A 288,358-nucleotide genomic window follows, 5' to 3' on the forward strand; every position below is an offset into this window, starting at 1 on the left:
CGCCTCTTCCATGCGCTGGGAGGTGGCTGTGATTCATGCAATGACAGGAAGGCTTGAGGGACCACACAGCCAGAGCCCCAGGACGGAGGAGCCTCCCATCTAGTCTGACTTATCCATCGGCCATCTCAAGCCACTGCTAAATCTGGGCAGAAGAGATGCTGTAAGTGGTGTGACATCCACGCTGGTGGCAGGTGTCATTTATTTTGCAAAGCTTTCACAGCTACTCGGCCAATGCGTATGTGGGGCTTGTGGGTCCGTCCATATGGCCAGGGTGACCACTGGCAGACAGTACCCACGTGTATGCCTGGCCACAGGTCATGCAAATGCCAGTGATGGGTTTCAGGCACCTGTTGGCACCGGGTGTCTTGTCAATCCGTGCAGAGGAGGACAGGGAGCCTCCTCCCAGGCAGCCTGCAGGGTGTGAGAAGAAGACAAAGCCTTGGCTTTCCCTACCAGGTGTGGAGCTGTGTAGCCCAGGCCGTTGTTCTCTGCTGGGACCCTCAACAGCTATGGCAGTGCCCGATGGAGAGAGGAGCACTGGGTCACCCTCCACCCTCTCTCTAACCAGGCTGACCCTCAGCCTCTGACTGGTGGATGCTTCCAAGTTACTTGGCCTTGCTGCCTGTGGACCACGCTCCTCCCAGTCAAGCTGCAGTTGCATGCCTAGTAAAGGTGCAAGAGCACGTGTGGACCTTGCCTTCATTTTCTGCTCTGTTGGAAAGGTGAACCTGCTGCGGCCAGTGCTGTCGTACCAACTCCCTGACCCACTGGAGGGCAGAGGATGTGACAGCAGTTAATGATGCTGATGCTGCTGTTCTCTCCCGTGATGCACATTTATACCCCCTCGTGCCTGCTGTCATATCCTGGAGGATGCACAAGACAGCCCAACTCCAGAAACCTCCAAATGGAAAAAAAAAAGCACTCGGCTGAGAGGGGGACCTGAACATCTGTATGCATCACATGATTCTCACAGGTAGTTAATGTTTACCACCTTTCTGTCTAATTAACAGGAATCAAAGAATTCTTTTTTTAACCATGCAGTTTCTTCTCCTGGCAACACTGGAATGACTTATGAGAAGTTTCTGAGAAGTGTGACACACAGTAACAGCCTTTGGGCACCCCTGGCCTGACGAGAAACGCTTCTGGATGTGGGCAACGTTACTGCCACCAGAGACAAATGGGCTGGACACCCCTACCTGCGCTCGGGTGCCCTGCTGCAAGGATAGGCATCGATTTCTCCCATGGCCACCCCACGTTTGGTGTCAGTGGATGGTGTTGGTGCAGCAGGGGTTCTGCAGGGGTGGTGCCTGGGAAGTCCACGTGGGCTGGTGGGTTTCGGTGTGGTCATCTGCTTTCTGTTAAACCCTCGCTTTTCCCTTCAGTGTCGCAGCACTGCATCTGGCAAGCACCAGTCCACAGGGACAGATGAGTCATTCTCTGCTGCAAAAGGAGTCCCCTCTGACTGTTCCCTGGGGCAGACCCTGTCTCAGTCACAACTGCTTTAAGATTTGGAGATTTTCTTCAGATTTGACCCAGATTCAAGTTGTAAACTTGAACCTTGCTGTGGAGCTCAGCAGGGGCCCTTCACCTGCACTTCTGTTGCACAATGCTAGCGTGGCAGCTGTGCTGGCCGAGCATCCTCTGTCTTAGGCTTATGCTTTTGCACCATGTTTATGTATTTTCCTTCTAATGCAATCACAGGCCTAGCTTTTTCCCAGCAGCTACAGAGCATGGAAACTTAGCAATACAGAAAATGATAGAAGTGCAGAAGTTTATTCTTTTTTGTTAAGAACTGAAAGAAAAAAGGGCTGCAGGCAGGAAATAAGGTGATGCAACATAAAGAAGGGAAATTAAAAGTTTTTTGCGTGGTCCCATGCTCTAATTTCAACATTTGTGAGAGAGGCTGCAATAACAGCGTCCAGACAAGGAGCTGGTCTAGACAGGCCAATTAGTGTTTCGGAGTCCTCCAAGCTCTTAACGAGATTAAGGGCTCTCTTGACTCATTTCTCCTTTCAGTATTGGAACAAAGGCCCAGTTTTTGTCAACAGCCTCTTACATGTTATCATTGCAGCAAAGTGTTTTATTTTGCGGGGAGGGTTGTGTGCAAAAAGAAACTGGTCCAGTGGGGACTCCCTGCTCATGTCAGTGGGAAGCCTGGCCCCATTCCCAAGTGCTGTTAATTGGCAGCTTTGCTCCTGATCTCCTGCCAAAAATCAAGTCACCGTGAGGGAGGAACCTGGCTACTCCAGCCTTGCACCTCTCCAGGTGCCAGGCTTACACCGCAAGGTTTGGGACGCTGGTTTTAGTCTGCAATTCATCAAAGTGCTGAAAGTGGGGGGTCCTTCCAAACACGCTTCATTTGGCAGCTGAGGGGGGTGGGCAGAGAGCAAGGCTGTGATTTGCTGTTGGCTTTTGGGATCTCTGGACCCAGGCTAGGCTTGCTTCTCTTAAGAGTGAGGCCAGTGGGCAGCTGGCTGAGGGGGATCAAAGGGAGTTTGCTATGGAGAGAACAAGACTGTGAGGGCACCCAGGTCTGGGCTGTTACATGTCCAGCGTAAAAAACAACTCCAACAATTGCAATACCTGGGAGTATTTCCAGCCTTCGGCGATCTCCGGACCAACCCTACCCGCTCAAGGGCAGTCAGTGCGAATTGCTCGGTGTGTGTTGACTCAAAACAAAGCTGGTGTTTCCAAGAGGACCTTTGGCCTTAATTTACATTGACTGGTCACGGGCCTTTTGCTTTTTTGAATAGGGTGGGAGGCAAAGGCTACTGAACTGCACCCTGCTTTTTTTTCTGCGTACCTCTTCTTTTGTCGTGACTGGCTCATGTTGCTTTTGGCTGCCATATAGGTTGAAAACCAGCTGATGTACACTACCTTGGGCCGAGAGGTGCCGGGCAGTCTGTAACACCTTCTCAGGGCTCTCATTTCTGCAACCCTCACGCAATATAAAGCCATTCAGGACCCTGTAAAAACAACTCAGTCCTCATTCTTTTTTTTTTAACATAGATTAAACCCAAAACACTAGTAATACCTCAACACTGTAGCTCAGGCTTTCAATAGCAAACGGTATTTGTTGGGGTGTGGTCTCATCGAAAGGTGGATAAGAAAATTCCTAATCTGATGCCTTTGTCTGTTTGGTCCCAGAATTAAACACTTAACCAGCCTTGGAGCAGGAGGCCTCAAGACTGTGCATGACCCTGCCTATATACTTTGAGTTTCTGGCTTACGTCCACCCAAAAAGTAGCTTCCCTTTTCCCCTGTGGTCTGTCTTTCTTGGGCCCTCAGGACTGAAATATTAGCAAAAGAGGTATCTGATCTGCATGCAGTTTTCTGTCAAGAGAGCCAGGTCCAGGCCTGGAGAAGTTGAGGCTCCAGTTACTCATTGACACAAGTGGAAGTAAGTGCCCACTGAATACAGACACCATGAAAGGTTGCTGTGAAGCATATTTTGGAGAAAACACACCACCTTCCCCCAGTATGAGATGTGTCCGCATCCAGTCTTACAGAGCCTGTTTCCCTGCTCCCAGTAAGAGACTTGCTGTTTCCTGATTTCTTTCCTGTTTTACTTGTTTGGCACAATTAAGAGATTTGCCCATTATGAGAAGCAACCACCTCTCCCAGGTATATACCAAGGTGGAAATGCAAACAGCGATTCAGCAGGGCTTTGAAATAAGAAATGCCCAACTAATCCTATGTTAATTTCATGGCAGCTGGGCAGAAACCCTCTTCTGTTTTCAGTAATAAAACATGATGGTCTGTGTTTGATTTGGATTTGCTCGTCCCTCTTTATAAGCTGGCGAGGATCTGGTGACACTCAAGTCACCAGAACAGGGTTGTTTTCCAGAAACTAAGGATCCTTACCAGAAAACCAAAGGAAAAGGTGTGTATTGTATTTGGTATGTTAACATTACCTGTTTAGTTGCTATATATTCTGTTAGCACTAAACAAGAGGGGACAAAGATTGGCAAAAATATTACAAGTGCACACTGAAATCCCCCTTTGTCACACATATCTGTACCAGGAATGATCTCTACCAGGTAGGACCTAACTTTGATGTAACTTCCAGGGATGTGAAACAAGAACTGCATTGGATGCCCAGTATATATTTCCAACAAACGTGAATCGGTGGATATTTCAGGGTGTTTACTTCTGGGCTCGCATACCAATGTAGCTGAGGTTTTGGTCTTGCAAGAATCAAAATCAGGAGCAGTTTGATTCCTGTTTCATTTCATTGCAGTTGCTGGAAGACAGACAGTGACTCTAGGAAGGGGAAGTAGCCCATAGATATGCCTCGCTCTTCACCCCCTTACATCTCCTTTATGCCCAAGCTGCTAAATGCTACATGCAGAATTTAGTTTGCTTATTGGTCTGACCCTTGAAAAGGCAGCCTCTTGCAGTCAACGGGACTGCTTTACTGGATGGGTTGGTGATGTTTTAAATTCTTGCAGTCTAGGGAGGGGGGCTTAGTAGTTTGGTTTTTATGCTTGAGATCTAATGTTGTTGGACTTTATAAATAAAGATGACTCAGTCTCTGTTTTCCATTGCTTAACCACCACCCAATTGACTTCAAAATTACAGAACATCATGTCGCTCATTCTGTTTGGAGTAAGTAGAATAAATGGATTTGCCACTGACAAGTAATAAGCCCAGCACTTGTCAGCACTCTGTCTGCAGCACAGGAGCTGTGCTGTTTTATCTGAGCACGCTGTCTTTAGTCCGTAGACTTGTAGGCAGAGAAGAGCTGCAGGATCTCCTTGAATGTGGTGCATTTGGACAGGCTGCTCTGCTGCAATTAAACCACAGCACTTACAAAGCAGCCACTCCTCCAAAGTGAATTTTCTTGACCTTCTGAGAGCTGAACTTTATTTTCTCCCCAGAAGAGATACGATTGTGGCAGGTTATTGCTAAAGCCAGCTAGTGAGACAGAGTAGGGAGGCTTCTTTAGACACTGCTTGCATTGTGCTTGCTAAAGATGGACAATTCTTGCAGGTCTGTGGTGCTGCCACTAATGGTTTTCTCTGGGAGCAGTATACCTGGGTTCATACAAATGCTTGTCCTGCTTTTGGCTGGGGGGGGGGATTACTGGTGAAGAAGAGAAGAAAGCTGGAGCCAGACCTCTTGGATCAAATCCCCCTGAGCTTTGGGGAGCTTCAGAGTTTGCTCCTGAATCCAGATGCTGCATTTCACCCTTCATTTCCCTTTATCAGACCCTGTAGCCCCAGAAATAGCCTTGCCTGGCCTGAGTGCTCAGGGTTTGGGGTTTGCTCCGGGATCGGAGAAGCTACCTGCGAGCAAGACCAACAGAGTGCTGAGGGCTGACCTGGACCGGGGTGGCTTGCACAGCCGGTGCAATGAGCAATAACCCCGACTGCCTCTGCCTGGATCAGGGGCACCACATCAGGGTTCCCACTGCTGCTGGGATGATCATTGCAGCACAGTGCCCGCCTCCTTCACCCCCCAGAGCAGTGTGGGGCTCTCTCTGGGGCCAAAGCTGACTGCGATGGCTGGACTCCCCTCTCCTGCCCTCTTCCTGGAGAGGGGGGATCACTCATGGCCCTCCCAGCTCAATGCAGGTTGGCAGACAGCAAGGAAAAAAAAGCATTTGCCCCATCAGCTTCCTCTTCTGCTGCTTTAAATACTGCACAGGAGCCCCCAGCTCTTGTCTGACCTGCCTGGCAGCAAAAGAGCAGCTGCAGGAGGAAAGTCCCCATAGCTCCCAAGACATCAGAGATTTCCCCAGAAAATGGCGCTCCCTTCACCTGATCCCACCTTTTGTCTGTTGCTGACTGTGCATTAGCAGAGCTGTGCCTGATCCCACAGCAGCAGATGAGGACGGTGCAGCACAGCACCCCAAGGTGCTCCCAGGGGTCCATGTTGCCCTCCCAGTGCCCTCCACCTGCTGCGAGGTGAGCAGACCCCAAACCTCCCCGCAGCTACAGGGTGCTTGGAGGAGAGACTCCTTCTTCACGGAGGTGTAACACAGCACAGCAACATCCAGGAAAAGAGAGACAAGGGTGAAGCAGTTTTAGCTGTTCCCTCGGAGGACTGATTTTAGGTACCTTCACCTCTCTAGCATGCCATAGCACCATGTGCCTTGAGTTGTCTCTCCTAAGAAAAGCCAGAGGGTATTTTTGGAAAATGTGCATGCTTTCCTCTCACCCCCCTTCCCCAAATTTTTTAACCCTTTTTACATCCTTTGAACCTTAAGCATGAATGCAATTTGCAGCCAAACCACCCAGAGGGACTTGGTTCACGTGAGATATTTCCACTCCGGGCATTGCTTTAATTGCTCTGCTGAAAGCCCATCATTGTGCTTTGAAGCAGGGCTGGAAAAATATCCATTAGTGACATTCTTAGCCTAACTGATGGTTGTTTTACTATTTTGTAACATTAGTTGTCTTTATTACAGCTGGTTATTAACCCTGCAGAGCTGGGACTCTGCTTGGCTTTCATCCTAAGCAGCAAGAGTGGTGCCTGGCTAATGCCCCGAGACTGATGAGTTGCGGGTCTCTGCTCTTGCAGGCTGGTGCCCACGGAGGGGCTCTGCTGGGTGCCTGCCTGCTGCAGTTCAGCTCTGCTCCTGGGGCAAAATTCAGCAGGTCATTCTGAGCCGTTTTCACTGAATTTGGAGTCAGAAACCTTCACATTCACTGGGCAATGAGCACTCACCTGTGAGGGGAAAAAGGATGCTAAACACCGATGTAGCTGCTTGGCTAAAGATGGCTGGAAAACGCACACTAGATAAACAAAATACTGGTCTGGGAAGAACTGAATAGTATGTAGTTAGGGACGCAGACATCCTCCCACATCCATTTCCCTTTCTACACTCGAGCACACAAATCCTCAAGCCCCGTGAGTGCAGGTACAGTCCTGGCAGTCACCACAGCCATTGCTTTACTTCCTACAAGCCTTGGTGACACATTATCAGCTGTGATGTGATACCACCTCAAGACCATCTGGCAGCCTGAATAAAAAGACTCCACCCCTGGCAGAGAGGAGCCTGTTGCTGTAGGGATGAGCGCATGGGTTCACCCCATGCCTTGTTGCTGCGCAGAGGCAAACGACAAAGCAGGGAAAACACAAATAAAATGCTTTATGAGGAAAGGTCGTATGACAGTACATGATGGGGGTGGGGCTCATAAAAGTTTGCTTAGGAAATTCCATGTTGCTCCTTCTTAGATGTTCAGGACATGCATGAGTGCTATCTGTCGATGTGAGTGCTGCCCGCCAGCCCTCGAGGGGTGAAGGACCCTCCCCGGCACTGGGAGAGGGCATGCAGGATGGCTCCCCAGCCTCTACCCGCTTTCCACACCACTAACCCAAGGGTTTTGCTAGTCTACACCAACAGCTCTTTGGGAACTTGTATTTGCAGGCTTAGTTTGCTTTTATTAAGCAGTAGCATAACCCTAGGGTAATGCCCCAGATCTAAAAAAGGTGTCCTAGTACAAAATCTTCTGTGCTAGTTGGGCTTTGCAAAATCCCAGGCCCTGTACCCCACTTGTATACCAGCTCAGCTTTATTGTCAGTGCAATGGCACTCCTCCTTTGCTGCCGAGCGAGATCAGAAGGAGGACTTGTGTAAATCCACAGGAACAGTGTGCAGCACATGCCCATCTACCAGGCAGTCAACAGCCTTCTCGAGCCTGGCGATCCACAAAACTACTGAACATTTTCCGTTTAGGTAATTCAGTATCACCAGAGTTAAGAGTTAGTCAACGTATGTGATTTTATTGCGTGACTCAAAAGTGGGAGTGTTTATTCCTTTCAAGCACCTTTACATCATACTGACTCAGCAAAACAAGTCCGGTTCAACACTTTTTTTTCTTGTTTAGCAAGTTTCCTGGAGACGTTTGTTTTAATGAGGACCCCATGCTCCAAATCCTGATGCTCATGCTCAGGAAAGCTCCTGCTGCAGGCAAGCCACTTTGTCCAGGCGTCGACACCAAAAAATGAGTCCCAGTTTGACAATGGGACTTGGCACAAGGTTTTTGGGTGTGGAGCCTCCTTGTGCCGGCGGTGTGATACCCAGTGCATAGGTGTACCTCCATGCGTGTCTGTCCACGCACGCGGGTTATCCAGCGTGTGGTGGTGTGTGCCACAAATACCACTGTACCAACACCGCAGGAGAACTCCAGAGCTGGGATGCTGGACCGAACAAGGCTTTTTTCAGTGGTCACAGCTGGCCATTGTTTACCAGCAGAAAGAATTTCTCATCTGTGGTGAGACATTTCTTCTTCCTTTACATTAAAGCCTCCTCGATAACAGTCTGCTCATTATTTGCTTCTTTCCCTGCTGGGTCAATAATAAATTATTCAGACCTTTTTTACATTGTGCCCCACCTGACGTGTAGATCAGTAAAATAAGGCGTGATTAGATACCAGCGGAGCTTGCATCAACCACAGGGAAGTACAGAGCTGCAGGGAAATAAGGTTGTTCTTTCTTCCCCTCATTCTCATTTTGGTTGTTTTAACACCACTGAAATCTCTTGTGACTGACAGCCCGAGAAGTCAGCTCAGGTATTAAAGAAGCCCTTTTCTGAGGGCTTTACGGTAAAATGTTTGCAGTGCTGACACATGCATCCATAGTTCATCCTGCAGCCACTCTGATTTTGGGGAGGGGGCACACCCTGCCAGGGCTCTCAAACTGGGGGGCAACTTGCCCCATCTGCTGGGAGCTGGCTGCACCTGGGATTTGCCAGGCAAAACTCCCAGTTTCTTGGATGGACTTTTTTTCTGGAGTTCCTGCAGCTGCAAGAAGGATGTCCCAAAGCCTCTGGGTTTTTGGCACCAGCCTTTCTGGGTCACACGCTCTCATTCGCAAGATGTACTCCTGATAACCCCTGTCAGGCCTGGCACACGGGGCTGCGAGGTCTCCAGGTCTGGGATGTCAATTTCTGCCGAATTACAGGCATGTAGGCAGATTAATAGCTCAGGAGCACTGGGCCCCTTCAGCTAGGGATCTTTCTGTGTCCTCGTTTGACCATGCATGTGCATGTGTGTATGTGCCTATGTATATGTATCTATGGGTGCGTATATGTAACCACAAGACAAATTTACATGAGAGAAAATGTAAAACTAAGCATGGTGCTGGCTGGAGAGAGGCTAGGAAGGGCTTTTTTGACTCCAGCATCTCCTCTAGTGCTCCATTGGTGTAAGGGGACTTTTTCACCTGGAAATCCAATTTGAGTGTGAAAGGGAAAGAAAATGGTGTGTATGAACTGAATCCAACACAAGTCAAGTCAAGTGAAAAGCTGGGATCATTAGCAACGAGTGCAGAGCTGGAGTTAGGAAAGCCTGCTCTTTGATTAAGGCCGATAAATGCATGAACAAAGTCTCTGGCGAGCAAGATGTGAGCAATGAGAAAGACGCCTTAAATGCAGAGTCACCCAGTGATTGGGGAGTTGTGAGTGGATAAGAGCTAAAGGATGGTGAATTGCTAACTCTGATTCAGAAGGCAGAGGTGCTCAGTCAATATTTTTGTTTATACTTGGCTCTCTGATGTGTTCTTCAGCAAGAAACAGGTATTTTCCATGCCATCATGCACTAGGGGTATTAAATAGGGGAATACTAAAGGCGAACAGGGAACGGGCATGAGATTATCTTTGCTAGAAAACTGTTTCTGGCTTCTCCATCTCCAGGAGTTCCTAGAAAGATGCTGAAAATCGGGGAGGTTTCAAAGGGCCGTAAGAGTGACTTGACGCCTGCAGCAGTCCTTTATCCAATGTAGGAGCACAGAAGTGGCCACGCTGAGCCAGACCAGAGGTCCAGCTACCTCGAGGTCGTATTGCCAGTGGTGGCCAGGGCTGGCTGCAGACAGGGACGTGCAATGGTGCCTCGGCAGGTCAGGATGGGACCGTGCTGGTGCTGGGAGCGGGGAGGGAGCAGGACCAGACTTGCAGTTACGGGTATTTCTCTGGATTTCTGTAGGTCCTTGGGGCTGGTCTCGCAATCGGGTGGCAACTGTGGAAATAATCCTTTCATTACTCAGCTGGATTAGCTACGGCCGCTTCAGCCGTCATCCAGAAAAGGCTGGATTCCTGGTACAGCCTGGCCAGCTGCAGGGTGGATCACACGCAGGAGCCTCTCCTTGTCGCTGAGGTGCAGAGGCAGATGAAAAATCAGCCTAAGTAAACTCCTCTAAGTGCAGCACGGGAGGAGTTTACCCGCAGCAGCCATGTCTGATGGCTGCAGCCTGGCCAGCCCTCCCCTCACCACAAGGCTGCAGCGGCAAAGGTGTTAGGTGAAAGCTAATTTATAACCCCAAACCTTCAAGATCCAACAGACGTGGGGTCTGATACAGGATGGTCCGCCTGGGTCTGCAGGCAGCAAACCCCTGGCGACCAGCCAGCTGAAATTCACTTCATGGTGGAGACTTGAAAGCCCTGTAGCAGAGACATTAAAAAAAACAAAAGAAAAACGAAAAAAAAAAAAAAGCAAGAAAACAAGAGAAATTAGCAAGTGCTAGGAAGGAGTCCACCTGCCTGGCAGAGAAGCGGAGCCCCTGTGACTCTGGTTGCAACAGTGGAGGCCCTAAGCCTGGTGCTGCTGGGGGTGGTTGCACACCGCTCTCCCCCCATCAGTGCTGCCGCTGCCCAGGACGGGGCAGGTTAAATCAGCCCAAAGGAGCCGTGGCTTCACGTTAGGAAACAAATATCTGCCCTGCCCCGTGGAGAGGAGCCCTCTCTTCCGCAGGAGCTTTTCTGCATGGGGTTTTGGCGGGTTAGTACCCCCTTTCTTGGGAGCAGCATCTCAGCAGCTGACAACACCTGAGGTCCACTGCTTTCTTCTTTTTAAACTCCGATGCTATTTTTGCCAGAAAAAGGCAGTGCTTTTCATTGCCTTCAGGCCATCTGTTGGGTCCCGGTGGCCATATGCATCAGGGGGGTCTTCAGGAGAGTGGTGCCAGGATTTGCCCTTGCAGATGATCCCGTCCAATTTCGGCAGGGGAGCAGCAGTCCAGCAGGGGCAGGTGGTGATGGCGGAGCTCCCCATAGCACTGGGCCTATTGGTGGTGTCTGGAGAGAGGTGCCCAGCACCTTTACTTTTGGTAGAAATTAAATACCCTTCTTGGCATTTTATGTTTAAGGTGCAGTGGCCCTTGCTGAAATGCCCGGGGAGAGGAAGGGCCAGCCCACCCGTGCGAGGAGGAGGGAAAGTGCCACATATTATGAAAATTGGCAAGCAAAATAATCTCTGTTCATGACATAGCCACGAAACCAGAGCATTGTACAGGTGAGCAAACTGGGCATGTGACTGAAAGAAAAGGTGAAACTCAATATTTGGGATGCTTTCAACATCCTCCCCTTTTTCTCAGTAGAAATTCCCCAAGGTAAAGCCAAGATGGTAAACATTTCTCATCTCCCTTCTGTCATCCATATTCACCTGCAGTTCTTGCTGTTTTGCTACCAAAAAATTTAAAAAGGTAAGCCCCTTCCTCTTCTTTTATGCAAATTTCACTTTGTGCTAATTTTAAAGATACTTGATGGTGCAAGAAAGGGTCACCATCGCCCACAGTTACACCATCACTATGTTTTCATGTAGTTACCTGAATATGTCTGCCTAATGTAACAACGCATCTTTATCCTTCAATGACAAATGCGTTGTAAACCTGGGTCACCTTCCCCTCCTTGTACAGGCACAACATAACAAGGCAGGGCTTTTGTATGAGTAAAATCGAGTTTTGCGAATGTCTATTATTTTAGAGCTGAATGGGTTTTGGGACATGTGCTTCTGCTGTGCATGCTCCTGAGCAAACCCTTTTTCTGGCAGAGTGGTTTACAAAATGGGAAGTCCCACGGATGAGTTTTCAGGAAAGCAGCCCGCTGAGGGCACATCCCACCCGCAGCGTGCAGCCGCTTGGGTTAAATCCTTGTCACTGGATTTAAACAAGACTGTGCAGTTGATCTGGCTGGTAGGGAGTGATTGCTGGCCCGCGTCTCAGAAAACACTGGCTGGCTTGTATACATCACTGCTTTTGAATTTTGTCTCAAATATTTGGAGTCCTCTGCTGAGATGGGCTGAGCACTCATGGGGTTAAAACTTGTGTCTCTCAATTAAATTTGTCAGCTCTGTGTATGCTGCACAGCCTGAGCTGGTTTTGGGAACCAAAAGAAAATCATCCGGGGGCCCGCTGGCTCCCACCTCTCCCCAGGGCTGCCCTGCGGTCCTGCCTTTCAGGGCGCAGAGCTGATCCCGGCACTCGGCTGGTCCCACTGGGGACCTCTGCAGCAGGAGAAGAGTGATGATGCCGGGAGGTGGCAACTCCCTGCACGGGAGGTGTGCTTCGGGGAAGAAAAACACAGGGTGCACCCCTGGGGGGGCTGTGGGGCAAGTGCTGCCTTCCCAGGAGCCGCTCACCGCTCCGATGGGAGGCGAGTGGCTGGGTAGGCTAGGGATGATGCTCTGCATGTTTTAAAAGAAACAAAGCTGCTGCTTTCCAGGTGGGTGGTCTTGATTGTGGAGCATCACGCCAAATGTGGGAGACTTCAGCAGTGACCAGTGGTCATGATCAGCCCAAACAACCAGCTTGGACCAGAGCCCCACACAGCACGGGAGGTGAATGAATTTGCCTTGCATTTTAAAACCATTTCCTTTGAAGGGTGAGTGGCTCAAAAAACGCAGCTTGATGGGGACAAAGACTTTTTAAATGCGGCACTGAGTTATTTTTTTGAATGCATCACCTCCACTGCTTTGTTGCTAACAGGTCCAGAAGCTCAGTTAACAGCTTCAGGAAGAGCCTTATCAGGCAAAACGCAAAGCTGTTTTACAAACCACGGCTTTTCTGTTGCTTTGACACGTCACTCGTGTTTGTAAGGAGCACTGACAAACTTTTCAGTTGTGGGAGAAACTGTGCCAAAGCCCCTTGAAATGAGCAGATGCTGGGTTCATCAAGATGCATCCCAGCCCTCACCTGCAGACCGAGCTTTGAGGATGGACCTCTCTGCCTCTGCCGGTGGGCAGTCTGAGGGAAAAACATCCTCTGAAGGTCTTGGGTGGATTATGGGCATTTAGGGTCCCGCAGTCTTTCTATGCCAGTACTGCCCTTTGTCAGGAAAAGAAAAAAAACTGAGTCTGATGGATCTCTGCTACCACGATCAGTTTTTACCTGGTAATTGCTCCTTTAGGGTGAAGGGCCTTAAAAATGTGTGTATACTGAGTTCAGCCTGATGCTTGGCCAGCCCCAGCTGATGGAGAGGGCACTGGAGGGAGATCAGTCCCGTTGGGATGGGCTGGGGGGGTCTTAAACTGCATCCTGGTCTGGCTTGCTCCTGGCCAGGGTGCTGATGATAGCCAGGGCAAGAGGGGGCTGAGGACACAGCACTTTGGGTGAAAAGCGGGTTCGCCTAAAGAGGTTCCAGGTGGGAAGTGAAAATCACCATCAGCTGCAGACAGCACACTCGGCTGGGGCCCGCGCTTGTTCTTTAATGGACTGGAGGATGTTAAGGGAAAAGTGGGAAAGCAGTGCTGCACCGGCGTGGTGGGTTTGCTCTGGCTGGACACCAGGTGCCCACCAAGCCGCTCTGTCACTCCCCTCCTCAGCTGGGCAGGGGAGAGAAAATATGACAAAAGGATCGTGGGTCGAGATAAGGACAGGGAGGTTACTCAGCAATTACTGTCATGGGCAGAACAGACTCAGCTTGGGGAAATAAATTTATTGCCAAACAAATGCCAATCAATTGTCCCTTCCACAGGGCGCAGTCCTTCAGGAACAGGCTGCTCCAGCATGGGTCCTCCATTGGGCCGCAGGTCCTGCCAGCAAACCTGCTCCAGCGTGATCTTCCTACAGGGTCACAGCCTCCTTTGGGTGCATCCACCTGCTCTGGCATGGGGTCCTCCACGGGCTGCAGGTGGATATCTGCTCCACCATGGACCTCCAGGGGCTGCAGGGGAATCTCTGCTCCAGCTCCTGGAGCACCTCCTCCCCCTCCTTCTTCACTGACCTGGGTGTCTGCAGGGCTGCTCCTCTCACATATTCTCACTCTTCTCTCTGGCTGCTGCTGCACAGATTTATTTCACCCCTGGCTTCTTAAATATGTTATCCCAGAGGCGCTACCACTGCTGCTGATGGGCTCGGCCTTGGCCAGCGGCAGGTCCGTCTTGGAGCCATCTGGCGTTGGCTCTGTTGGACACAGGGAAAGCTTCTGGCAGCTTCTCACAGAAGCCACCCCTGCAGCCCCCCGCTACTAAAACTTTGCTATGCAAACCCAATAAAACTGGCCAGAAGAGCGAAGGGTGTATGAACCTTTCCTTCGACTCTGGCTAAGGAGGAGTTTGCTGAGTGTGGCAGTGGTGTTGACTTGCCAAAAAGGCCATTCTGCAAACGTCTTACCTATCCCACTCGAGTACTTTGGTGGTACCACAAGTTTGAAATGCTTTTGCATGTCTGACAAACCCCAGAGCCATCCACTGAGCCTGGCGTTCACACCCTGTCCTGCTTCATTAAAAGTGTGTTGCAGGCTGTTTCTGGAGCGTGCAGTGACAGTAATGCATTTCTCTGCCAGAAATGCAGCAGCATGGTGGTTATGCTCCTGCCCTGCTTGTGTTGGCAAGTTTGCCAGTGCCAGAGCAGGAAGGCTAATGAACCTCATGCTTCCAGGTTGTCTGGGGGAAAAAGTACCAGCAGGATATTCATGCATCAGGGGAGCGTTGGTAAATCAGTGCCTCGTCCCAAACATACCTTTTTGGTAAAGACTGAGTTCTGCGTTTCGCAGCGCCCCGTCCTTGCAGTATTGCCAGTGTAAGGCATAAGGTCAGGCACTCTCGTTCTCATAAGCGAAGCCAAGTGGCTGAACTTCCCGCTAGACGACCTCGTTTGCAGTGGGCTGTCTTAATCAAGCCGGGGGCAAATAAACACAAATGGGGGGAAGAGGCAGCTGAAACATGTCTGAAGTTTACAACCTGCACCTTCACGCAAGCAGGGTTTGCAGGCCTTCTGCAGCAAAATGTATGTTCAAGGGATATGAACAGGCAGGTGGTGTTCCTCTTTTGAGGCCATTTCCCTGCAGAATGCCTCGGGGAGACCCAAAACTTAGATTTCTGCTTTCTGGGCTATTAGGGGTTCATGTTCACACCAAGAAAAGAGCAGTTTGTTGTTGCTCGTTAGAAGTGTATTTTCCATAAAGAAAAGAAATCTTAAAGAAAAGAGTGGAAGCTCCTTTTGTTCTTTTTCTGTCTTTTTTCATCTTTAATACATGCATGGTTTCAATACCACAGCCCAAGCAGGTCCACTGCCCATCCCAGTCAATATAGTGGTAGCCTCCTGCGAGACTCAAAGTGAAAAAAAAGGCAGCAACTGTTGGCGCTGGAAGGGCCAAACTGGTTAATGCTGTATTTGCATCAGTCGTCATTTTGAGGTGCAGGCTGCATTTTTGAGCTAGGTGTTAAACAGCAATAGCAAGCAATGAGATCTCAGCCAAGAGGAAGAGACCGCAGCTGTTAGACCTTTACAGGTTGTCATGGCCAGACAAAATTAATCTTCAAACAGTGCAAGAGTTGGCTCAGTCAATCCCGGAACTATTTGTGATTACCACTGAAAATTTGTGGAGGGCAGGTAACGTACCAGAAGACTCAAAACGTGCATCATGGCACCTGCGCAGCAATCATGACAGATTGTACTACGCCAGCCTGATTTTCTCCTGTAACAAGGTAAGAGGTGATGCTGACACACAGGAGCAGGACACTTGGCACATTGCTTGGCACTGCCAAGGCTCTTTACACCTTGTCCTACGCGGTTCTCCCCAGCGTGGTTTAAATGAGGTTGCTAGAAGGTGGGTGCAGACTTTGTTGGATGATTGCATCCAGTGCCAACGGTTTGTGGCCACATTGCAGAGATACTTCAAGCAAGGTTAGGCTTGTTTGGGTTATTTTTTTGTCAGTCTGGTCCCACTTGGTATTTTTATTATTGACCTGGATGCTGGACTGTGGTGTCCAGCATCCAGGTGGTGCTTCTGACCTCTGCAGATGACGTTAAACTGGGAGGCACTGCCCTGGAGCACAGGAGTAGGACTGAAAATGATCTTGGCAAACTGGAAAAGTGGTTTGGAAAATAAAAGGAATTACTCTGAAAAAGAATGGGCACAAACACTTATTTGTGCAAACAATTCCTTTGCATCCCTGCAGCATGTCTGTGAAACTTCTTTCCCTTCTGATGGCTGACAAGCTGCTCCTGGCCACACGGAGTAGGAAAGGAAAAAAAAACCAACCCACCCTTATCACGACATGAAAAAGTGGTATCTCATACTGCTCATATGTACTGGCCGGAGATGGCCCAGAGGTGGTCTGGGGTGGGGGGCCAGGGGGATGAGGGTGCCTGCTGGGGGTGCTCAGCCGTGAAAAGGGAAAACCCAGAAATGCCTTTGATGTTGAGTCCTTGGGTGCTGGGTGGCCCTGAGACCATCTGAGCCTGGAGAGGTGGCCTTGGAGGTGCCTGGACTTGGAGGTAAGCACTGGGGATGGGAAAGCAGAGATGTTTCCCTTCTCCCCATCTCCTTATCTCTCCTCCTTCCTTTCCCCTCCCCTAGTTTCTGTGCAGTTAAAATTAAGACAAACAGGAACAAAACCACCCCAGAGGACTATGAGCAGATGTGATAAAGAGGGGGAACATAGTGAACATAGATTATTTTGGAAGGCATGGGACACCTGCCGTCCTCCTTCCCGCAGAGATCAGCACGCTGGGGAAGACCGTGGGATCAGGGGGCTCTTCCTACTGCACTGTGCAGGGGCACTGAGGCTTTTAAGTGTAAAAGGCTCCTGGGAAAAAATAGTAGAAAGTGGATAAGTGTGTTTACAGCTGCTTTTAAGGACAGGATGGCACATCAAAACCAGTGCTCATGTGCTCTGGGCATGGCAGCTGTGGAGGGATGCCAGCACTGCAGGCACTGCCAGAGGCGGTGGGAGGGACAGAGCTGCGGACTGGGAGCAAGGGTTAGGCTTTAGCCTTCAGCCACGGCCCTGCTGCGGGCGGAGAAAAGGCCTTTCCCCCCGTGCAAGCCCCTGTGCAACCCACACTTTGGTGTGGGTCTGTCTGTGCCTGCCCGGCAAAGGCGGCTCATGTCCAAGGTCCACATGGAAACTGATGGGGGATGAGGGGTTTGCCCAGGCGCACGCCATGAGCCCGTAGTGGGGCTGGCAGGAGCCTCCTGAGCCCCGGTCCAGCTTGTCGGGCTGCATTACTGTCCTGAACAGCAACCACTGAACCATTTAGTGGGGATGCACAGCTGTTGATACCACCTGTAAAAACGCCCCTCCTCAGCTGCAAGGGCAGTTCAGCTCTGGCACAGACAGACAGAGGCGGGGGGGTGGGAAGGGGGAGCAGCAGGGCACAGGCAGCAGTTTTGGGCTCCCAGGAGAGTCCCTGCCCTCCTCTGAGACTGAAGGCAGAGTCCAGGAATGTGACCAGCTCACAGCAGCATTTTATTTGGACATATCAGTCAGACCTCATCAAATCTGGCCGAAACATCACAGGGTTGGCAGGGAAATGGAATCATCTTCATCTGACTCTTTTGGCCAAGCCGGAGCAGTGTGCACTTGCTTTGCTCATACAGTAAAAGCACTCCTTCCTCCCAGAAGGATGCTTTGAAGGAAGGGCATTGAGAATAGCCTGTTCTAGGAAAAAACCAGCAGCTGAATGTCAGACCATTTCCACCAAGGCCAGAGCAAAAATCCTTCAGAAAAGGACCCTCAACCGACTGTTTTACCCAAGGTAGCAAAGCTCCTCAGGGTCCCCTTTCGGCCCAGAAGGACCCAGCCCAGCCCTGGTGTCCCTCCTTTGGCCTTGCCGGGGTCAGCTGCTGGGGCTGCAGGCAGAGGGTGTTTTGGTGTCTGCCCATGGGATGCTGCTTTGCTGGTACCCACCCCAAAACTGCAAGCAACAGGCTCACACCCGGGGACTGATGCAACCCGCTGTAACTGCAGCCTAGCAGCTCCCTGGGGAACCCGTTTGCAAACAGTGCTAGGTGCAAGCACCGCTTTCGGGGGCAGGCAGAGGAGCCTCCTGTTGGTCCCCTCTCTTCTCTGCACTGGCGTTGGAGCAGTGCATTGCTCAGCAGGGATGCAGTGTCCAATCCACCACCGAAAATCTCCATGAGCAGGGCAGGAGGTCTTCTGTCATAGGGCTGCCAGGCTCGTCTGAGTCAGAAGCTGCACTAGCAGGCAAAACACAGGCTACTGGGACCCCCAGTACATGGATATGGGGTTGTGTGGCTATGGGAAATGACAGCAGACCTCAAAGCCTTTTCTCATGCCTGCCACTGTTTCTGTCCCAGGGCGGGCAGGTGGGGGTGAGGGCGGCTGCTGCCCGGGTGCCTCCTCCCAGCAAGCGGGAATATGCTAGGTCTGACCTGGATCTCTCCAGACAAGCCTGAACATCGAGAAATAAACTTCTGACGCAGCTGGCTTCCTTTGAGTTTTTTTTTTTCGTTCCTCTATTCTAATAGGTGTCTTCTTCAGCAGCAGATACGCAGTTGCAGTACTGCCCATCTGGTTGCATCAGTCTCGCAAACTGATCTGGTGGGCAGTGCTGCTGGTGCAGTGACTAATGAGCAGGAGGGAACCCGAAATCCTGACACTTCCTAGAAACTTTGCGAAGACCAAGCAGCCGAGAGCTGCCCCAGTCTGCAGAGCTGTGCCAGGGGAGGCTCCGCATGCACTTGCTTTTAAAAAGGGAATGGTAAGCCTGAAAGCCCAAACCCACTGCATCCCAAGACTCAGGTGTTTTCACCCATCGCAGATCTTTTTTATTTCTCACTGCTTTCAGTTATTTGCTGGTTTTATGGTCCTGGTGATCCCCTATGTGATCAGACATGGGGCCCTCCCAGGGTTTCTTGCGTACTCCCCGGCCTGCCTTTGAGGCAGAGGGTACCCTGGTAGTGGTGACATGTGGGACTTTTCTCCTGCATCCTCAGACACCCCACCACACCTCTGAGAGCCCCAGCAGCCATTGAGTGCAAGCTCTGCTTGGCAGTCATGGGCTGGCAGCAGCACAGCCTGGGAGACGAGCTGGAAAGTGCCAGCTCCAGCCCAGACTGTATCATCTTTCCATCTCCAGAGCACGGCTGGGCAGATTACTCAGTGCCTGTGCTTTAGTTTCCCCATCTCTGTAGATGACATCAGTACCTGCAAGCCTTGCTATGGAAATTAATTACACGTGGCTGTGGTCTGCAAACAGGCCAAGCTCAATCCCATCTGCAGAGGATCTGTCTGGTAACGCTTGGGGCAGCAGCCTGGCACCACAGCGAGCAACATCCACGCGTACTGTTGGCAGCAGAAGAGTGTCAAGCCAACCCAGCTGCAGCAACGCATCGGTGCAGGCAGCAACAGAGAGCGGCAGTAGTATATGTCCCATCTACCCGCCACATCTGGGCAGGGGTGGCAGAGGAGCCGGAGCTGCTGGCACCCCTACACTGGCCCGGCAGCCAGTCTCCTCTGAGTGCGGCGGGACTGAGCTGTTCTGTAGTCCCAGCGTGGGGCAACAGGATGCCATGCAGGATGTGGCATTGCTCTTGGAGGCCAGCCCTGGGTTTTGACATGACAGCCACGTGCTAGTTCGAGAGGTAAGGGCCAGCGCAGCTCCCTGTCAGTCTGCAGAGGGACAGCAGCTTTGCTGCCCAGGGGAGGCTGTTGACTTTCCCCACCAGACCCATCAGGTTGTCTGCTCGGAGTCCCTCTTGCCCCGCTTCCCACTGGGTGCGTGCCTGCAGGCTGCGTGGCACTCACTTTTGGCCCAAAACCACCTCTCCGGGAGGCTGATTGCATGTGAGCACTATGGAGATATGCACCCTGTATACAGGTCCTCTGTGGCAGCCGAGACAACGCACTGGGGATTCCTTCTCTGCGTGGCTGCCGTGCAGAGCAGTGCTGCCCCTGGAAGGCGTCTTACCATGGGGCAGAGCAGGGCAAGGCTGCAGGGCACCGGCTGCCGTGGGTCCCACTCAGTGCTTCGCAGCCCTGAAGATGCCTGCCTGCCTCACCGTGCCTGCACGGGCAGGGCACAACTAAACCTCCCACCAACAGGCTTTCACTGTTTTTAAATTAGGACAAGTCACCACTTTAACCACGGGCCGCTGGTCTGGATCGTCCCCTGCAGCCCATGCTCTATCCATGCCTTGGGACAGAGCAGGGAGACGTGGAGGCAGCACAAGCGCAGGCTTCATGTGATGGGGAATATCAGCCATGAAGACTTTCTCATAGCAGAGATTTTCTCAATGAAGTGATGCCCAAGTCCGATGGAAATTTTTGGGGTGTTGGACAATGTGGAAAATCCAGTTGTGCTCTTTGTTGTCCTTTGACAGGTATTCACCCCGGCTGTTATTTCCTGCTCTAGCCCACTGATGCCTCAGATGATAGATCCTGATCCACAGTTTGATTTGAATTTCATTAAACTCCACAGAAGGGCCTTCGCCCAACTCTGAACACTGGTCGCCAGGGACATCTGCAGCTGCTTTTGGGTCCAAAGACACCCATCAGTGATGAGAACAGGGCCGAGGGAGACGGCGCGCCCGACCACGGCTCAAATGTGACAGGGTCCTGAGCCTTTTTGGGTCAGACTGGGAGCCTGAGTCTGGCACCAGTGAAGGAGACCTCTTGTGCAAGCCTGCACCTTCACTCTTGCTGCTCAGCATTTATCTCTATTGCTCCGAGGCCCAATTAAGGATTTTCTTGGAAATGTAGGTGGAGGGACATGGCTCCTTCTTCTAGTCCTCCGTGCTTAAGTGTTTGATGGTTTTCAAAGTGCCGGTGTCAGTGTAGCCTGAGTCACGCATCCTCAGGTGGACTGTCTGCATTCTTCATGACTTTTGCACCTTTTCATGAATACCCTGAAAGACTCAAAAAAACCCAGCAGCTTCTTGAAAGCAGAAACATAAGAAACCTGTTGGAGTGAGCTCTCTGGACTGTATACCGTGTTTATCATGCTGTATCATGTCTAGTTTTACTGTAACTGAACTGATGAAGTCTAGGATTTTCTCAGAGGGAGCCCAGCTCACAGGCATCCCAAAAAGTGCATATGCTTTTTGGTGCTCTGCTTATCTTCAGTCCTGTTTTTTTTATACATCCCCAGAGCAACACTCAGCGACTCCTCTCTGAAGCATCCTCAGACGTAGTATTTGTACACAGCAGCCACTTGTGTCTGGCTTACATAGTCCTGCCAGGGATGAAATCAGGAGCACCCCATACTTTCAGAACATTTAGGTTGCAAAATCACACTCTGAGGAAGAGGCAAATGCTAGAGCCAAGGCTCCCAGCAGGAGCCGGCTTTCCCAGTTGTGCTGTGCAGTGCACTCCTTGGTGGTGTGACCAGGGTCTCATCTCCCCACCTGGCTGTATTTATCTTCCCTTATTTATCTGCCATTTCACAGCCCCACGCCTCCAGCCCTTGAGACATTCCTCCTCCTTCCATGTGGACACCAGCTGCCAGAAGCCACTTGCTTCATATGCCAGCACATGCAGGAATGGCACCAACATTATCTCACTGGTGCCGGCCAGAAAGAAATCATAGCCTTGCTGGCACCAGAACAGAGATGAACGAAAAATCACACAGGCTCTGTTGCTGCATCACCGCTGTGCTGTGGGCTGGTCTTTATTTTGCTCTCCTCTCTCATGCCTAGGACTCTGCCACTGTTGCTGCTTCCCAAGCAGAAAACCCACAGCCGGTGTGGGTGGGAATAGCCAGGACACCAGCATGCCTTCATACCTCCCTCCCTCCCCAGGGGCACATTCGTTTTGGTTTTTCTCAGGAAGCACTGACTTGTCATTTCTAACTTAAATTTCACGTCATTTCCCCTTAATACGGTTATCCTTCCTTTATGTAATTTATTCCCACAGGTGCTTACAGTACCTCCCTGCTTATTAGCAGCAGGATTAAGTAATGAGCTGTTTGTCCCTTACCCCAGATCATTAACCAAGCTATTTAATAAAATCAAACCAGACATCTGGCCTAGTGATACCTGACTGGGCAGCCACCTTTTTTATCAGCCTTCTGCATTCAGCTGACAGCAAATATCCAGTGCCAGGCACTTAGCAGCCATCTCACCAGTGTCTGCAGGGCAGACACTGTTTTTCATATTTATTATAATCCCCTAATGACCAAGGCTGCAGTCCAGAAAAATGCTTAAGCTTGTTTTTAACTGCATAGGTGCAGCTAAGTACGCTTAATGGTTGTATGACATGACCATATACTTAAGTGCTTTCTGAACTGCAGCTTTATTGAGGTTTCCATTCTTGTCATACCACACAGCCTCCCATTTTGCCATTCCTTTTTTCCAGTATGGAAAAAGGGCATTTGCAGTGTGCTCCCCTTACCAGAATTCCCCAAATGCCCCATGCTGGGTGAGACAGATCTGGAGATATGCCCAGGCTCTCCCCGGGCAGAGCTGCAAGGTTTGACACCCTCAGTAACAACCGCAGGCAGTTTTGCCCCTACCGCGCTTCCAGGGGGTGGGAGACAGCCCGTCCTGGTGCCTGGCGTTAATGCCCGGCTGCACCCCTCTTCTCCCGGGGCGGATAGGCAGTGGCACAGCCAGGACAAGGTGCTGCTGCGAGGTTTTGGTTTTTGCAGAAGGTACTGCGAAGCTGCCCTTTGCTTGGGGAATCGGCTGCTTCCCCAGCTCAGCGGGGGATGGCTGTGCAGCCTGGCTTTGGTGCTCTGTGTGGCTTGGAGGATCCCAGTTGACATTACAGCCCTGCAGAAACAGCCAAGAGCAGTAATTCCCTTTATAATTCCCTTGGCACTGAGTAATATTTGGGACCTGCCTACTGTGCATGCACAAGGCAGACGGGGTCTCTGCACATCGCTGGACTCCTGTGCCCACTTGCACCAGCCCAGGTCCCTGCTCCTTGCCCCATCTATCAAGCAGCGACCCTGCGCTCAAAGCTGCACAAGCACAGATGCACAAATCCGCTCTGAGCCACACCAGTGGAGTGGGTGTCAGGGAAAAGGGAGATCCCAGGCTGCTGCGGAGCAGGGTAAGAAGGGAGCAGCATCTTCTCCCCACCTATTGCAAGCCGATCTGGATTCGCCTCTGCTCCATGCTTTAGATGTCTGCCTGGCAAATGCAAGGGCCGGTCTCCACCCCAAGCAGCCGCCAGCGTAGCCTCTATCTGTAAAACGAGAAGCACAGCCAGGGACCGCAAGAGGAAGGGTCGGCAAGGCAAGGCAAGGCAGCAGCAGCTGGAGGAGTGCTCGGATCCACAGGGCTGCCGCTGCGTGTTGCAGAGGCTGCCAGCCCTGCCTGCACCCGCAGTTGCACAGCTTTCACCCTTCCCACTGCGCCTCTCCCCCAGCCAGTGTGGCTGCTGGTTTCATGTTCAATGAATCCCAGTCACTTCTGAGTGAGCTGTAAAAACCATGATGCTCCTCTTCCAAGCAAGTACTACAGCCAGGATATTGAAAACAAAGCAAAATAAACCGTCAGTGCTGAGGAAGCAGCTAGCAGGGGAAAGGAGGGGAAGGCATGACTAAGAGCCGACAGGGAAAGCCCTGGATTTGTTTGCAGGGCATGGTTGAGCAGGGAGTGTCGACTGCAGTGATTGTTCTTTGCCACCTCATTGCATAAGGACAGCCTGATTTCCTGAGGCTGCTGAGATAAAGCACAGCAAAATCGTCATCGAGGAGAGTGCTGGGCGGAGGTGCAGGATCGGTCCTCACCATGTTCCTGGCCTGCTAGATGGTGCAGGCCAGGAGCATTGCAGCGCCAGTCTGTCCCTCCCCAGCAGCCTCCTCTTCTGGCCTTTGCCATGCATCCAGGCCCTGGCTGCAGTCAGAACTGGTGCTGCTCTGAGCTGGCTGACATTGTCATAGCCTCGAAGCTTCAGGAGATAAAGAGGGGACTCAAGTTTCCACGATGATCTGCTCAGCAGCTGTTGCTTGCAAATGACAATCTGAAGGAAGATTTACATTCAGCAAAGAGACAAGACTGGGACGATTAAGGTTAGTGATGGTCCACTGGGCTAGCAATGAGGTGTATGGATGACATCTGCAGAAGGGCTACCATTAATAATGACGGTAATCATGCTTAAATCTCATCTGTCTGCTTTCACCTGAAGCACCTTGGTGGAGAAGGAAGGGCTCATCTGGCCTGTAAAATGGGAAGACTTGAAGTGACTTTCTTGTGGTGACACAGCCTGCCACTGGCTGGGAGAAACTCGGTGTCCTACACACTAGGCCATGCATGGTGCTTCTTGTAGCAGAAGGTGGTCACACTGGTCCATCCACATGAGCGACAACGTCAGGCAGCATGGACCAGCCTGCACCAAAGAACCACGTCAATCAGCTTGTGAAGAGCATCAGCTTTTATAGTGCTCCGAGCTCAGCCGGGAGAGGTGGCAAGCATGCAGACCTCGATATTGGCAGGCACTAGCAACACGTCAGCCTAGAAGGCAAGGGTAATGGAAACGCAGCCCTGGTCCTGGGAGAGGAGCTCGTCGTAAATGGGACGGGTACATGAAGCAGTGCTCTGCTTCATGTGCACAAGTGGAAATAGCCTTAGAGAAAGAGATCAATAATGGTGTTGCATATTCCACCTGGTCTGCCTCTGGGTACTGCAATGCCTCTCTCTCACTGCTGGAAATGCGTGGTCAGGGTACGTTCTCCCAGAGAAGCATCTGCAGTGCGGTAAAAGCAGCAGGCATCCTTTCCGCAGTGAGGATCCAAACTGCTCTAAGACAACTCTGAGATGCACAAACTGTTCCTGTGCTGCAATGCAAAAGAGATCACTGCTCAACCTGTCCTCAAGGTGAAAAGGTAGCTCCTCATAGTAACAACCGCTGGCACACGAACCCTGTCCAGTGCCCCCGAGATCAGAGCCGACGCTCATACCGCTCCCACTGTGCTTCCAAGAGCAGAGAGACATCGGTGCCAGCAGACTCCCTTCAGCATTTTAGTGTGTTCAGTTTTCATAGCAAAGAGGACAGGGCCAGGGAAAGAGCCCCATTCTTACCACACTTCCTTTTAAATAAGGCAGTGCTCTGTATTTATATGGCATGCACAAGATCTGAGCCCACGTGCAAAGGCAGCCCAGCTGTTCCCACTCAGGATTATCACCAGTATTTGGAGGATTGTAAACTGGAGATGTAAATTTACATCTTTTCTATCAGATGTACATCAAATTTCAGGGCTTCATTAACAGCACTGCCTGTAACGCCACGCCACCTTTTGGGCTGGTGGCTTCGGGGGAGGCTTTGAAACACTGACCACCTTTTGCACTTCAAAGTCTCCACTTACACCTATGCATCAGAACACTGAAAGGCTTACTAACGTTACCTTCAAAAACCCCACACCCTAAATCGTTTGACTGCTATGTCATACATGCTCCTTGTTTGGAGGAGTGGTGTTTGAGTTACAAAGTTTTCTTTTTGCTATAGTACCTTTCTTGCCTCAGCTCTCTTTGAATATGGGTGTCTCCATAGCTTTGAATATGCCAGTACTGGTGCAGAATAAAACAAGCTGTATCTCCATCTGGCGTAACTAGTGAGGGAAGCAGGTTTTAACGCATCTGTTTATGCCAGGGGTAAATTTGGCTCTTACAGGTTTTAAAATATGCTCTAGCAGCAGAAACGATTTGAAAAATTAGGTGCTAACTGCATTTTTATCCGAAGATCAAACCTGGACTAATCCAGCAGATCCTTTTAAGATTACCGGCAATTATTTTGTCTTTTCCCTTGTGTGGAGTTCCATTTCCCTAATAATCGGGCTTTGCCAGCAGGTCCTAAAGGGTAGGTCGATATTTTTGTTGCAAGGCATTAAGAAAATAGTGCAATGTTACCTCTATATGGGTACTAAACAGGGTGCAACTTTATTTACAGTGTAAAGTGCATCACACAGAAGTCGTTTAAAACACACAACAAGCAGTGACATAAATGACAACACAGTACTGGGTAGGGAGGGGAAAGTGTTCCAGCAAGTATCAAAACATCATCAACAGCACTAATATAACAGCCTCTAGTTTCAGCTACTCTGTCCTACCACCACATTTCCTTACGAAACGTGTTGACTGGGTTGATCCCGGGACTCCACGTACTTGTCACTAGTGGGAAGCTGGAGTGCTAAAAGCCATCCCGCAGCTCTGAAGTCTCCAACAATGTCCTGCCAGCTCTAAGCACTGTCCTCACCACTGCTGTTCTGCTCTGGAGATCACCAGGGCAGAGTCAGGGCATACACCAGAGAAGCACGCTGGAAAAGGGACCAAAACATGAGAGTGACATAAATAAAGATCTGCTTTTCCCACCCATGCACTCTTTCCCTTGAGAAGTCCTGTGTTGCCCACTGCAGCTTCCATTCACATGCTGTTAAGGCAGCAAGGAGGTCAAGGAACAAAGTGCCTACACACGGTGGTGACTATGGTTTGAAATGCAGACGTTATTCACTGAACACTAACTTCCGTCAAAGCTGTAAACATCAATGGCTGTGGAGCTGGGAGACAGAAGATTGTTGCTATGTGCTAGCAGAGTCCATTAGAAAAAGAAGGTTGTGGGAGCTGAAACGACAAGTCTTCAGCTGGTTGCAGCTCCCACTGGGAAGGAATCTACATTCACATTAATCTGATCCCCTAATGACTCCTATTCTTTACCTGTTTTTCTTTTAATTGGCTGAAAGCTCTTATTGGGTCACAACTTCACTTGTTTCTTTCTTCTCCATTTCCGGTCTTGGGCTAACAGCCATCAGTTATGTGTCAGTATTTACTAGTGCCCTATTACTGTAACTGTGAGCTCATTTTGGTGTCATATCACTTTCCTGGGTCCAAGTTCATGCATTCATAAAAGGTAAATCTATAAAGGAGGGAGGGGTGGGGCAGGTTGTGCACACTCTTAATCCAGAGGGTAGCTAAGCAGGAATGCTACAGAAGGTAAAATTTATTTCTCCTTTGTCTTTCCCAGTGCTGACTGCAAGTCACAATTTTCTGTTATTACTGGGGAAAAAAGGAGCTTCTGATCAATGACTCTCAGGTTCTTCACTCTAACGTCTTCTTTCATAAACCAGACTTTTTGCTAAATGACAATAGTTACAAAACATTTGACCTCAAAAAATGCATGTGATTTCCATCTTGTAATTCCACCACCCTGCTTAACCATAAGTACATCTTAGCATCTCAGTTCATTAGAGCATGACTTAACAATGGCATTCAGGTGTGTGTTATCCTCAGACGCAATGGGATCAACAGTGTGAGAAAGAGAAATCTGACAGCAGGTGTGCTCTCATTCTCACTCAGCTGAGCATTTCTGCCTGTGTGCGTACTCAAGAGAGGCCTGTTCTAGTTCTCTGAGGGTTCTGCATAACATAGGTACAACCTTTCTGTAAGCAAATAGCAAAGTTTCACCTGTAAACATAACTGGTGCCTTCTCCCTCCATGCTAGGGGCAGGCAAACTTTGGGATCCCACCCCCACGTTTCAAAAACATTCACCTAGCAGACAGCTGCTTGACATGTATTTCGTAATTTACACAGGAAAGGGATGGTGGTAACAGGCAAGTGGTGAGTCCCATGGCAAGCGGGAAGTACAAGTTTCAGTGGTCCTCCTGCTTCCCACTGCTGGATCCTGGATTATCCAGCTTTAGAGCTACACCCGAACTGCTCCTAAGCCAAAAAGCCTCAAAGGCTCTTGCCGGCTAGACTTGGTCCGTCCTTCTCTGAATGACATGATGTTCTCTCATATCTTTTACATTTTTGACTATTTTACCAATAAATCTCAGGTAAAATTCATGCCCATGCCTTCCATTAAGTCACTCTCCAATGATGTTAATGTCACATAATATAGATTACAGAATCTGTGGTTACAACATGGACTTTATCACATGTACTTCTAATTTACATCAACATGAGTTCAGAAACAGGCCCAATGTAAAGTTTAGTGGCTGAGTTAGCCTTGCGTAACTATTCTTTACTGTTGAGTTGCTGGACAGCAGTATGCTTTGGCAGATGGTAAGCAGAATTGCCACATTCTGTTTAATCACGGTTGACAGTATAGTATGGTTTAATTAGCTTACTGTATGTAAGAAATGGGAGGGACTTCACTGTCCACAACCACTTTCTCAGTGGACAGTAAGAATCTTTACATTTGTATGTGTATGTGTGTATGGTGTGTTTGTAGCAGCATATATTTGATAATACTTTTGTAAATGAAAAATACAGAGGATTTCTTTAAAAATTGAAAGGTATAGTAAAAATGTATCACAAAATAAAACACAAAATAAGGGAGCTGGGGGGGAAGGGAAGCAATGGATTTGATTTACGATGCATTAGATTCCAAGCCCTGGTGCCTAGGCTGAAGAAAGATGTCTGAATGTAGAACTGCTGCTTTGATGTTAAAAGGGATAGAATCCAGCCTTCCGTTTCCTGCATCAAAAAAACCAAACAAAATAAAATCAGTGCTGTACTGAACATACCAAACAAGATCAAGAGTGAGGCACAAGATGATGGTGTCTGAAAGTATACCAGGGATTAGAGTGCCACAGCTCAAGATGGCATATTGAGAGGGGAAGAGGGTGGGCGTGGGGAATAGAGATATCTGGCATTTAATGTAAGTCATGAATCAACATAGAGTGGTTTGGAGCTAATCTTGTCCTGGATGCTGATAAAAGCTTGTGGCTCTTTCAGCTTCCCCTTATAAATCACACCTAGTTAACCTGCAACAGCGGATCTTTGCTATCATGGCATTTACTCCTGTTCTGCCTGTATTGGTTTTGAGTACTCAGAACAGTATCCTACCCCGTAAGGAGCCACCAGTGGCTGAGGCCAAAGCTTAACAAAATACAGAACGGATCTCAGTGCTTGTTTCTCTCCCCTCCCCTCCACCCCCCCAAGTTCTGAGTCGAAACTTCCTCTCAAACAGCCCTTGAAGGGACGATGAGCTTCTAGACTGGCAGGCCTGTCGGGCTAATGATCTGCCTTTTCTCAGATGTCACAATGCTGCACAGAGCTGTGGACTTGCGAAAAAAAAAAACCCAAACCCAAGAAGAGTCCAATTTGGTAATAGCCTGGAACTTTGCTTTGCCTCAGAGATTCTGGGGTTGTTTAGTCTGGAGAAGAGGAGGCTGAGGGGAGACCTTATCGCTCTCTACAACTACCTGAAAGGAGGCTGTAGCGAGGTGGGGGTCGGTCTCTTCTCCCTAGTAACAAGCGATAGGACAGGAGAAAATGGCCTCAAACTGCGCCAGGGGAAGTTTAGGTTGGATATTAGGAAAAACTTCTTCACCGAAAGGGCAGTCAGGCACTGGAACAGGCTGCCCAGGGAAGCGGTTAAGTCTCCATCCCTGGAGGTATTTAAAAGATGGGTAGAGGTGGTGCTCGAGGACATGGTTTAGTGGTGGACTTGGCAGTGATAGGTTAACAGTTGGACTCGATGATCTTAAGGGTCTTTTCCAACCTCAACGATTCTATGATTCTATGATAAACCCCATAGTTTTTGACTGCTAAATCCACTGGATTTGGGCTTCTCTGCTTCATGTCCTACATGGAAATACTATCAGACTTTAGATGTGTAGCTTTCAGTCTAAAGCTGGACACTGTTTGTTGGCAGAACATCTATGTTGCTTCACTTAGGCATATATAATCACAGCTGATGAAAACTATTCATTTTGGACAATGTAATTTCTCAAACAAACATCTTTTCTGTAGCTTTAAGATAAACAGTATATCAGAGAGACAGGGAGGAATGTCTGTCACTACCTGTCCGGAAAGAAAAATAGAAAAAATGTACAATGTCACAGGCTTTGTCCGTATCCCACAGAAAAATACTAATATTCAGCTGTTATTTATTTAGCTCTCCAGGATAATGATCAATGTGTTCAGTAGGAGCCTGCATGAGTTGAGGTATAAATCTTTGCTAGCATGTCTTTCATGGCCCTCATTAATATTCCATGCAGGAAGCAGGAGAACTCATGCTGCATGTTTTGTTATTATGTCTGTTTCCTGACCATAACAACAGCATTACCATTCCACCTGCCTTCCCTCTTCAGGGTTGTAAATGGCTCTTAATGGCAGCATGAAATAAAACAGCTTTCCAAAGAAAAACTGAGTCCTATTCAGACTGCCCTCGAAGCCAAACACCCAAACTTCACAAGTTAACTTAAAAAAACTTTTACAGTTTTTTAAGCTTTTTTCTAAGTTACAATTAAGACTTGTAAATGCTGCCTCACATGGTGACAGGGCTCACTGATTTGAAAACCTAGTCCGCTATTGGCCCTATTAGATGTGAATGAGCAAACCAAAACACGAGCACTGGTAAAACTCTCTAAAAGAGAGCACACATGAACCAGATCTAAGCCCAGTCCTTGAGGCTCTTGATACAGAGACTGCACTGCCAGGTGATTTGAACCAGGACTTGACTCAGGGGCACTGTGTTGTACTCTTTAAATGCTTACACCACTCAACACTAGGTCTAAGAAGAGCTATTATTTATAACATTTGTAACATGACCCTAGTCTTGAACCTGGACCCAGCTGAGGTATATACAGTTCAAAATGAATACCTGTACACATTAGGCCACCCAAATTTCCTGAAGAACATTCTGTATTACATCGCAACAAACATTTCCATTTACACCATTAAAAATAAGGCTAAACCTTGTAGGTTTGCCTGTCTGCTTACATGTAAATGTACCATCTCCTGAGTTATCTAGAAGTTTGGCAATCATTTTGCAGAGTACTCCCTAAGGCCTTTCCAGATGGCCCATAAATCATGAGCCATCCAATGACCACTGATTTATAGGATCTAGAGATGCTCAAGATGTGCAAAATTAATTGTACATTCTTCAGAGTTAGAGTTCAGTAGGGTGTGATTCAGCCTAGCTACAGGACAGCGCTCAGCAACACTTACCTAGAGCAGTCATGTCCAGTCCACGATGAGGGACAATAGCACCGATTCGGTCGTATGCACTTCCCACCATTTAAGCAAGGCAACTGGCAAACAGCTGCATACAAATACACACACACAGAATTGCATTAATGAGCACACCCACAACAAGCTGATTAAGCAACAGGGCACTGAAAATCCAGCCTGCATTATTCTGTTAAGAACAGACTACTCTCGAAATTACAACATTAAACATCATCTGTGAGTCTGTTGTAAAAGATGGTTTGCTCTGGAAAGGGCAGCCTTAGAAGCACATCTCTGCTGAATGTGATTTGACCCTCTCTGCTACTTTTGCTGTCTGCTGCAGTGCATGAGCTGCATGAAACAGCCAGTGTATTATTTTACGTTGCCTTAAAAATTCTGTTCTTTTTGCCTCAAGTTGAGGCAAAAAAAGGAATGCAAGTGGAAGCAGGACGAGGAACTAGAAGGGAAGAGTCGGAAGATCAACAGAAGAATAGGCCTTATTTCTAGGAAGAAAACATGGGTGCTTATTTGAAAGGAATGTGACGGCTAAAGAGTAGCCAGGACAAGCAGACACCAGACACGGTAAAAAAGTATAGAAAGAGGCAGCATAAACAGAGAAAGTTAAAGGTCAGAAAGCCATATACAGATGAACAGCAGGCAAGGAGTAAAACTTCACACAAGGGCACCTGTATAGAGACAAGGAAAGAAGGCAGAGAATGACAGTAAGTTCCTGAAAGACACTGGATAGCCATAAGAGGTGTGACTAGGTGGTACAGGGCATTTGAATTAGAGAACAAACACTAGCCTGCCTGGTAGGGTTGTGCTGGGCCAGCTGTGAAATGGCTGCACCTGCTTTGGCATGACGGCCTAACCCAAGAATATCAAGAAACCAGACAAAAGTCAAAGCTTCAAGTCTTCCTATCAATTTTGAGACTGGAAGATAAAGCACCACACAATTTACAAAACACATTTAGAGACTCACTTAATGGGGTCCTTCAAACACAGACAAACACGCAGGAAAGCTGAAAGATGTGAAGTCTTTTAAGCAGATAATGCCATAACTAGAGGACAGAGCTAAAGATACCAGTGAGGACAAATGCTGGGTAATATTTTTGCAAGGAATATGCGTCAGGAAACACTGATTAAAATGGAATTACAGGAAATGGAAATGAGTAATCACAGGAATGCGAAAGGAGATAGAAATACACCCCTCTGATTCCTCTGGGCCAAACACGAACAAACAATGGCAGGAGGTTATTGAGATGGACCATCCCTGTGCAATTAAGCACACCAAGTTTGTCATGTTGAAAATTACTTCTGATTCTGCAATGAAGCATAGGAGTGAAACATCTTTAGCTCTCACTTTATGCACATAATTATTCCTGTGAGACCAGCAGTTAATCCAAATAGTTCTCATTTCACTTTGCTCTGTCATGGCAAAAGGTCAAGACCAGTAAGTAAAATGAGAAGCCGTTTAGTAACTTCATAAGCAGTGGTTATGAGCTTTTATGAATGGGCTTTGGCACAGATGCAGTTGCTCACTAGAATTTTTTCTTTAGCTACCAAAAGGCAAGTCAGCCTGAACAGAGTTGAGTCGCTGGCCCAAAAGTGAAAAAGCCATCTATCCTCCTCAACCACCTATGCTGTTATAGCTGCAAAGTTTGTGAAATATGACAGGAAATGATCCATTATGTGCTAGGCAATTGTCCCTTCAAAAGACAGTAGTTCTGAGTTAAAATGTTCACTCTGGAACTTCAATTTGCTGAAGGATGGTTGGGTTTGCAGTGTATCACACAGCTTATCCCCCAGACTCACTATTCTTATCAGCTGAACAAATAATATGAACATTCATTAACAAAAGCACGAATTCCTCCTCCAGTTCACCCTATCAGCCACTCTGAAGTCTTGCAGGAAGGTAAAACTGGGCTTTCATGCTAAGGCCCTGTTAACAATAGTTTAAGGTGCAGCTGGACAATAAAAATACAGTGAACAAACTGTAAAATAATTTTAAAAAATAGTTAACATTTATTAGTGATGGAGATTTAATAATAATTGAAAGACATTTCAATGATTACTCAATTGCTATGAGTTTTATTGGCTAATTCCACAGGCACAAGCCTTTCAAAAACTGACATTTGTCTAGTCTTGATGTGGAACCATATATCCCAAACTTGGGTTCAGATATTATCCCTAATTGCAAATCAGCCACATCTGACACAAGCTGACTTGCCAGGACACAGGTCTGGAGCCTAGAATCACTCCTCTCACTACCCCTCACTATTTTGGTGTGCTACATGCCCTTCAGCCTTGGTTAGGTACAAGTAAGAGTTCTATTAAAATGCAGCGCGTGTTAAATTTGTTCAGAGAACTTAGATGATACCTAATGTAAGGTACTCATGTACCATGTACGGTGTAAGGTACCATGTACCCATTAAACTCAACAATCCTTAAAATAATCCTTGCTTTGCTCTGCCCTCTTGCCTATCTCAGAACTTGGGCAGTAAGTGGGAATCCCCCAAACCAGACAGCTATGTGGTGAAAAACCTCCATAGTACCTGCAGCCTGTTTGTGAGTTTAATGGTGACCTGCATGTGCTGAAGATCAAAATGAAATTCTAACTCTTCTTGGAATGGACAGACTAGTTTTATTCTTCTGTTTGGAAATCCTCTCTCCTCTGCACTGCTTTTTGCAGAGAGCACGCTTGTGAATGCTGTCTATCCTTTCTAGGAGCAAACATTTCTGAGGATTTTAAAGACTCATCAGGGACTACTGTGATAGTTTGCAGCTGAGGACAGCAAATCCTCCAGAAATATTATTGCAGGCCCGGGGTTTCCTGTGAGCAGCTTAGTAGTTCTACAGAGTCCTTAGTGAACTGTGCTAGGTATGGATACTAGAGTCGCAAAAAGTGAGAAAAAAATGCAGGTGAAAGGAGTTTTACCCATATGGCAGCGTGATCCAGTCCATCCAGGAGGGCAGTCACAGTGGTAAGGGGCCACACAGCGACCTCCATTGAGACACGGCAGAATGCATATGGCTAAGGAGAGGAGAAGAGAACCAGTGAAAAGAATTATCTCACATGAAAGCAAAGAATAAAGCATGCAAGAAAAGAACTTATGTTTAATTAGAAACTCTACTACCCCTTGAAGTGTTTGCATGCAGTATCAGCAGAGTTGAGTAGGATCTACCCACAAGGCATGAGCAGCAAATATGACTGGCATGGCAGCCAGAAATGAGAAGGAATGATGACAAACAAATGGACAGACTGGAGCAATTGCTAGAGTCCTTCAGAGGCCTGTAGGCTCTGTGGTCACTGGAAATAAGCAGGGCTGTTTGCTTGTTTCTCAATATCCACAGACATTGCCCACTTCTGTGACGGTTGGTAACAAAATCAGTTCATGCTTTAATTACAAACAACTTGGGTTGTTTGTGGTTTCTCTGGGGTCCCACATGTAACATCCAAACGAAGATAATCTACGCACTGTCCATAGAAAAACACTTGATCCGGGCCAGTGAAAACATGCTGAGACAGGTGACGCTACAAGGCCTCCATGGAAAGACAGCTTTAATACAAAGCATTTTGGGTGCAACAGGCTGACTGTGGCTGGAAGCTTTGGGGAAGAAAAAAAGGAGATACCAACCAGCTGATGGCCTCTGGACTGAGCACCAATCAAGCTATACCGCTCCTGTGAGCAGATCTGCAAAACTGTCCCATGTGCACACTGTTCATGACTTAAGTACCTTCACAAAACTACCATCTGCACTACCCTAACTGAATGAAGTACTTGTGTGAACATGCTCTAATCAGAGCAAGAGTTGAGCTGAGTCTCAAATTTGGACCCTTGAGTGGCACTTCCAGTGGAGTTTTATACTGGGAGGGTGGATGGGGGCTGCAGAGGACTGATGCAGAGCTTCTTCCACTGCACAGCAGAGGTCAAGCTGAGCAGATGCAGTCAGCCTGGATAAGAAAAGAATGGTGAACTTCCACAGAGCTCACAGCATGAACCCATATCACCAAGAATTACTTTTCTGTATCATTAAAATAGTAGTGCTCTGCATGTTTTTTAGAGTGGTCAAGCGTCTCTCAGGAAGATGAATCTATCTTGTTATCTGTGAAATGTGCTGTGAACTACAAGGTGACTGCATCCTGTCAAGAGCTCTGTGGCCTCACCTGTGGCCTGATCCTGACAGATCAGTGCTCAATTCTAGCACTCAAAAATCCCTTTGACTTCCAGAACAAGTCCTCAACTCCAAAGACTAAATCTATCTTTTCTGTTCACTGGTGCACCTTGCTTGACAAGCAATGCTGCAAAATTGAGGTGGCACTAACCAATTGTGGGAATCTTTTTCCCCTCTCCTCACTATCTATGCCGAAGTAAAAAAAAAAAAAAAAAAAAAAAGAGAGCGAGCTAGTGCCTGTATCTGCATGAAGTGTGATCTGGCTGGTCAGCTGCCTGTTCATTTTCCTCATACAGGAAAACAGGGTCTGAATTGGGATGACAAATCAAAATGACTGGGGGCATACAATTTGTCCTCTGGTCCTGAAGAATGCATTAAATATCATTACTAATGATAAGGTAAGGAAATAAATTCTGGCAGGCCAAACCCAATTCTGCCAGACACAGGGCTCAGTTCTCTTCTGCTGAAACTGAAAAACACAGGACTGAGTTTGCGTTTTACTGACAGACATAGGGACAGCAAAAGAGGAGCTGTGTGAATGCACCATACAGCTGGAGTTTCTGTAAATGCAGAAGGACAAAACTTGCTGAACCTCTTCTTATTTTGTATCTACAGCTAATTTGTGCCATGTGAAACTGACACCACCACAGAGAAGACTTGAAAGCTGCAGAGGTAGATTCAGATGACCATTTTAAGATGTGATACATCTACCTAGCAAAATGCTTGAACCACATTCCTCTCCATGAACTACAGGAGGAGGAGCCACATCTTTTTGTAGGTCTCCATGTATACTCAGAGCCAGGCACAGTGACACCACCTCAGCTGCAGATGTTCTTGGACATGCTAAAGCTTTACATCAAGGGCCATACTGAGTATTAAATACAGTAAGGGTACTTTCTTTTTCTACCCACATAGACCCATGCCTAACTATGTGTACAATAATAAGGCTTCTTGTACAGCAGCTACACCAGTATGAAAAGGTTAGCCCTCCCAAATCCCTTGTGCTAAGATCATCATGAAGAAAACGGGAAACGGCACAAACTGGCATCCCCAATCCCCTCATCCCAGGGAATCTCTGACAGACCCAAGGGTCAGATTCGGCTCTTTTCAACCGGAACAGATCCAGTTCTCTAACTATTCAGACATCCAGGCCAGGAAAAGCCAGCCCAGAATTTGTGGGGTACAGGTACACAGGTCAGGAAGGACAGCACGGAAAAGGAGACACAATTATATTATTTGAACATAGAATCATAGAATTGTTTAGGTTGGAAAAGACCCTTAAGATCACTGAGTCCAACCGTTAACCTGGCACTGCCAAGTCCACCACTAAACCATGTCCCTAAGCACCACATCTGCACCTCTTTTAAATACCTCCAGGCATGGGCACTCAACCACTTCCCTGGGCAGCCTGTTCCAGTGCCTGACTGCCCTTTCGGTGAAGAAGTTTTTCCAAGTGTCCAATCTAAACCTCCGCTGGCGCAGCTTGAGGCCATTTCCTCTCGTTATATCACTTGTTACTAGGGAGAAGAGACCGACCCCCACCTCGCTACAGCCTCCTTTCAGGTAGTTGTAGAGAGAGATAAGGTCTCCCCTCAGCCTCCTCTTCTCCAGGCTAAACAACCCCAGTTCCCTCAGCTGCTCCTCATAAGACTTGTGGTCTAGACCCTTCACCAACTTCATTGCCCTTCTCTGGACACACTCCAGCACCTCAGAGTCCTTCTTGGAGTGAGGGGCCCAAAACTGAACACAGTACTTGAGGTGCGGCCTCACCAATGCCAAGTACAGGGGGACCATCACTTCCCTAGTCCTGCTGGCCACACTATTTCTGATACAAGCCAGGATGCCATTGGCCTTCTTGGCCACCTGGGCACACTGCTGGCTCATGTTCAGGTGGCTGTCAACCAACACTCCCGGGTCCTTTTCCGCCAGGCAGCTCTCCATCCACTCCTCCCCAAGCCTGTAGCGTTGCATAGGGTTGTTGTGACCCAAGTGCAGGACCTGGCACTTGGCCTTGTTGAACCTCATACAGTTGGCCCCAGCCCATCGATCCAGCCTGTCCAGGTCCCTCTGTAGGGCCTTCCTACCCTCCAGCAGATCAGGTTTGTAATCACAGACTGATAAAAAAGTAAGCTAAGAAACAAATGCAGCCACCAGCAGAACACTCATGTCTTCTGTTCTAACCCCTGTTCTTTCCCCAAAACTATCATGTATTGCTATTAGAAACAGATTTTGGAGAACTGAAGCTGGCTGTTCTTCAATCATAGTGAAAGAGCACCCACAAACAAAATTGCATCGAAGTTCTTGTTTTGGTTTGGAGATGTCAGAGGATGGGCATTTGTCTAGAAACAAGCAATCAGTTGGTCCCGTCTGTTCTCTCTAACTTGTCAAGCAGAATAAAGTAATGATTTTTATGGTTTTGGCTCTTATGCCTTTAATTTTCCCAGCCGGTTCACTGCAGTAAATTCACTTGTCTTACCTACAACATCCTTAGAATTACACTTAGGAATGATATACATACGCTCTTCACAGAGACGACCCATCCAGCCATCTGGACATGAGCAGGCATTTGGTCGCTCACAGACGCCACCATTCTGACACGGGAATCGACAGACAGCTGAAAACAATACAATTTCATGACAAACTCAAGATGGTTAATTAGAAGCTTAGTAATTCAGCATCTTGCACAGATCTTTGCATCTGTAAAGTTTAGAGTAGAACAAACAAATGTAGTGAAGTTCAGAAACATAACTTGGCTTTGATTTCAAGGGCTACATTGTTTTCTGGCTCTGTGTGTCTGACTAGGTACTGTGAACAAGAGTGTGGAAACTGTCAAGACAATCAAAAATTGCCCATGGCAAGATTGAAAACTTAGAAGGTTTTAGTGTAGTTGGGTAAATAATTTGGGCAAGGTTTTAAGGCTGACACTAGGCTTTATTTGATTTTCCCCACTCATTTTTGTAAAACAACAAAAAAACACCCTACTCCAAACAAAAAGCATTACCTTTTCTTTTTTCTCCACTAAATTAACTCTAAAATAAAAGCAAGCTTTCTTCTAACCTTGGTATGAAACACCAAGATAATGCCATCTGGCATAATATAGAGTTTGTTGAAAGTAAGACTAAACACTGTGGTAAAACAAGCAATTTTTATTGCACTATCATCCAGTATAATGAGAAGCAACCAACAAAGGTGCAGCAGTGGCACAGTGAAGTGTTTACCTGTGGAACCCAAAGTGTGATTATAAACCTCACTTAGCATTCATCCTGACTGCTGCTCCTTGGCTCGCACACCTGTTAATAAGCACCTGATCATAAAAATGAGGAATTTGAAGTGGACTCTATCATGCTAGCCCAATATTTTGCCTGGAATAGACAGGCTTTGGACTTCATCATCCTTTCTATGACATTGCATTGTATCTTGGCTAATACATCCATGGAAACCAGGACTACTTTATGAAATCAGGTGGCAAGCTAAGTACAAACATGTTAAGACTTAAAGATCATTGGAGGAAGTACAATCCTTGTCATGTTGGTGTACATACTACACACAGAAGATCAAAAATTGTGGCTTCGAGACGATACTACAGAACAAATAAGTAATCAGACTAACTTCTAATTAGTGGTAGTTATGAACACAGAGTAACCTCAGGAAACTCAGTCTGAACTCTTAATTGCATCCTATCTTTAATTAGTTACTAGGTGAGCAAAATATGAGTTTAGGCTTTGAGTGTTTCAGATCTTGTTCAATGTTAGTATTAAATACAAACAGTGGTTTAGAACACTGAAACCCTGTTCAGACCTGAGCTCCACATTGGAAAGAATGCAAATCTTCCCCTGATAGAGCTGAACTTGAGTCACTCTTGCAGCTAAGCCATGCCAAGCTGCAAGCTACAGCTTGGAGTCTGTTGAAATGAGGCCAAAGCTTTTGCCATTTTATTTTTCAGTCTCAAGAGCCTTCCCAGCAAATGTCAGCTGATAATGAGAATGGGGAGAGACCTTAGGCCCTGACAGGTTCATAGAAGTTGCAATATTTTAACAGGTATTTTAAACTATTTTTGTTGTAAAGATATCTATGACTATGCAGACAGCTTGTCTCTAGGTGTTGGCTAAAGCACAATAATGTGCCAACCAGATTTCCTTTGTGCAATGAAAAATTATGAAAGTTGAATCAAAAACCATTTAAAGCTTTGTGTGATCCACACCACTTAAACGATACCCCATTAATGTATAATGGGATGGGAGGTAAAAAGTTTGTGTATAAATGATATCCCACGTTAAATTCAAAGCCTATGAAAAATCGTCTCTGAAATGTATTTTCTCTCTCCCTGTCAATGAAGAAGATGCAGATATTTAATGAGTTACAGAAAAACGCTTTGGATGGCAACTCCATCCCGCTCAGCAATCCAGGATCTCAGGCAGAGATAGGCTTTTCCTGGACTTATGCCCAGGCCTTGGCTGTGAAACTGAATGAGTAAGACAGTATCATCCCTAGGTGTGCACTTGTTACACACCAATTTAGGCAGGCAGAGACTCTGTGTCTGTAGCTGTGGGGATTATTCTTCACTCGACAGACAAGACTAGAGGAAGGCTTGGGATGGGAAGTTAAGCTGGGATCACATTCTCTTTTTTTGCTACTGTAAAAGCAAGCAGGGCAAATGCAGTCCTGATGTGCTGGGGAGAGAATGGGAACCATTAACTGTGACTTCAGTTAGTGGTAACAGATCTCACATCCACAGGATCAGTCTTAATCTTTGAGATCACCTTGTAAAACCATCCCTGAAAGTTATCTCCACAGGACACAAAAGCATTTATATTGCTCCAAGACAAATATGGGTAAGAAGGGGAAAAATAAATTCTGGTATCTGCTCTCAGCTTTGCCAAAAAGCTTTCCTGTGATTGCAAGTGAGTAATTTCCTCCATGCCTCAGCTGCCCTCTCATAATGCTTGTTTGCTGATGGGGTATGAACTTTTTGGTCAGTAGCTCCACACTGACCGCTCCCAGTCAGCAATATGTGGGCAGAGGGCAAATAGACAACACAGATTTTAGAGTATTTCGGAGAGAAAAAATTGGAGTCAGACAAGCTATGTGCATCTGTGCAGCCTGCTCAGTCCTGCAGGTGTTTACAATCAGCAGATCCAGGCTAATACTTCTCACCCCTGAAACTCAGATCAGAATCTGGCCTGCAACCTCTAACCAGCAGTGATTCAGGCAAGTGCAGCTGTGGTGAGAGCTCTTCCAAAGAAGCTAACGAAGTCTGCTTTTTAATTATAATATTTATGTTAACTAACCTGTTCAACTGGACCAGAATGTTTCAAGCAGGCTCAGGACACATTAATAATCAACTCACAGAGCCAAAACCAAGAAATGCAGCATGAGTCATTACAAGGAGTGCTTTCATGTTGCTTCTGATGTAGACCACAAAGGCTTGGCTCCTGTAGGCCTTTTGTTAGGCAAATCCCTCAAATGAATTATAAAGCAGTTTTAAAAGATTATTTTGACATGTGTCATGAAAACACAGGTCGGTCCTCTCAAACATCTTTGGTCCTTTTTAGTTCCCCTTTTAGGTGAAAAGAGGGGGGACTATTGTTATTCCTCTCCCTTAATATACCAAAAGGCAGGTTATTCTGCTTTGTTTTCCTGCACTACTCCCTGATCATCTGTCCACCTCATCGCTTAGTTTTTTGAAATAATTTTCCCTAACGCTTATTCTTCTGAACAGACCCAGTAGACACCATGGTGCTCCAAACAGGACACATGTTTGACAGTGCTTTGCAGATCAGCCCTTCCGGGCTGCTAGAAGCAGTGGCAAGAACCTCTCTTAGCAAAAAACTACAGCCCTTGACATACAGTTCTGTGTAACTAGTAAATAAATAAGAATGAAAAATAAAGCTGGTGATATTAAAGGGGCAGTTGAAGAATCCGAAGTGTTACAACCTGAAGAGATAATATCCAAATAATTTTGCTAATGAATTCTAGCTTAGGTAGAGTAGTTATTATGCAGAGATCCCTTGAATTCTGTAGCCACCACAGTTTAGAAAGAAATGACAAGATACTTGGCAAACTTTTCAGAGAGGGCTCGGTGCTTTGGGAGCGTGAATTTCTAACACAACTTTTGGATAACTCTTGACATCTGAAGTAACTCAGGTGCTTTTACTGTAAATCTTCTCACTTGGCTACTCGACAGGCAATTCTTCATGGCAATGGCAAGCCATGGTCACATAACCAGGAGAAACCTGTTTTTCAGGAGCAGCTTCTCTATTCCTGAAATGTTCAGGAGCTACAAGCCCACTTCTTTGGCTCTGGGTCTCTTCAAGATGATCTACTGATACGTGATTTTTAGGCAAGGCAATTATAACTATCAGATACAGAATTTTAACAGAGTACCTGCTTTCATAGAGTAGGGCAACTTAGCTTGCCTAGGTCTTAACATTCATAATATTTTGCTGTCAAAATTCATAAAAAAAAAACTGATGAGGGTACCCTGATTAGTCAGGCTTAGCACAGTATAGAATCCTCCATTTCCAAAGGGCTTCTGACCTAAACAGAAAATCACCAAGGAGGGAGAAAGTATTGTTGCTTCTATTTTCGACACAGGGACCTGAGACTTCCAGGAGGAGAGGGAGACCTGACAACATTGAGGATGGCTCCAATGTTCCCAGATGAGCATTCTGGCACCTTTCCTCTTCTGTGGGAGTTCTTGAACTTAGGGAATGGGGCTGCTTGTGACTGGCCACTGATGTGCCCTAAGGATTTTTGCTTTTAATACTCACATTTCTAAACAAAATACCTGAGGTTCTGTTTCTAGTATGGTTGCTGTTACTCCATCGGAGATGACTTCAGGGTGCAGCTAACTCACTGCTTTATAGCTACCTGGCAGCAGAAGGCTAGTCAAGCTTCTGATACGGAAATGGCAGATGGCAAGGTCTCTTCCATCAAAGCCCTGTGACCCTGGCACCCTTTTGCTATGCCTCATCCTTGGTTTTAAGTTATTGTTTGAAGGTGCTTGTATCTGTTTTTAACTGTTTAGTTTATTATCTCTTCTATGTTTTGTGTTGGTTTCCCCCATTTTCTGTTAAAAGCTTTTTATTTATTTGAATCATGTGTGGAAGAGTAAATTCTGTAATTTAAACATGTGAAGTTTTAGCTCAACAAACCAAAAAGTGACATTTTCCTGCTGGTATGCCAAGGGTGGAAAGGCTAGACTTTGTCTTTGGTATTTTGTTAAAACCATGAATTTTCTGTAGTACTTAGTGTGTATTATTTAGTGAGCTGTATCAACCTATTCTTAAGTATTTTATTGCAAAACAATTTTCAGCAGCTTCCAAGCCCTAGGCACAGTGAGAAACTAAGCACCCATTGGATCTCTTTCTTACTTTCATTTTCTGCAGTGCTTGATCTTTCACTGTGAAAACTGACAGGCAGTGCTTATCTGAAACAGCTCAGCACGTCAGAAAGATGACTGGTTCTGTCTCTTTCTCACAAAAGATGTGAGGAGAGAGGATCTTAGGTGTGGGATACAACTTTGTAGCAAAAGAACCTGTAAGATTAGCAAGGACTAAAGAGAAAAATTGTGGACACCCTCTCTTTCATTTGGAAATAAAGCAACACCCTGCACTTAAATGCCCTGGGTGAAACCATGACTGCACTGAAACTAGCAAAAATTTCACTTTTGTTTTTATTGCAGCTAGGATGACACTTCCATGCTTATGGCAAGTTAAGATATGCTTCTGTTCATAAAAGACTTACCTTTGCAGGTAGGTGGTGTTGTCCATGTTCCATTTTCTAAGCAAATGCTCCGCAGGGGCCCCTCCAGCATGTACCCACTGTAGCATGAATAGGTGATCATGTCTCCATACTGATAGAAGCTACCACGAATCAGAGCATTCTCCATGTGAGCTGGGGGGCCGCAAGATATCTCTAAACAAAAGAAATCACCCAGAGGCTGGTGAGCTGCAATGCCTACATGATAGTTTCTAACCCTGGGCACAGCGCTTGGCACAAAGGACCTGGGAGGTGCCAGAGAGACACCTCTGATGGGAAATCAGTAAGTAGGACTTCTTCATGGTGCAGACACTCACAGGGAGAACCTGTACGTACACCCAGTGAGCAGGGAGATGACCAGGAACAGCAGTTTTAGGTAATGGAATGACGGCTACATCCACCATACAGACCAGAAACTTTCAGATGGTCCCAGGATATACATGAGACTGGGTTTGTAGAGTGAGGTGATGTCATTGTCTGAACTAAGCAATATTGCTTGAAAGAAGCCAAAAAGCTTTAAGACACGCCCGCAAAAGGACACTATCCCTTCTGTCAGTGTCAATAAATACAATAAAACGCAGCACCTCTCCCTACAACCCTTGTCTCATCACCCATAATCTCACAGGAATCATTCTCAGGATATTTAGGGTATTCAACAACCAATCCCAGCTCCAGGGCTTGCAAAAGGTAAATTGAGAAGAAAATCACAGTAGGGCCTAGTAGACAGTAGGACGAATGCTCTTGGGGCATCAACCCACATAGAGATATTCTGGATCCTTTTAAAGAAACAACTCTGTTAGAAAGAAAGAAGAAATAGTTCTTCTGTAGAGATGCTTAGGTCATCTTTATGTGCCTGGATCTCTTGGAGCAACCCACCTCTCCAAATGAAAATAGTAGATGAAAGCTCTCTTCTTCCAGAATAACTGCATCTAGGTGAAGACCTCTGCTGACACATCTGTGCTGTCATGCTTCTATGTGATACAGCTGTGGTCACCAGCCCTCTGGAAAGTACCAAGCCCTTGTGGAACTGTATCTCATGTACTTACTTTCACACTTAGCTGTTGCTGGAGTCCAGGTCTCATCAGCATTACAGGTGATCACAGACTGCCCTTTCAGCTGGTAGCCTTCCCTGCACCTGATGGATACGTTCTGACCAACATAAAAATCCACCTCGGAGAGAAGGGCATTCTCTGGGATTATGAAAGGCACAGGACAAGGGTTTGCTGTTCAAAGAAAGGGTGTGAGGGAAAAGGAGAAGGGAGGAAAAAGGGATGGAAGGAAGGAATAGAATACTTTAGAATAGTTTCTGCAAATTTCAAAATCAAATCGTATGAAAAGCAATAGAAATGGATGCTGCACACAAGTCCAATTTGTAATTTAATGTAAAGTTATGAGATTTGGGTCATAAAATAGTAATAAAAGTTTGATGCTCTGCTGTCACATGGCTTGCTACCATACTCTACTGATGCCAGCAGAAGACGTACTAAGGATTTAAGTGGGGAATATCCTGCTTGTTACTATCAAACTATTCTCTCCTGTCCTTCCTGTTTACCATAACCTTACTATAAAAAAGAGCCAGACCTATCCTACTTCTTGTTCTGAGGGGCTGGACCAATAAAGAGCAGCAAAAATCCAGGTGTTTGAGCAGAGACTTACAATAACATTCATTAGAATTTAGAATTTCTCTGATAAAAGCTGGGATAAAGTTAATTTTCTTCTTAGTAGCTGGTATAGTGCTGTGTTTTGGGTTTAGGATGAGAATAACATTGATATACACTGATGTTTTGGTTCTTGCTAAGTAGCGCTAAGCTGTTGCTAAACAGTTGCTAAGCAGTGCTCACACTGGTCGAGGACTTTTCAGCTTCCCATGCTCTGCCAGGTGCACGGGGGCTGGGAGGGGGCACAGCCGGGGGGCTGACCCAGGCTGGCCAAAGGGTTACTCCATACCATATGACATCATGCTCAGTATATAAGCTGGGAGAAGAAGAAGGAAGGGGGGGATGTTCTGCGTGATGGCATTTGTCTTCCCAAGTAACCGTTATGTGTGGTGGAGCCCTGCTTTCCTGAGGATGGCTGAACACCTGCCTGCCCATGGGAAGCAGTGAATGAATTCCTTGCTTTGCTTTCTTTGTATGTGCAGCTTTGCTTTACCTATTTAACTGTTCTATTTTATTTTACTTCAATTATTAAACTGTTCTTATCTCAACCCACGAGTTTTCTCCCTTTTACCCTTCTGATTCTCTCCCTCATCCCACAAGTGGCGAGGAGTGAGTGAGCAGCTGTGTGGTGCTTAGTTGCTAGCTGGGGTTAAACCACAACACACAGAATTACAGAACAATTTATCCAGCCATTAAGTCCAATCTCCTTCTGAAAGCAGGACCAACCAGGTCAGAGGTTGCTGTGGGACTTGACCAGCTGAAATCTGAGTATCTCCAAGGATGGAGATTTCATGTCCTGTCTGGCTCCCTGTTCCTGTGTTTGACTGCTATGATGGTGAAAAGTTTCTTCAAATAGTTGGAATTTCTTTTGTTGCAACTTGTGTCCATTGCCTCTCATCCTACCACTGTGCACCTCTAAGAAGAGTCTGGCTCTTTTTATTTTACACCCTCCCAATAATCAGTTGTAGACAACAATAAAGTCTTCCTTTTGCCTTCTCCTCCAAACTTCTCTTTCACCTGCTCCTCATATATCAAGTGGTTGACTGCAATTGTCTCCATTTTATGTCAGTTTTCCAACTAAAAGGAGCTACGCAGAACACAGCTCGTTCTTTTCTGTCACAAAAATAAACTCCGACAAGTTAATGCTCTAACATGTCTCAGTAACTGCTCCCTTTGCTCCTCTGTAAAAATGGGATGCATGCTAACAAATCTCCCAACATAGGCCAAACCAATTTTTTAAACTACAAGTGACAAATTCTGCTCATAGAATCATAGAATCACAGAATCATAGAATCACAAAGTCATAGAATCATTAAGGTTGGAAAAGACCCATGGCCACTCCAGAAGAAATTACAGTACATTTTCACAAAATTCTGCAGAAGTTGCTCTCGTTTACTGTCAGTTTAAATGAAGAGCAGCCTAGCTTTTAGTGCTTACAAATTGAGACCACTTTTCATTACAAAGCAAACACACACGTTTACAGAGAGGCAAGGGATTACTCCATCTTCCATCTCTTCTGCACTCTGCTGCAGGTTCCCCTTCCAAGCTGTATCCCCTCTCGCAGAAATATGCTATTGTACTGCCAACTGTATTGTTTTCATAAATTGCCTTCCCATTCAGCAAGGAAACTGGAACTTTGCATCTGGTCTCTGCAAAGGAAGAGCTCTCATTAATTCAGCTTGATATTAGGCCTGGACTTCCAACAATCCCTGAATTACTCACATGATATGTTTAAAGTAGCAGCCACAGACTAATAAATCATGGAGAGCATTGATGGAGAATTCAGTAGCCCTGGGAAGAAAAGGTAGCCAAGCTGGGAAAGGAGCTCCTCCCAGTGTTGGATAAAAGCCACAGCCACATCTTTTTCAGGTCAGCAAAATGTGGCAGTGCTGGGGAGGAGAGGACACATTTATGATTTCATACTGGGGTCAGTGGGGCAGAACATGGAAATTGCTCTTGTGACCCTCTGCGCCTTCCTTTTCGCCTGACAAGAAATACCAGATGAGATGCAGGATGGGTTTGGTCCAAGATGCTGTCATTTATATTATTAATTGCTCCCCTCAAGATTCTCAGCTGTGTTTCTGAAGCCAGCAGGTAGACAGTCCAAGCTGGGTTACCACTGCTACACAAGGGACTCTGTTCTGCGTCCCATTTTCCATTTGATTTTCCTAGGTGGTCTAGGTAATGGGATGACTGAAGATTAAAGTATCAGACACAATGCTGTCAGGCAAGAGGAAGAGAGGAGTTGGTGAACTGGCTGTGCTCAACCTTGTTCAAGATGGTCTTCTTGACATCTCTTCAGCACTGCTAATGTGTAACTTTTCTTAGGTGCGTGGCTAGGTACTAGAGACCTCCTCTCTGATGTGGATGTCCCCTATCAACTTTCCAGGTTGCCACTATAAGGTCTGCAAAGCATTAGGCACTGCAGTGCACAGTGATCTGTGCATTATGTGGTTGCCCAACACTGCATCTGATGGTCCCTAGCCCTCATGCAGTTTCCACATCTCTGGTGACAGGAACCTAATACCTGCCTTGAGTGGAAGATCATTATCTGTCTTACTTCGGTGAAGCTGTCACAGCATACTGGTCCCCTCTGAATCTGTGTGTGCAGCTGCGTGTGGAGACATCAACATGTCAGCTCCATGTAAGAATGCCAGGAGCAACTAGAAAAAGCAAGCAGGATGCTGGGTCTAGAGTCTAGCTTGGGAGACCTGAGCAGGGACAAGAAGAGCCTGAAAGGAAGTGTGATGGGCAAGAAATGAACTAGTGTGCTTCTGAGAGGAAAGGAAAAGTGTGAAGCCCAGACTTTGTATTTTCATGGCAAAGAGGCCAGGAATGGAGAACACTCCTACTTAAAAGTCAGTGATACTCCAATTTAGTAAGCTTCTATATGCTTTACATTTTGAACAGTCATCCAACAATATGCAAGTATCTGTTCAAACTTGGGGTCTTAAGTTTTGTTCTCTTTTTGTGTTGTCAACCTTGTTTCCACTGACTACTGACCACTCCATATGACGCAGACAGTTCTTGCTCGGCACTCATTCTGCTTTGTGGCATGAGCAACAGGACCTACTGAGGGAGCACCTGAAAGCAGTTATTTGCAAAATGGTACATATCATGCATTCATGGTGTTTGTTCATGTAAGGAGTGTGGAGGTTAAAGGCTGAGCAGTTGAGACTGTCCTTGGGGCTCAAAGTTCAGAAAAGAATATCAACTTAATAATTGACTACAGAAGCCTGCTGGGAGAAAAGTCACTTGTCCTCGCAGTCCATCACCTTTTGTTAGGCGTTTGATTTTCTGAGATGGCAAATAACCTCATCTCTCATTAAGCTTGTTAAACTGCAGATTAAAACCTTAGGAAAAATGATGTCTAAGCTCTTTCTGGCTTGGTAACAGGCAGTGCTCCGTGGACACATTTCATTTTTCAGGCATCATTTTTAATGCACATTACAAAATCGTATCCCGAAAGCAGCTCAATCCCTGGATCATATGATACGCATGGATAAGGGAGGAGCTATTGCTTATCCCAGATCGGAATGTGCCAGGCCATGAAACCGAACAGTTACCTTCACACAATGGCAAGGGTTTACTCCAGCTCCCATTGGCAAGACATGTGATATTCTGGGGCCCGACAAGACGGTATCCAGAGTTGCATACGAAGGTTACATTACTTCTGTATGTGCTTCCCATAGAAATGGCCTCTGCGTTTTCTATTGAGGGATGCAGCCCACAAGTAATTCCTAGGAGAGGAAAAAACTTTTTGGTTTTACACAGACAACAAAGGACATTTTGTCTGTCTGTTACACACTGTCTGACAGCTCTGTTCCCACACTGAATTAATGGAAAGATGGGAAGAAAGAAGCTGTGAAGTATTATATGGAGGAGGGTTATACAATGCCTTGCCTGCCCTCTCTCCTGGGGTTCAGACTGCAGACACCTGAGAGAGAATGTGCACAAACGTATCTGATGGTGTTGTAAGCTATGAGGTGTGTTCAATCAAACAGAGTGATCCAAAATATTTCTTCTGAGCAGGCCAGAGGCTGCATTTGCAGTCTCCTTTGCTCCCCATACAGGGGAAGGCGATCTCAAGATGTCCCCAAGAAAAATGACAGTACTTAAGAAGGATCTTGCCCCCTGTCCCACAATTACTGTGGAGACCAGGCAAATTGGTCAAAGGTGAGAGAGAAGAAAGCAAGGAGTAGGACTACGACATCACCATGAGAAGATGGGAAATGATTTATTGGTAAAGACTATAAAATCTTGGCATTTTATTTATAAGCTGTATGAAGTAAGTCATAAATCCTTTTTTCCATGCTCCCACAATTAATCAACTTCTGCTGCACAGAGAGCCAAGGTTTGATCCTAGGGAGCAGAGTCTTGATCTCCAGACATACAGAGTGGCCAAAATATATTAGCCTTGGCATGGCAGAGCTGAACCATCCCAGCACATGATGTCCAAGGGCCTGCACACCACAATGCAATGCAAGGCAAATCAAATACATCAGGCCACACTCCACCCCTACTGACCTGAGCATGACTCTATGCTTGTGCCATTTTAACGTGCCAAAAGGAGCTCCCTTCATATCAGAGAGGAACTGCCAATGAGAATTTCTCTGCTAGCTTTTCCTCTGGCTCCTCCTGTTACATCCCTCCAGCTGGAGGGGAAGGCTGGGAGGAAGCCAGCAAAAGCACTCTCTCAGTTTGTTCCCCGGCTCTCCTGGAAAACTGCCACCATGTTGCTCTGCTTGCTACTTACGCGTGCATGAAGGGGCGGAGGGGCTCCACTTTTTGCCAACGTGGCAAATCCTTCGGCTTGATCCCTGCAGCTCAAAGCCAGGGTCACAGCTGTAAAAAACCTCACTGCCAAACAGGAACTCCTCTCCCTGAACAGATCCATTTTCTATCATGTCCGGGGGTCCACACGATACTCCTATAACATAAGGAATATGTTCCCATCAGACATACTGCATATGGACTGTCCAGTTCACAGCTCCTCCACAGGTTTTACTCTGAGAAACAGGGAAAGAACACAGCGTTTATCTAGGCATTCCCAGATACTTGCCCCTGAGTAGCAGAACAGTATCATGCTTGGTGCTTCCAGTTCCTGCTAAAAGACAAAATTTATTGCGGCTGTGCTGGCAGGAAGCCTCGGGAAATTCCACTGTTGACACTTACAGCCAACAGCTGAAGTTCACATAAGTATTTATGCAGACAACTCGTATTTCAGCACTGCAGTCAGTGGGCATCAAACATCTCACAGAAGTGAAGTACCTTTGAGAATGAGTATCCATAGAGTAACATCTGAAGATGCTAAGTACCTGTGAGTCCTGGCAACTAACGTGTTCAGAGGTCCTCAGTAACTCCAGACATCATGACCTAAAGTGTCAGAACTATTTAAACTTGGAAGCTGTCTGCACAGCTTTCTTAGGGATACAGGAATAAGGCAGAAAGGTGTAGTGATTTCTTTCACACTATTACCTGCACACACCAGCAATTCTGCAACTCTTCCAGACTGTTATCAGTGGTACTTACCAAAAATTTTTAGGCAAATGAAGACAGTATGAGTTATAAAGCAAAACGAGCATTAGTGTTTTCTGCTGTGTAAAATCACCCTTGACCAACATTAAGTGATAAATGCAGGTGGAACGTACTTCTGCACATTGGCACTGTGCCACTCCAAAGCTTGTCTTCTTGGCAAGTCCGTTCTGCATCACCCTGTGAAACAGAAGAAAATGCTCAAAGAACGACTTTACTTAGTCAACTCTTTTCTCCCATCAACTTTAGTATCCACCAATGCCAGGACATTTTCCCTCCATGTGCAACCCATGTAAAGAGACAGTTAAATGCTACAGCCCAAGTCTACTAGCAGAGTTTAGGGTAGAACTACTTCCTGCAAAGTGATGGGTATTGTTTATAAACCAAAAGTTTGAGGGGGCAGTTAGTCAGTTCTCTTGTCCTTCTCCCTGAATTATCATCTTTCTTGTCAGTTTTACCATTCTTGTTCCGAGGAATTTGTTACAATGACAAATTTTCTCCTTCCAGGACTCACAGAAAATCTAACTAGTATTTTTTTCAACAACAGTACAAGCTTGTGCTTTATAAACATAACTTACTGATTTTGACCACATCCCAAACACTCATTCTTTAAATTTGCTTATAAATAATGTTATTTCTTTCTTACATACAGGCTTTATAGCCAGTCTAATAGTCCAGGATTTATTTCTTATTTTATTCCAAGACATGCACAACAACATCTAAATTTGTCCCTTGAAGTAATGTACTTTCATTACAAAGCAAACCCATTGACAAGGGCAGCTGTTTGACACAAGTGTTGTATGGCATCACACCCAACCGACTTTGCCTCCCAAAGGAAAAAAAAGCAAGACTTCTCTTCAACAACAGGGAGACAGATTGACGCTAGGTGGCGAAGCTGGAATACAAAGCTTGGAAGGACTTTTTACTGTATGAAAGCACTGGCTTATTACCTCCAAAAATTACTAGAAAGAGCAGTTCTACCTATCTGTCTAAATACGAACCCATCCCTCCATCCCCAGTGATATCACATATGTGGCAACATAATGCAAATTAAATTTATTGTTACCTAAGCATTCTCTAAACTTGTATACTGAGTGACTGAGTGAATTCGCTTCTGACTGGGTGAATTCACATGCATGAAGTTCTTAATTTATTCCTGGCGTTTTGACAGTACAAAGGAAACACAATCCTGCATTCTTCTTAGTACTCACAAAGCACAGTGCTAAGAGCCAGCCTCTGTCCTGGAGACACCTCACCACCTCATGCCTCTGGACATGACTGTGCCCTACTCTGCCATCACCTGGGGATGGTGGAGGCCATGCTGTGCCTCAGCACCACACCTTCATCTCTGAATTCACTGCAGCTTTCGAAAACACACCTGAGGTGGCTCTGAATTGGCTAGCCTGAGTCCTGATAATGGGACAGCAGTGCTGCTCCAGAGCTCAGGTGGGGATAAGAGCCCAGTGCTCATAATAAAAACAATGGACAGGAAAGAACTTTGTTCCCTTCTTCATCAGAGAATAAAGCTGCCATTGAACAAACTGAAATCTCTTTGCCTTACTTAAACAAGAGATATCACTTTCATACCACCTAGCAATGTCGTAGAACTGAGGGCAGTGGAATTTATCAGGAGCTTTGAGTCTGAAAGCAGACTCAATGGAGCAGACATAATGCTTGGGACATGAAATCGAGGGAAGAATGCAGTCTAACTCTGGCCAGAGAACCAGTTCAAGAGAGCAATACATGAGAAATTAACTCTGCCATGATTTATTGTCACAAGCATATATAATGCTGTATTTGCAGAGGGCTTAAACAACCTTCAGTTAAAAAAAAACCCAACAACATTGAAAGGTGTCTGCTGAACATGTACCTCTGAACAGGATGTTTATATTTGCTTCAATTACACCCCTAAGTTATTCAAGGACTACCCCAAACATACCAGGAGCATTCTACGGACAATAACAACAACAACAGCAGATATCCAACTTCTGTGGCAGTTAAGGGAATATATCAATATGGACCAGACATAATACATTCTCACAGTCATCACATGAGAACGGAAAATGGCAACTAAAGGTTTAGAGTGCTGGAGATTTGAGCTTGCTTACTTGTAATTCATAGCCAGAATCACATTTATAAAGAACCACGTCTCTGTAATTGTATTTAGTGCCAACCACAAATCCATGCTCTGGAGACTCTGGGGTCCCACAGGACACAGGAATGCAGATGTTATCAGAAAATGGTGGTACCCAAATGCCATTCTCCTGAAAAACAAATGTTTTGTGTGAAGTGAAGGCACCACTTTATATGCTTAATTCATATCTAAATGAAAAAGTTAGGAAAATCATAGCAGAAGCACCCAATGGCTGTGGGTATACAGATATGGTTAATGTAATATTATCTGTGCAATCCTTAATAAAACTCAGTAATTTAAGTAACACTTTTAAGATGTCAACACAGACTGCAGCTCAGCTTTGGAAGAATGTTCAGCTTAGACTTACAAGACAGAAGGAACAAAAAGTAAATGGGGAAATAGAAGCTTGGAAAAGCAAGTTCACTTGTACAAGTTCACCTAATAACTCAGGGAACACGTAACGAGAAGAATGAAATCTACAGCTGCCTGATTCCATGTTCTGCATTTCTCTCCTGGCTGAATATCTAACACCATGACTAAGTGCTTCAGCTGCCTTCCCAGGCTTTCTAAGGGAAGTCTGATACCTGACGAGACACTCGTCAAACACACCTACTCCTACTTCCACAGATCTTTGAAACAGCAAAATAAGGGGAAAACCTTTCCTTATGAAGTGCTGATTCTGCAAAAACATGCATGCTCAGCTTTCCTCATATGAGCAGACTTATTTAAAGAGTCTATTTACAAGCTTAAGTCAAGGTTGTCCACAGTTAAGAAGTTAATAGCAGAACTGATGAGGAACTTTGCTCTTTAACATACAGAGGATTCAAGCTTCTACAGCTGCACAGTGGATTGAAGCGTGTGCTGCCTGTTATTCTGGAGAAAGCTCTGCACGCAATCCTCAAAATACATTAGAAATCTTGGACATAATTTTTTAAAATCTTGGACATGAGTTATTCCCTGAAATGTGATAAAAGGAATGCTTTTCTAAAGGACAGCATTAGTTTTCGATGGAAGAAGAAATCAGTAATTTCTAGTTCCGAAAGTCTATACCTGGAAAACTAGTAATTGTTCTTAGTGGGCAACAAGGACACATATTATAATTTGCAGGACATGCTTTAATTTTTTTTGTTTTGTGCAATTAAGGGCCAAAAGCTAACGAGGGCATGAGGAGGACTCTTGAATTCAACAAAAGCGGCAGTGCAAATAACACTATACCTTGCATGTAGATGTGCTTGCTCCCACCAGAGTATAGCCTTCTACACATGACAAAGTGATGTTTGTGTTCACAGTGAAGTTGTCCCCAAGTACGATTACATGGGTGATATTTCCTGGGAGGGGACACTTTCTGGGGCAACAGGAAATACTTTGAGGAGACCACTGTCCATCTTCCTGGCAAATGCATACATCCACCTCTGTCACCATTGTGTAGCCTTCCAGGCATCTGCAACACAGCATGAAGACCTGACCACAGAGACACAGCTAGGGTTGAGCTAACCGATAAACTACAAAGTCAGATAGTCATTTTTCAGCATTAGTTGTTCATAAGCACACCTTGGGATTTCTCTGTTATTTCAAGGTAACCCTGTAAGAAGCATGCCTGGACTGAGTTTATTCTGTTGCAAGAGCTGGAAGCTTCAGACTTCATCTCCATCTGCTTCATGCTGCTGCAGCACCACAATGGAAAGTGAGTTGGTGGCTCTAGTGCTCGGAGGGTACTGAACGCTTTAGTGCAGTTCCTGCACTGCTCTTCCCTTTGCACAGAGGGCTTTTGGTTAGGTAAATAGTGTTTGAGTGCCAAGCAATTCTAAAGATGATCTCACTTTCTTTCAAGAACAAACCAAGCCTTAGGTTGACCACAGGCCATTTGCTTAGACATTTAAGGCTGATTTGTTCTGTTCCACACGGTGCCTCACCACGAGCAACAAAACTGGCTTGCGTAAGTGGGTTCACTTGTAGAAAGGCAGACCCAAGCATCCCCTTCACCTTGTTAAAGATGCATGGAAATCACTGATACTGTTAAAGTCATCCACATGCCATCTCCCAATTCTGTCCCATACTATTACTTGCTTTTACTGACAAATAAATCTCCCCTTCTGCCAAGGACTTCCTTACCTTGGAGAAAGATATCTGCAGTGTGCACACTTCAGGAAATTAACAAAACCCCCTTTCTCTAATATCTGACAAAGGAGTAATTTTGCATCAGCAACACTCGCTGACAGTGCAGCGTTGCAGTACAGGAAATGTGACAAGAGGGAGATCAGCCCTTCTGTAGTACAACAGGCACCTGAAGCAGGAAGAAGATGTAAATGAGGTGCCAAAAGGGGAGGAAAATTGCACACCCTGATGACTGTTGCTGCCACCTGCTAAGAGAACCTGAATGTCCAGACCAGTGTTACAGAGGAGGAGAAAAGGAACGCAAAGGGGAATGGGAAACTAAAGGCAGTGGGTGAGTGCAGCCCAACAGGCTGAAATACCTTGCTAGAGTTTTGACAGTGGTCCAAATGGTATTTTACATGTGCATGGGAAGGTGGGCTTTGTCAATCTGAGCATGTGATAGGGCATAACTTCTCTTTCAGGTCTTTTAAAAGCTTGCACTAACTGAGGGTGCGTAAACGTTCCATCTTAATTCCTTCAGAGATTTTATGGAAACAGAATGGCAACAGCATTCTTACCTGTACTGGACCTTGCTCCCATAGGTGTAAGTGTTCCCAAGAACCTCTGCATTTGGGACAGAAGGTGGTGGGCCACAGCTTAACAGCTCACAGCTTGGGTATGGCTTCTTCCAGACACCAGTCTCCACACAAGTCAGTTCTGGACTCCCCCGCATGACAAAACCTGTCAAGCAGGTATAGATGATGGTGTTCTCATCTGCAGAGCTGCTCCCATTGATAAATGTGTTGGGGATGATGGGTGGAGAGCCACAGGAAATCTGCCCACAGCGAGGAAACCCAGAACTCCACTTGCCAGCTGCCTCACAGGTGACTTCAGAAGGCCCTAGCAGTTTGAAGCCCTCCAGGCACTGAAACTGGGCGCTCTTCCCACAGCTGAAATCTGTACCAAGAACGACTCCATTCTGAATCTGTGGTGTAGGACACAGACAGGGTAGGCAAGATGGGAGGCTTCCACTCCAGGAGCCATTGGACAAACATTGCCGTAAAGGATTGCCATGTAGCTCATACCCAGGGAAGCACACATACTGGGCAAATTCCCTATAGGTAAAGCCTGAGCCATTCAAAAAGCCATGGGAGATGTCTTCAGGAGGTCCACAAATGACTGGCTCACAGTGTGGAGCTTCTGAATCCCAGGTACCATCACTCTGACAGGTAAGCGTAGACACTCCTTGCAGGCTATATCCTTCATTGCAGTGATAGTGCACTTCTTTCTTAAAGCCAAAATCTGAGCCACTAGTTCTCCCATTGGGAAGAGGCAGCGGCACAGGGCAGGTCACAGCTTTGCAGACTGGAGCGATTCCACTCCAGCTTCCGTTTGCAAGGCAGACTCTACTCCTGTCCCCATCTAACACGAAGCCTTCGTTGCAGCTGTACTCTGTATGTCTCTGGAACGTGTACTCCTCTCCAGTCACCTGACCATTCTCCAAAACTGGTGGTGGGCTGCAGGAAACAGGAATGCAAATTGGTTCACTGCCATCCCATTTCTGGTTCTCTTGGCATCTCCTCTCTGTGGGGCCATTTAACTGGTATCCAGGATCACACTCATAGTAGACAACACTGCCATATGTGTAGTTTTCCCCTCTTATGTTCCCATTCATAAGCTGCGTAGGTGAGTTGCACGTTATTGCTTTGCAGTATGGAGCGGCGTTACTCCACTGCCGACTTGGCAAACACAGTCGTGTGTCGGAGCCAACAAGTGTGAACCCTGGCTTACAGGTGTACTGCACTGCGCTACCGAGTGTGTTCTCAGTGAAATGTAAAAAACCATTCTCTGGGGGTGACAGCAAGCTGCACTCTATTGAAACGCAGGCAGGGGCAGTGCCGTTCCAAGCCCCATCTTCTTGGCAAGCTAGAACAGGGTTTCCCAGCAGCTCGTAGCCAGAGTAACATGTGTATAAAATTATAGTTCCAAATAAGAAAGTGGTGAGCTGCATTGCACTGTCCTCCTTACTTTTGAAGTCTTTCAAATTGTCAGCCAGTAACATATGCGAAAGGGAGGGACCTTCTGTAACACTCTCCTGGTCAGAACGTCTCTCCCCATGTCTCACCTGCGCGTACTCCCCAAAGTCAATGTGAGGAGGCAGGCCACAGTCTGTTGGGAGGCAGGCTGGCGTGGAGCTAGACCAGCCCGATTCTTCACAGGTTTGCATGGCAAGGCCAGACAGCTGGAAGCCTGGCACGCAGCTGTAAATGACCATGGCCCCATAGCTATAATCTGCACCCTCCACAAAGCCATTCTCGATGGGCTGAGGGGGCTGGCAATTTATGGCTTTGCAGGAGGGAACCTCGGTACTCCACTCCCCTGTCTCTAGGCATCTCAGTGTTTCCTCCCCTTGGAGCTGGAAACCTCTGTCACAGGAATACCTTACAGTCTGCCCATAATGGAAGTTTGTGAGTGAGTATTTTCCATTGAGGATCTTCTTAGGCCTTGGGCACTGAATAGGTTTGCAAGCTGGCCTTCCTCCAAGCCATTGGCCATCTTCTCCACAGAGGATAGTTGTGTTTCCCACCAGTTCGAAGCCTGGTTTACATGTATAGAGGGCTGTGCTAAGGAAGGTGAGGCCCTGCACATCAACAATGCCATTCTGAATTTCTTCTGGTTGGGGGCACTCCACAGGTATACATTCTGGCAAAGGCAAGCTCCATGAGCCATCAGCCTGGCATCTGATGGTAGACTCACCCTTCAGTAAAAACCCATCCACGCAGATGTATTTCACAGTGCTACCAAAATGAAGGGATGAAGTCAAGGGGTCACCAAAGGGAATGTATGGAGGTGCAGGACACTGTACAACCTTGCAGAAGGGAAAGGAATCATTCCACTGTTGGGAGGGCAAGCATTTCAGTACAGAGGAGCCATGCAAAACATAACCCTCCTTGCAGGAGAACTGTACAACACCGACTTGGTAAGTCACTTCCCTCAAGACCAGCTGGTTTTCTGCCAAGGGTGGTTCTGGACATTTTGTTGGCACACACTTCGGGCTTTGCTTTTTGCTCCATTTCCCAGACTTCTGACACGTCCAAGAAACATCTCCAATCAGCTCATACCCCTCATCACAGAAAAACTCAACTTTGGAGCCCATATCAAAAGTTTCTCCCTTGGAGTAGCCATGCTGGATGGGTGGTGGTTTTCCACAGCTGAGGGGAACACAGTAAGGAGTTGATTCACTGTACCATTGCCGATTGGCTTGGCAGATAAACACTGAGCTACCAACCAGCTGGTAGCCAGACTCACACTGATAAATTGCCTGATTCTCAAAGAAGCGTCCAGTTGTTTCCTGCAAAACAGATAAGACGAGAACATGTCTGAAATGAAGATGCATGATTGGGGCAATAGGAGGCTGCTTTCATTTCTTGTGTTTTCTTGGTCTAGCTTCTAGCTGAATCCCAGACAGCAGTAAACGCAAATAACTGACATAGAATGCCTTGCCTCAAATGATGCACTCTGCTATCAGGAAATCTGAGAGCATCATCAAAAGAAAAGAGAAAATTCAAGGCTTAAAAGGTAAAAGCTAGAAAGTATTTCCTCTGCTTTCCCCCTTGCTGACCCATGAGACCAAAAGATGTGTAGACAGGAAGACAGAAAAGAAATGGGTCAGGAGAAGCTGCCATGAAATGGCCTATTGCTGTTATGATTCTTTAGCTTACAGGCGTATTGAAGGCTGGAGCCTTCAGATGTGCTACTACTGGGAGATGTTTATAACTGCCACATATGCAGCTGCAGGGTCTTGAGCAGGCAACTAAGGAGCCCCTCAAAGCTGCAGGCAGAGCTCTGCAGACTGAGGTATTAAAAAATGTTTCTAACTGGAAGGAATACCTGGCAGAGTGATCCTATCTAAGGAAGACAATACAGAGTGATATGTGGGAGTCTGAACAGAAACTGTTGCTATTACTGCTGGAAGTGCATGTAGGAACTGGGATGCAACTCCCTGCCCCCCCTTGCCCCCCCAATTTTTAGCAAATGCAGATGCCCTGGCAGCTAGATTTAAGGAAGCAGGAGGGATGTTCAGGAGAAAAATGCTTTAAAAATTCAAAGTTAAATCTTTACAATAGTGTTTTTGGTCTTCCTTACCGCAATATTACCCTTGTGCATCAATGCACAACACAGGTTAAGTAGTTGTTACAGGTCTGGGCTGCCACAAGATTTTTAACTTCAGGCATTGTTGCAATGTAATTTGATAAGGAAAGGGAAGTTCTGACTTCAGTAAAGAAGTGTGCTTGCATCAAAAGGAGAGAAATTATCCCAAGGTGATTTATTTACTGCAAATCAGACTTTTTGTCATAGCAGTGAAAAGAGCAAGGCTTGTGAACTGGCAACAGTACTTCAGATGTCTCCAGATGGCACTGGAAAGCCACCCATGGATGCAACAAATGAAGACTAAGACATTAAGGAAATCAATTGATTGTCATATGGCATCTTGAGTCTCCTAACTGAAAACACACTTTAAGACAGGAAATCCCATGAAGTGTCCATGTTTTTCAGACACGATTCTGCTGCAAATCCACCCATTTTTCCCTTTGCTTATTCCATCCAGTCATGTGCTTCCTCAATTTTAACAGGAGAGCAAAATAGAAGAAAGAAAACCCCAACAGCAGCAATTATGAAGACATATGCAGTTTGCTATGGTACCAGGCAGATGAGAAAACTTGTTCTGTACCTTAATAAAGCCATTCTCAAGCTGTGGTGGTTCTCCACAGGACACTGGGTGGCATGTGGGCAAACTGCCACTCCAGTTGCCAGTAGCCTCACAGGTCCGCTTCTTCTCTCCCTTGATGTAGAACCCCTTGTTGCAGCTGTAAGCCACCACTGCTCCGAAGCTGTAGTTGGCCCCACTGGCATAGCCATTGCTAATGTGGGGAGGCTCTCCGCAGCGAACAGGGATGCACTGGATGCTCAAAGGAGAAGGATTCCACTGGCCCCCTCGAAGGCACTCGATCTTGGCCGAAGTGTTCAGAACAAAGCCTTCCATGCACTTGAAGCTCACGATGGAGCCAGCTGCAAACCTGGCTTTACTAATGGACTCCAGGATGCTGTATGAGACGGTGGATGGCTTTTCACAGAAATCAGCTATGCAGTGGGGCATTTCCCTGCCCTCTGGAGGCACCCACTTCCCTTCTGCATTGCAAAGCAGCTGAGAGTTATCAGCCAGGCTATAGCCATCCGAGCAGAAATAATAAGCTATATCACCAAAGAGGCGGTGGCCATTCTCTGGTGATGCATTTTCCACATGGGGTGGTTCATCACAGGATACTGCCAGGCACTGCTGGTGGCTCACATTCCACTCGCCGCTGGCTAAGCACTCTATGGTTGCAGGGCCAACTAACGTGTAACTGTGGATAAGGAAACCACATAGGAAGTCAAAAGACAAGCATTGTCAAATGCTACCTACAGTTTCCTGAAGCCCTTGCAGTATGAGCTTGCTTGCTAGCACCCTGGAAGAACAGGATCCTTTACAAAAGCTATGATCAACTTCAAAAGAAAAATCTGATAGCCTACATGTCCATGCCTGAGGTACCACAATGAGGGATTTCCTAGCACACCTTATGTATATTGCTTCTCTCTCGTCTGTCCATCTGATTACCATTCCTGAACTTCCATTTTGGTTGAAACTACTACAACAAACCCAGTATTGTGCTGTGACTGTCCATACAATCCTCAAAGAAATGATCCCACCATGAAATTCTTCCCCTTTAGCAGAACTGAATGGAGAAGAAATAGACGAAAAACCCATAAAGGCCTTTTGGTTTCCTGTATCAGCCCTATCAATTTATTTTCACACTTGCAAGCAATGAGAAACTCCTTAGTGTGTTACCCAGAGATGCTCTTGCTAGTAATGCACATGGCAATTTTGTAACAACTTCTTCCTAAAAAAACACTGTTAAAATTGGTATAAAAGCCAATTAAAAAATCAATGCTGAGTAGAAAAAAACCCCATCTTTTACAATCAAATTATATCACATGATTACTGTTATGTAGTTGTATTTCTCAAGTCTGTCTCTGGGATGCAGTGACAGGCATTACTCCATGCTGCTCATCACCTCACTTAAAACCCTGCTGCTTAAACTTGCAACAGTATAGCCACAGGTACTATCTTCTTCCCCAGTTTTGATATCTCTGTGGTGTGCTGTCACAGAAAGCAAAGAAACAATAACTACTGCAAAGTTCCCAGTGACTTTTTTCAGCTGCAGGCTGGAAACTGGTTGTTCAGATTTTGATGGCAACATATGTAGAAGTGCTTTGTCTTGTTTGCAGGATTTGTTTTCAAAGCCTCATGACTGGACTCCAGAAAAAGAGCCTATTATGTGCCAATATTTAATATGATCCATTCTATTCATTGTCACAGACAGCTGTGACTCTCTTTAAATGCTACTGTCCAATCCCATTTAAAATGCTTGCACAGGAAAGAGAAGCAACTTTTTAAATCATAATACAGTCAAGAAAACAGAATAAGGATCCTTTGCTTCAATTATGTTTCAAATAATATTGCAAAGCCAGTTTATAAGAAAAATGCTGGCTTATCAATCTACCTTATATCAGAAGGAGCAGAAAATCCTCCAGTCACTTTGGACCTGACCTGGCAAAAGCTCTGCATACCTGCTCTGCCTTTTGGACAGAACAGTTTCAAGAAATTCAATGGAACTGCTCACAAGCTGTAAAGATAAGCATGTGCAGGAACAGAGTCCAGCATTACATTCATGCTTGACATCATCAAAATGGAGCCTCATCTTTGATGAAATATGGTCTGAAAAGGTCACTACACTGAGTAGGTGGAAATCAAAGAAAATAATGCACCTCAGTAAACAAGGAGTCAGAGTTTTAAGGAAGCAGAACTTAGAACACCAGAACAGACAATTCTCAAAACACACCAAACAGCTTTCTTATAGCCTGAAGAGACATAGGGAATTCTTTATGATCAGGCTTTTGAGTTTACCACAGAAGTACTAGTTCTGCAGTAACTCCAAGGGAGAGGGCTTCCTATTGAATTGGTCTATCATTCCCCATGAATCCTCTCCATTCTCCTCTTCCAGAGTGTATTCAGCTGCCATGAAACTCCTTTAAGAAATGCCTATATATCCTGTACTAACTTGACAGCCCACAAAAAAATCTCTTATCACATTTAATTTCCAGAGAGTTAAGACAGAAGCAGTAAAAATGAATTAGTGTGTCATTATAAAGGACTTGTGAAGCAGTGCACCCGTTTTACTTGTCCTGACTATTAGTCCAGTAGTGCTAATCTACATACCCTTCCTTACACGTGTAAGAGACCGTGTTTCCAAAAGTAAAGTTATTTCCATCGATGACCGCATCTTTGATGGCAGGAGGGGATCCACAAGAGACAATGTTGCAAGCTGGAGGTGTGCTGTTCCAGTTCCCTGAAGATGCACAGACAAGTACAGAAGGTCCCTGAAGGCTGAGACACAAAGATCATTATTAAGGCTGCCATTTCTGTCCAGGTGAGGAACAGAGAGGGAAAGATGTGCTTTGCTTCTCACTGACTTCCTGACCCCAGTGAAACCACGGAGAGTCTCTCACTGCACTGACTTCAGTAGAGGCCAGAATCTCACCCTCTGTTCATGAAAAAGCACTGCTGATGCTGTTAAAAAAGTTGGTCTTCATATTATTTTATAGAGAGAGCTGATGGAATGCATGTGGGTCCTCAATGCACTGTGCAGAGACACACATAACTTCTGCTGTAGCTTTGCTCATCTTTGAGCCACAAAGGAAAGTCACAGGGTGCTTAAATATTTATTTAAGCTTAAAGATTTACTTGTATGCCATCAACACCACACCAATCTTGAGACTTGCCACTAGGCCTCAGTCAGTCTGAGACTTGGTTCACTCAAGGACTTAAACACTATCTTCACTTAAAGAACTGAAGGAAATCGTCCAGTTCAGGTTTTTTTACAAAAAGGCATTCAGTTCCTTCAGGAGGTAAAGGATTTTGCTTGAGTGAACGGCCATATACATTTGAAGTTGATGATATTTTTTGGTTTCCCTAGCTGAGGAAACAGTAATGCATTGGTAGAAAAGATGTGACTCAGTTGTCTAAACAGAGGTATTCAACATCACCCTGAGATGCCTTAGGTGAACCCCCTGGCCTCCAGCTGCTACGTCAGCTGGTGATGGATTCCCAGTAGGTCCCATGTCATATCTGAGAGCCCTACACAGGTATGTCTGATTCCTTACAATTTAGTCTCACACAGTATTAGACCCCCATGTTTAGTTGACTGAAACGAGCTCAGGGGTTAATGGAAGAGAACAACACTGACCTGTAAGGCCCTTACAGATATGGCACAGGCCCTTGTCAGGGCAATGGGCTCTGCCTACCTGTGGCAATCTGTTTAAGACAAAAAGCACATAAGAGGCGCTTGAAGGAAGAGACTGGGTCCACACTTAGGTCCAGAAATAATGCATAAGAGGGACACTGTTTGGGCGGGCTTCCCTTGGAGTGGTGACCACAGGAGAGAGGACTTCTCCCGCCAAGCTATGCTAAACAGGTCAAGGGAAAGAGTCATAACTGATGTGGTATTTGCTGCCTATATGTCCTAAGTCCATGGTCAAAAGCCTCACTGATGCTGGTAAAAACACTGCCTGGTTTAGTGGGGAACAGATAAGCCCACACTGTGGATCTATGACTTAACACTACACTGGACTGTAGCTGAGATATTAATTTGTATTAACACGATTAAAACATTCACCAAATGAGCACACCTCACCTACCCGCCTGCATCTGGACAAGGGAATGCTTGCAGCAGGAAAATACAGAAAAAATTCAGACCTAAACAGGACCATGTGAAACTGCTTATGTCAGAGTAAATGCGCTGGAGGTACAAGCAGATATCAGGAGAGGCAGAAACTTGCACTTAAAGCCACATCCTTGGATATAGCATTACTGTATTAATTTTTAATTGCAGCATATTAAAAATGTGTTTCCAATATAAATGCTTACAAACGTAAAACAGAATAAAAGCCTACAATAAAGAACTACTACAAAGAGTTCAAGGAGTAAATTAGTAACTTCCAAAAGGTTCTTTCACCAAAGGCACTGTAAAACAATAGCAAAAAATAATATTTGGTATGCACTAAAGCTGTAGGGGTATGATAATCTTTAGAGACAAATGAGAACTTTAAAAAATAATGACAACTATTTTTCTGAATATTCAAAATATGTATTTGAGCTTGATGGTAAAATGAAAGCATTGTGTACATATGTCTATATCTATATATCTCAAATCCTGAGTGACTTGCTTGAACTGCTCCAATCTAGGATGAAATACAGAAAGCACCTTCAAGATATAAAGTCTTTTTAAATTCTATTTTAGTATTTTATCTTTCTGAGCAATGACCCCAGCTTTGTCTCTTTCAGACATATGTTAGACCTTCTAGCAAGCATGCCGCCTGCATTTGGCTCAGGAATGTTCCTGCATTTACCTGTATCCATTGTCACAGGTGTATGATACAGAGGAAAGGTAGGTTGTGCCAGTGAGTGTGTATTTTCCATTGCTGATATCCTGTGGGATAGGACAAGTCACCATTTCACAGGAGGGGGGAGAATGATTCCACTCGCCACTAGCAAGGCACAGAATTTCCTTTTCACCCACTAAGTTGTATCCATCATTGCATCTAAGTTAGAAGAAAAGAAGTGCTATCAAACACAGACCCTTTTATGCACAACGTAATCAGCTATCCCTTTTCTCTCTTCATCCACACCTGCATACACCATGTTTCTCTGCAGGGCACAGAGAGGTAGTATTGGAGTAAGCATCCAGCTTTGCTAGTGAATAGTCACAGCTATAACCAAATCTCTTTCCCTTACTTTAACCCCAACTTGCTCCTCTTCTTCATTTCAGCCACTCTCTCAATTCAGCCATACTCTCATTTGTTGCCCAATTCTCAATCAATTATTAACATAGCACTTCAAACACACTGAATTCCTACCTGTACACCACCTTATTGTGGTATGTAAAATTTGAGCCCAAAATGGCACTGTTCTCTGGAATAACTGGACCACCACAGGATATAGCTTTAAAAAGACAGGATCACAAGAGAGGTTAATACAACAAAAATAAAAAGAACAGAAAATCAGGATTTGCTTTGTTTTCTCTAAATAGGTTTGAAGAGGTGTAAAGCCCTTGTTAACACTAGGTTCTTGATTAAGCTATAACTGACATTTAGGGCTCTTTATCTGCCTTCTCCTTACTGAAAAATTGGACTAACTGCAAATTGGTAGTTGGAACTGTTCTACAAACCACACGCTTGACTGTCAAGAGGACTCCATATCCACCCTTCCCTATGGACAAAGTAATTGTTTTTTTCACATTGTCTTTGTCACCCCTTCAATTTACCTGTTGCTTCACCTCATTAGTTCTGTTTTTCTAAAGAAACAATTTCTGCAATTATACCATGTATATGTATGTGCACCAGCCTGTCCTTTCTGGTTGCTTTTTATCCACTGAAACACAGTTATTGATCTTTAAGGCATTAATTTCCCACAAGATCCTTGGAAATGGGAGGCTGGGTGGAGAAGAAAGACACTTTTAATGCTTGCATTAAAATGAGATGAGTCTACACCTTTGACATGTAGGAGAATCTGCATAAGAGAGTACCACTATGAAGATGACAACTGTTGGAAAAGCTTCAGCTGGTGCTTACATCTCTTAAGATAACAGAGACTTCAATACTGAGACCCAGGTCTGCTAGGACAAGGTTTCACTAGCTGCCATGGTCTCTAAAGGCTCTACACTACTACTTTTCCCCCTCCATCTCTTTAACAACACACATTACAATATGCATTCTCCTCAGGAACTGCACCTTCACAATATGGTATTGGGTGGTTCCACTCTCCAGACTCCATGCATGTAAGTTTAGCCACTCCTGTCAGCTGAAACCCTTCTTCACAGGAAAATGTTACTTCACTGCCAACACTGTAAGTGTCCCCATATAAATGGCCATGCTCTGGATTTCCTGGATTACGGCACTTCACTGGTTCTGAGGAGGAAGAGAGAAACTATCAATAACATAACTAAGTACCAGGTTTTATAAACAAGTTACAGAAGATATCCTTGAGAATTTTCTAAAAGTAGGAATGTGGAGCACATAGAAAACACTCATAAATAGTGTACAGCCTTACCAGCTTTTTTCTGTTCTGTATGTAAGTGACAGGCACTCAAGACTCGTGCAAGTAAGCTAATCTTGATATGGAAAGCCCTCTGTAACTGAGTTTGCATTCACTGTCAGAAGTTAACACATATCCCACTCATTTTTCCCTCTGTGAGGGAAAGCCCATACCAGCACGTCCAGCCCTGAACATGAAATCAGCTCAGCTACCTTTTATCCCAACCTATGCCACTGTCTTGTCATCTTCATGCAAAGTTACCTTGCTTAGTATTTCCACAGGCAGCTCAAGCCCTACTCAGATGCCTGTATTCAAATACTTCTTCACTGCGCAGCTCTGCTCTGAGAAGCGACACATTGTGGCATGCGGCCTTGCAGGTCTTCAGCACATGTGCTTCATGTGCAAGAGGATTTTGCATGTGTGTATGACTCGGAGCAGAATCCCAATGACAGCTGTCTCCATAGCGAAAGGTGAGTTCTCAGGAAACAAAAGGAGACACTTCATCACAGCCTCATTCAGGCCAAAGTGACCTGGAGAGGAGAGCATACCTGCCCTGTCCATCCCTAGATATCAATTACTGGCAACTGTCTTCCACAGTGGGAGGCAGGATACTGGCCTATACAGAACCTTGGAAAGGCTAGCCTGATGTTTTTCTTTCCCATACCTGCACATTTTTTACCATCTCCTGTGTAAGGAGGGATGCAAGTGCAAACATAGGATCCATTTGTGTTAAGACAAGATGCATGCTCATCACAGTCTGATCCAACAGCACATTCATCAACATCTACAGAAAAGAAACACAAAAAAGATGTCTCTAGGGTGGTATTTGCAATAAGCATCTCCTTTAAATTTCTGTCTCACTAACTGTCAAGAGGAATCACTTTAATTAGTATAATTAAAAATCACTCTTACTTCAATTACATTTTTGATGCACTAGTAAAAATATTTAATATTTAAATGAATGTTTATGCTTTCTATATAATTTACTATACAATATTATGAAAAGTGAGAAAAATCAGAGACAAATCCTATTAACTGTCAGTCAATATTTCCACAAAAATTATCTAGTTTCCAACTAGTAAAAGACCAGACATCGTAACTCAGGAGGACTACAGGATGTCATGAGGTTATGCAGGGAGAAAATTAGAAGGGCCAAAGCCCAACTAGAACTTAATCTGGCTACTGCTGTAAAAGACAGTAAAAAATGTTTCTGTAAATACATTAGCAACAAAAGGAGGGCTAAGGAGAATCTCCATCCTTTACTGGATGCGGGGGGAAACATAGTGACAAAAGATGAGGAAAAGGCTGAGGTACTTAATGCCTTCCTTGCCTCAGTCTTTAATAGTCAGACCAGTTGTTCTCCAGGTACCCAGCCCCGTGAGCTGGAAGACAGGGACGGGGAACAGAATGAAGACCCCATAATCCAAGGGGAAGTCGTTAGAGACCTGCTACACCACTGAGACACACCCAAGTCTATGGGGCCGGATGGGATCCACCCAAGGGTACTGAGGGAGCTGGCAGAAGCACTCACCAAGCCACTTTCCATCATCTATCAGCTGTCCTGGCTAACCAGGGAGGTCCCAGTTGACTGGAGGTTAGCAAACGTGATGCCCATCTACAAGAAGGGCCGGAAAGAGGATCTGGGGAACTACAGGCCTGTCAGCCTGACCTCAGTGAAGGGGAAGCTTATGGAACAGCTCATCCTGAGTCCCATCACTTGACACATACAGGACAACAAGGGGATCGGGCGCAGTCAGCATGGGTTTATGAAAGGCAGGTCCTGCTTGACTAAGCTGATCTCCTTCTATGACAAGGTGACCTGCTTAATGGATGAGGGAAAGGCTGTGCGTGTTGTCTACCTGGACTTTAGTAAGGCCTTTGACACCACTTCCCCCAGCATTCTCCTGGAGAAACTGGCTGCTCATGGCTTGGATGGGCATAGGCTTCGCTGGGTAAAAAACTGGCTGGATGCCCAGGCCCAAAGAGTTATGGTGAATGAAGTTAAATCCAGCTGGCAGCCAGTGGCAAGTGGTGTTCCCCAGGGCTCAGTATTAGGGCCAGTTCTGTTTAATATCTTTATCAATGATCTGGATGAGGGGATCGAGTGCACCCTCAGTAACTTTGCAGATGACACCAAGTTGGGCAGGAGTGTCGATCTGCTGGAGGGTAGGAAGGCCCTACAGAGGGACCTGGACAGGCTGGATTGATGGGCCGAGGCCAACTGCATGAGGTTCAACAAAGCTCAGTGCTGGGTCCTGCACTTGGGTCACAACAACCCCTTGGAACGCTACGGGCTTGAGGGAGGAGTGGCTGGAGAGCTGCTCGGCTGAAAAGGACCTGGGGGTGTTGGTTGACAGTGGGCTGAATGGAAGCCAGCAGTGTGCCCAGGTGGCCAAGAAGGCCAATAGCATCCTGGCTTGTATCAGAAATAGTGTGGCCAGCAGGACTAGGGAAGTGATGGTCCCCCTGTACTTGGCATTGGTGAGGCCGCACCTCAAGTACTGTGTTCAGTTTTGGGCCCCTCACTCCAAGAAGGACTCTGAGGTGCTGGAGCGTGTCCAAAGAAGGGCAAAGAAGCTGGTGAAGGGTCTAGAGCACAAGTCTTATGAGGATCAGCTGAAGGAGCTGGGGTTGTTCAGCCTGGAGAAGAGGAGGCTGAGGGGAGACCTTATTGCTCTCTACAACTACCTGAAAGGAGGTTGTAGCCAGGTGGGGGTCGGCCTCTTCTCCCAAGTAACAAGCGATAGGACGAGAGGAGACGGCCTCAAGTTGTGCCAGGGGAAGTTTAGGTTGGATAGTAGGAAAAATTTCTTCACCAAAAGGATTGTCAGGCACTGAAACAGGCTTCCCAGGGAAGTGGTTGAGTCCCCTCCATGCCTGGAGGTATTTAAAAGAGGTGTAGATGTGGTGCTTAGGGACATGGTTTAGTGGTGGACTTGGCAGTGCTAGGTTAATGGTTGGACTTGATGATCTTAAAGGTCTTTTCCAACCTAAATGATTCTATGATTCTATGATGCTATAGGCTGTTACTACTAGTTTGGACAGACACTATGAGGGAGGATTTCTGCATTAAACACTTGCTCGGAAAATCCTCTATACGTCAAACTTTCCACCTGTAAGACAGGAAAACTTAGCGAAGAGGAGACATAAAATATGACTATAGCCCCATCTTTGCTGAAGAGACATTAGACTAGGAATGAGAAGTGCCTGCAGTTGCCAGAAAAGTTAAAATGAGTTCGGAATATATTATTTATTATTTATTATAATTAACTATTTATATGATCGTAGTGCCTAGAAATGCCCACTGATGATTTATGCTCCATGTGGCTTGGTACTCTACAGCAAAAAAACCCCCTCACTCCAGAATACTTCCTATCAGCTTTCAAATCCTGACTGTACAGAAGTGTTCTTGGTATGTAAACAATGAGTCATAAATTGCAAACGGTCAATTTCAAAGTATCTAACTGAAAAATGCTGGCATCAGGGATTATTCCTTATATAAACCAGACTGTTAAGAGATAGATAGACCAATCCTTCGTTCAAAAGCCTTGCTACAGGACAGCTGTTGAACTAGGTATATCATGCGGACATATAGCTGGAGCTTTTTGCCCATTTCCAGGCAAAAAAGCAACTTGGTTAAAAAAGCAACAAAATTTACCGAATTGGTGTGTTTATTCTTCACGGCTGAATGAGTGTGGCCAGCAGGACAAGAACCCAAAAATGTTCTGAAAAGACAATGAGTTTCTTTCTGCCATGCAGATGAAAAGCGCATGTTAAAATCGAAAGAGTTGCCAATTACACAAGCATGGGGAGAATGCAAAGTGCTACTACAGCAGAACTGGAATGACAGCTCCTTGTAATGTCTTGTAAGGCAAGCAAGAGTGGAAGGACACCATGAATCAGATCCATAACAGAGCAAAAGGAATGCCCCAGGGCACAGGTGTATCAGGCTTTGTTAGCACCTGCCTGGAGTGTGAATCCGTAAGGTAAAGGGTGGGTCAGGATGCCAAAGCCACTCATGTTTTCATTTTCCCCTTAATCTCCTCTGCTTTATGAAAGACGAGGCAAGCTGGAAGGTGGGGCACAGGGCTTCTCCTTCTCAACATCATGCTTCCTACTGCACAGACATCAAACTATTTGGACAGCCTTACAGCATCTGCTCTGAGCCTGCTGATATTTAGGCCTTGGTATAAAGTGCAAAGGACAAAAGCAAAGAGAGGAACAACAGACTGGACAGTCTGTTTGGAGGTTCTGAAGGAGTCCCAGTAGACAGGATGCTATGAAACCAGATGGATCCTACTCCGAAGTGAATTTTGGCAGAACTAAAAGACTGTTGGCTTTTCTTTTGCTCGTCCTGACTGAAAAAATTATGTGCTATACCAACCTAAAATTAAGAGTCAAATCAAACACAAATCTCGCCAGGTTGTTACCCTGCAACTCCTATGTTAGGCATGACTAAGACAGCAGCAATCCAATTACAGCTAGCTAGTGGATTCCAGCAGGGATCTGCTGGAGACACGGCCCTACAAGAACAGTCATACCCAGTCCTCCGTACACAGTACAATGCTGGCCTTTCAACTCCTCCAGCTGCATCTGGTACATCAGACCCAGCTGACCAGGGAGTAAGTTATGGTGTGGCAGCTACGTGAGCTGTGTCCATAAGTGCACGCCCAGCCCTCTCAATGCTGCAGCTGCTTGCTGACAGGCGTGCGTGACTGACCCATCAACCTCCACAACGGAAGAAGGCTCAGAGGAGATGGGCAAAGGTGATCTGCCCAGGAAGCTCAGGGAATAACGTAGGGTGTTACTGACCGCTGCTGTTACAGAGAAGATGATTCAGCACAAGGGGACAGGAAGGTGGCCTTTGTTTTAGGTAAACAGCTATCAACAGTTGAGTGGATCAACTGGTGCTGTAAATGCTTCTCCCTGAGTACATTAAAAGAGTGTGAATGTCTCTCTGAGTTTGCCAGACCAGCATGGGGGGCAACTGAATATGTGGCTCAGGCCAACACAGAGTATAAAAACCAGACAACTACAATGGGCTTGAGCTGGCTTCAACCCACGTATTCATTCCTGGCTACTGGGGACGCCCAGAGTCATGACGGTGAGCACATTATAGAGACTGGTAATGGGAAACACATTGGTATTCTGATCCAGCTGTGTATTGCAATTGCTATATTTTGCTAAGTGTAACTTGCATTTATTAGTATTGTGTTATGCAGTATATTTTGTATCACTCTTCTAAATCAGAAATCCAGCATCAACTATCTTCAAAGAAGTAAATTTGATATTAAACATTACAACCTCCACATGTGGAACATCTGGTCCCTGAGTATGGGACACTGACATTGTGCTGAAGTTTAACCTTATGAAGTTTAACAAGGACAAGTGTAAGGTCTTGCACCTGGGAAAACATAACCCAGGAGTGCAGCACAGACTGGGATCCACCTGGCTGGAGAGCAGCTTTGTGGAAAGGGACCTGGGGGTCCTGGTGGACAGGAAGCTCAACGTGAGTGAACAGTGTGCTGCTGTGGCCAAGAAGGCCAATAGGATGCTGGATTGCATCAAAAAGGGCATCACCAGCAGAGGTAAAGAAGTCATTATCCCTCTCTACTCAGCGCTTGTCAGGCCACACCTGGAATACTGTGCACAGTTCTGGTCCCTGTTACACAAAAAAGATGTGGACAGGCTGGAGGGGGTCCAGAGAAGGGCCACCAAGATGATCAAGGGTCTGGCAAGCCTGCCGTATGAGGACAGGCTGAGAGAACTGGGCTTGTTCAGCCTTGAGAAAAGGAGGCTTAGAGGTGATCTCACCACCATGTACCAGTACTTAAAGGGGAGCTACAAAGAAGAGGGAGACTCCCTTTTTACAAGGAGTCACATGGTGAGGACAAGGCATAATGGGTACAAGTTACTCCCAGGGAGATTCCGATTGGACACGAGAGGAAAATTTTTCACAATGAGAACAGTCAATCATTGGAATAATCTCCCCAGGGAAGTGGTTGACTCGCTAGGCCGAACACGTTTAGGACTCAGCTGGACATGGTGCTGGGCCATCTCGTCTAGACTGTGCTCTTGCCTAAAAAGGTTGGACCAGATGATCCTTGAGGTCCCTTCCAGCCTGGTATTCTACGATTCTATGATTCTGTGAAGCACAGGGAAATGCACAGGTTAGAAGCAGAGAATGCAAGGACTCCAGGGCTAAATGAACCTGGAAGAAGAGAGGCTGAGAGTGCAATGCAGGCTTATGAAGAATGGTACCAAGGCAATTATGAACTATTGAAAGAACTGGGACTCTCTGGTTCCTGAGAGGAAAAAGTTGCCTGTCATCTATCAAATTGGGCACTATTCTCATCTGTAGATATTGTGCATATTTTTACGAGTCAGGCACAGCCTATTGTAAGATCATAATGTATTAATGAATTGTAATTGTATTGATTGATTGACTATTAATAAACTGATTTCTTCTCTTTCTCTGTTGCGGTGGGAACCAGACCCAGACTGGACACAGGCCTGTGGAGACAAAAGCTTGTGTGGAAGGGCGACTCAATAGGTAGGGTACGATAGTGTGTAGGGATGTATGGGGCTTGGATCATGACGCATTACCTAAATTCCCATTTAAGACATTAATTTACTGGCCTTTGCCAAGGTGCACAGGCCACCTTTACTTAACCCGGAAAAGGAACATGTATAAATTTATATATGTTTGATAAACACAGGGTGTGGGGCATACAAGACAACTGACAGAGAAAGGTGCCAGAATGTAGTTTTGGTTTCACATAATGCTGAGCATGGTATTTCAGAAATGTGAATATTTTGGAGTGTGAATTTTGAGACTCTGGTCATCCTTCACAATTTCAGAATGAAATCCCACCCAAACCCAAGGGCACAGGAGAAGTGCAAGATCACCAGCCCATGCAGCCACATGTACGGCACATCTCACCAAGGCAAGATGGTGAAATGCTGTTCCAGTTCCCGTTGTCCAGGCACAACATTCTGGAGTCGCCCAACAAATAGTAGCCATTGTTGCAGTGATAGGTAACAGTACTGCCAGCAAAAAAGTCCTCAGCTGAATAAAATCCATTTTCTAAAGGTGGAGGCACTCCACAGCTGATTCCTGCAACACGAGTGAAAAGAGGGCACAGATGTTAGCAGAACGGACACAGACCAACTTCAGAATAATTCCACATGAGAGCCACCACCAGAGATTTTTTCTTTGCAACTGTGGAATCCCATCCGCAAGAAGACCCAGACCTTTTCTGAGGTAGCTAATTGATTTCAAGTCTGGTGGAGGGTCTTGTTTTGTGGGCACTAAGATCTGAGCAGATGCCCTTCAGTCACAGGACACTTCCCCTGATAATCAATGATTCTTGATGAGTTTTAAGGAAAAAGGAAAAGTAAGTTTGCCTCCATAGACGTTCCTGTTATTTCCCTTCACTGAAAAACAAGTTCAATGTTACTGTGTTTGAACACTGCAAAACTAGCTAACAGATTACTGCTAAGAGGTTACAGTACTGGTCTGAGACCAGGGAGTGCGTGAATGATGGAGAGATTGGAACTGACCTCACACACAACCTTGGGCATCACTTTGACTTTGGCTATAGTAAATAAGCCCTTCTGATCCCAGCTGTGCCAGCAGAAGGCATCATTGTACCTGCCTGCTGGAGGTTGCTGTTTATTCTAGCAGAACTGCTTCTGTGCATCTTCATTTCAATCAAGATGACATGAATTTATTCCAATAGCTACACAGCTCATCTTTCTAACTACATGGATTGTAACAACTCCTTGCTCCCCAGCCACGTGCAAGGATCATACAGTAAGACACTGTGAAGTGTTTAGAGCCCGTGGTAATGGAAGCCAAGTACTTGCTGTAGAGGGACAGAACTGAAAAGCCTGTAACAAAGACAGGCTGTCAGGGAATGGGGAACTGTGGTTTTGGGGGTCTTTGGTATCAGGAAGAGGAAAAGGATCCTGGTGGGTGAAGGCAGTGATTACAATGAGCCTGATTCAGTCAACAGGACCTTTTCTGTACCACACCTTCCACTACAAACTCTGTACTTCTTTATGCAGGAAATAGCTATCTTCAACCCTCTCTCATTCATCAGGTAATTATGGAACAAGCTGAGAAAGGCCAGCGGGTGAGTCTGGCCCTCATCCACTCAGCATGTTTATGGCAGGTCAACCCTGTTCTGTCTGGGCTCTGTGCTCAACAGGTAAAACTGCCTGGCCCAATACAGAGAAATCAAATGACAGCACTAATAGGATTCTGGTGGCTTGTCACTGGTAACACACCAAGGGCAAAGCTGTCTCTGCCAGTGAACTTACACTGTGCCCAGCAGGACTAGCTTTTGGGTAAATCCTCACATGCATGCTATTCTTTAGGCAGAAGTAGAGACAGATCCTGGATTTGTGCTATGAACAACTGAATAAAGAGGAAGACACGAAAATCGCATCAAATCTAGATCAAACTGTTTTTAAGGTATTTTTAATGAATTTGATGATTTTCCCCAAACTACTGATCAATTTTGGGATCATGCAATACCTACTTCTGGAGCTAATTTACTATTCTGCTGAAATGAAAAATATGGTCAGCTTCAACACATGCAACTGCAGTCACATGTGCAGTCACAGCAGAGAACCAAAGGAAAGGAGAAGGCAGGAGTAGGAAAGCAGGAATCGAAGAACCTTGGCAACCTGAATGTATACAGACCAGTTTCTTAGAAGAAATCATGTAAGTCTTGGAGCACTTTTAATTTCTGACAGAAATATCTGCTGCCTTTAACGAAATTACTCTATAACATACTAATGGCAAGGCTTTTACTTCAAACCAGATGTTCTCAGTGACACTTAAAAATCAGAGAGATATTCTAGCATTTCCTGTGCATCTTCCATACTCTTCATGCCACTGTGGAGGAAAGTTAAGAGTATCAGATTGATGATCCAAACAGACTCACTTCTGTCATGGGCATTAGAAATTGACTGAAGAAGGTGGCAGAATCCAAGCATGGTGTAGCTCCTGCTCAGTAAAACATGAGTTTAGTTTTTAAGCATGTATGTATATGCTGTAACATGGATGGATTCAAGTGCAACATAGCTGCAGGGATAAACAGGCCATGAATAGTTATAGGGTCCAAATAAAAGCTAGGGTTTTCTAATCCTGCCAGCCTACTGAGACAACTCACTTTCACAGCGGGGAAAAGGCCGTGTCCACTGTCCCAGGTTAAGGCAGTGTTGAACAGAGTTTCCCACTATCTGGAAGCCTGGGTCACAGGAAAGGCTCACTTTTGACCCCGGCTTTAAATCAGCAGAAGAGGCCCGCAGATGTGGTATGGATCCTTGCAAAGACGGACAGTCTGTGGACAAAATATATGCATACAGTAAGAGATACAACTATGTGCTGAAACAAATAAATTTGTTATCTGATTGTTTGATCCTGTATAAGTTTATCCAGGAGAAAGCTTTGGGAAGTGTTATGTATGCTACATCCTGCTCGGTTTCAAAGGGTTTTGAGAATGATCAGCATATAACATCAGAAAAGGGATTTGTAGGAAAAGAGGTGAGGAGGCAGTAGGTATTTTAACACCATCCAGTTCTTTTTAGAACAAAAGACAAGAAAAATTTCTTTCTGACCCAACACCATCTTCACTCTTTCCCCATCTCAATTCAGGAAACAATAAATCTCTGTCAGAGATTCTAATTAACTTTTGTTACAAAACCCTGGAATTCAAGGAATGAAGGACTGACTGTTCTAACTGTCAAATTATTGAAATAATTTATTCAAGGTTAGTAGGGCAAAGGCTGCAAGCTAGCATATTTGACCTCATAAAAGAGTCTTATAATACTGTTCAGAAAAAAAGGGTTCTAGGAAATAAAGTTCTAACCAGCACAAAATATACTCTTGTAATCTATCTTCACTCTTCCAACAACTCCTGGCAGGAAATCCGGCCAGGCTAGTACATTTCCTTTTTGGAGTTCTTCTGGACAGGATGTAGCCAGAGATTTTACCTACGGATTTAAAACAGTTGATTAGGTGCTGTTTAAGGACCATGTAGGAAAAGAATGTAAAAAAATATTCCTTCCATGTCTGCATGCAACACTAGAACAAATCATTGAATAAGCGATGTTCATACTTTTTAGCACAAGAAGCTTCTGGCTGAACTACTTATTATTCTGTACTTAAAAGCCAGCTAGCTGTGGACAGGCATTTACTGAGGCAATACCTTAAGGAATTCTTGTCACACAAGCAAAGTATAAAACATAGTTCTGGAAACACAATTGCATTTGTCAGCATGAAGGAAAAATGTATCTATGTCCCAGAAAAAGGCAGGTATGAAAATGCAACCTGAAGAGAAAACTTGATGTATTTGCATTAAAATGTCAAATAGGAGCCAAGAGGAACTTAATGTTGAAGATTTGCACTCCACAAACTCTGATAGCACTGCACCACGTTTAAGGAACAGAAACACAAAAAGAAGCAGTTTAATAAAGCAATTTGTTGTTTCCAGGACAAGAGTTTTGTGAATTCAATGCAGTAGGCTCTTCAAAACACTGCAGGCAAGGCCTACCCACACCCATACTAACACCAGTACTGGCATTGACTTCAAACAAAGCACGACAGGGCCATAACTAACCATGTACTGAAACAGGAATTATATAGGCAAACTAAGGCTAGGAGAAAGAAAGGAACACACTGTTAGATCAATAGCAGATTAGTATCTTGAGAGCAGATCTGGTCAAATATCTGCCCTGTTTTCAGCTGGGATAGTTAATTTTCTTCTTGGTAGCGAGTATGGTGCTGTGTTTCGGGTTTAGGATAAGAACAATGTCGATAACACACTGAGCTTTGGTTCTTGCTAAGCAGTGCTATGTAGTTGCTAAGTGGTGCTCACACTGGTCAAGGACTTTTCAGCTTCCCATGCTCTGCAACGTGCAGGGAGGGGGCACAGCCAGGACAGCTGGCCCAGACTGGCCAAAGGGCTATTCCATACCATATGACATCATGCTCAGTATATAAACTGGGGGAGTTGGCTGGGGGGCAATGATTGCTGCTTGGGGGATGTGCTGGGCATCGGTCGGTGGGTGGTGAGCAATTGTACAGTGTGTCACTTGCTTTGTATTACTATTGTATTATTATTATTTGGTTTTATTATTATTGTTATTATTACTATTACTACTGTTCTATTTTTTACTTTACTTTAGTTATTAAACTGTTCTTATCTCAACCCACGAGTTTTCCCCTTTTGCCCTTCCAATTCTCTCCCCCATCCCACCGGTGGTGGAGTGAGCAAGCGGCTGTGTGGTGCTTAGTTGCCAGCTGGGGTTAAACCACGACAATATCTTTGATGGAAAAGTTTTCCATTTAAAACATAACTCCTTTAATGGCACCACTAGGGGTTTCTTTTGCATTCTTACTACAAGAAACTGAAAAGCCAATGGAAATCCTTCAGTTGTTTCAGTATTGTATTTTAATGTAAAAAAAAAAATTCAATAAGGTAAAAATATTTCTACTTCTTCACCGTGACTCTCAGAATCTATTAAACATAGTAACATTATTATATTTCTTTCTGGCCACCAATAGAAGGAACTCAGGGACTACAACGCCAGATGGTACAGCTATTCAGACACCAGTGTAAATTATATGCAATAGTAAGAATACACAGACAGATCCTTCATGATGGGATGTCACATAAATATTCCACAGTGGTCCCTTGGAAGGAGCTCAGATGTCCCGACCCTAACATTTGTAAAAAAGAAGGCCGTCTAGTTCCATTGGATGCTTAGGGAGATTTCTGCTACATCAAAGTGTTTTAAAGCTGCAAATGAAAGACCAGAGCTTTGGATTCACTCTGCATTGCCTTTGTTCACTATAACTCCAGGAACAGCAAGGAAACATAGTCCCAGAAGGTGATTGGGACTAAGGTATATTATTGGCACAGTACTCCCCATTACATTTCTCCCTATCAGGACAGATGCAATCATATCTCAGCCATGGAACTGCTGAAAAAAAACATATGTGCTCTGAGGAGGATAAATGTGCAGTAACGGGATAATTAAGGATTTCCTCTTCTTTTAAGATATCAGAGAGGGAAGTGGTCTATGGAGAAAAGATGGTTATTCAATTAAGAGAACATGTTAGTTATTAGGCTACTGAGAGTAATTCCTACTCTTTGGCTCTTCTGTGCTGGAGGGTCATTCCAGTAATTCCCTGGCAGGGAGAAAGGAATGTTTCCTTCAGCAGCATCAAAAAATGAATTAAGAAGAGCAAAGATGAGCAGCCCAGTGGGCTGTGTACCTCTCAGCACAGCCAGCCTACCCACACAATACATGCAGGATGGCTTCAGGGCACAGCTAGCTGGTTAGAAAGCACAGGTGTGCCCAGTTCATGCCAAACAGTTGGGAAAGTGCCTTTCTCAGATGGGTGACGGGCTTCTGTCAAGTCTCCAGTGGATGAAATCAACTACCAAGAATAACGTGCTATACTGTCTGTCTTTGTGAGAAAGGAATGTACACCATGAACTTCAGACTGAATTATTCTCACTTTCTCCCTACCCTGAACACCAGTGAGGTGGATCAGACTCTTCTAGAGTCAGCTTAGCTGGAGAAGAGAGCAACGTGCTCTGTTTATTCTGAGGCTATTTCAAAGATCTCACTTCAACAGTATGTGCTGATGGAAACTGCTTAGGCTAAGGGCTGCAAAGAAACTGCAAGGAATCTGCAGGGAAAAATTTCCAGTGTGGGAAAGGCATGCTTAGGAATTAGCCTTTCCAAGCCATATGATGGAGAATGGAGGGCTGGAAAGAACCTCACAGTCCCATATAGACAACTCATATTTCTACTGCTGTCTACTCAGCAACAAAACAACCAGACTGTTGGTTTACCTACACAAAATTAATGTGCAAGTGGATAAGCAACTAAAGTACACAAAGAAAAATCTTAAAGAGTGGACTTTGTGTTTACGTTATTCACTGGGCAACATATTCTGTCACCCTGCTTTCCTTTATAGCTGAGTACAGGAAGGTAAGACTTACTGAGCAGTTCCAGCTGGCCACAACAAAACTGATAATAACAGATAATGATAGTGATTTACTATCCTAAGCTCTGAAATAAATGAGATAAAAATTTTATAGGAAGCTTACTTGGCTCAGCTCCCTGTCTGGTCTCACATCTGTCTTTTCAGATGAGTAATATGGATACCAAAAATGAAGGGCAGGATTTTCTTCCTTGTCCTGACTGTATTGCATTTGAAGCAAATGGGAATTTAATCAAGCTTGTCATTAAAGACAGGCGACTACTGAGAAAGACTCAGAAAATCACACTTAATCTCTTCACCGGTGTGTCCTGTAAAATCACATGTATACTTATCAGCTGCAAAACTGCTAGTGAACAAAAACCTGACTTGGCAATGCAACAATTGGTGACCCCAAAAGCCAAGAACAGTAGCAGACTGCTGGGCTGTTCTGAACCCAGCAGAAAGCCAAAGTAGCAAAGAAAAGGAGAAAGAAACAGAGGAAACATTTGGATGCTGGAAGCAAAGATTTTGCTTTACTTCTATTTTCTGTTCATTTTGTTATTTCTTATTTGGATCACGGATAACAAACAGTGATAAACCACCACATAGTGGTAAAACCTTAAAAAAACATGAGGGGAAGAGCAAAATCTTTTAATCCAAAGACCCTTCCCCCAGGAAATGCATCTAACTTTGAACATTAGTCCTTGCTGTTCAACTGTTACCAACAGTTTCACCATTTCTGACCTTCAGGATTGAAGTACGAATGACCAGGAAGTGGTGATGGAGCACACTGCCATCAGGTTTGCAGACAATATCAAACTCGGAGGCCCAGTCAGTATGCTCAAGGACAGAGCTGCATCCACTGGGACCTTGACAGGCTGGAGGAATGGGCCAACACAGACCTCATGAAATTCAACAAGAACAAATGGGAAGGAAAAGACCTCTGAATAATACAGGCTGGGGAAAGCCTGGAGGGGGAACAGCTCTGTGGAAAAGGACCTAGGGGCTCTGGCAGGCGGTGAGCTGAGTATCGGCCAGCTGTGTGCCCTGCCAATAATAAGGAACAACAGCACCCTTGGCTGTGTGAATAGGGTCACAACCAGAAAACCAAGGAAGGGATTATTCCCTCTTCTCAGTGCTTACTAGACCACATCTGGAGTATTGCATTCCATTTTGGACTCCTCAGTACAAGAAAGACATTGACCAGCTGGAGCAAGTTCAGGGGAGGGCATCAAAAAGGTGATGGGCTGGAGCATTTGCCCTGTGAGAAGAGGCTGTGGGACCAAGGCTGGTTCAGCCTGGAGCAGAGACAGCTTTGGGGACACCTAACAGCAGCCCCCAGTACCTATGGGGAGGTAATCAAGTATACAGTCAGGCTCTTCCCAGCATTGCAAAGTGGGAGACAGAAACAGCAGTCATAAATGGAAAGGGGAGGTTCCAACTAGATATAAAGAAAAAAATTTCACTCTGAGGATAACTGAGCACTGAAGCTTGTCTCCCAGGGAAGTTGAGGGATCACTGTCCTTGGAGACATCTTTTGATCTATACTAATACTCTAACTCTGTGAACGTTTAGTGCCAAACCTTTATTTTGGTACCTGAATAAAAGTAGCCTAATACTCAGTTATGCTGCCCATTCAGACTTTTCCTGGGACTATATAGCTCAGATTTTTCACAGTGTCTAACACATTGAGAGGAATTTTGATGCCTCCTCTCTGAAGTTCTACCGGTGCCTTCACACAGCAGGATGAGGGAACTGTAATCTGTAAAGCAAGCCCTGAGCTTGTTTCATTTGGTTTTCTCCCACTTCTAACAGGACTGCTAGCTTTCGTGTATGCCTTTATTTCTCTTTCAAAACTACATAATACAGAAAGGCTCAGTCAAAATAGAAGGTGACTCAGTGTTGATTTTACCACACCTAGTTTTGCTTAAAGCTACTCCGCTTACTACACTAAGCTTATTATCCTAAACCAGAGCTTCATCTGGTCCCCACTGACTTCTGTGGGAACAGAGGTCTATCCAATGTGCTGACTTTGAATGCCTTTGCAAATGTTCATCCTACGCTCAGAGCCCTGTGCTCAAACACTCCAGTAAGGACTTACCTGCTGTGGAGACAAGACATGGTCCCAAATGTTGAGCTGGCTGATGGAGCCCACAAAAGATTCAGCTGGGTTGAATCCTTCTCCTTTCTGATCTTGCTCTTGACCCAGTACAAGTGCACCACCACCTAAACTCAGGGAGAATTAGAACAGGGATAGGAAATCAAGCCTTACGGCAGGGATCCCCATAGGAAGACTAAAAACTAATCGAAACAAAACTTTTGCTACCCTGTGTTACTAAGATCTTGTAATGCAGGCAACCAGCCACCTTCAACAAATTCTCTCAGCAAACCTCTGGGAAGCCTTATGCTAGACTGAGGTAAGTCAGCATAACAATCTGGAAGTGACTCTCAAATACTCATTAATGCTAAACTCATGCTGATCAGAACAGAAACTTTACATGACTGCTTCACAAATGGTATTGGCTCTAAAAGACCACTTCTAGCTCAGTATTTGAAGCATATTACAGAGCAATGCAAAACGCAGTTTTGAGCAGGTAGGGCATATTCTACAGTGCTAATTTGCACTTCCTGGTTTAAACAAAAGCTTAGAAAGTCAGGTAGAACAAATTTGATTCAAAACCCTCAGAAGCACATTGGTGATTAGACAGTCAATGTTCTGACATGCCATACAAGTTAAATTTTCTCTGCTCGACCAGTAGCACGGATGATGTGGACATGCATTTTGTACGTCACAGGGTATGTGGACAAGGGCAAAAAGTAATGGAGACTGCACACTTCCTTAGGTGTTGTCTCTGGAGGTAATACCGATGTAATTGGGAAAGACAGGGGCAAGCATAAGGTACACAGACTAAAATGCTTCACTATTGCTTTTTTTTTTTAATATGATAGTTTTTTGAAACTCTATGTAAATTTGGATGGTCGCAGTATGAAAACACTATCAAAACCAAATCTCTTTGCAGCAATCTAACGTCAGGCATTTCACAGCTCTTCAGTGATGAAGGTATCTTTCATGCCTTCTGATATTACTGGAAAGACTGCTGATCACAGGAAAAAATGAAGCAGCAAACCCCACCTTGTTAGGAAAAAATGGAAACATAACTTCAGAAAGATGTCTGAAAGTAACAGAAGGCTAATTCAATCAACTCTGAGCACACATTTATAAGGGAAATGCCAGTTAAACTTGTTTGTTGTGTGAGAAACCTATTCTCACAAAGCTGTTCCAAACTCAGCTCAGCACAGGCTGCTTTTTGGACTAAACTCTGTCACCCCCAGAACAAGTTACCTACTAGTTTACCCTAGAAATGTGCACTTTGTCTTCAGCGAGGCCAAGTGAGGGAACTGTTGTCGTGAACAAGAATAGCAAACACGAGCCCTGCATAAATCTTGAAAATGTGAAAACATACTAAAAACACCAAAATAAACATTTCCTTGCAGGCATAGCAAATTTTGCAATAAAAACAGAATGAAGGCAACAGAGCTGGTGTAATATAAATAAAGCATACCAGGGATTTTTGAGCCAACAGACAGCCCACTGCCCCCATCAGACAGTTTTCCATCGATGTACACTTTCCATGCCCCATCTGTGCATGTCCATGTGACCGCAATGTGATGCCAGTTACCATCGTTCACTGAAGGACAGTCTGTGATCCTCTCTTTCCCATTTACATAAAGAACCCAGCTGCATGGAAGGAAGATGAAGGCATACTCAGTTGCATGCAGCAACTCTAAAACCATGGCCTGTCCCACACGACTCAAAGAAATGTTATTTGCCAAACGAGGTAACAGTGTCTACACCATACAAGAAATCTTCCTTCAAAGACCATCATACAAGATATCTCTCTCAGAGAACTTGGAAGTTACGGTTATCATATGCAACGCATGGTGAGATAAGTAATGTGCTTTTGCACTAAAACATGAAGACTCAAGTAATGGCTGCATAGTGGATTCTAAAACTTGCCCCTTGGGTCCATCCCTGCTTTTGGAGTCACACTACAAGTACTCTGAATGCTGAGCTCCATTTTATCCAATCATTGTCTCAATGTGTCATTTATATAAATGTAAATGTAGGCCAGACAAAAATATCCTGCTTTCTAAACTTCACTCTTTCTTGCCATTACTCGTCTATTTGGCAAAAAGTGAAGGAAACAAAGCAAAGACAAAAACAAAACAAAGAGGCAACTCCAGCTACGGACTTTGGATGCAAATTTTTCTACCCCAAAGTAGGCAAAGCTGATATTCAGACTTCTGGTCTATGCTTTCTTTATCAATTCAAGACACCTGTAAGCTACAGAAAAGCAGAACTGTGATTTACCCGTTGTAATCAGTCAGAAGAAATGCATTATCACTTCCATTCTCCACTGCATAAGAAATGGGAGTCCCATAGTTTGTGCTGTCAGTGGATTTCATCCAGAATGTACAGGTGATGTCACCAAGAGATGGGAAAACACCATCAAGCATGACGTATCCATAGATACCAGACACTTCAAAATCAAGATTGAAACCAGAGGACTGTTCTGCAACAAAGACAAAGAGTTTTCAGAGCTACATTCCTGAAAACCCAGAAAAAGAATCAAATGGAATCTAAGCAAATGCAATAAAATGGAACACAACCCATGTACAAAAATTATTCACTTTAAATTGATCAGAGGTAGAAAGAACGTATAGCAGTCTAACATCAGACAGGATTCAGAGCTTTCCAAGGCTAGAAAACATACAGAATCTGACGAAAAATGACTGGAAAAGAAGCTGATTATCTAACAAACAATGAACATGAACCTTGCTTTTCAGTGTTCTGTCAATGAAATGATGTATCCATCTGCCATCCAACAACCCAAAGAGAAGTGATCAGCTGGTTCCATTTTATGCACAAGAGTCAAGATTAAAAAAAAATAATAATCTGCTCTGGACTTAACTGAAATACACTGTACTGGTATGGAACAGCATTTCTGTGCTGCTCTTCAATGCAGAGTGACATGCTTTACAAGGATACTACATGTAAATGTACTGAGTGGAGCTCTCCTGAAAGCTGGGTGTTGTTAAACTCAGACATAGGATGGTAGGTCTAAATGACCTGTATGTCCTCTACTGTCTCTGTAAAATCAACATGGGTTCTTCAGCTTCTGTTTAAAGGTTCATCAGCTGCTAGTGTTAACACTTTATAATTTTGATGGAGTGGCTAGGAGACAAATGGATTTGAGCCTCGTGGTTGTGTGGCCTAACTCCAGCATCATCCAGGAAGCTGGATGAGGTGTGACCCATTTTGCCTAACCATAGGGAACTTGATGCCCTTTTGGCCATAGGGAGCTTGATGCCTTGACTTCTAAAACTGAGATTACCTCATACTAATCTCTAACTCTGTGATGCAAAGCCCTACATGAAATACAAGAAACAGAAAGAGCTAATTAACTAAGATACACAGAGGAAATACAAATTAAACTTGATAGACCTACTAGGTATTAAAAAGATAGAACTGTGCCTTAGAAAAGAGAAATGAATATAGATATGACATAGCACACATGCTGTTACTTGTCTGCAATTACATTTACTAACACTGCAGTCGCACAGGCTCCCCTCAGCCTCTCAGAGTCCCACCACCCTAGCTGCTTTCTGGGGAAGCTGTATGAAATCAGCCCAGCCAGTGCAAATCTTGCCCAGAGACTCAGTCAAGCCACCTTTTTCTGACACTTGGTCCTGTGTACCTGTTTCACACCTGCTGCCTGTAAAGCCAGGAGGACATTTACAAACGTACGAGTTCAAGGCATCCACACAGGTGGCTTGGTTTAAGCAGGGACTGGAGTCACAGTCATTGATGTTCACTTCACAGTTTAGTCCGGTGTACCCTGTCACACACAGACACCTACAGAAGAAAAGAGAAGCACACTTCAAAGGTGGCTGCTATCATGAGAAGAAATGCTGGCTGTGAGGCCAGCTCCACCAATGGGAATGGTATATACTGAAAAAAAAAAAATCAGTGTAAGAGACACTACAGAATTAATGGAGTTTTATTTTGGTTGTTCCTTTAAGTATGCTTGTATTCTATTAGCTGCATAATATTCTTGATAGGGACAATATTATATTTAAACACAATATCTGCGTTTCTTCATATCAAATTGGGAGAGACAATCATTGCATTCCTCTGAGTGAACCATGCCTTCTAGAGTCCACAGAATTATAGATGAGAGGTATTTGACTTTTCAGGCATATATGCTTGCACTGAGGGAAAACCAAGGCAGTAGAAAGGCACCAAAACCTCTGGTACTTGGAAAACCAAGGTGTTTGAAAAGCACCAAGACTTCTGAGGCTTTCGGGAGGGAAAGAGTTACTAAACCCAGACAGTAACAGCTGGTCAAACTCTCTGTCTCTACAGTGATCTAGGATATGACACTGCTGTTGGTGTTTGTAACTTGTGATCTGAGTTCAGATATGCTAAAACATGAAAAGAAATATTTGGAAGATTCCAGTGGTATTTGTATTTTAATCTCTGTATTCTCAATATGTACAGCTATCCCTGTCTTGCAGGCTATAGGAATGTAATATTATCAGGTACATCACTGGTCACCACCTGTTCTTCTAGCGGAAGGCAAGACAAGCCCTTGAAGCTTGGGAAAGTGGATTTCTTTTGAAGATCAATATTAAAACCATGCAGTCCTACCATGCTTACACTTCAAACTCTGCATATTTTCTTCACTGTCTACCTTCTAATTTTTTTAAGAGTGAGGAAACTAGGATTTATTTTCTTGCCTTTTAAAATCTCCTTTAGTGTGCATAAGGGGACCATTTATGTTGGATCAGGCTGCCAAATGCCTTGCTGAAATCTAAGAAGGCTGAAGCACCACAACATATCTGACTTTCCACATTGTATTACATCAGTCATCTGTTTTTCACCTGAAGCTGTTGATACCATCTCTGCACGTAGCTCCATTCCTACAGGGTCTGCTGAGACACTCATCGATGTTTCTTTCACACAAGACACCACTAAAACCTGGGAGGCACTTGCAGGAGAAACTTCCAACTCGATCTTCACAAATAGCCCTATTAAGACACGGGTTTGAAAGGCATTCATTGACCTCCGTTTCACAGTGAGCACCTGAGAAGAGAAGAAAAAAGTCACAGCTCCGCTTTGAATTAACCTAAGAAGATTACTAACTCTGTTTTTTTTAAGGACTGTTGCCAATCTTCTGGGAAACAGTAAACACCAGGGCAGCCATGTAAATTTGAGATTTACCCCATTAACGGAGGTTAAGTGGTCACAGAAGAATTGCAGGAACCATCTTTGCAGTCATAGAAATTAACACTCAGCAAGCTGTGGGGAATTTAAACAGATATTGCCCATTTGGGGAGTAATTTGGGCTCAATCAGAAAATCACCTGAGAAATCATTCTGAGCAACTAATAAAAAGCTGCTACAAAAGATATTTAGCTGGAACCTTAACTCTAAGGAGAAACATGAAAGCCAGAAACACATGATTCTGGGACTTCTGCTGTGAAAGACGCTCTATGTTACAAACACTAAGACTGAAGAAACTGCGTGTGATTTTATAGTGGAGCTCTTTGGCTACATGATAATCAACAGATATATCTAGTTGTTACAGAAATCTATGAAAGCAGTAGAAGCTGAGTATAGGGATGGGGAGCAGTTTTAATATAGACCATCTTGTCTACTGTTATAGTATTTTTGTTTTTTAAATAAAATTAAAAATAACAATTTGCACCCATGTGAATGTCCTTATTCTTTCCTTAACACCACACAGTGAGTTCATGGCAAAATTAGGAATAGAAGACTGACCACTTAGTAAATCCTTCTGAAGCCACACTTAGACTACAGGGACCCTGATAGATTACACGGACCTAGGGAATCTAGTACATCCATATCAACACATAATATATGTAATAGATAGCAATGAGAGTGAAATAGTTTGGACAGGGTAGGAAGACATCTTTTTTGGTCAGAAAGAGCAAAGGCTGACTTTAACAGAAAAAGATGTACCTGTGAATCCTTTTGCACAAGTGCAGCGGTAACTGTTCTTGCCGTCAACACAGTGGGCTCCATTCAAACACGGACTGGAGCTACATTCATTTATGTCTTCCTCACACAAAAGACCTTCAAACAGCAAGGGATACAAGGCATGACCAAGACATAGTCAAGGTCTGCATGCTGCAGTGACTGAAGGATGACAGAACTGCACCATACTGCTTGCATAACAGAAGGCTACTGAGATCAGGTGATAAAATTCCATGTTTGACTGCACTACTACAAACATCTACAGAGATCATCTGTGTTATTTAGATGCTGGGATGTGAAGTTCATGGTGTGTCTTTATAAAGTTCAAAAAATATCCAGCAAGTGTTGCTGTCGATACATGTATAGCCATAAACATGAAAAATAAGGGAAACCATTTCTGGTGGAAAACACCAGGCCTTTTTTTTATTCACACAAAATTATCTCCTCAATAGTTTATTTCAATATTTAGAAAGTAGGTGCTGTTTTGGCAAAGTACTCAAGCATGTCAGTTTACCCACATATTTCAATACCTTCAACATACATGCAGGTCAGAGTTAAAAAGACTGAGAAAAAAGATAAGAAAAAGCCCTCTCCCTTACTCATAGGGCTGCAGTAAAGCAACTGCATAACTGCTTTGTCTAGTCAGGCCACATTCAGTCTCCCAAGTAGTTTCGCTGTGAGTACTCACTGATTCCCTAAACTTCATTCCTTTTTTTTTTCAGACCAGAAATGTCACAACCAGAAGCATACATGCACAAACATGCACAGAGACTGTCCTTGAATGCTCATCCTTTTATTTCAAAACTTATCCACATACAGTAGAACCTTACTCTAACCTGTAGATCAGTTTGCTTTCCTGTTATCATTCCACGGATGTGAAATCATATAGACCTTGTGTTTTGTGTTATCTACTTGGCACAGAAACAATGCCTGTCTGAAGAAGAGCTATGAAGTGAAACAAATTACCTGAATAGCCTGGTTGACAATGGCAAACAAAGGTCCCAATGCCATCTTTGCACATTCCATTGTTGCGACAAGGAGATGATTTACACTCATCAACTTCTGTTTCACATTTCAAGCCTAGAATGCAAAATAAAGGACTGAGAACAGGGAGACAAAATTTGAAGCTGTTCAGCAACATAGAAGTCATGACTACTTAATGTAGGAAAATATGACCGATTAATTGCATACATTACCAGACACTCAGGTTTATTATCTTCTCTTTAGATTGTGTTTTAACACAGACCTGAGACAAAATGCTATTAGAAACGTATAATGCACATAGGGCAACAGACTGATCAGTTCCAAATAGTGGCACTTAATACCTATCACAAGAAACAGAGATCACTTATTGATAACAGCTGAATAATAAGTCATCTGCTTTGAAGCAACTGGGAAGCTAACAGTGAAGAGGAGTACAGGCAGATCTGGTGGAATTAGCTGTTCAGAGTGCAAATTTCCAGGTTTGCTAATCATAAATATTGCCAAGTGATAGGATTTTCAAATCTACTAACTCCACTAAAAGAAACTCCATTCAAAATCCTTTTCTGCCAAACAGGATATAATTCAGCGAGAACATGAGGAACTATTTCTTTTCTTAATACTTATATATGGTAAATCTGTGATGGCTATTCCGATTAGTTAGGCTATACTCTTGCACTGAAATGTTTTGCCCCTTGATGCTTGCTCATGTTAACGGCACGGAGACATGTTAGCTCCTCCACCTGCTTCTCAATTTTTTACCTGTATATCCAAGTGGGCATATGCAAATATATCCACTTCCCAACTGTTTGCATGTCCCATTGTTGTGGCACGGTTCCAGGAAACACTCATGAAAGACCTGCCAGAGGCAAGAATGATACAATTACAGGTGGAACAAAATACTCCGATTTTAAACTGCACACCCTATAGTCACTTTGGAAAGCTGGGAAAAAAAATTCACTGGCATTAACTTCTAGCTCTTCCTCTTTGTCTCCTCAGCACACCAACCATTCTTTTTTCTAGAGAAAAATACCAGGAATTTGAATTGTTATTTTAAAATGACCTTTCACCTAGCAAAATGTGATCATTGCAGTTGTCCCCTTAGTACTTTCTTTAGCTATGATTCACAGGTGACATTTTATATTATGATATCTTCTCTACGAGAGTTCTCCATTTTGCATCCTTTTATGCTGACTAATCACTTCCTGCTACTGGTCATCGGGTGAACTGTTGGGGAACTTCACTGTGTCATGTTATTTTTTCTGATGTAGCAAACCTGAACTCAGCAAAGCCCTTGAGTAAATAGTCAACTAAAACCATAGGAGATCAGTTTGTCACCTGCCTATATGTTATATAATCGTTCAGACCAAATTTATCTTCAGTCAACTTTGTTCCTGTTTACACAATATCCTAACTTTAGGTTCAAACAAAGCGGTCTTGTCAGAGTTACAGACTGGGGGGGAGATGGTGGTGGTAAAGGGCATCTCTAGCAAACACTGTCACTGGAGTAGTTTCTATCACATGAGGAATTGCCTGTATTTCAAAGGGGGTACTCACAGCAGAAGGGAGCTCTGCTTGCCTCCTCTCAAGTGTATCTATGTTGCAATAAGTAAAACAAACATTTTACAACTGGGAGTTAGATGCCTGGTAGCATTTTCTGGAATTCAGCATATGGAAGACATCAGACGACTGAGAGTGGTCAATCTACTTTTTATAGATTGGCTGAACGTCCTCCATGGAGTTTACATTTCTTTTATAAGTGTGATAAATACTTCGTACATCAGGTGAAGGCTTCAAGTCCAGAATTTAAGATTGCCAATAGCTGATGCAGCCTGCTTTGTTCAGTGAAAGTGCTTCCATGATCACAAAGAGAGTTTGAGTGCTCCCCTCATGACCATCCCTCTCATCTCTTCAGGAAACATAGTCAGCATAACGATTACATTTAAAAAGGCCTTAGTCATTTACTGCTGCCTAAGGCACTTTTTCTTTCATTTGAGATAACATGGGAAAATATATCTTGTTCTTGCCTGACTGCTGACTTTGTACTGCTTGCTGATATTTTCTGGAGAGGCTGGTACCATCATAACACTTTCCTCAGCTGCTGAAAAAGTAGAGCCAAAACCTAAAGAGGGAAGATATGAAAGTGCTATTAATAATACTGTATGGCAAAGTTCCTACTCCATGAAGGCACAACAATTGCGTGTTAGTAGTCCATCTAAAGATATGCTGAAAAAAGTGAATTTGTGGGAATAAAAAGCAAACTTTACAGTAACCACATAGTATTTTATATATATTTTACACACAAATATGTATTTGTAAGCACATACATTTCTAAAACACACATATGTGTGTGTAGATATAAAATATATTTTATGTGCATTTATACACACACATACATGCATATACATATTTGTATATATATTTGTGTATATATGTAACTCTGTATAGTGTACATATATAGTATACATATGGAATGTGTGTGTGTGTATACACACTCTGTACATGTACACTGCTATTGAGCCTTGGTATGTATCATACAGTCACTCCTTCTACATAACACACAGGCAACACCAGTAGGCAAAAACAGCTGTGAACTTCACTGATTGAAATGGAAGGTCTACATTTGTTAGGAGAGTAAGTGGGATGTTTTCTGTTAAGACTACTGCTGGCCTTCCTTTAGATGTTCCCTTTATTCACTTTCTCCAGCATAGATACTTTGGCTTACTTGAACAATCTGTGATGGATCTGGCACCAATGACAGTTGTTGTTCCATAAAAGGGACAAGACAAGCAGTAGGACTTTCCCGGGTCTGGTTGATAGTAGTCTCTGGGACAAGGGTAGCAAGGCGTTAAACCTGTACGAGAGAACTCGCCTGCAAGACATGGTACTGCAAGAAAAAAAGGACATTTTTTTGAGTGATCACTTTTACCCATACCCTGCCTCCTCCCACCTCTTTCTGGTCATTTTCTCTCCTCCCCTCATAGTCCCTCCTCAGACTTAAAGGAATAGGGTGAAACCTGCCAGGAATTCACAACTCGAGGAGATGCTTATTTAAATTGCGCTGTTAGGTGACATGTGGTTCTCAAAGGACTACGGAAATATCTGGTTCTGTTCCTCTTGGTGCTCTGGGGACAGCTTTCACATGCAACTTCCTTTCCCTTTCATATCTTTCATACCTGTTTTTTTGTGTGTGTGTGTTTTTTTTTCCTTCAAGAAGCAGTAAGAACAAAAGACAAGTCCTTTTTGTACCATTAATCCCTGCAGATTATTTCCCCTGGGAATCTTTCTGGTGAAGATTCCCAAAGACAGTTAAGGACAATTTCATGAAAAAAAGTTATGGAACAAACTGCGTTAAAATGCAGTATTTTTGTACAGAAGACGTGGAAACTGTTTTGGAGACAATAGTGACAAACATCCTGTCATTCCCTTTCTCTTCTGTAAGGAAAAAGGTTTTATTTTCATGTAGGTACCCATCACATATCTCATTTTATTCATCTTTAGATAAGAATTCATCTTGGAAATCTGAAGGAGGGCATTTGAAATAATCAGGGTATCAGGAAATGACCTATCATTTTGCTTGGAAATGCTGCTTGGTCCACACTTAACCAGAAGTGGAATTCAGTCTCAGGCAGATGAACGGGATTACATTATCTGATGTTTAAACAACATTTAGAAATTTTTAGAATTTATTTTTAAAAATTTCATAGCCACTTTTGTTACAAACCTCCACAAGATGAGACATCCACTGCGCCTCTTTTTACTGTTGATGTATTTTCCGGGCAAGAGATGCAATTCCTGGATCCAAATGCTGGCTGATATGTGCCAAGTGGACATGTTTCACAGGTCTCAAGACCATTAGGTGAATATGTTCCCTGCTTGCACTGAGCTATAAGGCAGAAGGAATTCATAAAGATGAAGCAATGTCCAACAGGAAACATGGCTCCTAACCTCTGAAAATAATGCTGAAATCACAATACATGTCACAGGGACTTTTATTTCTAGGGTTTAGTCTACTCTGAAGGACTTCATGGGTACAAAGAGCAAAAAAAAAAAAAAAAGGAATTCTGGTATGTTACTGATAGTGCATTTGTGAATTATTAACCAGTTCATTCTCTTCTGATCAGCTTCACAGATGATTTATTGAGACTCAGTTACTCATTTTTAATCAACAAAATTAATGATAAGGCAATAAACAGGAAATAAAACTAGCTACTTGTTTTTCAGAACAAGTCACAAAGAGATAGTGGTGCTGAAGTGCTCAATACCAGGGCACTGTAGTGCAGGATGCAGACTTTTCATCTTTGATCATGGTAGGATGGAGACGGGCCGGCAAGGACAAGACTGGCATTGTTTTAAGTGTATCAGTCCCTGCAAAACAGGCTCACAGCCTTACAGAATGAAGACAGAAATGAAACAAAGCTTCAAAGGTCAGCTCTTCTTAAAACACCTGCCCAAGCATCCTGCATGCCACAGCAGTGGTGAAAACCTGGATTTTTCTCTTTCCATATGCATCAGGGGGAAGTTAGGACTGCTCCTCATTTCACAGGCTAACCTCATTCCAATATGCCCACAACGGGGACCAAAATGATATCAACAGGAATTCAGAAGTGGCTGTCTGGAGAAGACAAAGTTCTCACCTTTGCATTCAGAGATGCTCCTGGAGTGCAGATACTCAGTATAGCTACCAGATGGACAACTTTTGCATTCCAGCTGCCCTTCCTCATCTTGGTAGGATCCAGTCCAGCAGCTTTCACAGGTATGATGCTCCAGGGAGTAATAGGTACCCAAAGGGCAGTTGACTGTAATGTTGGAAACGTAAGATTCCTCTCAGAATGCACAATCATACATACTTGTCTTGCCTCTGGACTTCCCATTTAGTCAAACCCTGTTTATGTGAAATATGACTCTGTTCCGCAACAAATGGGGTATCGCTTTGGAACAGTGCAAAGATCTCACTATGCACAGGAAATGGAATCCAATTCTCTATCACAGCTACACATCATCCACAAGACTAATAGGGTTAAAAGACTGCATACCAAGCACTGTTTTTCTGTGTATCACCAAGTGTGGATATGCCTGATTTCCCCATGGGAGTGGAATCCTGGGTACAAAAGCATCCTTTTTCCACAGGCCTTGGTTAGGAACATAAACATCCTCTGGAAGTCAAACTGCGCAAAGCATTTTTGCAGTTTATTGTTCTGGGAGACCACAAGCACTGGACTGTGTCAAACCATAACCCTCTGCAAACATCCTCTAAAACCTTGCTTTCAAAAGGATACTAAATACATGTAAGGAGCAAGTCATTTGGCTTACCACACATTCTCCCTCTCAGCACAGAACCAGGCCTGCAGAAAAGAAAGGCCTTCTCGGTCTCCAGTGAGTTGCTGTCAGCTACAATGAGTTCGGATGCAAACTGAAAAGAATACATGGGTTCCTTATTGAGAGTCCTATTCAGCCTGTTCGTGATTGTCTCCAGAGTTTTAAGGAGCCGTCGCTGGTTTTCCAGTTCCAATGTATCATTCCTTTCATCAGGCAGTGGCACGCTAGCTGGGATATAAACAGAAAACACAAAAAGCACACAGATTTTACAGTTAGCACTTCCAGTGCACTCTGCAGTACATTGAGAGTGCAACACTCAAGCCTGCCAGTGGAAAGCGGAAAGCAGGCCATGTGCAAAATGCTCTGAGGCTGTGAACATGAGGCTGTGATCTTTCCCCCAGGCAGAAAGTCTGTGATAAAATGGGGTTATGAATGTCTCCACAAAACTGTCATCTGCACCTCCATCAGGCTTTATAAACTGAAGGCTAAGTTTTACTAAATGTATTAGAAACATGTTTTTTAAAAAGAACGAATAGGAGAAGGACGATATTTTGACTCACCTGTGATGTTAAATATTAACTTGATTTTGTGGTCGGTCATTGGAACATTCAACTTATGCCTTTTGACTCGAGCAGGTGCTGCCTTTACAGAGGCAGAGAGATGCTTGGATAAGTCTTCTTGTGCTACATCAACAAAATCATCATAGGAATAATCCAGCTGGTTTGCTGCCCCCCAGCCAGCAGGTCCTGTGAGGCATTAAGAACAAACAAAAAGAGAAGCAACATCATGTGGAAAATAAGTGCCTGTACTTATTTCTAAAATACACCCCCAACAGAACGAGGTCTGTTTGAAGCTCCAGATGATGCATGCTGGCTTTGCCTCCACACAAGTGCCTACTGTAACAGCATTTTGACCAAAGGGAAAACCAGTCTCACTCCTAAGCGGTATCCTAGTGATCCTGAATCTTGCACAGCTAGCCAAAGCTTTAAAGAAATACTACTATAAAAGTTACAGGTCGCAATTCTTTCTCTTCCGCTGTCTTGCATGGACCTTCACGTGCCAGCAGCATCTTCTCAAACAATTCCATATTGCTCTCTTTCCCTCTTCCTGCTCAATTACAGACAGCACGGCCTATGCTGCATGTCTCCATTGCATCTTCTTCTCACAACTCCTGAATAGTTCTACCATCGTCTGCCCTCTCAGAAAAGGCTGGTAGCATTACCTTATGTGTTTCTTCCCAGGCATTTCCTGTTACACATAGTGAATCAAATTCACCCCCTGTATGATGTCCTTCAACTACAACATGCTTTCAACCAGAAACAATTAAACAATTGTGAATAGTCATTATGAAAAGGTAGATTATGTACAGAAATAATTGTTTAAATCTAGAGGTGCATGGTCTACTTCATGGATCTAGTTCTTTTCTTAAAACCATGAAGATATAAAAAAATTCTGCCAATTACCTGTTAGCAGTCACCTAGATGATGCTTAATGTACAGTAGACACTAGGACTAGTTAACCTTCAGAACTTTGCTGTTAATACCATGTGAGTATTCCAAAACTAATTTTCTGAAGTGCTGTCTCTTATGACCTGAGGAGAGTTCTCCTCTCCTGCCTCCCCAGTGTAAAATCATGAGAAACTCAGAAAAACAGCAACAAGGTTATTCTGAGAAGAGGTTGACGTGAACCAGAAGAGAACAGGACCCTACATCCCATGTCCTCAACACTGTTTCCTCCATGTGCCTTTACAAGTTAGCTCCAGCTGTCATCAGTATTCATCCTTACCCTGATGACAACTGCAAACTGAACACCCAGCCTCCCTCCCCCCCCCCCCCCCCGCAATTACAAACAGATGTGCTCTCAAACTCAGTGAAGCATGCCTAAAAGGTGAGAATAAGCAGGAAGCTCTACCAAGTAACGCCACTATAAACCTGTAAAAGAGCCACAGTCTCATGACAGAGTACATATTCTGATGTTGATCTGCCAAAACGCCTCCTGCTAAGATAGGTAATGTAATTTATCTGTTTTTATCCTTTCTGGTCTGAGCACCCCCTGGGACTCGGAAATGCCAAGGATAACAGCAGTACAACACGGACACTAACCGGTTTGAAAATGGACTGAAAATGACAACTTATTTGGCATAAAGCAAAGTGGGAATAATCACTAGGATTGTCACAGCTTTCACTCTGACATAGCTACAGTCATCCTGCAAACTGTGCCCTTGCATACAGGAAACCATTTCACAGCTAAAAGGCAAACTTAGGCTTGTATAGCTTTACACTGTGAGAGTTCTGCGCTGATCTGAACCAGCATCAAGGATGCTCCTCATTTTCTTAACCATCTCCAGAACTATCTACTGTACTTTTTCAGTATTTTGGTTTGAAACTGCATGTTTTAAAAAAGTTGCTTCCTTCCAGGCTAACCAATCAGGTTTGTAGGACTCTGTGCGTGTGTGCCTTTTTTCCCCTCCCCATCATGAGGCATCTCAGTAAACTTTTCCTCTACACTATATAGGAAGCAGCATCAAAACCAGATGGCAAACGGTTCCATAGTATTGTTACAAAACCTATTATGTAACTGCTTACTATGTTAAGAGCTCTATAAAAAGAATTAAAAATATCTCACACAACACATTGCATACTTCAGAACGAAGAAATTATGCCATGTTAAACCTGGATGGCTAACAATCTATGCAATCAATAATTACCAATGGCAAATCCATTTTCGTAATCGTAATTATATTCCAAACAATGTTTCTGTGTCTGATCTTCCAATCTGCAGTCAATGTCATCAACATCATTACAGAATGATGGGACCTTCCAACATAAAGAAGAATAACATTAAAAAATAAAACCACACAGGCCCCTCCCCCAACTTAGAAAAACTTCTAGTTACAATGTAAAGCACTGGTCCTGCCAGTGACACTAGATTTCCCGTTTCATGTCTCTTATAACCCTTGTACGGTCTGCTGAAAGACGTATGTTCTATTGATAGAGCTGGGAAATAAGAGGGCATCTTATAGGCATACAAGCTCTTTGTTATAGAAGATGTTTTTTATAAGAGAAGATGTTCATTCAGTTAACCACCCTTGCATGTGAAATCCCAAAATACAGGAACAAGGCTTGTTTCTCCCTGAAGATGACAGGAGAGCTCACACGCTTGAAAACATCTGTGGTTTTTCCAGCCGTGTAACTTGAAATTCTGCCAGGTTTACAACAATGCTGTCACTTTGTTTCTAGCTTTCAAACCTTATTTCTTCATATCCACCTCTACCTCCACATGGAAAGGGACTCCTGCATTCCACCAAGAGACCTCAGAGGACAGGGAAAATCATCTGAGAAGGACAGAAACCACACAACAGAGAACTTGACAGAAACCTTTCTGGTATTGTTGATTTTTTCTCTCCACAAAGCAGTGGAGATTAAGTGAGAATAGATGAATGCATGATTTTTGATAAAATATGTATTTCTTGCTTTTTCCAGAAAGGTTTCAAGCAAGTTGGGCTCTAGGTTGTGTTTTGGAATTACTTTGCTTTTTCCACATCAATTTTCATTGGAAAGATGGCTCCTGCTGATTCCTCCCCCCTTTTCAGATCTCTGCTAGAATTTCAAATTCCTGGCAATAGGAATAGGCATATTCAAAACAGCCTTTTTGACTGTTTTCCCAGATTGTTGCATTTTGATGTAATTGCTTGGGCAGGTCACTAAGCATTTTTTCCTTAATATCTTTTGCGTGCTGATAGTAACGGTCTAAGCCTGGTAACCTGGTAACCTGGTGGTAGCTGGCTCTTAGGGGAAAGGAACAGAAATAAAACCAGCCAAGATTTCTCTACTGGAAGAGAACAAACCTGAAGCAAGGCAAGAGAGTAATGGATATTTAGGTCCAAGTGTCAGAGATTGCCTGAAGTGTTATCTAGGTTTTCAGCCATTTGACAAGGGTTACTGACATACATTACAAAGTTGCAGCAGTTTGTCCAGTAGCTGTAGGTGCTAATAAAGCTTTTTAGTTAGCAGAGAAGCTTTTAGCTTTTATGGGCTTTGTTCTGCAAAAAATCTGTAAATGCCCGGTGTTCTCTTCTGGTGCAATACTACCACATTAGGCCTGGACTAGTGGACTAGTGTGTCCACTCCTGACACTGCAACTTGAAGTCCTGCTGCTTCTGCTGTGCAGCTAAGGACAGACTCATGGAGGAGATTGTGATACTGAAGTGGAAAGCAAGAGACATGGTAAAGAAGGAACATGCTACCCCTTCAAACTGAGTGCCATGCAGTTCTTAATGACAAGAGTGAGAACTCAGAAACTCAAGAAACCTGACCAAATTATTTAAATCACTACTACTGGGTTTAAGTGCCTGGACTTAGGCACCAAATGTGGAATTTATCTATTTGCATACATGTATATTCATTTATATTATATGGATATATGTTACACATATTCTATATCAAATACATGTATTTTATAATCACATCCAGCTTTCAAAAACAACACTGAGGTTAGGGGACAATTGATTGGGGTTTTCAAAACTGCACAGGCTCTCTCTGGAACCGTACTGAAAGCCTGTGAGTGCCACGTCCCTAAGCTGCTTGGGCACTTCTATAAATTCTGTCCTATATACCTCCACATTGGAGACTGAACTTAATTACATTAAAATGCCAGTGAATCATCTTTTAAAGGAAAATTGTCATCTTCTGAAAAAGCACAAATTTCATTTATAGGTTTCTGTTGTATTTTCTTTGTAAGAAATTAGTTAGCTGGGAAAAGTAACAACGAGGTACATTTTTTTAAAAGTATGTAAAAGGAAGGAATATTTACTAACCTACCATTTTACCAAGCGCACTCTGGAATGCATCAGTAAAGCTATTTAGAAGATTGTTGTCATCACATCGTGTTGCTTTGTAGAGCATCTCAAAGGATTTGAACCCATGGTTTGCAAAACGATTTACTGAAAAATGTTGGAGACATAAATTTTTACTGGTCAGTGGAAGAGTTTCAGAGCTAAAAGCAACATCATTCAGGCTAAAACTGGAATACACTAAGCTAAGAAGCATTGTCTTTAAATCAGCAACCTAAATTCCCACTGTTGTATACATGAAAATGGATCACTCGTACCTCAGCCAATGCAGTTGAATATGACCCTGTGCTGGTTTTGGCTGGGGTAGAATTTTCTTCTTAGTAGCTAGTATGAGGCTATGTTTTGGATTTGTGCTGAAAACACAAATGTTTGATAACACAGAGCACTGAAGTGTTGATAACACAGAGATGTTTTAGTTACTGCTGAGCAGTGCTTACACAGAGTCAAGGACTTTTCTGCTTCTCACCCCACCAGTGAGGAGGCTGGGGGTGCACAAGAAGCTGGGAGGGGACACAGCTGGGACAGCTGACCCCAACTGACCAAAGTGATATCCCATACCATATGATGTCATGCTCAGCATATAAGGGGGAAGAAAAAGGAAGGGGGGGACGTTTGGTGTGATGGCATTTGTCTTTCCAAGTAACCGTTATGGGTGATGGACCCTGCTTTCCTGGGGATGGCTGAACACCTGCCTGCTGATGGGAAGTAGTGAACGAATTCCTTGTTTTGTTTTGCTTTGCTTGCGTGCGTGGCTTTTGCTTTACCTATTAAACTCAACCCACGAGTTTTCTCACTTTTACTCTTCTGATTCTTTCCCCCATCCCACAGCGGGGAGAGAGCGAGCGGCTGGGTGACGCTTAGTTGCTGGCTGGGATTAAACCACAACAGACCCTTTGGCAGGCATCAAATTTATTGAGAAAGCTAACAGACATTAAAAAAAGGTCTGTCATTTATCTATTTATTTCAGCATTTTCTCAATTTCTAATGCTGCTAGGCTGAATCTGAAAAATTCTCATCCAGAATTTAAGCAAATCAAAGTTCCTAAGTGTCCAAGTTACAAATTTGGAATTGATAGATAGCTCTGAAACATAACTCTCATTTGCTCATAGCTGAAACACTGCTCTCATTTGCTGAAACCAAGAAATCCACTCTGATGGAAGTGGATGCAACATGGTGCCAAGACTGGCTTCATATGTAGCTCTAATACATTTATTATTAAAATGTCACCAAAGCTGGGTAATTCCACAGCTGAAGTTTTGCATGTGTTCATCTCAAAGAAAATACATAAACACTTCTGATTTGGTCATCTTTAGATATGTATGTACAGCATGCACTGTGCATTTGGATCATTAAGTTTGCAATACTGTTGAAATACCTATTGAAAAGACACTTTTAGTGTTTGTAAACAAACTGTTTCAAATACCAATTCAAAATAATGACAGACGTTGTCTACTTTGCCATCTTTGCTATTTTGTGAGTCCCAGGATTCAAATTCATTCCTATTTTTGTGTTTTAGACAGCTTCTGAAATAACACATTTAGGGACTTCCAGGCATTCTTTCACAATATTTGTAACAATTTGGAGGCAGAGGACAGAGAAGCTTTGTTATCATTAAACAGAAGCCATAATTTCTAAAATATTTTCATTTACTTCCTCATTAAACATAGTGTTTGATGAGTTACAGATTCATTTTAGCAACAATAAGACTTACAAGAGCAGCCAGGCCACTCTGGAGAATAAGGCGGCTTCCAGACACCATCCTCATATGCACAATAATAGTTTTCACTTGATCCTTCTGAAAAGCTATAACCCTCTGCACAGTGCAATGTGCAATTAACTCCTGCTTCATCTGATGTGCATGTAAAATCACCATTCACAGGCTCAAAGGAGATTTCACAAGGAGAACCTACGAAAAATACAAAGATTTATATATTGATGGATGTGGCAAAGTAAGTAAGCACACAAGAAAACAGCACTAATATGATTTCCAAAAGTACATAGTATCAACCTGATCTTGCCTCTGTTGAAGTCTGTGGAAGTATTATTTGTTACTTCCATAAAAGCAGGGTCAGGCTACTGCAAAATTATTCTCAAACTCTGCCACTGGAATTTGAAATCCAGAAAGGTGAAGACTTAAAAAAATTTGTGAGACAAAAAACACAAAAAAAATTTGACTTAAAAAAATGCGAGACCCAAACACTTCTGTACTTCTGCAAAGATGCGTGCTCAAGCATGTACTTACTAAAATAATACAAAACATTAATCTAAATTTTTACAGGAACATTCACACAATTAATTCTAGTAAACTATATTACATCTTGAATTCTGAAACTAAACATTATCCATTGTGCACTATTGCAACAACACATGGACTTGTCAGAATCATCTTAGGAGGGATTGACTGTAAAACCTCTGTTATGATTTATTTTACAGGCCAATTCTGAAGACGATTGTGATTGTCTGAAAACACTGTGTCACAAACCAGAAGAAGTCTGAGGTGGTCTAGAACTTGAAATAATGCCAATTCTAAGCACTGGCTTGTTCTTGCTACAATTTACAGCAAATCAGAAATTAGCACATCCATTTGCAACTTACCTTTTCTAAAAGCTATAACCAAAATTCCAGTCCGTGTGATTTTAAATTCTCTCTTCACTAACAGATTTTTTTATACAGATGTCCAACTGAGACATAAGAACTAGAGAGCAGAGATAACGTAGAATTTTCATCCGTAATACTTTACCTGCCAAACTATTGTTTGGCTTTTAAAGAAAAAAGTGAACTGTGGAGAAAAGGTCTCTATGCAATAAACATAAATGCACCAGTATTTCTATAGGTACAGACAGCTACAATCTAAAGAGTGTTCTCGTGTCTGCTACAATGTTTGTAGGTGATTACAGAAATATTTCCATGAAGTTTTCCTTTTTAACTATAGATCTGAAGTAAGACTTCAGTAACACCTATTAATTCATTTCACATGCTATCTGTCACTGAGGAAAAAATTGATCCATTACCGTAAGTTTTACTGCTTAATGAATCATAATTTCAGTGCTTTTACACCTAATTTGAATTTATAGGACCAAATTCAATGCTGTGTTCCTTCAGTCTTAGACAATTGATTTGTTGGTACTAACAAATATCCTGACTGTCTTCAAGTTACTCGAATATAAATAGGGAATAACTAAAAGAAAAAGTGGAGACTAAATGAAAAAGTGGAGTAGCATTGCATCCTTTATCATATTCAGTTAAAACACTGCCATACACTCCTGACGAGAAGATTAAGACAACAAACCTTTGACGACAATGTGGATCTCACATGTCCTGTTATTGCCAGAGGGATCCACGGCTGTGTATTGAACTGTTGTCTCTCCTTTGGGAAAGAGATCTCCAGGTACGTGACTCCTCATGACAGTCAGTGGAGCACCTAGAAGAGTTAAAAGACAACCTAAAACATCGATAAGTAAAAGAGGATTGCTCACACCCAACCTTGACAAATGGAGAAGGAAATGGCAGCACGTCCTCCAAATTATGTGTTTTTAAAAATAAATAAATAAATAAACCCTCTGAACTCCCCAAACTCCAAGGGATCAAGGGTGAACAGGTTGGAGTTCCCTAGCCTTTCACTGTTGTGTGCATGTTTTGGGGTGCACTGTCTCACCTGAGTTGTCTGAAAATTGTGGCTCTTCCCATGTTGCTGGGTGCTCATTCTCCAGTGCTTGCATGGGTGGCGGAGATCTGCATCTGTCAATTACAGGAGGTTCTGCATCTGCAAAATTTGAAGGGATGGAATGACATTAGCTTACTGAACTGCCTCCACACTCAAATGAAATCTATAATCAGAAGAAGTCAAGTAAACAGCAGTTTTAAGTTCACATCAGAAGATACAACAAAGTTAGATGCACACTTGTAAGCTGCTGCAACTGGTAGATGCTGAAGGAATGGACAAGACTAATTCTTCCGCTGAACTCATGGTTTCTGCATTCTGTTTGCTTTCTACAAAGCAAACCTTGTTTAACAGGACTGATGAGTAACACAATTGTCTGACAGAAATACTTGAACAATGATTTGCATCAGCAGTGTGTGGGAACCTTGGAAATTTTGTTGGAGTCTTTCAAGAAGAAAAAAACCCCATATATACACTGAAGGCAGTAAAGTGACAACACAGTAAAGCGTTTAATCTACCAGTGTGAGGAGAAATCTTCATATTCAGAATGAACAACAGAACAAAATACAACCCCAACTGAACATCTGGGAGCAATGACTGCACACTATGCAAATTGTGACCCAAGATCAGCAAAGCATTTATGGAGATGATATTACTCCTGGGCTTATACCTGCACACATAAAGGCCACAGTGACTCACAGTCTTTCTGCACAAAATCAGAAGGTTTCAACCATGACAGACTCTTCCCCAGTGATTTTTACCAGCACTTACCAATAACCTTCACGCTGAATGTACAGCTTGCCTCATTGCCCGACTTATCAGCCGCTGTATAAGTAATGGCAATTTCACCAATTGGGAGAAGAAACGGTGGTATGAAAGCTGGGGTAACGTGAACTGAGACCTTTTATAGGAGAACACTTGTTATTTAAAAAACAAAGCTGGTTAGTAATCACGACACTCATGTTTCAAGAAATGGCCACAAAATAGTATCTTTCAATGTCAAGCCTACTCTTTCTTAATGCAAATAGCCTCTTCAAGTAACGAGGGCGGACTTCACAACAGAGTGCTCTGCTGCCCTTCTCAAGACTGCCTTCTTTATAGCAACCGGGATTTACTCAGTCAGGACTTGGACTCTGACCTGCTGCAGTTTACAGCACTGTGCATGAAGAAAACTCAAGACTGACTCTTGTTTGCCTCATTGCACTGAACACACACCATGCCAGTTCAGAACCTGCTTTGTCTGCAGTTCAGGTCTCCAGCTGCAAGGGCAGCAGACCTGGGAGATGAATGGAGCAGACAGTTGTGGGCTATAAGTACTTACATATCCAGCTTTAATCTACATATGTTTATGAGTCAATAGCCCACAGATGCTTCAAAACATTCTGGCACAGCAAAGGAACCCTACATTTGGAGTAAATGACACTGACATGCTGTCTAAGGCTCTTTCATATGGTTTAGAACTGTCTTAAAGAACTTCTCTTTGAAAGAACTGGTTTCATGTGAACAAAGCAGTTCATCTGACAACCGCGGCTTTGACAAACCAGCTACAACTAAGAGCTAAGGCACTTGGTTTCTACAGTTCAATGAATGACCTTGTGCCAGCAGAGCTACAGTACCTGACCACAGCTACGCTACAGCAAAAAATCTGTCAACTTAAACCTCTTTTACTGGGATAGCTCACAGTTTCCAAGTGCAAAAAACTCCTGTGTTTGCTGCAAATTAAAGGCACACAGAGTCACTATTCCTTTGCTGACTCATGAGAAAACATTCAGTTGCTGTAACTTGATCATGTCTGAGCCTGTAGGGAATGTCACTCTTTATGAAACAGCTCTGGAGCAAGTTTTCCTTGTAACTCAGTTTCCAGACCTCCGATACCCATAGTAGCCAAAGGCCCATGTCTGAACCTTGCATTGGATAGGAAAATGAGATTTTTCTTTCTCACTTGGGAAGCTGAAATGAGTTTTTACTTATCACAGTGTGTTCATGTTAGCCTTTTAGATTAATGAACTGGTTTACTTCCTTCTAAGAGTTTATTAAACTTCTTCACATTCTAAAAGCTCATTTTTAAAGCAGCTGTCTCCATCTTATAAACAAGGGCACATTCTTTCCTTTGACCACATAAATTAACCATATGAGATTTTATGCACTTAAACACCATGCAGAGTGTCCTGCGACTGCATAACCCTAACTAACCAAGACAGAAAATGCTGAATTCTCAAGACAGAAACTTTTCAGCAGATTTTTCTTCTACTCCTGCTTATCAGAAGAAAGAAATTCTACTGGATCATAAAATTAATTTGAAATAGCTAGCTATAGAAAGACTGCCTCCAGTCAAATGTACAGATTTTAACTTGCCTCATCTCCAGAGTTATCCTCAGCTGTTGGTACCTGCCAGCTGATATTAGCAGAGTTATGATGTTCCAGAGTCTCAGTCTCAATATTGTCTGGACAGTGGATCCGAGGAGCTTCAATATCTGATCCAGAAAGAGACAAACTAGTTTTATATGTGGGGTTATAGAAATAAAACCTCTATAATGGTAAGCTGCAACTTGTTATAACCACTGGGTTTTGTGCTGCCTGGAATATAAATGCACATATTTTTGCAAACTTCCTGTCTCTCCCCCTTTTTGCCCCCCTTTTTAATTCTTGCCTACAGGCTCATACATAAACAGTAAATTCGCCTGGGGTAAATTCGACTATTTTTTCCTGTATTTTTGTACATCACTGAGCACAATGAGACTCTGGTTTCTACACACAACCATAAAACAAGGAATAAATAAGACAGAATGAATTTGTTTCTCTTATTATTCATCCATTCATTACACACATACTCATTAAGAAGGAATGGCTTCTCTACCCTTTCACTGCCCGTCCCCCCCGCCGATACATACAGATGAAAACACTTGTTTCTGATAATCAGTGTCTTAAAAAAAAAAAAAAAAGTATCATCTGTGACATGATATAGATACTACAAACAAGACAGTAGTGACTTTCAAATTCCCTAGAGCATAATGTGGAACCGACTCCAAAGAAATCAGTTGCTGGAAATATTCCTTAATAAACTCCTGCTACAAGGTATTATGTAGGACAAATGGAGTCTTCTTGTGACATATGTGACAATGCTGGATGGTTTCAAAGGACTGGTGGTACAATATGGGTAACATCACCACTAACATTTAAGCCTCGAGTTTCTCTGACAAACTTAAAGTACTTCTTCATTTCCCTGGCACAGGGCCTTCCAAAACATTTGTGGTCAGATTATTTTATTGCTGTAGTGTTGTTTGATAAATGGTCTCTAGACTGATGAGACAAAGATGCATTCAGCTTTGAACTCATCTATGCCCAGGAGGCTTTAAAACAACTCAGAACTGATATCACTTATATTTTCATTACTAAATAGTTCCAGTAAAAACACAACTCAGGCAATTAAACCTCTGTAATTAAGAGTGCAAAGCAATAAATACAAGTGATTTTGCCTTCCTCTGAACTCATTCTGATGAAAATTTTATTAGAAATGCACTCTTTTAAATAACTACCAGTTATGGTTCATACTCCCCTGACCACAGCCTTCAGGCTGGGGCAAATTCCATTTAAAAGTGAAATTCTGTAAAAAGACTAATAAATAAGTCAGAAAGAAAATGGCTATTTTGAACTGGCCAAATTTGTTGGCAGCAAAATAGAGAGTGACAATAACAAGAATGAAAGCAATTGAAAAGCAACTGTTCATTTTTACTAGAGAGGAATAACCTTCAGAGTTTCTTGGTGCCTCTTATTTTAGGGTTTTATGCACTGGTAATATCTAAAAGCTTGAACCCAAGCCATGCTGCTTTATCTTGATCCAAACACTTCAGCTTGTAGCCTTGTGCTGGGATCCCATCAAATATTAAAAACTGTGGTTTGGCACAGGTTTACACGAAAGATTCAGAAAAACAATGTGGTACATCACAGAGTGGGAAATAATATGTTTAAAGGGAGGGATAAAATCTTCCTGGCCATTACAGAGAAAAAAGTTCCCACCTCAGTTTCTGCAGTGACCTGGCATGATGACTGCCATAACAGTTTTCTGTACTGTTCTTTCACCCAGTGGCTGGTGAGGGCCCCAGTTTGGGGTGGAAGCATTAGTTCTAGAAGCACAATAGTTCACGAAGAGGTGAATTGCATATTCCCAGACAAACTGCACTTTTGCTTGTATCCTCCTACAATCCAAAGCTAAATGCCTTCCAACTCAGTGTGGAAACCTAACGTTTCTAGAAGAGGTGGGTAAACATGGCAGAACCATACTGAAATGCACGTAACCATCTTCTGCCCATCTTTGTACTCTGTGCACTTGTGTCAGCCAGTTTTGGCCTTAACTCTTGCGCACTGTTGCTCAGGAAATGTCAACAGCCATAGTCAGTTCAAAGACAACTGAAAAGAACCATCCCTCTATAGCCTGTCTATCAGCCAGGGTTTACACAGCATTTACAGATTTGCTTCGACTACAGGGCTTACATAAACCTGTGCTAAACCAGTAATAATATTATTATCGTTGTTGTTTTACTAGAAGTGTGGGTTCCACTTTGACTATCTTTAAGCTAAGATCTTTCACTTCTACTTTGAAATTTCAAATTTACCTGCACATCAGGCCTTTTAGCAGGCAGCTTCCAGACTTACGAGATGGATCCCAGGAGAGACAGTTGATGAGTGCTGCAAGATGGCACTCAAGCAACCTCTGAACTCTACATTTTTATTACAAACTACAAGTAAATCTGACACTCAAGTTATAATGGTACAGGCAACACTTTTTACAGACTGTTTAAATCATGCTTTCCCCAGTTCAAACCTGTTCTTACTCAGTTATTTGCTGTGTGCTTCCCTTCAATCCTGCACACATGTGTACACAGAAATAATTTTGTGCTGGTCTCTACCTTTACACAGAGCCTCCTGGATGTTTGCACTCCATCTCCCAAATGAAATGCACCTTAGTTCTTCTCTGGCTCCAGACAAGATGAATCCTTGGGGACAGCTCAGCTGGCACACAGTCCCAGAAGTGGCAGGCTCCAGCCCACATCTGGGAGGGAGAACTGTTACACCTGCTGGCATCTGGAGGATGGGGCAACGCATTTCTACAAGAGACCAGTAGCACATGTCTTTTAACTGGCATACACGAAGTATACATACAAAAAAATCTGCAAATAAAGTCATATGGCAACTCAGAGGGAACACAAAACACACAGACTTTTAAAGAGTTTGCATGAGCTATGAGTGCATCAAAACCGCAAGACCAGCTGAAGCTTTGTACTCCAGTGCTGACTGAAGTAAAAAGCACTCAGGATATCAGTTCTTCTATCATCTTGCTCATGCTTTTCGCTGGAAGAGAAACACAGTATTTTTCATGCGGCTTCACTATGTCTTTCTCTCTGTTTTGTTTTGTTGTTTTTTTTTTTCTTTACAGCTTCACCTTTTGGGGTTGCTTTGTAGTTGCATTCCCTTGCCTTCTATGGAAACCAGACCTTTGTAGCATGAGAGAGGCAATAGTCTTGTATCTGTGCCTTCTACGGCTTTAACACTGTCTCTTGAAATAAGAATGAGAGAAGAAGAAGGACACCTTGCCACGAGCTCACTGTAGGTTAGCGACATGGCATGTGATTTTGCCGACTGCGTTCCAAACTGAATGAAATGGGGCTTGGTCTTGACTGTTCAAACCCAGATGCAAAGACTCAGGGTGAATGTAAGCGGCAGCTGACCTTCCCTGTAAAGTCAGGTTGCTTAAAGACTTAAAATGAAAGTTTTGAACTATGTTGTTACTAGAATTCACTACAAATTCTGAAGACCATTTGCATCAAAGTGTAAACTTCCAAAAACCACAATGTGCATAAACAGGTTCAATCGTCACAAACGCTTTGTTTCATTTTTGAGCTGTTGTTTTTACCATGTGAGCCCAGGAATGTTATTTTTACTTCAAATGTGGAGGTATTTACAAACAGGTCAAAAAGGGGTATCCCATGAATGCAGTTCACAGACTTTCAGTAGTGTTTCTTACAACAGATGACAGACAAACACACAAGAAAAATGCTTCGTTATTTATAGCCAATGAGAAGACTTGTAACTCCTTAGCTAGTCAGTGAAGAAAGCAGACAGGTTTTTACACAAAGGGCACACAAAGAACAACCCAACCCAGCTACAGAAGGGAAAGCTCTGGTCATTTCTTAGCAATGGTTTAATGACACAGAAATGATTCACAGTCAGAATGCTTCACATCCCTTTCTTGTCCTCTCCCAAAATATGCAGCAAGTAATTGAAAACTGGTTCTTCTGCATAAAGCAAAATTTAAAGAGTCTAAGCATTCTAAGTATTTCCTGCCCTTTAAACACTCAATACTGAAATGGTGTTTAAAGTCCAAGCGATTAATAACTGCACTTCATTTCAACAGGATGCCAAGATCACAAATGTTAACACGTTTGTTCACTTCAGGCAGACACTGTTGGCTACGGAATGTAAAACAACTCGATCAGAAAAAAACCCTCAAACCCAACTTTCGGTTGCTCACCACAGGAAGGTAACTGACAAACAGCAGAAAGATCAGAAATTGGAAAACCAATGTTTGAAAAGACAAGTTAAAGCATTAAAATGCATACTACTCAGGGAACAATTAGAAGAAAGGCTGTGAAAGGTGTAAGGATGAAAACCAGAGAAAACTGCACCTCTTCGGGAAGCAGTAACAGACCTCCTGGTTGAGACACTTCCAACTATACTAGCAAAACCCTAGTAGAGCACAATCCTGAAACATCTGACGAACATTCAGGATAACCTTTGATATATCTAGCCTGAGGGAATCTCTTCTAAGTGGGACAGGTTTTAGCAGAAAAAAAACCTCTAATAGTGTTGTTTAGCATTTTTATCTGTGCTCAACTCCAGAATTTGATCAAGCTGACCCAGGAAGTCTGGACTTCATGAGGAGCAAAGTGATATCCATGCTATTAGTCATATGGATAGGGAATTAATAGAGAGAGAGGAAAAAGGTACCTCTAAGGAGAGACAAGAATCTGCTTTCATCTGCAACTGCCTGTGATGAACCACAACACTGTATTGCAATTCTTAACATCAAGAGGAACTTCAATATTGTAACAAAAGAAGATTATCAAGTAAATCATGCCTCTTTCCTTCAACACCTTTGCAAACCCAATGTTTCAGGGAAAGAACTGGCCAACTGCAATCAGAAATGTGGAGCTGTAACTCTTTCAACACTAGGTGGCATCAACACCCTGGATGCCATCTGTATTTTTATCTTTCTTCACTAAACCTTGAACAAAGCAAGGAGAACAGTATCTTGCAAAATTCACTAATTTTAACATGTTGACTATTAATCTTTTGCCAATGGTGAAGGAAACACAAGAACATGCCTGTGGAAATTTTTTTTTCAAACTGGACAAATGACAAAGCTTCCCTTTTCAGTAGATATTTTGTTTGTAAGCCATCTATACGTAACCTGCTCAAAAGTAACTCACTGCTAACAGCATCTTTCATGAAAAATACAAAAATTTAAAACATATGTAATAGCCAAACTTGCATTAACTTCCAGTCTCTTAGAAAAAGATGTATATGATAACAGACCTCACAGAAGTGACTGTAAACAATCCAGCCTATGATATGGTACAGTGTCAGTTATGGTTACAGATGGTTGTAGTACAGGATCAGTGAGCTAACTTTTAAATATGGTAAACTCTGCACTGATGTGCAACTCAAACTGAAAAGCATTCAGAAAAAGAGCTAGGAGAGTACCCCGAGGTCCAAGAAATCTGTCTCAAGGTAAGAGACTAAACCCAATTCCACTTCATTTTTCTAACAGAAGGGTACGAAATGAATAAAGCATCAATTACAAATGCCTAAATACAGCAGGATTTCTGGTATCTTTTATGTAGCAGATGATATATAATAGTTAGGAACTGTTCAGACTAAAAATAAATGGAGAATACCTCCATGATAATGATAAACATTCAGAAAATGAGTACAAAGGGTAGTTTTTGAGGAGGACGTGATACTGGTCTTCTGATTTTCATCCTTACCTGAATAAAACTCCACACATCTATATTGAACAAGAATCTCAGCAAGCTTGTTCTAAACACCAGTCACAACAAAAAGCAGCAGAGCCGTTTTCCAGCTAACACTTTTCCCTCCATGACAATCACAGGTAACTTTTATACTAGATTTTCAGACTCAGCAACCCAATAAGCTATTGTCATGTGTAATCCAGGAATGGAGGCAGTATTGCATGGTGTGAAAAAATCTTCTGATACCGAGTAGAGCTGGATTTTAATAATCAAAATGCTAAGCTAGGAAGGATGAATTCAACTGATGAATACAGTTAATCTTCCAATTATAATCTTCCAACAGGATTTCAGGGTCCCTTCCTTTTGAAGTTAATTGAAGTTTTTCCACTGACTTCAACAGAAGAAAGATTAGGATCTCTTAACAAACTCTCTTGATAAATTAATACTTGTGGATTATTTTCATAATTTCAGAGAACATATCTACAGTTAGAAATTTATTCTTGTCTCATGCAAAGTCCACATTTTTAAGCCTGCAGTAAAACAGTAAAAAACAGCCTCAGGTTCAAGCCAAGTCACCCTACTGGCATCACATTTACTAGACGCAGTTGACTGTACTTCATCCTGACTTTAGTCAGCACTGGATCACCTTCTGAATTGCTGGACTTTAAGCTTGGGCTTTTTTTTTGCAGTCTACCCTTGGAAGTGTTTCAACCGTATTTCTCCCTCTTATCAGTTTCTAAGTTAATTTAATACCTGTCCTAAATGGGTGCTTCTGAAATCGACAGTTTTTTGTTTCTGGAACAGCAATATATGCTTACCTATCCCTGCAGAGCTGGTGTGACCTCTGAATCCTGCCTTCAAGGTGCTTGGTCCCTAACTTCCCTAAACTCTTATTTCCTGCTGGGAGTTCAGCAAAAGTGACAACTGCCACATCTCTACTTGGCAGTCACAGTGCCTGGCTAACACGCCTTAGTCCTTGTCTGGAGGCCATCTTCAGCTTTAAGATGGTGACTCAAACCCTTGGTTGTTCACATTTCATCCATAGTACAGACGTAAAACTTGCATGCTTCCTACAATGCGTTGTGTGACAGTATCTTAACACTCACCAGATGCAACAGCCTTTTAGTTATCAGCTGTCTGTGCTGGATTTCAATGATAATCTGTCCACTTTCTCCATTTACAAATTCCTTTGTCCCTCGCCACTTCTAAAACCTGTATAAAACATCTATAGACAAATCCTCATTCCTGTCTTAGCTTCACCAGATATTAAAATAGGGAGAGTTTCTCACTCGTGACAGCATGTCAGAAAAGGCTGCACTCTGACATAAACAGGGTGTGACCAGATACCTACCCACACACTTGGGCTCCTTTGAATCCCACTGTGACGTTCCCTGGCAGGTGAGTTTGGTGTTTCCTTCTATTTCATAGCCCTCATTGCAGGTGACAAAACATACTGTCTTATAGGCGATATCAGCTGTTGAACAATTAATGTGTCCATTTTCAGGAGCCCGAAGTTTGGGACATGTTCGAACTGCAAAGGGAAAAAAACACCAGTTCATTCTGCAGCACTGAGAATGAGTGGAGTTACACTAGTTTGCCCCTGTTTTCAGGGGTGGGACAGGTACTGGCTTGGATGCTAGTTACAGTAGTTTGTACAGATTTAGGGAACAGGGCTGGAACAGGGATGATTTTTTTCGAAGGCTTGATGCCCTCCTCTTCCTGAAACAGAGTCTTACATAGCATGTATGAGATTGGTCATACACTTCCAAGCTCACCTAAGTTCTGATATGAGTCCAGGCTAGCAAACTAACTGTGCTCAGAAATGTTGCTAGCCATCGAAGGCATCTGGCACACAGTGTGTGGCCTGTGCTAGTAATGTCTATCAGCCTTCAAAACCGGACAGCTGCAGGCAAATGGAATCCTGTGGAAAAGTGTGTGTGTCTTTGGAAGTTTCTAATCCCCCAGCCATGCCTGAGAGTTCTTTGGGGGATTTCCAACTGGCAGTCTGGTACGGGCTGAGTGCACATCAGGGAAGAGGCTAAGAGTTTATTAACAGGGCAGATGACAGTGTCCCAGTGCTCAGGAACATTCTCAGGCACTCTGGAGTGTATTGATGTAGACACAGACACGTGAGCCTCCACATATCAGAACAGCAGACATTCATCATGGTGGGGGAGAGAGATAGAGGAAGAAGGAATACAAGCCATTCATAGACAACAGGACCACGAGAGATGAAAAGGAACAAATCAGGCTGGTGCTGAGACATAAGACACCCTTTCAGGTGTAGGGCTCCCCATGGAGACAGTCCTGGCTGCTGCTCAGCACAGTGGCCTTTCTCCTGCCCTGTCTCACAAACACTGCAAGCAGTGTGATGCCAAGGAGAATGCAGTCCTGTGCAGGATGCGTGTGCAGAAAGGGAAGCGGGACATTAAGGGTGATCCTCAGGTTGTCTTACAGTTTTGTTACTGAATCCTGATGCTGCAATTTAACACAAAGCTACACTGTAATTAAGACTGATCCCAAAACAGCTGAATGATAGTAAGAAGAAAAAAGTAGTAGCACTGGTATGGCCAACTGGACGACGTCTCCACTGTGGTTTGGGATGTTAATTTTACTGACTAACCCATCCTTGCTGCCGCCAGGTAGGAGGCAAACCATGAGCTCCTCTACAAATGCACTCAAAAGTAAGCCAACTTGGCAACTTTCTCTCCTTTTCCCAGTAGTTGTTCACTCTGCACGCTGATGAGACAGGACACGCCTACAAGTGGACATATGGACTGAACAGATCACTATACACCCTCAAACTAATGAATGGGAGATACCCTGAGCGCTCCTTCAAATGAAAGCCAGCTGTATAAATACCAGTAACTACATGCCCCTCAAAGCTACAAAAAACACACGCTAAATAATGTCTTTTTTGAAAAAAGCTATAGTGGCACCTGAGTGGGAAGAAAAGTGTGTAGCAAAACCTATGTATATTGGATAGGAAAGAAAGAAAGAAAAAAAGCCATTCAGATGCACCTGACATCTTTGCATTACCACTGTCTCATGTTTACTCTCTGGAAGTACTATTCCTCTTGTGCTTGCATATACACAGGCATCCTCTAGGAAGTGCATTTAAGAGTACAAAAAAGAGCTTGAAACTTCCATCTTGTGAGAGGCACTCTAAGCTTCAGAGCAGCTTTACTAATATGCTGTATCTTAACTGTAGTACAGTGAGTAAGAAAGACATTTTTACAGCTGAGTCATACATGCTTTATAGAGAAGAGAACAGGCTTTCTCTTTTAAGGTTTCTATGGAAGTCTTTAATACCCAATCTGTGGTAAAAGGAAGCACATGCTACCAAACTCAACAGCATTATTGAGGAAGCCCAAATGAATTAAGAGCCTTGAGAAGGCTCTCAGTAATGTTAACGTGCCTACAGAGAAGGCGCTCCCTTCCACTACCTGGAAAGTCTAGCCACCTCTTGTGGAAGGAGTGCATAGGGGCAGCAATCCTGCCTCCTCAGTGTTTCAATGTTGATGCTTACTCAGTGTTTCAGCATGGCTCTGGCACAAACCTGTAACTAAGCCCGTGTTATCCTGGTTATGGTTCCATGCATTAAACACAAACCCATCCTCTTGTCAATAAGGCATTTTCCATGACCAAGAAATGTTTCCATAAAGCCAGTGAAAACAACAACAACAGCAGTATATTTTGCTTGCTCTGGGTTTTATCCTAATACATTTTTCTGGATTAAATACATTCTTTGTAGCTGTTTTTTTCATGGGTCACTGTTAATTGCATGACATGAATGCATTAATCACTTTTCAATAGCACAGCAGATTTTAGCTAGCAGAACAACTGAGGAGTGTTTAATGTCAAAACCCAAAGCAATGCAAAGGGATTTTCCTTCACTCCCCCTTCCTAATTTATGTGATAAAATACTCCTGGGATTAACAAGACAGCTATAAACTGTGCCTTTGATCTTGCTTCCTTTCATAGTCTGAGTGAATCAAGACTAGCAGATCCAGCATATGTAAAGGTAGGATTTTTTAATTTTTTTTTTTAATTGGTAGTCTTCAGTATGATGGAGAATGGCACAAGAAAAGCAAAAATATATCCTTTCAATGCTTCAAAGGATATTAACATCAAGGCGATATCTCAAGGCAGACTTTTCTCTCCCTCCACCTTCCAAACAAATTCCCTGTCAAAGGAAAATCATGCACTAACACTCAATGGGTGAATATTTTTAAATGCTCCAGAAAGTTTTCCAAGTACTAGAATCTTCCACTTCTCTACAGACAGTGAAGATGAAGGATCCTTTCTTTGTGGCTGACTGCAGCTTTCCCCAGATTTTCTGCACTGGAGGCTACTGCGTGACAGAAACTTTGACAGGCAGGTGCTCTTTCCCAGTATCCCAGTCTACCTGAAGTAGCATACTTCTTCAGTCTATGGTTTGGCCATTAGAAAGTCAACAGCTCTAAGTCTAGCTTCTCAAGATACCCTCATGGTACTGGCCAGCCATTTATTTTCTATTGAAAGCTTCTCCTTCCTGCCTTCAGTCACTGGAAGTTATGAAGGAAGGCTAACTTTTCCAGGATTATCTGAAGAAGAGTCCTGCAATGTAAGCACAAGTGAACTGCTATATAAGAATGTCCTGAGGAACTGATCTCTAGCTCAGATGCCTCCTTTCAAAACCATGACTTGCTGTTTCTTTAAGGGCTGCAGTGTTTGCTCTAGTGGAATAAAGTGCTAATTCCTCCAAGGATCTATCCTGCCTCTTTCCCTGAACTCAAGGCCAGGGCAAGAGCTACAGAAGGAGCTGATGACTTATTTACTAACTTCCAGTGCAGCATACTAATGTCAAGTGCATCCAACTCAAGTTAAACATGTTGAACCACAAACTGTGGCTGTTGAGGAGATGAGGGCTGCTACCTGTTTTTTCAGGCCCTCCTTGGAAGACAGGACTACATGGGGATGCAGCTCCCCTTCTAAATCATCAAGAACCCAACCTTAGGCAGAGACAAGTGATAACAAAGCAAAACTGTGTTCCTATGTACTTGTAAGAGCTCCAGAAATAATGTTTTTCAGGATGCTCTTTCCCATGTCTCCTCCCATTCACACTTTCTGTTTATTTCTCTTCCAGCTGACATTCTCTTACAATGAACTTCTAGGATACTGCCAGTTGTTCCCTAGTGAAACTCCACTCAAAATTCTTCTGAAACTATGTTCAAGGCCCAAGCTTTCTTATTTTTCATAAGAAGGAACTGTAAGAAAGCAAAATAGGATTCTTCTGTGGTTAATGTCTCCCAACGCCAATGCTCGTCTATGCTGGGAATCTGGTGGATATTCTAAAACACCCATGTGGCTAGCTTCTGTTATATATTTGACTACTTCATAGGTTTGCTGGATTTACATAATGTAGATACAAAATTCATAGAAATCAGGTGGACAGAGGTTTAAGGGAGGAGAGTCACTTGCAAAAGACTGTCTGTCTAGTAAACATTGCTCTATGTTTTCTATTGTCCTCCTTCCATTTCAGGAAGCAGGGAAACAGAGTAATTGGAGTGGGAATTTACCTTTGGAACATTTTTTCACCCAAGAGCTAACAGGATCAGATCTGCATGCCCAACTATGTAGTGAGCAGAGAAAACCAGTTAAGAACACACTGATCCAACAGAAACAGACTTTTCAAACACATGACATCCATACCTCTGCAAGTAGCCTCTGATCCAGACCATTGGCCATTTGGCTGACAAAGCCGGATGCTGCTTCCCACAAGATCAAATCCTGCTTTGCATCGGATCCCGCAGGCAGCATTAAAGTAATTGTTGCAGACATTCTGGACAAAGTAACCATTTTCAGGGGCCTTCAGTTCAGGGCAGTGAACAACTAAATAATTAAACAACCACAACAGAGTTAAGATGCTAGCTGGAGTGCAATAGGCTACTGAAGGAAAACAATTTTTTTCATTTCCAACTTGACTTGCATCTTGGTACTTTCATTGTTTTGGAATGACACAGAAAATCTTGCATGCAATTTGACAGGTCCTTCACAGTACAAACACAAATAACAAAATTGTCCCAGCACTGCACTTTGCATTCCAGGGGTATTCTGTTCTGGGTGGAAACACTTACCTTCACAGGTTTGTCCTACAGCATGATATCCCTCCCGGCATGTACAGTCCTCAATGGAGGTACTTCCTGGTGGAGAGGTATGATTCTCATCGGGACATGAGATGCAAGTGCTGATTCCGCCTGGTGAACCTTCAGGCTTATATGTTCCTGGCGGACAAGCTGTTGAGCAAAAGAAAACATGACAGAAATGAGTTCAGGATATCCACCTTTCACAGCTAGCATAATTTTTCAGGTGTGTGGCTTTACTTTTTTACATTATTTTTTTCTACCTCATACATCCAGTGTCACTTAGGGAAGGAGCATTCTCCACTTAAAGTACTGTAGAGTTCTTACAGGGGTGAACTAAAGCCCACCAAACTCGGTGGAGGTCTCTCCAATGACTGCCTGGGGACTTAGTATCAAAGTCCATGATTCATATTCTTGAAAAGAAGCCCAGTCCCAGAAGACACACCAGATTTTCACTGATGAAATCTGTCCTGACCTCATGAAGACATTCTTGATTTAGAGGTGTAAAAAATCCATTCAGACAAAATCCTTGCCGTTCAAAACTACATCAGCATTTAATGCATACAAATTCGTAGTAACAAGCTAACACAAGCTAGCAAAAAGCCCTGCCCTTGATTTACACATTATAAATATATATGATCTACAAACTATACTTGCTAAAATGTATGAACCACAAACAATGAAGCAATTAATCATTCCTGAAGCTTTTGCACACATTTATTTCCCATTTAATATTTTTAACTCTGGGCATCTACATGCACAAGCCTTAAAGGGATTCAGGAGGTGTCTTCAGAGGAAAGAAAGATGCATAAGGAAAAGGCGTCTCTCACCTGAGAACTTCAGATTGGTTGGATAAGTCTGAGTCTTATCTTTTTCTGCCTTGAATTCTGTCCATCAGGAAACTACCATAATTATCTTTATTTATTTCACAGGTTGATGTGAGAAACAGGGGAGTGACTAATCAACAGGTCTTGATAAAGTGAAATATTGATTGATCAGATTACCACGTGAAACAGAACTCAGACACTTGTGCTGAAAAAGATACCTCCTGATGTAAAGTTCAGGAAATATGCTGAGAAGGTTACATAATATGAACACTGAAATGCAGCCAAAAAAGCTCACATTCCATTAATTTCACTGTTTACAAATCTTCCTAATGGCCACACTTTCTCTTGCAGGCTGCAAGTCAGCCTCTCATTGTCTCCCCTCAGTACAGCCACTTTGTACCATCTGATGTAGCTCTGGATGGTACAAAGAACTGTACAACCATGAACACCCTCAAGTGCCTTCCTGCTTACATAGTCAGGTATGCTCTGCTTCTGGAGCAAATCTCTCCTATTGAGGCATATTTCCGGGATTTCAGAGATTCTGGCAGCATCAGTCTTTGGTAGATATTGGACCAGCTCTGTTTGCTCTGTGAGTTAGGTGCTACGATACTCTGACTCTTGTCTTCATTAATGAAAACAACTTCCTGCTTTCTCCTTTTTCTTCACCTGTCATGGGAGAATTGACTTCCATAAGCCAAATTTTATGGATTATACCTTAAAAAATCAACCCATATGAACAGTTAGCACTTCTTTCCAGAAGGAGCATGGTCTTTTGAATAGCTTCCAGAGATAATATTTTTGTTTCTTTTTCAGAAAAATTTGTAGTTTTATTTTGAAGAAAGCAACGAAGTAGCTAGCAGTTAAGAGGTGATTTTGGGTGCTTTAAATTGGCTTCACAAATCTGTGTTCTAAACACACTTTTAAAAAGACAGTGAAAATCCCTAAGCAGTAAAGGATGTAAGTACAAATCAAAGTATTTCAGGAAGGAAAAAGGGCAGAAAAATCCAATCGGAATTAGAGCTGGGAATTTTTCATTTTTGGTTTGGGACTTTTGGAAAAGCATTTGCAAAAAAATTCCTTTCCCATAGTTCATCTGCTCTTCCTATCCAAGACATTTCTCTTGGACTTTTCATCCAAGACATTTCTCTTCTCCCAAGTAACAAGTGATAGGACAAGACGAAATGGGCTCAAGTTGTGCCAGGGGAGATTTAGGTTAGATATTAGGAAAAATTTCTTCACGGAGAGAGTGGTTAGGCATTGGAACAGACTGCTCAGGGAAGTGGTGCAATCAGTCCCTGGAAGCAGTCAAAAAACATGTGGATGTGGTGCTTAGGGACATGGTTTAGAGGTGGACCAGGCAGTTGAGTTAACAGGTTGGACTCAATGATCTCAGAGGTCCTTTCCAACCTTAACGATTCTATGATTCTATGACTGCTACTGCTTCTGTGTTCTGTTACTCTCTTCTGTGCAGAAATCCCCTCCTCGGACATCAGGTCACTCTGAAATATTATCTCATGCTTCAGATGATCACCTCCAAACTGGCTAAGCATCAGAGGTATTACTCTGAAATCTCTGAAATAATTCCCTCTGGGACTTTGTGGAAGTCTCCGTGCATCCTTGTTAAAACTAATCGGTATCCAGCACAAAGTGATGAAGTGCATCCAAAAAGACACAGGAAAGAGTGCAAGTTAAGCATGACAGGGGACCTGCTGTATGACAAAGCTGCCCTCCATGTGCCAGTGAGAGAAAATTAGTCTCTTCTGTTCTATGTGTGGCATATATAATGACAACTAAAAGAAGCGTTTCACTAAAAAAAACAACAAACAACAAAACCCCAACCTAACTTCTCTCTCTTGCAACCTCACCTTAAATGAAGAAGTAGCAGCTCTTTTCTGTTTCTGTTTTGAGAACTATGGGATAAAAATAATCACCCATTCTATGACATGGGCATTTTTAACAACAAACCCAGTAATTTGCTTAGGGCTTTGAATCAGTCTGGCTTTGAAAAAAATGGTTCGTTCTGAAATTACACTTAAAATTTGCTCTTTCCAGTGAAGCAGCAGGAGGTAAACAATACTGTTAAAGTGGTTATTAATGTCTGCACTGGGAAAGACAAGTTTCCTCAAATGTCCCAATTCTTTTTGTATGCTTCAAATGCTTCCCACTCACTTTCTAAAAAGTCGAACTACATCCTATCTTGCCTTTTTATGTAGAATTTTCTCCAAGACTGAGTCCCTGAACTGCTCATTGACCCTACAGCTCCCCTAGATGTATTCAGCTACGAAACTCCACACAAGCTACATTAAAAATTTCCACAAGACAACACTTGCTTACAGAGCTATTTCAAAGTGTGTGAGATCACAGTCTAAACCAGAGATGGTTTAAGAATGGAGCATAAACATGCTGACCTCTCTGCGTTTCCAACACAGCCATAGACATTAGCCTGGCCATAGCTTAGGTTAAAACCAACCAAAATCAGCTGTGGAAGAGCAGAGCTTTGGCCATCTGCTGTAGACTGGACTTGTCCATACCTGACGCAGCTAGACTTCAGACCCATCCCCTCCTGCTCCGGACAGCACTACAGCATGGCCCAAGCCTACACACAGCGATGCATTCAGAGGCAAGAGAGAACTCGAGGGGCAAACACACCTGAAGAGCACACGTGGCCCCATCCATGACTGATGATACAGGTGTCTCTCTGGGATCTCTTCTGAGAATCAAGCAGTGCCAAATTTTCATTGCATTCTAGTCACTAGTCTGCACTCACTGACATGCCCTCTATACCCACAAAAACTGACTGCAGGGAGAGATCATCTTCTCCAATGCCAATCTGTAAAAACAGCTTAAATTTTTTTTCAAGGCTTGCTTCCCCTTGCCAATAATGTGACAGTATAAGAAGGCTCAAAACTGTGTGTGAATGAACCCCAGTGTAAATAAGCATTAATCTGGCACTGTCAAGAATGACAAAAAAGACAAGAATTTCAAAATGGGGAAACAATTTTAACAGTATCAGCCTTTAAACAGAGAGGACACTGATGTGCACATCTGCATGTATGATCTCAACAAAACATTTAACTACTGCCTATATGTGAACCATGTTGTTCTTTGCCCAGAAGCAAAGGGAGGAGCAAGGAAATGCTTTTTGTTTAATGTAATTCTCCTCTTGAGACCAGACTAGTGAATACTGAGTTACACCAGAGGATTACCTCTTTGTTACAGGAATGCAAGGGTATCTGGAAGCAGGGATTAGTCTGCTAGCTCAAACAAGCACAGGCCCCAAACTCCCCAAGCACACAAGGATGGCTCACATTGAAGTTGTCATCAACAACAACCTGCTTTCATAAAATCGTAGATATTCACCAATGATTCAGATTCAGATTCTATTGTCTGCGGTAATGACAGTGCAATAACCTTCTGATCAGAAATGGGAATGAAATAATACATGCTTACTTCAGCACACCTCCTGCATTTTTCTCCTCAGTTATGCTCTCCAAGGGTATACAACTAACCAAAAAAAAATAAGAAAATCCAGCATGTCTCTTCTGTTTTTGAACACTACAGGGCTTGATGACTTCTTAGGCCACCAATGGAACACACTTTCTTAGTCCTTTGTCGATCAAAAAAACCCTAAGTTGCGCACAGAGAAGAAATCACTAGAAAGGAAATATGACACAGGTTTGCTAGAAACAAAGACCCGCAGGGCAGGCATAAGAACATTTCAGTCAATGCATATGTATTGGCAACATAACTATATGTCAAGACATTGCCTGAAGCTGAACAATGGACATGGAAAGTCAGAGGACAGATTTTCAAATTCAGTAGGAATTCTTCAGCTCTGTCTGCCTACAATAATGACTGATTTTTAACCTTCAAGCAAGAATAATTTAACATTGTAAAAGTGACAATATAAAATAAGGTATATTTCAGAGATTCACCAAACACTTAACAGGTATTATCCAGTTTGGCTTTTTTTAAACCGCAAATACTAAAGCCAGTAGCAAAGTTAAGCCAACCAGTACTGAACGCACACGATGGCATAAAGACTTCGGCCTGGATTTAAACCTGTAGAGATCATGTGTCAACAGCTTCTACTCTGTGACACAGGGCCACAATTCTTCCTCTGAATGTATGAGTACAAATTTTAAGGATAAACAGTTCTGCCTTAAAAATGTAAATCTTTTAAAATCCTGGGAGAGCAGGCAAGCTCAATTTCCTTTCCAAATACGCTAGTGTATCTAAGTCACTGAAATGCAATTATTCTTCATTTATCCCAGTGTAAGAGAGAGAAGAGTCAAACTCCACGTATTTCAAAGATTAATTTGAGGGATTTCGTATTTTCTTCAATGCATAATTTCTTCCACTGACTACATTTACTAAGTAATCCCTGGCATGAGCTGTTTTTTCCACACTTGATGGTAATGAAGGATCCGATTAAGGGTTTATCTTTTGCGGGATATGGCAGGAATCAGCTAGGCAATATCCTGCTCTCTCCTGCATCAACCTGAGCTCTATTCGTACACTGCTACTGTGATGATTGTAGTCTCTAATTCTCATTTTTTCCCCATTCGTGTAAAGCCTAAATGAAATGACACCTTGATACAAATCACAAATACATACTTTATAACTCAATCCCCAAACTTCTTAAATGAGGGAAGAAAGCCTTGTTTTCCATTTAATCAAACTGGTTTTATGCTACTGTAATTACTTTTATGACACTGATTGCATGGATATGTGTTCAACATAATGAAGTGGTGAATCTGTCCCAGAATCAGAGTATACCATGAATACCTATTCTTATTTTGGCTTGTTGGTGCCTACTAAAAATGATATAATCCATAGGTCGCAGAATCTCTAAACAATGATCACTGGATGTTTGTATTCAGTTCTTTCCCTGTGACCTCAGTTTTTGTTACTGAACATACATGGACAGGAGATTTTTGGTTATGTGGATCTTTGACCTGGCGTATGTGGTCTTGTACTTTTATTCATTTGTTGGAAGTTATGTGGAAGATCCAGTGTGTACCTAGAACTACTTTGAATTATAGTCCACAACATCAGGACAACCAAAACCTCCAATTAACTCACATTTATGCCCTTGGAGGCAAACTACAGCCTGAACATGTGGGCTCTCTCTCCCACTGCTTTACTTCATCTAAGATTCTTGTGCCTTGGCAACAGCAAAAAAAATACAAAAATTAGAAAATACATCACCCTGACCTTCGTGTGTGTGAAGAAAGTGTTATGGTAGCTGTATTTGTGAACAGTCATGTTTTAAATTTGCCACCATTAATGGGCCTGTCCTGGTTTTGGCTGGGATAGAGTTAATTTTCTTTCTAGTAGCTGGTATCAATAACACAGAGATGTTTTACTTACTGCTGAGCAGTACTTACACAGAGCCAAGGCCTTTTCTGCTTCCCACCCCATCCCACCAGCGAGGAGGCTGGGGGTGCACAAGAAGTTGGGAGGGGACACAGCTGGGACAGCTGACCCCAACTGACCAAAGGGATATTCCACACCATATGACATCATGCTCAGCATATAAATTAGGGGAAAGCTGGCCGGGAGTCTGCTGCTCGGGAACTGGCTGGGCATCGGTCAACAGGTGGTGAGCAATTGCATTGTGCATCACTTGTTTTGTATATTCTTTTATCATTATTTTCCCTTTCTTTTCTGTCCTATTAAATTGTTTTTATCTCAACCCACAAGTTTTATCTTTATTTTTCAATTCTCTCCCCAATGCCACAGCAGGGGAGTGAGCAAACAGCTGTGTGGTGTTAAGCTGCCTGCCGGGTTAAACCACAACAGTGCCTAGCTATAGAGCTTAGATATTTTACTAAATAGAAGTAAAAAATTTCATGAGGAAGGAAGTACAAAGAAGTTACAGCACATTATCATGTGCTACATCTTTCTACCCTGATATCTCCATCTCTCATTGTGACAAGGTACTACATGACCAGATTTGCCTAAGGGCCAGGGGTACCCTCTGTCAGGAGAAGCACTAGGAACAAGGAGCTGTTATGTAGTCCCTGTGACAATGGCCTGCCAAATAAAATGTGCTCTACAAGGATAATGCACGGTGTCATGGAGGAAATGGAAATCCCTGTTCCACACGAAGCAGCCAGAGACTTCCTGATGCTTTCCCACTTGCTGCTGCAGCAGAGGAAGAGTTGGGATGTATTGCAGTACTAGCATGCAGTGCTGCCCAGCCCTCCCTCCTGCCTCCAAAAACCATTCTGCTGCTGCTGCACAGTTCATTTGTGAGTGGCCTCTGCAAGGGAAGAACATGAATAACATGGGAGGCATACTGATGGAAGCCACGATTGCATGAAACTCTCCAGTCCCCTGCCCTCTCCAAATATTGCACAGTGGTATCTCTTGGCTCTTGTTGTAACTATTGTATTCTGCAAACGTAGCGCACCAATGTGCCCCAGGATTCTGTAATTTTCAAGTCTATTCTACTAAATCAAACAATGAACCATGGTTGTGCGTTTCTCTCCTGGTGTTTACAAGCCAAAAAATGCTCGGCTTGGGCCAGCAGAAAAAGAGACTACCCTGGCCTCTGAAATGTACCTCACTGGACCTGCACACGAAGATCTTTAAGCCTGCTTCTCAAAGACTTTCCACAGCCTGGGTCTCTACTGTAGAGACTGCCTCCAGGAGTTACAGCTTTTGTTGCCACATTTAAGTTATCTGGGAAGGTGGGGTTTTTTTTCAATCTCCTATGTGGTAGGTTTGTCAGAATGGGCACTTTGTGCCCATGAAATGCCTTTGGAAAGCTCAGGAGAAAAAAATCTAAACCTTTGGCAGATACCATAATCCACCTTTCTGCAGTTTTTAACATGTATGGTGTCATAAAAAACCCATGAGCCAGGAGCACCCTAGGATTACAAGAAATACGCAAGGAAGTGGCTTTAGTTAAACATTTGACATGTATGACTTGTACAAAGACTGCAAAAGAAAACCTTGAGCTTGCCTTTAAGTGTAGGGATCAGGGAAGGATTTCTGCTAAGTCTCAGCATGTTCTCCAGCTCTTTAATATCTCCTGTTATCCCCAGCATGTGCTCCGCATTAATTTCAGACAGCATTGAACCTGCTCATCTATCTGTTGTCAGTATTCCTTAAGCATCCTTCTCACGGCAACACGATTAGCAATTTAACAAGCTAGACGTCTTCTGTGTGCCTGTTTGATGCATTTTGCTCCATCTCTTTATGAGATTTAAAAATTTCCTCTCACTGGGGAGAGCAGGCTGAATCAAGTCAGAAGTTTAGCTACTCCTATGCATGATACATAGCGAGGGGTTCACTCAAACCTTTTTATTGAGCTTAGAGATATTGAAACTGCAATATTCCACTATGAAGTAGGCTGCAGCATTTGGAATGACACTTTGAGATGATCTAGCTCTAGACCTTTAAGCACTTCTAACAGTCGTAACAAACTTTCAGCAGAAATAACTTGTTCACGATAAAAATGAGAATCTTGGATCCTCTCCCATGGGGCAGAAGAACTGGAAAGTTGCCTGGAAGGAGCTGCAGTCCCTTGGGTGAACATCCCGTCTCAGTACCCCAAGCATACACAGTGTGGGGAACTATCTGCCTGCTGAAGAATATAAGCCCAAGAGCTACCACAGCTTGTAAAATTTAGGATGCCTAGCAGGACCTTCTTCCACAGGGAGGTGTGGCCGTGAGCCACAACTGTGCCGAGCACCCCTGTGTAGGCTTGGGGCTAGCACATTTAGATAGGATTACTGCAAAGCAATGATTCTGACTGCAAAATATCCTCCTCGGTAATAGTAGCAGCACTGAGAATAAATAGAAAATCCATTTATGCTCAGTTTTAAAACTTTTTTAAAAAGCAGACCAACTATTATATGTTAAAAACATGGTGAGTGTCTTAAACAGATGCACACTTGAACCACACATGTGCACTGCAAGGACACAGAGCTTTTAAAAGTAGTTTAGATGTTTTACAATCATAAAAATAAAGACTACTATATACACTTTTATAGAGGGTAACTCCTCTCTTTGTCTCAAAGCATGTGGCTTACTCAGGAATAAAAAAAGAAAACCCTGATTCCATGTACGGTATTGTAACTTAAAAAGAAGCCTACCCGTACTTCATTCAAGCTACAAGTTCACAAAATATATACAGACAACTTGTGCAATTTGTATACACAGAAATGGCATTCATGAATTGAAATGAAGCTCTTTTGGTTTAAATCTCAGTGGCATTTAGACAGGGTTTACAGGTTTGCTGTTTGCACAGACATCAAATCTAGCCCTGGTGATACATTTGGAGGGCATAACCAAAGCAAACATAAACATGCCTATTAGCTAGGGATACCAGCTCATGCCAGCACTTTTGATTTTAGAGCTTGGATACTGATTTATGTCCTCATGTCCCTGCATATTTCTAAAATGTATCATGCTAAAAGTGTACAATAAATTCTGAAACTACAAAAAGGTCTTTCTGGTTAGTTGATTGTGTAGTTTGCCATGTAAATAGAGATTATTTATGAGTTTATTTATGCGCAAGTGAACATTTTCTGTCCAAAACTTCGCACACAATCAGACCTTTCCTTAAACGGGGAAATAAAACCAATTCTGAAAATGCTTTGCTCAGAACAGAACTACTATATAGTAGGCTTCTCTGGACATGGTCTTCACCATAATCACAGACACACATTCCTCAGTAAACCTTGATCACTGCTGATGTGACAGCACATGCTACTCTTAAATAGTACTGTTCTAAGTGTCCTGGATCTCTGGATAGCTTCCTGCTATTTACATAAACACTGAAAAGGAATATCACTATCATGTCCTGCGTGCACTTATTTGCCATTTTAATATACCTGCTGTGAAGTTATATTTTTGCTTTTACAGAACTGTAAAAAATACAGACAGGCTGAAGCAAAGCAAATTCCATTAAAAAGAACCCCAACATTTTGTTTAGTTTGTGCTTCACGCAGATGAGCAAATACCTGCGCTTCAGAGATCTAGTATCTGCCTCATTTGAAGACACTGGAAGCCCAGTTTTCTCTAGGCCTGGTCCAACCACCATACCATATATCAAATAACTCTACTCTTCCTTTCAGCTGACAGAAAGCATTCTGGGTCAAGAAGGAAAAGGGAGGGCCAAGAAAAGGACACATTTGCAGAAGGGGACTCAAATCAGATGCAGGGAGCAAAGTCACTCCACACTTTTTCTTACTTTTTCATTATTCCTCACTGTACCAACAAATCCACCAATCCATCACCTCCCTAACAGGATGGACTAATAAGCAGCTACCAACTGCCCAAAGGGACAAAATTATCCCTAGACGAAATCCCAGGTGATAGCAGTTAGATACATCAGAAGAGTGAAAAAGCTCCATCTGGGCTGCACTATATGCTGCTTGGTTAACTTCTGCATAAGCTAGAGGCACACACCGCAAGCAAGAAATAGTCCTTCTTTATCCACAGCTGGAAAAAGGGACTACTTGAAAAGAGAGAAATCTGAACTGGGCCTGGGGAAAAAAAATCGGTTCCTTAACGAATCCTGATGTGCTACACCCAGAGGATGCTGGTCAGAAGTGAGAATCTCCACTGCCTACGTCTCTTGGGACAGGCTGAAATCACCACAACTCAGCCAGTGCTTGCTCAGCACAGCCTACACTTTCTTCCAGAAGCAGGGAGAAAGAGTCTCATGTTGCAGGGCTAACTCAACAGATCACCTTCTCCTGGGATTCCTCAAAGGTAATTTTAACCAAAATAAGGGATTGGGGTTTAGAAGTTGACAAAACATGCACCCCAGGCTTCACAGTACTGATAGGTTTCTCAAGTGAAGAACATGCCTGGTGGTTCAAGATCCATTTCCATAGTGGTCACCTACTCAGCAACTTGAACACAGTTTTGTGTTCAATCATTCTTGGGACTTAAGAGTGTAACTAAAAATGACTCTCTGGTCAAACTGAATAAGCAAACTGGCTTTCCTGAGAGCAGCAAGTTGCATGAGGAATCCAGGAGGAGTCAGAGACTCCACATCCTCAGATTTTCTCCTTCTCATTCAGGCAAAAATGGTGAATTTGCTCTCTGGCAAAATATTAACAAAATTCTGTATGGTCCTGAATTATTTTACTAGTCTAATGTGAAATGCTCCCTTTCTGCTGTTGCCTCCAACACCCACTCCCAGCAGCTGTTGGTGCATATGATTGTGAAGAAAAAAAAAAAAAAGACACCTATTTCTGCCTCCTTTCTCTGCAGATCAGAGTAGTTCCAGTTCCTGAATCACAGATGGGGAATGCAGCAAGTAAAAGCTATTATAAACAGGAAAGTGAAGCCATTTCTGCCAGACCCTCAATAAACTGTCACTACTGCATTAGGTGCCAAACTTGGCCTCTTTTCCACATCCCTTATTTTTATCATTAAATATACTTTTCAGCAACAGTGATTATACTCCTATTAAGTAACATTTCTGAGCACTGAAGATACAGCACATGACTGTGCAGATGGAGAACATATGTCACTATTTCCATGTTTATTTACTTAGCAGCCCAGGGTGAGAGTCAGACAGTTTTTCGTTAACTTAAGAGAGCTGAAGCACATGCAATGGCTCAGACCAGTAATCAGACAATAAAAAGTGGTGGTTTTGCCAATTATTTTTTTACATATTGTGAAACTAGCCCAGCTATCCCTGTGTAGAGTTCAGTAAACTGTTGTAATCTCGATGTTATAGTTTCTACTTAATTCCTGGAATTACTACTGATACCCATGATTTACTGTGAAAAATGCCTTAAATCCCATTCTCCATGCCTCAGGCAAAACTCTTATGGAAAGTGACAGGATCTCCTGAATTTTTTTAAAATTATCTAAATATGTAGACCAAAATAGGGTCTTGTTTATGGAAAGCAAGAGCACTGAGAGAACAACTAGATCACTATGCTCACTATTAACTGCTGTTTGCTCAAGAAACATTTGAAGAAGTGACCGCTTCTGACTTCATTTCCCCCATTTTCCCTTGTCCATCTCCCCTCTCAGTTCTTTGCAAGACATAAAGGAAGTCCTTAAGGACAGATCTGACTCTTGCTAAAGCAATGTCAGCTGCAAGCAAAAGGGTCACCTCAGATTTGAACTGAAGGAATTTGTTTTAAGTACTGAGACCTGTGCCTGTCAACAGAGTGAACTTTACTACACAAAAGCAATGGTAAAAAAGATTACAGATAAAAAAGATTATGTCGCAGCACCACAACCAGATACACAGCCTTAGTCCTCAGTCTAACAAAGCTTCCTTTTGTGAAGAACCTCCATTAAAACATTTCTGAACAACCCCTTTGCATTCCCCACTAGACAGCACTGACCTGGTCTCCATCCCTTAGCCACTCTGCAAAGACCTAACCTTCTGCAATGCAGGAACTCTCCCATAAAACAGGAATCCCTGGGTAGTAAGTCATGTGTGCATAAGACCCTTTTTCACTATCAGTATCTACTAAACATGTGCTAAAGTAGCAACCTGTAACATCCAAAGGCTTTACTGAAGTGTAGTTGTTTAAACTAGAACGAAATAGCCTGCCGCTGCTGCCAGAAAGGGAGCAGGGAAACAGCAGAGTGAGATTCTTTCAAGTACTGTCAGGTGCTCAGTCCCTCTGTACATCAAAGTGAAACCGTGCTCTATGTCCCACTTCTCCATCCTCTTCTCAGCCTCAAGGGTACTTTTTCCACCTTGAAGAAGAAGAATCACTTGTTCTCTTTCTAAAGGGCAGTGAGATCCTTTGTATGTTTTGGGAGGAAAAAGGTTTGCCACACTTCCAGTCCTACCTTCTTCTCTAAATGCATGCCCTCTTTCTGAGCTCTTTTGCCATAAACAAGGCCATCTACACCTGCAGAGATGGAGAATAAGGAGGGAACAGTCTTAACTGCAACCTGAAGCAAAAAAAAAAAAAAAAAGGTAAGCAGCAATAATGATTAAATCACTGCTTAATGGACCTAAGACTTACAATTATTAAACCACAGATTTTTAGCTAGAAAATCTATTCCTAAACAGCACTTGATTCCAATTAGTTAGGTTCACAAGATAATTAATGCTATCTAAATATATCCCAGTTTTCCTGAGTTGGAGCCAAGTTCTTGGCTAATTTCTTGCACTTTTGAGACTGGGAACCAGTGAGGGATGCAAATGACAGATGATAAACTACCTCTTTGATGTAGGAATGTATGAGGCACTGCACTTTCTATTTCAACACAGGAGGCCTCCCAAAAATGACCTTAAAAGTAGTGAGAATAAATCAATCTCCAACATCACTGGGAGTGAAATTTAAGACGTTACAGACAACTTTGTGAAGCATCACATTCTCAGACCTTGAACTTGTTACCTTTAATACTTGTCTGTGCTTCAGCCTTGAGGCAAAAACCAGACAAGTAACAGCTGTAGTCCATCACCTGCATTTTGAGGGATAGGTAGTTAAAAAGAAGTGGAGGAACACGAAGACAGTAAGGGGCTTCCCATATGTTTTCAGGGTGCAAGTTGCCTTCTTGCCTGTGACATAGTGGAAAGTGCTCAGGCAGCTGCTGAACAACTGCTGGTGATGGTGAAGAGCTATCAAGAGAGTGAAGACAGCATAATCCTGGAGGCTGGCAGAGCATGAGACTTCATTTGTCAACTGGAACTGAGGGCCATGCAAACTGTGCTCTTGGGGCCACAAGTATAGCTTAGTACTATTTCTAGGCCAAACTTCTCTGGCACCTAGGGTAGGAAGGCCATTATCATGGGTGAGTACCAAAAAGGAGCATCACTGCTAAGTAGTGGAAAAGGCAGGAATGAAGGTAACTCTCAGCTACTGTTAGTAGCTGTGAACTGGAAAGAGTAACTTTTGCAGCACTTCATGTTCCTGCAGGCAGACCCCTCTTCCATACTCTCTGTCTTGAGACCTATGACACCTCTATGCCACAGAGGTAAAAAAGATGCAGAAGATTTAAACTAGTTAGCTGCCGCATTTAAAGGTACTAGAGCACCTCTACACTGGCCTGGACTCCCCAGAGTGAGCACGCACACTGTTGCTGCTCTAAGACACACCAGGCTTGTCTCCTATGATGCTAAAGTTATTGCAGCAGTCTTTAACAGACTGCTGTTCCCGGGCCTCTGTAGGCTTCACGGGATGCTCTGAGGGCAGCATATGGGCAAAGCATGAAATGAGGGACAGGAAGAGAAAACACTGTAACAGGCCAGCATTTTCCTCCAAAGCTCCAGGCATTTTTACACAGACTTTAAACTCAGAATATAAATATATGGCTTTAAATTAATGTGACTTAGAGTATTCCCAGCCTGTGTAGATGTAGGTGTTTCTGCGTTCAATCAGAACACTGACATTTCCTGTCTCTATCTCTATACAGTTTTTAATACCACCTATGTGTATTTCCAGATAAGAGTTTTTCTAGGGGAACACAGTCAGAACACAGCAAGCACTTCTCTGCCATAAAACCATAAAAACTGGATATGAAGGGAAGCCTGACAATAATAATAGGAATGTTATACTCTGGACTATTCTGCGAAGCCCTAACCACCCAACAGGCTGGAACTAATAGCAATAATCTGTGAAAAAAAAACATGCAGCATTAACAGCCACAATGTAGGAAAGTTCTTGTACTTTATCTTCTGGCATTCTTGTTTGAGAAACAAACTACATGCCACAAGCAGACGGAAACTTCGCATGGGTATTTACTATGGCATTTACAAGGGAACACCCTTTGTTTGAACTTTTTTGGCCAAATATCCACTTATTTTTTTAGCTATCCTCAGAATGTTTCTTTTGCTCTTACGGAAAAAACTCCAGCAGATTTGCCTCATGGCCAGGAGAAGGAGCCAGATGTTAAGTTGCTACAATAGGGTGCAGCTCTGCGTAAAATCGGTACAGCTGCACACACCTACACAGACAGAGATTTTGCCATTCCTCTATGCTTCACACTAATGAAAAACTGCAACTTAGTGCTTAATTGTCTTGGGTTTTGTTTAAAATCTGTCAGGTCCAAACTATAAACGACATGACTACAATCAGACTATATGGTTAACTATATTATACACACTTCTGTAAAATTGATCTTTCTCAGCTTCTCCCCCCGACCCGCAAAGGTCCATTCATTCTTCCCATTCTTGTGGAGGAAAACACTTCATATTTAATAAATTTCAGACTAGTGAAAAAAAAATCAACTCCTCAAACTACCTTCAGATGTCAGCCCTACTAAAACATCTGCATTGGAAGTGTGAGTTGCTGGTCTGGCTTTGTTTTGCATGGTAACAAATTAAACCCTAGGGTTTTGGCCTGAAGAGGTTCCCATTTCTGTGCAGAGTCCTGATTTCTGTTTTCATCAAAACACCAACAAAAAACAGGACAAACCAATTTCCTGTTTGATGAAACTGATCTGTGTTGCTGCTTTCTCATTCTCAAGGGACCCGGTCACACTCCACCATGCAGTCAGCACTATTTCTGGTTGAGAAGGTTGGACCATCTGCAGTAGATTTTAGAGTGACAGAAGAAAACAAGGCTGCTTACAGGACCGCAGACCAAACTGCTCCCATCCATTCTGGCTGTTGAGTACCTGGCAGATAGATTAAGCTTATCATAAAATGTCTGCAACCTATTTGCCCTAATTCTGCTCCAAGTTAAGTGGGCTTTTGCCCCCTTTTCATCATGGCGTTTTTTCCAGCATACTCTCCTTGCTGCCCACTGCCTTTGCTGGAGTGGTACCAGAGGCTGAAGTACTTCTGGACCCCTGTGGCTGAAGAAAGAGAGAATGTGCACAGCGGGAGAAAGCGAGGAGCATAGCTGTAGAGGACAGAGAGGGCTTCTTCCCTGGAAGTGATTGTGCAATGATCCCAGGAACCTGCCAGACAATTTTCCACAGTGAGCACAGAGAAGTCAGCTGGACAGGACTGAATAAGAGAGACAACAGAAAAGCCACCTCATCCCTTCTCACTACTGTCTTTCCTCTCTTATGATGGTGGTAGCCAAATGGACAGAAGGTAGTGGAAGGAACATCTATATTGCCTTTTGGGTAAACATCCCTTGAAAGATTTTGTTTCGGTCAAAATCTGCAAACAAATGACTTATTTAGCTGTGGGTTATGACCGGATGAGCTTTGTGCACCTTTGCTTCTACATCTTCTCCCTCAAACCCAGGGCAATTAACAGATGACCATCTCTGAACACTTGCAAAATGATGCAAACTGCATTTTATACAAAATACTTGCTTCATATTGGAAGAGAAGTAGACAATTTTGTTTAAAATGTTGAAAGGAATAGTACTGATTCTTACTGAGAACACACCTTGCAATATTCACTGGCCTGGGCAGAGTGAATATTACAGCATAAGTCAAGACAAGGATTCCTACACTCCATGTTCAATTGGAAACTGATTCTGAGAGCTAAGAGCCAAATTTGCTTGACCAAGTGACAAACACACCATGTACAATCCATCAAACTCCAAATGCAGAGACACAGTGACTGCCTGATTTTGTCACATTAAGAGCACTATGCTCCAGTCTGGTTAAATGAATCAGCTTTGAGAAGACTTAGGGAGCAACTTAATGATGCTAGGAATCCTGATACCTATTCACAACCTCACAGGCACTAACGCTAAACCTTATGAGTTAATTGTAGCACAAATTACGTCCTGGGAATGACTTAAGTAATTAAAGGTGATGTTGTGGAGTGTTAGAGAGCCATTAGGGACAAAACAGTTAATTAAAACAAGCTGTAAGTCTCTTAACCTCTCTCCTCATTTCAATAATTAACACTCTTTGCTGTATACTGCCATCTTATTTTACCCCTGATGCACTCTTTCAAGAATTTTAATTTTTTCTTCTCTAAGACAAAAGCTACTTAAAGGCTCACAGAATGCTAAGATGTCTGCTTTTAATTTGTGAGACTGGCTCAAGTTCAGGAATAATATGTGTGTGTGCGCGAGTCTATGAAAACATCCTGGCTACGTGTTTCTGAAAAGGTAGTGAAGGCAAGATGACACCATGTAATCCATAGGGGTAACCAAAGAATGTTGCAGTGAAAGCCTTTTCATTAAAGGATTCGATGGAGAGACAATTATTCCAGTAAGTGCCTGGTATGATGCAAATCCCAATCCTGAAAATGATTCTCGAATCTGCAAGATCAGCCAAAGGCCTATGCTAAAAATGGTATGAGCCTAAACTATTTAAAAATCTGTGACAACTGGCTGATGAATATTTCAGGCAGCTAAGGAAGACATGTTCAGCACAAAGTTTGTAAAGTACCGTTTTGCCCGGGATTGCACAGCTGGAAAAGGATATTTTCAAACCGTGTAAAATCTCAACGAAGGTAAGACAGCCTGCTTGTTATGCTGTCTAGAGACTCAAGGCAAAGCCCAGGCTTAACAGTAAAGGCTTTACAGTCATTTAACTAAAGGCTAAACCTATCTGGTGCTGTATTTACACTTGGAGCTTTCATTGTGATGACCGCCTGCAATGTTACATTGGCACGGTTATACTGTGGCCAAAGGACAGCTTGGGCGCTCCAGGGAGAGCCTAAGTCTGACCAGCACAGAAAGCTGGAGACTATTTCTATGTCATGTCTATTTCTATTCAGAGCACGGCTTCTGCTCCTCTCAAGCCCTCCAGATGGTTGATTTTTCTCCTCTAATTGCACATATGAACTTTGGCCAGAGGGTTTATTTTCATGACATTCTGAGGTGACCAGGACAAGTCACTTCTGAGATAAGGAAAAAAGGGTAACTTGTGCATCACTTTCTAACTTTCCATCAAATTTATTTCAGAAATAGCTCTGTAACTTAGTACAAAAGAAAGAGTCTGTTTTGGCATAGAAACTTATTTTCTAAAGCCTCAGAGAACATCTAGTTGCAAAGGATGAGATATTTTTCAATACTGCATAGAGACGTAAAATTACACCTCTGCTCTTCTAGTCTGCACATGTCAAAATTGAATCTGGGTTTTCACCTTCACTCTACAACTTCATTTTTAAAGAACGTCCTCAGAAATGGTGCCAGTATACACAGAAAACTTTTCTGTTGGTGGTTTTTGGTTAGTTTTAGGGTTTTCTTTCTCTGCTACAGTTCAGTTTTAAATGCAAAGAAAACAAGCCACGTGGGGCAGAGTTCAAAAAATTCTATGCCAATGAAACATCATTATCCATAGTAGCTATTATGTTACTTAAATTTTTCACTTTTGCAACAGAAGATGTATACAAGTTGATACATGAGGCCTGGAGAAGAGAGAAAAATGAGTAACTCAGTTCCAAGGACTTGATCCAAAATTCACTAACACTACTGGAAATACTCTTATTCACTTCAACAAGCTTATCAAAACTATGGATGTAGTTTAAAAACACCAATAGCTGCACACATCATTTGTTTAGCTGAAAAAACTTGTACCAAATTGACCAAGAAAAGCCCCTTTTTTACAATTTTGCAAGCAAAGCCATTGGTTAGATCTTAAAACTTTCACATTTCTATGATGGTTTGGAAAGCTCACTGTCTGACTCTAGAGTTTCTTAAAGACGTTTTCTGATGGACTGAGTCTGGATTAAAATTCCACTTTGGAAATGATGAGGTTCACATCATCTTAAATAAAACAACAATCCTCCACCAAAAGAAAGCAAAACCCCCAAGCAAGTCTTCATGATCTGCCCCACCTCAGTTGTGAATACTTAGATCCCAAAAGAAACAACAACAAAAAATCCCAACCTCATCAGGTTTTTTTCCTACTTCCATTTACAAAATGTATACTTCATGAAACAGAATTATTTTGCTACTCTTTCCCTTCAAAGGCTTCAGATGGGGAAAGCAGATCATAGAGGTTTTACAGTACCATATGAAACACTTCAGTAATTGACAAAACCTGTTATCATTTTATACACACTGTGCCTTAGGAACCTTTTTGGCATCCCTCTGTGGGTACAAGCTCGTAAGGCTTCAAGGAGTACACTCAGCAAAAGAAGCCGCCACTGCGAGAAATGCCCCATCTCCATAAAGCAGGTTGTACAGGTGGGAAACAAACTACTTTGGTGCCAGAAGCGACTTAAAATCCAAGCAAAACTACTGTACTATCATGCAAGCTAACAATCATCTGTCAGAGTCATTCCTACCAAAAAAAAACCCCTCCTGACACGAAGAATTTACTGACTTCATGCTTTTAAATTACCAAACCAAAGGAATTTATCTCTATTGTGTGCTCCATTTTGAAAAATCTTGCAGTGTCCAAATCTTTTTTTTACTCAGCCTTTGCTTTGCTTCCTATAGTAACAAGCAAGAGAATCTACCTGAATTTCCAAAAGCAAAGCAGGAAATACTGGACTTCAGGGGACAAATTTTCGTGAAAGCAGATTTCAATGTAAAAGATCTAGAAGAGCATGTCTACATGCTTCCAGATGTATTTATTTTCCACACAAAATATCTGTAAAAGCCATTTTCTTCACTCTTTATGCAAACAATAATTATGAATGTTTTTGCATTATTTTTTGAAGTCTTAAAAAGATTTTTTTAAAGACAATTAACGTACTAAACTTCCATAGCCTTGTCTATAGCACTTGCTTCCTATATCCACCTTCTTCATCCACTTGTCTTCCAGTACCCTCAGTGGAAAACCAGATCGGTTTACATTTCTCCTGTACTTACCCGTCATGATGTTATGATACACTCCCTAGAAAAACACACTCATTTACATTCCTTCTGTATTTAACCATCACGATGTTATGCTCAAATTGTTACCCATAATGAGTCAAACAAGACTTATAAGAAAAAGAAAAAATACACAGAATGACAGCAAGGAATGTTTTTGCCAGTATTAATTAGGCATCAATTCACCGTTGCTTAGTCATGGGTATTTTGCATCCTTCCTCTTGGTTTAGATCCCTGCTTTCTTGTTTTCTCTTCTCTTCACATGACAGCCAGTCATTTTAATACAGTATATTCACCATAGAACCTCTGTGTACTACCACAGACGAAAAGCCACTGAAGAAAGGCTGTAACAGAAGAAGGCTCCACTCAGGAGAAGCACTTTTTAAAATGAATAAATTACAAATAAAAGAGTAAAATATACAAAGGTTACAGAAAGGCGTTCACGATTAGAGAGCTGTTAAGCAAAAGGGGAGAACCACTGACTGGCAGGTGTTGTACACAGAGCAAGGACTCTCCACTCAAGCTTTTCTGTCTCTACAGTAGATGAGTCCAACCCCAAGGCTCTCCAAACTGCTCAGGTTTTGCAAGCTTTAATTAATGCTTCATTAAGCACATACATCCCAACTTCCTTGCCCAGCTGTAATCCAAGTTTTTCCAACCCATCTTGTTGAAAATTTTTATTTGCTTTCTTCTTTTTGGTTATCAAGATCTGCAGGTTTATGTGGCACAAGATAACACATTAGCAGCCATTTGACACTTTCCTCAAGGAGATGCTCCTTTTTCAATTTGCCCGTTTTCAATGGCTGCAGGTCTCAGGAGAAGGCTTCTTTTAGTGAGAGCTAAGCTAGAACTGAAGAGTATTTTTCTGATTTAGAAATTAAAAACAAAGGAGAGAAGAGGAACCAAAACAAACTCCTGTCCACTTTTAAGATGCAGATTCAATAGATGAAAGCATGACATGGCACTGCCTTGTGAGACAACAAGAAACTACATTCCAAGAGCTTGAAAATCTGCAGTTCTGTAAACTAATTCGAACCTCCAGATTCAACAGGCGAATTTAGCCTGAGATTTTACTGTGGCTAGAGACATTTTGTACACTGTCTTTCTCACACTCCCTTTCCTGCTCTCTTTTCCCTCCCTGTCTGTCAATTACTAGCGGAATCTCAGAGTCCTGCTAGTGGTTCTCCTCCAGATTCATGACAGGCACCCGCTTAAGAGTATAGTGTATGTTATGAAATGTGTGTTAACAAACTCTGGATGCCTTGGGGTTTGGAGGCATCTTGTAAACTTAGTGAAAATTTCCACAGACAGTATGACACATTCAAGATGGTTGGCAAAGCTTCATTAAGCCAGTAACTCCTACAGGGTAGCTAAAGAAACACCTCACGAAAATGAATATTGAGAAAGGGTGACCCAGCTTCCAGGGGGGTAGAAGCTCCTATCAAAAGGAAGGGAGGAAGGACACAGCGTGGCAGAAGAGATGTCTAGCTTTCTTTGACTAGGCCATTGGAATCACCACTGGAATTAAAGTTCTTCCTGTCTGACTAAGGAAAGAACTGCTAGTAATATATTAAACACATTTTTTTTTTCTAACTAGAAAGCAATCCAATTAATGAACATCAGGTTTTGTTTTGCATTCTCGATTGGAACAGTCCTGAAAATCTCATGGAAAAAAATGCTCAGCTGAAAATTGGGTCCAAAATCCAAACCACAAAATGCAAATCTCCCCTGCCTTGCTGGACCTACAGGTCCTCAAAGTTTAAAGTCTTTTCAGTGAATGAGTTCTGAATTAAAATTTTTTAAAAAAAGTCGAAGTTTTCACATGATTTCAGGTTTCATTGGAACGGCTCTTTACAGACCTAATCCATGTGCTGTTTTGTAAGGCAAAACTGTTGCCCTAATGGCTGTGCAGATGCTAACTGATATGCTGCATGCTCCTAAATCAAAGTCTAGGCAACCTATTGAATACTTACACATATGGTGAAATTCTACACTTCAAGAATTATACCCAAGCAGTGAACCAAAAATAAAACAAAAGAAGGAATAACTAGCATAGACTAATTTAATTTACTAGTTGTGCCCTGCCAGCTGCATATCATCTTCATGGATACCTTGTGCTACATAAAATGGGGTCTACATGTTAGATTAAAGAAACTACTGGTTGTAAGACAACAGTTTCCCGACCTCCCCAATAACAGTGGTTCTTCTTAGAAGGTAACTGATGAGATGAACATGATGGGTATCATCCTTTAGTTGCATTGTCATGAATCTAAAAGGTCATTCAGCCCAAGAGCCCACTTAAAAAAGAACTTTCTCTGGAGAGTCTTGCTGAAAAAAAATAAGTGTGAAAAGGCCATATTAAAGACATATTTCCTAACTTCCTAAGACAGAGAAGAAGATACAAATGGAGATGTGGACATTTGTTTTACTTTTCCATGGAACAAGCAGTTGACTTGAACAGCCCACCTTTTTACTGCTGGAATGGAAGACACAGTCTTAGATAGTGGAAATCACAGATTTATTTTTGCTGACCTCTGTTTTTTTGTTTGGTTGTCTCTAGTTTGAAACTCAGTATTTGTAATCAAGGAAAGGAAGGAGAAAAAAAAGTGAAGCGTTACTGAAGAGGAAGTGTTTATGTACTCTACAATACTTGGGACTGGTTATGATACCGCCTCTGTTCTTCCTCTTTCTCCCTTCCTTTGTCACAATTGTCACAGATGTCTCTGGCTGCATGAGGCACCTAGTGTGGGCCAAGAAGCTTTTGTTTGGTTTGCTTTATAAAGTAGAGAACAGTCAGTCTGTTCTTCTTTCTGTGGCACATCATCAACAATATTACAAAGAACAGGAGGGGGACAGTGAAGCCAATTTCTGCTTTTCAGCACAAAGCATGTGGCTCCTATTTTATTTTATGGAAGCTTTCTAGAGAGTGTTTTCAGGTAATTAGGAAAGTGAAGAACTGTTACGATTTTTACATAGTTATTCTGATGCCTCACATTTAAAACCATAAACAACAGTAAGGTGGTATAATGCGTAAGCACGACAGCGTACAGAAAATTACCACAGAAAATAACTGAAATAGGAAAAAGAACAGATACGTCACAGAACAATCTCCCGTCTTAATGAAAACTTTTTAAAAAAAAAGCCTTACTGTATTAAGTAAACATAGGCTAATAGAGTATCTGCAAGTTTAACCAATCAAAAGCTAAAAGTAGTCCAATTAAAATGTACGTCCTGTCACTGTAAACTTGCCAAAAGTCCTCCTGCACATTATACAGTGAAGAAAAGTTAAGATGCATTCTTAAGATTCCTTATGCGTTACAAATCCACAGCTATGCTCAGCTGGGAAACGTTAAAAAAAAAGGTTGGAATCCTTTTCAGAATAAAAGATTTCAAAATATGCTGGTTTTCCTTTAAAGAACACATGTTGCCTTTTGTTTCTGTCTGTCTTAAAGAGTTGAGCAGAGCAGACATTTTAAAGAACAGGCTTGAGTTACTCAGGTCAAGTTCTCCCTAAAATATATGTATGCATCTTCAGTTATCTTCACATATACAGCAGATGGCTGCAATCATCAGCTCATTTGCAGTGTTTCTAACACCAACCCCTTTTAAAAACTTATTTTAGAAGCACCTGTTGATGATGTCAAAATGAAATTTTCCTCTGTAGCTGCAAACTGCCCATTTAAAGAAACCAGACTTTTATAATTTCTGGTGGCACTCAAAAGGTATACTCACCCCATCAAAAGATCCTTTATGTAGAAAGGGTAACTCTAAAATGATAGGCCCGCTATTTTTAGGACTAGCTCAAAACAATATTTAATGATACAAGCTATTGACAGAGGCAGAAATGCTGCATTTATTTTCTTCAATAGGTTACTAGGGCACTCGACGTGGAGGAAATTGACTTGAATTACAAAAGAAAAAATTAAGATGAAAATCTGATTTTGTCTGGAACAAATTAGAATTACAACTGAAAATAAGCATACTGGAACGGTATATCTTCGCTTAGAGCTAATTGAGCACACAAGGAAGCTGCACCCACTTATTTAAAATAGGACTCTGATCCAATGTGCCAGTGCTGATGTTGACTCTAACTACGTTCTAAGTACTCATGTTGCACTTAAAACCCAATGAATTCCTGCATACCTACTTCTCTTAATACAGAACAAAGGAAAGATCCTCCAGAGGCACAAGGTGAATTACAAGGTGATAACTGGCAGACAGTATAATGCAACTGATCAACTTCCCAACACAACCACTGGGGTATCTTAGTCCGTTCTTGCACTGGTGATAGCCAACACCTTTCCCTCACCATGTGCTTATGTGTAGTCTGGATCCCTCAGTGTATCTTTATAATCCTCCTCATGCAGGCATACAGACGATACAGCCTCCACTAAACCTTCCCCTGAAGGAAATCTTTAGCTTCTAGTCACAAACCTGCCTGTGTCTTGTCTCTGAACAGAACTACCAACTCTTACAAGTTACATCAAGAGAGTCTCTACACATAATGAAAATCACATTTAAAAAAGCAACACGGCCCTCATAAACAACCAAGATCCATGTATCCACCACACTTAGTTCCCATCTCGTGAGGAAACACCTCAGGAGAACTCTGATATGCAGAATGTAAGTGAGAATATGCGAATACAAACAATATCAATATAAATATTGTATTTTGTTTCTAGTTGAGAAATATTTGATTATAAGTACTCCTTTTGTCCAGCTCACAAAACGAATATAACAGAGTTCAAATACGCTCTGACGATTTTGGAACTTTTGTCCTAGAAAAATCAATAGAGTTGGATAAAACCTGCAAACCTTCTCTGACAATAAAGAACTGTAAATTGTTGTTATTTCAACTGTAGACTTTGAATGCATACTAGTAAAAGGACTTGTTCAAAAAGCAGTAAAAACAACAATCTTAGCAAAATGTGATGAGAAGTTTCTGTTTAGTGACCCAAATGCCTCCTTCCTCTTTAGTAACTGCAAGTCAGTCAACACGTAGAATTAAAGAACATTTAATTGACTGTAAGTTTCACCAAGGATTATCCTGCAAAGATCCACACAGACAGCCCCTTTCCAAACAGGAAAGTTCATGGAAGTTCAAAAAGTGAAAAAATCTCCAAACAGCAAAATTTATGAAGGAAAAATTTACTAAGAGCACTTGAGTGCAAAAGACGTTACCTCAGACTTGGTAAACTCTAGTCACAAATTGTTGGTGAGCTGTGCTTTACGGAAGTTCTATTGTGTCAGAACGCTGGCCCTATCCTTACCTCTTTCCTGTGCATCTCTTTGGGCTACTGCTGGAGACAAGGTATAAGGTGAGTTTGACCACTAGACCTATTCTATGTTTTCAGCCAGAGAGTTTTCCAACAGTGGCAAATGCATTTTGATCCAGGTTCATAACCATAATCCCAAACAGAACTTCTCACTCTCAACTAGATTAGCCATGTGTTCCGGGCATACAAACCCAAGCACTGAGACATAAGACTCACCTGTGCATTCATGTTGTAGTCCCTTCCCATAGTATCCTTTTTCACAGATGCACTCAAACTGGCCAGTGTGAGTGCCACATTTACAGCTTGCCATGATGTCGCAGCAGTTTTCATTTGCCTCACAGAGATATGAACAATGCGATATATCTTCTTGGATATAGCTGCCAGAGGGCAGGTCTGAAATAGTATCAATTTATTAACAAAAAATCCAAACAAAAGTCCCCCCACCTCACATTATGTCATTAATGAAATGTTTCTTAAAAACCTTAGGTTCCAGTTCTAAGCAGTAGCGATGGCAGCATGAAACAGAGCCTTGCTACACTCAGAATGTAAAAAAAAAAAATTTATGTTCTTAATCTGGAAAAAGGCTCACTAAAATCCATGGTGCAAAGATCCTCAAATTTTCTCACTCACATTCATTTGAGTCTAACACTGCCAGAATGCAGTTTCACTCCCAACAGAAGCTGCTGAGACAGCTTTTCCTGGCTTTGTTGGATGCCATCTTTGGCATCAGGAGAGCATTTGGTCACAGCATGTATAACCAGTTGGTCATACTGAAAAAAAAAAATCTTTCCTTTGGCACATTCACATAGACCGATTAAACCTTACCTGGAACAAACAGAATGGCCGTAAAGCACACTATTTATGTTGAAGTAGCATGCTTTTAAAAATTAACTGTAACAAATAAATGCTAATGGCTAGTCTGATGCATGTTCTAAGCCTCAATCAAGCAGCACTGGCTTACAAATGAAGGTCTAGTCATGTGTTCTCACTTGCTACTCTAAACTTATTCTATTTTTCAGGAAAAACACTTTTTTTAGAATACGGTAGATTAAAAAAGGATAAAACCACAGTCCAAACTCTCTTTCTACCCCTTGGTCTTTCCAGTTTTATTGAATGTATAAGGTCATCAACACAAACTGTATTTACCCTTATACACAGAGATCTAAATCAGTTCTGAACAAGCTAGCTTTTGTTGCTCTGTAAAATACCAACAGGTATTAAGGCTACTCCTAAGGTCTGTACTAGGTGCCTCTTTTGGACAACGAAAAGGCTGTATCTGACTACAAGGTTCATCTATTCAAGCAAAAGCTACACTGGGCCAAGACCACAGTCAGTTCTTTGTGGACAAAATGAAGAGTTGAATGGAGATAAGTATGTATATACCAAGGAGGAAAATTTGGCTGACATTTTGTTGATGATGAGTTAGTCAAACAAACAATTTATTCTTTCACCTGAAGAATGAACATGTCTGCCAGAAAGTAAGAGGAAAAATAAATTTAAAAAAAAAAAGGAATCAACACTCCATGAAATGTAATTACAAGACAGTACTGGAGATCCTTCTATTCAGACCCCTCTGCTCTCTGAAGACTTCTGAGGTTAGTAAATTAATACCTTCATGAAGAGCCCTGCGTGCCAGAGCTTCAAACTCAGTAAAACTGTGAAGAAGGTAACAGTGATCTTCTTTTGGATGGGATGCCATGTCATTCAGTTCTCGGATGTTCCCCTGCCATATCCCGAAGGTGAAGATCTCCACTCCAAATTCACGCAATGATGCTGCAATGGGTCTTGGGTCTCCCCCATTGGAATATCCATCCGTAATGAGAAATATCACCTTTGTGGCATTTCCACGGGCATGCCGTAATATTTGCTGGAAGAGAAAATGAAATTGCACACCTCAGCAAAGGGTTAGCAGCAGTTGATCTGTACACTACTTCCTCCATGACGTGGCTCCTTTTATTTGAATTATACAGCTAGGTTAAGTTCTTGCAAGACTACCACTACAGCAAAGATCAACCATCTGCAAGTAGAGCCTGTGGTTAGACAAGGCCAACCACTGAGTCACACTTCAGATGGTCACAGCCTGCACAAGCACAGAAATCATGACATGATCTGAAATGAGACACTCTTCACGCTGACTGATAAAGTCACCCATGCGTCAGACAGCAATGATCCTGACCAGTGCTATACCAACTTCATTCAGTCTGCAGGTTGAATAGGTAATACAAACACTGAAAATCTAGTGCAAGACCCATGGGACCAAAGTTCAGATGCTGCCAACTGTCTCAGTGCCATGGGAGTGATATGGATGCATATCAGCTGCCACTTTGGTCCATGTTGCCTTTCCATTCATTCAGCACATGATTGCCATTCAGTTCCAAATCTGATTGACCATTCAGGTAGGTGAAAACTCACTAAATCCCACCATGAAAATGTGCTGCAAATGGTGGCACACCCATTCTCATTATCATGCCTTTCAGTATGTAATTTACGACAAATCCTCTACAGTTTGTAAGGGGTAACTAAGAACAAAAAGTATTTTATTAGGGATTATTTTGCTTGAAAAAATCCACAGATCTATTGCAAAAATTGGAGGGACTGACAGATCGATGGAAGGTGAAAAATCAGTCAAAATGACAGATACAAATGTTGAAAACAGCTCTCACACACAGTATCATCTTTTTATATGATGAATCTATGAGCAGTTAAAGGTTCCACTGTGATTATCTGGCCACAGGCCTGTGAATTTTATATTTCCACATGTTCCTTTCCACCTTTCCTCTACCATTTCCTTGTCTAAAAGGTGAAATCTACTGAACTTCTGGAAAACAAAACAGTGGCTGTGTCATTCTCTTCCCATATAAGGCAGATGGAAAAGAGTTATTTACCCAGTAAGCCCACAAGAAATTTAATAGTGTATGCATAGACAGAGAACATGCCACAGAGCATGTACATACATGTGCATGGGTATGACAGAAAAGGCAGTGAGATGGAAGAGATTCTGTCAGAAACAGTAGTCTAAAAAAAAAAAAAGCATCTCGGATACCTGATGCACAATGCAAAAATATAGCTGTACCTGATGAGGCTTCATAAGCCTCTCCCTATGAAGGGAAGTTGAACGGGTTTTGGAAATAGAGAACAGGGGATTAGTTAGAAACAAGTTCCTACTCATTGCCAGGCTAGTAAATTACAAATAAAAAGCAAAGAGTTTGGGTATATCTCCTATTAAAGAAGCTTCAAAAGAGTGACCATGCACAGGATGACTTGCTTTCCTAAATGCACCCTCAGCATGCCTCCTACAGTCAGCTACTGAATCTTCACTACCAGCACAACTGCACTAGGAAGCTGGAACCTGGAAAAATAAGCAGTCTGCAAAACTGTAATTTTATGCATGGAAAACAAAACCCAAAGTGTTACAGTAATTATTAGTTTCCTACAGCATCATGCATTCAAGGATTGAACGTCAAGTCAGAGACAATAGCTATGAAGTTTAACCAGGTAATCAGTTGAAGAAAGAGAAACAAGTGGCCAAAAGCACAGTCAGTTTTCTTTATTGTGTGCAAACTGCTTGCTCCTAAGAGATCAAAATCATTCAATCTGCATCTCACACCATGGCGACTGCTTTTCTGTTGGTGACACATTTTTGTTTTTCTTGCAAGTCTGAGGTAACAAATATGATCCAACATATTTTAATGTCATCTTGTGTTTTGATCCACTAAATTATAAGGCCCACGTCTGATTTATTGTTAGTCTCCTTCCAACAAGAATTTGGATTGTTGGTTAGTTTAACCCCAGCATAGCATTCCCCATTTTTCCCTGTTGAATTGTGCTTTTCTCCCTTACAACAGTTTGCCAGGGTCACTTTCGCTTGTCCGTCATGGCCTCAAGAACTGCCCATAGTCCCTTCCATTCTGCTGCCATCTACAGATTTAAGGATCATTCCTTCTAATACTTCACACAAAACATTTGTGACAACACTCCGTAGTGCCTGAGTGAGGACATGCCCCACAGATTCCTGCCCATTTCACCCTTCCAGTCTAGACAGTGCACTAGTGCTAATTACTCTCTGAGTATGTTTGTTCTTAGATGACAGGCAGAGCACCTGCAAAAATGCGATGTTAACATGCTATGGACTAGAAACCACCCGATGGAGTTAACACTCTCATAATTAGCCGCAGTCTGTCAGAGTGTGAGTATATATGGGACCACCACCAACCTCCTCTTGGTGGCCAGGTGCTGTCTGTGGCCCTAAAGCAAGGGATCATGAAGGTGTACTTTCTCCTTCCTCTCTGAACTTACGTAGAAGGAATTACATGCAGATGTTCACTTGGTAGCATGCAAATTACTACCATGTTTATTTCAGTAATAGATTGTACCATGCTACAATCAATACGACAGACCACATTTGACAGACCTTCGAATGATACTCCAAAAATCGTGTCATTGTATGGTGAGTAGTAAATGCATTTAAGCCACCCTTAACAAACACAAATTCCAAATACAGATATGAACTGAGTTAGATAGTTTTATTACAAAATCTTGAAGTAAGACTGGGATCAGGCTCACCCAGCATGGGCTTATGAAGGGAGCTCCTGCTTCACTAACCTGGTCTCCTTCTATGACAAGGTGACCCGCTTAGTGGATGACGGCAAGGCTGTGGATGTTGTCTCCTTGGACTTTAGTAAGGCCTTTGACATTGTCTCCCACAGCTTTCTCCTGGAGAAGCTGGCTGCTCACAGCTTGGATAAGTGCACTCTGCACTGGGTTAAAAACTGGCTGGACGGCTGAGCCCAGAGAGTGGTGGTGATTGGCGTCAAATCCAGATGGCGGCCGGTCACGAGTGGTGTTCCCCAGGGCTCAGTATTGGGGCTGGTCCTTCACTGATGATCTGGATGAGGGGGTTGAGTGCACCCTCAGTAAGTTTGCAGATGACACCAAGTTGGGTGGAGTGTCGATCTGCTGGAGGGTAGGAAGGCTCTACAGAGGGACCTGGACAGGCTGGATTGTTGGGCCAGGGCCAGCTGTATGAGATTCAACAAGGCTCAGTGCTGGGTCCTGCGCTTGGGTCACAACAACCCCATGCAATGCTATAGGCTTGGGGAGGAGTGGCTGGAGAGCTGTCTGGCAGAAAAGGACCTGGGGGTGTTGGTTGACAGCCACCTGAACATGAGCCAGCAGTGTGCCCAGGTGGCCAAGAAGGCCTATGGCATCCTGGCTTGTATCAGAAATAGTGTGGCCAGCAGGACCAGGGAGGTGATAGTGCCCCTGTACTCGGCACTGGTGAGGCCACACCTGAAATCCTGTGTTCAGTTTTGGGCCCCTCACTCCAAGAAGGACATCGAGGTGCTGGAGCGTGTCCAGAGGAGGGCAACGAAGTTGGTGAAGGGTCTAGAGCACATGGCTTATGAGGAGCGGCTGAGGGAGCTGGGGCTGTTCAGCCTGGAGAAGAGGAGGCTGAGGGGAGACCTTATTGCACTCTACAACTACCTGAAAGGAGGCTGCAGCCAGGTGGGGGTCGGTCTCTTCTCCTTAGTAACAAGTGATAGGACGAGAGGAAATGGCCTCAAGCGGCGCCAGGGGAAGTTTAGGCTGGATATTAGGAAAAACTTCTTTACCAAAAGGGTAACCAGGGACTGGAACAGGCTGCCCAGGGAAGTGGTTGAGTCTCCATCCCTGGAGGTATTTAAAAGACAGGTAGAGGTGGTGCTTAGGGACATGGTTTAGTGGTGGACTTGGCAGTGATAGGTTAACAGTTGGACTCGATGATCTTAAGGGTCTTTTCCAACCTTAACGATTCTATGATTCTATGGTTCTATAAAGTAAAATTTTCTGGCTTTCAGCTCAATCAAAAGCTTACAAGTTAGGCCAGTCCAAAGAACCTGCAGAGATTTTATAATCTTTATCAGTAAGCCAGGCCACATTTCAGGACAATTTGATTTTGCTTTGACAATTCATTTATTTCAGGTAGATACTAAACAAAAGCAAGCACACACACCATAAATCAAAGCACAGACCATTGGCACCGTGGTCTGAAAGACTGCCAAGCAATGTGTTGCTGTTGGGCTTGATTTTATTGCTACTTGTATGCAAAACCCAAAGGGAGTGAAACCAAATTCTCTTGCAGACAAAAATACCCTTCACAAACCAAACCTATTGTTCCTCATGTTGCTTAAGTCGTAAGTGGAAAACCAGAATGAAGTGAAAAACCAGAATGAAGTGGAAAAGTAGAATGAAAACAATCAGGAAGATAAAGACAAGGCAAAAGACAATATGAAGACAAATAGTAGGAAAAAAATACAAATGCCTCATTTCAAAATGCATTCTGAAATGGATGCTCTACGACAAGCAGCATTGCAGGCAGAAAGGGTAGTCCTATTTGTGATTAACACATATAATCAACATATTTAGCATTAACTGTGCTATTTTAAAATAGAATGTAAGCAACTTAAACTTCTGTCCAACTTCTTAAGTATTCAGGCTGAAATTTTCCACTCAGGATGTTTGCTTCAAGCTGTTTGCGTTCAAGAAAACGGCTTTTATTTCGAAAAACAAGATGAGGAAAAACATATGTTCCTTCCATACTTATTTGTTTTTTGCAACTGTAGCATCTCTGAGCTTTGCAGAAGGAACTTTCTATCTGCAAATCACATTTATAATAAAGGTAGAAAAAATATATGCAAGTTGTAAAACTTGTGTAACTGAGAAAGAAACCACAACTTGCACAGGGTTAAGAGACATAATGGAGATTGCCAGTGCAATTCTCTGAAGATCCCACCTGCATGCAGCTTGCTCTAGCAGAATATGATTTCAACTCGCAGTTATGGCATAACACGTACAGAAGGGGGAACAAAGCTTAATTTTGGCAGGACATGGCTTTGCAATTTCAATCATATCCTTTCAGCACTGTTTCCCTCTGTGTGTAGCACAAAGCTGCACAAACTTTGCAGATGAAGGTAGTGGGCGGCACTACACATTGCCCTAGTTTTTCAGCAAGTGATACTCATAATAGGTAGCAATCAAACTTACGTATTTTCCTTAAACACAGGGACATGTCTACATGGCCAATGAACAAACTAACTTGAGCCCCAGTAGTCTAGCCAGGACAACATGGATCTCAGAAATGACTATTTACTTCTGATTAGTAAATTAGCAGGGATCTCTGCTTTACAAAACTACGCTGCCACCAATGCCCTCTGAAACTGCTGTGCAGAGTACACAAACCCTTCGTGTCTTTCCGTGTGATCAAGAAAGGTTCCTCAGCTGTAGGTCCCATGAACAATAGCTTACCAAGCCCTCTTAAAAAACACAGGTCATCAGTTACAATAAGTGGGAAGCGCCAGGAAAAGAACATTTTTGAGGGGCAAATATCCCTTAGCTACATGACCCTGAGATAAGGCAGGCAGCCAACAGCTTTTCTGTCCTCTGCATCTGAAAGGGCAAATCCCTCTTTGGGGCAGCACTTCTGTCACACACAGACACAAATTGAGCTAACAGGTAAGACAGCACAAAGCTGTCTTCCTGCTACCTGATGGACTCGAATATTCAGGCACCAGTGGATCTGAGTAGAGAAACAGATGGACAGACAGACAGGATTGCTACATATTGCCCGTAGAAATCAAAACAAAACAAAGCCACTGAACAGCTTGGCCCTCATGTCTTGCAGCTGTAACACTAGACACAGAATCCCTGCTGTATAATAGCAGAGGAAAAGAGCAAGGGAAAGAAAGAAACACTCAGCATTGGGGGTGGGAGGGGTGGAGGGGTGAAGAAAGACATAAGTCTATTTTTAAGTCATCTGTATATGTCTGGTGGTCCAGTTAGTGTCTGTGAAAGCACAGTGACATAAAAGGTCACCATCCAGAGCTGCTGAGAATCCAAGTAACAGTCTGCATTGCTCTGCCTCTTCTCTCCGATATTTGTGCGGCATTTCACATAATTTTTGTTTCCTTTAACCCTGACTCACATTCCTCTATTCCAAGACACCTCTCTCCCTCCCTCTCCAGAAAGTCGTTTTTAAAGCTGTGTTTTTCCCAACAGAAATTTCATATATTTTAAAATGTCTGTTCACTTAACCCCTAAACTTGTAAGCACACACAGAGGTGGTTCCACGTATTTAAACAGTCCCCATCAACTTCATGGACTGTATCTACATAAAGATGACTTTTTTCATGACAAGGTTCTGCAGTCCTTTCATAAATTGTCAGGTTCTTCAATAAATAAAGATTAAAAGCCCACTAAACAGTACTTGGAAGTTAAAAGGATCCTGAGAACCTGTTTCTTTGTTATGAATATCCACATCTGCTTCTGATTTTACCATCAAATGAACCTGAGCACCAGCCATAACTCAAAACAAGGTGCTGAATGACCTGTTTAATTGAGAGCACAGACCAGCTGGTCACTACTACAAATTAATAATAAGGGATAAGTGCAAACAAAACAAAACAATTAACGCTCTTGATGATTGCAAAGAAATGCAGGGGGCCACTAGAAACACCTTGACTTTGCCCGTTTTAGTACCAGTTTTCTTGTCTACGCTTCTTTCACAGGACTGATAGATCAGTCAGTTTCAGTAATCCTTCCAGATCTTAAATAAAACATTCTTTTCACATTAGCAAAAAGTTACTACCATCTGTATTGTATTCAGTCTCTGTTTAGTGTGTACAAATATCTGGCAGACTAGCCATTTTCTTTGTGCCAATAACAGTCCTTAGAATTAAAAAATGAAGTCTTGTGCAACAAAAAAGTTGTCGTACAAAATCCGCCTCTAGAAATTCACTACTGTAAGGCAAAATGAAAGCCTATCAGTACAGTCACAAAAACAGCTAAATCTCTAAATTCTGTGATTTTAGGATTAACACAGAGTTTGTGATACAAAATCAGGGGATGAGTCTCATCTAAGACCAAAGACTTCTTCAGTCATTTGACAGCCACAGCAATGATGTCGTCAAAGGTTCTTTGTTACTGCCTCGATTACATGTTCTGCATCTAACCCATAAACATTTGATCTTGGGCCTGATCTCTGTCCTTACTCACTATCTTGCTTTTAAAGAAGATTTTGACCATACAGAAATGGCTATTAATATAGCTGTCTAAAGGGAAACAAACTGAAATGGGCTAATCTGTCTCACTTTACAAACTAAGCCTTAGATAACATCAGACAGCCCCAGGATCCTTGCCAGGAGAAGCCTGCCTTAAAAGGTTTAAGTTGGACCCTAGCTTTCAAAATAACATTATACAAGCATTCATCACAAAAATTACACTGCTCCTTGTATACCTTGTAGGGAATACACTACCTAAGGGCTACAAAGGGAATGTTATTTGTTATAGGTTGGGAAGAACCATCACTGCACCTCAGAACCAAAACAGAAAGCCCTCCATTAAAAAGCCATTCAGCTCTGCTACACCAGTAGACCACTTACACTGCATTTGTTTTCACCCTAGGAATTACATAAAACCTACACACCATGGGATGAGTTCTGAATAGAATGAGAAGATTCTTTTTCCCAGAGGATCACTTATTCACTATAAAAGAAATAATTCCCATTTTATACTATTAAAAAATTAATATAACTATACATAATACATTATCATTATTAAACTTACATTAAAATGAATAAATTGTACTTTATTACAAAAAACACTGCATAGATCTGAACTATATATTCAGCAGAATATTAAAACCGTATGTCTTAAATCATAGAATCATAGAATCATAGAATCGTTAAGGTTGGAAAAGCCCTCTCATGGATGGCTTCAGAAGCGGATCTGCATGTCATTCACAAAGGGAAATGGCAATGCTAAATCCTTTTGTGAAGCTCATCCTTTGTTTCAAAGTTCCTTTGCTTTCATCCTTCCTGCAGGTAAAAAAGTCCAAATCTGGCAGGAAATTTCACACAAATAAATATTCTGGAAAGAAAAAAAAATCAGTACTTGGATCAACCATAGCTTTTGGTGGAGTTGAGGTATCTTATCACTGAATCCTGAGCAATCCTAAAGAAGTTGGTCATCTCATAAGAGTAATGCAAAGCTAGGGAGTGACAAATACTGTTCTCCTTAATGATGATACAAACGCTGTTATTCCTCTGCATAAAAGAGCTGGCTATACCTCCTCTGCCCCCTCTCTGAAACAGCAAAGGTCTCATTTCGCCTTTTCTTTTGGTCACTGAACACTGCTACTTTCACTGCTCCACTCAAATAAACCTTAACCCCTCTTTAGGTTTCATTGTCCCTTTCAGGAGAGGAACTAAAAGATATTCCACAGTTAGAAGTTTTGGTTTCAACTGTTACCTTTCACCACCTTCTTCTGCACTGCTACACAAACTCTACAGAATGAGCTGTTACCCATATAGAAGAAATTCACTAATATAAAAGCTTTCATTGAATATTCCCCTAGCAGGAACTGCACTCATAACTCAGGGAAAAGATATATCTATAGGGTTAATCTGGATATTTAAATAGTGCTACAAGTAATAGGCTGTTGAAGATAACAACCAAAAAGACATTTTTAAAAAAGGAAAAAAAAAAAGGTTAATTAAAATAGAGTGATTTCCTGCTGGTCTAGTCTTGTATTACAATGATTTTCATTTCAGTTAAATAATGTACTAGCTCCACCAATTATTTTCTCATCATTAATTTATGCAAAAATGGGTGGGTCATCAAAACCATGTCCTTAATCTATGCATGTATCTTTTAATCTCTCCTACCCTTCTCATCCCCTCTATCTTCAGCCTTCATCTTTTCTTTCCACAGTGTCACCCTCTCTGCATGTAGTCATCTTCCACTTGGTCTTTTATCCTCTTCCAACTTACATGTGGTTTTTGCATAATTGGGAATGAACTTTCCAGTCTCTTATCAATAACAAGTGCAAGAATCCTAACTACATTTTTTTTTTTTGCTTAGCCACAACACTTACCTTCCAAGCATCTCTAAGTAACTGGCACGTATGACCTGAGTAAGTCTCACAACTGAGTCAGACATCCTCACTCTATGGATCAAAGCACACAGGTAAGAAAGCCAGGTATGTTCATGGCCAGGAAATGTAGGGACATGTCATCTGAGGAAAGACTGACAGATCTAGTACTGTTCAGCCTGGAGAAAAGAAGGCTTGAGGTTCTCTTATCCATATATATAAATACTTAACAGGGTGGGGCAGTAAAGAAGATGGATCCAGACTCTTCTAATTGGTAGCATGAGGCAAGAGGCACAAGCTGAAATATAGGAAATTCCACTTAAACAGAGAAAATAACATTTTTACTAAAAGGGTGATCAACCACTGAGACAGGTTTCCCAGATCTGCATCCCTGGAGATATTCAAAACCCAACTGGACAGAGGCTTGAGCAACGTGATCTTGTAGACCCCACTTGAGCAGGGGGATTGGACTACATGGTCTCCAGAGGTCCCTTCCAACCACAACAATTCAGTGATTCTGTAGTTTTGTGACATGGAGGAACATATTTGACTTCCAGTTCTTAGCATTTATTATTAACCTGACCTTCTTCCTTCTTTCTACAGCATGGATTCTGCCTGTAATGCCTGTGTTACATTTTCAACTCTTTAAGTACCGTTGCACAGTTAAAAAGTGCTATTTCATGCATTTTGTACAGTTCGAAAAATGAGCAAACCATTCTTACTTCAGAGAGCAAAGCTATGCACACCATGTCAAAGACAATCATCTCCACATTGCATAAAGACCGTTTTTTCCCTCCACCATGAAAATAAAGAAAACCCAAAACCACCACTGCCTTTGCAATGACAGGAGCTACTACATAGAATTTTGACTATGCACTTGTTTCACACAAGTGCTAGGAATGTTGGATCTGGTGACTTGAAATTGGGTGACTTGCAGTTTTGAGCTCTGAATTAGAACGAACAGAATGCACCTAGTTTCCAGGAAACAACTAACATACATATCCTTCATCTTCTGTCATTCTGAGGTCTTCTAAATGGGACATTAAAAGACAAGGCACATTATGAACGCAGCCATTTCCTCAGCTCTTGGTGCTGTACAACCTTTTAACAAGTTTATCAGGACTTTGAATGGAGGCCTTATATGCTGCTATGCTGTGTGCTATATTCAAAATATCATCTTGCTAATAGATATCAGTTTGATTCGAAAAATGAAAAATCCTAGTTTTCTTTGTGTTTGAGCAATTTCCATCATTAATATAACCAAGATGTTACTTGATTTCTCTAGTAGTGCTCTGGTCTTTTGCTAGTAATAAAAAAGGGCCTCAAAAATATTTTACTGAATATGTAATTAATCATCATGTATTTTCAGACCAAGCATTCACATCACTATTGACTAGTGCATCTGCCAAATATTCATTTCTTTTGTGTTTGTTTTAAACCCTCATTACTTTAAAAAAGCAGGAAAAAAAGCTGAACGGAATAATTAATTCCAAAAGGACAAATACAATTCATGACCTGGCCCATCTACTGCCAGCTGTCACTGCTCAATTATCTTCTGAATATCTTCTTTTGCTCCAGGACTGCCAGAATTGAGCAACATGAACACACAGTTGTCACTGATAAGAGCCCTCCCAGCCCAACTGGGTGTGGGGGAATGTTTGCGAGAGAAATAGGACAGACAATTGGACTCCCTGCCTCACTGTTTATACTGCATATGCTCAGCAGAGCACCACAGCTCTGAATGCTGAAGTTTTTTACAGGCTGCCTGTCTGATTCAAGGAGGTTCTTCATCTTCCTGGTTGAGGTTACCAGAGACACCCTAAACCAGAGGGAACATCATAATTTTAACAGGAGCTTTTGTTTTGAATTGTGTTAACATGATGGAGAAGTGAGTACCTCAAAGATTTGAACAGGGTCCTGGTCACCTGAAGAGCCTACCTGTTGCTAAAGGCAATAGCGCTTTTCATTCTGCACCTAGGAGAGTCTGAAAATTCTGAGCACCGTGAACCTTCTGTCTCGCCTGCAAAATCTAACTTTCAAATTCCAGTAACAAGTGGAATTGGAGGACAAAGGCTCAAAATATGTCACAGAACATGCAAAATGTATTACATATAGAATATTAATGCTGAGGTTCATGTCAGGAAATACTGCTAAATATGATGTATTTTGCTGCAAAGGCCTCTTGTAAGTCTAGGAAATTAATTAAAAATAAAACTTCTTTTGTCCTGACTTCTTCAAAATTTTAATGCCTGGAATTTATTTCCTACTCTTGGAACAGATTGCTCCATAGCTTTTCTGGTTTGTCTTTGTATCTCTGGAGCAAAGCACATGGTAAGGCTGACTTCTCTGTGAAGGTGCTAACTCTAAAGGACTGGGGATCAGAAGGTACTTACTGTCAGACCCCTCCAGCAAAGGCTCTGAGATAAGAGGACAAAAAAATTTTTTCTCAGGGAAAGTACTCTCTGTTCCTGAAATATTTATGAAAATATCATCCAGATACCATAGTGATGAAAGGTTTCATTCACTGTGCTGTTAGTTCTGCTACTGCATCAGCGGGATTTATGTTAATTCCTGCAGCAATGTCTCATGTTTCTCACCTTTCCTCTGCCTCTGTATGTTACACTGGAAAATGGCTAAAGGCTTTGTGGTACTATGCTGTAAATAAAGAGTGTGCCTTCTAAGGAGAGCCTGTCTTGGCAGATATGCAACACAGTGGATGCTGGGACACCTCTCTCTCTTTGCGTCCCCAAACCTTCTCTCCTTCTTCCTTCGCACATGGCTGGTTGACAGAACAGAGGCCAGGGAGGCCGCTGTACACTGTGCAGTGCAGATCCTTCCAGGCAGGAACATCATCTCAGCTCTCAGAGCTAGAAGTTATGAAAATGTCAGATGTGCTCTGACCATATGACCTTGTAAGGCTTAGGATTAGACCAGCCCCCTGTAGCCCAGGAAAACGGGCTGAGTTGGGTACATGATGGCAAGACAAGGAACAACTAGCCAGTAATAGTTTCCTTGCTGTTAGTGCCCATCTCAGCAATGAGAGACATGGAACACCCTTCTTTGTGCTGAAAGAAGTATGTTCTCCTACGGTTGCCCCTTTTTTTCCAGAAAGTTATAGTTCTTTGCCTGTGTCTTTTTATGCTTAGCACACAACAACAACTTGAAAACATCAGTGAGGCTGGAATATGTTAACACTGGTAGAATGGATCAAAATGAAAGGGTCTTTCATATAAATGAAAAGCAGACTTCAGGTGACTAATTTCCAAAACTTCAGTAAAATCCATCCCATTACTAAAATATACTGGCCATTTGCACAGTTCCTTGGCACCTTTCTTAAACACTTTAACAGTCTCTCTGCTTCTGAAAGGCCCCCAATGCACATGTGGCATCTCCTATTGAAAGCAGATGGGAAAGTCAGAAAATGTCAGCTCATCGCTATATCATTCAACTATATTCGACACAGCATCACCAACAGCTATTCTTTGCAGGTGGAAGTCATAAAGCACTCTACGCAGTCATGGGAGGGATCAAACAGTATGCCCATAATGATAATTTCAGCCTTAGAACCTAATGAAGGACATTCAGAAAACAGAGACAGTCAACTGGTAACTAATAAAACCTGATGTGCTTTCCACAGAACTTCAAGATTTTCATGGAGACCATGATTTAGATTAAATCTAGCATGTCTTCAAAGATCTTCTCTCTGCTGTCTAGAACCACAAACACCTTTGAATACTGCTGACCAAACTCACAGTAGCGCAACAAGCAATAAACAACATGCCATAACGAGCACCTACAAAATTAAAGAACAAAAAGAGAACTGTAACTTCAAGTTCTTTTGTGGGCTGATTTGCCATTCTCAGAGCCACCAAGTTGCATGAACAAACTACTTGGCCAGGAGTTGTGTCAAAGCGTAAGCACTGATGGTAAATTGAAGTTTTAGTAAGCCATAAACCTTGCATGAAAATATTGTAAACCATTCCTTCCAAAACAATTCTTTTTATACAACATTTTGCATTGCTGATACTTATCCCTAGTACCAGTATGAACATATTGTTGGAGTATATTCAAAGGTATGAAAACTGTGGTTTGGGAGGGCACGCAGTCCAAAGTGCTAAACAGAACTGACAAATGACTTTTTCAAGCCATGAAAAACAATTCTTTAAAAAGCAATGAAGAACAGAATGCTCACTAGTATTTTTTGCCTTTTTTGATCAGAACTACCACGTGTATTGCTTCTAGGGACACTGGAGAAGGAAGAACATGGAGAATAAGGGAGAGGAAGCAGGTGTTTAATTCAGGATCTAGAGTCAGGCGCTGCACATGGGGATGACCCTACCAGTGGTCTCTTCTGGGATACAGACTCCTAAGGTGAGGCACTTCAGTCTGTGCCTGAAGCCAGGCTGTCTCTCTTCTGTACCTCACACTGATGAACTCAGTTTGCCTCGTTGAACTGACGAGGCAAAAGGGTACGTAGCAGTACCCTTCAGTGCTTCTTGTAAGGCACATATTTTAGCATTTTAAAAATAAATTACACTTAAGTTAAAGGGAAGATAATAAATGGCTAATCTGCTAAATACCAGACTTCCAAATCACACACTTCTGCTTAGACCAAAGTGCAGGCCATAGTTTTGGGAGCACAAACAGGCCAACTTCCAAAGAACAGGTTTTCAACCAAAGAAAATCTTAAGCCTGCTTAGCCCCATATATGATGCTAAACAGAGCACTTTTTGCCTGTCCTGGCCAAAAAGTCGGAGAAAAAATTAACTACTTAATAACTTCTTAAGGTAGCCCCATTTCAGGCTAGGTCTAAAGACAATGAACAATGTGCAGATGTGTATCTTGCCTCTGACCCTGCTGTATTAATCTTGGGACCAAATCCTATGCAAGACTGCAGTATGCACGACAAGTACTTTTCACAAACACCGAACTGATTAAAAGGGGTGATTTAGAGCTGACAATAATGATGGCTGACAGGAACTCCACTCTCAATTTGCTCAGTAATGGCTAACTACCAGCTCGGCAATTTCAAAGGTGACCACAGAGGTAAACCAGATTGACTTCAGTTTTTATCACCGTAATCTTTAATACAGACTCCAAGGCCGTACTAGAACTTAGAGAGGCCCACTGCTGTCAACTAGTCAGTTAGCTCTAACTGACCTAAGCCATCATCAGATATTTAGAGCACAATGCCAGAGATAGGCTAGAATCTGCTGCTCTCTCATTATTAGCTGCTGATTTTGCAGAGGTCATAGGAATAAAAATCCATAAACACATTCTTGATAAACAGACAACATACATGACTCTAAATGCTCACCTTGTCAGTGAGAGGGTACTACTATTTTCAAATTCAAAAAGTTAAACCACTTACATGGTAAGAAAAGATTTTCAATTTCCTTTGCTTCAACTATTTTTTTGGTTTTGTTTCAAAATGAGATTCTGAATCTGAAAACACATTGAAATTAAAAGCCAATTATCCTAGTGGGAAACAATGCTGCATCTTGTACTTCCCTGCTTTTCACATACAGAAGAAACAAAGCCACCATTACTTATTTAAACAAGCATTAAATAAGCATTAGAACTGTTTATCCTAAATTGATATGTGCTTACATTCTTTTGAGGGCCAGTTTTTCATGTTTGTTGATTGGACAACAACAGAACACTGAATTTGACGTGCTGCTTGGCCATTCATCATGCTCCCTCAATATCAGGTTAGATACAAAAGCCAGATTGTAAAGACCAGATACTCAGAAAATGTGTCACTTGATTCTGTAGGTGCTGTGACAGACCTTCCACTTACATACTGACTTCAATGGAGTGAAGACGAATTACAGAAGCAAAAAGCCTAGCTTTTTAATGCAACAATTATTACAACAACACAGAGCAACTCCCAAAGCCTCCCTCTGCTACTGCTTTGCCAAGTCGTTTGGAACAATCAACTTGTCTGTTTAAGGCTGGCTCTGTGCTACCTCTGACTTCAGCTGAAGAGCAGTGCACACCTACAACTTCCCAGTTCAGTTTTGAAGAGAAATACCTCCCATTTTACTTCCATTGGAAGACAGAAACAAGCCTGTCTTCTTGGAAGCAGCTATTATTATTTTATCAAGAGGCTGCCATGTGGAGTAGTTTAAATAATTTGTGTTTTCATCTTTCTTAGCCCACAACAACCAGTGCAGCTTCAGGATGTTTAAACTGTCCATCAATAAATACAGCACATCAATGCTGGCACATACGTAACTTGGGTGCTAAGGCAAGAACACACCGTTAAACTTCCACCGCTATAGGACGACCCCTCGTTTCTATTTCACAATGGATCTGGCAACAAATGTACAACCCTCCCATGAGGTGCAACGGGTGCTGTTAGCAGTGGTTATCTCTCAGGATCAGAAGCTCCAATCCAGGTGCCTACAGCTGGGAAATTCAGCACTTCACACTACTGAGCTCTTTGGGCTTTAGATGCATTCCTTAATCAGCAGCAGCAATGCTTGCTCAAACCTATTTGTACTTTGTTCAGTTCTCCTTCGGTTCTTCCACACTGTCACAACAGCTCTGCAGCTTTCCACAATGCAATAAGCAATCTGCTTAACATAAACTGCATGTCGTTTGTGCTGTCCCACCAACTCACTATGTGAAAAACTGAAGCCAAAGAGTTTTGAATGAGCGAGCTTAGCTTCTTCCCCTTTCTTAGACTGTTTACATGTGCTTTAAAAGAAAGACTGCTGAACATGAGCACTTGCTAGCCCAAGTGTGGCATGAAATCCCGAACAGGGTCGTGGAACTGAACACTGATAGCAGTTCAGCCTTCCTCATCAGGGTGCTGCCCCTTGCCGCTGTCTCTTGTGGTACATCCTTCATATTTCTGTGTACCTCATAGAATTTATCTTTAGTCTGTTGGGTAGGAATGTCAAAGCGTGGTCCATGTGGCAAAAGTAAGCACGGACAGCTTTGACAAAACATAGAAACCCCGCAATAAACCTCTCTGCAAAGCACCTTTGGAGAGGATGCAAAACTGCAGTCCCAAGGAGAACTCCCTTATTTTTTCAAAGAACATGGACATTACATGGATGCACAACAGCTTGTCAAACTGAGCCACTCTGCTTTTAGGATAATGTTCAATGAACGGTTTTCCTGCCACAGGTTCTGAGACTGTAACTGCTAAGTAAATCTTGCTCCTGTTCACTGAGGCTCCCAGGTCAGCCACTGACTGGCCTGATGACCTTGCAGAATTCACTTATCTCTCTGCCTCCGTAGTTTCTGTAGATCTGTCACAGACTTGAATTAATCACTTTGAGACCTACCAATGAAGAGTGCTGCACGACGACTTAAGTGCCGGGATTATTCTAACAGTGCCCTTTCCCTTCCTTCATTTTCTGTTACTACGACACATAACTGATACTATTTCGGGGAGTTTGTCATGCTTTGCAGACACTTTTGGTTTTGGAAAAGAAGCAGAGAATTCTGGTTAGAAGCAGAAGGAACCCCACATTAAAGTGTAAGAAGAAAAAAGACATTTTAGGAAAGTGAAAGAAGAAATAATTATGGTTGTACTAAAAGACAGTTAAAAACAAGGGACAGCAGTGTAAGAGTCCAGAGGGAACAACATTTTGTTATACTTAAAATACTTCTCTAGATTTATTCCAATAGTAGTATTTTAAACTTGGAACAGTCATTTTCTGAATAGTCCCTAGAAAGGAGAATATTCCCTGAAGCTGTAATTTGTCTCACATGAAGAAGACGTACTGAACAAAACCACAGTACAGTATCTTTAACGAAGAGCCAGCAAGCAGCCCGCAATTTAACCTTGTCATTCTATCGCCATTCTCCCTTGCCACCACGTGAACATTTTTGTTCCCACATTCTTGTGAGACCACAGTGTAAAATGACACTGATGCTGTTGTAGCCACAAGGTTTAGCTGGGCTCATAAAACTAAATTGTAGGTTTCTGAAGGGAATTTTTGTTTATTCCATTTCAAAGATATGATTAGTCAAGACTCTGTATCAAGAACACAGCCAGTATTTCTTAGGCTTATGTTTTGTTTGTAATGGTTATTTTTAACTCATATCATTAACTTTTTCACACAGCGCCCCTGGGATGGATCTATATTGAAACCTGACTTCACAGTGGAAGATCTAACATAAGGATGTGTTCTCCTAAAGCAGGCTTTCCATGTGCAACTCGGAGCACATTAGACAATGGTCCTGCTTTCTCCTGCCAAATGTGAAGACGAGAATAATCTTTGCCAATTTCATATGCCCAGTGCTGATGCACCTCTTGCAGTCTCACTCACCAACTCCAAATGAGAGCGCATAAGATGTTTCAAGAGAAGTACATCCAATGCTCAGCTACAGGACACTACTAGAAATTAAGACATAAAAATAAGAGAAAACTAGACTTGCTTTGGGAACGCTCCTGCACACAGAGGCCAAATGGCAAGGAGCAGCCTGGTCTAGCCTTGTAAAAAAGCTTCCAGAGTAGACTGGCTGTCCACGAGCCATCTACTGGGAAACCTCCCCAGCATGCTAAGTGCCAACACATGCCTAGGAGCTGCCTAGACCAAATTTGTGCCACGGGACTGTATAACAACTTAACACCACAGATGATCATGTTCCAGTGTCTGGAAACATTCCTGGACATGCTTCTATTAATTGGTATAGTACATACAGCTTAAGGGCACCTTTGTCAGTCATCGGTAATTAAAATAGTCACCTGGTGACAGCACGTAGATATCTCTGACTGCTGACAGCTATTGGGCACCCAAATCCCGCTGCCAAGAAACAAGGCAGACGTTTCAGATGCCAGACTTGAGTCATATATATCACTTCTGAAATGGGGACATCGGCTCCATGCTCCTTCAAAGAATGAATTTCACACATTTGTTTGCAAGGGCAGCAGAAAACATGGGAGCCACAGGCGCAGACAGCACGGGAAGATGGGGACTAGTTGGCTTGACCAGACTATTCCGCATCCCACACCACACCGTTCCACATTCCACCATACAGCCCTACACCCCTTGACGCTGACCGCCCTCGCACGCCACACAGAACCACACTCCCACACCGCACGCCGCACAGCACACCGCACACCGAGCCAGATGCCTCACTGCCCCACACACCAGTGCGCCTCCCCTCACTGCTGAGAGCTCACCACAGCGCACCCCGCGCCTCACCGCACCGACCCTCGCCACCACACACGCCTCACGGCACCACTGCGCCCCTCACCACACGCCTCACCTCACCACACACCTTACATCACCGCCACACACCTCACCTCACCACACACCTCACCTCACAGCACCACGCACCTCATGGCACCACCACACACCTCACCTCACCACACATCTCACAGCACCACACACCTCATGGCACCACCACACACCTCACCTCACCACACACCTCACAGCACCACACACCTCACGGCGGCACCACACGCCTCAAGGCACCACCACACGCCTCACGGCACCACCACACGCCTCACGGCACCACACGCCTCACGGTACCACCACACGCCTCACCTCACCACACACCTCACCTCACCACACACCTCACCGCACCACACACCTCACAGCACCACCACACGCCTCACCTGACAGCCACACGGACACGACACCCTTCGCCACACACTCCACCGCACACCTCACGCCCGCGCACCCCAGCCCACGGCTCAGCCCGGCGCCACCCCCGTCCTCCCTCTCTCCCTCCCTCCCTGCCGCCCGCCCTGCCGGGCTCACCGCCGCCTGCTGGAAGGCGCCCTTGGTATAGGTGCCGCCGCCGCGGTAGGAGATGGCGGGGATCTCCCGTCCCAGCAGGGCGCACTTGTGCTGCTGCGGCCGCCGCCGCGAGATGTAGTCCACGCGTGGCACCACGTTGCTGCGGGAGGAGAAGGTGACGATGGCGACACGCGTGGCCGCGGGCACCACGGGGAAGTCGGAGAGCAGCTTCTTGACGAAGCGCAGCTCGCTGAGGAAGTTGGCCGGCCCCACGCTCGACGACTCGTCCACCAGGAAGACCAGCTCCAGCCGCCCGCTGCGCGCCCGCAGCCGCCGCACCTGGCGCTTGAAGGCGCGGCCCAGCTTCTCCACTTTGCTCTCCGTCGTGTCGGGCAGCGGCGGCGCCGCCAGGGCGGGCGAGGCGAAGGTGGGGGCGCGGGAGAGGGAGACCGGCGGGGCGCCCGCCCGGCCCTGCGGCGCCGACGGCGGCAGCGACAACGACAGCGACAGCCCCCCCCAGCAGCAGAGAGCCACCAGGGGCCACATGGCGGGGCGGCGGGCGCGGGGAGACGCCGGCAGCCGCGGGAGGAGAGCGGCTGGTCGCCCCCTGACGCCCCACCTCCTCGCTCCTCGGAGGGGCGGCCTGCCTCCCTGCCTGCCTCCCCGCCGGCCCCCGCAGGTATCCGCGCCCTTTAATCCCCCCGCGGGCCTCCCCCGCCGCTGAGGCGCTGCTACTCGCACGCCCCCCTCTCGGCTGCCGCCCCCCCCCCCCCCCCCCCCGGCCCCTCGCCTTTCGGTAACGAGCCCCCCCCCCTCCCCGCCGCCCCGTCCCGCCCCGCCGGGTCCCGCACGGCGGGCGGGGGCCAGCCCGGCAGCGGCGGGGCCGGGACGGCGGTCACGGGGAAGGCGCCGAGCCGCAGCGGCGCGGGGCCGGCGCTCGGGGGGCGGGGGAAACCCCCCCAAAAAGCGAGGAGCGCCTTTTGCGCTACCCCCGCCGCCGGAGCGGGAGCCGCTGCTCGCAGGGACGGAGCGAGGGCTCGCACTGACACGTGCTGAATTAATCGTGGTTAATTTAGCCCTTTGTTTTGCGGGGAGGATGCGCGTGTGGCTGGGAGTTTGACAGGGGTACGCTCCGGTCCCGCTCCTGCCGCTGTCACGGTCCCCCTTCCTCGTTCAAGGGGACGCTGCCTCCGCCTGTGGAATCAGTTTTCCAACTTTGAAGATGTAGCCATACCTTGCTGATGGCGAGGCGCCTGGATATAGGGGGTGAGTGTGCACAGGGGTATGTGTGCGAAAGGCAAGGACAGCACCTGCGTACGTACAGCAACATGTATGTCTAAATATATATATATATATGTATGGATGTACCGACAGTGACAACAATCTTCCGTGCTTGTTATGAAAAATTACCGGTGGCCAAGTGTGAGATTACAAGCCGTTGCCTGGAAGGGTTCCCATGCTGTCTTGCTGTGTGTGAATCACTTTCGGAGAGAGAAACACTCCCAATGAAACCTCTTGCCCAAACTCACTCCCCCTTCAACCAACCTCTGTACAGATTTAATTCCCTAGACCGTTATGAGGCAATAACCTGGGTTCATTTAAGCCACTAGTTTCATATTAAACAGTTCTCTAGCTAATCAACTCAATGTCCAGGAGTAACTCAGTCTCGGAAAAATTCCCTTGGGATAGATTAGCCATGCAAAGCTGTTGATTGCAACTCTTTGCCTTTCATTGATACTTTTCCTTCCTTTGTTCATTTTCTAGTCCTCCTCTCTGCTTTAGTTTACTTTTATTGACATTTCACAGTGCCATGGAATACACAGGTACATTGGTGCATTTGCAAGTCAAACTCCACATTTACATTTAATTGAATTATTTACTCTTTCTTCACTGGGGTGTCAGCTGATGGAAAATTGATCCGACACTGTCCCTTTGACTTTCCAGCAATACTCAAATTCCACTGCAAATGACAAGAGACTAAGTGACAGAAGATATTATCTAATTAGGGAAATGATGCATTTGATATATGGTTCCAACATGTTTTTACATTTATGCAGTAGTCTAAGCGCTTCACAAAAATCTGTTTCTTAGGTATACTTTTGCCACTTAGTGCCTGAAGAGATGATAGCAATCAGACACTCTTACAGAGGCATGTGTGAAGAGTAGTTTTGGTACTGAAGGATGTGCAGCTGATGGCTGGATCAGTTAAACTGTTTCTGCTCATGTGACAGTGAAGTAAAGGCTGCAACGTCACACCTGAGTTACCCTGCTTTTCCTTTGTAGTAACAGGCAACCTTTTTGCCTTGAAAGGGGTAGCTGAAAGTTGCTACAACCAGCAAAATCCTCAGCAACTTGATTTGGACCGTCGGTCTTTGGAGAACTAAAGAAATGATGCCACGATTGCGTTCACTGTGGTCTGAGTCACACCACTAGTATACCTTACAATGTGTTTTACTGGGCTAGAGATCATGTCAGTCTTTGCACAGACCAGAATGAAAGAACAGGGAAGTACAGCCAAGAAGAGGAGGTGGAAATGGAGGAAATGCCTGCTTTCTACAAGGTGCTCCTAACTGAAGTGGATCGTTGCAGTTACGATGTGCTGTTGTTGCTCCTAGGTGTTCAGGTCATAACAACCAATTTTCTCTAGGCCGGTTTAGTTTGTTGGAAATCTAACTGTCAGTTCCCTTGTTTTCCCCATGTTTTTGTAACAACACCAGGTTTAGATTTATAAATGATACACACTTCAGGACTCGGAAGGAGAGGAAAGGAGGATGAATTGGAAACATTTTTAGCAAAGGAAGAACAATTCATGTCAATGGCCAGTTTTCATATGCACCTCCTGTACTGCCAGCGGGGGAGACCGCAATCAGGTATGACTAACTGTGAGAACACGGCAGTTAATTTCAATCTTAGGAGTCTCATCAGAATTGCGACTGCAAAAAATAACAGGGCAATTATAAATTAGTCCCTGATACAGGCACAATTTGTGAAAATACGTGTTCTCCTAGGTCACGCAGGCCCTGCAGTCATACTGCACAGAAGCTCTTACTGGTTCAACGGAAAGCTGTATTTTTATGTGTAAGGGCAGCAGAATGAAGTCATCAATTCAAGATGTAAATATATTTGTCACACAGGGAGTTCACAGTGGAAAAGGAGTAAATAGCTGAACAGCTATGCTCTGACTGTGGATACAAGACCAAGACCCTAGCACGGTACTGATGTGAAGCAAAATCCAGGAAAATTGAAGTGGTGAGGGGAAATTTCCTTTCAATTCATGGGTAATTACTGTGCAAAAGACTTTAAAAAAGATCAATGACCTGTAAGTAGTGAATAACTCTCCTCATATATTCTTCCTTATGTATAAGACAGGTAACTCTCTTTAAAATCATTGGCATTCAACCTGGTTGTGCAGAGAGGAGATGCTAAATAAAGGATTACAAGGTACTACAAGAAGTTAGCATCAGCATCTGTAATAAACACAATCTAATGGTCTAAGGGAAAGAGTGAGGGCATCCAAAGTATTCCAGCATGTTCCTCATGTGATTTAAGAAAACGATAGAATAATTTCTGGAATAAACTGAAACTTAAAAAGCTTGGATTCAGCCTGTGAAATCCTCAGGAAGGTATTTTATCCATGGGGTTGTGCTTGCAAGAGAAAAAGTCATCTTGCAGGTGGTGGAGGAGGTCGTGTGTGTGTGTGTGTGTGTGTAAGCAGCAAGCATTCTGTTCACTATGTGTTCACTAAGCTTTTCTGAAAGCACCATTTCCAGGGGAAATCTCTGTTGTAATGAAATTGCCTTCTCCAAGCCTGCCTGCCAGCTCTTACAAATCCTTTCCATGTTGATGCGCTTAAGCCCTCTGCTTTTGATGGTCTTTTCCCTGTTGTATTCATGCATATTATTTGTGCTTTGGTTCATACTGATCTGTAGCAGATGGGGAAGCAGAGAGCAGAAGGAGTTTTTCCCACTTTAAGCGTCCCTGAATGTCAAAATATCTGCCCTGGGCTTCACTACTTGAACAGAAAATGCAGGTTTCGTGTGGCTTCTGATGACAATGTGCACAAGAAGGTGGTGTGGGACTGTGATTCTGTTCCATTACAAAATGGCAGGTAACAAAAACCGCTAGATCTTGTGAATAAACTGCCTTTGTCATTTGACAGAAGAGGGCTGACTGGTCCTGAAAAGGAAAGCTTAAGAGCAGCACTTCAGCTACTTTTACAATCACGTTCCTGTATCTCTTTAATTGTCTTATTAAAATCCACAGACTTCATGAATTCCAGTAATTCTTTACTGTCTCCCCGCAAGATCATATGGTCATTTAACACCACCCTGCTTACTAAACAAAAGGGAAATCTTTACCCCCGGTTAAAAACCCTTCTGCAAACAAACAGTCTGAGGATTGCTGTCCTTTAGCCAAATAGCTTTTTGGTTGAATTACTCAATGAAACATGGCCAAGCATCTTTCCAAATATGGAGAAGAAAAGCATTATATTCCTCCCCCTTCATGTCCCCCCAAATACAGCTGGACAGAATGCATCCGCGTACTCAACCCACACAGTATTTGTGCCTGCAGAGACAATGCCGCAGTATCACATACCCTACAATTTTTGGAGGAATGCAGGTCATTTTTGTTTTTACAGTAAAGATATTCTGTTAGCGACTTCGTGCCACAGTGGAAACGCAGCCGCAACTGAAATGTTAAGTCTTTTGCAGGAATCTTGCAGCATTCTAAATTTTATCTAAACTAGAGATAAAATGACAGCTAAAGAACAGAAATCAGAACCAGATACTACTTAAGCTTGTTCTAAGCCTCAATTTGTGCTCAAGCACACAGCGTCCGTCTGGGGAAACCTCACACAGTACGGAGCTTACGGAGGCAGACTTCTTTCTTCCATTTCAGCCATTGGCAGAGCACAGGATTGCTCTGTGCTGTCCACTTCCTTTTGCAGATGTCAGGCAGTATTTCAACCGGGGGTGTTTAAGACACTGTATGAGGAGCAAAGCTTGCAGGAATACTATTTATAGAGCGAGAGGAGAAATACTTGCATTCTCAGAAAATGACCTCTGAAATCTGCCATCGGGGAGCCATTAATATGGTATCCGGGAAGAAGTGCCAGTCCTTGGTAGGTAACATCCAAAGTCTTCATGGTTTAAATGAAAGCAGCAGAGCTATTGTAGGAGAGGGGGAGGAAGAGGAAGAGGGGGCTTTGGGAAGTTGCTTCTACGTCTTTCCTCCTGTACCGTTTGGGAGGAAGGGCAGAGCGAACAGGTCCAGCTCCCGAGTCCTGGAACGCGAGTTCTCTCCTCACCCGTGAGAACCTCCACCTCCCAGTGCTGCCAGTGCCTTACCTGCCTACAGCTCTAGCTATGTTTTCCGTTCACTGCCCCCAAACCATGACAAAGACCAGGCAGGACTGCAGCCTTGCTGCGGAGCTGAGTCTGCCCTTGAGAGCTCCCTACAGCAGGATGTGTTGCTGGAACACGCTGCCTCAGCAATTTCTGACTATTGAATTTCTGACTATTTTTTCAGCGGCAGTAGTGCAAGGAGCATGGAGGAGAGATCAGGATCTATTTTATGTTCAGTACTGAGGTACCAAAGCTTGGCAATCAAGATCTGAGTCATAAAAACTGACTGTATTTTTTTGGACATTTTAGGCCTCAGCCCTTGGCTTAAACAGAACATGAAGCAACATGCACGGAGGAAATGAAGAATTTTCTATGAAAATAAGAGTGCTATCAAAAAGGAGAAAAAGAAGAGATCTCTTTTAATTTATCACTTGTTCTGTGATTAAAAAGCTGGGATAGATACTTTGCAATCTTTTCAAATGGCAATAATTCACTGGCCTCAATTATTTTTAGATAAATTGTTCAGGGCTAGAAACTTGAGGTTCAGACTTCCCACATAAATTGTTTAAACACACACAAATCGAGGGCAGTCAGTTTTGATTTATACATGCAAATCCCATTGACACCTCTGGGAGTTCTGACACAGACTGAAGAGAGTACATAGCCCTTAAATGAGGGCAAAATGTCTGTCCACATGACTTCGGAAAAAGATGATTACGTAGGAGGAGAAGAGTCAGTCTGCCAAAAGTTTCTCCTTTCAGGCAGAGGTCTGGCTGTTTTAGTCTTCAGCAGAGCAAACAAGCATTTGAATGATCCAAGCTATGGGTTATTAGTTCAAGCTATAAAAAAGAAAAACAAGATTCATATTGCTCTGCAGTATTCGGACAATGACAAAGTTTAGTCATAGGAGTTTCAGCTTCACTTGTGGACAAGCCCAGTACACACTAAGAATATCATATGGATAGCTTCCAAGGTAAAAAAAAAAGGTAGGCAAATCAAAACATCTGCTGGTCTCCATCTGCACAGCAGATGTTGAATATACTTTTAAGTTAAGCTCATGAGAGTTCACGAAACGTACTTCGTCCATAAGCACAAAGTCAGTCTGTCATTGGCCTAGTACATTCATGCTAAAGTGAGTATGTTTTGCCATATTCTACACCCCAAAGTACATGCAGTACGGTTTGTGTAAAGATCTAGGCAGACATTACATGTGAGAAAACCATGAAAAGCTGCTTTGATCATAAAAGGCAAATTCAAATACAGTAAAACTGGAGACTCTGAAAGCTCTGGTGCGGCAGGACAGAAGACACAGGCAAGGTCTGTTGAGTGAAGTCTGTTTAGGGCATTTTTTACTCCTGAGCAGGCTGACACAATTAATACACAGGTTTGGTAGACAGGCTATTCCAGGTTGCTCTTTCAAAACTTCAAAACTGTTGTAACCTTGAAACACAAAAGCGTGGGCAGTCTGTGACTCTGCTTGCTTACCGTGCACAGGTACTGCTTGTTGTGAGTATCTGCTTTACAGGGTGTTCTGCACTAACCCAGCAAAGGAGGATGGTGCTCTGGAAGAATGAGAGTAAATTTCTGACCTCTCTTCTCTGTATCAAAAAGCCCACGAACAACCTAAGAAATGGTCTTGAAAAGCATGTTTGGAACGTGCTTTTCTGAAGGAGAACTTGAATTCTGTCATTTCCAGAGGTACCAAAGTTTAAGGAGTCAAGGAGAGAAGGTTTGGGGCATGTGGAGCAGTTCTTCCCTGTTGCAACTGAAACTCACAAGCCGGAGAAGTGTGACTTTTCTCTGTGGTTAAGAAAGGACTTCAGTCTCCAGGGATATAGCTTCCTCATTAAAATTCACACAACTTTTAGTATCGCCCATGAATATCAAATATGTTAGATATGCATTTAGGATACTATGATGAGAATACTGCTCTCAGACAAGAAATTATTTTCAGCCTGGGAAAGAGATAACTGAAAAGAGATGTGTTGATAGGCAAGAGAGTATGATAGATAGTAAGTCATGAGGAAAAACAGAGGTGATGAATAGGGAGTAACTTCACTTTTGTTTCCAATGCAAAGATTGCATGGCATTAAGTGAAAATGGCAGGGAATTCTTTCAAAAGGAGATGCTTCACACAACAGTGTGTACCTGAGCAATTGAACTCCAAGCCATATAATAATGCAGTGGATACTAAAAGTTTGTGTGAAGAAAAGCTGTGGAATGAAAATCCATCCAATGCTTTAACACAGTACAAAGGTACTTCTTCCATCTCTGAACACTTGGAGATGCATATCCCAGATTTTAAGAGAGTACACAAGAGTTCATGAAAAAGAAGTAATAGAACACACTTAACAACACTTGCCTAGCTGTGAACTGGTCCCTAAAATGTGGGAGTTAAAAAGAAGATTCAAACATAGACAGATCCTTAGTCTAGTCTGGCATGGCTCGTATTATATTCATATAACCTCACTCTCCCTGTGTATGAGAGTTCATATGTGTGTTCCTCAAATATTTTGAAATTAAGCCAACCCAGGACTGAAGACACGAGAAACAGAAATGCTTTCAGAATTACTGTGATACATATCTAGGATAAAGAGCTCTTAAAAACACAGTGCCAAGAGAAGGAAAATATACAGGGCTGGAGAGAGAACGTGTTCCCTTTTCTCCTGCGGAAAAAAAGTATGAGAAACAAGTCAGTAACTTCAGGGACAGCAGGAATAATTAACACTGAGCTCAGTGTGTTAAAATGGGAGCAGGAATAAACTGAAATGAGAGCTAGAGTGGTAGGAAGGTCCAGTTACCTCTTCCTTTACACATTAATGAGGATAGCATTGAGTCATCCCAGCCAGCAGTCATGTCACAATACTGGGACAGCTGGAAGAGTGTCAGCCTCCATCCTCTCCTTTTCCAGACATCTGCTGCATCTTTTCTGTCCTAACAGCAGGTACACTCAGCACCTCAGGAGCTTACAAACCCTTGTCTGAAGTCACATGCACAGCCCTGCCATGTCCACTTCGGCAGCCTGTCAGAAGTTAAGGCAAACAGAAAGGAGGACGTGCTGTGTTTTGGGCTTGGCTCCCTCGCCCACTTGAAATCACACTAAAGGTATATGTGTTTTCAGCACCGAAAAAGTGCTAGGAGTAAACTTAGTACTTCTTTTAGCAGTCTGACCCATTTGGTTGATGTGACTTTGTTTCTGGTTGAAGTGACATTCAGGTTATATCCTCTTATTGTTAACAGTCCAAAGTGTCTTCTTTCCTGTCTGGTTAACAGAAGCTAGATAATACTAAAATTTCAGGAAAACAGAAATAAACATCAAGGAACTCAAACTGAGACTGAATGTTCTGGGTCTAATCCTTCCATGCATATTCAGGCATAATTCCTATTTATTACTAACAGAAATTTTGCCAGAGTAAGTGCTAAGAAAGACTATTTGGACTAACTCTGGAAATCAGTGAAACCAATGGAGCCATGGCAGTTGACACCATTTCAGAAGCCCAGACTTGAGTCTGAAGCAAATAATCTAAAAGTCATACGTGTATTCTGTTGTATCAAGAATTGTCTTTCTGTGTTCACATACATGTGTCATGTGTCCATGTAAGTGATGGCCCTAAGGTTGTCTGCCTGGTGCGTGAACACACACCAGCATCATGACGAATGCTGTGTATGTATGCTTTGTGTACTCCCCTCTCTTATTGTCTGGACTCCGTATAGTAACCATGTCTGGCCCTATATCTTGCTGTTTACCTTTTACGTGGTCTTGTATTTTGTCTACTTGTCACAAAGATTTGCTTGCGCATCTGTCAGCAGATCTGTATTGCATGACCACAAAGAGGGAGTTAGATGAACGTAGTTCCGTCAAGATATGCTCTCACTTCTATCGCTTTTGATGTTTACCATTAGATGAACTTTCTCAAGAAGTAAAGCATGATCCTCAACTGAAATAAAAGAAGAAACTGACCATTTTTTAATTTAGTTTCCATGTTTTTATATTCTATTACAAATACCTGTTTTTTTAGATTTTATTACCTACTCCTTTTTCGTGAACTCTTGTGTAACTTGGAGATTAATTTGTAAGATTTTATTACTTTTACAATTTAATAAAAACGTAAGGGGAGAATGTCTTCTAAAGGGCTGCATTGTGAATTTCTCATGCATTGTCTGCATTCCCAATCTTCAGAGAAGTATGTTAATGAATATTTTTATTAGTAAACCTGCCTACCTTTGCTTCTCATAATTTCCATTAAAGCACATTCAGGTCTTTCTTTTTCTTCATGATCCCAACTTTTCCTAATCCAAGAACTAGACTTCATTCTTTCTCATTATAGGGAATGGAGCAAGGATAATTATGACCAGAAAAGGAAACAATGAAAGCAATTACTACCTTTTTACAGAGTATATGGTAGAAGATGAGTTGTGCGGTTTTTGTCAACGGACAACTTGTACTAAAAGCTCAGATACTACTTTGGAAAAATCGCTGTATACTGCAGTGCTATCACTACTCATAGACAAATCTTGGGAAAAAGACATAGAATAAATTCAGTGGATATATTTTACTGTATCATCTTGTACAAAGCCTATTTTTGTCATGAACAGAAACAAATGATTTTTTTTCCCACTGAAATTACTAGAGGTGTGCAAGAATTAAGTCATGTTGGAGAGTCACGTCTAGTCAACTCAATGCTAGTACTCTTCCATTGTATAAAACTGTTATGTGTACCTTGGTGCTCTGTTCTTGTTTTAGCCATGCTTAGCTGAAACTATGTTTTAAAGAAATTAAGCTTTCATTTTGGCCTGCAGTCCTGTGTTAGTTGAAATTTATGTGACTTCAACCGCTGATTTAGTTTGCATCAGACAGCAGGTTTTCGGATAGATTTGGTGTAAGGATCTGTGATGTAGTCTTTGTCATCAGTGAAGACAAAGGCCTTCTCTGTACCAAGTGCTGTGGGGAAGGAAAGAGACACTTAGAGGGGGAGGACCTGTGGCTGAGGGTAGCCAGCAGAGCATTCCTTCGTTCTGCTTCAGCAGTGTCTCATTCTCAGACATTCCAGGTTACAGAGCTGTTATCAGGGACATGCGCTAAATACCACTGTATGACCAAGCTTGGCTTCGACTAGAATCTCCTGCTGTTTGCAGCTTTGCAGTCTTCATCACCAAAGATGCTACAGCCCCATTTTCTAGATGAGTTATAATAGCCTGGTGGATCCTGGTAAAAGTCTTATGGCTCATGGGCTTCTGAGAGAATCAATTGACTTGAAGTTGGCTTAGTTCAAGCCTCTTAAAATCATAGGAGTGAAGCTGTAAGCCCATGTTTTTACCAGAAATGTGGGATGGAATCACTTAGGGTAGTGTGGAGAAGTTATTTATATCCAACAGGATATAAATAGCCTTTATAAATACCTACTCACATGTTGGGAGGGAAAGACCAGGGCTTATTAGTAGCCATTAGGTAGGAACTGAAGGTCCTGGATCATGCACTGTGTGTAAAGAGGTACTTTGGCTCTCTTGTGTTAATTTCTTTCTTGCTCATTGGTGATTTCAGTTCTCCTTCCAAACTTAATGTTTGCATTTTCCCTCCTCATCATTTGTATGTACACACAAAACATATGCTCTTGATTTTGACCCTTTTTTAAAACATATCAGTATTCAATACCAGATTGCATTCTGATCTTTCAAAGAGCTCCTTCAGGTCTCCAGATACCAGATGGCACCTCTACAGGCTTCTACTCGGAGTAGGCCCAGATTATTCTTTTATATACACCAAGCAAATGGGGACAATTTCTGTTCATATCTTTAAGACACCATTATTCACAGAAGGAGCCAACAAAGTGACAGAATTCCTTGTTAGATACAATCCCTAAAATATCATGCTTGACATCAGCAGCAGTGTCATAAGAGAACATAATTGTTTTGAAACCTCTCTTTGTGAAGGAAAGCAATGGCTTATATCACCCCAACTTAAACTATCTTTTACACTCAAAGCTTCTTGTTCATAAACACTAAGTCTGCCTATTTATTTACAATTAATTGCACATATTAGCAAAATTATTCTACAAGGAACACATTTTTTTTTCTCCAGTACAAGAATTGCTTCTCTTTTTGTTGCTACATTGCTTTGCTTGTGCGTGTGCAAGTGCCAGCCCATGGGTCACTCGTTTGATACAGCTGGCCAAAGTGTTTACATGTTTTATCACATCACAACATTTCGAAAGAAGAGAGTGAGATTTTTAGAAAAAAATATTTTATTACTTAATAAAAGTAATGGGGGCACACACAGTCTTCAGTGTTGTTATCTTCAAGAATGGACAGACTCGCGGCAGTGATCATCCCTGCCATTCCAAACTAACACACTTTAAAGATAATTGACAGAGTTGTTACCCATAGCAGCTAGCCATTTATGTAAACTAATGACCTTAAAGCACACCAGCTTCACTAGGACCCAACCATAAAATGATGCTTTTTGCTGAGGATAAGATCGCTTTTTTTCCTCAGCTTCTATGTGCTAGTGCCATGCTAGCAGAAGTTTACTTTCTCTCTCTTTCCCTTTCTCGTCACTGTTGATGAGAATTTAAACTTCCAAGGACACATGGTGATGTGGATAAAAAAATTGAGAACAAATCCCCCTTACTTATAATCAGAGGAACAAAGAAATGGCAGTTGGGTGCCAAACATATCAACAATCCCTGCAAAAAAGTCTTTCTTTCCCTGAAGATTTCTTCTCATTAGGTGGTAAACCATTCAAGAACTGTAAAAAGTCAAAGTATTTTTTTCCCTCTAACAATTTTCCAGTTTCCATGACCAGGAACTTTTGCAGGTTTTCGTGTTCCACTTGGAGAAGTAAACTGATTACCAGTGTACCATTACTGTATTTAAATAAATGTAAGAAAAAGGAATACAGTATATCACAAATCTACATTGTTTATTACAGCTTGGGAAAGTTTTAATGTTAAAAAAATGAAGTGTAAAGTACATTCACATGCTTTTTTTAAAGTTCCCTGAATTTGTCAAACACTGAAAAAAAGGCTATATAGACAAGAGGGAAGAGGAAGCCTAATGCTGCATGAACTCTCAAAGTGAGTTTTACTACTGTGGTGCCCTTAAAAAAATAATTAGTTGTGGTACTGCACGTGTTTCTTAAACTCGCATAGATTTATGAACACCAAAATTATCAGTTTCTCTTCTTCCCTTTGTTCTGTCCTATGCAATCTTGAGTTTGAAGCTGCAGGAGTTGCCAGTATGCCTACAGAAAGTCAAGAAGAAATTGATATGCATACATGCATTTAATGCTCCAGATCAGGTATGTAACCCCAGTGAGGGAAGACATGCATGATAAAAAGCTGAAAATCAAAGCCAAGTTCAGTGACAGCTCAAATTCACACTGAAGTCATTGAATAGCTGGATCTAGGAAAAGAGTGGAAAATTTCAACTCCTGAAGTAAAGTTTGCAGAACTGAAAGGGAGGTAATAATGGAAACTGCTTTTTGTCCTTAATGAAAAGGTAAAGGAATACAAAAATGTTCCTTTCCACAAAATAGTAAAATAGTAAAACTTGCTAATTTCACATACTAAATTTTATTAATCTATTACCAGCTGCATACCTTACAGACCAGCAAGCAAGAACCTTTTAAAATGACAAATGTAGGTAGGACCTAGTTAACTATTAGTTTTTTTCCCCCCTCCATTAAATACAAAGAAGAAAGTATCTTTTCTTCTTTGTTTCATCCCTTCCCCTTCATTACTTACTTCTGCTTCTTTCTCCTGCAAGCACATTTAAAAGTTTACAGTAAGGGAACATCTTTCTGGAGTGTTAAAACTTAGGGAAAAAAAAACCCAGAGAGAACAGCTCAGAAAGATCCAGAGTAGAAGAAGGATGACAAACTCTTGGAAAGCTGTGGGGGGTAAGGGAAACAGTTGCCTTTAGGTGTGGAGGTTAGTTTTCTTAACTCCAGATGACAGGGAGGAAGGGAGGGTGCTTTTCCAGTTTTAAAGACTAGGGCCAACCATCCTTTTCGGTGTTGAATATACTATTATGTGTGGATATGATTACTACTCATGAACTATCCCATAGGAAGCGGTGGGGCTGGAGGTACTTTCTAATGTAAATACTGGAAAGGAAGAACATGAACTGAAGTGTCTATTACAAAAATAAATACTGGAGCATTTCATCCTCTTCCTGTGTCTTTGGCACAGCTGCCTGTCTCAAGCCATCTCGCCAGTGCACAGCTGGAGTGAAGTGGACTGTCTGCTGTACACCTATGAGAAAAGGGTGGTGTTGCCCTGCCGTCTAACCATTGCCTCACCTTATAACCTCAGGGTGAAGAAGGACCTGTTGATGGCTCTTTGGATTGTTGCTTCTCAAGGATGGCCAAATACAGAGGCCTATGATGTCACTAGCAAAGGTTAAGATAAAGAGTGTGAGGGCAGCTGGAAAACAGAAGAGGCTAAGGATTCCTTATTTCAATGATGTAAACCCATCATGGAGGCTACAGAGGCAAAAAAACTCGACCCACTACACTAAGCTTAAGCAAAGCCAGATCAATTGCAAATAAAGACAGATGAACTTCATCTGAACAAAACAAGGAGGGATTTGAAGCTTATCTAGATAAATGGGATTTTGATGATAGAGCATGGGTTTTCTCATGGGCATCATTTATTTTAATTATCCTACACATGGAAAAAGAGGATGCTTTGGACAGAAGGAATTTTGCTCAGACATCTTGACCTAATTAAGAGTGCATTGACATTTTATATTTGAATTCTGTCACTAACATGCACATGACCTTGGAAAGTCACATTGGTTATTGTTTCATAAAACAATCTTAAACAGTCACATGAGGCAAAATGGGAAAGCTAATTTATTTTTCTGGGCTTTGAATATAGAAGGATTTGACCACTTACTTACACATTAAAATACTAACACCACTGCACAAGTATGCCTAGAAACTTTAACTTCCTAGACCTGGATTGTTAAATAGTCTGCATAGCTGTGGCAAAAGGTTAAATGGCAAGATGTTTAGTTCACCAGGAAAGTTCTGGCAGAGCACGGTTGAACATACAGAACATACAAAATGCATGTGTTATTCACTGCATTCCTGCACTTCAAGAATAAAGAAAAGCAGCATGAAGAGCATGTGTCTTTATGGAAAACTTATGGCCCTGCTCTTCTGACATGATTTTTCTACATGCTCTCCTCACCACAGGGTTTGGGGGCTTTTTTTGGCAAAAGAAACAGGAAGAATTGTGTTCAGGCAATAAATGTAGGACTAAGGAAGTAACATAACAAAAAAAGATTCATAGCGTAGAAAAGTTATTAAGAGTGTTTCTGCTTTCAGCTTGGCCTTTGGGTCAGGGCTTGTGTGGTGGACCATTCAGCTTCTGTCAGATCCGCAACGTGACACTTGGTTTAGAGCTGATAGATCCACTAGTTTTACCCAAAAGCTTTCAAAATAAGAAAAATACTGTCCTCATTTAACAAAACATATTTTTTGATAAAGTCTTAAATACAATTCGAGAGGATTCTTGAGTCGAACATGACAGATTTGCTGCTGAGAGGTGGAAAGTGTGTGCCCTGGACTTCTGTGTCTGGTGAGAGCCATTTTGTTATGATTCCACTTCCTGAAAGTATTGGAAGAGCTTTGTTTTTCCTCTAGCACACATTGAAAACAAGTTTTGAAACCTTGAGAGCTGTTGTGAAACAGTCATCCTCTGGCAAGCTCTGCTACTTTTGCCTTCCAAATATTTTAAAATTTATATTGTGTCTAGCACATCATTTTTCCCGAGAGCCATGGGAAACATGCAATCACTGTCTGCTACCTTAATCCTATATTTAAGACCACTTGAAAAGTTTAAGGGATACATTCAGGTTGCAAAAGCAGTTACTCTGAGGCTGGGAAATAAGACAGCTAGGTTGTCTTTTTCACCCTTTCGACACAACTGCTTGCACTGAGCAAGTCAGCAGTATCATGAATAAGGAGTGCTGACATAATTAGTCTTGCTCCATAAATGCACACACCCGGATGAGTCTGAATGAAGGCTGTGCCTCTCACATGGCCAGCTACTCCATACAAATATTTCTGGCTTCTTTAAATGGACCAACAACTATTCTTAGTACCTTACCACACATTTAACAAACATATGTGTTGATAGGAACAGGATCAAGGGGCTTGCAGATCTATTGGCTTTGTGCTGTTCTTCTGACTTTATTTATAATCTCGTTCTTGGTGAAGATTTAGTGTTATGTGGATGTCCAGAGTCCTTCAAAGTCAGCTTAAGCTGAGCATCAGGTTTACTGTGTTATACCCAAATGCCAAACACACTGTAGTAAGTGAGCATTTACTACTAATTTAAAAAAGCATCAGAATTCAGCTGCAAATTGGAAAAGGGATCAGCTTTTTTTGTCATGTAATTCTTTTGAAAAGAAAGTCCAACAGGAATAGAAGAGACATAGGGAGGAAGCATCTCATTGCCCTTCCACACATCCACAAATTTTGCAATAATTAGTGCAAACAGGTGCATATATAATGCTAAAGCTCCAAAGGTTATCTGCATCACGCAAAGTAATGCACCCACCACTCCATCTCTCCCTGCCTCCAGTAGAAAGAGGGCAGTATTCAACATTTGAGAACATGGCCCCGACTTCCATATGTTTATGCCAAATGAAACTCTGGTGTGCACCTGAAAAGTAGGTTTTCATAATGTATTGTCTGCAATTTATTTGCAGAAGAAATGCTGATGCTGGGGCCAAAGTGGAACTGCTACTTCTGAGCATGATCTGACACCCGCATCCATCAAACTTCCTCGACTGCTGCTTTTTCCTGGTAATCTCAATGTTGATCACAGGTTGAAAAGGTGAAGTAACACCCACTGCAGCTGACACAGCTCTTGCAGTGTTTGTTTATGGCAGTACCTCTTTTTTTGGCTGAGCTGGCTGTCTTTTTCCTGATCACTTAGGAGCCTCATGAGCCCACTGACTCCAAAGAGACAATGCAGGAAATTGCGTGGATCAGTTTATTATTCCGAGCTGTTTGTTTAGTTATGTGGGGCTTTCACTATCTCTGGCATTCCAGACCAGCCTTACTTTGAGGACTGTGCTGATGCTAGTTAGCAAAGAGGTGAATTAAGCTGTCTGTTCTGCTCTCTCTCTTTTGCCTGAAATACATCCGAAAGAATCAAGACAGGTGAAGCAGTTGCATTCCAGGTTAAAGCTAACGAACCAGTAAATTTATGACATCTTCGTTAACAGGGTGCAGTCAGTTTAGTAGGATGGATGTAGGATTGGGCTGGCTGCAGCATACGTTACAGCCAGCATTCCTGAATGCGTGAGTGAAGAAATGAGCCTGAGCTGCAGAAGAAATGAAAATCCAGACGACTACCAGACTTGTGTTTTTACATCAAGTGTAATTTCCACCTGCCTTCTGCTGTTGTGGTCCAGATGGAGGTCCAACCCAAATGAAGGAAAAACAGAGCCCACTATGCATTATATTGTGACAGTATTCTTGCACTTCATGAATTTCAAGTCCCTGAATATGTTTAAAAAAAAAAAAGAAAAGAATCCTTTCAGCTTCCTCTTACAGATACAGAGAGAGAACAGAATAAAAAGCATTGCATCCCTATATAAATCTCTCATGTAGCCACATCAGTATTATTATATGCCTGTTCTCTTGCCTCATCTCAAAGTCAAACTAAACAAAAGAACAGAAAAATCATCAAATGTGTGAAATAACTGTTGCTTCTGGGAATGTGATGATTGAGAATGCAACTATGCAAAGCATAGGTGCAGAAGATTGAGAATTACTGCTGTTAATAATTCAAGGGCTAAAGACAACTCACTTGAGATATGATGCAGCCAATTTAAATCAACAAAAATAAGTTCTTTACCCTGTTTTTTGACGTCTTCTCCACTCTACACACTACACAAGCTAGACTCTGAAACTCACCTAGGATGGAATATTGCAGAGGACAGTGATATGAATGAGTTACAATAGGTTCAGTAGCTTCAAGGAAGAGAACTACGTATGCTATTAAACTCTATTGAACTCAGTGCTTCAACTCTAAACTCAGTAGCTGCCATGCCAGAAAGTTCTTACACCATAGACATTGGAAGCTGAGAAGACAAGAAGAAGAAAAAAAAGAGTTTTTAACTTGTCCTGTTGTACAGGTTTCTTAAGCTGTCATTAGTGGCCACTGTTGGAAATGAATGCTGCTCAAAGCAGCATTTGGCCTCACCCAGCATGGCAGTTTTTACATCTTTTGGAAATGAATTTTAGAGCTGGTCACTCAATGTCTTTTCAAAATTTTTGCTGGCTTTTACAATAACACATTGAAAGCCCTTGTTTCTGTGGCCAACAGCCGGTGGTTCTAAAGAAATCAATTTACGTGTGTGGAAGCAGCAAAGGGAACAGCACAGGCAGAAGTTATGGACTAAGCTAAAGCCAGCTTACTCTAGGAATGCAGAGAAAAAAAATGTTTCTCTGCTGTTTACATAACTGGAATGTTTTCCCACTTGTAAGCAGGTCAATACTTTTATCATGGCTGTTCAACAGTGCCAAGATGGAAAATCTTGTTTCCTTCAGGTACCTCAAAGTACAACAAATACGTGATAGAGCAGCTTTACAGTTTATCAGAGAACAAGCCACTTACTAATGCAGCAGGACATGTTCTGTTGTAAGCCATATCTAGCTTGTCACCACAGAGTTGTGTTCTTGAGTGTGTTTGTGCATCCTGCTAACCTGGACAGAGTCAGCAAGAACAGAACACAGTGCATATCTGAAAGCTGAAAGTCTGTTTCCCACCCATCTTAAAGACAGACAGAGAGGAAAAGCTCACTCCCAAAGGCGTTGTTTAAACATAACAATTGTTAGATCAGAGCCTTGGAACAGCAGATAGACCTAGAGATACCACCCAAGAGATGGGATAGCCTGAGAGCCCTGTGCGGAGAGCAGAAGAGATTTGGAAATGTCTGACAGAGGAGGAACCCCACCCAGCTTCCAAAAATAATGCAGAACAAGCCTCACTATGCAAACTTATGAAAGGTTTGTACAGACTGTATACAAGTTCATGGTAACTTGAAACTATCATTGTTCATGTTTGCAGGGACATTTCTTCATCTGTTTCCCTTTGCTCCCACTTCCTTGATTGCAAAAAAATTCTTAAAGAAGCTTTCTGTTCAAGATGAGGAACAATGAAAAGCACATGCAAAGAGGATATTCAGCATCCATTTTGAAGAGGCTAATTCTTACATATGCAATCCAGAGAACATTTCTGTTATGATGGCTCTTAGATATGCTAGTGCTTGCATCTGATAAGACAATGCATGCGCTTAGAGTGCACATTCATGTTAAAGACTTGGCTGGATCACAGCCGTCATACTTGGCTTAGAGATTTTGAGGTGCCAGGGAACAAACAGGTTTTCACCATACTAGCATTAGTTAAATCATAAAGTGTCTTTGCACAGAATTAGCTCTTTCTGTCAAACTGACAAGGATTTTTTAGACAAAGCATTAGCAGCGCTAAGGCAGAGGATGGCTGTGTAAAATCCTCTAGATTTCTAAGACCGTGATATAGTTAATCCCCATGATGAGAACCAAGGGCTACTGCACTGCAGTGTATTCAGCCCCCTCCATTTGCAACCCAAGCGAGGGTGCTCTTGGGCCAGTTGCTTTCTTTGGCTGTAAAAATGATCCAGCATCTATTGCAAACCTGTCCTTGAATCACGCCCTTTTTTATCAACTTCAGACAGTGAAACTTCAGATGTAGTGCAGTTGCAAACCTAAAATTAGGGCCTTATGTTAAGAGAACTCACTAGTAGTCCGTTGATTTGCCTTCCCTGCATGCACGTGTGTAGATCGCATGTTCCACCGTGGGACACAACAGCAATAATCAGCTCTCCCAACTAACTTCTTGTATCATAAGCAGCTTTGAAGATCAGGTTTTTGTCTTCACATACATATGTCTTACAGATTTGGGAACTGAACCACAAGCACTCTGGTTCTAAACAAGTCAATAATTAATTCTAATATATTGTTTATCGGCTTTTCAGCATAAGGAAACTAAGTGCAGGTGAATATGTAATGTGTGCATCCCACATAGTCTTTGAACCTGAGGAAAACCCTTCATGACAGATTATTAGTCTCAAAGACACTAACGGATACTGAGTTACTGTAAGCTTCATGAGAACAACCAGACATTAGGAAGAGAGACACTGTGACAAGGAAAGACAGCTGTACAAGCTTAATCTTTACTAGACATCAGGGAACCCTCAGCAACACAAAGCACACGGTGTTGGCAGAGGGCATTCCTTAGGTGCTGGTGATTCCCTGCAGAGGACACAGAGCTTGAGGACAGTTGTTCTCAGCTCATGGAGCAACTTGTTATATGCACTGTTGCAGTACTGCTGCCACCAAATCACTGATATGTAAAAGCAGTAGCATAAAGGATGTGATTTAATTCATTGCAGGCAGATACATGCTGGTATTTCCCTTCTGTTTGCTCTGTCTCATAGGAATTCCTTTTTGACCAGATACCCAGGAGCCTTTTTTACAGGTGCGTATGGTCTTGCTGACTGTAAGGACAAACCTGATGGAAAGGCAATGTTTCTGGCTTAGCATGTCAGTTTATGAAGTTTCCTTGTTCCTTTCTCTTAAAGACAGGAGTCAGGCAGGTAGGGAAGGGACAGCACAGAGACAGGAATGTCCCCCCCATGGGGGTCAAGTGGAGAGAGTCTGGCGCTAAGCTTTTGTCTCCGATCATTCATCCAGCCACAGACCTCTGTCCTTCAGAAAGCACATGGGCGGGTAAAAAAGCGATGGTGGTTGACTAGGACATATGTAACCCACAGGGGAGACCAAGGGCTTCCTGAGCACTGCTTTGGCTGTTCATGTGGAAGCATCTGAGATCACTTGAACATGGTAATCTTCTCCTGTTACACTCACAGTTTTAAAATACTGTTTCTCCTTCCCATTTGTCAACAGTTTATCCTGGGATGGGTAGCTCAAAGAAGGTGGCTCGTTTTCACATGAGTTCTTCACTTGTTGCATCTGTGTGAGCTGGAGCACTAAGCAGACATATATTTTGGTGAAGAGCAGATCTTGTCAGCCAAGATTTTCACAGTTGTAACCAGACCCCGAAAGTTACAGTACTGACCGTGTGACTTCGCCAAATATGGATCTAACTACTCCCTGTGAAGTACCTGGAAGACCAAGGACAAATCAGATATCTTAACTTTCATGTAAACAGATGTGACTTAGTCTCAAATGTCTTGAGAAAAGAAGAGGAAACAAAAGCCACAGCCTGAGTTTCAAAGGGCAGTTGTATTTTGTGATGTAATTGTAAGTAAGTGTGGTAAGAAGAATTCCATAATTAGTCTGTAAAGGCAGAATAAATACCACCAATACATACTGAACAGATCACTGTAGAAAAAGGAGGTGATCACAGGATGAGAGACTGAGGACTGCTTCTTCAAGAGTCCAGCTGCCCCATGAATACACTGCATTAAAGCCTGTAACAGTTTTCGTCATGCTGGAAATGCGCACAATTACTTTAATCTGGTGTACCACTCCCTCATACTTTTCTAGTCTACCATTCTGGCTTCATGTGCACTCCCAAATTCATATCCATTGCCTTCCAGCCTTGACTTCTCTCAGTCCTGAGCTGTGTGTGGCCAGTCTGGGCTGAAGTAAGATTCTTGCCTTATTTCTCTTTTGAACCTGCTGGCAGTGGAAGACCAGCTCCACAGATGAGAAGTCCATAGAGCAAAGCCTTCTCCATGCCATGGCCATGTAGCTACCTTCATGGAAGGGCAGTAGGAGAGACCATGGGCTAAGATGGAGACTTGGCAAAGTATCTTTTATTTTTCAGATGTTGTGCTGAAGCAGGCTGCCTGATGGAGACATTGGCAGGCTGTTTCTCGCACTCGGTCTGTGTGTCACTCAGGAAGCAGAGGAGAACAAGTCTCACTTTTAATTCGAGTTGCTTGTGATTAATTCAGACAGATCTGACAGCAAAATGTAAACAGCATTTGGCAGAAGTCACTCTTAATGAGAGTGTCATTAAGAAAGTCACTCCACAGAGGACGTGCGCGCAACTTCCCTCTCTCTCATTTTTCTCCCAACCACTGCAACATGAAAGATGGCAATTTGGGTTTGTTTTCCTGAAATTATGATCCCCATTGCTACCACATCACAGATTTACCAGAAGAGTCGTGACGGCTTCCAGCTAAATGAGGCAGGATTTTTGGACATCTTCCCTGCTTGGCTGCTGCGGACATGTGCTGGAAATAGACCACCAAGCTCTGATGTTAGGATACCCCAGATAATGTCCCATGCAGAAGAAAGGAGGAAAGAGATAGAAGAGACTGGAACTGCAGGCTAGCAGTGGAGGTCTGCTGCCACCCAGGCTTGATTATCCTCAGTGTTAAGTAGCTGGGTGGTCATCTGGGCTGAAATCTCTGTTGTCATATGTGCAAAATAATTCACTTAGAATACCCCGAGGATAAGATTGAAGAGTATGGTTTGGGTGTGAATTGATGAGCAGAAACAGCGCTTCAGCTAAATTTGTAGTTAAAATTAAGAATGTATTTTTTTTTTGCCTTCTAACAGCAACAGCCTCTGTTCCCTGGAGTGGCTACAGCATCATCTAGTGGAAACTGACCAAAACTGTTCAGGTCATGGTTGTACGATCCAGCTGTCAAACATCAAATCATTTCCATACCATTTTTTTACACAGAGCAGAAAGTATTATCCCTTTTCCTCCAGGGAGAAAAGGTTACTTAGGAAGAACATCAGGATGAAGAACTTGGTCCAGCCAAGCCAGACACTGTTTTTAGACAGTCCCAAATTAAGGCTAAAAGGCAGCAGTGAAGAAAACAGTGCCAGTACATCTATGAACACCGTGATTCTCTATCTCTCTGCCAATGAGTGGAAAGTGTTTTAAGTGCATTGAGGTTCTTGGGGGACATACATGACTTTCCCTTTGCTCACTTTCTTACTCTCTTGAAAAGAACCCCTTTGGTCCTGGCTGGGAAGCCCCCAAAGACCATCAATGCCAAGGAAAAAACAAGCCTGCACTGTTGTGTAGAAGCATGCACCTTGGGTTCTGTAAGAAATCACAACTAAGCAGCAACTGTACAAAGCTGTGGCAAACTGCATCCTGGAAACTAGCGTTTTAGCAACTGCTTTCCATAGAGGCAACACGGAAATGTGTAGATGACAGGGTCCTATTTCAATGATTTTGCTCTTGAAGCTAGAAGGTTGGAGAACAGTAACTGCTATTGCTAGTGAGCGAGAAGAGTGAGTCTAGTCTTCCTGCTAAATCGGAGCAGCATTGCACAACTGCCATGCAAGAGGGACAACTAAGGCTCCTCTGGTGGGGATTTCAGTCCCTTTCAAAAGAATAAAGACAGTAAATAAGATTTACTATTTCAGGAAATCAACATCTCTTGTGGATCAACAGAACAAATGCAGGGCGAGGGGGGTCTGTACAAGCTCAGCACTGTAAAAGCTGCATCAAACCCCAGGAACACTGGTCGCAGCAAAGTGTCCTGCTACCCTCTGGTGATGCTCTGGTGAAACTGTAGACAGCTCACAAGCAACAGCAGTTTCTTGGATGGTCACGAACACAATTGCTTTCTTAAAACGTGTTCCAAACATGAAAAAGACCAATTTCTGTAATTGTGCATCTGGTTCTGTTGAACAGAGTGTGCTTGAAACTAGTGGTGAAGATTGACTAAAACTAAGGAGTAAGTCAGAGCTGTGCATTGCAATATACCTGAAAAACAAGAAAAGAAAAGGCATTTTTAAGATATTGCTGCATACTGTATGATCTTTTTGTATATCCAGGGCTCAAGGTGTGGAGATGGCTACAAGAAAGGCTTAAAATTATGCAGGCTACAAATATTTACATGCTATAGATGCAGTGACACTTGAAACTACTGTAGTGCCAAAGGGCTCTGAGCAGAATCGGAGCACCTATCAGTTACTGAGATTTTCAAGCATTTTCATTCCACCCACAAGTGATTTGAAATAAGCAGCACAAATGAGGAAAAGGAAGTCAATAAGCCAAGCAGCCAGTCACTGCTGCCTGCAGACATAAGCTCATGTCTCCTCCTCAATCGGGAAGGAGGGAAAAGCCCTGCACTGCAGAGTAGGCAACAATAAGTGGCAGTTTGCCGATGAAGTCTTTTCCAGAAAGATTAGTCTATTTTGAGACCGTAAGAAAATAGATGGTTTAAAGCAACTTCCTCAGAAATGTGTGTTGTTTGAAATGTCAAACTGTGCCATTTCAACACTTTTAAAATCATGCTTATCCAAAGGGAATCTGACTCCATAAATACTCAGTTTCATTTAAAGATCAATAAGATTTTGTTTCTGTTTCAGCCCAATATTGCTGTTTTTCAGAAGTTTGAGACCTTTTCCTCTCCATTTCGGGATAGTAGAAGAATACTAGTCAGCTAGAATACTAGTCTTGTCAGCTGAAGAGGCAGGAAAGTAATATTTTGTCTCTCTCTTTCCTCATCCCCTCTTCTGTCTGTCCTTTTGCAGCATCCGTGATCAATTGCATCACAACTGAGCCACAGGAGGTGGCCCTGCAGTTGGGGTCCTGGTAGATGCATGGGCAGAGATATCCATCAGAAATGCTGGTGTCACATTTTAGGTGAAGGGACAGAGAATGATGTTGAAAGTGATGAGGACAAAATCTAGTTATGAAGGACTTTGAAGGGCTGATCCAAAATCCACTGAAGCTCATAAGATCTTTTCCCAGTCCCATTTTGTGTGACTTCTATTTGTCGCTCTTATGTTCCCGTTGTCAGGGACTTTATAAGTTGAAACAACATTTTATAGTAATTTTACCTTGATACCTTCTGCCCCAGGCCTTCAAGATCGCCTGGGGAATGGGAGACTACATTACAGGAAGAGCACCTTAGAGAACCAAGAGAGGCCAAACCTGCAGGGTGGCACACAAAGTACACACTCCGCTCCCCACAAGGCTTCTTTCTGGCCATAGCTGACAGGTTGACATTTGCTTGTTGCTCCCTCTGTCACGAAGTCTGCCCGCCATCCGGATCAAAGGAGCCCACACATGGCAACCTTTGCTGTGGGTGGCCGTGCACTCTGCCAAGGCCTCTCCTGTGTGGGCATCATTAAGGTTCAGCCAAGCTGGGAAGGAAAGCCAGGAGAAGGGGCTGGCATGGATTTTGTGACACATTATAAATGCAGATTATAAACAGTGAAGTCTCACATGTTTTTGAGGGAAACCTCCCCGTCCTCTGAAGGCTGCTCACATCTCTCCAAGCCTGCAAGTTCTTGTGCTCTTAGGAAAACCCATCACAAAATAACTAAAATGCAGCAGACCCAGTGTGAGCTAAGGCACTGCACAGATCTTGCTGAGGACTGCAGCATGGATCTTTCTTGGAGTAAAACAGTCTTCACAGCTCCTGAAAGGCTGGAGTTGAGAGCAATACACCCTAAGCATCAATAGGAATGACCAGTGGTACAATCTCCAGCCTTTTCCTCTGGGATAAATACTTTGAGCTTTCCAGCCATGAATAGTTAATTTTAACTCCGCCCAGCTGGAATACACTTTTCTGGGGAGGGAGGCAATGTCCTCTGGCTAATGAAAGATGTAACTAACCATTCAATGCAGTATCATCGGTGAGCTCACGTGAAAACTGGAATAGTCTCCCTCACAAGATCTCTGGTTTGTTTTTTTTTTTTTCATTTTCAGGAGGCACCGAAGTGAGAAAGCAACAGTTCTTCCCCTGTTGTACCACACTGTACAACCACTCTGGCTCATGCAGTTTGCCTCCTGCACCATGTCCCCTACAGTAAGGAGGGCCTCTCTGAGGGAATTTAAGTTGCAGTGTAACAGGCATCACTGCAGGGACCTGGATGATCCTCACCCCTAGCTATCCACAAAGGCTAGCTTGGCTTTAGGCAAGACATTCCTGCATGTTTTGATGAACAGGGATGAATATTAGGCCTGCTCCGCAGCATACTGACTGGTCCCAGTGCCTCCAGGTTACCTTCCTCCTGTCTCAAGCAGAGACAGGGTTTAGAAACATCAGCTCATCCGTATTTGAGTACTTTTTGGCCTTATCGTGTTTTGGATGCTTCTTCCCTGGGGCCGGTGATGGAGGCCAGCCAGGGAAGGACCCGGGCAGCTGTCTGTGCAGCAGTCTGCCGGTGTGCATGGGGCACCCCGACCCACGAGGGAGGCACTGTGCCCCATGGCGAGCGGCTGTAGGCTCCCTGGGCTTGGCCTTTGCTGTTCAGCCACGAGCTCCATGCGTGGGCATAGCAGCTGTTGTTATATGATATTTGCATGCATAATGTATGACTGTTTTGTGAACACTTGATCCACTTTTCACTGCTTGACAGAGCTAGAAATTGGTCATATAATCTTTGCTTGTGTTAAACGCATCCCTGCTTCCTGTTTCCCCCAGTCCTTGTAAGTACCATTCTCATGGGGAAAAAGGTCTTTTTCCATGAAACCTACAAGAGACAACTTGCATGGCTGAGTTGGAGTAGCTCCATGACAAGTCAATAGCATGTGAACAATTGCCACAGCCAAGCATCGTCTCTGCTGGCTTTCCTCTTCACATCCCCGTCTATTCCCTTTCATGACAGCTTCCACTGATGCTAGTGGTGTGTTGGCTCTTCTGATCGGCGTAGGAGTCCATCTCCTGCCAAGGGGTGAGGAAAGGGAAGCCTGGCCGTCCCTGTGGGACTGCCCCTTGGGGTCACTGCTCGGTGGGAATGCCCCTCTCAGTGCTAGGTCTAGAGGAGGCTCAGCAATAACGCAGAGCATGTCGGCTCCCAGGCTTGCTTCTTGCAGAGCCTTTTAGCCAGGCCTTTCTTTTCAGGTCTTTGGTGAAAAATCCCCCACAGAGCTGCATGCAGTGCAGCCTCAAAATCACTTCCACCGCCCTCCTCAGCTCTCCGCAGCACCCCAGCTCTGCTTATTTCTGGCTCTGTGGAGGGAGCAGATATGGCCATCTCAGTCCTCCCGCATTCTCCACAAGCATCCAGCACCACTGGGACCCTAAGAGGGACAACACTCACCCCTCAGCCATACAGGAGATGATCAGGGACCAGCTCCCAGGGTTAAATTTGCCTGAAGCAGATTAATTAACTGAAGTTAGATGCAAGAAGATTTTTCCACAGTGCCCTTCACCAGGCAGGTGGTGAATACACTTTGGTGAGCTCAGACTCTGCCCCCGCTCTCGGCTTTTTATATCTTACGCAGAATGGCTGGGAACTAGCTACGTGAATGCGACTTACCCCTATGTGCAGAGTTGGGTTTTTTTTAAATGACATTTCTCACTTTCTTCTCACTTCCAGTATAATTGTTGCATAACAGAATTTCATTGACTAGAATCGCAGAAAATTCAACCAAGTCAGGCATAGTTAGAAGGTTTAGCCGTAAGTGATGCTTTACTAAGAAGCTGAGTATATTTACTGATCAAATAAATCAGTATAACAAAGCAGTTGAAAAGTCTGGACCTTTTTCTTATCAGAAAAGCAGCTAAAGATCAGTAAGAGCTCTGCTATGAGGAATGCAGAAAGAAAAGGAAGGACAAAAAGTCAGACCATCTTCTTTCAGTATTTTTGAATAAAATATTTCAGGTGTTCACACTCAGGAGTTTTGTTTTTGCTTGGAACCTCCTGAAACCAAAACTACAGTGAAAATTGCATCTACATACCAAACACAGACTTTGTTAAAACTCCTTGTCTGGAGAAGTTGAGATTTTTAGTGACAAAGAGGATAATTTGTGGCCTGAATTTCACATGTCACTCTTCTGTCCTTTGTCTTGATTTAGCCAACTTTTTGGAAATGCTCTCTGGCATGAGCAGAACTGATCTTCTAGGTATGCATGATCACAGCAGTGGTCTGGGTCAGTGCACCTGTAAGTGCACCTGCAGGGGTCTGGGGAGGAGGACAAGCCCGGCTCACACTGCATCAGCATCCCCCAGACAGTCACTTCACCTGTCTCCAGCTGAAGACAGTGAAGTGAATGGTGGAAACAGATTTGAGTTTTGCCATTGGTGGCTCTGCCAGGACCTGTGAATCCCTGGGCTGCAGTGAGTGCTCCAGGCTTCAGAATCTGTTCGGGCACTTTGGAAACAGCTGGTTTTTTTTAAAAAAAACCTTCCCGCTTTTCAATTTTCACATCTAATTCCGCCCCCCCCCCCCCCCCCCCCCCCCCCCCGGTCTACCGTCCTGGAATCAGCCAAAACCAATGTAAAAAATTACAGTATCCCTCGCGGACAGTAATCTGTTGTACATGAGCTGGTCACAGTTCCAGATGCAAACAGGAGATGTCAGTATGCTCACAAAGAACAAACCGCTGGCGGTGGTTTTAAGCCGTGCAGAAGACACTGTAAGGAACAGACCGTTAGTTTCCCTCGAGAAGTTAATATTTCGATGATATCTTTTGTGTATGACATGGCTTAGGAGAAGGATTCTTCCTGGAGAATTAAAATTGTTCATTGTTCGCATGGGAAAGCTACTAGCACGCCTGCACCTGTGTTTTACTCACGGACAAGGTCAGGCAGCGGCCATCCTATTTCTAAAATACAACAGTTTGCTCCGACACCATAGCTCATACTCCATAAAAGGGCTGCAGGTAACCAGAAGCAGACCTAAAAATCAGAGCTGGTCTTTACTGAAAACACTCATGACCTCTAGGTTGCTGTCACACCTGTCTCAGATTTTATTGGTTGGATACTGTTAACATTTGACAAGTGTTTTGTGCCTTTAATTTAATGATCGCCATGCAATTGTCCATGAGCAGACATCCCCCATCTCATAAATCAGCACTGCTAACTACACCCAAAGCAAGTGTGTCAAAGAAACCAAGAAGTGACGGTCACAAAGAACAAGCTGCTCACTTACAGCAGCTTGAGGAAGCAATAGGGACAATCACAGACCTTATTCATGTCTCAGGCAGCCCTCCCATTCTCTCTCACCCAGGAGAACATTTTCTAAGTTCATAAGATCAAAGACAACAAAGAGGACTTAGTTATTTGCCTAGTCAAACTTGCAAGAGAGCTCTCCTTGAGCGACTCGAATCATGCACTGGACGGCTTTCCATATGTCATTCAGTGATAACATCTGTATACCCACGAAAAAGTAAAGCACCTCTGAAAAACAGATATCTCAAGAGCTTTAGGAGCTATCTCAGGCTGAATGTGCTCAGCTCTACTGCTTAGGTCTGTAAGAGTGGCTAAACCTCTCTATATTTGAAGGAGGCAAGATGATATATTCCTGAATAATCTATTAGGAGCCAAATCCTGCTTGTTTTAAAGCTCTTTGTTGCAGTCCATGCCAAGTCAACAGAAATCATCTGTGATCTACATGAAGAATCCAGGTTTTCTCATTTTACTTAGTTAAGCAAATATTCATGTGTTCATGGAGGCACACTGTTTGCTTCCATCGACACTGCAGCAGAGCATTTGACCTGTCATGAGTCCAGATGCTAAAATGCAACATCTATTGAAATAAATTTGTAGCTTTCTTCCACTTCTGCTATGTGTTGTTCTGCCAAATGATGAGATCCATTCATTTAGGAAAAGAGATGCAGGTGAATGCTGTGAAAGTCATGGGTCAAGGGACTGAAGGTCTGAGAGATGGAGGAAGAGATAGGAAAGAGCCAGGATATGACACCTTTTCAAGTTTGCTACCAACTGTTTGGCATCTTGTTCAGTCAATCTGAGAAAATGCCCTTCAGGTGTTAATTTGTGGGTGCTGTGGAAGCTGTGGATAACATACTGACATTGTGGTCATGCTTTTCTCAGGCAGTGGTTAGAGAAACTTTGTGCAGTTTTGGAAACAAACCCCCAGGTCCAAACATCTTCCAGTAGAACTGAATTAAATGAAACTGCTGCTGGGATAGAAAGAAGTCATGCCAATCTCTCTTAACCCCCAAAGTGAGCGGCCGTGTTTGGTACGTTCTGGTCTGTGTTCCCCTTCCCAGGTCCTTCTCTGATAAGACTGCTCTGTCTGATGCAAGAGAGAGCCTTGTTGTTCACCAATATACCATGCTGACTATCAATGTTCTGTTTTTTCTCAAGTGTTAAATACGCATCTGTATTGCCGCAGTGCTAAAAACCCATGGTGAAATGAGGAAAATGGTGTAGTTTACCTGTGTCATGAGAGGGGTATTGTATTGTCTCAGAACTTATGGAATATGCATCAGGCTCACAGAAAGCCCTTTGGAAGGAGTTTCACAATAGGATCTGGTTTCAAGAGCTGAAATTTCACCTGAAAAATGGAGTTTGCAGCTGGAAAGCCCACTGTTATTTCCTCTGTGTATTGTCAAAGTACATTGTGGGATAATGAAACGTTTAAGCGCTAAACTACATGTCTGAAGCAATGAAAGGAAGTCTGACATTTCCTGTGTCCACAGGTCCTTTCATGGGTGGATGCATATGCCCTGCGTGCAAGCTGTGGGTAGAGTATAGCGTGGTGCTGAAAGTGAACTGTCGCCTTCCCAAAGATGCTCGGGCCATGGAGCAGTGCACCAGCCTGGGTGAAGGCAGCAGATGGACGTGTGCTGTGAACTCAGGTCTTACCCTTGAGCTACAAGGCAAGAAAGCTATTGTCTATGATTCATTGTCGGTCACAGAAAGTAGGCATACTTTCCCAGGGACAAAGCTGGATTCCTGCACATGTGGATGAGAGCCTCAGGCTTCCTCAGACCTCACTGCTGGAGTCTGTTTTCAAAAAAAAGTTGTTTTTCATCATAAGTCTAATTTCTTCCAGCTTTTCTGACTGCATCACTTTCAGACATAAAAACATCACAAAACCCCCCAAAGTACACTCCTCCAACTTATAACAAATTCAAGTTTCAGTAAAGGCTAAATTTAATATACAAAATAAAATCACTTAACAACAGAGAAAGGCTTCTTTGAGCTCTGAAAACAAGAAAAAGCTCCTTGGTAGAAACAGTTTAGCATTAGCACTCCTACTTATTCACTCTTCAGAAAGAGACTTTGGAAGCAGATCTGGAGAGTACCAGGTGAAGTCAGCTACATTTGCAGCTGGCTCAGTCAGAACCCCACAGGGAAATGCAGGTTATGCCACCGGCTAAAGACTGAACAGGCTGCTGAAGTCTGGGTGTATTGCAGAAAGGGCTGAATGTATCCACAGATAATGGCAAAATGGATGCACAAGTAGAACAAATTCCCATTTCAACAGGCAAAGGAATAGTGAAGAGGAATTTCCTTTTTAAATATTTTTGTCTAGGAATCTACCTATTTTCTCCTATTGGATATTTTAGAACAAAAACCCCTTATATGTAAAGCTGGTCAAAGACTTTGATTGAAACATTGTGAGTTTGCTAAATCGAAGGCAGAGAAACTAAACAGGGATTAGAAACCAGTTCTTCAGACAGAGAAACAAGCCAACAAACCTTCCAAAGACTTCATTAACTCATGGAATAACTGAGGTGGGAAGGGACCTCTGGCTGTCCAACACCCTGCATGAAGCAGGCCCTGCTAGAGCAGGCGCAGTCAAAATTTGAGTATTTCCAGGGCTCGAGATTCTGCAACATCTCCAAGCCGCTCTTCTAGTCACTGACCTCCCTCATGATGAAAAACTTTCCCTAACAGGTAAACCAGAATTACCCTTTTTGCAAATTGTGTCCTCTTGCCTCTTGTACACCACAGAATGACTGGACATAAGGTTTGCCCTTCCCCTCCTCTTCTCCAGGCTCAACCAGCCCAGCACCATCTGCGTTCCCTCATATGCCCTATGCTCCAGCCCAAACTGTTGCAAGGACCTCCTGTTGTCACCAGGTAGAATATGCATCTTCTTGCTTATTCTTTGTATAGTCTCACTGTATTTTAGTTTATTGTCAAGAAGCCTTTGAATCACAAGAAGGCGGCATCTTGTAAAGGATGTGAAGGAATGAAGAACCTCTGCTGTCTGCCAAGGGGACCACACAGGCTCCATGCGCTGCCATGCTGGCAGGTGAGTTTGGGCAGAGGGCAGCTGGCTTTGCTGTGAATTGATAGAAAATGTGTTCCACTCTCGTGAAGGCATAACTTCTATACCACAAAGTCCTCAGAAGCAAATTTCTTTGCGAAGACCATAAAAATATACCTTTTCAAAGTCTGAAGGAGTCCAAAGCCTTTCCATGAATTTCAGAGGTGCCTTCTCCAGGGCCTTGGTTTTCACATGCCTGTTCCATTACCTAAGCAAAATGACATTTAAAATGCCTTGGCTACGGAGAAGGCAGCACGTACAAGGATGTTCAAGCATGTTTTTGGTTTATTAGTTCTGTTACAGACACTCAAGCAGATGAATGTAAGAGGAGAAACTGGCTTTATAGTAAAGAAAGAGACCTACAGCAGTGACAAATTAATTTCCATCCTGTCATGACTCATGAAACAGCGCTACAGTAACATTAACAAAATGTCAGTTAAAGCGGTAGTAATTATTTCCATTGCTAATACTGACTCTGGTTTAACAACCTTCACAGGCTTTGTTACACTGCCATAAAATAAACAGTAATATAGAAACAAACCAGATTCTCTGCTTTTGAAAGAATGGACTTTTTCCCCATCTGTGCCCATGACAGAAGCATGCTTTGTGAAGGAAATCAGAGATGGAGGCATGAAAGCAGCTCATGAAAAATCCCGGTGAGGACTTGTGCAAGGTTTCAGCAGCATTGTATTCCGTGTCGGAAAGCCCACGGTCTTGTTTTGCCAGGCACACTGCAGATGGAGACTGCAGGAATAGGACCCAAACAAAGTCCCATCCAGTCCAAGTCAACTCTACAGTTTTTCCTGTGTGTTGTTACAATGGCAGACTGGGAGGAACTGGTGCCTCAGCACTCATGATTTTCTTTCTCCTGTTAGACATGTCACATTGTGTTAATTTCTCATAGTTTTGTGTGCTGTCGGTGCCCTGGCTTTTCAGCCATGAGGAACAGCATTATCTGCCTCAGCCTGTGGGTGGATTTTGTTGTGGTTTCATACCAGAGTATTCAGGATCATCCAGCAAGAAATTAAACAGAACATGCCTGGACAAAGAAATTGTCATAGGAAAACAGACTTTCTTCATGAAATTTCATAATAATGACCAATTCTGAGACAAAAGGGCCCAAGACCAATTATCTTAATAGTTTCGATTTAATCCTTGCATTGTGGATACCGAGTATTATCCGGCTGCCAGATGCTGGTTTCTAGGGCTGCTGGAGGGTCTTAAGACTGCATGTTCAAAACAGAGATTTATAACACCCACCAGACTGTATGTAATTTCACATCACAGAACAATATTTCTTAAGGGCTGTGATCCTCAACACAGGGCAAAAACAGGACCAAGCCTGAGTGTTCCCCGTGAAATGTCTTCAACCTGCGCAAGCTTGACTCTTTTGGAAATGGATGTCTTTTAATCTCTGGGAGTTTAATGAATATTAAATAACATCCAAGGCCTATTCCTGTCCTTTTAGCAGAGGGCGTGTGCAAAGGAAGCACATTATTCTGCATTTGTGTCTTTAGCCAACACAGGGGCGCAGGAGGGAACTCACACAGCAATGGCTCTTTTTTGATATAGACAGAATTTTCCTTCCAAAATGACCTTATTGCACAATTGAACTTCTCACCTGCTTTTGGCTTGGTAGTAACCTCCCAAGCTTATCCTCAACGTTTGTTAAAATAGTCTTTAGTTTAGTAACTTACACATCCCCAATATACTGCTCTTATGTACCTCTGTCCCTGGAAATTCAGATACCGTGAACCACAGAAGCTTCTTGCTGAAAGCAGGCTCCCTGGAGGTAAATGAGGTGTACAATTTCATATAGGTGCCTGAAGTGCTGCCTCATTGTGGTGCACACAGTGAGTCACTTCAGTCTTTGCTCTTGCCATTGCCAGGGACTAAGTTTTAAAACCAAACCACAAGGGATGTTGCATTTTATACCAAGTGAGGGTATTATTCATATCAGCAAATGGACACTGCACCACAGAATCCCATTCATGTTGCCTGTTTTCCAACCTGACCCTCCCCCGCAGATGTTTTAGTAGTCCAAATTCAGTTAGATTTGAACTACCATGAATCAGACCGTAATTAAATCAAAGAAAGATTATCCATGGCCTATTCCTATGAATTACCAGTACGTTGATTCTAATAGAGGCTTTGTATGCCAAAAATCTCCTGGGAATTAGTCCCAGACTGCATTTTTCTTTTTAAGGCCTAACTTATTTTTCCTAGGATTTGGGAGAGTTTAACTTGGCAATGTTCAATGATCCCTATTATCTGACTTGAAAAAAGTAATAGCTTTTAGGTAAAATCAGACACTTCATACAGTATTGAAGGATGATTATCTGAAGATTGGATAATAATCCAACTAAAAATAAGGAGACTTTCCTTACATTTTCATTCATTGACAACTCTTTATATGAGGATCTATAGGACCAATAATCAATGCACAGAAAAACTTGCATAGGGAAAGCTTCTCTAGATGCCTAGCAGTTGTAATTCAAAGCCTTTTGAAATTAATGCATATCTCTGCAAAAGAAGTGGAACAACAACTTATTTTTTTTATTACAGTTGTTACTTAGCTTTTTTAATATGCTTGTAATGAATAAAGACATCAAAATTAAGGTGCATCACTAAAACAAAATTTTTGGCACGTTGGCAGCTGTTTTAGGACTATCCCTTTGTCCAGGTGTCAAGGTTTGCTCACTATGAGTGCTTTGTATGTGGTATAGCTCCTCCCACGCTGCGTAGCACTGCAGGGCTTCATACCCTTATGGACACACTGCTAGGGGGAAGGGTGTCCCTTGGAAAATCCTGCAAGCCAGCACAAGCCGGCTCCCAGGTCACCAGTTAGCTCCAACAGGGTTAAAATCTGCTGGACCTGTTCACTGCTGCTCTATCCTCCCACCCAGCGTTGTATGAACCTTGTGCGATGGGTACTCTCGGTGCCCTCTGGGTCTGCTGTCTCAGGGTGCTGGGTACCGCCAGGGAAACGCTCTCACGCCTTGGGCCATAGCAGTCAGGGATTCTCTGGCTAGATTTCTTATTCCACGCTCTCTGTCTAGCACTAAAATAGCTGCTCACAAGGTACCTTACAGGACAGCAGCTAATAAATGGAGAAGCTATTATTCTGGCAAGATTTGATCACTGCCTCTTTGACTGGTTGCGCAATCACTTGGCTGCTGCTGGTGCCCAGTGATTGATGTGGATAGTGTGATGAGGATTAATGCCTCCATACTGGTTCAAGGGTTTAAAGAGCATTAGTAAGCCAGCAGACTGACAGCAGACTCAGACTGCCAGCACAAGGATGGTGAGAAAGGCACAAGGTGTATTGTCGTTTGTGCTCTAACAGACCTTCTACTGACTTCAGGCGCCCTTGGTTGGTCCTTAGTTTCTCAGTTTGAGATCCCCAGGTTCTGCTTTGTAGCTTGTGTGCAGCAAACAAGGGAAGTCTCTCCATTACCATCTGAACTTTTGCTAAGAAGAAATTAAGCTGCTCTTTTTATGCCGGTGTTCAGTGTGGGTGTCTGACCTCTCCTAGCATAGGCAGCATTGGAAATGTGTGATGTGCAGCCACTTGGTGGGAAGGTCTAGGTGAGCCTGCTTGCATTGCAGGGATGCCATTTCAGAACAGAGCAGGAAGGTTGCACATGCTGGTGAGGTCAGGGTAACCACACCAAGTCTCGTTCAGCCAGACATCACCAAGCAATGGTCTTCTCCACCAGCACAATCCTCCTTGGTCTGTGAGACCTACTTCCAGCCCACCAAGTGCCTTCATCTCTCAAGACCAGCCTCTGCTTCTCCCCATGTCCCTGGGTGACTCCACATCTTTTAGGATCCATCATTTCCCCTTCTCTGTGTGCTGTGGCTGGGCTTGTTTCTCAGTTGATTTCTTTACTGCTGCCTGTGCTCCTTCATTGCCACATATAACTTGTTCTATGCCACTCACAGTAGCAGCAGCTACTATCATAGCCAGCTTCACCTCTGGTTGCATGTCCCTGTTCCTTTCCCCCAAGGCTGATGTTGGGGTCAAGTAGTTGCAGGATGGAGGCAAAGGAGTGTTTCCCATCTGGCCTGGCCATCAGTGAAGGCTGTACGTTGCCACAGACAAGTACTACAGCCTCAGAAAAACAGCAGGGCCATTGCCACAACACAGCAGGTCTTCGTTAGCCCTTGCACCAACTTCTTTTACCTAAGTGAACTTGAGGTAGCATATGTGACAGCCTAAATCTTTCTATGCCATCGGACAGTATTGATTGATGTAAGTTCTTGGCTGGCACACAAGAAGGGCCACAGATCAAGCCTTGTAGGAGCTTGGACTGGGGCAAAGCCTGTGTCCGTGGTGCCTCTGAGCTCACCTAAGAGAGAGGAGAGTTTAAACATTAACCACAGTTGCTTAAATACAAGCTGCACAGGAAAGATGATTGTGTAATTTTTTGCTACTGGTGGGCAGGGAACAGCAGATGGGGATGGCCTCTGCACAGAGTGCAGTACTGGCAGCACCTTTGCTTTTAAGGGCAAAGTCTGATGAGGAAAAGCCATATCCCTTTTCTTAGCAAATGAATATGGTACTCTGTCTTTTGTAACAGAGCCATGGCCAGATGGACCATCACTTGGCAAAGAAATTATAATGAAGTGCACTTGCTGGAAATGTTGATACACACTTTCTGAAAAACATGCTGAACATTTGGTCACTGTGTGACGTATGGTAACAAACTGAGAGTGGGTGGATCCGAGGGGGTGAACAAAAGGTCTGGCAGGGGATTATAGTTACCTATGTTCCAGAAAAAAAACGTGTGGAGGATGTGACCATCAGGATAAGTCTGTGCTTCTGAAATTGTTTCTAATGCATAATTGTCTGCAGTCAAATACAGGAATTGTTTCTCCCTGTGCAAAGTGCATGGTGACATCCTTAAAGACTGGGAACTCATCCCAGGTCCATCCTCAGCGTGATGGTGGAGACCCAGGGCTCCCAGGCCATCTCCCAGCATGAGGGGCTGGTTGATGGGAAGAGCTCTGATCTGTGCTAGGAGAGGCTGGGCATCTGCAAGGGCTTGTGGAAGTGTCAGAAGCTGAGACTTTTTCTTGCTTTTGAACCAAACTTTGGATCCCCTTAAAAGCCAGATTGTTAGCAAATAAATAAATGTATTTTAGCCAAACCTCATGCTACACATTAATGTCACCACAATGTGATACACAGGGGACAAGTTTTAGAGGAATCCGGTGCAGATATTGAAATACAATGGGACTCATTCTCCCTGAGTAAAGCCCTTAAAACCTTAGAAGGTCCTTTGAAATGCTACGCTTTGTTGTGCTAGTTAATTCATCACTGCAGAAGTCTGTCCCTCAGGGGCTTTTCTTCTATTCAGAGAGACTTTTTCCATTGATTGGAACAGGGCTATCATGTAATTTCTGACAGCGACCATCCAAAAACTGCAGCCTGGAAAAATTATGGCTGTGAATCACTCCACTAGAGCATGCTACTCCTGTGGATGTGGGTTCTTGAAGCAGGTCCCAAACCTATTGCCAGGGCTACACAAGTTGGTTTTGTTCCAGCGTTTCCAACCGTTAGGATTTTATCACATTATCTGATGTTCTGCTTAATGCCTCAACCCCTAGGGCTATAAGATTATGTAAGAATCTCTGCTTTTATTACAAAATAAAGCTCATTTTCTAGTTTTTCCAGGAGAACTTAGAAATGTGACCCTTAATAGTGCAGACAAGGCAAGGTTACTAACTCCCCCCAACTGTTATGTTTAAGCCAACTATGATTTTTTAAGACCTGACTCATGATTTTTGAATGCCTGAAGGACACTAGTGTATTTTCAAAAATACACATATTGTTCAGTTTTTCAGCTTAATTCCTTATTTCCTCAGCCTGACAGCATTGCCTAATTCAGGGATTTTTGTTTCTCTGAATGTTTTGAATGCTGTAGCTCTGTAATGCATTCCTGGCATTCCAGAAGCAAGCCCCCAGGAACCTCTGTCATGCATCTGTCGTTGGAGGTGCCTGAACAAATGTCCTACAGCACGTTTAGAGTTTCAAAATCACACTTGTCTGCAAAAAAAGTGGTTCCTAGATATATCACTTTTGGCACCATTTCCATGAAACTTTCTTCAGGATGCAAATTCCATCAAGGATAGCAGGGATCTTTCTTTTTCCAGTGTCGGAAAGCACAGACACAACTGCTGTGAAGTACCCATGTGTGCATCTTGACTCTATGTGCAGCCATCCCATGTGCTTTTGTCACTTGACAGGCGCAGCTGATTCCTCCCTTTGCTGGCCCAATATCTGGGAAGACAAAGTTGTCTGTTGCCCCAGGAGCATGTCCTCCTCACCCTGAGGTGGCTCCTGGAAGAAAAGGCATCCCCTGTTGTCTGATCCCTGACAATGCTGGTTGGATGGTGTTGCCACTTGCAATCCCTGATGAACTGTGCGATGCTTTTCCCTGCTTGTAGGAGGCAAAGGAGAGAACTGGGTGGGAAGAAGACAATGCCTCCATCAAAGCGTGACACCAGGAGTTATTGTGCTACAGCTCTGGGCTAAAGGGGTTAGGCAGCAGTGTCTGGGAGGGGTTTACTGGGACAGAGCGCATGGCATGGGACAAGCATCTGCAGCTGGCACTGGTGACAACAGCCCCCAGACCTAGGGCTAGGCTCTCTATGGAGAGCTGTGGACAATTGCCTAATACCTGCACAAGTAAGCTGGCGCAGAGAGGGAAGTGACTGTCATTTGTGAAAGGCTTTCCAGATTGCTCCTCCTGGTATGAAAAGCACACTGGCATGACTGGGGAGAGCAGCTCTGGGGTCCATGTATGCTGGGGAAGAGCCAAACACCCAGATACCCTGAAGACATTTTTTTGCCTGCACTAAAATGCTAAGCTCTCCTTGCTGCACTAACATGCGATCCCTGACTTCGGTTGGATGTTGTAGCTCCATGTATACCTGTAGATTACACAGCAGTGGGAAATGCTCCCAGTGCTGGAAGCTCAAGGTCTGTATTACTCAGTGGTTTACAAGCTCTTTGGCATGGTTTTAGGCCATGTTAAAACAATTCTCAGGCGTGGTTTGGGTTTTAGGATGGGCCCTTGCCAGCAGGTGGTCGGGAGGCTGTCCATCTCATGTGGTTCAACGGCATGGATGGAGGCCGGTGGGTGGTGGTTGCTGTAATAGACAGAGCCTTCTCACTTCTTGTAGGCCTAGTGAAGAGAAACTGCACTTTGCCTCATACATGGGATTATCATGTTATAAAAGATTCAGACTTTTAACAGAAACTTCATATTCAAAATGAAGAATCTGGCTCCTGGTATGATTTGGTTATAGTAGTAAGATACATCCACTGAAGCTGTAATTTAGATGCCACACAGCCTCTGTGGTGCAAGTCTTCACAAAGGCTTAATTTAAAATGTCTCCATGGGCTAAAATACTTCTTTTTCAGCTGGAGATAAGGCATGGGAGAGCAGAGCCGTTTACAGAGCATAGCAGCTGCGCAGGGAACCTCTGATGTGCAGATAAGACAAACAGCTGAAGTCTCAGTGATGCTAATCAAATATGAAGTACAGACCCGGTTCTCCAGCAAGGGCAAACTGGCATAGCTCCACTATTGCCAAGGGAACGATAACAATTTACACCAGCTGGAAGTCTGCAGACATTTTGTGGAAATTCAGGTCCATCCTGCTTTTTCTGCCTTGCATCTTCAACTGTCTTATTGACACCAGTAGGAATTGGACCCCTGGTGTCAGTGAAAGTGGGATTTCCAGCCCCTGCTGAGAGAGGTGTGGGTCTTTGCGCATCCCTCATGGACCATCTCCTGCATCCCCAAACGGCTGGGGAAGAGTCATGGATTCGGGAAGCGATGATCTGTCCCCTGGTGTAGGGCAGGGAGGGCCCCGGGGCACAGCTGATGGCACCCCGTGGAGCTGCGTGGCCTGTCCGAGTGCGTGTGGATGGGATTGCAGTTTGGCAGACCTCGTCTGCACCAAGACGAGGAGGCTGCCATGGGAAAGCCCCTGCCTGCTCCAGACATGCTGTCAGGCACTGCTTGGCAGCTGCGGCACATTAAGTGCGGCGTTGGGGAGGGGGAAATCCAGCCCTGCTGCACGCCTGCTGCGGTCAGAGGAGACACGTCAGAGATGAATTTGGCCTAGTACATTTTTTATTCATCCAGACGCTCCAGATCTGCCACTGATACTTATGGAAAAAAGGCAAATACTATGAAAACGCCCCAGACAAAAGCTTTCCATGGAAGAACTGACACTTAAAACTGACTGATTGCAAGCTGTTTTGGGGACCGGAGCCCAGTGCCGCTTGCCAAGTGTGATGTCTGGGACAGGGTGAACCCTCGGCCACTGCTGCAAAGATGCTGAGGTATCTTACCACTCCTGGGGAACATCTGCATCCCTAAATCCATGTGGGTTTCCCTAACATGATCTCCTTTCCCAGAGACCACCCGCCCACAGCAAACCTGCTGCTGGTGGGGGAAGAAGGTCCAAGGTGGAAATGTGCTGAAGCAGCGACCAGAAACCCCCTCTCCATCTGGGGTGGGATGGAGGAGGTGGATGGGAGAAAGAACCCTCACCCGGCCAAACGTCCCCCTCTAGCTGCCCTCTGGGGACAGCACATCAGGGCAGGTGTACGTAGGAGAAGTCACTCACCCCTCAGTGGCAGCAGCCACAGCTCTTGGGGAGGGCTCTAAGCCCATCTTCTGAGTCTCAGCCTCTTGCAGAGTTACCCAGGGTGCCTTCTGCCCTGTATGGATTTTGAGGCAAAGTGTTTTGCTTTATTACCATCTTTTCAGGGCATAAGGTAAATTTTGTCTCTTGCCACTCCCTCCCCAACATATCGAACGGTGAAGCAGTTAGCCACAAGGCAATTTCAGTTTAGGTTTTGGTGCAACCCCTTGACCTCCATCTGTATTATCTCCTGAACAGCTGTACTGCTGATCCACCATTCATTATTTATTCACAATATCTTAAGTGACAGAAGCATATTGTGTTGGCCAAACACCTGGGCTGTAGGGCCAGGCCCACAGACTGCGGACATTGCCCTTGCTTCAAACATATTTAATGATGCTATGTCAACAACAGGCGGGGACAGGACCCTCAGGCCAAGTCCACTGAAGTTAAAAGGACTAATCCTGTGGATGTGCCAGTGTTTCGGATCAGGTCTTCTATGCTCTAGCTCTTTTTCAGGACTAAACCAACTCATAAGGAAAAATACTGGACAATACCTATAAATATGGGGCAGAAGAGCATAACATCTCATGGATGGTCATAAATGCCACCTGCTATTCCAAGCCTGCAGAATTTTCTTCTCACTGTCTAGTCTTCTTCCCTACGCTTGTCAGGCATGTGCAAAATCCCATACCTATCCCTCTTTTGTAGCACCCTAGGGGCTCCTGGACTCCCTCCTCTCAACTCTCTGTGTGCCCCACAGGCTTTTTTGCAGGGCTGCAAAAGCTGCATAGGGGTGTGCGAGCACGGTTGTGCTGCCAGGGCACAGAACCCCACTGCGGTTCCTGCAGAAAGCAGTGCCATGGCTGCAGTCCTGCCGCAGCTGGTGCAGGGACCCATTGTCCATAGCTGTGCATTGCTAAGGGCATTTTCCTGAGGCTTGAGTCTTTGGTTCTGCTCTCATTTCTCGCCTCAGGTCAGTCATCCTGGTGCATATCAGTATCGCAGTGTTTGCTGTTAAATGGGCTGAATGTGTTGGACGTGTCTTTCAGCTAAAGACCTGCCATTTGACTAAGGAGACATATCCACACATATTGCCATGCTAATTGTGGTTCTTCCAAATAATAGGCAGCAGTGTTTAAATAGCAGCCAGTGAGACTGCCGTAGCAGGTAGATATTGGGATGGCCCAAAACACTATAGCCAAGAATGCCTCATTGAGTGAAGTTCACACTGGGACCTGATCTCTGCAGTGCAAGCCTCTCTCCCATAGAAATGACTGGGATGTCACCAAGGATTATGGCTTCAAATGAGCAGCAGGTGAACTCTTAAGAAATAAAGATCACAGGCAACCTTCTGCTCTCAGTTACACTCCATTGACGTCAGTGGGGTTGCCTCGGGTTAACTCAGAGCAGAATTTAATTCCTTGTTTTTAATGCATATAGCTGAAGCCCCCCCAAATGTTTTTCAGCATATGGTACAGTGTCTAAAAACGTCACCGGCTACTCCTGGGCTACACATGCTGCAATTTCTTCTTCCTGTCACAGCAACAGAAAAAAGCTATCTTGGCCAGAAAAAGCTCATGGAGCTGTTTCGCGTGTTGCAGCATGCTGCGCACGGTTCAGTGAAATGAAAGGGGATAGAATGCCCCTGGGACTTGTGTGTTGCACACCTCCTGCAAGCAGTCGTGGCAACCCGCCATCGGCTGGCAGGATGTGGCAGCTCCGTTTCAGGTGTCCTGTTCCACTAGCAGACATGCTATTGCATGGGTGCAGGTACTTTTGAAATCTGAGTGTTTCCTCATATCACACCCATATGTTGTAACACCTCCCAGATCTCATTTGGCTCCAGAGAGGTGTTGCGGTGTTTCAGAGATGCCATAGTGATGGGTGGGAAAGGTATTTACAGGCCTATGAATACAAATCACTTAGGAAAGCTAATTTCTACACTGTGTACAGTGCCACAATCTTCCACTCAAAGCCAGTTGTGCTAGAGGCTGTATATTTGAAACTGAACTGGTTGTTTGCTTGTGGCACACCTATAAACCGCTTCTTGGCTTTTGCTCCTCCACAGTCTAAAACAGCAATCAAAAGCAAAAATAGTGACAGCCAAAAATTGAAAATTGAACATTTTTCAATCTGACACATGAGGCATCACAGTACATAGATTTATTTCATTGTGCTTTTCCTTTGTTTTATTTTTGATTGTTTTAAAGAGGTGCTGACAATAATTAAAATATTACTCACAGGATTTCTGGTATGAAATAGTCAGATTCTATTTTGTAGTGCCTGTATTCATGCAATAACTGCTAATATTACCATCAGATCAAGCTGAAGTTGAATTTACTTCTTGGTGAGAATGAGATTTTACAAGGTGCAGTATGCTGGGATCAAAGTCAACGTGATATGTTATATCCCTAATGCATTCTTGTCCTGAAGCACCTCCTCATTTCTGCAAGAAGGGATTCTGTAGGGAGATGTTCTCCTTCGCATGGTCCCCATAGCCTGGAAATCCAAACTGCGTCCCTCCTTCCCCCGCTTCCCTGGGGGTTCACTCAGGGCCCTGCTATAACTGTTTCTAAATGCAGGTCTTGTTTCTCGCTTGCCAGGTTGTGGTACCATGTGAAGGAGAGCAGGTTTTGTGCGTCAGCAGCCACCCTGGCCTCACAGACTGCACTATTCTGACAGCAGCCAGAGGATGAAGGGCTGAAATCAGAGGCGGGGGAACAAGGGGTGTGCTTGCCTGTGGCACCCCTCTTTGCAGAAACATGGGCGTCTCTGACTCCCCCCAGCTCGGCACAGCAACAGCGTTACCCTTGCAGAGAGGATAGGGTTATTGAGAGTGTGAGCTTTCCCTGTGTTACAGTGTGGGGCTGGCGGCTGTGGGCAGGTCTCCCAGCAGAGAAATTAATTTCATATATTATGAAAAATCTGCATTCAGCTCACCCTCTATGCTATGTACACCAGGGCACAGTTAGCTAGCTGCATGACAGGGATCTTCCTCCTTCATTACAGTATTTACACGATTTCACTACAGTAATTTCACCTCATAACACTACATGATTTTGCCCCACCACAGGACATAAGACAGCAGATTAGATTGGCCTTAGTCAGTACTGGCAGATACCGTGAGCTGAAAAATTAGTGGAAAGTTTACAGCAAGATGATAGCAAGAAATTAATGCAAATCTTAGGTTTCCCAATATGCACAAAATCTCAAGACAAGAAAAGGGGAGCATTTTAGATTCAGGCATCAGAGATCAGTAAGTGTTGAAATATTAGTAGGAGATCAGAGATTCGTCCAGATGGATGAGGGCAGAGGCCAGCGAAGTGCACCTGAAACCCTGAAACTTAAATACAGTAAGTGGGGCTTTGGGATGGGTCTGTGTTTCTTAAAGGACTTTAGAGAAAAGTCATTCCTTCATTGTGACAATGAAAAAAAACCCAAACCCCAAACAAAAAAAAAAAACCCACAAGCGCAGGGTAAAGAACAGCAGCAGTGCAGCTTATTCCCTCACATATTACACTGAATACAGCATTTGCTATTACTGACACAAACAGCAATACCTTACCGGCCATATGTGTGTTGCAGGTTGGGTTAAATCCCTTGGAGCCGGTGGCTAAAACAGCTGCTTCCACTCAGGTTCACTATAAAGAAGCAACTTGCAATGCATAATAAAAAAGCTAAAATGATGTTCACCTCCTCCCCAAATGCTGGCATGCATTATCAGAGCTGCCTTTTCCATGCCATACACCCAGGAGCATGTGCTGCGTTTAGGTACTGCTGGCAGCATGGGTGGGGTGTACTAGGAGGACTGGTGGGCCCAGAAGCCTATGGCAATGAGACCTTGATTCCTTTCTGTGTAGGAAGGCATACATGCAGGCCCACATGGTCAGATGGGTTTCACTGTCAAATAGTTTGTGAGGATGCCTGTATCTGAGGGGCCAGGAGCTTTGAGGAGCGAAGCAGCAAGGGCACACCAGGCACAGGGTTAGTGCATGCAGGGACGTGTGCATGCATTCATCTCAGGTAAAGACCACACAGTATGCGTCCTTCTGGGCTCTGCGCTGACTGGAAGAGGCTTGGAGCCATGACATGGCAGCTTGGGGTTTGGAGACCACTTTTCTTTTGTGTCTGTACTCATCTGGTACCTTGGCAGGTTAGGGCTCGCTCTTTTTCTGGCTTGATTGTTACATACATGAATTGAGCCGAACACTAGTGACCTAGTCATTTTTAGGGATTCTTGTTGCTGCTGAAAAGGAAGTGAAAATAGCCTGGCCTGTTGTATAAGGTCTCAGATCTGGTCTCATGCTTCAGAGACTGTGTCTGTGTTGCATTGAAAAGGGTGACTGCAGGACTGGCAGCATCAAAACTGAAGACTGGTGGCCCTTGTATTTACTGAGGTAAGTTGGCAGCATCAACATTCATGACATCATTGCATTAAAATGGACACTGCTAAGGCTGGTTTAGTGCTGACTTGGATATTTCTGTGTGAATCACCAGATGCTGGGTGACTGGGGCCATTGCCAAAGCAACTTCATTGGGTCCCTCCACAGAAGGAGGTTGTTCCCTGGCTGGACCCTTTCTGCTGGAAATACCTGACCTAGCCTGTCTACTTGGATGAACAGCTGGGACTATCTAGGGAGAAGACATCCCAGATGGTGATGTGGGGCAAAAGGCGGTTTTCAAAGTATCCAGTGATCAAATCATGTTGCATTAGCATGTAAAACTGACATCCTCCAGCAGAGCCCTTGGAAGAAGCAGGGAGAGAAGAGGTGAACAGAGAAAAGGTCCAGCATGGTCCTGTCCTGCAAAGAATGAAGAGCAAATTTCTCCTTTTATGGTGGGGAGATACCAAGCAATTCATTAACTGGAAGACAGTTATCTGAACTATTCAGAAAACTCTCAAAAATTGGGACTTTATTTGTATTTATGTATTTATTAAAAATATTTTATTTATTAAAAGTCACTCTGCAAACAATTTGCAAAGTGAAAAAATGGTAGCTAGATGAATGAATGCTGCAGCACACCTTGTCTTTGTGCACTGAACTTCACGAACTGACTTCTGTGGAGGTGCAGAGAGCTAAGCTGCTGTACAAATCTTTGTAGGAACAAAGCTTTGCCTGCAAAGCGTGAAAGCCACATGCTTCTCATTACTAGTTGTGTCGGCTGCTGGGACCTCATCTTGACAGAGGCCTTGGGGCATGACTACAAATAACAACAGCTGCAAGTAACAATTAGATGTAAACTGTATGCATCTCAGCTTTGTTAGGAAAAAAAAACCCCAACAACCAACAAACAGCAAACTCATAACTGCTGGGAGTAAAAATTAAAGGAGCATTTTACTTTTATAAGGTAAGCCTGGAAAATGCTTGGAATAAAAGAAAATTTGGTGTCACTGGTATTTCATTTCCACTCATTTCACTCTATACAGAAACATCTTTCCATGATGGACACAGATGATCACCAGCTTCCCATATATATTGTTTGTTAGCTGTATGGCATGTGTAGCTGGAGAACAAAATAACTCCACCTTGTGTATGTGTATCCTTTCTACTCCCATTTATAATGTAAATTTACATCCTTTCAGTTTAGAGGAGCATAGCTCACTGTGGTCCTTAATAAAAATCTAAAAAGCAGAGGAGATGAGAGGTTAGGAGTAGTTTGGTGATCCAAAACATGCAAAGGCATTTTAACATTTAGCAGCCATCATTGTCCGTGTCGTTTCTAAATGCTGTGATTGGCAAGTAAAAGGGAAAGATTAATTTTTAGACTTGTACAGGATGGTGCAGTTTCAAAGTCCTTGTAACACAGCCCAGAGAGGAATCCAGTGATGCAGAGGTCTTTGGTCCAGTCCCTCCATGGAGAGAATTTTACCCTAACAGACCAAGTTGCCTTTCCATGGAGCAGATTAATTGGATGTGATTGAACTTAAATAAAAAAAATAAATATTTATAAGTTCAGCCATAAGTCAGTATTTCTCTGTTCCCTGGTAGGATTATTGTTGTTTCATTGTTGTTTGTCTTTGTTGTTGTTGCTAGCTCCAGAATTCCTGGAAGATCTTTAACACATGTTTGGTGAGTGCTTCTGCCTTTATTCATCTTCAGAGGAGCACTTGTCTAGGCACCTTTGCTCCTAATCAGCTGTTGCGTGTCCCCAAAGTAACATTGCCATTATCAAACCATGCCAAACCATTGGGATTCACACACGCATAGCTCTGGCCAGCTTTACTCCATTTACTCCCCAGAGGAAGCACTGCTGAACTATGTATGTTCATTGCAGAAATGACTGTTAAGAAGTGGTTGAAACTGAGACGTTCAGCAAATAAAGGAAATTCCAGAGATCTCAAAGTACCTTTTACTGTGATATGTTATGACTGCACATTCCCTCTCCTCAAACCATGCCTTTTAGTGCAACGCTCACATCTGCTCTGCTGATAACATGATGAAAAGTATCTAGAGTCATGTTCCCAGGGCTTCCTCATCAATTAGATTCTCCCAAGCCTGATTATTCACCTTTTTCTCTTCTGCTCATGCAGATATTGCCCCCACATCAGCCGTTCCACAGTGGTGAGACTGATTGCAAACGCTCTTCATATAAATATTTACGCTGCAAAAACACGGAGTACAAATGACTTGACATTTTTAAAAAAGATGATGTCATGTAGACCACTATGCTAGGGTGGGGCAAGATGGAGTTAGTCAGGAGATCACCTCAAGTCCAATGCTCCTTTAAAGCTTCCTAGAAAATGAGCTCTGATTTTCAGTCTTTCACTTTAGGCAGAGACATGGTGGATAATAAGATATTTCTGAGGGATTAATAAGGTCAGTACCCAACAGCCATATTTGCCTTTACCCATGCCCAAATACCCTGGGCTGCTGCTGATGTTGAAATGAAATGCTCCTTTTCTCTCAGGGTATAAATGTCGCTCCCACTGTGGATATTCACTTTTTGGGGGTCCATTTCCAGGACAAGGCTCTGCTTTTCCAGCATGCTGCAGTGGTTCTCAAACACTGACAGCCTCCTTGGCAAAGAAGGGCATTTTCAGCCCCCAATGCCAACCTCTCCTGCTTCAGCGAATACATCTGTTAAGAAAAGAAATGCTATCAGCAGGGCAACAGGTGGCATATTGCAGCCAATCATGAAAGGTTATAATAAGACAGAGGGAGTGCATGTGAGAGAGAGAGGAGAAAAAATGAAAAACAGGGGGGACTAAGCTGAAGGAAAATCCAGTGGCAAGCATTTTTTCAGCTACTGCACTTATATGGTGCTGAAATAAAGGCCTGGTGACTTTGCAGCGCTGGGGTAGGGTACTGCCCTGGAAATGCATTTGCCCATTGTACTCCTCTCTGTTTGCTTAGAAGGAATTCAGAAGGGATTTGCTTTCTCTTGTTTCATGAGCCCCACGCTTTCACACTGACCGAAGTGGATACGCACCAGCTGGCCACGTCCATCACCGCCGCCGGGTGGGAGAATTCCTGATTATACTTAGATCCCGCAGACCCCGCTCCGTCATTAGCGGAGAAGCTCTGCTCGCGCACCACCATCTGAAATGCAGCCGGTCGGGAGCTCCGCACGCCTCGCCTGAAGGAGCCGGGTGCCTTCTGGATCAAACATGAATGACTTGCTGAAGGTGCCCCTGGTGCACATCCTCACCCTGGCAGCCCTCAGCTTGGCCGAGACGCTCCGGAAAGGTTTGCTTGGAGGGGCTTTTGCCCTGCTCTGCTTCTGCCCCTTGCTGAAGGAGGTTTTGCAAAGGGGAAGGCATGCCTGGTAACGGTGGGGTGGGTGGTGTGGTAGCATTCCTGAAAAGGACAAAAATGCGCTGCTTATGGTGGTCACTTCACTGCTTTTAGAAGGATAGCAGTGAAAATAATCTCGTATTTGTATCTGGGACTGAAGGCTCTTTGTCTAGGAAGAGCACGTAGTTGTGTTGTAATGGGCAGGGGAGACCTTTGGGTTCAGCCTGGGTGGGATGGACATTTCTCACGTCAAAGGAAGCTTACAGGTTTTAATGGCTGGTAGCATCCATTGCTGCAGAACCCAGGATTTGTGGTGTTCTGCATGCCTGTGTCTGTTTATAAATATATAAAGATCAAAGAAGAAGTAAATAGCTATAATGTCTTTACAGAGCATATGTACATAAATACAAATATGCATGGTTTGTATTGCATATAACACAAAAGTTATTATAACTTCTTCTCTTGTGTGCACACACACATACACACGGACATGGACACATGCACACTTACTTTTAGCCAATACAAGAACTGAAAAAAAATCTGTTTAGAAAAGTCTTTGAGGTACAAAGTGCAACAGTGGTCTGGTGGACGTACCATCTGGTAACCCTGTGGACGAAAGGTTTTGCTGCACGGTGAGTGTCAGGAGCTATTCAAAGCATACCAGAAACTTTGCAGCTTCAGGAAAACAAAAAAAAAACCCTCAAGGAGGGTGCCAATATTCACCTCTTAGGCCAACATTGCTGCTCTTGCAGGGCTGTGCTGTTACAATTGTTAGTCAGGTTGGCCTCAAAATGGGAAAAAAAAAAGTCTCTTCTTTATAAAAAACTTTTGAAATAAAAATGTTGATTTTTTCCTAAGGCACTAAACTAAGTTGGTAAACCCCAGTCCTTTTGAAGGCTCTGGTAAGATGGGGTTGGAGAGACATGAAAAGCAAAGAGGAAGGGGATTGGTTTTTCTCCTGATGGCAGAGTGCAATGAAGAGATAGGCATCCTTTCCTAAAATGCCATGGGTGGCTGAATTGCCTTGTTCCCTGAGAGAGACTGAAGCACAATTACAGCCCAGTGGTGCCCTATAGAGGTTTTGCAGCATTAGCTGGAAACACGATTGAGCAGTTTTTGACCAGAGAACTGCAGTATCTCCAGGCGTCTGCAATGCTGCTGGGGAGACTGGCTCTGTTCTCCGCTTTGTTTTGTTTGCCTGGCTTGTCTTGTTTCAAAAGTGTGGATCCAAAACCAAAGCCAAGCAATTTGGGAGCTTCTGGTGCACTGGAGATAGAAGGGGATTTGGCTTTCTCATGGGCCCCGTGACCAGCCTCGGGTCATTTTGCTATCTCGGGAAACTACAGCTGACATCCAGAAAAATGTCACCTGTGTGGCTTTATAGATATATAAGTTAATTGATTTTCAATGTTATTTAAAGCCACAGGGCTACCTAAAAAATGTCAGAGAGCCCCAGTGGATGCGCACGGAAATGTCTGGGGCCATTTCTATATGCCGATAGATATGTCTGCACATTGTTTGGGTTTTATTTTCCTACATTAAAGTCTAGTAATGAAGGCATCGTAAGGTTTGATTGCTTTCCTGAGAAAACACGGACTGACACCAACACCTGAGCTTTTTGGACAGCTTTTAGAAGCAGGCACCATCTCAGCCATTTTGGGGTTCTCTCGCTGCCTCACGACAAAATGGCGGCACGGCCCACCGCCCTCTGTCCCCTGCAGACAGACCACGCGTTCTCCGGCCTCGTGCCCTCTGCCCCCTCACCCCGGCTACAGGAGCACTGCCTTCACCTCCCTGCTGGCCCAGCACTCGGTTTTAATATCGGAAAGGTAAAAAAGAGCATACGAGAAAATGACACATCGCTGTTGTTGTCACGGTTGCTCTTCGAGGATGTAGGATCTGGGGAGGCAGCTGTAAAAAAAAAAGTTCCCTTTCTGCTTTTACCATAGGTAAAGTGCTGTTGGTTTGGACAGTGTTTTCTATGAGTATGAGGCTTGATTGTGCCCTAAGAGCTGCGTGCTGGCTTTCAGGAGACCAGATCAGACCTTGGTGCTGACTTTCAGGAGATTCAGATCAGACCTTACATGGGTACGCAATATTGCTAAGGACAATTCTGTCATGTCTTGAATTAAAGAGATACCATGAAAGTACTTAACTTGTTAGTGAATTTATTTAATATATAAAACTGACAGCTGTTGTTTGCCCAAAGAATAAAATACTGTCATTATGCATACTGGCTCTTGATACAAATTTAACTTTATTCTTTGTGAGACTGGCCGTGCTTATCGTGACAACACAGTTACAAAACTGGTTGCTTTGAATTTTGATTACTGTAAAAATTTACAGTTCCCAGGGTTAAAAAAGCATCCTTCCAGAGATTAAGGCATACAGACAACAGTAATAAAAACATACTATACAAAATTAGATTGTAAAACTCCATTTCAGCCAGACTTAATGCCATCAAAACCCAAGATATTCTGTCACGAAATAGGAATGTCCCATTTGAAGTAGACAGGATAGCCATCGGTGGAGGTTATTCTCCTAAGACAACCTTCAGTAGCAGGGAAATTTAGGTTTTATGAAAATCCTCCGTTTGGTTTCACTGGTGTGGGATTCATCTGGGGTGCAATACAGATGATTACTTCTATCTAGTGTGACCCAAAATGACCCAATAAATTGAAGCCTGATACAATTTGAAGCAGTGATCTTAAACAACAAATCTGACACAGACGTGCTTTAACTAACGTTTAGTTAATATAATCTTTAGTGCTACCTGAGCTGTAGTTTTAAGATGTTTTTATGTAAATAAAGTCATTATCAATTATGCAATCTGAAGTCATATAATCTAGAAATATTTTTGAGGCAGGTTCATTCTAAAGACATTTCAAAAATATTAGGACTTTTACATTAACCTGATAGTGGAAGCTGATCCTTTCTTCCTCTAGCTTCATTCCAGCTGAACTCCAATGACATTCTAATTTTTACTCCCATATAAATTGAAAAAGCATTAAGGTAAAGGCTTTCTATTATTCTCAGTCACTTAAATGGGAGTGTCTTGTATTTCACCTTTTTTATTGAGGAGGGAGGGGTAAAATTGATGTAGTTTATTTTTTCCTGAATTTAAATCTTACTGTACTGAGGAGGGCCAGCAGATACAGTGTGGTCAGGATTGTCCGTGAAGAGACACACAGTGTGCCAGATACTGCTACAGTCATCGAGAAACAGGAAGATTCCTGCATCCGCTGTACATTTTCAAGGTGGTGTTTCAGGAACATGGTATGAAACTAGTTTATCTCAGCACAGCTGTCAATGAAATCCAGTCCAACAAATATTGGATGTGTGTCCCTCGCAGCCACAGATTAAAAGTCATTCAAGTGTCTTTGGAGGCAATGGCTGCAATGCATACCATGCGCAGGGAAAGCAGTTCGCTAGATGTATCCTTTGATTCCTTCCAGCCGTGCTTCAAGTCTTTTATTAGGGTGACGGAAAATGTTTCATACAGTCAAATACATTCAAATAATATATGACGACAGGTCTGTGATAATAAGCATCAGACACAGCTATTAGACTTCTAACCCTGGTGTTACTTGGTTAGAAAAGGTGAGAAAAAGAGAATGTGTGCCAGTCATGCCACAGATCTGGAAGACCTGAAGGGCCTTTATGACCCTGGCTTTGAAAAAAATAGTGCTATGTAACATGTTTTTTTTAAAAAAAGAGAAATAGTTGAGCAGAACAAATCCCGTATTAATGCAGAAGCTGAAACATCATGCATTATGTGTTAATGAGGAGGCACTGTGTCCACTCCAGGAGCCGGTCAGCTTGGCTTCAATTTGTGTGCTGTTCCTTGCACTTCCAGCCCATGCAATACCACACCTGCAGCAGGGGTACAGCCTCACCTGTGTCTTTGCATTCTGCCACCCGGTGCTGTGCACCCTGGGGGAGAGAAGAGTTAGAAACAAGGGACACACTGGCCTTGTTGGAGCTGCCCCATGCTTGGGTTGCTCTGTTTTGCACCCTATAGAGACAGCACAAGGGAAAAAGCAAAACCTGCAGCAAACAACAGAAGGCTGCAGCTACAAATGTGGAGGGGCCTGTGTTACAGCGAATGCGTGGAGGGTGTGGAAAGCACCTCTGCACTGGGGAAAAAGCCATGGAGCAACCCTGCAGGGACACGGCTGCCTCTGCCAAAGGGGTCTGGCAGGCTTTGTGCCTCTCTCCAGGAGGCACCAGGAGGTTTTCTCATTTTCTTTTCCTTCACACAGCTCCCTTCATCAGCACTCCTCTGGAAACTGTGGATGCACTGGTAGAGGACGTTGCCAAGTTTGTCTGTGTAGTGGAGTCGTACCCTGAGCCAAAGATTACATGGACACGCAATGACGTTCCCATCAGGTAGGGAGCACCCCCAGCCCTCTCCAACATCTCGGGCCAAAACCGTCAGTGCTTTCCTTCATGATAAAGGAGATATCTGGAAACATCAAAATGTGTCTGTGGCAGTGAAGAGGGTGAGTGGCTGTAAGTATACGGGAATCTGTGTTTCTTAGGGAGTGATAAGAGTGCCTGGGGAGTGCTCTTGCAGATTCACACACTTGAGCTTGGAGACATTTGGTTTCTGCTGCAAGCAGTGCATGGAGTTTGCTCTCTAGCTTCAGACAATGCAATCTGCTCTGTCCCTCAGTTTACACATTTACGAAGGAGGAGGATGCTATATTGTATTTAAAAGAAGCATTGCCAGACTTGTTGCCCGAGTGTCTGCAATGTGCCTGGAAACTTTCCAGTCTTATAGAAGTGCCTTTCCTTTTGGCATCAAAACTTGTGCACGTAGACCAGCAGGTACCCTGTGCTGAGTGAAATGGTTACCTGCCCCATCTCCCAGGACAGGGCTGCCTGGGGTGAGCCTTCCTCAGGAAAAGAGGGGAATGGAGCCTGCGTGTCTTTTACATGAGGGATGAATTCATTGTACTCTTTCTTCCCAGGGTGAAAAAGAGAAAGGAGATACAAGGCTGAAGGGTGAAAAGGTGTTGAAAGGAAATGTGTGCACACTTGTGTGCTGTAAAAATAGCACATTCAGATTACTCGGTGACTGCTGTACAATTTTTAACAGTAAAAGACAAAACAGGACATACTTAGGTGTCAGGTATTTATGATAGCTTGGGAGACAATCCTCAGGTCAGAGGCCTTTTGCTACTGTTTGTCAGAATCAAAGGCCAATTGCATGAAAGTGCTTCCAAAAAGCATCAACAAAGGTGTGAAAATCAAACATGGAGGAATTTATGAAATGCTATGCAAATCTTTTTCCACTGAAGTTTTGCTATACTTTTCCAGTTTGCAATGAACATCAGAGATCAGCCCTCTGCTTTATCACCACCTTTCTTTCTATGTCTCCCTTCTTCTTCTACATACACACACACACACACACATGCACTCTCCATGCTCTCATATAGAATTGGTCTTTGCTCCCCAGACCGTACCTTTGTTGCTCCAACTTCAGTGTCTTTCTTGACTTCTCTGAAGCCTCCAGGTTAAAGCCTGCTGTCATTAAACTATAGCTATCCTTGTATCCTCTAACCTTTAGATGGCTTCTTTTCTTCAGCACATTTCTGTGCTTGTTTGTTGGTTTGTTTTTTTTTTTTTTCCCTCAAAATAGTCAAAACCACTCCTGGATGCAAACGAAAATACTTGGCTTTTAGTTTGTGTATTTTCTTCACAACATTAAAAATAACATTATCTGTTTAGTGAAAAAATTTTTCTTCTTTTAAATCTGAAGTTTTCTTTAAAAAACTTCAGCCGGTTCCAGTTCCTATGTAGGAATCCTTCCCTTGCACTGAGTGATTATACCTAAAACAGGACCCAGCTGGATAAGATTACTTGTGCTTATGCCTGTCCTTGGCCAGACAGAAACCCAACTGTGTACCTACTTACGTTACCAATACCTGACTGGAGGAAGAAGTGCCACCATGCTGGTGGCAGTCAGGAACTGCATGGTCTAGTGATGACCAAAGCAAATCTTAAGGCCCAACTCAACATTTTCAGTGCCTTCCTTTCTCTTTGCATGTTGAGAATAAAAAGTAAAACATACTGCCATTTGTAGTGCCATCAGCGCTCTGCAGCTACAAATGCAATTCTCCCTTTCCATCCCTCCTGTCCCCATGCCCCTGACAATCTGTGCTGTGCCCTGCAGGCTGTTCGACACCCGGTACAGCATACAGAGGAATGGGCAGCTCCTGACCATTTTGAGTGTGGAGGACAGTGACGATGGGGAGTACTGCTGCAAGGCAGAAAACAGTGTTGGAGCGGCTGCGAAGAGCTGTGGGGCTCTCCAAGTGAAAATGCGTAAGTGGGAATGTAATTTCTTCCTGACACCATGTGAGCATGTAATTGAGAGCCTGAGCAGACCCCAGGTATGGACCCTGGAGGTCCGTGTTCAGGGCAGACCCATGTTCCTGTGGGGCTCGGTGCAGTCCCCTGAGGCAGAGACATGGCATATTGGATCATACCTTAACTAAAAGCAGTTGTTATTATTCACTTTGAATAACACACACCTGTGCTAGGATCAGAGGAACTGTTTGCATAGGAGAAGGTAAAAAATGATGCTTTGAAGAATGCCCTTTGGACAAAACTTTGTAAAAGCAGCACAATTTGATAGATTAGACCTCCGGAGCGATACTGCATAAATCCCTTGTGAATTTTAAGCATAAGATTTCACTAATCAGATTTATGCCTGAGGATGGCAAAAGCAAGTAAATGCTGTTCAGATGTTCTTAATAGCAGCCTTGACAGGTCTGGAGCACCGCAGTGTAAACCTCACCAACCCACATGGAAGGCAGAGGACTGGTTCTTGCAAAGGGCTCTGTAAGTGCTGAGCTCGGTGAAGCTGAACTCACATGGCTGCAGTTATTTACACAAACACTTAAAAGGGCAGCTGAGATATATCCTGGCTAAAGCATCTCTTTGTAGGAAAGGATTTGTTTGCGCTAATGAGCATGACCCTCCAGGTCCGGTAATTCTGGGGCTCTCCAGCACCCCAGTCGCCTGCAGGTGGGTGCCAGGAGGTGTTGCTCTCTAAAGGTCATTTTTCTGGTTTGGTATCATGCAATGGAGACAAAATTTCAGATCTCCCAAAAAACGGAGATGAAGACGTTTTTTACTCCTGGCTCAGAGTAAGCTAAGCCATGTTTTTCTTTGGGTAAATGTTTGTCTCATATGAACTTTAAGGGAGTTTGATTGTTTTTTTCTTTAAGGATCCTTTCTCCTTTTTACTAACACAGTTATAAATCCTTCAATTAGGGACATTAATTGAGTTTACATGCCCTTTTTGTTGAGCTAGAGACAAGCCTGGGATAAAACTATTTCAAAACTGGTTCACTCCAAATCTGAGCTTTCACACAATACACTGTTTATGCACTGAAGAATGTCAAAACCTGGAATGCAAACATTCTTCAATATTGGAAATACTCTTATCAGGATTTGGATTTTAGCCCAGGCCCTAATTCAAATGACTGTCAAACTCCACTCCTGAAAACAAATAACCCATTCAAGTTAGCTGATTTTGCATCCATAAACTGAAACTCCAAATGCTGTGCTTAAAAAGGTTTTTTCTTTCCAAGGCAGCTCATGACCTACTAAGACCACTCTATTTTCCAGCAATGTACAGAAAAAGCAGCAGAGATTTTGTAATTTCTGAACTTGTCCTGTTCTAGTATCTCTTAGCTTCAGTTCAACTTTAATTTTTGACTTCTAAAATTTTAGGACCCAAAATAACCCGACCGCCTGTAAATGTGGAAATAATAGAAGGGTTAAAGGCTGTTCTTCCATGCACTACAATGGGGAATCCAAAACCTTCTGTTTCATGGATCAAAGGAGAAACAGTTGTAAAGGTGAGCAGAGAATGAAATTTAAGTAATTCTAACTACTCGCTAAAGGTACTGTGTTAAAATATTAGCATCAATTACAGCATTTGTAAATTCTAGTTTCTAGGAAGCAAGCATTTGGAAAATCCAGGGTTCATCTCATAAATGTCTGCATCTGCAATAATTCCGCCTATAAACCAAACATTCTCTGTGTATCTGTATTTTATATTATATATATTTATTACTACTAAGTGTGGCCAAATGCTGCTAAATGCACTTGTGAGTGTTCTCATAAATAAGAGCTACTGAGCTGCTTAGCTGAGATTCAGGGCTCTTTTGAAGCTATAATCCACTGATCTGCAAAAAGAGGGATGGGTGAGTGTGTCATGACAATGCTGAGCAGGAAGCTGGCCCTAAATCCTGTTGTAGGACAACACGAATAATTTTCATGCATGTAAACCCAATCTCTGCAAGTGGACATTTGGTGCTCCTTGTGCGCAGCCTGCATGTAGAGTCCTCACCTTGATCCCAACTTCCTCCGGCAGGAGAATGCTCGTATTGCTGTCCTTGATTCGGGGAATTTAAGGATCGACAAGGTTCAGAGAGAAGATGCAGGACAATATCGATGTGTAGCCAAGAACAGCCTGGGCACAGCCTATTCTAAACCTGCAACGTTGGTAGTGGAAGGTAAGTAACCCTTGCACTGGGCTCCAGCTCCATGTGCCAGCTCCTCGTGCATACCTGGTTAACTTGAATTAACCTGAAGTATCACGTTAATGTTGACAAAAACATCCTAGGGGGTGACCCAAAAGGCAGAAGAAGGGAAATGAAAGGAAAGCAGAGTGAGAAACAGAAAGTTTGTTCCCACCTGCTCCCATTGCTGGCTGATGGTGGACAGGACAATCTGTGGAGGGTCCTTGTCCAGGGCTGCTGTGGCTCTGGTGGGACACTTGTCTGCATAAGGACTCCCGAATATGTTTTTCCTTCTGACTGATGGTTTCCAAGATGCCAGCTTGTTTCTTGTTTGAAAAGTCCCACCAGACCCGGGGGTTATACACTATGGCTTGTGCAGATGGACAAGTAGAAAGCTGATGGCCCTGGAAACTCGCTGCAAAGAGCCTGATCAGAGGGAGCTGCAGCTGCAAACAGTGAAGCATTTTGTGGCATTATATGTATGTCCCTCTTCCTTTCCTCTGATTTTCCATATGAATTGGTTGATTCTTCAGGTAAACAGAGCTTTTCTCTTTGAGGACTTGAACATTTTCTGTCTGCTAAACCAAACACCGTATTGATTTTTCAGTTTCTGGTCTTTATGTGCTTAGTGTCCGTCTCTTATTTACAGAATGTGTTTGCTTTGTGGTATAAATCATCACCAGTTTCAGAGTGCTGAGACCGGTGGACTGCAGGGGAACCCAAATGTAGGTGATGAAGCATTCAATGTTCCTGAATCCTATAAGAGAAGCTGGGTTAAGCAAGATTTTTTGGAGAGGGAGGAGGGATGACTGATTCAGTAGATGAACTAATTTTTATTTCTTATTCAGAATGACTGTACTGTAAAAAGTGGGGAAGAGTCTCCATTTGCCTAGTAAGCTTCAAAAGATTGTTGTAGGTTACATTTGGCCTGGGACTATCAGAGGTTACTTAGGGTGCAATCCCATTTCTAAGATGACCATTGACTTTCTTGTGGGAGCAGGATCAGGTGTATTAGGTCCAACTACAAATTACTGTAGGTCTGCTGTTTCCCTAAATGATGCATTTGTTTTTCAGAGTTTTGGGTTTTTTGTTTTTTGTTTTTTTTTTTGTTTTTTTTTTTAATATTTACATGTACAGACTTCAAGTATGTTGGAAATTCCTTAAATAGCTTTAAAACAGGAAGGCAGCTATTCCTAATCTAGATTCAGAGCTGTACTTCTCCTGAGTTAAAAGTGATGGGCCAAACTGAAGACACGGATCTGGCTGTGAACAGCTTGCGTTTTGGTTTGGCTCCACCATTGAGACAGTGGCCAAAGGCTTGTCAAGAATTAACTGTGAATGGCAAATACTGGGTGCCATGCACACAACCCCCTGCTCCATGCTGAAGGGCCTCAGGCACTGGGATTTTATTACTCTGGATCTACCAGAGCCAGTTAGTGGGCTGGAACCACACCAAAATCCAGGCTGCTACGGTTGATATCTTGTTTTGTCCCTGTCTCCAGAATGATGCAGCTGCCTGTTAATTTAAGGAATGGCAAAATAATCCACAAATATCCTACTTGCAAAGGAGAGCCTGTGTGTGCTCTTTTTAAAATGAAGAAGATGATTAGTTCTTAATTAATCAACAGGAGCTCAGTGCTCCCACACAAACTATGCCCTCATGTTCCATTCATGTGTTGGGTGAACAAAGCAATGCTGTTCTCCAGGCTCGCCTTGGTTTCTCTGGTAGAGCACCCATATAATATACCTCATTTCAGGCTGCCACCCAAACTAGTGTTTGTTTTACTTTTTTGGCTTCCAAGATCCAAAGGTAATAATCCTGACTGCAGCTTGCTGTGTATACAGATCGCTTCCCCTCCCAGTATTTTACATTAAGTCTCATGGATATTTAGCATACATACATATGCACATACCTGTGTGTGCATGCAGGTATGCGCATACACATGCATCCCCCTCATGCACCTCTTTTATCATTATTTTTAGTATCCCTCTTCTCCTACCTCTCCTACTCCCTTAGTACCAGCATTTTAAAGTAACTCCAAGTAAATAATAATCTGATGCAGGAAAATCACACTTCAGTCAGCCTTCTTTGAGGATTTGCTATATTCAGAAAACTGACGAAAATATGCTCTATGTTGCTCCTCTGTAATAACACTAGAGTATTTTTTTCTTAAATCTTGGTGCTACCATTCACTGGCGTTACCACCCTGCATAGTGCGGCTTAATATTAAAATAAAATGACTAAGCATGGCTGGTTAACTATGAATATTTAATCCTGAAGCAAATGCCCATTCAAAGAGCAGTGCAAATATTTATCCCTAGCTAAATCTAGATCAGGCGGATCCTGATTTCTGAAAGAGTTTTCTAATTTTCTGTTATGAACTTCCATTTTAATGGGTTCAGCGTTAGTCCTGCAGTTAGTTTCAGGCATTGTTCAAAGTGCAGAGTTGTCTAACTTCTTGAAAGATTGACCCTCTGCCTCCTGCATGCAGTCAGGCTCCTTAATGCATGTAGGGTCAGGCACATGCTTGAATGACTTGCTGAAGCTTGGCCCGGAAACTACAGCAAGTCTCAAATACGTAAAATTATCTATTCTGGATCCGCTTATTCAAACTGATGATAATCTTGGCCCAAGCAGTTACACCACTGAGGTGCCTTACAGTCCTACTTCTTGTCTGGTTTCAGCAGTCCAGGGTAAAACAGTTTGAAAAATACTGCTATTTTGATTTTCCAAATATTTTTTCTCCATTCCTTGTTGGCTTTCCTCAACATTTATAATACTAGCCTGTATTTATTATTTTTAAAGCACAGCTTTAATATTTTTAAAGCTTTATTATTTTTAGAGCAAAGTCGAAATAATTTGAGCAATGATTTTAGATGAATATTCAGGTGCAGTTCTTGTCAGGAAAAAGAAAATGGTGGAGGCCTTTCTTAGTGGAACAGATTTTTCAGTTGTTCCTGATTTTCATCAGTGAATGGGGAAGGAGATAAGGATCCCTTTGGTGCTGCCCAGTGCATGGACTCGTCCCTAGCCAGTGCAGCCTGCTTCCTCTCCTGGAGCACATTTCAGGCACCAGAGTTCAGGTGATGAACTAATGAACTCTAGTCAGTTAATGAGCTTCAATGTCCAGAACTTGGTCAGGATTTTAATTAAAAGGGTTGAAAAAAGCCTGTCCTTTTGGACTGTGTTTTTCCCCAAGTTCAGGGCAAACCCACATGAATTTGGACACGTGATGGTGAAACAGATTCTCTCCTTAAAAGGCATAATCCATTAGAGGTGGAAACACAATCATAACAGACCTGACTGCTGGGTCTGTGCGAAGAGCTGGGATCTTCATTGGGAATCATGCTGAACCCACAGGCAGCAGTGCCCTCACAGAAATGCTGCCTGGGGTGCCTGGAGGGTGTTAGGAAGAGAAGCAGAGCATGGGGCATGCCCTTGATTTGACACCAGCAAGCGGGCACAGGGTTAGGGACAGGGAAGGGACACAAGAGGCAAGTGTTGGCCAAGAGACCCAAGTGAGCGACCATGCAAGGTAGGCAGCCATCCTGCTGAAGGAGGGTTGCACACTGGTTTTACGATCTTGGTGTGTCCTGTAGGAATAAAATGATACACGCCTCTGGTTTAGCTCTGAGGGGAGACCTCAGAGGAACAAGGTTGGTTCTTTCTGACATATGCTGGGGTCACTATGAAGTAGTCCTCCACCAGTGTTTCCAGCTGTGTGGAAGCTGCACGAGTGTATTGAGTCGGCTTTCCCCTGTTCAGTTCCTTTCTCAAATTAATTACAGCCCACGCAACTTATGAAAAAAAGGACTAGTAGAAGTACTGGTGTGAGGCAGAAGTTCAATAGGCAGAAACAAGCCTTCTCCACACCGCTCTGCAAAGCAAAACAAATAAGCAATCATCAGTTTGCTGGTTCTATTAAAATTCCCATGTGAGGATGACTTCCTGTTGCTCATGTATGTCCAGAGATGGCTACAGGAGGTAACATGTGCATTGAGGTAAAGGAAAAATATTATAATCTTGGCTGTTTGCCAAGAAATGTGTTTTTAATTTCCTGGAGGCAACATTTCTGACCTGCAGTTTTGTATTAATTTTCTATCGTCTTAAGCATTTTACTAACTAGCTGTTTAATTGCTACATTATCAGTTTTGATAATAAACACTTCTGCTAAACCTAGAAGAGAAGAGCATTTATATACTCAGCAAAGCAGTACCTTGCCAAAGGATTTATACAAATTACCTGTTGATTGCTGTGCTGATACCCAAAGTGAATCTGTGGTTGAAAGGTTCCTGGATGAATCCGAGATTCAGGACTATGGTAGAGTAGAAGTATTTGCTTGCTTACCTGATCTGTAGTTCATATGGATGTCTGAAGGCTGAATTTTATTGACAAGATGTTGGCTGAGATGGCTAAGACGTTCCATCCACTTTTACCTGAAGATCAGTCCTTTGGAAATACATAAGAAAGCAGCTATCACCTTCAGTATGTTGAGAGTTGTCCTCAAGTGCAGAAATTGCCATTGATGTCAGTGAAAACTGAGGACAAGGTATAGACTTTTAGGCTGTGCCAAGAATGTATTTCTTGGCCCTTGTCTGAGCATTTGAAATCTGTAGGGTTTGCATGATAGGCAGCATTAGTGAGACATTCATCTGTTTTTTCCTTCATGCATTGGACAGCTGTTTATGTAACATAGACTGTAAAACAGGAGGAATTTCAGTTTTCTTTGCTATTTGCAGTGACATTGATCCAGCTGATCAATAGCACCAGTTCAGCAAAAGCTATGCAAGAGCTCATCAGGTTCAGCTTCTGGGCCTGCTGCCTCAAACTGTACACCCTTTGTGGTTCCCACGGCTCGACATGTGTAACGATGAGGTTTTCCATACCCATTATGTATAAATTGTATAACATTGAAAGAATAAATTTAAAGCCACGAGCTCTTGCCTGGTAAGAGGCATGGGGAATATTCCTATTATGAGCATGCTTGTCACTCAGACACAGAGAGAAGCTTTCTGGTAGGGTTTTGTTTTCAATGTGCAAAATACATTCCATGGGATGGTTTTACTTTAATCTCTCGCTATCTTTTTCAATAGTGTCTATTGCAAAACAGCAGTAAAACAATATGTTTTGCAATGACTTGCAGGCTTCATCGTCTGACCTGGGCTTTGTGTTCTGGCAAAGTTTTTTGCTTTGTTTTGGAGAATGTTTTCTTCTTTCTTTGGGGGAAGAAAAGCGCCACTTTATGAACTGGTAGAATGGGCTCCTGTCCTATATGTTCTTCATTCTTCAAAACAAAAAGTCACAAAAGAAACTGAAAAGTTGACTGTGAATTGCTTACAGTTTACAAGTTACAGCTGTTTATAGATGAGGCATAAATCTATAAACCATGTGTTTCTTTATCAGCCTAATTTTTAGCTTCAACTGTGGAAAGAACATTTTCTGGAAATGAATAGAGTTATTGCCACTAAAATGTACGAAGTGTTGTGGTGGATTAGGCACTAACACAACTGGAGGTAGAATGTTCTTCTGAGAAGCGTCCTTCTATTCCAATAGAAGCACATGCATGGAAGTCCTCTGCTGTAAGAAGACAGTCTGAATTGTCTACTGTGCTTTTTAGCCTTGCATACTGGGACTTTGTGTGCAGAAATCCTGAAAAAAAAGGTTTTTCTTCCCCTGAAGATGAAGAAAAACCTTCCTGTTGTGCCTTTCTAGGTGTTGCACCCAGTCAGTGAAACCTCCGATGTTCCCAGTTTGCCCAGTGATGCGTTTTTAATGTTGAACAAGAAAGAAGGCAGCCATAAATGCATGGAATGTAATGTGAAAGGAAAGAGGCAGTCCTTTTGGTTGTGTGCTGAGTTAGGTGCGCCTCCATCTTGTGATTTACATGAAGTTGAGCTCGATCGCCAGCCTGTGGCACCAGAGAGTTGTGGAATTCAGGAGTTTTGGAGTATACTGTGCAATAAGGTTTAGTTTTGAAGTCATCACTGTACGAAGGCATGTCTAGAAATTAGCAATCATAAATCTGTCAGGAAAAAAACAAACAAACAAATTAGCTAGGATAAGTGCTGGAAGATCCAGTGTGGTCATCAAGCAACTAACTGGATTCTCCATGGATTTAATAACATTTTTGGATCAAATCTTCTCTGCAGTTTCTAGTTGGCTGCGTGAGGCATTAGTTGAAGGCTACTGATCCTCTCTTTATCCAGGCAGTTTCATTCATCCCTCTGTTGAGGTGTTTCTGCTCCACTTCCTCCTGTGTTACTATGTGAGAGCACACAAAGCAAAAAATGCAAAGGAAGTGTAGGAGCAATGCTCCTCATGCTTCCCTGACTTTGACATTGTTTGGTTTTGTGTTCCAGCCCTGGCAGATAGAAGTCTTTTCCTGCCCACAGTTTATTGCTTATTACTAGCTACTAAAATAATACCCTGCCACAGGCCACAAAAATGTTCCCCTATAAGCCACTTGTGAGATCCGCCTTAGCCTTAAAAATAGGAAGGTTTTTCTTGGAGAATCATCTCTTCAGAGGGAAGGATCTGCCAGGACACGGGTAGATTTAGTCTAGACTTCTGATTTTTATTTTTTTTTTAATAATTTTGTCTAATTCTTGGAGGCAGTGAGGGGACAGGAGGCTAGATGACAATAGAAAGCAGTGCCTTGGCTATTTAGTTGACAAACTATGCTCACGAAGTGTAAAGCATGAGCTTCCTTCAGCTGTTTTGTGGACCTCTTATGTAGTCTTGGGACAAATCTGCATCACAGATAAATCAAAAGACAAGAAACTCACACCATAATTCAAGCAACAAGAATGAAAGTGTATATTTAGTCCAGCTAATCTATCAATTTGGATGGACCACATTCCAGAGATGGGCCTTATTTCAAATGAAAACTGACTACAGATGTGCTATCCAGAAAGTTTTCTACAGTTTTGTGTCAACATGTCCGTACTTGGCATAGGCGAAATAGGAAAGGGAGATACCAAGAGACCACCAAAGCAGCCAGTCAGCACTGTTACCCTGACTCTTGCCGTCTTGCCCATAGATCAGCTGTCGATGTGAAATGTGAATTTTTATCTGTGCCATCTTCTGAGGTAGAATGTTTTGGGTGAGATGTATTGCCAAATAGCAGACTGACAACGAAGTCTGCAGTTTTGCACTTACGTGCTAGGTAAAATTTCCTCAGGGAAATTCTGATACTGACATTGAGGAAGAGTGTTTGGCTCTGCCATGAACAGAGGCAGAAACCCTGGGAAAGGATTGCCTTCCCTGTTCTTGGTGATGCTGGTGTATGTACCTGCAGGCAGTGTCCTATGGCAGTAAATGGTGAATACTGCAGTTTGCTGTTAAAAATTGCAAAGGGTTTGGGGGGAGGGAGCATTACAGGGAAAGAAAATAGTACCGATCTTGCCTGTAATTACACCAAAGTAATTGACTGGCCTCAGCGGGGTGGCATGGCCGTAACTGAAAGCCCAGAATATCTCATTAAATCTCCTCCTACCTACTGCATTCACCATAGTCATCCCGAGGTTCTCAGATGCTGCAGATACGACCATAGCCCTAATTACAGGGTAACAGGACAAGCCGCAGAAGAAAGAAAACAGCCCCAGACCTTCAGCAAATGAACAAGCAAGCATGAGCTATTAAATTTATTCCTGAGGCTTGCTGTGCTGTGACACAGGTGAGAGGTGCACACTGCCTTCGAGTAATTGTCGCGAGGTGGCCTCCTGCACTGGCACTGAGGAGCTGCAAAGCAGGCCTCCTGGGAGCATGAGGTTTCTGACAAGGCATGTATGAGCAATTCTTCTCTAATGAGCATTTAAGCCTGCTATTTCCTTTTGCAAAAACCTCCTTCCCCAAACAAAGAGTTTGGAAAGGCACTTAAAAAATATAGGAATTTCTCACATTATTGCATGAATTGTGGTTTTAAGAAAAAAAATAGATATTGTGGACAAAATCCCCCTGACTCATAAACTGTGTTGGGTAGCTACGAAACATGTGCTTCCTGCACAACAATAAAGAGACTCAAGGATAGAGAATAGCCATAGCTGTCAGATAAAGGTGGCCAGAGCAAACTGAGGCAACTATCCTGAAGTGACTGCCTTTCCATGCTAAGAAACCAAGATAGAGCTGGGGCTGAAGATACAGAAAGGAGGGTTTTGATGGCAACCTGGAAATTTTATAGAATCGATTTAAAAGTCCAGTTTTGGTAAGTTGTATGTGGCCAATATCATTTTTCTGAGGCTGATGCCTTCTGTCTTCCAATGACCTCCTTCCATCTTTCTCATTGAGATCGCCTTGGCGGAGGTGAAAGCCCTGCTCTTATTTTCCACTGTAACAGACTCTTCCAAGCTGTACAACTCTAGATTTTGCTTCTAGCACTAATGCCAGTTCTAGTGTCACACAATATTTCTAGGGTGTGTGTGCTCATACTGTGGAAGAGAAGGTGTCTGCTGTTGTGCTGCTCCGTATAGGAATGGTCCCCTCCCATCTCTGAAACTGAATGCAGCCCCAGGCAGCCCCTCCCAAAAAGGTTATCTCAAACTAGGAGCTGAGAATAGGGAGCGAAGATGGATCTCTGTGTTAGGAGGGACTAGAAGAGTTTTCAGCCTTGAAAACCAAGCACACATGGTGGATAAGATCAGCAGGGAACAGGCTATTTGCTATCACCCCAAGAAACACCGTAGCAGCTACTGCTAGCAGCACTTTAAAATAGATGAAAGGAAGTACTTTTCACATGGCATGTAATTAAATTTATGGCACTGCTGTTGTTACCCATTGGTGGAGACCAAATGTCAGGATGCTGCAGGGCTTATCTCAGTTTTGGGTAATCCAGTGGTTCCCATAATTGCCTGCTCCATTCCTGAGAGTGGGAGGGAGAGAGACTTGTGTGCAGCTGCGGAGACTTCAGTAGGCACAGGCAGACTGGCAGCCTTGGCAGTGGTCATGACGGGTCATGATCACAACTGGAAGGAGAAAAAGAGTTGCTTTTTGACTCAGGAGACTGGGAACTTCTTTTTCAGTTTCACAAGCAGTAATGGGTAATGGCAGAGTTAAAAGGCACATGGTGTGTCTTCGTACTGTAGAAAAGGCAGAGCATGGGAAGGTTTAGAAGGGTCTTTCCTTCAAAGAAACCAAACACATATATAAGACCAGTACTGACATGAAAAGAATTTCCTTATTCATTTCCCTGGGAAGTAATTTGAACATGTTATCCCCGCTTGTCCTTGAATCTGGTGTTTGCTCTGTATATAGAAGTGAACACTTGTACAGAACAGGTTTTATATAGTTACACAGGATATAAGCTATCTATTTACATTTTACTCCTGGTTATTATAGCTTTGCATATTTGCAGGGTCTGCTTTTAGGATTCCAGAGACATCTACATGTGATGCAAAGTCTATCACAGCTGAGAAGTTCCTGTGCTGGCTGGTGCATTTAACATTATACGAGTCCTTCTGCTGATGCAAATTGTCCTACCATCCATAAATCTTGGAGCTCACCCTAGAATAAGGTTACCTTGAAAAGCTATTGCCTTGCTAAGAAAAACTTGCTTTGATATTAGACACCAGAAGTTAGAATCTGAAGGCATATGCTTCAGGATGGAGATGTTGTGGTTTCCTCCATCTACCTTCCACACAGGTCTTGAATGATCCCTGCTGTCCACCATCTCACAGCCTCGGGCTCCATTTGAGTGTCTTATGTATTGCTAAGCTGTCTGGCCTGGGCTGCATGAGGTGTTAGAACTACTGCAAGCCACAAACCTCCCAAATCATGTATCAGGAGCCAGAAGAGCTTGGAGATTTTGAGATTTTGTACAAAACGTTGATATTTCAAATGCATTGAAGGGTTCTCCCAGATTACCATGATAACCAGGTGATGGGCAGGCGGATGATGAAGTACTGCTTGCTTACAGTGCTTCTGCAGCTTGCTCTTCTAGGGCCCACACCTAATAGTGCTGTTCCTTGAGAAATAATACAGCGGTTGTGTGCATTTCCTACTGCATTTGTAAATTTTTTTTCTTTTGATAATCTGTATACGTATGGTTCTCTGGCAATAAGCATGTTTGGACGGGGATTAAACAAAAATAGGTAAGCAGTTTGATAGAGATAAGTGGAAGTGTCTCATATCAGCTTTCCCTGTGGCATTTTGCTCCTCTTTGTGATTACTTGGTAGGCTTGCAAAAAAGATAAATATTGCAGTTTTGATAAGAAATACTCAGAGATCAAAGCGAAACTAATCTCGCAGTTATCTTCAGATTTAATTATTATCCCAGCAGTTTTGGAAAGGAGTGGGAGGGTGGCAGCATGCCTTGAGCAGTGGCAAAGGTACAACGTGAGCCATTCCCATATGGAGGCATGTGGTGAGCCACGCACAAAGTCCGTCACTGCCGCTACGAGAGGAGCTGCTGACCATGCTTACTGAAGAATCTGTTTGTTCTCCGAGCTGGGATTCGGTCCCGCCGTGTCAGCTGCAGAGACTGTGCCTCGCTTGTTCAGCCCTGGCTCTTGGCATGCAATTAGCTGCTGCACACAGCTCAGCGTGGCGCTCTCTGCGACCGCTGATCCACGAGCATGATGTGCGGCCTGTTCTCAGCCCTGGTATGACAAGAATTGTTAGGAATTTGCACGGATTAATTTGAAATGTCATAAAACACAAATGCTGCGGCTTTCTAAGTATTTATAAACGTATTTGTCAGACCTCCCCTCATCTCTCACCAGTGGGAAGGAAATGGTAGCCCCTCTGCTTTTTACCTCTCCTTGACTGTCTGGTTTAGACTTGTCAGGAGAAGTGAATGGATATGAGATGAATGAATCTGAATGGGGATTTAGACAACTGGACTTCTCACTGGTGAAGGACGGCAAACGCATTGGCACAAGTTTATGGTTCTTCAGAGCATATAGGTGGCAAGCATAAATGATTTTTTACGGATTAGTAAGACAAGTCCAAGCCCAGAGAACTCCTCTGTAGAGAAGGAGTCATTTCAATCTGTCATGCTTCAGGTATGAAAGAGCTACGGGAACATCGGCGAATGCAAACAAAAAAATGCTTCCAGTTTAGCTCCTAAATGCTTACACATGAATAGTATGCACCGCAAAGGCTTTGCCAGAGTATTTATATCACGGAAGTTTCTGAGGTGATGTGTAGCTTACCAATTTCCCCAACAATGTAAACACATCAGTTCTCAACATGGCACCAGCTGTACCAGAGGAAAAGGCCTTTTTCACATAGGAGTTGCCTTTATCCACTGTGTTTTGCAGCTTAGCTCTAAAAAGTTTTCAGCGTAAGACCTGGCCATAATCACCCAAAAGGCCATTTTCATGATAAAAGCAAAACAATCAGGTAAAGTGGAGCAGGTTGAGATATCAGGTCTGGCAGTATGGACACATCAGGTCTGGCTCACGTGTAAGACCGGGCTCAGACTGCGGTGCAAAGGGAGCGTGCACCCACTGTCACCAGGTGGTTGCTAACAGAGGTTTGGTTCTGCGTGGCCTTATCTTGGTTTGGACTATCAGATATGCTTTACAGTATGCCAGGACTTAGCAACAAACTCTTGGATATGAATAGTCGCAGATACTGAGACACTGGGTTAATTCACATACATTCTGCTCATGTTCTCTGAAAGTCGAGGTTCACCAAAGCCAGTGGAGGCTTTGGAGAAAAAAACCACCCCATACTCCAAAACCAGTGCTTGACTGGGCCTGGTGCGTCAAAGCCAGTGTTAAGGCTTATGAAACCCTGGCTAAAGGGGTATCCTCCTGCAGTGGGGCTGTGCACATGGGGGTTTCCCGTGAGGCCTGAGTATCATTTTATCCTTTCCTAAAAGCAGCAGCATGGCCCCAGGCCACTCAGACTGCTGCCTGGATGCGAGTGGCCCAATCTAGCCTGCTTTAACAAAACAACAGGCCTTACCCAGTCAGGGGGCTGGCATCTGCCAGGACTGCAGGATTGGGCCCCAAACCCTGGAAATGAAACACAGCTCAGTCAGAGGCGACGGGAAAACAAAGTCACCTGGAAAGAGTTAGCTGTTCAAACCGGGGGCTGGAGGGGGACACCCTGCTTTAATCTTTTTATAGTATAAAAATTTCGTGACTGAATTAAAGCCCTACTGTTTGGACTGTATGATGTTACCTAATTCTCAGAAACGAGAGCAGCTGGCCGCGGTGCAGATACCTCCTAGCAAGCCCTGCAGCACACAGCACATCATTTAGCAGGGCTGTAAAAGAAAGGACATTTATTAGGGGGCTTGGGAGTGAAACTTAACGTGCTGGCTTGGCTTTTAGCGGCCAGATTTCATTTCCAGCTCCTCTGTTTTATTTTCCATTTAAATAAATAAATAAATAAAGCCCTCTTTGGCTGCCTTCCCTAACTGCTTTTTGGCATGCCTTTGGGTAAATCCCGTTCTGAGAGCCTGGGGGGTCTTGACGTGAATGTTGTTAACCTTGTGGTGATGTACCTAAACAGGCAAAGGGCCTGTCAAAATCCACTTTTGGGAGGATCTGGAAAAGGACGGCAAGTAACAGAGGTGTTAAAAATTGCCTGATTGTTGGGAATTTTCACTCTGAGGAGGAATGAAAACAAAACCATGTCCTGAGTCCACCAAATAATGTGAATTTTGCAAACATTTATTGCCATTTCTTGTTCCTTCCTCTTCCTGCCTTTCACCCGCTTCTCCCCACCAGTTGCTTAGGTTGGTACTACCAGGGTTGCCATTTCTTCCTCGTCTTTGCCTTCTTTCTTTGTGTAATACGGGGGGTGGGGGAAGTCATAGTTTTGGGGGCTGGGTTCCTCCATTTAGCTACAAGACAGATTTCCATGTTGATGTGTTGGCAAAATGGACCTCGAGCTCATCCTGGTGGTCTGACCCTGGCTTTGCACTGGAAGGTAACACTGGCTGCTCTCACACAACCTGTCTTGGCTTTCCCACTGCACCTGAGTCTGCCAGCAGTGGCAGTGTGGCAACCATCCACACATAGATGATGGGGCTAAGAAATAGATGATGCTATTTTTTTTTAATGCTGTTGCCCAAAACCATGAAGAGCCCTTTGGAAAATGTGTCCCTGGGTGTGCCAGTCAGTGGTGCTCCAAAGCCCATTGTGACCTGGGGAGTCCAGCCCTTGCCCCAGGGAATTTCTCGCTTAAAATAAAATAATGTAAAAACCCCCAGGTTATTCCATTCACAGTATCTAGAGCTAAGCACTTAAGTTAAATAGCTAAACTTTAAGAAAAATACTTTTAAGAAGCATGCAAATATAAGTACTTGAAATGTTAAAGTATTAAATCTGTGACTTCAATTTTGAAATTCCTGAAAATGCACACAGTGGCACTGGGGGCAGCAGGAGCTTCCATTCTTCCACACTTTGGAAATCAGCTTATTTCCTTATAGGCCCACTTTTATTTAACTGTCCCTCCCTGTGCTAGATAATACACCTGCAGTACTTTCCACAAGAAACATGTGAATGCTTAGCAGCTGTGGCTGAATTTGTTACCCCTGTATTTGGTGTTTTAGGCTTGAATGGCCTGACCCTTTGCCTTCCCTATGCCAGCGGATGAGCGCTCATGCCAGCAGTGTGCGGGGCTACTAAAGCAAGTGCTGTGATCAGTGCTGGTGGGGGGACCCCAGGGAGGGGGATGCAGCTTTCTGCTTCCCTGCAGGTGCCGCACACGGGCCGTACCAGCTGCTGTGCTCGCTGTGGCTTTGCTCCCCGCCTGTGCAACTGTGATCATTTTTGAAGCGCGCCTTTTTTTCTCGCAGCTGACAGCTCCTCGCAGGTCTTGGGAGAGCAGCCAGTACAGAGGAGGGCATACGTGCCTGTGTCTGGGTGCTGTTAATTCATCGCTTCGGTATTAATTAAGCTGGGCAGGATCTGAGCAGCAGAGTTGTCAGGCAGGCAGGGTCCCAGCAGCACACTGAGAAACAAACAGCAGCATGGGAAAAGCACTAAGGGCCATATTCTGGCTCTGGGAGCTAACGTGCTAGCTTCAGCAGGAGCCATGTGCATGTAACTGCTGCCAGGGGACAGGCCCAAAAATTTAGTATTTCTCCGAACGAAGTATAAAAGTAATTATGAGCTTGGCCCAGGGCACTCGAGGCTGAATTCATAACCATCTGGTGTTAATGGCCTGAAGTGAAACTTCAGGCAAAGGTTTCATTTTGCTTATTATTCGTCAGGAAAGTCCCTGGCCAGCGACTGCAGCTTTCCTCGTTAGCAGTGGAGCTTCGTATCTGCTGCCTCGCTGAGGGGCAAGGGGGATGCAGCAGCCCCGATGCTGCTCTGCTTTGACTTTAAGCAAGTGGCACCAAGCATGAGCAGTGAGGGACTGCTCAGAGACCGTAGAGGAATTAAGAAGCTGAATGTAATACATATCCTCCTACCCTTTTCACTTCACTGACATTAAATTTAATCTTCCTAAAAGCCCCTCCCAGGAGCCTATTGAATGGCTGTGCTCCTAAGACAAATAAGTTTCTATGCTGAAAGGTACTCCTAGTGTTGCCTATCCACGAGCAAAAGCTAGTTTTAGGCTCTTCATTAACACAAATCTCAGCCCCTTCTCAGACCAAGACTGGGTGGAAGGATTATGTGGAAAGCATATACTTTTTTTTGTTCCAACTGAAATTTTGCAGACAAAGCCTTCCTATCCCAAATGGCAGGGACAGATGTTCTGTTTCTGATGGGACCCTCACTGGTCTCCTACTTGCTCTGCATTAGAGGTCTCCATCTGGGAGCAACCGCTGGACGGTGCCAAGAGGTGCGTTGGGCAAACAGAGACACAGAAAACCAAAACATGATCAGATATGTTGGTAAGGGGAACCACACAGATAGCAAAAGTGGCAAACAAGATATTAGGCTTGTCTGAGAACTCCAAGAGAAACTCCTTTGCTTACTAAAATTTCTGATGGAGACTTTTAGTCATTGCTGTGCAGCCCAGAAGGGAGAGAGTGAGCATTACTCATTAAGTATGAGAAACCGGAGGAAGAAATGGCACAGAACTATTCAGCCTGCTTCTACACAGACATTCAGGCATCTCCATTAAAAATTTTGGGTCAAAACTGAAATGTTCCACATGGGAAATGTCTCTCTTCTCTACTTTCCTCTATGTGGTCCAAGTACAGCAGCTGAAATACAGCCTGTGAAGGCCATCAGAGTTGTGTTTCTGGACTGAAATAAGTTTTCAGCAAAAATGCTTCACTTCTTCTTTTCACCAAAAAAAACCCCAAACTATTCTTGGGGCAGGGAGGCGCTTATCTTGCTTATCTTCAAACTGCCCAGTAACCATATTGCCACAAAAGAAGCAAAAGCAGTAGAGATGAAAAGTCACTTTAAAAATCCACTTTCCCCCTGCAATCTCAGCTTCCCAAAGTCTTTTCCAGCCATTCCCCCATAACTCAATATTAGACTCTCTCCCCTTAGGGCAGGTTGTCGTGGCATGGAAAATGCTGGGGTTTGCAGCTCTCCATGGTAAGTCCTAATCACTGTGATCACACTGAGGAGCTTATCTGACCCTTAACCTTCGTGGTATGTGACCACACTGGTGGTCTCCCTTGATAGTTTTGAACAAGTTTTGCATGAGGTCACTCTTGGCAGGGCAGCATTGTAACTTGCCACGTATTTGCTCTAAGCTGTCCCATCTGCATGCTACTGATGAGTTTGCCCTTGTTTTTTTGCACTTTACCTCCTCTGAGGTGTTGAACTCGGATGATGTAGAAATTTCTGGAGGTAAAATTTTGGTCTGTAAGGTGCAGAACATAACCATGCCAATTACTGTCTTTCTCCTCCTTGTCCCTCTCCCAAGACTGTTGCTCACTGGGAAGCCTGTGCTATTTGGGGCTTTTGTTTGTGGGGCTTATTTCAAGACCTGTTGAGGAGGAAGCATCCCCACACCAGCACAACCTCAGTTTTACATCGCTGTTCAACTAGCACCTTTGTCTTCTCCTGCAGTTTTTGCCAGAATCCTGAAGGCTCCCGAATCCCAAAATATCACCTTTGGGTCTGTGGTGACGTTGCGGTGCATGGCGACCGGACTTCCAGTCCCCACGGTCACCTGGCTGGAAAATGGGAAAGCTGTAAGTGCCTCTTTTTTCATGCTTTTGACTCCATAGGGCTGCTAGCAACCAGAAGTGCAGACCAGGGATTAAAATGTGGGGTGAGGAGCCAGTGCCCGTGGTTTCTATTCCTGCCTTACTTAGCACCTCTCTGTGCAATCAAGTTGAGCTCACCTCACCTCCCTGCTTCAGTTTTCTCCTGTGCAAAACACTCTCCCCCTTCTCCAGGGTGTTGCGTGGGTTAATTTGTTAGGGTCTGGAAAGCCTGAGATGAAGGATGCTTTACATGTTTACATGTTTAGATGTTTCCTCCGAGTCAGGGTTTCTAGGACTTCATCATGGGTTTAATTATCAGGAGCCACCTTCCTCTCCTTTCTCCTAATGTGGTAACAATAACATGGCAAAATTGCTTATTTGACAAAATAACACAAACTGAGGTAGTTAGCCAGAGCAAACTGTCTTGAGACAAAATACCTGTAGGACAGCATGTAGGCACAGCATATTTGCACATGAATAGATCTGAAATTTTCTAGACTGACCGAGGTGACACACTGAAGTATGTCACCAATTTGTTCCTGGCTAGAAGCACGTCCTCAAGAAAGGCACATCCTCTTCAGCAGCAGGCACCAAGAGATGCAAATCCTCTGCTTCTCACAGGAAATTGTTCCATGGTCTAATGATCCTGACCATTTAAAATAGGTGCCTGCTTTGAATTCGTCTGGCTTTCATGTCCATGTATAGGCTATTGCAATGCCTTCCCTTCAGCTGAACTGAAGAGCCGCTTGACACCTGATATTGCCTCCCTGGGAGTGCGCGGTGCACCACAATCACAGCAGCTCTGCAGACTAAGCCTGCCATGGGTTTCCTCCAGTCTTCACAGAGTTATGGTGGACATGTTTTATACTCTCTGTGGTCTTTCAACAGCTTTTTTAAGGATGTGAGCCCCAGGGCATGATGCTGTGGAGGCAGGTGGAGCAGCCGCTGCACGCAGGCTGGCAATTTGCCTCCGCTCTTTCTCACTGACTCCTTGTCAGCCCCAACTCCTTCTGGCCACTGGCTAGCCATGGCCATTCCTATGGACTTGCTTGTCCAGCAGGACCAATAAATCCTCTTGCTCCAATTGCTTACTTCAGGAGGCTATCTCCATTCTTCTCTGTATCCCCTCTTTCCATGTATTAAAATACATTATTAAGAAGCCTGGGCTACTCTGCAGGCTGTCTTGCCTTCCTTATCTCCTTTAAACTGTATTGTGTCCTCCAGTCTGATTAGGGCTAATTTTCTATATTTGCTCGAGGTTGCTGGAGAGAACAGCAAAGGGAGCAGATTAGCCTCCGCAGAGCTCCATGGGTCCTCGGTAGTTTCTGGCGATAATTATTTTGAGACAACTGCAGGTGTTCATTCAAGACTTCTTCCCCATTGGGGAAGAAACCTTTTGGGGGTCTGGGGTCCCTGGCAAGGCCAGAGTATTTCCAGAGCACAGACCCATGCTCTGCCAAGTTCCCACCTGTGCATTAGTCTCACAGAGAGCTGTGTGTGAGACGATGCTCAGCCCCTGCCCAGGGCCACTGCCTGGCTGGTCAGATCTGCTCTGCCCTGCCCTGTTCCTGTCTGCAAGGCAAAGCCCAGTGCCAGGAGGGTGGTGCTCCATACTGCCTCATTTTAAATATGATGAGGAGACCTTAATGAGAGCCCGTGTCTGGGAAAGTCAGGCCAGGAACCAGGTGGACTGGAGTGTGTGCCTTTGAGGGCTGGCTCATGAGCAAGCAGTGGTGACTCATTTGAAGATGCAACGTGCCTCCAGAATTACAGTGTCTGAATGCCAACCTGTAATTGTCCTAAGGTTTAAAGAGTGGGACTCTGCTGAGTTTATTGAGCTGCCTTTGAAGAGAAGGATGGAAACTCCTCTGTGCAGCAGCTGCCTTGCCTACCTAAACAGAAACACAATTCCTTTTCCTCCCGCTATGCACTGCAGGGCATCATGGACCTCACGCTGTAGTTTTCCATACCGCAAAGAATGAGTGAGCCAGGTATGAAGATGTGAAGAGGTCTCTGCTTTGGTGGTGGCAGAGGTAGCATTTTAAAGGCTAAAAAAAAGACCTGCTGGAAACAAAATCTTAGGGAACGTATTTGAAAGGGGAAGGGAATCAATTAACACAAGGGAATGGCTTGAGGTTCCCAGTAGAGAAAACAACTGCTGGCCTGCGTGGAAGTCCTAGGCACAACTACTTGACACTTTCACCTGTGATTTTCCATGGTGTGTGTGACCATGCGTACTGCTTGTACTGCTTGCAGCTACCTGAGTGCCCTTTTCCTCCCCCGGGCCCAAGCCGGGAGGGGCAATCCTGGCTCTCCATGCCCGCCAGGCACAGTCCAGTGCTGCCAGGAGGGGAGCTAACAGGGCAGGATACACCGGAGGCCTGAGGGGTAAGGAGGGAGAGAGGACTGGATCAGGACAAGTGGCTCAGGGCGAGTGGCCACCTCTCCCGGGTGGATGCTGGGAGGCAGGGGCAGCCTGTAAAGAAATTCCTCCTTTCCACCAGGAAGGTTCCAGCAGTGTCTTAATGCTGAGTGGTTTCTGGGGAGAAAAAAATTCAAAAAATAAACCTGACCAGCACTGTAACAAAAGAGAAACTTGTGAAAAAATGTCCCCTGAGCTCCCATCCACCTGAACTTCACAGCATAAGGCCAAAAAATATCCCTGGTCCTTGCATTTGCACAGTGACCAGCATAACACCCATCCCTGATGCAATACTTACAATAACTGTGTTGGTCTGGTTATTTAGTGATTTCCTCCCATGCACGTTCCCTCACCACAACTCCAAGTTGAGCTTGAGTGAGGCAAAACAAATATAGTATTTTCAGCATTTTCCTTTTAGAGCGAAACTAATCTACTTACTGAAGTCATGATACAACACTGACACATCCCTTCTTGCTTTTTCAGTTATTACTGTTGATAGCTTTGGGAGCAGACACAGATCCCATTGAAATCACGTTTCTACTAACTTCCAGGGAGGTCAGATTGATCTCTCTGGCCTCTCAGATAGATGCATAGGTAGAGTACTTTGCTGGGATGGATCCAGGGAGACGACTCTCACTGTCCTTAGGGCCAGGTCACACTAGTGGGATCCACGGACAACCACATCTTGCTTGAATTACACTTGATGCTTCCTAACAGTATGAAGGCTAGAGCAGGCAATGCTGCTCCTTCCTACTGCCTTTGCAAGGTAGAGTCTTGGTGTACCATGTCCTCCTACTTTAATGAATGCCATATGAGCAGAAAAGACTTGAGGATAAAATCAAGCCCAACTAGCCAAAATCAGCAGGCTCCAAGCTCATTTACCTGGGAATTTCTGACCTGGGAAAAGAGCTGGCCAAAATCACCGCATCTGCAACACCTTCCATATTTCCAGGTGTGAGATAAGAAAATCTATCAGATATCTGCCAAAGTGTTGGAGGCAGAGCACTTGCTTTGCTCATGACTGCTTTGGAAGTGTGGCAGTGGTTACATTAATCCAGAATCAAGAACTTCCAAACTATTTTCTTTTCTCCCTCTGTATAGCCAGGGTCTACAAAGCTGCCTCATGCCTTTCCTTGCTAAGGCATGAATAGGCAAATAATCTACTAGAAGACCTCTTGGAGTAATTAGCCAGATCAATTACATGAGCAAAACTGAGACTATGGTCCTCTGGAACTGAAAATTAATTGCAGAAGTATTGCTGAAGTGTGAAATAGGAGATGTCTTTAACATTTGCTTTTGTCTGTGAAGTCAGCTGCTATGAAAGCACCAAAATAACGCCAGCAGCTTTAGCTCTCTGCCACTTCTATCTGCTTGCTACATCTTTCTCTGCCAGTTTAAATGTTTGGGGCTAGGTCTCTTAGGTTTTTCCTTGGTTTGTTTGCTTGCCTTTGTTGGAAACACCACTGCACTGGGCTTTTCACTCTCTTAGGTTTCTGCAGGGTCTATAGTGGAAAGTGTCAAGGACAGAGTGGTTGACTCCAGACTGCAGGTGCACGTCACCCGACCTGGCCTGTTCACTTGCCTCGCCACAAACAAACACAGCAAAACTTTTGGAGCTGCAAAAGCCGCAGCAACTATCAGTGTTTCAGGTACGCTGGGAAAGAAGGGTTTGTTAATTTTTTACCCTTGCAATCGCAGTCCTAACTTCCTTGCTGAGGGAGAGGAAGTGGTGTGAAGTACTCGGGGGAGAAGGGAAAGCCTTGGAGAGCTGACAGTGTGCAGGGGACTAAATCTGAGTACATCCCCCGCCAGGCTATTTCCTCATATATTCTTACACTTTGGAGACTGGCACAGCTGTCATTTCCTGAATGTTTGATGCCGTCTTGTACTTTGTGTCCCAGAAGCACACTTGGTAAGTTCATCCATGCGGAGGAAGTCATGGCCATGACCCAGCGTTGATATCACCTAACAGCAAGGTGAAAATAGCTTTCATGAGCGCTTTGGCTTCTCAGAGGGTTTCATCCAGAAAGCATGGATGTTCATGTCAGAGCAGTACCCCACCGTGCCTGGGGTAACCTCTGCTCCCAGAGACATCTCCCAAATGGGGAAAGGATGATCCAAAGAGGAGAAATACAATGGTCTGAGACCGCTGACAGCATTTATCACACCAAGAGAAAGGTGGCAGCTTGTGCCTTCCCTCGTGGGACAGGCAGGGGGGTTCAGTCAGAAGAAAGAGGAACCACCGAGGGCTCCAGACATGGGGTGGTAGCCCTGGTCCTGCTGTTAACGAAGCATGCATCTGCCCCTCTCTCTGTGCCTCAACCGCTGCTCTGTTGAGAAAATAACCATGCCCCTTCTTACATTTGGCATTGAAACCTAGCAGCAAGCTCTGCCCCATAAGAGGCTCAGCACTTGGTACCACATTTCACATCCCCACTTTATTTAGCCCAGGCAAGGCTCTGCCCCAGGAAGCAGATCTGCAAATGCAGTAGGGAGGCCAGGTGCTTTAGGCTGGTGGGAGAAGCTGCACTGCCCTCCTCCAGGCTGCCTGCGCTCAGCAAGAGGGGAGCAGCCCCTGAGACATGAGCAGGAGCTGCCTTGGCCTCATCCCAGCTCCCAAGGGTCCCACGGCAGAGGTGTCCCAGTCCTTGGCTGATGCTCAGTGCCTCCTTTCCATGCCAGCACAGCCCAGCTGCCTGCAGTGCTGCAAGCTAGGGGCACGGCCATGTGCCTGTGGTGCTCCTCCAGCCCTGGTTTCTCCCACCTGTTACAGATGCTGCCTGCAGTAATGGGTGCATGCGTGGCTTAAACAGAGTATGCTATCTGCTCGTTACGTAGGACCCAAAGGATAAGGCTAAAGGTGTGGGTTTAGGGTGCAACAGTCCACCTCAGCAAGAACTGCAGTCAATAATGCACTTCCTCCTTATTCCCTCTCCTCGTATGGCATCCAGTGTTGCCCAATTCTTCTTCCCCACAAGAAGGTGCAAAAGAAGGACAGAATTTAGCTGCGTCCTTTTCAGACAGCTTACAGGTCTGAGACAAATTTCCTAGCATGGAAATCTTAAGTCCCACATATCAGAGGGGGCAATGAAGTGTCACTGATGTCTTTTTGTTTCTTCTTTCTCCTGGCTCATCACAATTCCTGGATCTGGTGCCTCCTGGCAGAGTGGAGGTAAGAATGACTTTCTGTGGCTGGCTGGGTGTTTTTTCTGGGCCAGGGAGGAGAAGAACGATGAACCAAGGGGATTTGGTTAATTTTGCTTAAATGAAGGGAGCAGGTTTCTGGATGCCAAGCATGCAGATGAGGTTCACCTGAAGGGAACACTGAGCTGCTTTATACAGGTATAATTGGAGACTGGGACCAGGTAGATAGGGATGCTTCCGTATCAAGCAAACAATGGATCACACATCAGTAAGGGTGTTTAAAATACAGTAGTGGGCAGAATATTCTGGAGTAAATTCTGTTCACAGTTACACATCCACAACTTCACTGACCTTATAAATTTACAGGCAAAAGCTTAACTGCAAGTTAAACACAGCCAATATTTTGGTTTGGTGATCACCAGATTAGGGCAAGAGAGGTTTAGATATTTGTTCCAAGCAGAGTTATGGATGGATAAAGCCACTTGTGTGTGATCAGACATGCACTTTTGCTTAGTATTTTTTGGCATACTGAACAATTTGGCTGGCTTTTTCTTTTTAGAGTCCTAGCATATTTCTACACACTGCACTGGCAGATCAGTCTGGAAGGAAAATGAGACAGTTAGCCTGGGAGGAGGGCTGGGAGCTAAAGCAAAGAGTAGAGCCTGAGAAAATCTGAGCAAATGGCTTTGCCACTCTGTTGACACAGGCTCCCTGTGAAGGCCCTTGCCTCCCTCACAGGGGCTTGCAAGATTGATTCAGGAAGTTTGTAAGTGATTTAGTGACCAGCTGATGATGATGGCAGACTTATGCTTTACACCTGCACCCCTGTAGGTGTGACAGGCATGGGAACAGTGATCAAATGCTCAGCCCTTCTGTCCTGCAGTTGTTCTCAACATTTGTTGCACGAAATTCCCTTTCTGTGACAAGGCATTGTGAGAAACATGTTGTTGCTGCTTCTCCATTGCAGCCTGGTCCGTGTCTCCCTGCAGGTTTTAAAAAAGTGAGGAAACACAATATTAGCGCTGGTGGCTCTTGTCAGGCTGATTCTGCAGCCCACTCAAGTCAGCAGCACAGCAGCTCCATGCATGCCTGTGCCCTCTTTTGCCTCTTGGGGCACAGGGAGGATGCACCTTTCAGATTAAGCACAACGGGCATCATTAGGAAAATGTGAATAACGTGACCCCTGCCACACCAAGGACAACTCTAGCAGGGGTTGGGCACAGCGCAGTGCTGTGGGGAAGCCTGCTCTGTGCCAGGGAGATGTCATGGGCTGTGGGACCGGCGCAAGATGCCGGGGGGTGCCTGTGTCACATGAAGGTGTGTCCATGGCGCCTGAGGTGACGCAGGGTGTCACAGCACCACTGCCATTTTGGTGCTACCTCAAGGAATCAGTGCCTTGCTGTATTTCTTAGCCAATGATGTGACATAGAGGAAAAAAATATTAATTAAAAAAAAAATTGTCATTGAACCCAAAGTAGTGCAGCTAAACCAGGGCCAGAGAGTGTCATCTGCAGAGAGCAGCACCTGACAAGCTGAAATTTGGGCACCCTGTATAATGCCTTGTCCATGTACATCCAGCGTTCCAAAGAAAAACAGCAAGAACGCCCAGGGTTGACAATGGGTGATTATTTGGACAGGGGAATGAAAGAAAAGGCAAAGATACAAATAGCTCTGCTGGCTACTCCAAATGGTTGGCGTGTTGTGAATTGAACTCCCTGACCCCAGTTAGACTGGCTGAATGAGCAGTGGGGACAGCTGCACCCAGCCCTCCTACCTCCCCGATTCGGCCATCCCCTGCACACAGGGGAGGCTGTTTTCCCAGGTTTCCCCCCACCACCGAGGGCACTGCATCCCACAGGTTGCCTGAGCAGAGGGCACATCCTCACCTGCAGACCTCGCTGCCGTGGGGCGGCTGTGGGAGCTGCTGGGAGCGCGGCTGACCTGTACGTGCCCTTGCCCTGCTGCTCCCTTTTGATAGCCGTGGGGAAGAAGGGAGGGAGGGATGACAGCCACCTCCTGCTAGATGCAAAAAACACGGGAAAGATAAATAAATGGCCCATAAAGGAGCCGACCCTGCTGTGCTTTTTATTTCTCCAGCATAGCTCTGGCCCCATGCTTTGCAGCAGGAGTTTGCAAAGTGGGAGATGTGGTGAAGAGAGGAGAGGATGGACCTTGCAGGGAAGCACCAGAAGGAAAACTGCAGAGGCTTGTGCCTTCCTCCTCCCTGTCTCTCCCACCTAAACATGTGCAGAAGAGAGGCATGGTCAGGAGAGGTGCAGGAGCTGAGGAGGGGCAGGCAGGAGTTTGGCTGCTCTGATCTTCTGAAGAATTTCCTGGCACATGTTGGGTGGGACTCACCTGGCTCCTGCTCATCGAGTCCATCCAAAATTAAATTGTTGCTAGGCAGGTGAGCAAAAAATCCTGAGTTATCACAGGTGTGCAGCAAGCAGCAGGGTTGATGCCTTCTGCAGGGAAGCAGAAAAACAAAACATTTTCCCATTAGGGCCTGGGGGCAGGGTGAGGGGCCACGCTAGGTCACGGTTGTGCATGATCACTCAGTCTTTTTGCCCACTTATAATGCTAGCAACCCTCGGCCAGAGCCTCAGCCCTGGAGCTCGCCAGAAGGGTCCTGCACTTACACTGGGATTCCTCGCAGAAATTTCATTTTTGGATGGTATTAACTGTTTTTAGTGGTTATAACCATCTATGCTATCCTACGGCCTCTGTTAGCCTTACAGATGCCACTTTATTCAGAAACAGAGCCTAGGCATCCCGCTCCTGCAGGAGTTTAAGGCTGTGAGCTTACTGTGTGTGTATGCTCTTATCCTCGACAGCAAGCTGTACAAGGGTGATGCAGGCTACTGCAGCACGTACAGAGGTGAGGTGTGTAGTGCTATCTTGGCGAAGAATGCTCTTGTTTTCTTCAACTCCTTGTATGCTGACCCAGAGGAGACCCAAGAGCTGCTTGTGCACACTGCCTGGACTGAACTGAAAATGGTGAGTTCATTCTGCCAACCGGCTGCTGAGTCTCTGCTGTGTAACTACATCTTCCAGGAGTGCAATCCCTCGGGAGCTGGGCCAGCTCCAAAACCAGTGTGCAGGTAAATGAAAAAAAAAGCTCATTTTTCACTTTCATTTCATGGGGATGCGTAGGCAGCAGGGGAGTGGTGAGGGTCTGTCCAAACCTGCAGTAGCACTGAGTGAAAATGGGTCTTCCAGGTTTGCATGAGTTTTCCCTTTGCTCTCTCCTCTGTATGCTCAAAGAAGATCTGATCCAGCTCGTGCTCTGTGCTCGTTGTTAGGGTATGGACTGACTTTCAGGCCCAGATATCTGCTTTTAGTGAACAGCGTTGAAAAGAAATATCCATGTGAATGACATAATTGATTTAATTAATTAACATATTGCTATCAGTTAAATGTTACTAGGTCAGTATGTACTCACTATTACTATCAAAAGTAATTGCTTGTTTGCAGTTTTAACTAAATATGGTCACGATGTGTGCAACAAATCTGGCCAAGGCAATACACTAATCATTCAGCACTTCCCACCACGATGAAGGTGAAACAAAAAAAGACTACACCAGAGACACTGGAGTGTAATTGTACCTGCTAAACCAAACCTCCCATCTGGCTCTTGTATCCTTTCATATGCAGAGAAATGTGCATTGAAACAGGGCTGGCAGAGACCTCGAGGAGCCCAAAGCATCTTCCACTACAGCTAATCCACTGCTGATAGGTGTTTGTGCAACACATCCCAGTGATGGAGAGACTGCTCCCTCCCCGGGCAATTTCCTGAGCAGCCCTTCCCTCATTGCTCCTTGTGCTCCCACCACGGCCACAGAGACAAGTTTCTTCCTTTCCTCTTTGCAGAGAGATTTTACATCTTCTCCAACTTCTCAGACTAGAATAAAGCAGTTTTTTCCAAGCTCTGCTCATAGCTCTTGCTCTTCCAGCTTCTGAAGCTTCTGCTCCTAATCTTTCCTTAAGTGCTAAATATATGTAGCCTCCAGCCCAGGTTCTGTTAGTGTTAACTATAATGAAATGATGATTGCCTGGTGTGCCTTGCAGAGAACAGCCCCACACAGACCTCTCAGGGTGAAGCTTTCTTTTTTCCTAACATAACTGTCAGCCACAACTGATTCATGTCCTTTTTCAGCCCCTGGAGGACTGTTGTCTAGTCATTCCCCATTTTATGTTTGAGCAGCTGACATCCCTGCCTAAGTGCAGTACTTTGCTCTTGTCCTCCTTGAACCTCATCTTAAAACAGATTATTCAGATTTGTGTTTATTGGGAGAGCAGTCCCAACTGTAGTGTCTCAAGTAAAATACAAGTGTTCTCTGCAGACATGGCAAGCACTCTGCCAGCTGGAATTGGGCCAGACGTACTCTACTGGCAATTATTTTTCCCGTTATGTAGGGGCTTTTTAGGACAATCAACAGCTTGTTGTCTTTGTAACCTGGACCTTTCTGATTGCTCCTCCTTTAATATCTCTAAAACAAAGGCACAGAGGAAAATCCCAGTACAAAGCTTGACAATACATTGTGTTCTCTATTTGGTGCCTATGCTGTTCTGTATTCCTCTGCCAGCATGGTAGTGGCATATATCCTATGAAAGAAGTGTACGTGCAAGTATCCACAGATAATCACGCAGTCAAGTACTGAAGCTTGCTTTTTGCTGGCAGACTCCTCCCTGCCACCTTGTTGTTCAGCTCTTTGTCATCGTGCCCTTCAGTACATGATCTCTCTGCCTTTTTTCAAGATGTGTGACAGTGTTTATATCTGAGCCACACATGCGCAGCACATTTGTCAGCTAAGGATTTTGCACAGTGCTCCACGAGGCATTTCAGTGAGATCTGGGTCTTGCTTCATTTACCCCTGCTCACGAGTGGCCTTGCAGGACCAGAACTCGTGGTGATTCGACCTGCACTTCTGAAGTCAGAGTGGTACAAATCAGCATAAATCTGCACTTGATCTTGAGCTAACAGGCACAGAATTTGCAAATATGTCTAAATCTCAATGGACTTGCCTGGCATCATCTTTCTTCAAATCCATGAGTCAATGTTCCGTTTTTTTCCCTTTGATGATTTTCCCCATTATTTTAATGCAGATTTAAACGCAGCTTTCCTCATGACAAGAGCCCTGGAACGGCTCCCTTCCTGTTTCCCGTTCCCAGAGCACATCAGCTGGACAACAGTTCCTCCAAAGCCCTAACCCAATACTCCTTTTGATAACTCAGACATCTAATACGTAGTTCTGAACAGCTGAGACCTCTGGGGGCTCTTGAACACATTTTGCATGGTCTTGGTTACTTTCCAATTATCTTATCTGCTTTTTACTGACAACTTTATACCTCTCTGCAGAAACTGGCTAGACTACACCAGTTTTCAGCTGAAATACTTCACAAGGAAGAATTTAACTATCTCAGAGGCCAGAGAATTCTCCCAGTTTTTGAGGGACATATTTCCCTTGACATATTTCCATGTGTTTTTGTCTTGTTATTTATTCTCTGCACCATTTTTTCTCTCCCCATGTCATTGTTTATGTTCATTTTGGTTTGGAAGCTAGCTAGCAAGAATAACAACTGACAAACAGAGTGAGTAAAGCTTTTATAAAAATAATCAGGGGGTAAAACAAGATGAAGTGAAACAAAAGAAAACAACATGGCAAAAATTTCACTTCATGTAAATTAAGATGCAATTTGATTAAAATTAGAGTTTTCCTGTTTTTAAGGGAAAGTGATGTCTCATCTCATAATTCTTGGTTACATCTGCCTTTTACCACTGGCTGTTTCTGTGATAGCAAAAGAAAATCTCTCAATTTCTATTTCAGCCACTGCTGATATGAAGTGACCAGGCTGCAGGGAACAGTCTTGTGTTGGGAAATGTCTCTCTTTGGTTGGGTTTGTGTGTCCCCACCTCCTGTTAAACAGGCCTTTGTGGTCTCTAAACTGCCAGTGGCCCACTTGTCCTCTTTTGCTGCTACTGTTCTTTGTCCATCTGTCATTTACATGACATAAAATTTCTAATAATAATCTGAAGTAATCTTTGCATATGATCTCACCAAGCTCTCACTGCTCAGGCTTAAGTGTTATAACAATGGTATGAACCCAGCTCGAGGAGACTGACCATCCCTCCCTCTGGCTGCCTCACCATGCTCCCGGGTTGTATTTGTGGGTGAAGATAACCTGCCTTTAACACTGGAGTGCACAGGATGGCAGAGGAATGGTCTTTTGCATCTTGCAGTTGCACACTGAATAAGGGGCTTGTTTAAGGATGCTCAGGCTTCAGGAGTGAAGGCAGCTAATGCAGTCCCAATCTCCCAAGTGTCAGCCAGCGCCTCAAATGCAAGACTTTCTCATTTCCCTAGCTAAACATATTTCTTTACTTCAGAAGGTCATTCCTGTTCCACATGCTGTTTACCATAAAAAAGATAAATTACACCATCTGGCTGCATTCTGGCTTTCATGGAAGTGAGGAAGGAATAAACCAGCACTGGCTAAAATCGAGCACGGGGCAGCTGGGCTTTGATGGCTTCAGCCTGAAGACTTGAAGGGCATCCATTGCTGTTGCAGAAAGCTGCTGCCCTGGTAGAATTCCCAAAGGCCTCTGTCCTTCAGGTGCTTTAGAGGGCTTGCAGTGTTGGTAGTCATCACCGAAACTCATGGCCATCTGCTCTTGCCAAAACTGTGTCAGACTATAAGTAAAGAAACTGCATCAGCCCACCATGTGATGAATTTGGCTAAAACCTTCACCATGGGTCTGAGCATTTCTGTGTCCTTTCTGTGGACCTTTCTGTGTCCTCTCCCACACCTGCTGGCAGGTTGGGAAGGATGTGGATCTGCAAAGGACTTCAGCTGAACTCAGCAAAAGTAATCTCTGCACATGACCTCAAAGCTGGTTTTGCAACTCAGGCTTTCAAGAATGAGTACATAAATAAGCAAATCACTAATAAATTGACTGGTGCAACAAACCCTCCAACTTTCCACTATGGTACAGTTTGTTTGTTTGGTTGGGTTTTTTTGCCAGTGCAGATATTTCTGCCTTGGCCTCTTCACAAACAGTTTCTGATCTAAGGAGCATTTAAACAGCCAAAGTGCTCCTGTAAGTGAGTGTTTCCCATCGTTATGGAGGTAATGCATTAGTTAGGAGACAGTTAGGTCTCTTGTTTTACCAGGCACTGTAAAGGTTTTGCTGCAGACAGCTGACAGATAAAAGATGGACTGAAAGGTGCCTGTGGAGAAAAGAAGAAAATTGGATAGGTGATTCTGTGAGATTAAAAATACAGGCAAATATTTAGTTTAAGAAGATTAAGAATTGAAGCTTACCTCCTGTCTTTAGTAGATGACACTTCAATATACAATTTACAGAAGACAGGTGAGATTTTTAGAATGTACTGAAAAATGCTAAGATAACTCCCAGACATGATGTTTATTAGTAGAAGATGACAATAAATCTATAGGAAAAGATGGGAATGAACTCCTCACAGACTGTGATATGTGTTGTGTTTTGAGCATAACCCTGCTTCATTGAAAGTGTAGCTTTGTGGGTTTCCTAAAGGAAGCTGTTACATTTTATACAGAGTTTCCTTTATGGTTTATGAGCCAGACTGGCTTAAAGAAGTGTAGCCCTGTGAATGGATTTCTGTCAGCCTGCATAACCCCTGCACACCACTAAGTGCAGCCGTTGTTAACAAGCCATTGACTGCTGTATTTCACTGTTTTTTGCAAAACAATGTAGAGAGAATTGCCTTGCTGTAAAGGATCTCTACTGCTTTAAGGAATGGCTCTCAATGGAGGAAAACTCTCAGAAGGGGATTTACAAGCCAGGGCTGATGCTGCTCACTCTTCCTGAATGCAACGGGCTGCCCAGCCTGCACCAGGACCCCAGCGCCTGCACCCGCATCCCTTTCTTTGGTAAGGTGGCACACACTGCCGGTTGTCCAGAGAGCTGTGTTCTTGGTGAGGGAGGGGAGAAGGATGCGGTCCATAATTTACAACTAAAGTAAAGGCTGATGGTGGGTACTGTCCTGTCAATGCCTGTGGACAGAACTGTGGCAGTTGCATCGGCTGTTTGCTTGTCTCGTCCGACTGCAGCGCAGGAAAAATCCCTCAAGCAAATAAAGACTGACTCTTTACTGAGAGGGTCATAACAACCTCATTGACAAAATCAGTCTTAATGATGGAAAAATTGCCATTCAGGTGCCATTGCAAAGAAACAAGCCGCTTAAGCACTTCTGGGAGGGAACTTTTTCCCATAGCATGCTCCTAAGCAAGCGCCCAGTTATATCACAACCTGAACAACCCCTCCTTACATCTTGTCTTGTCTTTTTACAGATTTTAAGAAGGAGAATATAACCAGTAAGTAGACTGCTCCAGGCTCTATGTTTTTAGAGGTGGGCATGATATTCTTTGTTGAAGATGCAGCTTGCACAGCATTTTTGTGTTTTGCTCTGGTCCTGGCTGCTGGATTTGGGTTATTACCAGGGAATGCCTGAGCATCCACATTCAAGGCATGGGGAAACACATTTCCAGCTCTTCAGGGCTTGGGGAGAACATGAGCTGGTAACTGTTGAAGGCAATCAAAGAGGTATGGTGCTTTTAGGTGGTACCCTACCCTCCAGGTATTCCTCCTTCTTTCTACCCATATTTGGGATTTCTGATACTGCCACTGAGGTCATCACAGCCTTATATGCTGTTACTGACATGGTTACCTACATCAGGTTGGCCTTGCAAGACCTTATTACCCAAAAGGCCCCAGCACTCTCCTCCAATCATCTCTGAAGTCTGGCCATTTCTCGCATGACCTCCCCATGACCAACGGCGAGACCCAGCTATTCCCTGCAGTGCTGCTGTAACTTCTGTCAGCCTCCCACCCTGCTGCTGGTCACGGCTGAAACATGCACATCCAGCTCCTCCAACTGACATGCAACTGTAGTTTAAAGCTCAGCCACTGAACTTGTCCCATTGAAAAAGGAAGAACAGTGCCTTCCTCCTGCCATGCTTCTGAGCAGGCGAGGTCTGCAGATTTGGCAGTGGCAGGCACTTTCTGTGTGAAGAGAGAAAGTGAAAAAGGTGAAATCGAGACTTCTAGGGGATTTTCTTTCATGAGAAGTCCTCGGCTCCACATGGCCACCCAAGCCCCAGGTGCCTGGTGCTGCACACATGGGAGAAAAGCACTTTAGCACTTCATGGGCACTCCAGCATCACTGCCCAACGCTTACAGCCCACAACTGCCACCATGCCCTTCCGGGGGAAAGGAGCACGAGGGATGGATGCCAGCAAATAAGTGGTGCATTCATGGGATGATTTCAGCCTCCTCTTGGATGTTTGCAAGTTCCGTACATGGCCTCTGTCTCCCGTGTAAATGTGTGACCTATTTGTTCAGCTTTCACAGTATTTTCTCAGGGTGGCATTGCACAGATGTGCACTATTTGGTCATGAATCAGGGAGCGTAACAGTAACACTTTACTGATATTGCCCCCTCTTTTTTACTTTAGAGTCACTGTTATGTGCACAAAGGTTTGGGGAGCATGAACCGAACTGTTTTTTAGCTTGCCCATCAAAGTTATTCATTAAAGGCCAGTTGGACCACCTTTATTATTCCCTCTGTCCTCGCTGTAGCAAGACCATGTATGAGAGCATCTGCATTTTCCAGGCCACCAAGGACTCAGGGGTGCTTCCTTAGTGTTCCTGTTGCCCCTAAAGCTCTCCACATTGCTCCTCTAAGGTGTTGCACTGATGTTTATTTCAGAACTGTGCAAAAGTTTTTTCATGTTGGTTACTAGCTCAGTCATGAGGCAGGCTTCAGGCATTGCTTTCCTTCCCTTTGAATGTGAGACATTTAAGATGCTGGGCTCAGACATGCAACTATGTTCTAGGGCAGCTTAACAAGATTTTACACCTCTTTGGAGCTACAGGTGCTGGTCATATAGCTTGTTGCAGATGTGAGGCATAACATGGTAGCTGGTATATCAAAGAAATCCAAGTTAGAGCATTTTACTTTGCATTTGTGATGGGTTAAGTGCACTCATGAAGTCCATGGACATTCCTATACTGAGGTGTTTGCATGCCTTGGGCTACAGGAACTTGATCCTGTGTTTGAGTTCACTCACCTGGAGCAAACATTGTCATTGTGGTGTTTCTACCTGCCCATGTGTATTGCCTGGTGCCTGGTGAAAGTTCAGAAAGCTGAGGGTCTATAAAAACTCCGTAACTGCAATCCTGAGTGCACAGGGTGATGCAGGAAGAAAAGAGCAGATAGTCATCATGATGCATTTACTATGTTCCTCCTACAGGAGAAACAGGAGAAATTTATCTGCGAGGATAAATTAAAACACATAGCCTTTGTCTCAAACTTGGATCAAAACTTATACAAAGCTTTCATGAAGCTGAAAAAGATTTGCTTAAAAAAAATCTTTATTTTAGAACAGGTCAGGTTTCCTCCTGTTTTTCTTTTCCTGAGCTGCAAGCTTAAGAACACAATAGAAAATAAAATTATGACAACGGTGTTTGCTGGCTTGTTGATTTATCTAACAAAGTTAATAATGCAGTGGACCCTAATGCATGCCATCCACCAGAATGTTAGCCCCTGGTCAGCAGAGTTTATGTAAGATTAGCTAGCATGTGTTAAAGTGTGTAAGGCTGCATCCTGCTTCCTAGATTATGCCAGCATATTAAAGTCTCCTATGAGGACAGGTGGTGTCGACATTTATGTTTTGGGAACATACTCCTACAGTAAAAATCCTCTCAAAATTTTCTGCTTAATTTTTCTGCAGCCAGAGTAAGCCTTATGTATGGAAAGTGAACCACACATTCTTCTTTACAAAGAACATCATTATTTTAAACTGATACTGTTTCTTCAGATCTGCAGTTGCCTTCATTGTGTGGTTTCCACACGTGCTGGAAACCATAGGCTGTTTCCAAACATTCAGTCTAAGAGGACAAGCATTGTAGAGAGGCAGGAAGGAGGGATACCACCGTGCGACTTTATGAATCCTAGCCCTCTGCTACCTACCCCAGGAGCTTGGGTGTCTTCCTGTTAGTGCCCCTGTAAGAGTGCAGGCTGGGAATCATGCAACCAGAGCTGCGATTTGCTGTCTGCCTTGGTTTGGCACGGGTGGCTTCACTGTGATTCTGCTCTGCACTTTCTGTGTGGAAGCGCTGTAAACTGGGTAGATGCAGTGCAACCATCGCAGGCACGTGGCCTATTTTCTCAGTCTCAAAGAACTCCAGTTCTCTCTTTGGAGTTTTGCCAGATTTGATCTTATGTATTGAGCTCAAAATCCATTTAGGTGCCAACAGGAGGATAAGCAGTTCCCTGCCTGCAGTTGTCTGGTCCTTTTATGCGCTTCTGTTGCTAATTGCTACATGCTTTCATGTAATGACATGAAGTTGACTCTTGTGAGTCCCTGCTGCAGGACATGGTCTGAGATGCCTTGACCCTATGTTTTTTCTTTTTTCCCCAGGGACTTGCTATAGCGGCAATGGCCAGTTTTACCAGGGCTGGGTCAACATCACAGCCTCTGGCATTCCCTGCCAGAAGTGGAGCGATCAGGTGTGCATCAGTGTGAGACTCACCAAACGGAGAGCCATGCTTGAGGTCTGCTTTTCCAAAGAGTTTCCCAGAGCCAGGCAGCCCAGTCCCAGAGGAAGGACTGAGCGGGAGACAGGTTGCCTTCATTCTTGAGTTCACTGGTGTTTCACACCCTCTTCATATTTTAATCTGCAAGTTCCTCTTCCTGTGGCAAGATGCGTTCTCTGTCATTCTGGCAGGCTACTGAAAAGCTGTTTTACCTCTGCCTTTCTTTCCTCCTTTGTTTTGTTTGGTTTTGTTTTGGTAATACCAGCAGGAAAAATTATACTGAAACACTAATCCAATTTGTTTCCTCCCTCAAGGCTCCCCATTTGCACAGAAGGACTCCTCAGGTTTTCCCTGAGCTGTCTGATGCTGAGAATTACTGTCGCAATCCAGGAGGTGAGAATGAACGTCCCTGGTGCTACACAAAAGACCCATCCGTGACCTGGGAATACTGCAGCGTGTCTCCGTGCGGAGATGGTAGGCAACTGCAATTTATGATTTCTGCCACTGTGGTTGTTTTGGGGCCCTGCAAGGTGTTTGCATCCTGAGTGCTCACGGCCACACTGATCTGTTCTGTCTTCTGGATTTGGCCAGTCCTGGTTCTTCTCATAAATTCACTCAACATCTTTAAACAGAGGTGTAACATGCACCTTAAAGATGGGAAAATGAAGATAGGCGAATTGAGCACCTTGCCCCAGATTATATTAAGGCCAAAGGATGAAATCAAATTTCCTGTGGTATTATGAGAAATGGATTTGCCACACTGTGTTTTGAGGAGAAGGTAGGGTTTCAGACACATTTGCCAAAGTGGTTTTGCTTCTGGCGATTTTTTCAATAATAAAAAACAATTCTAACTAAAAACAAATCTGAAAAAGATGGAAATTTCTTTGCTCTGTGATGTTGAAACTAAACCTTTCTGTTATTTCTTGTTCAAATAATAGAACAATTTTTGAAATATATTTCATCCAAGATGCACAGTTTCTGGATCTCAGTGTTTGGAAATAAGACAATTCTGCTTACACAGAGAAGAGGGGTGCTGTGGACTTAAGGGAACGCAAGTCAGTATCAGTTCATCTGGCCTTAAGAATAATGGTTTAAATTTCTTTCTCTTCTCAATCATTGCATGTACAGATTAACATTTTCTAGAATGTCTCAGAAAGTACTCAGCAGGTGGCCACCTGAATATATTTTTTTTTTCCTAACAATACAGCCAAATGTATTTTACGCTAGTTTACTGTATTTGCCCCATAAAGACACTGAGATGAAAATTGTTGGAGGTAAGGGGATATTTCAGGAAAGTATCGCTGTGTACTTACTTGGTCTTTCCTCCCTGCAGATTCCTTTTAGGACACATGATACATTGTGGTCCACATTGTAGACCATTGATCTTTCCCACTGCAGACATTACTATATTTGAATACTGTTGAGACCATCAGATGTGATCTCCCATCTGTAACTCTTGCAAACATTCCTTACCAAAATTGTGTTTCCAGCTCAATGGGAACTGTGCCTTGGTCTTTACCAGATCCTGTGTTTTCACATTTGGCAAGCAGAAATGGGTTTCGCTTCCTGCAAATCAGGCTTCCCTAGTATTGTCCTCTCATGCAGTCATATGGTTGTATCTGTAATGTTGGTAATTCCCAGGACATCAGGCTGACTCCGTAAATACCTCTTAGAGAAAGCCCTATAAACTAGCAGAGGCATAACCTTCTGATCTTCTTTGCATTACAGCATCGTTATCACTAGGAACAAGAAAACCAAATGGAGAGACTCCAAATCTCCCCCCTCCTCCTCCCTTTTCCCCTACGTACTCCATGACTGTTATCATCTCAATCATCTCCAGCTTTGCCCTGGTCGTGATCCTTGGCATTGTCACCCTGATTTGCTGCCGTCGGCGAAAGCAGTGGAAAAACAAAAAAAGGTAAAAGCTTGGGACTTAATTCAAGGCAACAAATGCTGCTTTGAAAGAGGGCTTGCCTGTTACTGAGAGTATAGTCCTGCAAATGCCTGGTACTGGGGCAGCAGCCCTCCCTTTGCTTGTGGCAGCCCAGTGCAACCTCTGGCTAGTCCCTGTGCCAGAGCAGAAGGTGGCCTCGTGGCTTTTTTGGGGATATGGCATGACACCTTGCTGCAAGGCTCTTTCAACAGCCCTGCTGCACCTCCGTTTTCCATCCTGGAAGAAACCAGCCCTGGTGGAGATGCAGATAGTTATCTCCTGGTTGGGGGCTGTGCACACACTGACTGAAAACTGCTTCATCATTTCAGAGAGTCAGAGACACCGACGCTCACCACTCTGCCCTCCGAACTCCTCCTGGACCGGCTGCACCCCAACCCAATGTACCAGCGGATGCCCCTTCTCCTCAATCCGAAATTGCTCAGTCTGGAGTACCCCAGGAACAATATTGAATACGTGAGAGATATTGGGGAAGGAGCATTTGGGAGAGTCTTCCAAGCAAGGTAAGCTGCCTGTGTGTGAGTCCTCTCTATCTGGAAGTACCTGGGACAAATTGGCAGTCGGGCAAGTGCTTATCTGGGCACTGTAAATTCATTCACTCAAACCAAGATCAAATGCATGTGTACCAAATGGAACACTCAGGCTTGAATAATTGTTTCTGTGGTCTACTGCTTTCTGTTGATGTTTGTTAAACTTTTGTCACAAATGACTCTTCTGTTCTTCTCTCTAGTAGATGTAATGTTTTACTCACATACCAAAGTCTGGTGTAAAAGCTTAGCTAAATTTGTCATCATTGTTTTTGCCAATAGTATTGCCTGTGACATGTGACCTATTGTGAAATTCTTGCATTTCCCAGTATTTGCAAATTGTCAGTGTTTGGTGTCCTCCATCATAGCACCAACACTGGCTGGTAATTACCACAGAGGGCAACGCATCGTGCTACAGTTGGGTCCTGACCCAGTTTCCATTTGATTCAGTGGCAAAACCAAACAAAACGAAAAATCCCCTAAAAATCCAGCCCACTTAGGCCAACATTTTTTGTGTGTGTGTGTGTCCTTTAGTCACTCATTTTTTATTCTTGGAATTTGCAGCCATTGTTGCCTGTTTTAAATTTAAGGTATTAGATGAGATCCCAGTTCTGTTAAATCTCACGGGAGGTGAGATCATGCACTTCTTCAAATTTGAAAAATGTTTCACTGAAAAACCCAGAGATGAATCCAGTCCTGCCTAGACTGAGGTAGATGGAGGGTGTCTTCTTAGCCTTGGCAGAGTCCATAATTTCTGCAGGACAATCTTTGTCCAGTACTGGTCTCCTTGGAAAATCCCATCCCTAAATTCCTGAAAGAAAGTAGACTGTCCAGTTCCATGTTTACTCAGGATGGTTTTCTTTGTCTTTTACAGTTAGCAAGTCTGGGACGTGGCTGATTTTGTAGCTGTATCCGGAGTAGTGTATGATGACCTTAAAAAAAACAGAGGACTATCAGAGTCCCACCACAGGCCAAGACCTGCCTGGTGGAACTGCTCCTATTGACTTCAAAGACAAAGGGCTCTCCTTGCAAAAAAGTCATAACTGCAGACACTTTTAATGTTTATAGTTATGCTGTTGATGTCTCTGCTGGGAAATCAGTTACGTGCAGGTTAAATGTGTTAGAGCAGGGAAACGGTTTCAATAGCTGTGATGGATTTTTTTCCTAATAAAGGGATGCATTTTTTCTAATGGAAGAAATGCAGGCTTACTTTTATTTAATACAGGGAGAGCTAAAAATAACAAAGTTCGAAGGGTGTGCAGTGGGAAAATCACAGATGCTTAGCCTGTGATTGATGATTAGCCTGGATGGCAAAGCTGAACGCGTCTGAGCTTGAATTGAGAACAAGGCTGTAGGAACTGTGCCACAGCTGTGCTCGGGCTGCCGCACACCAGCCAGAGCAGGGGCACAGGGCAGCCCTTGTCCCAGCCTCAGCACAGCGCTTGGGATGCCCTGCCCGACGCCGCCTTCCCGCTCGTGCGGCAGGGGTCTTCGCCACGCTGCGAGTACGCTGGTAGGGCAGGGGGTCTTCCTGCCAAGTGCTGCTTTGGCCCTGCACTGGGAGCTCAAATATAATTTAAGTGCTGCACAGACCTTTCTGAGCTGGAAATGACTCTCACCCACATCGAGCAGGACCTCTCAGAGGGCACTCAAATGTCACTAAAGTGCTGGGTTAAGCAAGTGCTAAAGTGGTGTAGAGACCTTTTATGTGGATTTCATCCACCCCAGTGCTGCAATTTCTTCTAATTAAACCTTTTTGCTATTGTCAGTGGAAACTGGGAGAAAAAGAGAAGGGAAAAAAAAAAAAAAAAGCAACACATCTTCTTAGCCAGCATTTGCAAAGTGGAGAGTACCATACCCTGAGAAATGCCTGCTCTCTGTGGCTCAAGGAAGGAGCCACAGAAATATTGCTTCTGAGGGGCTTCCTTGTTTTTACTAATATCTCTATCAAAAGTCCCTTCGAGGCCTTATATTTCCAGGGAACATTTAAGCCACTGGCATTTCTGTGCACCACTGGCAGATTAGCACAGACTACTGATCCAGTAGTACCAGCTGTGCAGCCCTCCAGGTTACTGAAACTATCACAACTCAAATTGTTGCCTTCCCATCTCAGATGGATAAAATGTGCTTGTCTACGTGTGTTAAATGGACATCTTGAGCTAAGTATAGCAACCGTCTTACTTCTCCTGGTCTCATGTTTCTCCCTCTCCCGTAAACATAGCTCTGTGCACAGTGCCAGCGATGCTTTTGCCAGTTGGCTTGCTGTGAGTCCTGATTCAGTGTTTACTCACTCCTGGGTCAAGCAACATGTTAGGACAGGAAGCGCCTGGCTATCATTTACTAGCTTCTTCTGAAAGGCTGCTGTCTTCACTGGGGGCAGCTTCACACTGGAAAGGATGAGGAAGTAACCAGTTGCCCTACCATATGTCCTTAAAACAAGACTCAGGACCTGGCTCAGGTCTGTCCTGGCTGGGTTGTGATGGACGACTCAGGATCTTCTGCCCCTGGGAGGACCATGCTGGCCCTACATGCCACCAGAGCAGCAGCCACATGCAGTTCAATGCAGACCAGCACGCAAATTGTCTCCCAGAGCTGGAGCTGTATAGTCCAGGCTAAGCCTGAAGCCCAGGATTGCCTAAAAGCCCAGATGTGGGGTCTTTGCTAGCAGGCCAGTGGACCCTCACTGCAAAGGCACAGCTCGTTGTCTCTGCAAGAGACAAAGCTGTCCCTAAGGTTGGAGTTTCTCTGGCAGAAGTCTCCTCGTGTTCTTTCCAAGTGTAAAGGGTGTTTATTTGACCTGCTGTCTCAAACATAGCTGAAAAACTGTGTGGATGTTAATTAAAAAACACATCAAAATGAGCCCCTGCGAATTCAGAGCACTCTCCTGCCCACATAAAAATTTCTCCAAAGGATAGGGTAAAGGTCGGTCTCCACCAGCCTCAGTAGATGTTAAAGGCATCATTTAATGATCTAACAGAAGCTACCCAGCTGTGATGCTGAGGAAGATGAGGGACAGGACACAATCTCAAGTACAGGTTCAAGCTGCTCCTAAGTTTTTTCACAGTTACTACTCTGGAAAGAAAACCTGACTGGAAACTTAAAGTCAGGCACTCTGTAGGTAGGCTCGGGGCAAAATTCCTAACTGCACCGCTGGTTAGTTCTTTGAATGGCAGGTACCTAAGAGCTAAATGCTGCCAGCATTGCACAAACCCATTGATGGTGAAGAAGGCGAGGACAGCTGCTGTCCATCCTGTGCGGAAAAAGTGGACATTTCTCCTGAGCATTTAGATAATCATGAGACAGGAAACCCAAGGTAATTTTTGCTGATGCTTCCCAGTTCTAGACGAAATTTACCTATTTTTCTAGAAAGCACTCTGCGTTCTGGCCCACTGCCTGAACTCTCCTGGTTCATTTCAGGAGCAGCAGCTTCCCATTGCTCCCCTGCAGATGTGCCCCTATCCCTTTGTGCAAGACTGTCTTCTGGGCACCAAAGGGGTCAACTTCAACAGCTCTCTGCCCAGAGTGCAAACAGAGTCTGTCTCTGTTCCAGATCAGTGTGATCTTCCCAGGTCTGCTAAGAACTGGGCTGAAGTAGCACGAGTTACCAAGGGTGAAATTACTTGCTGTTGCCTGAAGGCCCATTAAAAGCCTTTGTGGAGCTTAATCTCACTTGAGTTACCTTTAGGTTAGTTTACATTACATTACAGGATTTCAGTGAAGAGTAGATGGATGGGTGTATTTCAGGCTTTAGCCTGGGGTGAGTTTCTCTCTTGGAAGCATGCAAGATGGAGCTGTGCCTGCCCCTGCTTTGGCACTGCACTAGGTCTGCTAGCCAGTGATGAGTGGTAATCTACAATGAGGCTGTTTGGAAGAGATAAAGGCGCTCCTCTTTTTACTTTTAAAAGCTCTACTGGTTTCTTCAGGCTGTTGCTGCTGACTTTCTCGAGCACTGAGATTAGACAGCAGCTGGTAGGTGCTGGTACTTCTCCCCTCCTACTAGACTGGAAACTTGCTGCCAGCACAGGGGAAAAAAAGAAGACATTTTGCTGTAATGGAGGCAGTAGCAGACAAGAATGGAGTCTGCTCCTCTGCTCTGGCATGCTGGACCTCCTCGCCCCAATGTCTCAGCTGCGATCTGGCCACCTGTGAGATTCCTTTCTCGATGGGCACCCTGCCATCTTCTGACATTTGACATTTACAGCATCCAAGCACAACTGTTGCAACTGCCATATGTCTGGAGTAGATGACAAGGAAACTGGAAGTTTGCTTTGGAAATCGGAACCTCCTCTCGGGGCTGCTGAGGAGTAAAATAACCTGGCATTTGAGCAACGGGAGGGTAGTCGGGCTGGTGTAGTAACACGACACGTAAACGGGCGCCGCTCTCCAGGGGCTCTGGCTGGCTACCTGTAAGGAGTGTGTTTTAACTGCAGGACCCCTGGGAAGAATTTGCATGGGCAACAAAATGCACGTCTGAGGTTTGAAGAGTGGAAAGTTACTCTTCTTTGGCCACAGCTATGCCTAAATCTTTGGCAAGCCCATCTAATTAAACTTGTTGAGGGTCTAGTGACCTGTGGTTAAGAAGACAAATGACTCTGTGATTGCTCTAAATCAGGAAGTTCTGTTTCCTATGGATTTGTGTCTCTAAGGTCTAGCTAAAGATTCACCAGTGTTGTAACACGGGTGTATTCATGCATTACCTTGTTCTTCAGACAGGGCACATGTACGCTTTGTCCCTTCTGTCCTGTCACCTGTTTCCACCAAACTTGCAGGAGCATAACTATTTCCTACACCTCAGCACCACAACATTAAATTCAGCTGAACTTAGCTAATGGGTTTATAACTTGTTGAATTACAGGCACACACACGGCCTATACACACACAGAGAACAGTGGCAAAAGTCTATTTTCCTTACAAAACCAGGGGAATATACTTACTGTAATTGGTACTTTCACTCTAATAGTAGCCAGTTGTACCAATGCCACCATTGTGCCAGGTATGGGACAAGAAGCAGTGAAAAGAAGCTCTTTCAACAATTTCTTATAAAATAGGTTTATTTTTAACTCAGGTAAACTCAGTCATTACACCCCAAAAGCAAATTGTTTGGACTGAGGAATCCATCCTGCCCTCCATAAAGTTTCTGATGTGACCTCCAGCCCAGGGAGAGGTTATTGCTTACTAACCTGTTATTTATTTATCTCTTTACCAATCATGGTAAAGAGTCTGTAAGCAGAAAGAGCAGCGCTCAAAAAAACGTTCTACTGGATTTAGTGTCCCCTGAGCTAAATTAAATGTCTCTGTACTATGCAATGCAGACATGCCTGAGTGGTGAAGATGGTCGTTCATGTTCCTTCAGTCGGTGCTGGGGCTTTCCACCTGTTTTCTTTTCTTTTCTTTTTTCTGTCAGCCTATCCTTTTGCACCAGAAACAAAGCCTACATTTGGTGTGCATGCATCCATCACTGATGCTTTCCTTTCTCCCCTCTTCCTGCAGGGCCCCAGGGCTGCTGCCATATGAGCCTTTCACAATGGTAGCAGTGAAAATGCTGAAGGAGGAAGCGTCCGCAGACATGCAGGCTGACTTTCAGAGGGAGGCAGCCCTCATGGCAGAATTTGACAATCCGAATATTGTCAAGCTTTTAGGTATCTGAATGAGGCGCTCATGTGCAGGGTACCGCATGCTGCAAATCTGCTGTGGGGTTCAGGAGTGAACACACATGCATGACCGGCGCTTCATGCAAATGGCAATGCTGGTCTCTTTTGCAAGGGAAAATGCCTCTTGCAAAAGAGGTGAGCTTTTCTATGTGCCACTGCATGGTCTGCTAAATTGTCCACCAGAAAAAGTCTCAAAATGCAGGTCTGATGCTGTTGCCTTAACAGGACAGTACATCATAATAAACCCTCCTTATCCTGCATTCAGTATACTGTTGACCATCTTGCAGCCTAGCTCTGCTTCCAGTTTAATAACATTGGCATAGATGTCTTACAGGGAAGGCATAAGCTTCCTGGAGCTGTGATTTATTTTGCGAGTACTTAAAAAAAAACAGGCACAAGTCTTGTTAGTTTTATGGGTCCCGCTTACTATTGTGATGTCTGAACACTCACCAGCATTAAAAAAACAAAATGAAACAAATAAACAAAAAAAGCTAACCGCAAAATGGTCTCTTCCTTCCCTTCCCAGCTGAAAGAAAACTCTGGTTTATTGGGTTTTTTAGAAAGTCTCAATGCCGCAGCTTTGCTCATGAGGCATTCTTCTATGAAGAAAGCTGCCGGCCAAATTTTATTTCAGTAAATTTCACTTTTTGACTGAAGTAGATGTTGCTAGGCACCTTCAGCTGGCAATCCTGCTCTAAGTTGTTGTATGCAGATCTGATCCCTGTGAACAGGCAGCTGAGATCTTCATTTATTCAATAGGAAGCTCCACAAAATTTGGAAATAGATAAAACCCAGTTTGGGCAAAGCTGAGTTGATACATGTACTTTGGCTACAGAAAAGGAAAGCAGGAAATGCCCTAAACTCAAATAAACATTGTGTTTATTGTCAACACATTTTAGGTCAGGAAAAGGCAAAGGTACAGGAACAAACTAGTTTCACATTGTGGGGGTGTGGAGAAAACAGACACGTTGTTGAAGACAGCTTAGATGATAAAGCTCTCACAGACACTCCTCATACTTGTCAGATCCTGATTTTATCACACTGGGAGCAGCTCTCTGTTTTTCCTCAAAGATTCAAGTGTTAGGTCATCAACAAGAATTTCAGATTTCACAATAAGTTGGATCACCAATTGCTAAATGATGGCCCTAAGAAAGCAAAACACATTTTAAATAATGGCTTTTGCTGGTTGGCAATTTAATAATGGGCACACAAATATTTTTGCTGTATCACTGTATGCTCAGTAAAACTGGTGGGAGTGGTGTCCTGTACCCCAGGGTACAGATTTGCCACATCTGATAGATGCAGAACCTAGTCCCACCGAAGGGCACATGCTGCGTCCCAGTAAAGCTGGTGTAGGGCCAAGCATATGCCCTTTGTTGGGACTAGGTTCTGCATCTATCAGATGTGGCAAATCTCTCCTTTCTGATGTCTGTTTTTTCTCTGTCTTTCTTTCATTTTTGAGTATCTATCTGTCATGCCAAAAGTAATTTCTTCAACCAACATTTTTTGCATGAGCTGTTTAAAAAAAAGAAAAATACAGAAAAGATTGTAGTGGGAGTGTCTTTGCATTTCAAGTATCCCACCGAACCCTTGAACATGCCCCTTGTGATTACTCCTGAAATCTTCCTGCATATGTGTAGCCCCTACACCCATACCAGTGTAAGTACAATAATTACTACAAACAAAGGAACTAAAAAATACTGTGATCAGAACTATAAAGATTGCTTCCTGAAAGTATGTCCTTACAATTGCACCTGGGAAGAGGCAATACTTCTGTAAATGCCAACTTAAGCAAGATTGGGCTCTTAATTAAACAGAACACCAAAAGTGTATCTTTTTCTTGGGATCCAGACAAGTCAGACAACTGCATGACTTGTTAGCATCTCGCACAGAGCTCAGCATTAGATCCCTGGTGAAGGAGCTTCAAAGACACAAAGGGATGCACACAAACTTCATGGTATTTGCATGCTTCACCTTTCTCTCTGTCTCTTCATGCATTGTTGAAAGTCTCCCCTTCGTGTAAGTATTTTTGGACTTTTTTGGTTTTGCACAACAGAACCCTCTTTGCTACCCAAATGACCTGTGTGGTGCATCTATCTTCTTCCAGGTGTGTGTGCTGTTGGGAAACCTATGTGCCTGCTATTCGAGTACATGGCCTATGGGGATCTCAACGAGTACCTGCGTGACCGCTCGCCCCGCAACCTCTGCAGCCTGGTGCACACTAGCCTGGACACACGGATCCGCCTCCCCAGCCCCCTGACTCTGTGCTGCACCAGCCAGCTCTGCATTGCCAAGCAGGTGGCTGCCGGCATGGCGTACCTCTCTGAGCGCAAGTTTGTTCACCGGGATTTGGCTACCAGGAACTGCCTGGTGGGGGAGAACATGGTGGTCAAAATTGCCGATTTTGGTCTCTCAAGGAACATGTATTCGGCCGACTATTACAAAGCAAATGAGAATGATGCCATCCCCATCCGCTGGATGCCGCCTGAGTCCATTTTCTACAACCGCTACACCACAGAGTCTGACGTGTGGGCCTATGGGGTGGTGCTGTGGGAGATCTTCTCCTATGGCATGCAGCCCTACTATGGGATGGCTCACGAGGAGGTCATCTACTACGTGAGGGATGGGAACGTCCTCCCCTGCCCGGACAATTGTCCCCTGGAGCTCTACAACCTGATGCGCCTCTGCTGGAGCAAGCTGCCTGCCGACCGGCCAGGCTTCGCCAGCATCCACCGTATCTTGGAGCGCATGTATGAGAGGGCCGTGGCCACCCCATCGGTCTGAGGGATGTGCCCAGGGGGTCCCCTGTGTCTAGCTGTCCAGACTGACTCGGACCAGCCCATGGGCTCCCACGCAGTGGCTCCACGCAAAGCCCTGCTTTAGGGAGAGGAGAAACAGCTTGTTCCTTTGGCAAGCAAGAAGTGTGGACTGTACCACCCTATGGTGGGCTATACCTCCTTGAGTGGGACTATAACTCCCAAACGACAGGGCTGACCCCTGGCCACCAAGCCTGGACTCCTTGGGTTGGCAAGGGTGCGGGCCGTGCTAGCTCAGTACCTATATTAGACATTTCCAGGATCACAGAGTTCCCCAGGAAAAGCAAACCAACATTTCGCTGGTGGCACTTCCCCTCCTAATAGGTCCCTCCATGTCCTTCTGCATTTACACTCTTGGCTTTTACCTTTTTCTTCCCTTCCTCATATATTTTCAAGTATTATTTAAAAAAAAAAAAAAAAGATTGCAGAATTCAATCTTTTTGGGGATACTTTTTACTATTTTACTTTCGTGTACTCACCTACTTTTGTAGAAAAAGGATGCTTCTGAAGCCATAGGCCACTTTCTTTTTCCTTTTAACTTCCACCTCCTCTTTGACACTCATGGACATAACATTGACAGAGTCAAAACAGGAGCCTGCAGGACCACTGGCACCCACCTGCATCTCATGTTACATGGATGAGCAAACTCCTGTCAAGCACAGAGCCTTACATTTTCAAAAGTGGGGAGTCCATAGTGAGGTTCATCTGACGTTTGTTAAGATCTCACCCAAAAGCTTACCTCAAACATTGCAGCCCATCTTTCCTGCCTTCCCTTGCAACAAAGCCATTTGGTGCTAAGGGAGAAATTCAGCCCAAAGGTCTGGTAGGTCTCCAAGGTGTATTTATTTGCCTCTGCCTGCAGTACGGTCCTCGCTGTGCCGAGAGCAGGGAGAAACACATCCCCTCTTGCAGAAATGTGGGAGGTTATGTTACTTATTTCTTTCCTTTTCCCATCCTATCTTTGCCTCCTGTTTCTGGTTTTCCTTTCCTGACAGCAGCTCCTAACCCCTGTAAGCCCCACTGAAATGTTTGCTGGCCACCTTCCTTTGTGCTGCAGTTTACAGGCACAGAAGTAAGGAAGGTGGATGCGTGCCATCAGTGACCTTCAGAGACAACCTGCCAGTTAGGAGAAGGTGGAAAAAGGGGAAGTTCGCACTGCACACAAAGTGTTGCAGACTGTCCATCTGCAGGTTGAAGATGAGGCTGCCTCGGTTACACATGGTCCACAGCCCCCCTCCAAACATCAAATGTCATTTCTCTACTAAAAGTTCTCCAAATTGTAATGGATACTTCAGTGCAGAGAAATTGTGTTCTGCTGAGGATGGGTTGTACCTTTCAGTTCCTTGGGCGGTGAGGAGCAGTTGTCCCAGAGCCTCATCACTGATATGAAATACAGCCAGAGCCAGGGATGTGCATTATCCCCGCAGAGCAGGAGCACCAGTGAGTGAGCAGTCAGTGTGGCTTCTGTAACTGGGACACACTGGTTGAGTCTAGCCAAGAAACAGCAGTGGAGAGCAGCCATCTGTATGGCTACCAGGAGTAGCCTTGGTTTCTGAAAAGTAAGCCTGGAGAGCTCTGCTGACCATTATGAAGAAGAAAACTGGAAAGCACATACGTTCCTCTGCTATTTTCTTGTAATATGTGAGCTAATCTCTGCTACATCATAACCTTATCTTCTTTTTTTTTTTTTTTTTTTTTAAATAACCATAGTTCATTCTGGTTGTGGCCACAAGAGCATAGTTTAGTGTTTTCAGACCACTGGTGTCAGTTTCGCTTGAAGCAAAGAGCTCGCAACTGCCCAAGACAGTGGGAAGGAAGAGAAAGCTCTCCTTGGGCTGCAAAACATTGAAATGCTAAAAATGCTTGGATATCTGCACAGTAAGCACAAAATGACCAGTGCTGTCTTACTCATTTAGCAGTCCTGCCATCATGCTACTATGACACAACAGTTTACTGAGGTCTGGATGCTAAAAAAAAACACTCGAGAACCCAAAAGCCCTCAATTTAAATAAAATAATTACTGGCGATCCTTACATAGCTCCTGTTACCACATTATGACCACCTCACAGTCCTCAGCATTAAATTCCCCTAGGTTTTGTCAGCTGTCCTCCCCGCTCTGCAGCAGCGGGGTGAGGAACTGAGTCTGGAGGGATGGGGGTGAGCTGCATCCCCAGCTGAGCAGAGGTGCCTGCAGCCTCTGCCGAGCTGAGCCCCAGTGCACAGCCCAGCAGCTGCTCCATCGCTGTAATGGAGAGTGCAAATTCAAGAGCCTTGCAGTGCTCGCAGCAGCAGCGGTTTTGTCACTCTTTTTAGAGAGGGCAGGGTCAAACCTTGTATGTGGGTAGCAGTGTGGGTCCAGGTACCCAGCACCTCCTCCTAATCTGGAAAGCATCTTACACCAAGCAAAGGGTGCAAGAACAGGTTGTAAAACCTGCACCATGTGCTAACATGAACAAACACACCCATGTACAGTTCGAAGGACTGTCTATCTGTGTTCTAGTATCCCAGCACTGGCTTCAGTTGCTTGGTCCCCATTTCCCCCACCTAGACTGCTTTGAAACCACGATCGCAGTTTTATTCTTGTTTTCATGTAGGATGAAGTTAGGTGCCTGTAATGTCACATGCTATGAAGTTTCCCTCACTTTCTTTGTGAAAGAAGGACTCCCACAAACTCAGAAGGGTAGCCCTTTTCATTGCACTTTCCTAGCCCAAATCCTTCTCTCAGTGACCCCATGTTCAGGTCAAGGTGGGCCTGCAGTTATAAAAGAGTGGAAAATTTGGTTTTCTTTGTCCAGCATTCCAGCCTTTGCATTATAAGCATGCACTGAATTGTGTGGTAGTGACTGACTGCAGGTCGGGATGGAAAATGCTTCCTGCGTTATAAGAGGAAAGAGATCATTTCAAGACTGACTCACAGAGAAGCTCCCTGCAGCACGCTCTCCAAGGATGATAATCGCTTCTGCGTTGCAATCCAGCAGGAGGGCTTAGCACCTAAAAGGTGATGTCCTTTGAGGATTAAATGGTAGACAGACCTTCTCCTGCCTTGGCGTGTAGCTGGATTTTACCCTGAGAGTTTCCTCCTGTTGTACACTTTTCAGCTTGCTAGAAGCTGGAGGTTGAATTGCTTTCATGATTTGCCTTCTTTCACAGCTGTCTTTTCTCCTTGTTTTGTTTGAGACTTCTGCTTTCTTCTATGTATGTTATACAGTGTGCTACTGCAGAGACTTCTAGACTTTCTATATAACTATCACATAAGTCAAATTATTTTGAACAGGAGTAAAAAAGGGATTGTGAGAGAGTAGAAAAGAAAGGAAAATTTGCTACTCAAAAAGTTGTTTGGAAACAAAAATATTTTGCAGTCTCTGGTTTGGATTTATAATTCATGCAGGGAAAGAGGAATGAACCAAAAATGAGGATTTTTGGTGCTTTGGTTCCCATTCCTACTGATGGCAGAGGGAGCCTTGCAGTCAGTGGCACTGGATGAGAATCCTGAGAAGAGGATTTGCAGCACATTTGACGTACCCATTCCCTCTGCCAGTGCCCTACCTAGAGCATTTGCAGTGCATATATGGCTTTAACGTGGATGACATATTGTGAAATCTGATTAACCAAACAGCACAGAAATCCTCTCATGTTTCTGTGACTCTATTTAACAGTTGAATTTAAAATGCATATTAAAAGCATAAATTCCTTAACTGATTGGACACCGCCTGCAACATGATCAAATTTGGTTTAGAGGAATTGCTTCTGAAACATATTGTGGACTAAATTTAACTGTCTGGTCTCATTTCTCCAAGGGTATATAATAATTATTCTGTGGTTGTTTGTTATACATTTAATGAATGATGGTTTTGAAAGACATCCCAAGCAGAGATGTACATTTCTCATCCCAACCTGTGTAACTCATGTGTGCAATATTTTATAAAATAAAGAGATATCAGGAAAGGATAATACTAATTCCGATCTCTCTGTTCTCTTCCTCCTCCAGCACTGGATTTGTTTTTGAAAATGGATGCATTTGATTTTATTGAAACAGCGTTATTACTGCTTTAATATCACAGTGGTTATACTGTAGGCAATTGCAGTTACAAGTTAGCCTATTATGTGTGCTCAAAGGCACGTTGTTTTGGTGGGTTAAATTGGGTGCTATGGGAACACATGAAGAGACTATAGACTGATTGAGACGCTTCAAACGAAGAAGCCAGTCAGGTTGCTCTGGAGGAGGCCATTTTGCAGGACAGTGTCCAGGTCAGAGCGGGAGAGCGCTGGGCTCTCAGCATGACGAGTCCCTTTCCTGACATTAAAGATGCGGGAAGAAGAGAAAGGAGGATGTTTTTTTTGCATTGGAGTCCCTTGACCACTTTCCCAGTGTGAAAGATGTCTCATATAGATGGGAACAACATCTGCCGCCCTCCCAGTTTCTGCTGGCATTTGTGCCTGGATTCTGATCTCGCACCTAGATGTGCTGGGAATTAAAGCGTGGTATAAAATCAAAAGGGAATTGAGTTTGCTGTCTGTAGAACACAGCTGAGAAAATTTTGTCACTGATGGCTTTATCTAAAAAGTCGTAACTCCTTCTGCACATGATTCTTGAACATGAACTCATTCAGTAAGTCTATGGGAATTTTAACAATTTTAAAATTCATTGCAAGTATTCGACAATCAGAACTGGGAAGTAAAACCAGACTTCCTGACTACCATTAGCCAGGCAAACCATGAAGTACATTCCTTCTTTTTTTTTTCTTTTGTGCAAATACGATTTAAATGTTTTCTGCAAATAGTCTTTCTTGAAATCTTATAAAAAAATAAGTGTTTTGTAAATATTATCCTCACTGAGAAAGTCAATCATGAACTAGGAAAATAGTTAATTTTTTGTCCTTTCATTTGGGGTGAATCATATTAAAAGGGCTGGCTTTTACATGCCAAGTTTTTTCAAGGCACAAGGAGAAGTGGGAGCCTTATTTCCCATCACAAAACCAAGTGTTTTTTGAATCTTTGGAGACACATTATTTTTTTAGCCTGGGCTAAAAGGTTGACCCTATGTCAGAACCTGTCGTCTTCAGCAGTGCGATTACTGCCAGGCTCCCCTCCCTCCAACCCCCCTCTGCGATCACCTGAACTGGGCGGCACAAGCAGACGTCCCCAGCATCATGAGTCACCCTGAGTATTTTGGGTAGTACAGCGGTAACGTCGGCCATCCTGCACGAGGCAATGAGACTAACATGTGGCCGGGGAGAGCAGAAGCATGCAATGGCTTATTTCATTCTGCTTGGCTTTTATTTGTGTTCTCATGAATGCATATGCCTGCCTTTGTGTGCGTGTATGGGAACGGGCAGCGTGAGGAAGCACGCTTTGTGCAGGGGGAGAAAGAGGTTTCACTCAGCCCTCTGTACAAATTTCTCATTGTGGCTTTCGAAACCTTCACTTCACCCATTTCCATTCTGTTTAAAACTTCTTATCTTCAGCTGGAAGTAATGACATCTCACTTCCTCAAAGGAAACCTGAGGTCCTAAGAAGCCTTTGCAAAGTGTCTGACATCACGGTGACATGGGAGCTGCTGCCCCTCCCTGCTGCTAGTGTGGAGCTCTGAAGTAAACGCAAAACTGCCTTGCATATTTCATAAAGAAATCGGAGGCTGTCAGTGGTTCTCAGATGCAGGACTAGGATCTTTTTCTTATTAGCAAGAAGAAGAAAAGGGGGGGAAAAAAAAGAAAAATCCTGTCAATTCACCAACCCCACCAAAGACATAGTACCTGCCATAATAATGTCATGGATGTTGTTCAAGTTTTTCAACCTTAGGAGAGAAAAATACACACTTGTTCACTGGAAAATCTTTAGAAACTCACTTTTTTATACAGTCTTGCTGTATGTAGTTAAGAGCATTCCCTAGAGGCAGGTCTCCGTACTGGTGGTACAGTGGCCAGGTGTAACTGTATAAAGGGTAATATCTAAGGAGCTCAAAGCTGCCCCTAAAGCCAGTATCTACAATTTTCTTCAACACAGGAGGTGGTAGTCCGAAGTGAAGGTCATACTTCATCCCCCTGGTGTATTTCTGTGCTAACACAGCATCTTCTAATGTCCTGCAAGTTTAGGGTTAGAGTAAGTACGAGTTTCATCAGCAACTGAGAGACAGGTTGTTTTATGACAGATTTGGACTAACACACAATCAATTAATTAATTGACTACATTTATTAAAGAAATATTTTTTTCTGTCTGCTGGCATGCTTTAAATCTCATGCCGTTTATAGGCCAATGTGTTTACTTTGACTCTGAGATAACCACACTATACATTTCTACTGGGCATGAGTGAACATGTTGAGGCACTTGTGTGTTTATCTGCCCTCCCCCATGGCTTTTATGTAAAAGAGATGCTACAGCTTGGGAGTTTATATAGGCTAGCAAACTTTTATGTAAGCAAACAACTTAATGGAAGAGGGGATCTGTGCAGAAACGAGGAGCGTCAGATAAATGAATGGGGGTCATTCACTCTCCGGGTGGTGAGCTCATGATGTGCTAAATTTAGCTTCTTATTTAAAGCGGTGCTAACTTCACAGCAGCAACACTAGAGAACAGGCGGGCTTTGGTTACGGTGAAGACAGGGAACTTCCCGTGGCTGGCTGGGAGCAGGCAGGATGACACAGGATCTCTGCGTGGAAAGGGCAGCAGGGAACGGGGCGTTCCTCACCGGAGGAGCATGCCATTTTCCCAAGGGATGCAATACCAGGTGCGCTCACTTGCGTGCTGGATTCACTCAGATTTGGCTGGGATTTACTCCCCAGTGCCTTTGCTATTTTTCCTCCTGTTCTGGAGCACAGTGAACTGTCTTGGTGCTCCAAAACCTGGCGCTCCCCACGCCTTGTGATCTTCTCAAGCAAAGCAATAGGACAGCCCTGCTCCTTTCCCACCTCCCTTCCTCCCAGCTCTGCACCGTGTTCATCTGACCGCAGGGTCCAGGCAGGTGCGTGTCTGTGGAGAGGGGCAGTGCAAACAAGGTGCATGTTTCCACAACTCTTACAGCGGCGAAGGGATGTTGGCTGCGTGGCCCCTGCTCAGCTCGGCGCTACCCCTGCCCCGGGCAGGTACCCGACATGTGATACTGCTGCAAGTCTCCGTGGGGCTGGGAGGCTGCACCTTGTTTAGAAAGAGATCCTGGCGAGGACTGTACAAAATGTTCAGATCAAAACCTCCAGCAATGCGAAGCCACTTGGATTTGGGTGTCGTTACTCGCCCTGATGAGGTTTGCTAAGAGGATCTGCGAGCCGCTAGGCTGCTGCTCGGCTCCATTTCAAGAGAAACTGGCCTGATTTATAGCTTGGCGTCGGTAGCAGATCGCCATCCAACAGTTGTGGACTGGCAGGGGAACGGACAAGATGACTTGGTATCGGTATGTCTTGCATGTGAGATCTTCAAGTCAACAGCAAAGCGTGCTGATGATTTGTCCTAGGATTAATCTAGGATGTGAAAAATTGTGAAATACTGTCTGGGCACCAGGTGGCACCTGTCTAGACAAAACAATAAAGTTTTTGGCGGATCTGTTTTACTGTGTAACAGACCATATGCAGACACGACACTATGATACACACTGCACTGAACAGCGTTGCTGTCTCTTTTGCAAATGAGGTGCACCATTTCCCTGAGTGTGCAGGGCAGCAGAGTATTGGATTTGGCTTGCATGAGATAAATCCTGTCAATGAAAGGGGGACACTACCTATTTGGAAGCATAGCCTGACTCAGCAAGACTTGCACAAATATTTTTCTTGGAGAGCTACCATACAGTCAAGTAGCTGCTACTACACATTTGCCCTTTTATGCCACTCCAGACAAAGGATTATCTGTTAGCAAGAAGATTTTAAAAATAACTTGAGATAAAATGTTCGATTAAAATCTTACACATGAGACAAAAGTATCTCTGTTTATGATAAAAAATATGCACAGTTCATCCTTTTGGAACTCTGAGATCCTCTTTTGTTTCACTGGCAATCCTTCTAACTTTACTCAGAGTTCAGTGGGGCTGATAATTATTCACTGCTTCTCCCGACACAAGAATGAAGGAGCCTCCAATGAACTTAAGAACAAGGAAGCAAAAAAATCTTACACAGGGCACAGTTACATGCACAGGAGGCTACAGATGCCAAAAGTATGAACAAATTTAAAGAAAAAAAAAAGAGATTGCACAAATCCACATGGGAGGCCCACAAATTTTCATTAAATTTGATGGTTTCAACACCTTACAGTGCTGTTTTCTGGAAGCTTTTAGAGGAACACAGGACAAAAAACTTACTTTATGGATGTAGGTGTGACCTTATCTGGTGCTTTTCTTAAACTATCTGCTGGCAAGAGTTGGAGTCAGGATACCAAATGTCTGACCTTCTGATGCCTGATTTACTACTTCTGTTGTGAGATTCATTTGCAAAAGGGCCTGGGTTGTATAAAATCAGGGCTCAGATCACAGATGTCTCCTACCTGAAGGATATTTGGTTTGTCTGAGCTTGATATAAGGCATGTAACTGGACAAAAAAATGTTGACTGTCTGTTTCCCTGTGCAGTGTTTTAGTGTCTCTTGGATAATGCTATAACACCTGCCTGAGCACCATTCAATGGGCGAATGCCTTGTGTGCATCTGCAGAGTCAAGAGATTCAGAAAAACTCTTCCTGGTGTAACTTGGAGTGCTGCTACCCACTGACTTGTGTCAATGACTTTTGAAGCCATCACCATGTTTCCAGCTGACAAAGATGCAATGCTAAAAAGTGAAGGGAAATAACTGGGATGTATAATGAAAAATAGGCTAGAGGATACAGAGCAAGGAGCCAAGCTCATCTGCAGAGGCAACTGCTAGAGGCCAGGGCTGAAGCCCTACAGCTGCCCATGTAGTACCTGCAATGGAACGCGGGACTCCAACCCTGCGATCCCACTGTGCCAGCTGGGATTGCACAGAGCCATTTTCCAAGTTAAAATCAAGAAAACATGCATTTGGAGCCCTTGCCTCCGAGCCAGCCATAGGGAAACATGTGCTGAAAGCTGAATGCACACCCCACTGAGTCCAGTCATGTCCCTAAGGCTACCCTTGTGCTGAACTGATTTGGTGTGCCAACATTTCAGGATCAAGTAATTTTCTTCCCGCAGATTTGGCAATGCCGTTACTTGTGAAACACTGACATGGCATCAGCAGCGGCATTTCTTAGCAAGTGCTCTTTCCATTCGGTCACTACCAGCTATCAGTCCCTGGCTTCAAATGATTGCAGCCAAATGTGATTTTTTCAGTTCCAAACCCTGAAACCGTCGACCTAAGCAGCTGGCTGCCTCGTATCCCCTGGGCAGGCCTTTTTCCAAGGAAATCCGTGATTCATCCACAGATGGCTCCCTGGATCGCCAGGCAGCTCCACCCACAGCCAAGAAAACCGGCAATCCTAGCGCTCGCCGCCCCAGCAAGGACGTGAACCCCAGCGCCAGCACAGATGTCCCTGCATTTCCAGAAGCTTCCTCCTATTCATTTTGGGCTCAGTGCTGGGCTGAAGAAAGGAGAATGGCTTGTGGGCACACCATTTTCGTGGTGAAACCATTCTGCTGCAAATCCACCTTGCAGAGACACTGTGATACTGCAGGACGACATCTGCGAGGCATCCCAGGATGGGTGTGACCACTTTTGGGATGGCTTTTCTGTCCTCCCGAGGAACGCAATTTGTCCTAGCCAAGCAGCAGCAAGCGTGTTGATGCTGTTACCAAGTAACAGGCATGGTGGGATACAGCAGGGATCATTTCCCGATCTGCTCCATTTCCTGGGGAAGGAAAAGTGGGGCAGAAGTGTGAGACTTGTCCTTCACCCTTCGTCTGCATAGTCAGTGGTGCTTGCTGACCCTTGAAGTTGAATGCCCCTTGATTTTGGCACCAGCAAGAGAATTTGGCTTCCACAGAGCATGCTTGAAAATGCCACCCTCACTGTTGACAGCAAGGTTTTTGTAATGGCAGTGGTTATGCAAGGCAAAGATTTATAACGTCTATGCTGATGTGAATCCGGACAGTTTTGATCACGTAACGCAGCTTTTTGAGTCATTGCATATTCGTGCTGGAATTATATGAGTGACCTATACCTGACCTTCCCTGGCAGCTTCCCTCGTGTAATTAGAGATCTCCTGGTGACAAATTTATGCTCAGATCCAAACAGTCTGGCAAATTCCAAATATAGTAATTTCTGGCAAGCTGGGAATCCAAATAGCCAAATGTTGCCACTGGAATCTCTTCCTGGGGACGCACACTTTTGGTGGCAGACGGACAAGGAAAATTTCCTCTCTCCCTCTTTCCGCTTTCCCCTTGCCTTGGAAGTACTTTCACAAGGAATAGCCTCCTGGCATCCGCTGCCTGGCTGAATTCATAGGTTACAGGAAGCTCTGGGGAAGTGCCCTTCCTGCAAGGTTTCTCTTCTTTAAAATCAAATGTATGTTTTGATATGGTCAAAATCCTGCCATCTGCCACCTACACCAGAGCAAATTCATTCTGTGAGGCTCCCAAGTCAAAACAGGAGGGCATTAGATATCCCCTGCCTCCCTAATGCTTGTGACAGCATTCATCACTGCAGTGGAAGGAGAGCAAGTGGGAAAAAGAAGGAGACACAAACCACCTTGCTAGGTCAGGCAGTTGTCACCTAAAACTGCAGCAGTGGGAAGGGAAAGCTGTAACCCATGGCTCTAATCAGTCAAACCGTCAGCCCCAGGACTTAATTGAAGGTCAGTCCTAGGACAACTAGAGATATAGTGCCAGCCCCATGGGAGGCCCGGCAGACAAAGGGTGCTGAGGCCATTGAGACACTTTGCCCTTAGTTTTACCTAGCACAACTCTAGCCTGAACAAGCAAATGGGTGGCCTTAGGGCCATGGTGAGTTGCCCAGCAATGTTCAGTGAAGCATGGATTTGTCTAAAAACCATTTTCCTAATTCTGTCCAAACAGAGGCATCAAACATACACCCACAGTAGCATAATGGAAATTTTGCGAGACCCACCACAGTCAGCTCATTATTTGAGGCTCACACAAAATGGGATAGTCTGTCTGCTGGTGAGCGAAGAGAAACTCTCTACTGCTATTGTGAATGGGTCGGGATCAAGCTAGTAATTAATCCCTGTGGTGTATTTTGTATGAGCTGCTGAGAGCTACTCCTGTGGAGCCAATAGGTGAGAATACTTAACAGAGCTTGCCATAGGGGTGTGTGCAGTTTATCCCTTTCTGAGCACAAAAGTTCAGTGTTTGACACAGAGACTTGCCCATAAACATCTGACTAGGAACCAAAAACCAAACAAACAGGATCGCTCTCTGAAACATGCGCAGCCATGTTCTTCACCTTGCTCCTGCATTTTTTTGTTCTTCCCACAGTCTTAGGTAAAATACAAACAAAAATAGGGTACGTGTCATTAAGACTATCTATTATACGTAGCGTAATGGGGTCTGATCCAGCTTTCATTCCAGTCAGTTGAACAATTCCCACTGACATCACTTGGGAGATGGTTATAATCTGCAGCAAACTGTAGTTAAGTTGAACAGAAAACCAACCACTCAGAAAGCAATGAGGAGTGCCACGATGGCTGCTTATACCTGGTGTTGGCATCCTTGGGGATGCAAGACCATAAATGCACCTGAAGCTTTCTGGGAGAGGTTATTTCACAAAGAAACAGGCCCTTTCATCAGCTTCTTCTTCCAGGAATTAACCAAATTCTTCCACAGAGGTACTACACTAAATCAGTTACACTGAATGTGTGCTAAAACAGTATTTGGGAAACTGTCTTGGAGGCAGAGGGTGTTGCTTTCTCTCATTCCTACGTATATCATGTTACTGGCTGTTGGAACTGGCTGTCCCCTGGCTTTCTCTGACAAAGCAGTGACAAATTTCTGCAGGTGCCCTGGGGCACCAAGCATTGCTGCTTGATGAATAGTGGACAAAATTAATACTGCTGCAGGCTTGGAAGTGGTTTGGACCACACAGGTTGAATCATCACTAAGAGACAGCGCTCCTGGCTGGGCACCTTTGTGCTATTGCTGATTTGGTGTTATTTGTTCGAAGCAAAGAGAAGAGGGGTGGGGGAGAATCAACTCATTAACTCTCACACTGATTGATTGCCCAAAATCTTCACAGTCCTGTCTAATGGAGACCTTCTCCCCTCTCCTCCCTTCAGATCCTGAGAAAACAAGGCAATAACTCACATGACTCAATGCCTCTTTGAGTCAGGCTGCTTAGCTCTCGTCCCTCCTCTCTTTGCAACAGCAAATTGAGGACAAGGTAAGGCTAAGCATTGCACTCAGTAGCATTGAGGTTTGTGGAGGCTGAGACATGAGTAGTCACTAGCTCTTGGCTGCATGTAAAGCTACAGGTTGCTTTATCAGCTGGAAGCACAGAAAATTAGAAACTCACTGAGGGAAAAAAAAAAATCCAAACAGAATCACCTGTGGCCCTCCACATGGGATTAAGAAGAGCCAGGAAGAAACAAGTTTCTCCCTACAAGAAAAAAAAAAAAAAATCCAAACAAGAGGGGCTATAATGGCTGGGCTCCATGTCTTGTGCAGTGGAGTGAGCAGGGGGTCACAGGCGAGAGAGCTATGCAGGTGCAAAGAGTAAAAGGTTGGGAAAGTGACAACAGGTTTGTGGAGGTCTGATGTCTTGGCAGGGGCATGTGTCTATTCTTTAGGGGATGCTGGCATGCCAAAATATGATGCACACTCAAATCGCAGCCACAGACTATGCTGCCACAAGGGAAAAGACAGCACAGCATATTTTTCTGGGAGGGGAATGAAATCAGAAGAGCCAGAAAAGCAAAAGTGATGAGGTAGGAGCCGACTGAAGGTCATTTACCAGTTCCTTCAGTTCAGTTCTCCTTGCACACCGTGCAAGGGAGACAAAACTGACTCTCAACTAGCTGATACCACTTCCAGGAGGGGGGCTGTAAAGGTTTACAGCTTTCATTTCATGCTTTGTTTCTGGACCACAATTTTCTTTGCCAGCACATTTCATGTGTCTGTGTGTGCTTGCAAGCTTGAAGCAATGTCTGCCAACTCGAGCAGGCTCAGACCACATACAGCATCTGTGGGCTCTTACAAATAACAGCCGTTGCTTTTCGGGGCAGGGAATTAGCTCATAAATATTTACAAGACTGTCAGTTACTGGGACGCAGAGCTGTTAGCAAGACAGTTCTGATCAAAATATGGGAGGCATGGCTTCAGCATGCCTGACTAATCTAGTCTGGTAATTGCCCAGCAAAATCATTTATGAGCAGAAGGAAAGCAGTTTCCCTTCCTCTGCTACACAAATAAAGCAACAGTGTATATTGGAGGAGGGCTGCAAAATCCAGCACTATTCAAAATGTGACCCTTGAGACTGCATTTTTCAATCCATATTTAAGCACGCCTCTTTTTTAGAGGGGCTAAATAACTTCTCCCCACACCCTCATGTGTTGTAGGAAATCAAGCCTGAATACATCAGCTTAATCATCATCCAGAGTCCCAGGTCACACAGCCCTGGCCCTACTCAGGCCAGTGCCAACGGGAGAGACCCAAAGGACACCCTGGTGTCCTGACTCACTGCCCTGCTTCCTAACGAGAAGATGCGGTCATGCTGAGCATCTCCTGCAGGGACAAATGCTGCTCTTGCCCTCCTTTTGGTAGGGTGGTCCATGGACTTCACGGCAAGGTGCTTATGTCTCTGGGCAAGGGCTTGCTCCTAATCTCTCTTGGAGCTCTCTGTGGCTGGGTCATATCTGCAGGCACTAAATCAAGCCTCTGAAGGCTACACTGGCCTTTGCAGAACAAGAAATTTGCTGCTGCAAGCTGGATGCTGTCCTTGTCTAAAGGAGCCAACTTGCACACTTGGAGCACAGGCCCTTGGAAAAAGTAATGCCTGCCTCAAAATTTAAATGGATTTTTTTTTCAAGAGGTCACAGATTTTTTAGTAGAAGTTTAGTCCTAAAAATTAGGAAGTTGCTTTTTTTTTTTTTTTAATGACCATCTGGTAAAAGATCTCCAAGGCTTGGCCCAGTGTTTTGAACAAGAGTACTCCACATCAGTAATCCAAGGGGTAGAAAGGAAAATAAAAGATGAGCCACAGTGGTTAAGTGAGAGACTCCAGCATATGAGGAAATGAGAGCGTTGATAAGGATCATCTCATTTTCTCTGGTCCAATACACATGAGACACCATCAGATCCCAAAGGTCTGGGAGTATGGGCTGGACTAGTCTGCAGGAAGCTCAGTGACAAGGATCGAGAGGGACTGGGAGCTCCTGGTTTGGTCAAAAGTCCACAGCTTTGTCAGATGTGGAAAAGCCTGAGACCTGTGGATAATGCAGAGAGCTAAGGTCCATTGCTCCATTTCCAGTAGTTTCTCTTCTCCTGCTTCTTCCTTAACGTGCCTTTTGGCCCAGCATGTGGCATTGGCTTAGGCCTTGTTCTGACTAACCTATTTTGGGGCACCTTCCCTTATGCAGTGCTCCAGGTGTAACCCTGGAGCACACAAGGCTCTATCCGTATATATTTAATTGTGGGATCAGATCTTGAAGGCAAGATCTTTTGGAGAGAGGCTGCCTCTTACTCTGTGTTTTTCCAGCACTCAGCTTAATGGAGCTGTGATCCCAGTCAAGTCTGGGCATGGAAGTCATGCAACAAGGGCATGAGAGCAGCAGCCTCTTGGTGTATATTGTCCACTAGGCACTCACTTTGTAGCATAACTACGTGTCTTAAGCCATAGCTCATGTTCAAGAAGTGTTTTGGTCAGTACTTTTTCTGCACATTTTCGGGTCTATGTAGAAAGATTCTCAAGTCCCGCTCATTTTGCTGGTTGTTTTGGCTCTCAGCTGTCAGCTACATTAAAAAGTGGGAATAGAAGCAGCTTTGTTAAGGTTCCTTGTGGCTCTTGCAAGAAACTCAAGGTGTTGGAGACCTTTTAAGGTGTGCTGGAAAAAAAGGGACCCTGCCAGCAGAGGCTGAAAATCCTGAGTCCTGTTTAATTTGTACTGCCACATCCACCCTGGGGAATTTGCGAAGCTTTACCACGCTTCCTCTTCCCAACCTGTTGTGAGTGAAGAGTGACGCACACACTCATTGCACCAGTCATCACACGAGAGACTCTGGTGTCCACCAAGGCAAGATCAGAGAGATGCCCAGTGTCTCCAGGGTGTCTGATGCAACAAGAACAGAGGCAGCCAGTACACGAGATTTTTGCTAAAGATGCCAATAATGTACCTGATCCTGCCCATGCTGTCTACCCCTGCGGCAACTGATAAAAGCCTGGCACTGGCAGCTCTGCTGTCCTACGAGATGCTGCAGAGGTGAGCATCTGCAGGGCCGAGTCCTAACACAGCTGGAGTGATGGCATGCAGTTCCCTGTCTCCCATGGCATCAATCCGTCCAGCCTGGATGTGAGTCCTGAGGGCATGTCAGCCCCTCACTTCTCCACTGAAATCTTCCTTTCAAAAGCTGTGTGCACACTCTGCTTGCTCTGGTCTAGCAGTAAGTTACAGAGACTGTTAATGACTTTGTTCTGTGGGAGGTCAGGAGTCTCCAGAAGGAAAATGATGGATGCTGAATGGTGACACAGACTCCAGCATGTACTTTTCACAGCTCTTGATTTGCCTCATGCTACAAGATATGAATAGTGGGGGGACTAATGAACTACAAATTTGATAACTGATTTTGGAGATGAATTTAAAAGTGGAAAAAATAATGGAAAATAATTTATGATAAAAAAGCTGAAAATGTTTTACAAAAATCAATGCCACAGTATTTTAGGAAGGACTCACTAGAGTGTTACTCTTTGCTGGGGGACAGAGAAAAAAATACCACAGTTTTTGGTGGGGACTCAGTCTTTTGAGGTGTAGAACAGGAGGCCTCTTTCCAGTGTCTTCTGCATTTGCAATGTTCTTGCAGAGGCAGAGAAATATAAAACTAGGTGTATGAAGGATAAAACTAGATGTCTGAGAAAAGTTCTGAAGAGCCATGGCGAATGCAACAGATATTTTGCAAAAATAAGAAATATCTGTAAGCAAGATATGCACTTTCTTGAAGAGACGCAGCCTAATTTCACTACTGTGTCAGGCCCTACAACAAAACAAGCAGGGCAAAACTGTATTTATCAAATGGCTCTGGGACTAGAGGCTTTTGAAATGCATGCTCATGTTTGTCTCAATCACATGCAAATAAAGAAAATGCTGTATAACTCAATGACTTAACCTGACCTTTATACTACACTTCCAAGTATCACCTTTTCCTTATCACTGGCCTCAATTCTACTGCACTTCCCTACTCAGCAAAACACAGAAATGCATGTTTAATTTCAACCATGTGCTGAGGTGCTTTGCTGGAGCATTACAGAGCCTTAACTCCCTGGTTGAAGCTGACCTTTGCAGGGACTGCTGCGACACCCTGACACCGGGGAAGCCGGCAGGGCTTTCCCCACCGGCTTTTGCAAAGCTAGGAATTCGCTTCAGCACCCCATGGGAATCACTCAGCATGTGAGGGGTCAAGCTCTTTTCTTTAATAGAAAATGGGGGCTGAAATGTGGCTCTCCGCCCATCTGGTTCCCAAGCACTCCCAGGAAATGCAGCCTTCAGCCAGATCTCCTCCGGCTTTTCCCACAGAGAAGCAGTAGGACCGTGAACCTGTTGGCAATATTATATCCCTGGACTTTGCAAATGGTTCCCAGCCCGCTCGCTGGAGGAGGAATGCCCACTGCAGGGTGAACTTAAAACTTTCACAGGACATAGCAAGTGTCAGGAACTGCAATATATATTCTATTTAAGGCTGTATTTGTACCGGTTAGTTTTATTGAAGGACTTAAGAAAGACAGGGTAGAGATAAGAGTCCTTAGAGGACAACCTAATGCCACTCAAGCCTTACTCCTTCTTTCTGCATCAGTAACTTGCACTGACTTCCCAAAACAGAATAAAAACCACAAAATAACTGGTCTTCAGCCAGTGCTTTCCCCCTAATTAAATCATGTCTACAGCGTATAGAGGCACTGTAGGATTTATTTAAGAAATATGGTCTCCTAAGGTCTGTCCTGTGTTTCTGAAACACATTTCCATTACAGGTCATCGTCTGTGTGTATGTAACTTATACAGCATCCCACTTTGTCAGCAGGCAAAAACTTGGGAAGATATATGCCCTCAGCCAACCCTTTCATTTCCATGTACTTGGTCAAGTTCTTCCCAACTTCTTTTCTTTTCATTGAAGATGCCATAGAAATTTCCAGCTCAGCTCCTGTTACAGGTGGGAGAGAAACTGTCACCTAAAAACAAAGACAAATTCTTCCTGCATTATTCAGTGCAAAAAAGAAGTCCCTCTGCCTGCCCAATGCATAAAGCACTGGAGCTCCTGCAGGCACCACCCTGAAAAGCACAAGGCCTTGCAGTCCTTGCTCGGCAGGTCCCGCATGTAGCCAAGTGGTGGCTGTGATGTAAGAGGAGGGTCACAGCCTTTGAGACATGACATGCCTCAAACAATGGGGACAATATCTTTTGTGCAGAGGAAGTACATCTCCCGGAGGGGAACATGTATTGTGTTTCATGCCACAGACGATGGAAGCTGTTACAAAGCTTTGGCTGCCAAGTTGCTCATGTTTGCAGTCCTGGACGCCGTCTGTGCCTCAGCTCCCTAGCTGTTGGCCAAGGGAGCCTTGCGAATAAACAATTAAACAATATTGTCGGGGGGAAATTTTCCAGGAGTTCTGTAAAACATTGTGGTCAGCTGAAAACAAAACAAGGCCCGATCCCTGGCAGTAGATGTTCAGGACGTTGGAGGATTGAGCCTGGGCTTAGCCAAAATAAATCCCAAGGAGCAACAGTAAGTCAGCAACCTCCATGCTAAACAAGGGTTTCCTTCAGTTTATACACTTCTGTAGTGTTACTGCTTTCGTGTCCAGGTCCTGAAGAAAGCATTTTCTCAGAGACCAGAGGTCAAAAATGATTCTTCAAAAGTAATAGACACCTCTTCACCTCTCACAGTGTTCAGGACCACACACTACCGCAAGCTATGGGCATACCTCCAAAGAGAGGACAGGAAAGCTTCGGCAATGCTGTTTGTTAGCTGCAAATTTTAAAGCTTTGCTGCTATTATCTTAAGAAAATAGTAATAAATGCCCTGTCTGCAAGCTGCAGAGTGAGGTTGCCCCAAGCCAGTGCTTTAGGAGAACCCTGTTTACTGCTCCATAACAAACCCCAGCAATGCAAGGGCAAAGATAGTCTGTCCATAAACAAGTCTGTGAACGTATGAGTTGTGTCAGGGAGTTTCTTCTCTCTGACTCTGTAGACTACCACAGAGATGCCATTGATGCAGGATAGTGCAATGAACTCAGTTTAAAAGCACAGATTGGGGTTTTCAAGGCAGCTTGCAAAACCTGACCACCTAGCTCCCTGCAGGCTACAGGGGATCTGAGTGAACAGGGAGTACTTGGTGTAGAGTGCAGAGCAGGTGAAGAAGTAACCCAAAGTAACCTCCCCATTCGGTTTCAAACACAAGGCTCCCAGTTAATTTGATTTCAGATTACAAATTCAGCAAATGGTGGTGTTTAAGTCTAAAAGTCTGCATCCCATATATCCCTGGGATAGATCCCAGCATTTATCCAACTCCAGACATGAGCTCTGAACCTTCCTGTGGCTGATAGGAAAATGCTGGAAAAATCCTAGAATACCTGGAGGAGGGACAACTAGCAGGCAAAAGTGCCCTAAAAGTATTGTTTTTAGCTATTCATGGCTTGTAATGCAATATGACTTGTAGTTGTTTGGGTCCAGAATTACCGCTAAGCTTTGGTACCAAAGCAATGCATTCAATCCCAGGTCTTCCAAAAATATTGTGTTTAACAAGCACGGTCTTTGCTGCTCAGATACTGTGCTCCCACATCAGACCTCCAACGTTTAACCATAGATACAGTTGTTCACTGCAGGGTTTTAATGCTGAGTTTCACACCACAGGTTTTTAATGTCTCATGTATTCCCCCACTCGGTTCTTGAATATCTCATGGTATGCATATACTGTTACACAACGATTCATTACACACAAAGAGTTATGTCAGAGCAGCCATCAATATGAAATCACAAAATGCTGAAGAAAGAGGTTGCCAAAGATTGAAAAAAAAAGTTGACATAACTACTCTGAGACAGAACAGGAAAAGCACAGGAGTTCACATTTATTTTCTTGTCAGAGGATTAAGTGAATCAGAACTGATATTAAGTTCACATCAAACTTTAATATGCTAAATGATTTTAAAAGATGTAACAAGGTCACACGCTCAAAGTCAACTTAAATTGCTGGGTTTATATTGAACAATTGTGTTAAAATGAAACAAAATGTAAAAAGCAGCAGGTCTGAAAGAAGTTAGGGCTACTGCAGAAAACCTTGAAGAGCTGGGCTTTGTTCTTTCCCGACATGTACAGAAATGACTGTGCTTGATCCCTCGTGTGTTGATTTCTGGCTTCACGCAAGCAAGGAATATCACAGAAAGCTAATCTCTCAGATTATTTCATTCCATCAATTTCCAATCTTAGCCATAAGCAAGACTAGAAAATTAAGGGGAAAAAAATAAAAGAAGAAACTGACTATTTTTGATCCTGAATGTAGTGCAGATCTGGAGAAGCTGAAAATATTGGTGCAGTGCCAGAAGGGTCCTTATTTCAGCAAAATGGACTGGTCCAGACCTGCTTTTTAAGGGAATTGGGCCCAATCCTGTTCCCTCTTAAAAAGAAAATGTCTTATCTTTGCCAAGTGTGAACAGGCAAATCCATGGCAGGAGCATTGAGACAGGTGAAAAATAGCAGGATACGTTCCTGGTGAAAATGGAAAATGGTTGAAAGTCTGTGCACACATGCGAACTAGTGTCTTCCTTTTTCCCTTCTCCATCTCTTGCTTAAGGACAAAATAACACAATGATCCGACTAACAAATGGGTCCCTGCTCTGTTTTTCAGTGGCAAAAAACACAGACATCCATTATCCAGAAGGTCTGACTTAAGTGATAGGGGAGTCAGCAAAGCCAGCCAGGGACGGTTTTTGAAGACTGTGTTACAAAATAATAAGATGAATGTATTAAGCAGCTTGGGAAACTTCACAATTGGCAAACTCCACACAGGAACTTACCACATGTTTTCCACGAAAAAAAAAACCCAAAACACATATCTCCCTCTACAAAAGCCAGCAGTTTTATTGCCGCCTGGCTGCATTGCACCAAGCTTGTGTGGGAATGAGCCACGGCCATCATTCTGCAGCATCGCTTTGCTTTGCACTGCGCTTTCTCATGTGCAATGCAAAAATGAAATGAGAGAGGGAAAGTGAAATCCAGAGATAAAAGCAAGGAGAGGCTAGATATGGAAAATTAATGGAGCAGAAAGATGATGAAAGGCCAAATGGCAGGGCTGTGCTGTTCCACCAGGCTCTCTAACACGGTAAATGGCTCAGGATCTCTGTTATTTTATTACAAGCAGATCATAAGCAAGGGCATCCGTCCTGAGCACCTGGGTGCTTCGTACTTCTTGGCCTTGTCTGTACAAAGCTTTTTTCTCCTCTTCAGGTTTCCTTCTGTTGCTTTTGCTGGTGTAGTTCAATTTCTGACAGCAAGAGAAAACATGCTAGTGCATGGCATTTAACTATGGTGCCAGCTAGATCTCCACCCAAAAGATTTAGAAAGTGGCTTGTTTGCCAAATCCCAGCTTTCAAAAGACTTAAGTCACGTCAGGCTGCATCCTTTTCCTGCTGATTTAGATGCATTTGAATGGAGCAGTGTACACAGGGAAAGAGGTGAGAGGAGAGAAGGCACTACCATTTCCAAGTTCTCCAAGCCCGAAAAGCTTTACTGAGAAAAATCCAGCTGGAAACAAAAAAGGCCATCAAAACCCAATGTGGAAGCTAATGGTCTCATGTATCCCCATGATTTCCAGGTGCTGGTGCATTAGAAACCCATGAAGACTGAAGGATGATGTGCTCACTTTGGGCTGGGGGAAGCAGGCAGGGACAGCGTGAAGCCAGCATGCCAGAGGCTCATTTTTCAAGGTCGGGATGCACAGACTGCCCAGCTGTGGATCACGAGTGACACGCAGTGGAGGGGTCCGTGAGCAGAGAGAGGATGAAAGACAGGGTGCAGCTGAAAAGAAAAATGCACCATGCCTCATGCTGAACTTGAGAAAAACCACAAACTGGAACTGCAGGACCACTCTTCAGCAATGCCCCCACCCAGTGCTCCTGGGCTTTCAGGCAAGGAAGTGTAAACAAACAAAGGAGTAGGAAACAGAAGGGGAAAAAATCCCAACACCTTTCTCAAGAGGAGTTTTAGCTGAGAAAAAGCAACAAAACAAAACAGGAGCTCCTCTCTTCAGCCTACAGTTGAACACAAGATGGAGAAAAAACCCTTCCCTTTCCTGTTCCCCAAAGAGCCCCAAGCACATTTCTCCTCCCAAACTGCAGCCCCTGTGCCAGCCTTTGCTATTAACTCCTCCCTCACCACAGTGGGTCTCTGAAGGTCCTCCCTGGCCAGCTGCATCCTTGGTGCTCTGCTGTGCTAATTCAAGATGGGTTAGTCCTGAAAAAGTTGTCGTGCACCCAGCTGTGTGTAGAAAAAGATGGAAACTAGTTTACCCCCAAACACCTCTTCATGAGCTTTCCATGGAGTGTTTTCTAATAATCTGATGTGCAGAAAATCTGATTTCCTAATTGTGTGCTGGGGTTTTTCCTAGCTTTGTGAGCCAAGCTATTAAAACTACCTTGTTGTCTTCTTTTATGCTCTTTCCTTCTGTGAAGATGGACAGTCTGCTTTTATTTTACTGTAGAGGAGTAATGACAAGGCAGGGTAGGTTTAATGAGTTAGTCAGGGTGCAGATGCATTTTCCAGGGGCAGGGCAGGTGGTTTTATCATCTGGAGGAGTGTGTATCTGCTGCTGCCTCAGTGCCTGGCAGGCACAGTGCCTCACCCATGCTGGCTCTGTCTTCTGCATTGCAACTGGCTGAAAACATCTACTTGCTATCTCCCCATGAATATGTGGCCAATTTTCTCCTTCTCTATGGAAAAAAAAAAAAAGCTCTTTTAGAATAACAGGGGTTCTGACATAGATTTTGCTTTCCTTGATCAGTGTAAGTTGTACTTTCCTTGGAGAATGGCTCCTTTGAAATCAGTGAATTGTGCCATGAGCTCCAAGTAAGTACAGGCAGCAATTGCTTGCTGCAAAACAGGGAGTTTTGCAGATTAAGAACGTTTAGAAATTAAATGTAGGTCATAGTTTTCTTTGAGGCTTATATACAAATAACTTCCAAAAGGTCATTAACGGGTGCTTAATAGATTGCCTTAGTGACTGGCAATCAATTTTTAAGGAGTCTAAAGGGCAATGAGTTGCCTCTAGCCATCAATTATTTCAGAGTTACTTGAAATCCACCATGACACACATTAGGCATGAAACATTTAAAATCTTACATTAACCTGTAATAAACCTTTTCCAGCAGAACTTTCATGCAAGTATGACTGAAGCTGTTCTGCAGTGCATGGTGCCCTTCCTGTCTGGATAGATATTTAATGTGTCCTGCAGAATGGACCTGTGCCACTAGGACGACATAAGATAAGATGACCTGCCTTTCCTGTAATCTTCTCCAGGACAGGAGGTCAGGTTTGGGAAACTGAAGAGTGACTTTGATGGGGGTGTGCTGATTTATAGGAGTTGTGGTTGTAGCCGTGTAGCAGTTTTTCATTAAAAGTAATGGGCATTATTACTAACCCTGCTAATGATTTCCTAAAGTTTTAATTTCAAGGCATGTGGATGTAAGGAGCAACTTGGTATGGGGTCGTTCTGGTTTTTTCCCTTCTTTAGAGTCACTTTGGGAACAATTTTTCATCTTTGCATATGGTTGTACCACTGCAACGTGATAAAATTCCCATACCAGTTCTTCGCTCAGAAAATTTATTTCTGACTGAAGGGCCTCTGTGACTAGCCAAAAATCCCTCCCAGAACAGTTTTGTGGAAAACAGTTGCCAGCTCAAAGAGTTTTGATTCATTAACCAGACTGCTGATAGGAAGTGGGCTGGGAATAGTCTTGAATGAATTGTATGAAGTAACCCCCAAACTTTCCATATTATTTGAACAGTCCCTGTGTGCACACAGCCATCCTTTTCTGCTGGGACTGCAGGAGTGACGCCATACCTGCAACAAGGACAAGCCGGGACTCCTCGCCCAGGTCACACTTACCTGCTCATTCAGTCCCACTAAAACCAGTACAACCGTCTGCCACAGGCTACCAGGTCAAATGAGTCTGATAAATGGGAAGACATTTATATTATGATTTACACAGCTATTTCTTCTTCTGCTGCTGCTTTTTTGTTAATGGCATACAGCTACAGAAGAGGAAAGCTTATGGGACAGAAAAGGGAGAAATTCTGATGTGCATGAACAAAATTAACAGAGCACTGTGAAAAAAAGGGAAAAAAAATGGCTGGGAAATACACACCTATCATGTATCTTCTCAAACTCATGTTAACTGCTCCCCACAGTCCTGACTTTGTTTTTTTCCAGCAAGATTATTTCAAGTTGTGGAATCCAGAGAGCATCAGAAAACGTCTTGCCTGATTCATATATTCACTGATCCAATAGACAGTTTTATAATTGAATCAGTGTCCTTGGAGGAGTAACTATATTTGTCCAAAAGCATTTTAAAAGGCTTAGCAACAGATCGAAACAGAACTTCATATGCGACACTCCACACCACCAAGTATGCAGCTCATGAGTTTAGCATGCCATTTCTCTGACAGCAGACTTCTTCCCTTGCTTTAACACACAAGGATAGGCAGACCAGAGCCTCCCAGATATTTCTTTCTGTAGGGTGGGCTCATTCAGAAAAAAAAAAAAAAGTATAATTTTGCTGTGATCATTACACATGTGCGAAACTCCAAACTTTTATTTCTTCCTGCTGGAGCAAATCCTCAAAACATATCCCCTGACCCTAAATCAACAGGTCTAAATTTGCTGCGAAATTCTCGGTGGTGCCCAGGGACTGTCTGTAAAGTTAGGACTTTATGGTGCTAGGTGCTGCAGAAGCACGCAGGAAGGGGATATTTTTGCCCCACATCTATGACAACATGCAACAGCTGGGGGAAACAAGAGGGCAGGGAGTGAGAGGAGAGAGCAAGATAGCAATATAAACACATTTTCAGGTAGACAAGTGAAGCTAAGTTGTTGAGAGCTGCCATCAGAAGTCAGCCTTCTGCAGATGTGTTTGTTCCTGGATTGTGCAAACTGCTTCTGCTCTTCTCCCGGCACTTGGACGTGAAGAAATGCTGAGACTGGATGTTCCCAAGGAATTTTGCCTGACACATCCAGAGCTACAGTTGAGACCTTCTTTCACAAGACTGAGAGGTGAGCTTAAAATGCAGAGAGGCGTACTTTAAGTGGAAGTTCTGGAAGACAGGAATATTGGGTATTGTTTCATCTTCAGGTCCTGCTCTTGCAGATGGTGTGACCCAGAAATGGAAGAAATTTGCTAATGGAAAGAAACTGGGAGGAGCATTGGTTAAAACGGTAATGCAACAGGGAACAGAACTGACTGGCAGAGCATCACTGAGTCAGGAAGCACTTGGGACACAAGGAACATGGTCAAAGAGAGATGAGGAGAAGGTGAGGTGGAGAGGGAAGGGCCCTGTTATTGTGGCAACAGGGCTGAAGCAATCAGCATCTCCAGCTGGTGGAAAATGAGGAATTCTCTGTTTTTAAGGAGGACACTTTGCATCTGCAATGGCCAAGCTACCTTTTAGCTGCCTTGAGTTTTTTCCAGGCAGTTAGATTTCTCCAGATCACCTCTAGACTTTTATGGTAGAAAAGGTCACTTAATAACACCCTTTCTTGCAATAATCCATTCCAGAAGAATTTCCAATAATCCCTTGGCCATCACATTGCTGAAATATGGATTTTCCAGCTGTGGGAAGAAAATTGTTAAGGTGAGCAGCCCCAAATCCTGGGATAGCTTTTTACAGCACAGCTCACATGCCTACGGTACTTTGCACAGTTTCCTCAGAAGCACATGTTTTGATTCACTTTAAGATAATTTAGAAGATAGACTAGTTGATTAATCTGCCTGTTCTGGACACAGAGCTAAGATGTGCAATGTTAATGGATTTCCAGGTTCCTGTTTCAGCACAGAGAGATGACAGGTGTGGATGAAGAGATCCTCCTGCACCAACACACAAGGTTTGGTCTGTTCCTCCCAAGGTTTGCAGTCATTACCATCCCAGGGGGTTGGCATCTAGGCACATGGTCTGTAAAGTGCTTTGGGCCCCTCTGGGGTGCAAGGACTTCTCAGTGGAAGACGGTGACATTTTCTCCTTGCTGCATTGATGTTTCTTTTTTTCCTCTCAGGTGCCTCGGGACAGATGCCTGCCTGCCTTTCCCCCTCTTTGGTCTGCTGGTAGCTCAGGTTTCAGTTGGGATTACAAACATTTCCTGACCACTGGTGTTTGGGTTATGTCAGCATATGAGTTAAAAGATATTTCCATCCCATAGTAGCCAGTGAATGATACTTGTAAAAAAGGAAAAAAAAAAAAAGGTCTTTGTACTGGTTTTGCCATTTTCCTCTCCTGTAGTGGAAACTGGCATTGCTTATAGGGAAACATGGCTGATACGCTGTTTCCGTGCTTTTGCATGTCAGTCTTTGTGTTTATGGCTTGCAGAAAGGGTTGGATTTTTGGCCTTATACCCTTAAACCCTCTTGTTCCTCCTGCACGGCACGGACTGGTATGGCCACAGCCTGCAGGCATAGCCTTTCTGCAGATCCCTGGACAGAGGGACCAGTCCCCAGGGACACAGCATCCAACCAACTGTACCGCTACTCCAGTGCTTCCACCCACAGTGGCATCAGGAGACCTGTGAACAGCAGCTTGCTTGGCTCCTAGAAATGCTGCCTCTGGGTCACCCACACTGATGTTTGAGTCTTCCAGCTCTCCAAGTGCTACTGGTTTTAAGTACCTTTTAGCCACCAAAAGCTCTTTTTCCAGCCAAACCTTGAGAAGTGGCATTCTGAAAAGGATTGCTGTGTCATAAAACATTAGAAAATACAGTAAATGAGACAAACCCCCCAATTATTAACGAAAAGTTAAACTGATGGCATATCAGTATTGGCTGCTCCTTTTTTTCTTCCATTTGTCAGCTTTTTTTCTTGTCTTTAGCCTTTGCAAAATAATGTGCTGCCCAGCTATCTCTAGGCAATGATCACATAATACTTTTCAAATTGGCTAGGTGTTGGGGTTTATTATAGTGTTACGCACTAACACATAACAACACTTTAGGATGAGTTATCATATCACCTGAGGTTACCAACAGGATGTTTTTCTCAACATGTTTGAGCTCAAGGAGCTCTGTCAAAACTTTGTACATTGCCAAAGGATCAGCACTGACAGACAACCAGCAGGACAGTATTTGCTCAAAGATAACCGAGATTTAGGAGCGATGCATACAAAGCAGAGTAGGACAAGAGAGACGTGCATGAAGCAGGAAGATGAATGATGGTTTTCAGCAAACTGTGGAGCTATTAATCTTTGACACTGGTTGGTCCCCTCATGATGAAGCTGCTTGTACCTATCTGCTCACCTTCTACTGAAAGACTGGATTTGAATAGGATTTTGAGGGGACATCAGCTCCTCTTTGGCAAACCAAGAGGGAATGGACCAGCAGTAGTATTTTTGCTGCTGTTTGGGTTTACATTAGTGAAATCCTGGCTCTTGTGACTACCACTGAAGCTTACAGAGTCATAGCATGTCACTGGCTATAGCTAATCAGACCATGGAAAATGGGAGTTTGAGAACTGTCCAGCACTGGGCTAACTCTTCTCTTTCTGAAGCCACCATGAATTTTAGCATCAATTTCAAAGACAGGGTAGTGCCAAGTGCTATGGAAAAAGGCACCTCTAGAATCACGAGGAAGTTGTTTTAAACAGCTGTATGAGAGAGACATTACCTGGGTGCAAACTGTGTGCACTGGGTTGGAATATCCAAGATGATAGTTCTCAAACCACTTTGTTGTGACACCACTCCCTGGATCAGAGAGACAGAAACCCCTCTGTCTATGCGAGCTCTGCTTTCAGTTTCCATTTCCTCTTTACGGGCCTGCACTTCCTTTTTCCAACAATTTCTCCCTTCCTGCTGTTAACACCTCTCCATACTGTGAATGTCATCATGCCATCCCTTTCCTAGAGTCATCATTCAG

The 288,358-nt window shown here is 43.8% G+C and overlaps 2 protein-coding genes across 5 annotated transcripts; one reads left to right on the forward strand and one right to left on the reverse strand.

Annotated features, from left to right (window-relative positions):
* Window positions 1-25,765: 25,765 nt before the first annotated feature.
* SVEP1 (sushi, von Willebrand factor type A, EGF and pentraxin domain containing 1) lies at window positions 25,766-161,408 on the reverse strand. Its single transcript, XM_087742677.1, has 50 exons — window positions 160,759-161,408; window positions 141,736-141,991; window positions 140,341-140,517; window positions 115,387-115,545; window positions 114,962-115,141; window positions 110,619-110,798; window positions 106,145-106,342; window positions 103,593-103,711; window positions 102,009-102,138; window positions 101,232-101,339; window positions 100,866-100,997; window positions 99,288-99,482; window positions 97,545-97,666; window positions 95,432-95,540; window positions 93,285-93,470; window positions 92,719-92,952; window positions 92,043-92,204; window positions 91,130-91,291; window positions 90,131-90,292; window positions 89,433-89,527; window positions 88,168-88,264; window positions 87,391-87,504; window positions 86,410-86,523; window positions 85,309-85,510; window positions 84,123-84,280; window positions 82,736-82,937; window positions 81,927-82,102; window positions 80,465-80,589; window positions 75,236-75,359; window positions 74,537-74,707; window positions 72,298-72,471; window positions 66,019-66,138; window positions 65,051-65,227; window positions 64,178-64,262; window positions 63,671-63,862; window positions 61,482-61,649; window positions 58,896-59,568; window positions 54,742-57,515; window positions 53,285-53,510; window positions 52,044-52,199; window positions 50,052-50,115; window positions 49,157-49,330; window positions 47,967-48,140; window positions 45,876-46,049; window positions 43,789-43,965; window positions 42,728-42,898; window positions 37,500-37,595; window positions 33,744-33,839; window positions 30,806-30,899; window positions 25,766-28,324 (listed from the first exon to the last, which is right to left on the reverse strand). Exons 1-50 carry the CDS (start codon window positions 161,281-161,283, stop codon window positions 28,294-28,296), a joined length of 11,070 nt encoding a protein of 3,689 aa, XP_087598803.1. The 5' UTR covers window positions 161,284-161,408; the 3' UTR covers window positions 25,766-28,293.
* A 46,922-nt stretch (window positions 161,409-208,330) lies between these two features.
* On the forward strand, window positions 208,331-261,142 carry MUSK (muscle associated receptor tyrosine kinase). 4 transcript variants are annotated; one of them, XM_009473172.2, is made up of 17 exons: window positions 208,343-208,421; window positions 212,732-212,858; window positions 214,648-214,799; window positions 216,216-216,343; window positions 216,862-217,003; window positions 232,946-233,070; window positions 236,997-237,156; window positions 238,673-238,679; window positions 241,486-241,752; window positions 246,387-246,562; window positions 246,983-247,006; window positions 250,114-250,202; window positions 250,544-250,703; window positions 251,958-252,147; window positions 252,492-252,683; window positions 258,198-258,346; window positions 260,466-261,142. In XM_009473172.2, the coding sequence occupies exons 1-17, from the start codon at window positions 208,343-208,345 to the stop codon at window positions 261,140-261,142; spliced, it is 2,844 nt and encodes a 947-aa protein (XP_009471447.2). The 4 variants fall into 4 exon arrangements, with proteins under 4 accessions (XP_087598179.1, XP_009471447.2, XP_087598177.1 ...); XM_087742053.1 differs by lacking the exon at window positions 238,673-238,679 and having other exon boundaries at window positions 208,331-208,421; window positions 236,997-237,160; XM_087742051.1 differs by lacking the exons at window positions 241,486-241,752; window positions 246,983-247,006; window positions 250,114-250,202; window positions 250,544-250,703 and adding an exon at window positions 220,658-220,666 and having other exon boundaries at window positions 232,925-233,070.
* The last annotated feature ends 27,216 nt before the right edge of the window (window positions 261,143-288,358 follow it).

Source organism: Nipponia nippon, unplaced genomic scaffold (genome assembly GCF_047370975.1).
Source record: "Nipponia nippon isolate SJK-2023a ecotype South Korea unplaced genomic scaffold, ASM4737097v1 scaffold_8, whole genome shotgun sequence".
NCBI classification, from domain to species: Eukaryota; Metazoa; Chordata; class Aves; order Pelecaniformes; family Threskiornithidae; genus Nipponia; species Nipponia nippon.

Excerpts from the sequence above, each read along its gene's own strand:
- SVEP1 (XM_087742677.1), bottom strand. The coding sequence starts at position 161,283 with ATGTGGCCCCTGGTGGCTCTCTGCTGCTGGGGGGGGCTGTCGCTGTCG. Across the intron at positions 90,293-91,129 it reads GGATGTCTCATCTTGTGGAG|TACCATGTCTTGCAGGCGAG; the intron begins GTTTGTAACAAA and ends TTTTTCTTGCAG. Across the intron at positions 88,265-89,432 it reads AGTACAAAGTCAGCAGTCAG|GTCTTTCATGAGTGTTTCCT; the intron begins GCAAGAACAAGA and ends TGCCTCTGGCAG.
- MUSK (XM_009473172.2), top strand. The coding sequence starts at position 208,343 with ATGAATGACTTGCTGAAGGTGCCCCTGGTGCACATCCTCACCCTGGCA. Across the intron at positions 208,422-212,731 it reads GGCCGAGACGCTCCGGAAAG|CTCCCTTCATCAGCACTCCT; the intron begins GTTTGCTTGGAG and ends TCCTTCACACAG. Across the intron at positions 252,148-252,491 it reads CAGTGGAAAAACAAAAAAAG|AGAGTCAGAGACACCGACGC; the intron begins GTAAAAGCTTGG and ends TCATCATTTCAG.